Here is a 234,752-nt window from a genome sequence, read left to right on the forward strand (position 1 = left end):
GAAATTGTGGTGTGGAATAGAAGCAATAGAGAAGTTCAGCTTTGTGTTGAAAGATATAAAACTGGCAGCCATGTCCACACTCATACGGTTTCTCTCAAGACATATGCCTTCTCCTGCCAGGAGGATTGCCCCACTGAATGCACAGTAAATTCTCTCAGGATATAAGGCTGCTTTGTGCTAGAGCCACATGGTCATCTGTCACTCCTCGTAAGCACACACTTGTAAGCATCGGTCTACCACAGATAACCATCACTGTCAACTGAGACAAAAACTGTGATAATACTGAAGATAGTTTTCTGCGAGGCAGCACTTTTGGAGGCTTTTTTTTTTTTTTTTTTCATTTTGCTTTTGAAAACCTAGCACGTTGCATATTAACACCTCTTGTTTTTTAGGTTGCAGGGTCAAGGTTCCAAAATGAAGAAATATCAGGAATCATCATTCAGTTCTGTTGTGTGCACAAGGAAGCCACCTTCACAATTTCAGTCATATATTTTCCACCTTCACAATGCCTTATGTAACATACATGCTACAAAATACTCTGGGAAGGGAGTAATGCTGTGAAGTAAAAGTGATTATTGGCAGTAGCACCATTACTCACCATAGAGACTGGGAGGTGTATAGCAGTTAAACTGTGGGACTGAAGGAGGTAAAGGTGTGTTCAGGGTTGAGGTTAAAAGTTAAGTAGTACCCTGTGAAACTGAATCCTGTCTCTGCCACATATTTTCTATCTGGACCTGGAGAACTTGAAGCAAATATACATATATAAACACAATTGAAGGCTGCATGTTGACTTCTGAGTGTCTGAACTGAAGCTTCAGCTCCAGTTACAAAAATCTTACTACAGTCTTACTTAAAAAAATCTTACTTACTAAAATCTTACTTACTTGTGAACTACAGCTGCAAATGAAGAGAGAGCGAGCTCTAATTTTTGTCAGGACTGCGTATGGTGGCAACAAATAGAACTGTACTGTCACAAATCAAGCACATGAAGTTAATTGTTTCTTTACATAATAAATCCCATGTGTCCCTCCTGGAGGTAATATAATTTACTTGTCTCAGGGGGTGGTGGTTGGGTGTGGGTTATAAAGACAAATTATAATTCTTGAATGTTTCAAAAGCACTAGTGAAGAATCAAAGAGAAGCAGAAGGGCTTCTTGGTCATCAGACACAGCCCCTAAGTGCCAAACACAGAATAATGAGGCATAAACAAAATACTGAAGAGATTCTTATTAAATGAGCACTGTCTATGTCAAGCACTGAGTCTGGGGTCCTGGGAAGGTGAGGAGCAGAAGCAGTGCGCGATCATGAATTGAAGTAAGCACTGTAATCAGAGGTATAAAGAAGCCAAAATTAGGCAGCACAGACAAACCTGGTTTTGTTATTTGCTACCTTTTGAATGCTTGACTTCATGGACTGATGTACTGTTCTCTTCAAACTGTATGTCTATACAGCTATATATCCTTTCCCAAATCATTTCAAATGACTTGATCTTATGACACTTAGCAAGGCTTCTAGGGTTATCCATTGCCAGGTTAAGGACAGTGGCTTTGAGAGGGAAGCCAGCATATCATCAGCTTGTCAAGAGAGCACTGAGGGTTAAGAGTTAAGAATATTTGCAGACGACCTCGGGTAAGAAGAGAAAACAACCAGCAGTCTCCCTACAACTTCCTGAGTATTTACCGAGTTCACGTTTAAGCAAGACAGCCTATCCTAGCCAAACTGGCTGCGTCCTCTACAACCTCAGTGCTGGCAACATTGTTCTGAATGGACACCACTGCCATTCTTTGGAGCATCTTAAATGCTTCATCGACAAAAAGCCTATTTCCCCTCTCTTTACTATCATACAGTCTCCTTTTAAAGGGATGATACTAACAAGTTCTGAGTGCATTCAACTGTCTTCATGTAAGCTTGCAAAACTTTACTGTGATTTTCTCCCCTAAAGACCAATTTCTCTCTGAGGCACCATTGTTGGACAGAGCAGCAGATAATCTTTCAAATTAGAATGCAACTTTTATATTTCAGGTACAACTTTCTTTTAGACAATATCTGGGCTCTTTAAACTATAAATTCAGTAAAAATATTCCTCCTGCATTGCTGCAGTGTTGCTCAATAAAAGAAAGAGAAAAAAAAAAACACAAACACGACAGTTCTCTAAAACTCCCGAAGCTCACTGTGAGAGATTTCTCACTCCCATCCCACAGAGGAAGTTTTCCAGTTCGAGCCTCCCATCTCAGCTGGGGAATGCCCTGATACAATGAGTGGGAAGCTTAACCTCAGGGAGTCACAAGGAGACTGAAACAGCAGATCACAAGGTGAGAGAGAAAGAGAGATCAACTAAGGAAGGCTCTGCAGACCGCTAATAACACAACTGCATCAGAGTGCAGATATAGCCAATAGACATTACACCGCACATTTGATTGTAGCCAGCATTCTCTTAACTTGAGAATGGGAAATTACACCAAGATGAGAAAATCTTAGCTTCTGCAATTGTTTAAGTGTTTCACCCTTAATTAGCACCCACTACATGAAGACAGAGCAATCATGTTACATATTGGTAACAGCCCACTCAAAATAGTTACTAGTGAAGATTCCTATGATTCAGACATGCACATGCATTCGACTAAAATCCTGAAAGGAATTTAAAAATTGGAACTTTTAATTGAATCAAGGAATTGTGATAGTGGGGTAGAGAACCATCCAGTGTAATATCCTGTCCGCAAATTAGTAACAGGTTATACATAATGGAGGAGAGAGGAAAACCCAGCAACACAGTCTTTCAAATACTGGGAAACAAGCTATTTATCTATTCTACTTAAGAAACCCAAGGAAACTAATCTAATGCCATTGCTAATGTACTTGTCAAGTGAGTGTGATTTTCTTTTTCTTAATTAAAGGCCTTCATATTCCAAACTGCCAATGAAGCACTATTCACCAGAAACTTAATTAACATAGTAGCCTCTTAAAGTGATGTTCACTTTTCTGCTTAGTTTATATTTTGGCCACATTTTGTTTTTCATTTCCTGATCACTATCAGGAAATCACTATCACAAACACCACCAGTTTTGCTTCTAAAGGAAAAGAAAGTTTATTTTAGTTGCTTTCACGTTTGATAGATAACAATTCACGTGATTTTGCTGTTATCTTTTGACTCGCATGAGACATTATCTTATGATGATATTTGGCTTTTGTATCAGATCTACTGTACAATTTGCATTTCAACTTTAAAACTACCAGGTAAAATACAAAATACACCAATATCATTTTCTCTGCCCACAGCAATATCTAATCGTTGTTCACTATATGGGTATTTATAATGGACAACAATTACTATTTAATTAGCAGTCCATCATCATGAATCGACTAACTACAAAATACATTTAAGGATTAATTTGTCTATCACTGCAATACAGCAACTGATTGAGAGCATATTATTTTGGCAATTGTTTATTCCAGATGAGTATATGTGAGAATTCAAGGTGGAAGAATGCTGCTGCTTGGATTGTGACCAGAACTCTGGGTTGCGTTCTTAAATGCAAAGGAACGTTCACAGGACTAGTTACAGCAAGGTAGTCATTAGCACCCTGTGCACAGTTTGTTTAGTCCTAACTAAAGCCAAATGCACAGCCAGATGGGCAAAAAGAGATGGAAGTGAGTTCTCTGAGTCAGGGGCAGGATGCAGAGAATGAAGTGAGGTCCCCTGTTTGCTATCTCCCCCACAAAAGCTTTCTGTCCATTAGTTAATAGCTTCTTATTCACAGGTAGTGATTATTACATTTCCATGGCATAAGCCTCCTCTTCCCAGTCACACCCTGAGCTCTTTCTCCCACCCAGGAAATAAGCCACAAACAGGTTGCTTTCTTGCATTTCTGGTTCCAAGCGTACCTTATTCTGTAACACGTTACTGTAATTATTGCTTTTTTTCTGGCTATTCCCATAATAATTTTCTAGCTTAAGGGGAAAAAAAAATATTCCAAAACAGGTTTATGATGCATTGAGGGGAAAAGACAGAGAAAGGATTTAGGAAACAAATGATGATGTCCTTAAGTGGTCAAGATTCCAAATGGTCTCTTTCTGCTGCAGAATATTTTTAAAAATTTTGCTTTACGGAAATACAAAACCAGCCCCCAAACAGTTACATGCATAGATGTTTTGGTACCTGTGGTCCTTATGCTATGCTTTTCCAGGCTGTAGCTGTGTCCTCATTTAGACTTGTACATTGCATTCTGGCTAGCATTGGTAGGGTTAAAGCATAGAGCATCTATTTAGTACCCTTGTCAGAACAAAACCCAGGGTGGTATAACTCTTGCTTTGCTCTTTCTGTTGCTCTGTGCCCAAATCCATCCAAAAGGAATAAATTAATTCCTAGAAAAATAGAATATTTTATGATGATTTGAATACAAACTCCTCTGGAGATAATAGGCATAATACTTTTTTTTTTTTTTTAATAATAAAATTAGTACATTCTGGAAACAAATAGCAGGCATACCTTTCATATACATTTGGAATACAGAGGAGACGAGATCTGAGAAAAAAATGTTAGGTCCAGAGAATTCTTGATTTCAAAAGATGCCGGGTGCCAATTAAGTACTGTTAATTAGGCCCTTCATGTCAGTATTTTTAAGCCTGACATACATGCAGTGCAGTGCCAGGTACATATCATGTGCAGTGCCAGGTACATATCATATAACTGTGTGCTGTTGCAATTACTGTTCTAGTTTGCACAGGTGTTTGTTTCATCTCATTTTGCCTAAAAGCAAACAGAAAGCTATGTTAATAAAGATGTGAAATTGTCCTGAAATAGAGTAAGAGCTTTAAAGACTGAAAGTCTCTATGTCAATCTCTCCTGAATCATTTCATTATAAAATTTATGAGAGTGCTTTATGATTAATCCAAAGCCCTGAATGCTCGCGTTGGCTGCAGTAGGCGAGAGTCGCCTTTGCAAGCAGGGAAGTAAAACTAAAGGCAACCTAGCGAGCTGAGACTTGTTTCTTCTTACAGGTTGGTTTTGGTGACCCTGTAAGAGTAGAATTAATAACTGAGAAGTTATTAATTTGGCTGCCTCTGCCTGCTGTGACGCTGAGCATGCCTCCCACTTGGTAGTACTCCACTCACGTCACAGGAATGTTAGCAGGACTGGCAGCAGAGCAGGCTGCACGTAAAGAGCACTGGTCTGATAGCCACTGAGCTTGTGTAACTCAGTTTTCCAGAAACAGAGGAGACGTTTTTAAGCAATTTAAGTGAAGGAATTCAGTGTTTCTAAGTCAGAAAGCCCCAAGCCTGTGAAATCTGGGAAATCCCTGCTGTTCAGTTTCCATCCAGTAACTCTCACTAACTTCAAGACTGTCAAGAGTCTTGACAGTCAAGACTGTCAAGAGCCATTTCACAAGTACTTAGGCTGAGATTTACCGAAAGTAGAATAAGCACTATCTATATTTCTCTCAAGCACACCATACCTGTATGGTATGGTATACCTAAAGCACACAATGACTCTATTAAGTGGACAGATTATTATTATTATTTGGCAAAATAGATGTCAGTGAAATGACAGAACCACAACAATATTTACAAATTAATGTTTATGTTCTCCTTACAGTCATTTTAATAAAAGCTTTAATTTTGGTAAATCTAACTCTACTTTGCTCTGATTTTCATATTTTCAAGTGGCAAGAGTGTATCATTGTTCATTTACACTCCAATCACATGGACAGCATGCGGGCAGGATTTTTTTCAGCTTACCCTGTGGGGTTTTTTTCCCTTCTGGTTTATATCAAATGACTACTTCAGACTCAACGTTTCATAAACAAGAAATTCTGTCTCTTCTGTTAAGTAGCATACACATGAATATGCTCTCTCTCACACAGAAATACTTTTCTATTTTAATCTTTTCCAACAAAATTATACACAAATAGAAGGAGATACAATCCTGATCTCTTCTGGTCACTTCAGGTAAAAACCTCCAAGTTTTGAGAAATTCAGTGAAGATACCTTGGACCGTATAAGTCTAAACAAATAACAATTTTTAAATAGACAACATGTTAGCACCTCATGTTTTTTAAGGACAACTTTTACCTTGACATATTCGCTATAATTTAACTACATATGATTCATCAATTGTGATAAAAAGTAAATTTAATTTTTTTTCGTAACATGTAGTTTGTATGTAACAAAAAAGTCTTTGGACTTTGTTTATGAAGTTATTCCGTATTGATTTCAGGGTTATTTTTGCAAACTCAAACAACTGGGAAAGTCTGCTGAGAAAGTTGAATTATCTCTTCCTTAGTGTGCGTTCTTCAATTTACCTTAAAAACAAACAAACAAACAAACAAAACTGTTTGCTAAATTGCTGCCTTGCTTAGACAGTATGTGTATGAATAGCACTGGCATGACGTACAGGCCATGTATTCATTCAGGGTATTCTCTGCCTGTAGACAGACGGACCCCGCCAACAGTCATTCAGCCTCACACTCTCCAAGCTTACTCAGAAGATTATCAAGCACATTTGGGAAAGAAAAGACAGTTAGTTAACTGACTCAGTGAAAAAGATCAGATTTCCAAAAACGATCCCTCTGATGTAATCAAGATGTCTTTAAAAGAACAAATGAGTCATGTTGCTATAGCAGGACAACATTTCCATGCATCGTAGCTATGCAGTATAACCATGGAAAACTGTGAGAAGGGGATAAATCATGCTCATGTAACTCATGCTTTTGGCTCTGTTATTATCTCAGCCCAGCTCCATGCAATTCAGACTCCCCTTGGTTTCACCTGCTGTGAACCATCACACATAGTACATGACAAATTCCTTCACTGGCACGTATCATATCTCTGGCCATGATTATTTCACGTAGAAAGGCAGACAGTGGAGCCACAGTGTTCTGCAGTTCCCTTGGCTCTTCCAAATGTTAACTTCTCTAATGTCACATTTGAAAAGGGAACAGTTGCAGAAAGTGGCGTTAATCATTTAGAAGGCAGCACTTTCACCTTCTCCCACCAAGTGTTATGCCTGAAAGGAAGAAAATAATATATTTACACTGTTTGTTTTCGGGAGATACCACTCTCTTCTGCAAAATGTGCTGCAGGCAGGATAGTTACATTTACTTCAACTGATAAACAGGTGGTCCTTCCTTTCTCTGAGCCTTGAAAAGGTAGAGTACCAATTGCCCATGAGGCAAGAAAAACAGCAAATGGGTGCCTACAAAGAACCAGATCCAAAAAAATAGCTTCAGACATACCTCAAGTGCAAACCAGGAAGGATTCAGGGGATCTCAGCCAAAGGCTGCTATCTTCAACAATCTTATCTCAACATTTTGATACCTATAGGGCTGTAGTTTGTGCAATAAAATGACTGATTTCTGCTACTGGACATGCTCAGAAAGCTTAAATGCAAAATGCACTGAGATCACAAGAGCTAAAAAGTATGATCAGATTTCTTATCAGTGATGGGAAATATTGATTATTGTTCACCTAACACTGAATAGTAAATAGATTTTTATTTATGGGAAGTAATAATTTATAAGGTGTAGACTAACTCCTGAGAACCACCACTCCAGGACAGCCCTCCAGATTGACTGTCTTTGCTTTTGAATGTTGTGTTCTTGACTACACAGTGGCTCACTTTTATGGGTATAGGTAAAGATAATCAGGTGCCTGTTTATCTTCTAGGCTATCTGTGGCTTTTTTTTTTTTCCCCCTGGAAGTGTGAACCCTAGGCAGAGGAAAGCACTGAACCTGTGTCTTCTAATTCCTGAGCAAGACTAAATGTTAGACTTCCTTTCACAGGAAGTCTATCAGCCTGATAAAAACCCCACCGCCTCTGAGCCAACATCCTCACTAAGAAGACAAATTGGGCTCTGAAGTCTAGAAGGAGGTTTCTCACTGGAAATTCCAGTTTTTAATATACTTCAGGTCATGACTAAAGAAGAATTCCAAGCCCGGGAAAAAGGTCCAATTTTAGAATTACTGTTCTACCAGCCTCTATCAGTCTGCCTTGAATGACCAGGCTGGCTTTTAACCCAATTCTCCAGGCATTGCAAGATGCTTAACATACATCCAAACCAAAAAAGTACCCTTTTTTTTTCAGCTGAGACTTCTATAATTAATTTCCAGGCGTTTCTGTAACTTTGACAGTCTAAAAGACTCAGAATCCCATGGAATTGATTAGGAGCATAAATACTGGCACTGGGACAGTTCTATGCAAAAGATTTATGGGAGACAGTCCTGTAAAAACATTCACCAAAGTCTCTCAGTCTTTCTCTTCTTTCTGAAAGAAACAATGAATTGGATTGCCCTGTCTGGAATCCCATAGTCTTTCAAAACCTGTAAGACAGAGTGTTAAAAGTCAATAGATGCATCATTTGCCTCTTAATATTCAGATGGAGGCTGCCAAGAGAAAATTACTTCTGAATTCAAAGTTAACTGGGCAAGACCATTACAACCATAATAACAATGTGATGAAAACCTTTGTTCTTCAGTCATGGACAGCTCACATTTCCTTCACAATATTTAATTGGAATGAGAAACCTCCTTGTATGCCTCTCTAGAGGTAGAGTCTGGGAAGCCTCACATCCTGTTCCCCTCACAAGGACCAGCTCCTTCCTCTTTAGGTGTTTTGGAAGGAAAAATACATTGTGAGAATTTTTGAGGTTTGCCAGCTCATATGCAATAATCTATTTCCCTCTGGGGTTCATTTCGCCATTTACCAGCAGCTTCAGGTGAGAAAATCAGATAATAGCACTAAATCATGATCTCTTGATTATTACTTGATGGCTCTACTATGACAGCAGAACACATGATATACTTGCACAGAGACATATGCAAATCTTCTGTTACTGTCCATGGCAAACTTGTAGCTCCGCTGAGGCAGCATATCTCATCCTGGAAAATTAAGTGTTGTTTGTTTAAGTGCAGCTAGTCCAACATGACATTTTGCCTCTGGAAGCAGTGGCTCATCTCTTTTTCTGTGCCTGTGTTGATACTGAGCAATAGGCAGCATTTCAAGCAGTTACTTTCAGCAAAAGAGATGTGACACATGTACAAAGGGGAACTATTATTGTTCTACTGTCTTTGCTTCTAGCAAAACTAATTGGTTTCACTCGGCTTCCCCCTTACCTAACTTTCCTGCTGAGCCAGAGTGAGACCTTTGCTTTCAAAAAAATAAATCTTCCATTAAGGCTTCAGAAACATGTGTCTGGATGAATAAAACAAATACCAAAAAAAGAGAAGGTCCTTAAAATTACCTTAGGAAAGAGACATCACACTAGCTGACCTGTAGAGTTGACTGTTGTGTATGTACAGCACAGCTGATGGCCTACACCACCGTCCGTGAGCACCACAGTCTGCTGGAGTGTTAAAAAAATCAGATCACAATCCAAATAATTTCTGAACAAAAACTACACACTGGTGTTCAAATGAGTTTTCTCTCTTAAAACTAGTGGTATCTCTCTGTCATTTCTTATAAAGTATAGATTTACCTAGACAAAGTATGGAATGAGGTGTCACATCTGAGTGGGTTTACTCTGAGAAAGCTGTACTTTAAAGATACTATGGCATGGACTGAAGTGTAATTTAGCAAGTTGATTGAAAAATCAGTTGTTGCACACTGAGTTTGATTCTCAGAGCCAGCTGCTTTTAGGGAAATATGATGTTATTCACCTTTGGAAGAAAATTATTAGAGAAACTCCCTAAAGTGGAAATAAAGCCACACACCTCCCCAGAACTAATCAGGGGAGTTAGCTATGCAAACAAATTACATTAGTTATCAGACTGTTTTGGATAATTAAGTCTCATGGGCCAGGGTGTAATCACCGGAAAATTCCCACCCTCTCCCCACCTCTGTGTATGACTTTGAATACATTCCTCATGTGTCTTATTTCTGTTTTACTGTAGCTCATCAATCATACAACACTATTGAAAACAGGATGCAGAGGTGAATTGTTATCTCCCAGATTGAACTGTTAGATCCTAAATAAGAGACTGGAGTTCCTGTGCCATTGAATTGAAGCTCTCTGTGCCTGGATATTTCTGTACTCTGAAAAGACCCTGCAAAGATTACTTAATTCAGCTTTCTGCTCAGAGGCTGGGAGCCGCAGAAGAACCTAGGCAGAATACTGCTCTAGCGTTGTGCAGGTGAAGGTCACCCACAGGTTTTGCATCGGGCTTTTAACTGGGACCATGGACTAGCTGCAACAGAGCACAAGGCTGCTAACCATCTCCTGCGGATCAGAATTAGGAAAAGTGTGCTTTGAGCCAGAAAGGAACAACAGCTTTGCAGTTCTGGACATGGGCCCAGTTATCAGGAACAAAAGACAAGTGTCAGACAAGAAGGCAGTGGAGACAGCTTAGAGCAATAACCACAGACTTGCATGATTGACTTGATAGGGAAGCACCTGAAAATGCTGTAGGGTTGCTGTGGCTAGCTTCAAGGCAGCTGTATCCACAGCAAGCTGAAAAAACTTGTTCCTCTTGCACCTGCTAATGAACTCAAGCGAAAGAGAATGTAGGCCCAAACTTTGGGGCTTTGCCATTATCACATTTATATTTTAACGACCACAATTAAATAGAAACCTTGAAACATTTGGCTTTGTAAAAATATACCTTAACAATAGAAAAGTAATGAAAGAAGAAATCTTGCTATGACTTGTAGTATTGGATAATAATGCATGAAAGAAAAAAATAAAAGGGAAAGAAAGACATCCTACTCTAGACTAAATCCACCCTGACAAGTGAATATGGCAATAAAATCAATAAGGACTGTAAAGTAGCTGCACTACTAAAATATTTTTCCAAAGCACATTTTAATATTAGATCACTACCAACACATTTCTGAAAAAACAGCTGCAACAAAAGCCATCAACCACGGCATCAGTCCTTATAAAGGGAGAAAAGAACAGTATGAGCAATTCTCACCCATTGCTTAGCCAAGACATGGAAAAATATATATATATATCTTTCAACATTAATAACTTTGGAAGTGTGTTTTGGTTGAAATTGAGGGGAAAAAAAGGAAAAAACACCATGCTAGAAACTGTACAGCTTAATAGCCCTATTTTATCTAATTTCACAACTAATAATTTCTTTTGCTTTCTAAGAAAACTTACATGATAAAAATAAGCATCCTTGACATGGATGCCTTTTTTCTTTATTTAAAGTGGTTTTTTTTTTCTGTTTTTTTTTTTCTTTTTCTTTTTTTTTTTCTATTTTTAAAATCAGTATTACATTAAATTTCTGGTAAACCATACACTTCTTATGCCTCTCTATACCAGCATCTCTAGCATGGCCCAGGATTAACAGATTACATGATCTGGGGGAAAGTCAGTTCAGACACTGATGGTTCTTAATGAAGGAACTCAGACTTTCAAGCAGTACAGAGGAGTCCAATACAGAAATGTCTTGCCTGGGGAAACACAGTACTTTTTCTAATGGCAGCTGCCACTGAGTCATCAAGCACAAGTGGTTAGGGAGAAACTGTTTCTCAATGCCTTGTACTTCAGTGATTCAAAGGCACCAAGCAGATAACACACTGCTTCCTTTTAAAAATTAACCACAAAGCCCAACAAATATTATTAAACGAAATAATGTAGCTAGAAACCGTATCTAGGGGTGACAAAGCAGACAGACTTGTGATGGATCAGCTGCTTCATAAAAAACGCAAAATAGCTGAAAATATTTCCCTTTTTATAATACTGCTTTTGTGTGTCATGACGAGATAAAAGTCCTTACGGGTTTTTTACTTAGAACATTCTAGAAAACATGGCTTTGGCAAAACTGCTGTGATCCTGATAACTAATAAGAATGGTACTTATTGTGATTGTTTGACAGCCATTTTACTACAGATTGATGAATAAGTAATAAGAAGAAAAATTTAAACTGAAAGCTCCCAGCTGAAGTCAGTGGAGATGTGTGGGCTGAAACTAGTGGAGAACCAGCACTTTGCTAGAGTGCAGGAAAGGAGTTATACACAGCAGTTCATAGAAGGCCTCTAAAAAAATAAAAATTAAAAAATAAATAAGTCAATCTTGCTTCTTATATAATGAGATCACAGCAATGGCTGAATACAACACCTGGCTGTTATAGTAATGGATGTTTTCAAAATGCATAGTTTCTGTGTCGCGGTCTACACCCCTTGCTTTACCTGCTTTTACAAGAGATGTCCAAATCTGTGTTTTCATGTTAATAATAATACGAAAGCAAATATCTGTTTTCTTTTGTTTTGCTTTGCTTTTTAAAGTGCAGCAGCCTCCAAAACGCATCTTAGCATCTGCTCAGCAGCATGGAGTAAAATGGCACAATAATGGAGTAAAATGGCACAATAAGGTTCAAACAAACCAAACCAAAGTTGTACAGGAATCTTTTTGGAAAGGCTGGAGGCAATTAGTCTACCTGGAACACTTCCCGCAGCGCAGGTCACTACACAGCCCTTTCCCAGTTCTCTGCTTATTCCACCATTCTGCTGTGACAGTCTTGGCTACCTTTCCAGCAGTCTTAAAAGCCAGCCACTGTAGAATATTATACAGCCTTAGAAACTATTCATGCTACTATTTGCAGAGTACAGAGAGAGGGAATTTTGCCTCTCTCCTTTCCGGTTGCACAAAGTAGTTAAAATCTTGGTCAGATGTTTGACTTGGAGAAGATTTAAAATTAATACTCAGGTATGAAAGACCCAATAACTCATGGAAACAACTGGAGAAAAATACCATTATTAAAATGGCAGAAGTGCTAAGAATAACCAAACTTCTTGATATCATGAGTGAAAGTTCACTTGTTTCCATTCAAATCCTCTCATGTTTCATACAAAATATAGATTTGAATAGGCAGCATTTAGGTAATGATGAAGCTGAGACCTAAAATAAGAGTGGGAAAAGAGATTTAAAAATAAGAACAGAAGAAAATAAGAATGGAAAATTGAGAGGCAAACAAAACAGAATGATGTGAGAACCAGTGGAAGAGTGAGTGCCAGGAGACAATATTGGAGAAAACAAAAAGAGGAATGAACTACAATGAGATGAAGAGGGGAAAAAAAAGAAAAAAAAAAGAAAAAAAAAGAGAGAGATCAGGAGAATAAGTCAAGACCTTGGGGAAAGGAAAGTAAGAGATAAGGTATTATTAAAAATAAGGGTTTGACAAAGAAAATAGCACGTCTCTAACCCTGATCTTCCTACTGTGTCACCTGGAAGCTTTGTGAACACTAATAGACTTACATGTTCTACTGAAATTGTAGAAACTTCTACTAAAAATTTTACATATTTTTCTCAGCTTAATTAGCTAGCTGTCTAGCTACCAAGTGGTTCTGCCATTGTAAAACTGCTGACACTATAAAATACATTAATCTCTACAACAGTGAAATCATGCAGTGTATCAACTTACTGTAAATCTTTATATACTGTATACTATTGACTGGAGGGTAAATATTATGTAAAATGTATGAACATACACAGTTAGATAGTGCATCCTCTCTCAAGTTATCCTCACTGTAGCACAGGTTGTCTATCTTTTAAAACAAATCTGCATGTATTTAGCAACGGCTTTGTGACATAAAAAAGCTTTGCAAAGTTAAATTTCCAGAGGCTACCCTAGCCATGCCAAAACATATAAACACAGTGAAGCAACATTTCATTTTCTCTAAAGTTGCTCTTTTGACTGAACTACTACAGCTTTCCAGGCCATTCTATTATCCACCAGGCTACTGAGGATGATGGTTACTGATTTTTGAGAGCACTGTTTTACTCACTATGTAGCTTCTGAAACAGCTCATAGCTGCAACATTGAAGTCTAATATTCAGCAGTTATGGACACAACTTGAGGAAGGTCTTGTCGCATCATAACCCATCTCACACTCTTGTCCTTGTTCTTGAAGAAGTAATAGTTGTCCAAGAAATGGATGATCTTTAACTACAACCTGTTAAAATGAATTTAGATTTAGTTTTTTTTTTTTTTTTTTTTTTTTTTACAGGTGTACACTTGGCAATTCAGTGTATTTCTTCTTACTTAGGCCATTTCTGCTTACCCTAATATTTGTCAAATGATCTGTCTGAATCTGTCTAAAACTTAGCAAGGCAGAAAGTAACAGCACCCTGAGTTTGCTACACCCACAGCTTTTAGATCACAGGCAAAATGCTGAGATACAATGAAACTGGTTCTATTGCAATAAATATACAGTACAATAAATATACAATAAATATAAATATAAAAATCCAATTAGGGTTCAAATGAAAACTCATTTTTAAGGTGAAAAGATGGGCAAGTGGATCCGGTTGTGTTTATGAAGTCTCAGAATGTTCTCACTTTAAATCCCAAACTGGACTTTGAAACAAAGAAAGCAGAAAGAGTCTGCAAAGAATCTATCCAGCTCATATACAAAGCATGGCTCATTCTAGGGCAAAACACTTTGGGTAAATTTAATCACTTTGGTACAGACCATGAGGCCAGAGAAACATAGGAACTAAAGCTTCTAGATTATTCCTTAATGATGGTGCGCCAGTTTGAACTCACATTAAAAAATTCCACAGCTACCCAAATGAACTGGAGTAAGAGTGGAGTCTCTTGCAGTGACTTAGGTATTTAGGAATTTATATTCCACTGACTCACGATAAGACTTAAGCTCTTGCAGGATACATTTTTAAGCAATGTGGTCCCATTACTCAGTAACGGGATTCAAATTTATTACAGCACTTTCACCTTTGAGTGTTTTACTTTCAAGTGGTACCAGGACACAGCAAACAGGCCCTGATTTCCGGCTAACTACTGGCCCACTAACTTTGCACACAGATCTTTAAGCTACCTTGAGCCAAACGAAAGACCCAGCTCAATGGCTTTTTATCTGAAGTTCATCTTTGCGATGAGTCAGCCGTACCCAATGCAAGATAAACACATGAAGGAGTGATTCTGGGGAGAGATACAATGCTGGTACGATAGATTATGTCACTGTAAAAAGTTGATCCTTCACAAAGATTATTTAGCTTGTGCATCTCTGCTATATCTGTATGGATACGCAGTGAAGAGACAGTCTGTTTCTTTATCCAAAAATGTAAAGTGTTAGAAAGACATTTACAAAGAACAACAACAACATGAATTTCTGAGAAACAAAGAAAGACAATAGCTTGCTTTTGGGCCTAGAGGACACGTTTTCACCTTAGTAAAGCATCAGCACGGGAGGTTGCAGTTGGAAGCCATGGTGCCTTGAGGTCTTCAAAACCCAATGAGAGGAAAAAAAAAAAAAACCACAACAAACTGATTCAGAGCAGTCCCACAAAACTGCACGTGGTGGGCCATGTGCTGCTAATAAGGATCCATCAACACTGCCAAGCAAGACAGGGGATGAGTCTGTGCAGGGAGTCCAGTCAGGAGCAGGAGAAGGCAGAGCCAGAAGCAAGGCCACAGCACACACCTGAGGGGTCCGGCCAAGAGACAAGTGGCCTACAAGGAAAATCCGAGAAGCAGGGGCTGAGACAGTGACAGCTACATCATAACCCAGGCCAGTAGTGAAACCTCCTCACCTCTGAGATTAAACAGCCCACGGGCAGAGGGCACGTGTGTGTAGGTTTACGTGTCCCGGCTGAGGCAGGCTGGGGCCCTTCAGGCCCATAGCACCCTCAGAGAGGCCTGGCGCTCACGTTCTTCTTCAGGGGTGCCAGCTTGGTCTTTGTCCAAATACAGCCCTCCATGACGCAGAACAGTATACAGTAACACAGTGCATGGCACAAATGTAGGGGAGATGTCCAAGTACAAGAAGATGAACAGGTTTGTAACAGTGGGACATGGTATAAACACAGGACACACAACGTGGCTGCAGAGCTCTTAGACAGGGAGAATACTGCACATACTTTTCCGTGGCTGTTTTGTTATAAATAGAATCAGTAACGGTAGAGAGGATAAAACAGTTTCTCGGCAAGTAGAGCAAACATATGTTAGAGACTCAGTTGACACTAAATGGAGTTTGGAAGAAATCCAATAGTTAAGTGCTTTTTTTTTTTTTTTTCCTTAAATTAAAACAATACATTTTGCACCTGTGCATTTATGACTTTGGTATTATATTAACATTACCCACCTGCTCTTTTCCAGCTCAGTTAACAGTAAAATTTGAGGCAGCCTAAACCCAAGTCATATAACTTAAAAGATACATGTAATATTATGATTTATGATTCACTTTGTCTTTTTTCTGTTCACAAATGTTCCGTTGCAATCTTTGAGACACTCAGAACCTGAGACTTAAAAAGCTAAAGCCTCTGTAGTAGCTTTATTTTGGGTACTTTCTTTTCTACTGTCTCGAAAAAATGAAGGTCTGATTGTAACACAAGTTTTGTTTTCAAGAATGACTTCAAGTGATCTCAGACAGAGTTTACTATGTCACTTGTGTGTCACAGGAGAATCAGGAACTGGTCAGTCAAAGCTAGCAATTCCAAATGTTAAGGGATTCAATAGTAATATTTAATTTTGCAAATATGGTTGCAAGGTGTTTTGTGAAAGAGTCACTGAATTTTCTGAAGTCACTGAACTTCATTACGCCAAAGGTTTCACTGAACTGAATTACAACAAAGGTAATTTTAAACTTCTTAATGAATGCTTTAATTCAAATCCCTCCTAATAAGATCAAATAGTTGTTAATTTGTTAACAAATCACATTTGCTGCTGGTTTAGAAATGGTAAGAGATTTTGTAGCCTCTCAGAGACTCAGGATGCAAAATACATAGATATTTTAAAGCTGAAACCAATCTTTTTTGTTGGAAGTGAACTGCAGTGGGGCTTATGAAGCACAGTTGTAATTCACTTTTCTTAAATGGCTCTCTGAAGTATAAGAAGCTTCATGAGGAATATGTCCTTTAATATGCATAATTCCAGAGTTATTTCTCCATGCAAGGACTTTGCTCCAAGTAACTTGCCCAACAGGATTATTTTTCTGCATCTTCTCTCACTACTGACTTCTTGATCAACCCGAGGCTGTTCTTAGGGAGCTTACACTCTGAAATCTCATTTAAGCGCCCTGAAAAGGGCAGCTTTCCTTAGGAGCTCTTTTCTGGACAAGATTAATAAAAATAAGGATAATGTCTTCTGATAGCATCCACTAAGGCCTTCGGCAATATTGCATTTATGATTTACCATTTACCATGACTGCTTTGGAGATATTGTATTATTGCCAAACATAAGATCCAGCCAACAAAATGCTCACAGATGCAGAGAAAAAAGAAGAAAAAAAAAAAGCCTGAAAGTAAAAGGATAAGGGAAAAATGAAACTACTCTGATAGCATGACAGATAGGAAAAGAAGGCCAAACAGTCTGGAAAATAAAAATGAAATATTGGGCTCACAAGGTTCATCAGAACTAGAAAAGTCAGCAACAGGTGTAACAGACGGGTGGATTCTATGGAGCAATCCACAAACGGAGCTCTTCTGTCTACTTCCATACAAACCTAAAATGAATCACCAAGAAACCATCCTGGGGTTAATTTCAGCAGAAATATGTCCCTTTTTCTGGCTTTCTACCCCAAAATTCAATGACCTGTTGAGTAGGAGATTGAGTTGATAGCTCTTGCCTCTTTTTAGTTGCATCAGATAGCCAGCATGCTGTGGTTGATTGCCTCACATTTACCCAGCAGGCACAGCAAAGCGAGCTTCTGCTTTTTCTGTAGTCTATGAAAACCACAGAGAAGGGCCTGGTGTTTTCTTGTTGCCTTATAGTACTGGACCTTGAACACTTGAGTGATGTGCCTAACCGTTGGAAAAGGCTCTCATTTTCCAACCGTCTTTTCCTGCATCACTCCAGCAGTTATAAAGTAACACAGTAAGTTAATATGCGGATATTTTAGTCAGTCTTTGCTATTGGCAATTCTCTTCCTCCTACATCATTCTGCCTTCTGTCTCCAGTGCAGGCAAATTTAAACAGTTTTCCACACCCTTTGATGCATTGCTTGGTGAAGTAGGTGCTATAGAATATTTTAGCATCAGCATGTGAGGGTAGGCCTGTTTAAAATCCTGGCAGATTCACAATAAACAATACACTGTGGAAATAGAGCCTGGAAAGTTACAACTGCTTCCAAAGCTCCAAAAAGAATACCTCACTGGAGTTTAATCACGTTACCTTGGGGATGACGTACAATAACATGTATTTAGCTAATAAGGATAAAATCCCTCCTTCTCAAGTACCCACCCTACTAATAATAATCCTCGAAGATTGTCTTCTGTGTAAAATCCAGTGTTTTTTTTGTTTGTTTTTTTGTTTTTTTCCCCTCCAACTAAAGAGACACAGAAATTTTATAAAATAATCTGCCATACAGAGGATTGATGTCTGGATAATGGATTTGACTCTGAAATGTTAAAATTGAATAGTCACTGGAGAAAATAAAGGCACAGACTCACTGAAGTCTAATCACCTTGAGAACAGTGTGTAAGTGCATAGCAAACTGCACCGTAGCAAACTTCTGATGAAGACCACTGGGGTAGGTATCTTTTCTGTTCAAGTCAGTTTAGATGGGTTGATATCAACATGTGATGCTGTGAGCAGAAACTCATTTAGGCTCCATAACTGTTAAAATGACAATGGAACAATGAAACTAAACCACTTCTTTTTGCCTACATGTTGCTCAAAAGGAGTGTAAGAGATGCTTACCTGGGAGAAGCTTTGCTGCTTAGTCCATGCACAATGGTATATCAGAGAAAGAAGTGTATCTGCCTTTGCACGTTGTCCTCTACTTGTAGGGTGATGTCCCATACTGCAGACAGTTCAGTGGAGTAGAGGGAAAAAGCTATAGTCTTTTAGACAACGAGAATGGGAATAAGCTTCTTGTATCCTTGTTCACCATATCACGTGTACATAGACTTAATAGACCTTTATTGTTCATACATTTCTAAAGCCTTTCACCAAACTGTATAAGCAAAGGCAAATGTTTGTACCTCTTAAATATATCCAAGGCATAAAGATATGACCTTTTCTTTCTGGGATTTTAATTACAATTCTTTGGAACCATGCTCCTGTTCATTTCCCCACAGAAACAGGCCCACGACATCTGCAATGAATACCATGTGTTCACAGCTGTGATCAGAGAATGAAGCATCTCAGAGAGTTCTCCACTGATTCCTGGAGAAGGTTGCCTGTTCCCCAATACAATACTTATGCCTAATGCATTACACACAAGGCACCAGAAGAGCTGAAGTGCATCAGCAGCCAAAAAAGAAAAGCTGCAAAATAACATATTATTCAGTTTAGATTGGGCGTCTGCACTTAACAGCTTGTCATTTTCCTCTACTTGGGCCACATCGAAGCAACCTCTCATAATGCTCTATAGTGTGACAACAGAAGGCTCACACAATAACACCAATGTATTGGCCAGAAAAGGGGTGCAGAATCAGAGCTATTTCTTCCGGAACTTAAACAGTTTAATTTTTATTAAGTACACCATAGTCAAGGAGTCACTGTTTTCCATCAACACAAACTGCAAAAGCGCCTGGCTGGCATCCCAGGCACAGATTGTCCTTGTTGGATACTTTGAACTAGGGCAAACAAGCCACTGCACAACTGCTTCTCTGTCCTGTTGATCACAGATGTGTTCAATACAGTCCACGTAAGAAATCTCAAAGACCTGTTGAGTTTTATACTCACAATGCTTGGAGAGAAGGCCTCTGTAAGGAATGTTATTTTTACCATGGATAACATCCCTGGATGCAGAAGAGGCATGGGAGGTAAGTACCGCGCTCTGGAGCTCACTGGACAGTTCTGAGACAAGGAGACAGTCCTGAAGCAGGCTGGCCGCGAGTCACCAGGCCAGTCCCTTCTCCTTCCATCGACCAGATTTGCTCCGTTTCCTACTGTGCCACCTGGTTGACCTGCACCTCCGCTTCCAATATCCATCTTTAGTCTCTGGTATACATTCCTCTTCTGGGAAACTCCATGCCCCTCTTCAGCATGGCCTCTTTCTATAACCTTTTATCTCACCTGCTAGCGTGTATTCACCCAATTATTTTCCTTGGAACATACTAGAAAATGCATGCTCATCTGTTCTAAAAATCAGGCCTAATTACAGACTTAGTTATATGACTGTTTGTATGAATTACAATCATGTTAATTAATTATTAATTCTTATACCAAATAATCAGTTGCAATAGTACTGGGAAAAGTCTAGTGTATGGCCTTTTACAGCAGTTAAATCTCCTTGGTGTTTGAGATCAAAGGCATGGGTTTGATGATGTCATGCTCTTGGTTTAAGATGACAAACCTAGTGTGCTGTAATCAGCATCAACATGTACCAGCATCTCTTGTTTTTTCCCCCTACTTTTTTTTTCTGTCCTAGTGTCAGCCAAGTATTCATTAAAGAAATGTTCTTTCTGAACATTCTTGTTTCATTTTGTACTTGCAGAGGACTTAGGAGATGCCTACCAAGTTATTGTTAGGTTGCTTTGGAAATTCAAGTATGCTCAGAAAAGTACATATCCTTATAATAGAAGAAGGATTTTCTTCTTCTTCTTTTTTTCTTTTTTTTTTAATCTAGGTTGATTTTTTTTATTATTTAAAAGATGCAAATACATGTATATAGAAAAAGCAACTATATTTCATATTATTTACTATGTAATGAAGTTATCCTGAGGAGCACTACTTAATTTTTACATCTGCTGTAAACACAGAACAAGGGAGACCAGTTGTCTTTGTAGTTGGATGCATTTGATATGAAATCAGAACACAATTTATCATTTGCAAACATCTTACCCAGTTTTAGGAGCAATTATTATTATTTTTTTTCAAGTTCTGGATTTTAAAAAGATTCTGTATTTTCTTTCACATGCCTCAATAAATCACTTGGTAAGCACCTGATAAGCAGGCAATCCTTGGAAGTATGGAGTAAGAGTCTATTTGTAGTTTGGAGTTTCCAGGAAACCTACACTTAAAACTCCAGTCATCAGCAAACATTTAGCTTTGTGCCAGGAATTACTAGACAGGACTTTCCTCCTCTTTGATTCATAATCTAAATTTCCAAATTATAGATAACAGGAGTTGATGCTGAAGACTGAGTCAGATTTAATCAAAAGTGAAGATTAAAGCGTTTCTTTCCTGCTGTATCTGTTTCATTGAACTTCATTTCACTGCTATAAGTGATTTGAAGTCTATCAGAAAGCTAATCAAATTAAGCTATTCTTCAGCAAATCCTTTGCTTCTCATTTTGAAAGTGGCTTGCAAGCTGATTCCTGACCTGTGCATGAAGCAGCTCTCTGCCAGTAACACGGCAGTTCTAAGGGCTGTGCGTACCACACGTACCTTTATCTCTGGGACATACACATCTGGTGATGTTAGAAACAAGTCTCCAAGTCTAAGGAAGAAATTATTCTTTTTATATCATACATTGTAGTGACAGTGCAAAAGGTACCTTCAAAAAACAAAACCAAACATTCAGTTAAAGTAATCATTCATGCTCATTCTCTAGGGAAATAAGAAACAGTAAGCCAAAACCTAATAGTTTCTCTCCATGCTTACGTGGTAATGAGAGTCAGTCATTTACATGCAAGCCTCAGACTTATTTTAGACACTTTGGCTATGCCACCTGGCCTCTAGCTGCTATTCCAAAAGGGCAGCTATTGTCCCCTATTGCTTTAGCTTCCTTCCTTTTTATTTTTTTTGAAACCACTTGTAAAAGGCCACCACAGTCCCAACACATAATGTGGGGGAAAAATATAATTAAAGCCATAAAAGCAAATTATAAATCATATTAGCTTCAGCAATGGTGCATTTTACATATCCCTCAGCAAACAGCTTCTAACAGAGTGATTTGGCAACAGGTACCCTGTTCTAAATGCTAAAAAAAGAGTGTAATTTAAATTAATGAGGCCTACTTTAGTGAATCCTGAAGAATTAAAATAGTTTAGAGACGGAAAAGGAATTCTTTTGAAAGGGTGGCAAATCCTGCTGGATTACGAGTAGTGAACGATTTACAAATGAGCAAATAAAGTAATCTTAATTATAATACTTCCTCTTGCTTCACAGACTTTCACTAGTTATCTCAAAAGAAACCATTTCAGGAGTTTTCTGAGGAAGGCAAGTGATCACAATATTCACAAATATATATATTTATATCCACAATATATATTGTCTCATATATATGTATATATATACACACACATATGTGTGTGTGTGCATAGATATATATACACGTATATGATATTCATAGATTTCTTACTCGAAGCCTCTATTTTTCACCTCTTGCAAAAGCTGTGAAGACATCTACGAAACAGTTCCTGACATGGGGCTGGTAAAACCAGAAGACAGGTCATGGAGAAGCATTACTAGCAGGGATTATTTGAAGCCAATTGCAAGATGAAGGGGAAAAAGAGCTAACAAATGAGAAAGGATGGAAATAAGCTCACAGGAGAGGAGGCAACAGAGCTGTGTTTTTTTTTGTTTTGTTGTTTTTTTTTCATTTTGTTTTTTCTTTTCCTTAAGCATATGATTCACAATGTGTCTGAGATTTCAAGACTTCTTTCTAACAAACACGAACAAGGACCCTCTAGAACATCTCTACAACAGTCAGATAAAGTTCTGCTTCTGGAATATCCTGTCTTTATATTTACTGTAGTGGAGAAACAATGAGCTTAAAATGTTGAAATCATCACAAGGAAAATGAAAATCTAACTTTCTTGTAAGATTTCTCACTTGTAATCTCTGGAGTCTTTATAATATCTTCAGGTAGCTAAACTGGGTGCTTCAGCTTTCTGTTGTATTGTAAGTTGTTTTCTTTGTCTTCTCATAGTACAATTGTTTGAAAGAGATGAGGCCAAGTGCCAGAAGACCTGAGACACATGAACATGAAGCACCATGTGCTTCCCTCATTGACATTTCAGTATCACTGGAAGCAAACTGCAGCTTTTCAAGATATTGTTGGAGACACTACCCTAATGCTTTCAGTCTTTTAGCACCTTTATGGACAGTCCCAGTAGCATTTGCATTTTATGACTCTGGATTCTATTCACATATAAGCAGGAAAACAGTTACTGATGAAAGAATATTCAGAAAGTCTTTAAAAATTTAACACCAATACAGTTTAAGTCCTCACAGACTTTGACAAAAGTTGAAGTTTCCCATCTGAATATGCTTTGCATTTTATGCAAATGAACATTTTTGAAATATTCATAGCAATTCTAGCAAAAACATTTTTAACTACAGATATACCTCCATAGTTTTGTGAAAATGACTGTCTACTTAAAAATGGTTTTGGTAGATGAAGCCACTAATTCTTCCAATACATTGAAACTAATCTTAACGGGGCGGGGGGAGGAGGAGAGGGTGGGCAACACCAAAACCAACAACAACAAAAACCACAACGGAGTAAAAGGAGATTAGATATTCTTCTCACCTTTTTGAAGGCCTAGAAAAACGCTCTTCTTGCCATTTCTTATCATAGGTGAGATAGGGATTTATCCTAGAAAACATATTTAGCGGTCGCGTACCTTAAGAAAACACTATTTAGAATTGCAATCTATAATTGCTTAATCTGATGTTTGCATATAAAAGTCAGTCAAGCATTCAAGCTAACCACAAGAATAATAGCTAAACACATGCAAATATTTTTTCAACATCACAAAAATTTCAGAAGAACCCCCTAAAAATTCCAGAGTCAGAAGAACATATTCTAGAGTTTGCAATTAGAACTCATGGTTGGTATGATAATTCCCTCTCATTAAGGCTTTTTCTGCTTCTCACTTACAAGGCAGAGCTAAAATTTCCTGTGCTTAATTAACCTGGAAAAAAAAAAAAGAAAAAAAAGAAAGACAACAACAAAATATTAAGAAAAATAGCATCTAGTCATGCAAGAATCCAGAGTTCTTTTGAAAGTTCCAAGCAAAGTTACTATTTTCCTGCGCTAATCTCTTGCTTTATGTCATTAGGTAGACAAATTTGTATCATTAGATTAAGCATTACCCACTGCTATGGCTAGTCAGTAATTTTTTTAAAAAGCTGGTATTTCCTGAGGTATTGATACCTGTCCGCTCAATTCTGAAATTACAAGTAAACTGGCAATCGGGTGTAGAGCATACCTACAAACAGACAACCACTACATTAAACAGCCTAAAAATTAATAGGACTCAGGTTTAGAGTAGTCCAGAGAAAATAATGGCCAAGGCTACACCCAAATCAGCCCTAATCCCTTGAGATCTCTAGACTACCCTTTCTGGATTCATAGATTGATCAATTAACTTAATCAAATCCACTATAAGAGTTGCAGCTTTCGCTTGGTTAGTTGATTGCCTTTTTGTATATATTTTAAACAAAATTAAATGTTTAAAAAATCTCCAAGAGCGCTAGACACCTTACACTCAAACAAGAATGTAAGGCTTCCCTGTCTCCTCCCTGCCAAGTCAGTCATATATATGTCAGTCCGAAATACCGTGATGAGCTATGCATAAGGGAAAGCCGCCTTCTCACAGATTGCCTCATAGATTCTTCAGGGTATATCTCTCAGCCAAGAGTATCTGCTCCTAGCTATCAACTGTCTCATCGCTTCTGTTTGAGCAACAGATGCAATGTTGCAATTATTTTCTTCAAATGTAATCAGGGCAGGTTTCTCTCAGACCTGCCCCAATGTTGTACCCATACACATACATTCTCTCACACACACACTGAAGTAGAAATGTTGAAGGCTCAGCAGGGAAGTTCAGAAGCCTGTCCCTGCTCATCCTGCAGCCCAAGCCCAAAAGGTTTGCAAACATATTTGTTAAGCAGTAGCGTGACTGGCCCTCTCTGCCAGTCTGTCTCAGCACACACAGATGCACATTTGCACATGCACACACTCATGATGCATAAACATGCTTTAAAAGGGTGGCCAAGAAATAAAAGTCACTTTCATAAGTGTGTTATGGACTTCAAACTTATGAAGCTATATTTCTCTAGGAATTTACTAAAGATAAACACATGGGCAGAGATCACCTGCTTATGCCTTATGGCTTCAAAAATCCAAGCATTCCTTGATAATCAATAAAATAGAGATCCTATGCTACACAAAGAAAGATGACCAAATACAGGTGACAAAGACAACTACCTTTTGACTTTCTTTCATCTCCTCTACCCTACACAACAGGGACGATCTTCCAACATAAAGGATGCCTTCCTGCCAGTGTGCATTCTTCGGCAAAATACCCCTCTCTCTCTAGGGTCAAAATCTCACCCGATATTTAAGCCACATGAATATAATTGAAGACACTCCTGATAGGTCAACCTAGTTTTGTGAATTCATAGCAGCATCAATGCTATTGTTAAAGCTGAAATCAATAACCTCGGGGTAAACAGTGAGTATTGACCTTCATATGCATCATTCTTCCCTTTAATACACCCAAGTGTGTCACAAAGTAATGATTAACGCAGTTGTCACAGCAACAGGCAGCTGGGAGAAGCTGACTTGTTTTAAAACAAAAGTATTAACACAGATCTGTTGTGGTAAAACTACAAGCCTGTCCTTCAGCTCACAGTCAATGAAACCAGGTGCATCGTGGCTAAAGACACTGGTATTGAACAACATGTCCGTAAGAGGAGATGATCATATTTCTTCTTCTTTATAAACTTTTCTTATTTCAGTAAGAGCACCTAGACCCTTTGCTTGGGGTCTTCCTCTGCTGATTTCAGAGTGGTTGAAGCCTGATAGCATACAAATATATAGGAAAAGCAGATGAGGATGTAGGTGCCTTAGAGCACTGTTTAGGATAATTTAGCACATTCCAAAATTTCTCTTCCATTCCAGGCTGGGAGTTGCTCAGCATCATTAGCACTTGTTATGAGTTTAAGCAAGACATCACCTGCTTTGAAGACTATGAAAACTAGATTAGGCTCAAAATAGAAATGGACAGAGGAAGGACTCCTAATCTGCCCAAAAAAGATGCAATTTCTGTATTCATCAACAGGAAAATGCAAATTGTTACCACATCTGATAATGTCCTGTAAGCACGACCAATTTATTTGAGAATTGATTCCAAAATAAGCCTGTAGATAACTTGTCTCTATTTTTTTTAAAGGAACAGCTTGAAAGTTATTTTCATTCGAATCTGTGTAGTGCTTATACTATGAAGTGAATAGTTAAGGTGTTCTAGAGTCTTTGTCACAATGAGAAAATGCATAAGCAATGTATTACACTCATCACATGTAGCTAACATTTAAACTTTGAGCCAGAAGTCTTACATTTTGGAAGGATAAGAAGAGTTTCAGAAGAAGATGCAAGTTCCTCCATCAGCCAGAAACCCCATTCCAGCTCCTATTTTCCATACAAAGAAGAGGAAACAGAGTGATGCTGTCTGCTGAGACAGAGAGAATATCAGAGCACACTGCTAATGACAATTGGGATGTGACAGAAACTACAAGTATCCACAAGGCTAACAGCCTTCATGGGTATTTAAGTTTGTAATTTATTTGGCAGGGAAGAAATTTGAAGTGCACCAAAGCTGCAGAATAAAACACAACTACACAAATCTTCATAAGAAAGGCAGCTGAATTGGGAATTAGTTGATGAACTAGGTTAACAGAGAGTATCCTGTACAGTTCAATTGCTTGAATCCCTTCAAAGTGAAGTGAACAGCACCCTATAATGTTACATAGACAATGCAAAAATCATGAAACTTTAGAAGAGAGAATATCTACTGCACTAACAATTGAATATATTTTTCATACAAGTGTGAACAAAAATAAAAAGGCTCACAGCTGTCCTTTCTTCGTGTCTAGCTCTAGGCCACAGGAAAGGAACTTTTTAAAGTATAAAAAAGAATCTTCTCTTGATCCCTAATCTTTAAGGAGATAAACAATGGTATTTATTGACATAGCATGAATCATCTTCCTAGTACAGGTAATGAACAAACAGAAAAGTCTGTCATTTTCCAGCTAGTCATTTCTGGTAATGACACAAATGTTTAGCTTGCCAGGACAATCATTAAGGAGAGAGTGAAGAACAATATGGTTATTGTATCTGAATAACTATCTACCTTGATACCGTCAAGTCAAAGCAAAACAGACGTCAAAGGGAATACAAAGTGAGCACTTTACAAAATCTCCTTAACTAAAATTGACATCCAATCCTCCAGTTAATGTTTTGTGTCCCGGTTTAATTAACACATTGGCCTTCGGAATCTCCTTGATTCCTGCAAAATTTACTAGCTAGCATGTTTTTACAAATCACCAGCAAGTTATTGTGGACATCCGACTGCTTTACTCAAGCATGATTACAAAGGAAGAAATCATGGGAGCATGTAACTTTACAGCTTATGCTTAACTAAGGACATATTGAAAGATATTTTCAACTAAAGTGATCATCAGTTTTTCCTCTGTTTAATCTACTACGGATGTAATTGCCATGCTGATGTAAAGGAATCTGCTCACTGTGCCTTCAACATTTTAGGGACAATTGGAATATAACATCCAGTTCTGCAGGAAATGCCATACAGCTACCACGGTTTCTGCCTAATCTTAATTCCAACAGACCAGGGCACGTTAGTATTTACTATTCCTTCTTTATTTGCGTCAGGTGCTTTCCAAAACACTTCAAAAACAAACACTGAATCATCAAGCTAAAGTTTAAATTGAAGCATAATACCTACGTACTAAAATAGTTTAGTGATTATTTGCAGAGACCTTAACAGAGCCAGACTCTCAGAAAAACAGACTGCTCTGTCTGCCCTCTGCTGGCCTTTGTGTATTTCAATTTTCCATTTAAAATGAGTCCTTGACTGAAATAGCAGAAAATACCAACACCATCAAGGCGTATACCAAGTAGATCCACCAGCAAGGAGTACATCAGTACCGTGATTCCTGTTTTTGAAGAACAATTCAGTGAACAGCTACACTTACAAAGATGAACATGCTGATTAATACACCTTCCTGGAAAGGAATTTTGCATAAATATGCACATTTCTGACAATTTACAAAATAAAGCAGTTTGTATAATATATTAAATATATTATTTATAATATATATAATATATAATATATTAAAATATAAAAAATATATAGATTAAAAAGTGCACTTCACATGCTTGGCTGTCAAACTACAAAATTCATTTTTCATGCTACATTAACATAGGCAGAAAGGGAACTAGTAGGAAACACTGAAGATTTTTCTCTATTGTGCTAATATCCTTTAAAGCTACTGCATCAGTGCTCATTTTCATTGCATCCTGAAACCACTGTTATGCTTATCTTAGATATAATCCTTCTGCAAGAACAATATCTACTCGTCTGAATTGAAGAAAAAAGAAATCATGTAATAAGTTTCTAACAACCCAGTATGCAAAGACTAACAATAAAAGAACAACTTTTGAGATACTCAGAAAGGGTTACCGAAACACTGACTGGACCATCATTTTAACTAATATTTGGAAACTTCAAGGATAGTGAAAAAATATTGTCGTAATAACCATACAAAAGAACACACACTGAACAACCATAATTTTTCTCTCTTTTCTGCAAATACATTGTGTTTTGTGACTATTCACATGGTATTCAATCCTTATTTAAATAAAAGAAAAAAAGGGAAATACAAACAGCAGGCTACAAACAGGTATTGGAGTATAAAAAATTGTGGGTGCTAGGTTACGTCCTGAATTATACTGCTTGACTGCTTATTAGCAACCTTCAGGGTAAAGGAAATTAATAGCTACTTATTTCTGCTCCATGGTGTACTATAGCACTAAATGAATATTTCTCCTGATCTAGAAAACTTAGAAAATTGAGAGCATATGGACAGCTAGTTAGATTTTACTAGTTGGGCTGCAGTACTTCATAAATAGTAGTGAAGGATATTATATTTCAAAGCCTTGGGAAACAACAACAAACAAAAAACAAAACCAAAAACCCAAACATTCTCTAAATAGCATGAACCAGACTTGCCAGTTAAGTCAGACATGATCAGGAGACTTAAAAACAGCCCTTCCACAACATGGAAGTGGTATAGATGGTATAGAATGTAAATTGAAATATTACCTATGGGGAAGACAACAAATTTCTCAGATTACTAGAGTAACTGGTACAACGATGCAGTAAGTGACCTTGTAGCAATAAAAATAATCACCAATAAAAGCTCAATTTGAACAGGTAACTGAAAAGAAGTTTTATGTGACCTAATACAATGAAGGATGGTCCCTTGCTGCACTATACTATTGAGAATCACTCTCATACAGTTAAGCAGTTTCATTCAAATTCCGCATGTGGTCTGACTCCTAAAAGTTTCCTTCTAAAAACAGTACCTGACTTGCACCAACGTTGAACGTCAATTTACAATCCCGAATTGAAGTTGTATAGGATCACCCAACTGTGTGTGTCAGAGGAACATCGTGTGCATTAATCTGCAAATAAGACCACCACCACTACTACCTGCTTCAAAGAATGCTTGCTCTTTATCTAGCACTACCACAATGTACAGCTTTGTGGCTTACAGGAAGGAGCAGCTTGGTTGAATACCAGAAGAGAGCCTGTCTGTCACAACTATCCATCTCCTGCATTCTTTTCTAGCTTACACAGCTGTATGGACTATATGGGGTCTGGAAACAGATCAAAGAGGGTTTTGAACACATAGATACCGCATTCCTTGATAAGCAAGTCAATGATGTGCATCGCTGTGAATTCTTAAGACAATACTTCTACATTTTAGGAAAGGGGAAAAAATTCATCACCAACAATGCAGACCCAAGAAACCTGGATAAAAACTGTAAGGTTAAAAAAACCACAAGTCATAAAATGACCTGCTAGGTTCAGTAACATATACATCTTGTAGTGTTATATAGCCTGCTTGCTTACAGAAAATTGCCTCATTGGCAAGAGGTTTCCTTGTAATATGGCTTCCTTCTGCCACAAGACAACATTTGGATACTTTTCAGCCCCCAAAGCTTTTAAAACTGTGTTTATGGTCATGTTTGCCGCATCAACTGCTCAGCTGCTCCATTTCCTATCCAATGTTTTTAGTTCCATGATACAGATTTTCACATCCTTGAAGTGGAGCGGTTGTAAAAGATACTGGGTTGTCCATTAGTGAGACCAAAATTCTTCTCCATAAAAACAACAAAAACATCTGTAGCAGAAGTGACGGAAATTAAGATTCCCAGTTGGCTGCTCAGGATCTTGCCCATTTTTGGTAAAGCATATAAATAAATTGTTTTCCTTACTGTGATTAACCCATAACTGAAACTGCTAGGATAACCTGAGTAGTACTGAAAGGGGCTTGCAATGTGTGCATCAGATGGAAAAATCACCAACCCACGAATCCAGTTGACACTGGTCATTGTGCAACCATTACTCACTACACTTTATTTCCCTTGTTCTCAAGGAAATTACAATAATGTACAAATTTTTCAATGGACTTTAGAGAGGAAAAAAGTATTTATGGCCTGAAATAATACATAAAAAGACTCAGTAAAAACATAGAAGTCATGAAAAAAACCAACTAAATAAAAAAAGAAAATCCACTTCAAACCTACACTTTATCACCATAAAACTAATCAGATGACTAATCCTAAAGGCAACTTTATTTTCTTTCACTTTATGGCACAGCCTTTCACTTTATGGCACAGTTGCATATGAAAAACATGTCAAACATGACACTTAGTTCCAGTGATTCTGCATTAGTTTCCCCCAACTACAGTTTCAATCTGAAATGACATGTACTTTAATGCAATCAAAATGCAACTTGCTGTACAATGCAGCGTATAAAAGCATGTATTCTGGCTTTGTCACATTTATAGCTTGCTGATCAACTTTCAAATTCTGTTGTATCCAATAGGACTAATCTCTAGTTGAAATAAGAGTCTATTTTGTATGAATGGAGATGAACATGTGGACAAAAGGATTAGGTGGAAATAGGACTGTGCATTCACTTTGTAGGACTGAGGTTCTTTCAGGGATAATGTTTGGAAGACTAATTCCAGAAAATTTATTTTAGAAGGAATATATTGCAGGAAAAAAATATCCCCAAAAGTCAACAATTCTAAGAGCATAATTAGGGATTGAAACCTTACACATATAGTTCATGACTTGCCAAATATCACAAGTCCATAATAACTACCCCATAGTTTTTTCTAACTATACCCCTTTCAAGGAAAATTATATGAAGAAGGCAATTTTCACCAAGCATATCTTAAAGGCAGATAGTTCTAGCAGACAACAGCATAGTCATCAAATTTTAATTGTGTTTTAACTCTTCAAAAAGTTAGATGTGTTCATGGTATTTCTTGCTTAGGCATGTAAAAGATGTTAACAGATGTCATTTTAAAGAACAGAACAAAAAAATTATTTTTCATACAGGAAATTTTTACTTGAACTAACTTCAAATGTAAGCATAACCATTTCATATGCTTCACTTTGAGGTCCATTTTAGTCATTGCCCCCATTCCCAAATCCCTGAACTCTCCACAAGGATATTCATTGTTTTATTTTAATCCACATGAGCAACTCGTTAGCTCCCTTCTGCTAAAACTGTAGATGTTACCGAATGGTACAATTACTTAAGGAGAAGCATTTTGGGGGGCTCTGACTGCTATCACAACATGACTGAATTCCAGAGAGGTCCTTCACAGGCTGATGACTGACAAATCACATACATCCATTTTTCTGCCAAATGACAATGTTGGCAAGCAGGCAGACGTAAAGAAAACAGATTTAAAGTTTTTATTTGCTTTACTGAGAGACTGGCCCAGTTCAAAAGTTGCAAGGGTTTAATTAACCTGTAGAAAAAGTTGCATTGTCTTCATGTGTTTGTGTTAAATAGGGCAAGTATTAGCACCCACATGAATGAGACAGCATGATAAATGCAGTACATATATGCAACACTGCCTTCCAGTGGCTCCAAAAAAACTTTAAGTAAAATACGCTGACTTGCCCTACATGAACTCAAGCACGCACACAAAACTGTAGATGTGTATACAAATCAGTCATGCAGCCCTTCGCTATAGTCAGCCAGAGAGCAGAATACAAGTGCTGGGGAGCACACACCAACACTACAGTGTACCTAGTACAAAAATGAAGATCACCGTATCAGGTTTTAAATTAGCCCGCAAACTCTCTTGTGCAGATTTACCTACACAAACAAATGAAAACACATTAAGTACAATATATTATGGTTCCCTCCTCCCCCCTCGAAAGTACTATGGGATTAATAGACAACTTTGGAACAATTCATGGTCAACCATTTAAAACTGCAAATAAATCTTAAGCATGCAATTGTGAATAAAATTTCTCAGTGAAAAACTCCTGGAAATACCAGTAGGTTACCATTATTATACAGTAAACTGAACTTAGTAATCAAAAGTTTATTCTCTCTTTACTGTTAGATTAACAGTTCATGAAATTTATTGTATTAGAACAAGCTAAAGTAACAAACTCATGTAATGAAAACTCTCAGCTCAGTATTATCTAAAAGTTTTTCTCTTGCAATTAGCTTTTTAAATTATGGCAGCAGCTCAACAAACAAGTCCTCTGAATCTTAAAAAAAAAAGTACTTATAAAAAACCAGAATTAGATGAACTCCCAGAATACAACTGAATTTATATTTTCACCAGGTCCTGTAAACACAATTGTTTCATTACAAATTCATACTTTGGATGGTTCCCACATTCACATGCATTCATTCAAACTCATGGTTCCATATTCATACACAGGAAAAAGAACAATCCATTTCTGTTCATTTAAACTTCAGGCCACTGCATTTATGACTCCAAGTTACAATTCAATATACAACTAATGATGAAACACTTTGTATTTACATCTTTAATCTATCCATTCAAAGAACAACATTAAAGAGCAAATTTTCAGTGTGCAAAATTTTCATACTGCAGCCTCCGTGAAATTAAAAGATCAAAGCCAGTTTTTCATCATAATATTGCTGGCACAAATAACTTGTTTTTTAAGCTAACCATAGTGTATCATAGAATACCTGAAAACAGTATTTTTCATATTTTGTGGTACTGAAGAAGAAATTTGAGTTGGGGCAACTTTGAAGGCAACTTTTTTTTTTTTTTTAAATTAAGCCAAAGAAAACCTGTTACTAATTAATTGTTGCTCTATTTTCCCCAGATATTGGTAACATCAAAAACTGAAATCAGCGAAGCTGAGATTTCATCATTTCCAGAGAATACATTTATTCTGATATTCTGATTCTCATCTTTGCACTCATCTCAATGCATGAGATTAAGCAGCAGTCTTAAAATACTGAAAAAAATAGATGCCGCTACAATTTAAATGTGCTATAATGAGATCTAATTATATGAATGAAGCTGTGGATTCTATCAGATTATTTCGTATTTTGAGAAATTAATTTTTTCTATGATCTAATTTAGTCTCTCACATTTTCCAGTCATTTTTTTCCCCATTCCTCTCTCCAGTCAACTTGTTTTTTCTCAGTGCAGTTTGTAGTAAAGAAGAATGAAACCAAACAAAAACTTTTTTTTGGTTTATAACTTCTTTGCTCTTATGTAGGAATCCAATGAAATTTCTGTCAAAAGCTTATGAACCTTACTTCAATCTTCTTTGGATGGTACAACATGCCAGACAAGCACTTTGCAAACTGAAAAACTACGGCAGCAATACAAATTAGCTACTCCACAACCTCAGTATTGATCAGGAGTCATAGCAGCACATTGCTCAGTTATAATTCTTGCTTACCTCACTATAAAAGCTAGATGTTTAGCCCTTAGATGAAGCACCTCACTCCCTTTTAAATTTTATTTTCTTAAGCTTTCTTTTACAGAGGAGATTGACTTTTCTATGCAAACATTATGTCCTATTAGTACTAAATGTTTAAAGAAATGTGGTATGTTAACTTTGAAGTGTTTTTTTAGCTTTACAATATAAAACCTGATCATTGGAAATGACTAAAAGCATGAAAATTAACAGTTTTTCATATTAATTCAATAAATTAAATATTTTAACTGTCTATCTCACACTATTTACTCCCCTCTAATGTACTTGGGGGTGTTTTTCTGTAACAGAGTTCTCTGTGTTGTCAAAACAGGAAGCAATCTTCACTGAGTTTAACACAAGGCAAGTCGTATCGGATTCTCAAGGTTTGCTTTCAAGGTCTCCAGAAACTTTGAAGCCAGTTCATCATCTACCACACGACCATCACTCGAAAGAGTCACTGTCATGAGTTGATGCTGCTTAAGCTTCTCATTCCCTTCTTCATCTTCCACAACCTTGAGCTCTGGTCTTGCTCGACCCACTGCTAGGATGCAGGCCTGTGGAGGGTTTATGACTGCAGTGAAATCGTTGATGCCAAACATGCCCAGATTGGAGATACTAAATGAAAAAGAAAAGAGTTATCAGTAATGTCAGAAATGACATCTCCTAGAAGAAGGTCTATATCTAAAGACTATTGTAGCTAATTTCTTTCTGAACGCCAAACTCATTAACTCACTAAAAAGATCTGAACTGGATTTCAGTTGGGCATATTCAGACTCTTGGAGATCTGGGATTTTTTAATTACAACTAATGCACCTTTTTCTAGAGTCCTATTTCTTTACAGGAATACATCATTACATTACACCACAGTGATCACAAAGGCAGTTACAACACTTTTGCTGCATGGGAATATACAGTAATATTCACAGTTCCTTTGGACAGATAAATGCATCATCTCCAAGGAAGCACTGGATGTATTGCAACCTGCCAGAAAGCTACCAAAACAAAACAACTTGTGTAATTTCTGTCACTGGAGATCTAACCACAGATTTAAAAAAAAATAACACAAGAACTACCTGGCTTTCAAACACAGTCCCCACATGATAACGTTTTAAAATGATTTTATACTTTATTCATGGGCCCATAATGGCCTTTTTCAAAAACAATGTCTTCAGAGTACAGAAAAGAGGAAGAATAAAAGGAAATATGCTGAAATTCAGAAAGTAGACAAGCTTACTTTCATAAATATGGCTGACAGGAAAAGCAATATCTTCAAATAAATCTTTGCCTGTCCCTATTCTAAGCCAAATGCCTTTCAAATGAAACCTCACAACTTCAAGTTACAATAGCCAAACAGTATGTTTTGAGCATTTAGATTATCACTCAGGCACAGAAAAGCCTTATCATGCCTTTCTCTCTTGAAAACTTTGTCTGTGTCACCAGCTGGGAAGTGGTACATGAGGAGGGGCTGGACTCTTGTGATAGACTGTTCACCAGAGAAAGTTGGCCTACCATCTCCTCCTTCTGTTAAAGTTACTGCAAAAAGTGGAAAAAGATAATCTGTTATTCTCTCATGGGCCATTTGTGTTTAAGACGACATCCATGCCTCCACTGCTGCATTTACATAAGCTTTTTATGCTGAACAGCTTACAAATTTTTATGACCACTCCTCCAGCATGACACAGCCACTTATTCCAGACAGGTGCAGCCCAGGCACACTCTACTATATATTACAGCAGTATTTCTGCAGAAGAATGTCATTTCTAGCAGTATTCTCATCACAATTTTTCCATTATAGAAGAATATTAATGATGAACATTCAGACTTAGCTTTTAAAAACTGACAAAAAGAGAGGTAAGCTAAAATTTGTGTAACAAAAGTGTTCCTTGATGACGCTGTTTGGCACGAAACACTTCACTTAACAGAAAAAAGTTCACTTAATAGAAAAAAATATCAAGTATATGCTACTGTTTAAAATCTATCTGCTTTGGTTTTGATGTTTCAGTTAAAAGCAAACTGCAAGAGTTAGCACCACAACTTTGCTATAGCACTTGTTGCCCCTCTAGAGACATTCTTCTAAATGAATTACAGACAAACAGGGCATTACTGTATGCTGTGCTACCTCTGACAATGAACTAATTTTTAAGTATTTATTTCAAAAACGATTATCAATGCATTCTCCTAATTAAAGGATGCAATTAAAGAAAAACAAGCAAAAAACCTTTCTTCTGCAATTGCAAAAAACTAAGTGTGAAAATAAAAGTCAGAACAGTCTTGGTATGAAAAACCTGAATTCATCAAAAAATGAAAAGCCAGAATCACAGCAGGCTCTGATGAAATAGACTTTTGAAAGCCAGTACCGAGATAATACTTTCTCCCAATACATGACATTCAGCCCAGGCTTGGCCCTCATAATTATCCCATGGAGTTTCATCCTAAACGAATCAAGATTTTAAAAGGTAATGCATGAATGGTAATGCATTAATTTAATTCATTAAAATGGCTGAGAATATAGCAGTTCTGAACCCACATTGCTTATACTGAACACTGCTAGAGAATGTTACCTAAAAGATCCTCCCTGGTACTCTTCAGGTAACAGCTTTCCATCTCTTGCTTTCTTTGCTAGAGCCTAAGGAAAATGAAATAAGAAAAAGATGAGGAACAAGGAAAAGAAATTAAAGTGTCGTAAGAGTTTCATTCTTTTTACTTCAGGAAGACATTTAAGTACCATACAGCCACAAAAAAAATCATCTGCTTTTGGATTGTGGTGAGCATTTTAGCAACATTGTTGTTGTAGCTGCAATGATTTGACAAAAAAGACTAGGACACAAAGCTTCATTTTCCCAACTATATCAGCTATTCAATAAAAGCTGTTCTCTCACCTTACCAACTTTGCTTCAGTTTTCACAATGGAACCAGTTAGTCTTTCCTCCACAGTGTTTTTATATAACAGGAATATCTAGCAATATACTGATGAGACAAATTCACTGTATTCCTCAACATATTTGTCTAAAAAAAAAAAGCCAGGTACTGGCATACTGTTTAAAAAAAAAAAATGCCAGAACTTTCTAGTAGATGGAGAATATAATTCTTTCAGCTAAGTATTCAGCTACCTTCAACATAAGTAAGACTTCCCTTCCTGCAGCCTCCATTTCATTCATGAGACTTTTCTGCATCTAAACACAACAGAATAAACTCTCCAGAAGAGTTTTCTTTGAAACACAGCCCAAGAAGTTCATACCATGTTCTAAGGTGATAAGATCACAGAGAAAAAGACCATTATGCATCCCCTAGCGTGTTTCTAGCTTAGTGGACTCCTTAGACAGAACCAGTGGGAATGATGATGAGTAATTCTTGCAGTACGTGTCACATCAGGAGGAAAGGACCCTGTGGAGCCCAAAAGAAATGGCACCCCAAAGTGGGTCAAGAGCCAGTTATTCAAGCCAGCAAGCTGTTCCTACACCTTTATATAGAATCCAATGGAAATGTGGTGACTGGAAATGTGCAGGGTGACTTCTCCATTAGCAGCAATCTTTTCCAAAGTAGGAGCTCTTCAAATGACAGCATAGACTGGCATGGGAATATACAGAAGAGGCGATCTATCCTATTCACATGCAATACATTTAGTGCTTTTGGCATATAATATATTTATTCTGCAGGTGGAAAAGTGCATGGAGAATGTCAAGTTGTGACCGTTCCAGCATTATGACATCGTATGACAAAAATAGCCATTTCCAAAAGCACAGTCAGGGAAGTAGGCTCAGATCTCAGTTACTGGGGAAGACTGATAAAAGCAACAGTCTGTTTGCATTTTCCTCCTTCTGCTCAAAATAATAAAAAAATAATTATAGTTTCTAAGCATTTAATTATGCTAGGGAAATACAAGTGGAAGTGAATGGAAAAAAAAGTCTGATTATCACCTCACGAAAAAAAGTAACATATCACATCTATGAAACTTTCTTGGAGAAAAAGATTCCAGGAATCCCGTTTTCCAGGAATTTTCTTCTTCCTTTTTAGGAGTTCTACTGCTGCTTTCTATGATTTTTTCCACGTTCTTTCTAGGAATCACCCTTCTTTCCAGGAATTTACCTTTCTGCCCCACATACCCTCTTTTTTTTTTTTTTTTTTAAAGCCTGATTTCTGGGAATCGCTCCCTTTGCATTCCATAAGTTTTCTACATGCTTTCCATGAATATCCTATCAAGTGCTCTCCAGGAATATCTGTGTTTTCTAGAGATTTTAAAGTGCTTTCTAGGAACCCTCTCTCCCACAGATGTGCTTTCCAAGAATCACATATGCTTTCTATGAATATCACCATCCCAAGAGGTCATTTCTATGAACCCTCACTGCCCTTCTTTCAAGGAATTCTTCCCCACCATGAAGAAATCCCTCTCTGCTTTCCAGTTTTCCAAGTGCTTTCCAGGCATTTTCCACAGGATTTCTAGAAGTCCACCTCCCTTCCCTGATGGGCTTTCTAGGAATTTTCCATGCCATTTCCAAGACCCCTCTTCCCTCAACATGATGTCTTCCAGGAAAAAAAAAAAAAAAAAAATCACTCCCCTTCTACTGTCTAGGGATTTTCCATGTTTTCTCAAAAATCCTAGATGTTTCCCAGGGATGTATATACAAATGCTTTCCTAGTCTCCAAAACAAGCTCTGAAGAAAATATTGTCCATCTATCCAGGTAAAAACTATACTGAACTAAAGCATTCCTACAAAAACCCTGGGAAACAGCATTATCTAATTCATTCTGTTATCACTAGAACTACTAGCCTGATCAAACAGGAGTTTTCTATCCCAGTGCTACAAAACTGTAATAATTCCAGGTGCCTACAAATATTGTGTGTTTTTTGGTGTGGTGGTTACCTGAATATTCTCAGAATATAAACCAAAAATAAATCAGTTCACCCATGCCAAGTTGCCTTTAGCTAAATAAATTGAATCAGCGACTTCATAAAGGCATGGTATATATATATATATGTATATATTCACTTCTTTTCAGCGGGCAATCCCTCTTGAATTACTAAACATTGCGGTTTCCCCTTAAAAGTTAGTCTGAAGCACTAGTGCTAGGCAATGGAAACTTAAGTGATAAAGTAGTTCATAAAACAGAATTTAAATACAATCTACCTTAAAATCTCAGCAATTCCAATGGGACATCATCTTTAAAATAAAGACTAAAAAAAGGTATTGCTGTTGTACAATGACTAGCAAGAAAAGCTTTTTATATACAGAAAAGTGTTGTTTAGGTGTCAACTTATAAGTAATATATTAACAAATAAAAATGAAATAACCATGAAGACATGTTGTTACCAATTACTTCAATGTTTTTAAAACTAGATACAAAAAAAATTAAAAGTTATAATTGCTTTTATGTATTGAACGGTGATTTTTTTTTTTAAATAAGATCATAAGCAGGGTATGTACAACTATTTTTTTTTTTTATAACCGTTGTTAGTCATGAAAGGCATTGATCCTCAATTAACAGCAAATACGGAAGAAACTCTGACTGTGAACTTAACTGTGGATCCAATTATTCTGTTTATTTAAAATCTTTGTGTTTCTACAGCATTTCCTTACAGAGGGCTTCATAAGCATTAATATAATAATCCTTAAAATTCCTTCTAAGGTGTTCATACCTTTGTTTTTACCAATTTACATCTGTACAATGTCTGGAAATTATAAAATAACTATTATACTTGCCACTGGATCTGACATAGATCAGCAATATAATACAGCTCCTAGTGGAATACTACTACTTATGTATGAAAAGTTATATCACAGCACAAAAAGGGATTAATCCATGCCACAACTATAACTACTAACCAATTCATTATCTGTGAGGAAGTTTATCCGATCTGGACTCTACCTCCATTCACATGCAAACAAAAAGAAGTCAATTCCATCATAATTTCCACTTATGACAGTTGCTTTTATCAGTTTCTAGCAAGTGAAACAAACAGACTGCTTAATTGTGTTGATGGGTATTTTCCACCAGAAATAAAATCTTGGCACGTCTTCTTGGACTATTTTGTGAGACAAACCCAACCAGTACATGGATAGTAACATCCATGACACTGTTGGTCAAGGTAAACAACTGTCTTCCCTATGTACATTTCTAAACAGCTTCCAGGCAAGGATCATAAAAGGCCACAGTAGTCCAACAATTGCAATGCCTTCAGCTTAAAACTAAACAGCAAGAAGTTTAAGGAAATCTCCTTCTAATGAATCGACCACTAAGTAATTCAAATTTACACCAAGTTTTCAAAACTATGACATATTTTCTATGAATTTAAAAGTTAAAAGGATACATTTAATTTTATTTCAGGCTTTTCTTCATCTCTGAATAATTATTGAACTAGGAGTTAATAGCCATGTGAATAGTGTTCACAGAATAGAGTCAGTATGAGCATAATACATGCGTGCAATTGCATTACTTGAGTGATGAAAATATGGAACTAGGATGCATATGACCTGGAAAAAAGTTAGATTTAACATGCAGCAGGAGACATGTAGGTAACTTTCACAAAGAAAACAGCTGCCAAAATACAAGGAAACTGGTGAAGAAACAGATGCAGTTTCACAGTTTGTGCCTTCAGAGCATGTACACATGTGAAGGGTACATATTTGTTTCAATAATTCAGTGAAGAAGTTGAGCAAAATTTTGTTGGCGTGGATACCTGCAATCTGTCTGATTCAATGGCTTTCATACAGAGTAGTTGTGACCTATGTTACACACATTCTATTTGAAATGAAAGGGAAATTGAAATGCTTACTTTATCATTGCCTATTAAACATAACACACGTGTACACTCTCATCATGGGAGCTGTGAAACACAATTTCTGTTAAGAAAGGTTTGCAATACTGTGTCACAGTATTAAGGTAACGGGGATGAAAATTGAAGCATATCCTACATTTCACTTCTAATAATGCTTTCCTTCTTGCCATTCTATCACTAATCACAATAATTGAACAATCTCAGCTGACCTTCTTCCTTGGCTGGCTAGAATATTAGTGAAAGGATTTACTTTCACAACATGTGGAACATGAAACAAGTCATACTGACCAGAAAATCATGGAAGACATCTTATTTCAGAACATTGTGTGTGATGACAAATCTTTTTTGTTACAACTCTGGTAGTTGTTTCCTTCTGCTTACACAGAATATCACGATTTCTGTAGTTTTCAGTAAAATACAAAAATTTATGAAGAATAGCTTCTGTCTTGTTTTAGGACACTTTCATTCCCTAGCAGCTACTTTCATTGCATTCTCCAGATACTGCAGGCCTTACATTAGCACACACTAAATGACAAAGAAAAGCTCAGGTTAGAGCATTTTATCATTCGTTGTGCTTTTTCCTGCCACAAAACACTTCCGCTATGACTGACAAGAATTTCCATGGCTTCAAGCCACCAATTGGCACCTGGCCTGTGAACCCTATACTGCTTATTTGTAAGAGGAGTTTAATGTTTCCTTTGGGGTGACATTCTCAGTATGAAAAGCTGAAGACAGTAATAAGTGCCATAATGTAACTGCATAGAATGTAACATGAGCAGCTACAAACAAATTTCTGGGAAATGTAGGAAAACAAAACACACAAAACCTCAAACCTAAAGATTGGAAATACCAGAAATTAATATTACCTAGTTTTCTCAGAGGGATTAGGGAAATACTTTGATGGCATCGAAATGCAGAGGTCTGTACAGTTTTATTTTTCCAAACGGGCTAGCCGGCCATCATATTGTTTAGTTGCACGGTAAGTCATTGTTCATTAAAAATGATAAGCTGTAAAATTAATAGTAATTAATAATTAATTCTAAGGAATACTGAAACAGCTTTAGACCCATTTTGAAAATGCTTTTCGTTTTATTGATGTGCATCTAGGTCATGCTACATTTTTCACTACAAGAAACTACATAGCTATTATATTCCTCAGCCTACTGTACATTGAAGTCCTACCTTTGCAGAGGCAGCAATTTCCTGTATTCCCTTGGCAGCAACATCTTTTATGATCGGTGTAATGAGACCTCGGTCTGTTGCCACAGCAATAGAAATGTCAATGGACTGCAGCTGCCTGCAGCCTTCTCCATCCCAGGTTACGTTCACATCTGGCATTTGCTAGGAGAAAAAAAAAAAAAAGCTGGTAGAAGAACAATGGTGCAATCAATTATCAAGAAAAAGGAAAATCCTTTAAGACACATAGCATGATACAGGCATTCACCAAATTAATTAGTGCATCACAGACTGCTGCATGTAAATGAAGGCAAAAGATCAGGTCACATCTGTCATCAGGACTGCTACAAGCAGGACAAAAAAATAATGAAATCACTGTAAAGCTCTAAGAATAGATTTACATGATTAACTTGATTTAAACTTACTTTGACAAAAAGCATGACTATATACTCCAGGAACCAAAATAAACAATGGCAGGGGACCCAGATGGTTTCTTTTTGTGCTACTGGAGAACTAACAAATTAACAAAAGCCTCTAAATTCCTTCAGGAGTCACTGACACCACCTTACAGACACCCAGAACACAAAAACCAAAAAGCATTGTAATTTCTCCCCCCAAATAAATCACAGGATATTGACTTTAAAAGCGTAAACAGAGATCTTACTATACCCGTGTGTTGTTTTCCAGTTTTGTCTCAAGCCTTGCCCTAAACAAATGAAGCTACAAGCAGAATATGCTGCGGGTACGCTCATTGTTATTGGGATGAAGTTCTCCTAAAATGCATCATAAATCTTTCTGCATAGACCTCCAATTAAAATTCAGATAATATCTACTGATACTTTTAATGATTTTTTTTTTGACTTTATCATATAAAGCCAAAGCAGCTCAGAGGAAAAGAAAAACAACAAACCAACATATAGGTGTAATCTCAGGTAACTGATCAGAGATACTGTGAAGGTGCTATTTCCAGTAAGTCCAAGATTAGTATTGAGTGACCTTAATGAAACTCAGAATTAGGAAATTGAAAACTGACACCATAGTGCAGAAGATATTCCAGAAAAAAAGTTATGGGAGGTACACACAGCTAAGCTTCATTCATGGAGATGCTAATTAACACTATCACATAATTTCTTTAATGTAAAAAAAGGAAGAAAAAAATCAAGTACAAAACTCAAAAAATAATCTACATCCAGTCTGTGCATAGGAACTCATATTTTTTGTTCCAGTTTTTCTTCTCTAACATAAGAGAAGGGGTAACTTGTCACTTCAGCATTATGGGTATAACTCCTGTACCATTAAGTACAATACTAAATGACTGAATGAACGATATTGGCCACATAACATTAAGCAATATATTTCAGACTAAGCTTCACATGCCATTAGGAGAAGATGAAAACTATGTTTCTGTCACAACTTGTCTAAGCCATTGTTGGAATGTTCTGTAAGTGGAAAAAAAAATAATAGAAGAATATGACCTGAAATGAAGTGTCTTAAAAAAGCCCCAAATTGGATAATCAACCTTAAAAATGGTTGACAATGGTTGTGATCTAAAAACTATAATTAAGAATTTTAAAAAAACTATAATTAAGAATTTTAAAAATCAAGACTTTTTTTTCCAGAAACTTATTTCATTATTTCAACTACAGCGAATAAATCTCTAACAGTATTACAGAGGAGTTTAGATTGTCTAACCCACGCATCTATAAATAACGTGGTTTCAACATTTTACCCAAACCAGGGCAGAGGTCTTTCCATATGTATATCTTTAATAACACATGTAGGCTGCTATGCTCTTCACATACAGGAAAATTAAGTCTGTTTTCAAGTTGAGCTTAAATGTGAATTTCTTTGAATCACAATTACTCAAAGCTAGATTACTATTTTAGATTTATTACTTTAGATACATTTAAAAAGTAAGCTTTTTAGGAAAAAGGGAGGGGAAAGGGGAGAAAATAATCACAAGAAACTTCAATGTGGAAAACTAAGCATTTGAAATCTTATCCCCAAATGAAAGCAACAAAGGTCATAATATTACAACAGAAAAAAATTACTTAAATCAGAATAGATAAAATGAGAACTCCATAACAAGTTTACAGGGAAAGAAAAAGCTTTTGTTCAATTGTAAAACCCACTGTTTCCTTTGTCATCAGTGACTAAGAGTATATATTCACATCAAGTACTAGCATTTAACACTGTACAACAATGTAATGTGAATAGCAATAGAGAAAACTGTTTATTTTTCAATATTTTCTTAAGAATTCTTATAGTCATTTAATAACTGATTGTCAATTATTAAATTCAATTATTAAATTATTGAAGTCAATTATTCACTTACCTTCAGAGTAACTGCTGTCGCCTTGATAATAAAATCATTTACAGATACTTTAATATCATCTGCAAAACGAAAAAAAATCACTGCCCTTAAGATGTGTTTATTAGACCTGTGTGATGACAAGGTTCCAGCAACTCAGCAGATTTGCTTCTTAGGATTATTGTCAGAAAGTAACTCATCTTTAAATTACTATCATAAAGGCAAGAACACTTTTTCTCCCCTTGGAACAAAAGAAATATCAAAAAAGAGAAGTCTCCTCAGCAGAGACATTCTTTCTAGCTTTTGATATAAAGTCAGAGTAGCTGCAAACTTGAGTATTATCATTTGTTCTAATGAGAAGTATTCCAGATGTGTTTTATGTTTTACATATTTACTTTCCATTTAGAAAACTACTATAGGATCTAAATACACAAAGATAATACTGAAGACTGCTATTCTTTATGAACTGTAATGCATAAACTGGAATAATTGCAAAGATCAGCTTTTATTCAGCTATGAATCACAAGTATGTCATTCTCCAGTGACCCTTGTGGCCCTGCAATGTAAGAATTAGCAAGGTGAAGGTATCTGCAAATCCTTAAATTGAGTTAATGCTATATTTTAAAGCAAGCTGCAAAATAATACGCAAGTAAGCAAGTTAATAAAAAGCAAAATTACACACAAAGAAGTCAGTATTAGCTAGAAACATATAAAATAACCTTAAGAGGACTGGATTACTTTTTTTTTTTGACTTAAGCATAACAAATACTGCATATCACTTAGTACATTTGCTTGCTTTCCCCCAAAACTTGGAAGAAGGAAGGGAAACAATGGCTACATATGCTCTGCATGTGTTTTTCAAAGCTTTGGGAGACCAAAGTACTAATAATGATCATGATTGCCAACAGAAGCAAAGCCTACAGACACAATGCAGAATATTCCATAGTTGCTATAGAATTATCCTGAAGATATATGATATTTACACAATATTAAATTCATCATGCTTATAATAAAAAGGGTAAATTACTCTGCTGCCATCGTGACTACTGTCAGCTGAACAGATCAAGAAGCAAAACTACTTAATTTTTGAGACTGACTTACGGCATGTAATAAATATACATATCTTTAGGAATACTTCTCTGATGGGAAAATCATTTATAGATAACTATGTAAATTTCTCAAGTGATCATTAATTTAGAGGAATTAACCAAGTGACCATTTGCCACATAATTGACTTGCAATGTTAGCCATGAATAGCAATCTATGTTTAAGAAGAAACCCAGAACTCTAATATAACACCAGGGAATCTGCAAGTACCGAACTGGATTGACAGAACTGCAGCATGAGAGACAAACCTGCCTTTTTAAATACATGTTAATTGTACTTTACTGATGTGAAAACTGGGTAGAAAGATTCTAATCTGCATTGTTAATTTTGAAAATATTAAGAAATTCTATTGCACAGTACACTCAGCTGATTTTAGGAAAAACAAAAACTATTTTAGTAATATCAAAGCAATCTTTGACTATTACCTTAAACTTCCACAATATTTTCTAAATACATCATTTCACTGAATACAGGTTGTGACAAAAAGTGAAAACTTCATTTCTTAGTCTTATACAAATATATTTTTTTATAAATAAAACAGTGACACATGAAAATTGGAATTTCCACATGACATATACTAAGATTTATAGCACTTGATTCAATTGTCAATGTGTATTTCAAAATTATCCAGTTCTCTGCGTGAAAGATTTCTGTTTACCTACCATCTTAACATAGCCTTAAGCATGTATCTAAGTTTTTCATTGGAAGAGGTAACTGCCTTACTCCCATTAACACCATTACTATCTGTCTCAAAGGGGAATTTACCATGCACTGGCTAGCAGGGGTTAAGAACTTTCTCTTCTTGTCATGGATAAAGCTATTCTCAACCAGAATTTGAGAGACTGTATTAGCTTTCCTTTTTCCAATAAATTCAGTGAAGAAGCCAGCAAAACTAAAAACTTTAACTTTGTACCTGGAAGGATAGTACACGAGGGTATTTTAATTTAAAGCTTCCCCTGTTATTTTTCACATGAAGAATTTGAGGTTTTTAAGCCATAAAAAAAATCTAAATATTGCTGTATCTGGATGGAATGAAACAAAAACCAACTGGACAATGCATAGTCCTCTGCAGTTGTCTACAAACCATTGTGTTAGCTGGCAAAGTAACAGCTCTGTCTTCCTGTATCTTGACAAGCTATCCAGTTCCACTAATCACACAGGACTACAGCTTGAGTCTGACATACAAAACACCAAAAAATACCATCATGTTCTGTCCACACAAAATCTACACCTCCTGGACACAAGGTGATGTGAACAAGGCAAAGTACACATTAGTGCCACATGCAATAGTAAGTCAGTTTAACCACTAACCTTTGGCCAGTTCAGTTCTTAATTTCAAAATAGCATCAATGTCACAGTCAGCAGCAGCATATGCATGAGGTATAGTAGTTTTAGACTCTGTTAATCTCTTAGCAATAACTCTTCGGATGTTGCTAGCTGGGATTTCTGTGAATGTGCCCTGAAAGAAATCACATACTACACATTAAATATCAAGAGAGCAAACATACATTCCCTTTGCTGAAACAAAACTCCCAATACTGATGCATTATCATTGGTGGTTCCCGTTCACTTCAAACTTCACCTACGAGGATCAGAAAGCAGCACATTCCAACTACAGAAAGTAACATGATTAAGATCAGTGAGTGTTCTAGTCTATTCCACTGAATTTGGATTAATTCAACAGGTTTTACAGAACAAAGACAGTTTCACTTTACAGTATAGAATTAATCCTAGAATTAATTCTAGCAGACGTCTTCAAAAAAATATGTCCATATATTCAGGCTTCAGTTCTCAGCCAGGGTATGTAAGCGTTCTCCATCTACCAGACCTGACATATTGCTCAGACTATGCTTTGTTCCCTATAAATTATAATAAATATTTCCTCAGTAAATTACTGCATTTCCGGTTCTCAGAGTAGTTGCTTCAGACAGGTTTCACTGCATATCACAGAATCACAGAATTGAAGGGGTTGGAAGGGACCTCGAAAGATCATTGGGTCCAAACCCCTGGCCAAAGCAGGTTCCTTAGAGCAGGCTGCCCAGGTAGGCGTCCAGACGGGCCTTGAATATCTCCAGAGAAGGAGACTCCACAACCTCCCTGGGCAGCCTGTTCCAGTGCTCCGTCACCCACACTGTGAAGAAGTTCTTTCGCATGTTGCTGCGGAACTTCCTGTGCTCTGTCTTCTGGCCATTACCCCTTGTCCTGTCCCCACAAACCACTGAGAAGAGGTTGGCCAAATCCCTCTGTCTCCCACACCTCAGGTATTTATAGACATTGATGAGATCCCCTCTGTCTTCTTTTCTCAATGCTGAACAGACCCAGGTCTCTCAGCCTTTCCTCACAGGGAAGATGCTTCAGGCCCCGTATCATCTTTGTGGCCCTCCACTGGACTCTTTCTAGGAGATCCCTGTCTTTTTTGTACCGGGGAGCCCAGAACTGGACACAGTACTCCAGGTGAGGCCTGACCAGGGCAGAGTAGAGGGGGAGGATCACCTCCCTTGACCTGCTGGCCACGCTCCTTTTAATGCACGCCAGGATCCCATTGGCCCTATTGGCCACGAGGGCACACTGCTGGCTCACGGTCAACCTGTCGTCTACCAGGACCCCCAGGTCCTTCTCCTCAGAGCTCCTCTCCAGCAGGTCGTCCCCCAGCCTGTACTGATACATGCGGTTGTTCCTTCCCAGGTGCAGGACTCTACACTTGCTCTTATTAAACCTCATTTGGTTTCTTCCTGCCCATCTCTCCAGCCTGTCCAGGTCTCGCTGAATGGCAGCACAGCCTTCTGGCGTGTCGGCCACTCCTCCCAGCTTTGTGTCATTGGCGAACTTGCTGAGGGCAGACACTATTCCCTCATCAAGGTCGTCGACGAAGATGTTGAACAAGACCGGACTCAGCACCGGCCCCTGGGGAACACCGCTAGTCACAGGTCTCCAGCCAGACTCTGTGCTGCCGATCACCACCATCTGAGCTCGGCCAGTCAGCCAGTTCTCAACCCACCTTACTGTCCACTCCTCTATCCCACACTTTCTCAGCTTTGCTATCAGGATGTCATGGGAGGCGGTATCAAAAGCCTTGCTAAAGTCAAGGTAGATGACATCCACTGCTCTCCCCCCATCTACCCAGCTGGTGATGCCATCATAGAAGGCAACGAGGTTGGTCGAGCACGACATATCTTTTTCCTTATTCTTCCTCTCTCCCTCCAGATACATTCAGTAATGTTTCAGTGCAAAAAGTTTCCCCAACTTCTTCATAGAAGCAAATCATCTTTTAAGAAAGCAGTGGCTTTCAGCACTAAGCAGCAGTGGCAATATTTACCTCTAATAAAGTTAAGGACTTAAAAGAAACATTACCGGTGCAGCTGTTTGTCCTGGTGTGGAAAGCGGTGGAACTGCTGGCCTTGGATAAGCAGAAGTCACAGCTGTTGCTTGCGAAGCAGAAGGCACTGCACTAGGCTGGGGAGGAGCTGGAGAAACCACAGGTTTCAATTCACTGGGTTTGCCCTTCTGCTTCTCTTGCAGAAGTTTGAGAGCATCCCTGGTGATTAAACACAGTGAAATACTGACAAAGAAGAAACAGTTTCAAAAATTCCCAAAGTATTACTACTCCATCGCTGATTTGTTGGCAAACTTTGTGCATTTAAATTTCTGTTGGTAAACCAAACGTTAAGAAGATGATTTTTAAACTGATACAATTACTGTCTTTGTTGATATCTTGAGTTATAGTAAATTATCTCATTAATTTCTATTAATAAAAGTTTTTTTGAATATGCAGTAACAGAAAACATTTGTCTCAGAAGCATTATATTTGTCATCACTAATTGTCAGTGTACAAGACAATTTGTAAATTGCACTAACCATTCTTGTAAATAAGGTATCAGAGTACATATACTTAGGTAATAAAGATCTGAAAATCTCAAATACAAGCTATTTCATTTGTTATATTTGGGACCACTTCAGCTAAAAAAATTAATTATGTCATGATAGTTATGATAGGTTTCTAGTGCTACTTTATAAATAATGCTCACAGGAAATTAAGCATTACACTTATCAATCATTTCTCTGTACCTTCCTGACATAAATATGCACAAACAGGTATAGGTAGTATACAAGTTCACACTTCATATACAGTTCGAAAGATAGCACCATACCGAAGACATACATACAAGGAAAACTCATATCTTTAAGCTACAATCCTATACCTACAGTAGGTGCATTGCATTTACATAGCTACATGCTAAACACTGTTTGCACGTATGAGGTAAAACAGATAAAATTATATTTACACCACCACTGCCAATTGCAAGTAAAATAAGCTATGCTAATAAAATCTGTCTCTACTAGGGACTTGGCAAAAGAGCTGTATCAGTCATGGATCACCTACCTTTATGCTCCGGATCTGATAACAAAAGCTTGTATCATGTACCCTACATAATCCTCTATCACTTCATGAAGCCATCATCACAGCATGTACACAAAAGTTTATTACATAAATTGGTAGAAGAAGTCAAAAGCAAGTGTAAAAATCAGATTACTGACAACCATAGCATGGCTTCTAAATATAAGGCATACCAAACAAAAAGGCTTTATACTTTCACTAATTACTGCTAAAGGGAGAGTTTATTCTTCAGTGAGTGTCAATAGTTTATATGCTATTAATTTTTTATGAAGGGGCAAAATCTCAGAACCACAGAACAATGTGAATGGACTTGTATGTTTTCTTAACAGTAGCAATCCAGAGCCAAGAATTAAAACCTGAAAAGCTCTGTGTTTTCTATATATCTATTACTCATTGCTGACTTGCTTCAATTTGTTCTTTTAGCTTCAATATATACTTCAACAAATTATATTCAAGAAAATAAACAAATCTGAGGTCAGTAAATTCATCACTAAAGCTGTTACTTGTTTTTTCCAGAATTACATGGTAGCATTTCTTTTAAAAGTATTTAACATTTAACCTAATTACCACATGGGGGGGGGGAGCGGAGGAAGATGATTAGATTTCACTGAATGAAAACCATCCTCTAGCATTACAATTTCAGATTAAAAAAATAGTAACTACATGATGTAGTGCAACTTTCCTACTTAACATACTAGAAGCTACCAAAAATTACTTAAGGGTTTTAACTTGGCAGCCATAAGACAGACCATCTGCTCATTATATTATTCCCAGATTACATAGGATAAAGCTTTAATAACTTTTTATATATTTAAAGTTAAGAAAATGTTTTAAAATTACTTCCATGCATTATGCAAATGGCATACGAAACAGATGGCCCTACCTACCATAGCCAAGTCAAAGTGCTTTCATGATTTTGATGGCTTTTAGTGTGTTAACTGAAAAATTTATTGCTAGAGTTGAGCTTATTTTTAGACTAGAATATTCACTAAGGAGTTTTTGAATTTCGCGCGAGTATGAGATAGACATTTTTTATTTTTTAAACAACCTACTCCACATGACTTAACAGATTAAGAAAAATAGGCACATCAATATTATGACTGTCATGGGTGCAAGATTCGGAACCTGAACATAAGATGGAGGAGGCACCAAAACATATCAAATTACACATTTCTGTACAACGCCAAGAAGAGACATTTCATCAGAACTGGAAAAGAAAAGATGTGACCATCCCTTCCAAGCTACTTTATAAACCCCCTATCAATACAGGATAGTAATGGAGAAACATGAGAAGAATAGAGAAACATGAAAGAGAGCAATCTGCCCATGGAAGATACCAGAGCTTGGTGAACATTTGTTAAACAACGGAACGCTATACCAAACTGTTATTATTAGAAGTATGCATATTATGGCAACTCTTCAGTTTAACCACTACTACAGAAATGTGCAGACTAACACTTTCTACTCCATCATGTTAGCCAAAACACAAAAAACGGACAAAGTAAACTGTGTATTTTGTGCTCAAAATATATTTTATATCCTTTAACTTGCCCATTTCACACACATGCCTAATAATCACTGAAGATCCAGTGTTGGCACCATGAGATGCACATTCTGACAGTAGCATACCCTGGTGGCAGCTATTGCTACTAAATTTCCTCAGTCTCCTTTCACCTGAACATCTGATTACTCTATTCATAGATTTCTTGGGAGAGGGAAAAGGTGAGCAGAGAACGTTAAACAACTTCTACTGCACCATCAATGTTATACAAGGAACTCATTCCTCCATAGTGACAGCTGATAAGCTGTATGAAGCACAGATACCACTGCAGGTCTGCACTTAATAAATACATTCACATAAAATGACTCGTTGGAAACCCATCACTACATAAGTGTCCTATATCTTGCTTGCAAGGGGAAAACATAAATGCCTGAGAAACTCTGAAATCCTCAATCACATCTAACTTAGTGACAGCAGGTAGGAAGGTACAGATGGAATGAACATGGCCTCAGAAGACCAGTTACTGCTGGTAACTAACACGCCCACCTTTCACTGTTTGCATTTACAAATTCCGACATCAGCAAATATGATGAGAAAGTGCCGAAGCAGTCTGAGACAATCAACAATTTTAACATAGCTCTCCCAAAACCAGTGTCTGAGCTGATGACTAGAAATGTGGTGTAACAGAGGTTGACTTACTTTCTGTTAATACATTAATTTTCTAGTATACTTCTGAAGAAAGCACAAGACACTGCTTAAAAAAAACAAACCACTCCAGAACAAAACCAAGCAGAACAAGGAATATAGTACTTCAGACTTGAAAGAAATGAACTATCAGCCCACTAAAGGAGCAAATTTGACAGAGAAAACTATCAAGTGAAATCACCTATTTCTGTTAAAAGTAAATTTTACAGTGCATTAAATCTAAAGATACAAAGTTGAGGGAAAAGAATCTTGCTTTCTTACATAACTCACTATCCTTCTTTGTTTCTTGTAATCTGAAACTTGGATTTTAACAATATTAAAAAGTCTTGGATTTAACCAAGGAAACTCGGTGTTTAACAGTGAAAATTGAACCTGCTACACTCCCTCAAAGAATCAATCACTAGACTAGTTAGAAACAAGACTATGAGTCATTCATCTATAAAGTATGGCATGCATTTAACAGGAATCTCAAGTTAGCAAAAGTAGTATTTCCCTGAATGTCTGTAGCAGCTTTCTACAAAAAAAATCTGCAAACATTTCATTTCCAAGTGTAATAGCAGAGCCTGGAGGCACCTGAAAGGCTAATACCATTTCAAAGCAATGGTTAAAAAATCTGCCTGCATTTTAAAATGTGTTTTCAAACTCAAAGTCTTTTGTATGAAAGAGATGTTTTGAAAAAATAAGATCGGTAGTCAGAACATTTTCATAGTTAGAGAAATCTCTTTGCTACATCTCTATGACAACTACGGAATGTTATAGGTGTTTCAAAGTCCTAGAGGGTTTCCACCTGCCATAGGCTAGTAACGCACCACAAAATACCATTACAATTGCATAATGAAGAAAATGATCTCTCTGATAATTTGTTGCTGTACATAGCACATTCTATCCATTCAAATCCCTATTTTAACTCAATCCAACCAAAGACTATATGAAAAAGTTTTAAAAAGGAACAAACTTCCATGGTCTGCTTTTCCAGTACATTTCAGTTACACTAACCTAGCTTTGTATGGAAACAAAAATTCAAAAAAAGGTTGTATGGAAACAAAATTACAGCGGCTAACAAGGGCTGTGTAGGTGAATGATGGCATCAGTCAAAAATAACAAGTTCACTTAGAACGAAACCAAGAACTTCTACAAAAAGTTATCTTTAATAGCTTTACACACAACTAATGCAAAGATAACACACCATTTCAAGGCTAAGCATTCTGAATCTACCACAATACCTTTTTACACACAAGCTGCTAACTCCAACTGCGGAGCGTTAATCAGTAGAACAGAATACTCAAAATAATATTAAACTAGTAGAAGACTGATCACAACAAACCAGAGCTGTAAACACTCCTTAAACTAAAAATAGGAAAAACAATAACAACAACAAAAACCACACAAATTGGAGAAAAAACAGAACTCTGGGATTTCATTCATACCATGCATACATTTCATTGCTCTCCCCAGTTTAACAAAAAGGAGAGCAAATTAAATCCTGACAGATTTCATAGCTGAACTTCAACGAAAGAAGAAAAAGATCTGAATTCATGAAAGAATAGGAGCTGAAGAAAAAAGTCCGCTGTTACTTTGTTTTGGCTCTGTATCTCTGAGTAGGGAATAATTTAGATTCACAACAGTAGCTAACACTGCTGTCAAGGCACTGATAGCCACTGTTAATGTGACAGCAGTACCATACAATCCACGTTGAATATAAAAACAAAAATCTATTTTATTTAAAGTTAAAGGCTTCTTAAAGTATCTCCTAACCTATTCTCCCCATCTGCTTGACAGGTTCTTCAAATTACACTAGGCAACTAATCCAAAGAAAAATCTGGAAGAAAAAGATGGCTTTTATGAAAATAGACTTTTCAATTTCATGGAGATTGCTCTTGGTTCAAAGGAAGAAATAAAGGAATATGAGGTTGTATATTTACTGAAATATCTACATACTCTTTAGTGAAGATTCCTCGAGGCCCAGAAGGTGTAACATTGCTTGGATCTAGTCCATGTGTCTCCAGAATGTTGCGAGCTGCAGGACTTAAGCGAACCCTAAGGAAACGAGAAGAAAAATTAACTATTTAAAACACTAAGGTTTACTTCTTTTATTTACTGCAAGAGAAATTATACAATTTATGCTGTATTGTGCAAGCAACAGCTTGGGAAGAAAACAGTTCTATGCAAAAGCTGTGATCCTAATACTAAAGACAGACTCTTCCCCCCCCTCACCAAGCTTCAATACCAAGTTGAATTTAAAAGCACAACAGTGACTTACAGGGACCAAAATAAAGAGTAGAAAACCCAACTTCAAATTTTCCTTCCTCAGCAGTATAGTGGGAAAGTGTTATCAGTGCAGAACCAAATACATTCTTTAAGACTAGCTTGTAGTAACATAAAAAATGAGTTTCAGGAACTTGGGCAAAAGGATTGCTCATCTCTACTATTTGTTTGGCTAGTTGGCTATGACTAATGCAGTTTAATTCTTATTATAACGTTATTTTTTCCCTAGCTTCCATTTTATTTTATAGTATTGATTTAATGAAGCAGATGTTCTTTGGGAAAGCAAGTCATACAGATGTAGCTGCATAATTCAGTATCTGCTTTGGAAGACTAAATATGAATTCATCCCACACTCAAACATATCTATTTGTTATTTCCTGAAGGAGAATATGTTTGCACTACATTGAATTTAAGGACTGTCCATACGTCCTTGTCAAAAGAACACATCATAAATGATCATTTGATGCCAAAGATGCTAATGCATCTCTGAAATTAACAGCTGCAGAGAAACAGTTGCACTTTTGACAAAAATACAAAACTTAATCCTTTCAAGTGCATGGATAATCGTCCTCCTACAGGTAACATTTGGGCATTGACCAAATGACCACTCAGTTGGTTCCACATGTCTTTCACTTCCATTAGAATAGCCCAAATGATAGTATCAAAAGTGAACATAGCAAACCAGATTAGCAAAGTAAGGAGGTATAAAAACAAGCAAAAAAATCCACACAAAAAAAAGCACAAAACCTCAAACAAATGAAAACAACTCAAACCAGAACAGTTTGAGTAGCACATGCTGCCAAAATGAGAGTTCCCCATTCTTTTCTATAATAGGCTGACTTCACAGCTTTTATGTTATTATAATTCACTCCAAGTGGGGAGTAACACCCTTGGTTGACTTGATATTTTGTTTGCTTGTGTAACGACATATCCTAGTCAAAAATCTCCACCACAGTCATTTATAAGCTCTAATGTGAAACTGTTGTTTGAATAAAACTCTTCAGTTTGGATTATCTGCAGCAATGTCTAAAGTGCAGCCTGCAATACAACCCTATGATACATAGATTACTGTTACCTGCCTAACACTTTGGGGTTAATATATTTGCCTTCTAAGGTGTTTGCAAATGCTTATCATACCCAAACATATAAAAACAATCAACAACAACAACAACAACAAAAAAACACAACCTAACAAAGAGCACACAAACTCACGATCATTCTGTTAGGAAAATAAAAATAATTTGTTTCCTAATATCAAAAAGTGGAAGAACTTAGCATGTTTGGAGTGAGCCATTTGTTGTTGCTTGTCTCTTTTTTTTTTTCTTTTTTAGGAAAAAGATAAAGCAAGTTAAAGATAAACTGATCATCTGATGATAAGTATCTAATGATAAGCATTAGCATCCATCATATGTAAAAACAACTTTTTCCTCATCTAATCTTAGAATACTTCATAAAGCAATTATGTATCAGAATAAAAGCACATTAACAGAAGTTGCTCTAATAAAAGTATGTTGTTTGAATTGACTTTTTGGGAGTACAAGCAGAAAAATATTCTGAGAGGGCAAGCTTTACTACATCACACATACTGAAACACTCTCTTAAATAATAGCTTAATACTAGGTAAGAAGGGAAAAAATATTCTTCTTGGTTCAGCTCTGCTGATCTAACTGAATAAGAGTTCCATTTCATAATGAGCACAGAAACTCACTGCAATTTTCCAGGTGGATGTTCCAGTTTAGGAGGAGGGGCTGAAACTGAAGGACTTGCAGGAGTTGAAGTAGGTGCAGCTGCTGGTGGAGCCAGAGAAGATGGATCACTAACATCAGCTGGTATTTCGACCTGCTTCCAGTCCTGTCCTTCTTCTACCAGCAGACCAATTAGCGATCCCAAGCGTACATTTTTGCTTCCTTCTTCCACCTAAATTTAAAGCAATGAGAACATTAAGTTATTGCATTGTCTAGACTAACATGACTAAAAAGGGTAGATGTAAAAATTTCAGGCATGTTAATGACACTTCATCAGGAAAATATATCCCATTTTATTTCTACTATTAATAATGAAGACTCATGACAGAAATTAAGTACAGCTGCTATTTTAAGGTGAAAAGGAAATATTAACTTACATTAATGCCTCAAAATCCCATACATCTAAAGTTAGCTAGCATTCAGAAGTTAAAGTGAGGAAACTCAGAGTACCTCTGGGGAAAAAAAAAAAGCCCTGTTAGCTACTGAAAATGAGTGTGGATGCCTAATCTTTGGGAACAAAGCCTGAAAATTTTGCTAGTTATGTACAGCAAGATACTTTGAGATATCCACACTGTATCTAGCAATGGTACTTTTTAAAAACATAACTTTGTAAATTCAGAAGCTAAAAAACAGAAGACCCAACCCCATAGCAACAACTTAACTTCTTTTTGAGAAAGATAACACTTGCTTCATGCTATCATCCACTGCTAAAATTTGTCTATTTTAACATAACTGGTGCCAAATAACAAGTGCGTCCCAAAGAAAATGCCAGCACTTATTTGATATACAATTCACTATTTCAGATAACATCTGAACAGAAATCTTACAGAAAGAATATAATGTAATTAAACCAGATAAGGCCAATCTGTTCCAGATGTTCTTTTCAAAATTAAGACGTATCTGTATGACAATCAAAATTAGCTTTTTTTAATGATTTCGCAGATAAAAGCATGGACTTTAAAAAAAAACAACAACATTGACTTAATAACCTAATGAAGGTCTCCACAATAGGGTACTCCTATGGTCTTTGGAACGGTTGCAGAAGCAGAACTCTTTAGATCCTCAAAAGCAGTAACGTTTCCAGGGCATCATGCCAGAAGTTAAAATAGCTCTTGGGACCACAGGTAGCCACATATAACTTAGACTGTACCAAGCCCAAATAGAGTTAATTTCCAAACAAAGGAAACACACTAAAGCTCCACATAAAGCCATATTGCACAAACATTTGCCTCAGATGAAGTTAGTACACATCTACCTGCACTGCTGACATTTTGACCAAGAAAATGCAAATCACTATCAAATGTTTGAAAAGTCCAAACTAAAAACAAGACACAAAATAAATAGATACACATAGCATTTGAGTATAATATTGTTCTTAGTAGTTTAATCAAGTTTTGTAGACACTTAAATACTAATAAAGTAGAATGCTGTATAACTGTAAGAAGTGTACTAGGCAGATGCAGATACTAGAACATTATTATTCAGGGAACATGGTTGTCTGCACACTTACGTCCTCTGACAGAATGCATCAGATTTCACTGGATTACCTGTCCCCCACCCTAGAAGGGCCAGCACTAGACGTAAGAATGAACAGCAAAGTCAGTCTGTTCTGAGTATATTCTCATAAAACATTTCACATTTACAGCTTTGTCAGTGCACTTCGTCTTCCCCCAGGAACACTACATAAATTTTGGTGTAATACTTCTTTTTAAACGAGTATTCATTACATGAGGAAAAAAAAAAAATCTGAGACAAATATTTCTTGTTCTGATCTCTCCATTAATACTCTGAAAAGCTGTATTTGAGAAAAAAGTCTGAAGTGCTCAAGATTTGACTTTTTTTTTTTTTGAGATGAGTTTGAAGTACCTGGGAATAACAGAGTGCCAAGCAAAACTCCTGAACTGCTTAGTGTAAGGCTGCAGGACCCTATCACAGAAAGGTCCATTGATAAGCACATTTATATAACTGCATAAGCTTGCAGTATTGCTACCACTCATAACCAAATAAAACAGCAGCCTGAAGCGGATGCAAACACAACCTACCTAACATAGCCACTGAAAACACAAAAAAATGGGTAAAACAAAAGAAAATTATGCTATAAACAAAAAAAATCACTGAAATTATTCACTAATAATTTTACAGCATTATCTTACTTAGCACTGAACAAGGCATTTAAAAACCTCCATTTGTCAGAATAGGAATCAGATGTTTGATGCTGAATACAAGATTCATGCCAATGACAACACAAAAGAAATGTCCCACAAGTTCAAAATACCTCCCGTGTTAATATGAAGCAGCTTTTTTTTTTTTTTGCAAACTAAGAATTAACCATTTTTTTTTCATGCTTTCATTTCTATGCAAAGGCATGTGTGTACAATAAAGAACAGCTCCATTTTGATAAGCAGTCTACAAATTGTACCTGAACAGACCAGTAAGCACTAGGATATGCTTGTGGTGTTAATTCTGCATTGCAATTTTGGTCTAAGAGTGCTTTAACGGTGCTATGATTGCACATGCAGAAATCCAACAGGGATGGTTGACCATTCAGTAATATAACAATTCTACTAGTCAGAATTTGTTTATAGACTAGCATTGCATGAGCATTCAAACCCACCAACAGTCTTCATAGTGAGCCTATTGTGCTTTTGTGCTTTTTCTCATATTCATTACTCCTCAAGATAAACAGCTGTGAAAACTCCAGCATTCCTTAATTTCCAGTACAAGTTTCCAACCCAAATGAATGCACGGTTTATATTTTTAAAAACACGTATGTTTAAAAATATTTTCAAAGAATAAAAATACATGCAAACAGCTTTTGCAGCTCAGAACTGGAAGAGAGAGAGACAAAAAATATTATATCGATTAACTTTTCACCTCCTGGATTTTTTAATCACATCTTCTACATTTCCAAAATTCAAAATACCAGAAGACCCCTTTGCATTAAGTCTCAATGAACCCTGGAATCTCGGATGTAGAAAGAGCTAAAATAAGTAGTTTCACAATATTTCTATTACTCTGTGTTTAAGCATAACCCAGGAGATTCTAAAAACTCCTAGCTTAGCAAACAAATCAGCAAAGCACAGCCGAGCCATTCCAGGGAGAAAAAGATGGAGAAGATTACTCCTCTATGCAATTAAAGTTTCCTCTGAGCTTGTGCCACTGCAGCACAGTGGCAAGTAAGGTGGACACAACTCATGCTGGCTGACTACAGTGGAAGTTTTACACAAAGTAATTTCTGTTCATAGCAATTCTCATTTAGGTCATGAATGAGAAAACGGTAATGGATTTTAAATACAGCTCTTTAAAACAATCATTCATCCTTTGTTTTCAGTCCAAATTGAACTAAGTATTTTAGGCAAAAAAAAAAGTCACAGTTAATTTAAGAACTAACACTACTGAAAGAATAATCACCTTTCTGAAATTACCCTTCTAAAATTTTCATTCACTCATTTAAGTTTTTAGTGCATTTTATACCAAATCAGATGTGATCATTAAAAGACAGATTCAGAGAGAAAAGGAATGTATGCATATGGACCTATTTTATTCTTAGCCTGCACTTTCTTACATCATACATACTTGCAGCATATAGTCTTTAAAAAAAAACAAAAAAAAAAACAGAACAAAAGGGTTAGAGAAGCCTGAATTCCTTTAATCTAATGAACCTTACCTCTTTAAAGGTAAAAAACCACAGTGTTAGTTTGTATTTGACTCAGTTTTCTGCTCAGTTAACATAGTGCAGAACTGTAGCTGGAATCAAACAACGTAAAACCGTTGCCTTGTTTCTTTTAGGAAATGAGTAAACTTCAACTGATTTGACCACTTAAATGCACTACACTTATTCTTAATTCCCCATCAACCACATCACATTTGAAACTTTTGAGATGATCTTTGAAAGGATAGCCTTTTCAATATGTAATCACCTTCCCATCCACAAACCTGAGCTTAATGTCATAAATTTTGCACAGAAGTCTACTGAACAGCCAGTATAGAGCAGGATACTGCAAAAAGACTATTAAGAATTGTATTCGAGCTAAAAAAAATAAATTAAAAAAACAGCAAAATCACATCCTATTGCTCCCCTATTATTTCAGTTCCCAAAAACATCAGGAACTTTGTTCCAGTCTCCTAAAAAGTATAATATCTATTCTGTATTACAATATTTAAGCCCACCATTTCCAGATTCCAAAATGGAGTATTAACCCATTAAAAATTTGTTTGGCATAATAATCTGTTCATGCTACTCCAATAAAGCTGTCCCTCTTCCCTTAATCTGAAAGACTTTACAGCTATTATCCCCCTTGAGACATCTCCTTCTCAGACTGAGCTTCCAGTGTATGATTGTTACTGGATGGTGTGGATGTCTTGGCTAAGGTTGAATGCCACTGCTAGAGAATCTAACTGCTGCCACTGTTGAATGTTGCCAGAGAGTCTGGTTTGATCGATAATTAAAAAAAAGGTACCACAACAGCAAAATATACATAAGGAAATTTTGGAATCTGGGATGTTTTTGGAATACAATGCAGGGAACAGGAAAAACACAGTTTCTGAAATACTAATGCTACCTGTAGTCATCATGAACCACTATTAAAGATGCTTGCAAGTCAGCATTGGAGTCTACTATCCTTTCCTTTATGTCTCTTGGGGAAGCATACTTTAAGAATTTTGACACAGAGAATCCCCATGTCTCCTCTTCATATAATCTCACAAAGCAGTATCTGTAAATGCAGAATAGGTACATCCTATTCAAGAAGAAAATGAAGAGGTTGCACAATAATTTTCAGAAGCATTCAAATCTGAAGATGAAAGAATTAAAAATAGTGAAACCATTACTCATCTACCAGTTATGAAAATAACAATATGAAGACAAAAAAAAAAATCCCCATGCTTTTGGAAGTGTCTGCTGTGAGATTTTGTTCTGGAATACCAGAATGGGTTCTCTGAAATTTACTAGATGTGCTGATATGCAGTTGAATGCAACAACTCGAGAGTTTTATCAAGGTGCTACAAAAAAAAAAAAAAGGGGCCTAGGGAAAATTACTATTTAGCAATGCGAATTACAAGTAGGAAAAGGTTTACAAACTTCTTATTTATATAAACTACTGTTTGAAATGCAAGTTTTCTTGTAGAAATTGCACGCTAATAATAATTTCTTATAAACCCTGACAAGCTTAACTTGCAGCTGCATTCCATCCTAGATCACTTCTCCTCCCAAAACTCCTCCCACCTATTTTGATGCATTCATTTTTGCAAAGAATATTCCCTGTGCTCATACAAAAAAAGAAGATGCTAAACAGACCATCACTTCTTAAATACTCCCACAGACAACGGCAAGTACTCGCCCCTTTTTGCAGAGGGTAGCTATGCAAATACATTCTGCTACAACTGCATTTTCGTACAACAGCGATAGGCAATGTAATATACCAACCCAATTAGCTTTTGTAATAGCAGCACAAACAAGTCTCACTGTGGGCAGGGTAGAATTTCGTCTTGCATGCTGTTGGCTCTAGGAACTAGTTGTAGCTACACCCTTTCTGTAATTTTCTAAGTAGCTAGATTACAACTAGTAGCAGTATGTCTATATACCTCCACAACCCCATCTCTTGATTAGATATTCCCTAAATGAGACCTCCCTGACCAAATTACATTTTATCTACTACAAAAATTTGTCATCAACGGCATTCTCTTTCAGAGTGCAATCCCAGTTCTCAGTAATTGTAGGGCAGTTACCAGAGTAACACTGTTTAGCTGACACCAAGCATATGGGAAAGTTATCTCCTGCCACTTTAATTAAGCTATTGTTTCAGAGCAGGAGCCATCTTTCACAGACCTACCCTTAGTAAATGGCATTAGAGAGAACTACTGCAATCATTTTTCATCTTCAGGACAGTACCTAAGAAAACTGGTTTTACACTTTGTAAGATTTTAAGAAATTGATAGAAAAGGAAGGATGATACTGTGATTAAGTCAATGAACTGAAACTTAAGACAAAATTCAAGTCCCTGTCTATATGTGAGTCTTTGCTTTTACCTCACTGAAGCAGCACAAGATCTCTGCTCTTTAGATGCCTACTTGCAAAACAAAAACATTTAAAAAATGGGAAAAATATCCATATGCCATTGGCTTGAAAATCCAAGGTCAGTCCTAAATCTGTTTCAAAGAAGGAGTATTTATTCCTGTACTAACACTGTTCTTCAATTCAAGCAGTTTATCCCCTTGGTGTGGGTGCAATCAAATACTTTGATTTTTTGATTTTGCAGTCAAAGCAAATCTACGTTGCTAAGCTCAAGCAACCAAGATCCTTCCCAATCACAGCCAACTCTTAAGTAATTTTGCTCAGCACCCTTCCTCTGCGAATTTACCTTTAGTAGCAACAGGTAACCAAAACTGTTTATAGGAACCCAAATAACGTCAAAATGCCACTCATCCTCTTGCATTTTACTTCTCCATCTCTACATTTTGTCCACTCTCTTCTTTCCCAACACACCACTTTGAACTAAATGTTTCTATAAAGGGTTTCATTATCTATTGCACATATAGGACAAAACAATTTCTCAAAAGTTCTTATTCAAAACTCTTCCAAGTCACTGTTACTGTTTAGCTATTGTGCATGGAGGGGAAAAATATCTACTATACTCCACCAGCACGAAAATTAGATAGTTTTGAAATTTTCAAGTAGTAAGCAGTTTGGGAAAGAAATGCATAAGAAACGGGAAAGGGAGAAAAATTTTGGTCCTCCCAAGCAAACCACATGGTTGGATTCTTTTGAGTGTAAAGAATGAAGCCTCTAATTTATCCATGGTATCCATTTAGAATGAGGCAGAGACTAGACTATAAGCACCAGGCAAATGATGCTTATAAAAAACTGTGGTTTGCAAGAAAGATTATGTTACAGCTTTATTAAACATTTCACACACAGGAACAACAGAAGATCACTACTGTATTCTTGGTTAAAGCACCACCCAAAACTACATATTCCAACTGACTGTCACTTTTTTCTCTAAGAAAGAGGAGTCAAACTGCAATGTTTCACAGGTGTAACTCATAAGGAACAAAAGATACAAATTAATACAACTCAATTGGACTAACTGAAAATCTCTCTCTAGATATGTCTAGAAATTGCAAATACAAGTGGTCTGGTATACGTACTGATATAAATAGAGCAATTATTTCTCACTAGGAATGCAAATAAGTGCATTATACTAAGAGCTGAGCAGACTGAAAGCTGTCTAAACTAGTTTTTGAGGCACTATGCTAAACAACAGTCTCAAGAGAAATTGTAACATCCTACTCAGACAGAATTCCTACCAGTATTTTTGCCAATACGCCATCATCACTTGATTCCATGGTAACCACCGCTTTGTCTGTTTCAATTTCACACAATGCATCTCCAGCATTCACCATTTCACCTGCAAAATATAACAGAACTTAAGAATACTTAGACTAAACTTTATTTCAGAACTATTTAACCATGGAAGACAGACACTTAAGCATATAATACAGGCACTTTACATTCTTAAATATATTCTATAGCTAGCAGATTCCCCATCACGATTTATTGTGATATATTGTATCTTGCAATTCCAAATATGAACACTAAAATTTAGAGACAGAAACTGCAGCAGCAGAACATTAACATATCCATTAAATTCCAAATAGCATTGTTTATAGCAGGCTTTCCAAAAGGAAGTACACACACACACAAAATGAAATTTATTTGCACAAGACCATCAATTAGTAGCACTGGCACAAATACAATCCTCAGCCTTCCATTTTCATTGCTAGCCATAAGCCTAAGCATGATGTTTAAACCTGTAATTATTAAGATAATGGTCTTAGTCAGCAGCGTCTGTAACTAAGTATTACGGTTCCATAGTTTGTACCAATATTATCAAAGATTTAAGAAAAAATCTCAGGTACTTGAATCTTTTTGGCAAGCTTATCTGCAGGCTTGCTTCCTCAATCTCATACAATCAAAAAAGGTCTTATAGAAATGCATTTACTTTGTGAAATAAAAATATGCACAAATGTTAGAATCTGCTTTTGCAACATTACAGAAATCCAAGTAGAATAATTTTGAAGTCTACCCTTCCCCTGCTTTTCAAGTATACCTATAACTGCGGGCACAAAATTACAATGGGTCTGGAATCCTTCAACACACCAATACTGACCAGATGGCCTACATTAAAACTGAAATTACACTGAAGAACTTTGAGGTAGTTGAACGCTTTGGCCTCCAACAAAATATGATACTTTTCCTTATAGAGCAATGAAAAATGGGGTCAATATGTACAAGTCTAATGTGTACAGATGTTAATATTTCCCCAGTACCAGAACTGCTGCAACATTATTATCTAAGCACTTAATTCTTTCTGCTACTGATGCTTAAGCATCAGAAAGAAAAAAACAAAAACAACAACAACAACAAAAAACTTGTGCAGGTTACAACCTGTATTTAGGTAGATGATACATTTTTTAAATTTTATTATTAAATTGTTGCCTGTTTCAAAACTACCTCAATTAGAAAGTAAAAATAAAGCATTATGATTCTTGTGATCTCTGAAGTAACAAACAATAAAAGCATTCAAAGCTCAACCAATTACATAGTTTCAGAAGTTGTAAAAATTCCTATTGTGGAACTTGGCAGGGGAGGTCACAAAGTAGCACCTGATTATTTAATTTAATAGTCTAATTGCCGCGCCGCAGTTTGTGATAACTAGAGCATAAACAGTCTACACAGGAAACTAAATTTCCAGGCTTTATATCTGTGGCTTAATCCCATTGGATCATTAATTCAAGTGGCCTATATATCCTCAGATCATTAGGTAAGTACTTCATAGATGTTAAGAAACCAAATTGTTGGGCAAATTGTGCAATCTGCAAAGCTAACATAGGCAAGCAGAAAGGAACTTAATTCCGTATCTTATTCTCTTCTCCCAGCCTGTAATCAATCTGCAAATGTTCTGCACCTTTAAAAAGAAATCTTGCTATTGGAGGCTGCTTAGCACTAACTCTAACTGTGCCAGCTAGGCAAAACAAATTTCATGTGATTGTCCCTTACAACTTATCTCTTACTAACTTAGTAGTAACTTAGTATCTAACTTAGATACTTGGGGCTTTTCACAGAAAGGTGAGGATTCCCTTACACAGGGAAGACAAGAGGAGGGATCTTCAGGGAAATGGGCAAACCACTTTTCCATTACTTTTTGTTTTGTTTTCCCTTCCCTAGTCCCAGTAAATACTGCAGCCAAGCAGTGGTCAAAAATTTGGAAGGAAACTGTTCATATGCAATTTCAAGAACAATTTATAGCAGCCTTCAACATTTCACGTGTTTCAGTATCTTAGTGCTATAGAAGGAATCATAGTTATTTTCAGTAGACTGCAAAATTTGTGATCACTCCTAAATAGCGCCCACTTTGATGTCAATTACAAATCAGCTTTCCAGCAGAGATGATTGGAATGAACAGCTTTGCAAAATATATCTGTTTTTATGCTTTCTAATGAGAAAGCAGTGTTTCCAACAGAAGTTGCCTGAATGGTACTCTCTGAGATTATATATAATGCACTTGAAAAAACCTTTTATACCCCTGTCCCCCCCCCCCTTTTTTTTTTTTAAATTTAAGTGATTAATTTCTTACAGCTAGACTGAATGATTAGTATTCCTACTGAAGCTGAGTTTCCTTCTTGGAAATCATATCCAATTGGCATTCAATAGCCTGCATCCTCCATTCAGTTACTTGCAGAGAAGTATCCAAAACACAAGATACAAACTGCATTCCTTGGTACTCTTTGCAAATCAAATCAAAGTCGACTGAGCTTAGACACTGAACTCCCTGGAGGTGACGTCTCATAAGAAGGCCAAGTTACACTGCATTGGGAAACTGCTAGCACTGCTGCCTGGTCTGTTTCCTGCCCATGATAACAAGAGGGTTTTAGTCTCCAGGGCTGTTAATCTATCATCTTTCATCAACATTAAATTCATACATAATAAATACAAGTTTTTAGAAACATAGTTTTGTTTTTAAGTGAAGGACTTTATTACCCACAGGAATCAACATAAAACTGCATTAACAATGAGAGAGAAAGACTAAAGCTGTCAATTAAATTCAGCATTTTTCCGTCTGCTGTACTGAAATCATCTGCCCATCCTGTGAAACTGTAAAATGAAAACATTTGATACTCAAACAAAGAGCAGAAAAATGATCGAGTAGTATTCTACTGACCCCTGCTGGTTATAGTGGAAAATAACACTTGATATGCAATCACCAGCCTTCTTCTGTCAATTGCTTGACAATATTTATTTTCTCAGATATGAGATTATCAAACATTTATATTCATTTTTTATATTCACTTTTTAATGTTATTTTGTTTATTTTCCAGACTTCCAGAGGGGAAAAAAAAAGTTCGTTGGCACTTCTGTGACCATAGTTAGTTACTAACAAGACAATATCCTATACTTAGATTTGGTCTTGCTTTGAAATGGCACATATAACAATGAAAATCCTGAAACAGCTTCTCAAACTCCAACCATCAATTAAGTATTAATTCTAATTTAGTTAAAATACTTTTATTTTCCTTTTGCATTGTGTTTGGAATGCAGCAGGAAGAAAAATCACTGTATATCAGTTACATCCTAGGACCAGTTTATGAGGAAAACCGATTCATCCACGTTTTATGGACAAACTATCATATTCTTCCTCGTAAATTCTTCAGAAATTCTTAGCAGAAGCAAAACATCATGTCCATTACTAGAGAATCTCTGAGCTATAATGCTGCCATCTGTCTACCTCCCAAAACGTATTCAAAACAGATACAAGCAAAGTACTCCAGTAAGACAGCGATGGAGGATGTACGAACACTTAAAAGGCTAGCCAAAAGAAAGAAAGGACTTAGAACAGTCAAAGCGGATGTTTTGGTCAAATGGTGCCCGTTGAAGCTAATGGACTACGACAAGTGCTTTACTCCAAATGTGCCCGCTTCTTCCGTAAAACCAAAAATGTCTGAGGACAAGATCTCTACAGTCATCTAAAACTTCACAGTGCACCCTATACAAATGGACAACTGCCACCTGGAATCCAAAACTACGAAGTTCAATTTTAATATTACACTGGAGAAGGAGGAAGGGTAGGAAGAGATAAAGAAGTTTTTACTGACAGAACAGGGACTGCTGATCTTTTTGCCACTTAAATACGACCTATGTGAAGAAAAAACGTACACTCAGACTAGTTATCTAGCTACTCCCACATATTTTAACAGAAGCCTATTACTTTTCAGTTGTTAGACCACTAAGATCCCTAGATGACAAGTTTTATTTTGGGGGGGAGGGTTGGGGATTGTTGATTTTTTTTTGTGCATGTGATATATTTCTCCATTTGGAGAGCAGGCTATGAAACAAATTTAGCTTTTCCTGTCAGTTTTAATTGTTAAACAAAAAGTTAGATGTTAAAAAACTCCTAAAAAGCAGCTATTAAAAAACATGCACCTTTTAAGTTATTTCATCACCCACCAGAATAATCAAACAGAAACCCTCCCTAAAGTCAAGGGTTCTCAGGCTTCTAAAGTAACTGTCGAAACAACATCTGGAGTTAAAAGAGAAAACAGCAACAACAACAACAAAAAAAAGGCACACAACTTACACCCTGGAATAACCTAATGGAAAATTTTCAATATATGGTCAAAGCAACCTTTTAGAAGACAACTAAAGGAAAAATGTTTAAAGACAACAATTCTAAAGTGGGGTATTGTTCAAGAAGAAAGCAACCACATACCAAACATTTTGCTTCAAAATACTAAGGTACAACCTGAAAGAACGATCTTATTCTTATAGAATATATAGCTGAAGAATTACAACTGTGGACCTAAGGGGGAAAAAAAAGTCTCACCTTCCTTTTTTAACCATTTCACAATGTTTCCTTCTTCCATCGTAGGAGAAAGGGCAGGCATGAGAACCTTAATTGCAGGCGTACCTGTAAAACAAGAATATTATTATTTAGACTAGATACTTTTCCAGCACAATTATTTTCTCAGTAAATTGCTTAACTCAAATGAAACTACAAATGAATGGATCTGAAGAACAATTGAACAAAATATTCACTACGATGCTCTTTTTCTAGAATGTACATACAAGCACGCACTGTAAACGTACTCCCAAGAGCACCAAGGGAAGCAAAGCACAAAGCACTAAATCTGTCTGTTACACAGAGAAGAGCCAACTTGAATATGAAGCCATAAAAATATAAAGCTTTAAATAAATTGAACCCTGTCTTAAGTAAAAATATGATATAGACACTTTAGGTCTGATGAAGGCGACTTCAGACGCTCATGCTGCTTCAGCTTTGAAGCAATTAGTTTTTAAGGAAAAAAAAGTTTCTTAGTTTTAAGAAACTTCTCCTAGGACTAAGACTTCGTGCATTATTAAAAATAGACACTAGTATTTCAAGTAGCCTTCAGTTCAGCTTGACCTACTGAACAATGCTTTGGTGGATGGAAGTGAAGCACAGTTATAAGACTTTTGTCCAACAGAAATGTAAACAGAAAAAAATTTACGGCTCACTTAGAGCTCCAACTATGTGGGTGTTACCATGCATCGAATGAAAATGCAACAACAAAATATAAACATACACTAGAAGAATAATCAGCTATCACGAAGCTGTGAATTTTCTTCCTCACATAAATGTCACAAAATTCTAAAGCTGAGCCACTAATACCCTCTGCTTCGTGCATACCAGAGGCATAGCTACTAAGCCAAACTGGGTTTCTTTTTTTTTTTTTTTGGTGTTTCTACATGTGGCCCTGCATATGCTTAGTTCTGCCCCATCAGAGCTTCTCTGAGCAAAACCTTGGCTAAAATGCCATGCCATAGCGTCTCATTCACTCCAGGACACACAGGCAAACAAAATGAGTCTCAAAGACAAGTGAGCAGGGAAGGGAGTCCAAATGTAAGACTTGTCAGATATAAGCAAACCCAAAGGAAAGAAAAACACCAGGCACGCGAGTGTGCATGCACACCAGTCTCAATCCTGAAGAGAGGCCAAAACTCCTGCAGTCACAAGAAATTGGATGAGAGGCATTGGTAAGTTACCCGTTGGTGTACCCTGATGGGCTATGAAGGATTGGATACTTCATCCACCAATGCCTCAGTGGTATTCACCAGCATTTGTCTCTCTAGTTATGCAGTCTGATTACAAACATACGAGCACTGTACCTACAAAGCACCTCCTGTTCTATCTCAGACTGCCTCTCTATCCTCAGATTTCTAGCCGTGGGCATGTGTGTGAGGACAGAGTGCGGTGGGAATGTACAGAACACATCTAGCCAACTGTCAGAATCACTTCTGACTCTTAACCAAAGGCGAGAGACTTCTGACTTAATTATGACCCCTGCCTTAATGTTCAACTGCAATATTAAGGGCGTGCCAAGGCAAAGCATGTAATCCCATTCCCTGAAATTTAGAGTCCTGGATTCCAAGACCAGACGTTTCATCAATTTTCTCAAAATCTACCACAAACACTGTGTGTTCCTTCTCCTCTCCACTTCAGGCTTTGGAATTTTTTCCAGATGACAGATTAAAGCATATTTTTTAAACTAATAAAGCCCCCCTGATCCTAGTACTCTAGACAATGATGATCTGCCTCCTGCACTGATAAACGGTTCCAGCGTTTATTTATCCCTTTTGCTAGGAAACCAGATCTACTTTGCAGTCTGAAATTGCCCAACTCCAAATTTCAGTGATCAGATCTTACGTCCGTTAAAAAACTTGAAAGATTTCTCATTCCAGAGATCTTTCACAGGTAAGTGTCTCTATACAGGGACCAGGTAAATTCTCAGCCTTTTCCTTCCTGTGACGAGCCAAACACAAAGATCTGCAGAATGCCACGTATTTAAGCAATAAAGACCCCAGCCTCCCTGGCCGTGACACATCCACGTACTCGGCACGGCCGGCCAGCAGATCACTGCCACGAGCCAGCCAGCTGAACCTTACCAGGGCACCCGAACACAGCTGGAGAAGCGGCCCTGCACAGCGCCGAGCTGCGTGACACCCGCGTGGGACTGCGAGCGCGGGGCTCGTGCCACAGCCAACGTGGGGCCTGCCCAGCACGCCGCCTCCTGCCCTCTGATCCTGCGCGCCACGGGGGCATGCAGACGTCCAGCCTGTGACACCGGAGATACCCTGCTGACCTTCTGCGGAGAGTTACGAGGCCAAACAAATACACCTCTTTAGGTGCTATTTTGGAAGAGTAGTTTTCTAGTGCCTGGTCAATTTTTAAAGCCCTTTTTGAATTATTCTTATCAGAATTTGTATTAAGTTAAAGCATAGAAATAGACAAATAGGAAGAACACTGCATATAATGGCAAACACAATTCTGCTTCATATTCCCCTTTTCTCTGTACCCTGTCAGCAGCATTAAGGTTTATCAACAATAGGAAGCAGCAGCACATTTCTCCCAGTTCCTGTATTGCTTAAAACAGGAACAGCTTTAAAAACTTAGGAATGACCCCATTTTTTTCCCATTATCCAGAATAAAATGGGCAATGAAATAAAATCAGGGGTTTCAGCTAAAAGGCCAGAATGAAAACACTTCCATCCTTACTTCCAAGTCCTAAGAGTTACCATGGTTAAGATCTCAGAGAAGACAAAGATAAAAGGAAAACTTAAATTAATACACAATGTTTTAAGGGATTTAAAAGCATCCACCTCTGTCCTGTAATTAATTAATGTTAATATATCCAATAAATCTGCCCTTGCCTGTCTCACTGCTACAGGATTATGAAAGAATTAATTATCAAACTTGTAAAAGGTATTAAAACATAAATATTTCAGAGGTTAGGTAAAGTTAAAGACATTACATAGTTTTTCCATTATTGCTGGACACAATGCATTTTTAAAATGCTAAATTGAAATATTGTATTGAAATATCTAATAACCTCAGCAGCCATTAATGACCTTGCCATTTTAAGAGGCACAGACAGCAGAAAGTGAGCTATCTATTCCCCAAAGTCCCCAGGACATCAAAACAATCAGGGTCGCGCTCCCCAAAACTCTTGAACTGTGGAAATGAGCCCAGTGTATACATGGTTCATGTTTCCAGAAGACTGCATGAAGAAATACACATATTTCTTTCAGCTGTCTATTCCCAGGGTAATTTTCCTTTTCCAACTCAGCCCTAGAAATTGTTCCATTCTTTCTGTGATACTGAAACACTTGTCAGGGTTGCATTATTCATTACTGTAGTCCTTAGAAATGCGCCCAGACAATGTTCTGGGTAACACTGCTAGTCTTCATCTGAGCTTCCTCCAAGAAGTTTTTTTTTTTTTTTTTAATGTTTCTTTTACAAGCTCTCATCTTGGACTAATACACACTAAAATGATCTACATTAACAATGTATATTATTCTGTGAATTCTTATCTGTGCTCATTTACCACATCATGTTTTATCTATGATTTTTTTTGTAACACTCTAAGTTAAAGCATGAGTTTACTTTTCTTTATGCTATGTACATTCACTGAAATACATTTATAGGTAACAGCAAGTAGAAAATACATTACTTGAAAATTTACATGATGTAAATAAATGCTTTCCATTTCATTTGTCTAACTTGATAAGTCAACTTTGATGATCAAATACAACAAACAAACAAAAAAAATTACTTTGAAGTCATATCCCACAAAAACCTAGGACTACCTAGAACTTGGACATCCTTCACTGAAAAAAATGAAAGCATTCCACATTTCTAATGAGAAAAATATATGTTTTTAAAGACAGCATGTCATACTTTTCATTTTAGTAAAGAGTTACTTGACCCATTCCCCACTATATGCTCCATACCATGGCATAAACCCAAAACTGAGCAACAAATCTGGGGTACTGTAACATTTTCCCTTTCTTGTTATGAGCAGCTACAACAATCCATACAATCCCTTCTGGTCCTTTGAAGGAATCAAAAGACAAGATCCAGCAGCAAGCATATACGAAGTACTGGAAAACTAAACCAGAGACAAAGCAGAAGGAAGAATCCAAAAACTGAGGCATGCATTAAAATGCATCCTCTGAAAATGAGAAACTGTTGTGCCTCATTGCAATAATGGATAATGCAAATGAGGAGCAGCATTCAAACTGACTGTGCGAGGTGTACGACTCTGCCTTTAATAGTCACAAACAAATAAAAATTCTACCGTTATGGCTCTGCAAAAATATTTAGGAACCGTAATAACAAAACCTAAGTTTGTGAAAACTAATCCTATGCTCCACTTTCTTTGAAGATGTACTGCAACTTGCAGGGCCTATACTACTACTTGGAATGTAGCTGACCTTTTACTTCATAACAGAATTCTATATTTAGTATTCTGGGTATGAAATAGACACAGAGTGATGTGGGGATTCCAGGCTGGAAAAAAAACATCTGGCTGTAAAATTCTGTGCATTGTCAGTCAAGACTTAAAATGTATTGCAAAACAACTGTTGATGTTTTCTTTTGTACTGTTGAGATGTTTTCTTCTAGACCGTTCACCTGAAAGTTCAGCATACTGTTTAGATTACAAAACAATTTGCATATGGAAATATTTTGATCACCAAATGCATTCAAACCGGAAGAGTTATATAGACACATCACAGGTCAAAACTTAAAAGGAAAATACGAGTTTACTTGTAGTTGCTAGGTGTTAGCTCTTGAAATTTTTCCGTATCTTCCTACATGGACGTTGCATACATTTTTAAATCCATCTTATTGTCTGGGGTAATTTGGGGCCTTGGCCAGCCTGACCTAGTGGGTGACATCCCTGCCTATGGCAGGGGGGTTGGAGTTGGATGATTTTTAAGGTCCCTTCCAACTCGAGCCTTTCTATGACTCTGTGAAAAGGAATCACCGTATTCACATAGGGAATTGCACTGTACCATAAAAGCAGTCCTTATAAGTGCTCTAAAGTAAATATTGTTGCTCTTTCATTGCATGTAAACAGAAAGTTCTGGCAATTCACACAGTCCCATAAAGATGGGGCTCACTCAGTTAACAGAACATAGAGCTCCAAGCACATGAAAATTCTCAATTCCCAGTCTCCATCCACTAATTTTACTGCTATCAATTTGAAGTGTTATCATTTACCATTTATCTCACTTTAAAAAATGAAGGAGGATCTAAAAAACTACAACAGAAAACCTTCACATAAATTGTAGCTACTGTTTTAAAGATAACCCTCTATGTAGCCAAGAGCATTTTTCTTGGTGATATATTTTAAGAATTATGTCAAATGTGGGCATGAGATTTCTGCCTCCTCCTCCTCCTCTCCTTGAAGAGATTTAATGCATCTTTACACTGTATATTTAATGAACTAAAGAGCAGACCAGTAGACCTCTGTAATAGGCTATTAGCCACAGCCTGAGAATCTTGGTGACAGTGAATTTTGTACTTAAACATATCCAACATAACTTTGGTTCATTGCCTTGTTTGACCTCCTTTGATATGGAAACAGTTACAGCTTTGTCAAAACAAACAAAATGATTTAACGCGCCCCAGTGGTGAGCTGTTTCACAACTTCCTAAGTAATACTCCCTAGTGACAACAGGTTTCAAAGATTTACTCCAACCTGACATAAATGATAAGATTAAGGAATACTAAAAAACTAATGCAAGAAAAGATTGACAGACCTCTAATATAAATGTTCATTCTATTTTTCTTTCTATGAAGAAAGTACATCAGTGCTCTGGCCTTACACCAAGTCTACTGTGCAGCTCCACAAAGTTACTAGAGGGTCAACTATCTGTCCAAACCTAAGTAATTTATACCAATTTGCCACTATTTTGAAGCAGATCTAAACATTGGTAGTTCAGCTAATGTAATTAAAGACATCTGAAACCCTACGCATAGACACTGCTGGAATTTCACATTTTTCAGCTTATGGAGATGCACAGTGTGACCTAAGAGATAACAGAGGGTTAAACCAACAGCAGAAGTTATCCAATTTTTGCTCCCATCACCCTTTCCCCCCCCTCCCCCCTTGACCTCCCCTATAGGAGGGAGGTCATCCTGTGGCACATCCTTCATATTCCACAGGCAGGAGGCAGATCACGCCCTTTAATACAAATAGATTAAAGCAACATTGTTCTACTCGCTGCAACATAATGCACTGGCAAGGCCTGCCAGCAGGACAAAAGAGAGATGTCACAAGGTATCACAGAGCCCTTGCCCCTAGCTGGACTACAGTGTTGCAATTACCAATTAAGAGGGAAAGAGCTATCCTATTGCTTTTAATAAAAATAAAGCTTTTATAAACAGATACTGCTTACAGGCAAATCCAAACCATCACCTAGTCTTTAGGCATATATTTAGACAAAAGGTATACGAAGACCAGGAATTAAATGTCAGAAAAACAACTAAAGAGAAACTGTTCTCCTTGATACCCCTCACTGTTTTCCAGAAAGGTGCCACACTACTGCACTGCCCAAGCCAAACTGCAGTGAGAAAGACCCCTGGTGTGACGCAGGAGCATGAGTGACATGCCATATACATAAGCATCTTGGTTCACTCCCACTGTCTCACTTACCCGCTAATAGCCAAAACATTATGGAGAACATCCCCAATGTTCACCTGCTTAAATGACACCTAACCTACCTGAACAGCCTGTCTCCTTCACCTAGTCCAGCCTTTGCCAACAGCTTTGTGCATTGACTTAGCTTTTCAGTGAAGGCTTAACCAAAAGAGCAGCGGCAATACCTGGTTTGCTCTTGGTACATTTCACTGTGTAACTGACTAACTCTTATTTCTCATACTAATTTACATACAGACGATTTCTTTGATACTTCTGCAAGATGAGAACTGCATCACCTTTACGCCTTGACCTTCCCAAATTTGTTCCTACACGCTCACTCTGGGTAATTTCACCAGATTTCTGCTGCACGCTTTCTTGCTTTCTTTCCAAGGCGTAGATGAGTTACCTCTTTGAAATTGACCTGTACTTACATTTTCTTTCTTTCCTTTATCTGTCTGCCTGTTTCTATGTTATGTGTAGTTCCATATCGTTTACAGCGAAGAATGAAAAGTATAAGTTTTCCTAAAAGTTTATTAGATAATGTTTTTTAAAGGTGTAGATGCCAAAGACTTGAATATTACTATCCTAAATGTCCTACAAAGGAAAACATATGTGGACTCCTAGGAGAATTAGGACACAAGTTATTTATAAAAATGCATAAACTTGAGGTCTGTCGAGACAGTTACCAAACGTAACATTGACAATGTATACTGGAGAACTAGCAGCAAATTACAAAGGCGCATTCATCAGGATGGGATACCAAACCACCACAGGAACTGAGCATGGCAGCCCTCACCCGGCGCTGAGGCCAAGAATCCACCTTTGGAATTAAGAACAGCATTTCAGTATAAACCCTACATTTGACTCCTAAACTCGCATTGAAAAACACAGAGCATCTGGTCACAGACAGGAGCAGCTCTTATCAGAAAGCTGCCGAAACGCGCTCGCTAACAGCTCAGCTCGGCCCGGCCCGGCCCCACCGGCCCGGCCCCGAGGCCGGCGGGCCGCCCGCAGCCAGCACTCACCGCGGCGCTGCCGGGAGCCGTGCAGCAGCCTCCAGCCCCCGCGGGCGGCGGCGGCGCCCAGGGCCGGCCGCCCGGCCAGCAGCAGCCTCAGCGCCCCGCCGCGGCTCCGCCACAAGGAGGCCGCCATCTTGCCTCGCCTCCCGCCCCGCCCCGCCCCGCCGCCGGGGCTGCCCGCTGCGCTGCCTGCGCCGAGCGCCGGCCCGGGGGCGTGCTCCGTGTCCCGGGGCCCCGTGCGAGGCCCCGTGCGAGGCCCCCCGGCTGGGCGCTATGGCCGCCGCCAACGGCTGCGGGCCCGGGGGCGACGGCGCGCAGGTAACGGGCGGCCGCGCGCAGCCCCGGCCGTTGGGGCGGGGCCGGGCTCGCCTCGCCTCAGCCGTTGGGGGCAGCGCTAACGGGCGGCGGGGCTGGGGCGTTGGGAGCGCGGGGCTGGCCGGGGGGGGCAGCTGCCAAGCACCCGGCCTCTTAAAACTCTTTACAGCTTCTAATTGCTGTAATAAAATGTAAAAGTGGCGTGCAATAAATAAATGACCAATTCCAGCCGGAATTCACTGTAAGCGTTGGCAGCTAGAGGCTTCTAGGCAGTGCAGGGATCCTCACCACACTGCCTTCTAACCTCCCTTGCAAGTATTTCTTCTTCTCACTTAAAAGAAAAAAATCTCTTCTGATTTATAAAGTCCCCGTATGGTTTTGAAGGTGTCGTAGGAAAACTTTTGTAAAGGATCATTACGTTATTTTTGCTACTTAGGTTACTTAACAAGTTGCTATAGACAGATTTTAATCAGAAATCTACAAACTTATGCTACTTTTCTTACTTGATACATAGTGTAGCACAGATCCATGTTAAACTTAGCTGTTCCAAGAAATAATGATTTGCTACATGTCAGTGTGAAATACCAGCTATATGACTCCCTCTATGCTTCTTTCTCAGGACTATATATTTTTTCTAAGCAATTGGTGAGGGAGATATACATACATATGTGTGCGTCTGTGTATATATATATATGTATATAAATATATAAGGTACTGCTTATTTACTGTAATATCCTGAAATAACCACGCTTTAGTTGAGTTTTACAATGCGTTTTTTCCACAGGTAGCCTGGGGCCACCTTGATTTCCATTATGTTAGATTTACATGATATCACTTTTTTAGTTTTAATAGTACCAAGAATAATAATTTCGATAAAATAGGAAAAAGCCAATTTTCCTTGAGCAACCACAGTCTTTTTGCAGAGTACAATAATCGTTTTCTGAAAAAAATTTACTGATGGAAATAGTCTATATTTTAAGTGAATACTTCCAGTCAGTTTCTGTTTTGAAACTTACCAGCAAACTTGTTTTCAAAAAAAAAATAAAAAATAAAAAAATAATGAATTGAAAAATCAGTCTCTTCTTTTAACTCATGAAAATTTGTGAAGTTTTCCTTCATACCTAATATCTTGTGGAAAGCTCAGGTCAAGATGATAACAGCACAGCAGCAAAGAAGCTGAATTGCCCACAGTGACTGCGTCAGAAAACTAGTGGTCTAGATCCTGAGTTGGAGACCTAAGGAAGAGAAAACCAAGTGCCATCCATCCTTCAACTTAAAAGTCAGTTTAAAAAGTATTGTTCATTGAAATTTAACAAAGAGTGATCCTGTGGTTGCCTTCTGCTGTCACAAGTTCACTCCCAAGCTTGTTACAGTAAATAACCTTTTTTAGCTTTGAAAAGGAGTGTCATCTTTATTATCAGTAATTTTAAACATGAAATACAACAATATTTCTGTTCAGGTAGTTTGTGGTTATAATCAGTATCCACTTATCCTGGAAAAATATTAAACTCTGAGGATTGATTTCTGATTCTGGAGTTCTTCAGAAAAATAGTCAAAATTTCTGGATAATACTTATTTTTATGTTTTTGATGAAAGTAGCTCCTGAATTTGAACTTAAAAATATTTCTAATGATTTAAAGTGGCAAAAAGCACGTATATTCTGCTATGAATGTGACTTTTGTGCTAAATGTCTGGATTCACCAAACAGGGAAAATCTGAAACAATTGGAAGAATGTTATAATAGATTTTTTCACAGCTGTGTACATTCAATAAATAAGGGCAATATAAACCTGTTTAATAGGAGTTTCTTCCATCAAAAGTAGAAGGGATAGATGTAATTTTTCTTTGAAATGAAAAATTCCAGTGTATTCATGGGTTAGAACTAGTCAGTGATGTCATGTTGAATGAAAGTCAAAACAAGACGTCATGGGACTTAGTTTGTGGCAGTCTGTAACAAGTTAAAACAACAGAACGGGAACCCATTATTTTTATTTTTTAAATATATTGAAGGAGACTCTAAAGAACAGAAACAGAGCAGGCAGGATTAGCATTTGAAGTGAATGCCAATTCTTTAAAGATAACATCTTCATAAAGAAGTGTCATTGAAGAATATGGTGCTACACTGCTAAATTGAAGTATTGATCAGACTTTGCATACATATTTTAATATATACAATGAATTATGCAAGAGTTTGCTGCAGTATCCAGGGTCAGTATTTGATGACCTATGGGTCTTTTTTTCCCAAAATAGCCTTCCTAAAATTGATCCTTTTTCTGATGAAAACAGTGGCAGTGCAGGAAGTACATGTGTTAATTGCTGATTTCTGTCACACATTCATATAAGAAACAAAACCAGCTCTATTACTGGGGTGTTGTACTTACAAGTCTTACCCCATTCCAGGAAGATACATTTATGCGAAAGTACTTCTCTGTTTCTCTGCTGTTTTATCCATTACTTGAAGGGTTCAATTATATCAGGATCTTTGTGAAAATACATATAATTTTATTTTTTACACTGGTAAATCAGGGAGGCTTTGATGGTTTTTATTCTCTAAGATAAGATAAAAGAAATACTCAAGTCAACATGCAAATGTGTAAATTCAAGCACACTGAATTAAAGTCTGTATCTCACGATTTTCTCTTTATATCCTGGTTATTTTTCTCATACAAATATTTCCAACATTCAAGATCTTAAATTTTCCAATACTTAATTACCAAAGACCGTTACGTACCTGCTATGTACAGCTTTCTGAGTTTTATATGTTCAGTGCAAAGAAATGTTTAGAATTTCCAATAAATAGTTTTCTCTTGTACTGTAAAGCCATTCTGGTTTAGGTCGATGACAAATGTATCTTTGCTATGACAGGTACCTTTGGCTAATAGACAGATAGATAGATGTATATATCTGTATATAAATGTGTATTTATATGTGTAATATAAGTAGTGTAATAATAAACAATGGAATGTGGAAAAAATAAATAACCTTCTTCCTTCTGAAAGAAATATTAAAATAACACAATCTGCCTTCTGGCTAAACTGCTTGTGAGGTAACCTCACATTGTAAAAATGCAGGAATGTGAAGTTCATCAAATAATTTGCCTATCTTTTCTATGGTATTTTTGACTGCTGTGTAAAATAATATTAACAGCTTAAAATTATATTCTACTGAAATTTGTAATAAGTATGCATAAAATCATATTATAATTCATAATTAAACTATGACATTTCAAAGCTAGCAAAATAAGCATACAGAAAATTGATACAATGGAAAAACAGTAGAGCTTTTCAAAGTGGATGAAGTTATATACATTTATTTTCCATATAGTCTATGATGTGATCTTGTTGGTAATACTCGTGGGCCACTGCACTTGGATAAATTTGAGATGAGACTATTCCTGTGAAGGATAAGCAGCCATATTTTATTTCAGAGTTTTGTTTGTTTCAAGGTGTGAATGGCCCCAACAAAGCGAAAAGAACATTGTACAAAAACACATTCATTTTGTCATTGAAGTTCGTAAGTGTAAATTAGACTGTCATACTGCAGTATGAAAGCACTACCCCTTTAAACTATGTTTCAGAATTGAAATTCTTGGTTTTGCGATGTTTATGAGAGCTTTTAATTTATTTTTTTAATTTATTTGCAGGAAAAGTTGCATCCAAGAAACCTTATCCCAGAACTTTGCAGACTGTTTTATGATTTAGGCTGGGTAACAGGAACTGGTGGAGGAATCAGCTTGAAACATGGGTAAGTAAAGACAGAAGAAAAAGAAACTGGATGATCTTTGAATGTCCCTTCCAGCCCAAATCATTCTATGATGGGTATAGAGAGAGTGTAGCTGTATTTAGTGTTTGGTGAGGGCAGTTCAGTTCCATGACAAATGTTTGACTGTCAAGCACGTGTAAGAAGGTAGAAAGGGAAATGAACAATACCACAAATTTAACCATACAGAAAGGAGGTGTCTAGCCTGAATTAATTACTGAGGTTCCTTCAGTGGAGAAGGACAGGCAACTTCAGAGAGTTTCTTTATTCTGTCCTTTTTCTATCTTTAAGGTAGATGAATTGCCTTCAAAGAATAATCTATTCTCCCTTTTTCGTTCCATTGACTGTGGAATCTAGATCAGGTTACACCAGGCTATCAAATGCCTCTGGTTAGATGAGATTAATCCCACCTTAGACATGTCGCAGACAAGACATTTCCTTCACTAAGGAAATCGCTGTTCAACTGAGATAATTTCTAAGGAGATATTCTTGGCATATAATTAAAGCAGAACAGGCAAGAGCAAAACAATTTTTGGTGTGTATCCGAGGAGCAACACTTTGCTTTTTACTTGCTCATCAGCCCCTGTTCATACTTTCCAAGCTTCTAATGGAGACAGAGCTCCTCTCAGTGGCCACTGAAAAAAAGAGAAATGATCGCTGCAAAATAGCTTTCACAGTGTCTGTCTGCCACCATCGCGTCACGGGGCGTTGTGACACTGTAACTTGAAAGTGACCAATCCCTCATTTTTCTGATATACCCTTCCATGCAGTGTATGTCAGAAAGAAAACAACTATTAGCATTTAAATATATTATATATGTATATTTCAAATAAACACAGCCCTAAACACCAATATTTGTGGTATTAGTGATTATTAGTGATATTAGTGATTATTGTGATATCAGATTTGAGCAGGTCATTTCACTTCCCTGCCAGATTTTGCAAACGAACCAATGGCAATAAATAATCAGAGGAATGATGAGAGGGTTAATTCTTGTTTTCAAAGTTCTTCACTTACAGAAAGATCCTTCTAATGCTACTTTCTCATCAGTAGCTAAATGTAGGCTATTTTCTTTGCTGTTTCTGTGTAATTCATGTTCATTGTGACAAGACAAACGTTGTCAACAGTGAATAAAGGAACGTAGCATTGTGTTCCTCGACAGTTCTATCACTTTATTGCTCAGACCACACTGAAATACGTATTTGAGTTACTACCAGTATATCATCTTACTGTGGTAGGAGTGGTAATCTTTATAACTGTATTCATGCCTACAGCAGCAGTAGGTATGTTTCAAAACGAATGGCCATGAGGCAAAGAGTAGACTAGCCTAGAATTGCTCCACAGGAGATAGCTAAAGAGCAACTGAAATTCAACTGAAATTCTAGCAACTAGTCTTACCAACTAATCCTGACCAGCATTACTCACCACACAATTTACAGGATCTACTCAGAAAAAAGATGCCAGTTTGGATATGGTATAGCATTATTAAAAGTGGATCTAGAATTCCATCAGGTATCCTGTATTTCACAGTCTGTATTTCATCAGCAGATTTTCCTTGCATGACAAATTTCTAAACAAGTGGAAAATAAATAAATAAACATCTCATGCTTCTTAGCTATGTCTGTAACTTGAGTAATTATTCACTAGATGTCTCTGCGCTCCTGAATTTAATACATTGCTGTTGAAACCAAATAGTGATTACATGTATAAGAGATAGTAATCTGATTTTCTTTGCTGTTATTGAAAATATTTCAGATGCCATCTTAAAATCATTTAAATCAATTTTTGTAGATTTTATTTGTGTAAAACTTGCAAGAAGTGATGAATTTCTACTTAAATTTGTCACTTGATTGCATTGAATTTGATTTTTAACAAATGCAAATATATAAATGCATTTTAAAACTATATAAACTAGACAGTTACAACAAAAATGAAAATATTTATATTGTATAATAAAGTAGACAATTTATACTGTTTATAGGTAGTCTATTGATTTTTAAGTAGTAGTTTTGCTACAGGTCGGTATCTGATTGCAGTTTCTTTTGTACAATTTTTTGTTCTGAATTCTGAGGTGTAGAGTTCTGACTTAATGTAGATGAAAGTTGTGTGTTTTCCTTTACAGGGAAAACAAAGTTGCATTTCCTGCATGTGTTTCAGATTTCTTAACAAGTTGAAAACACTGTCTGGTACTCATGTATGCTAGAGAATTGATATGCCCTTGTATGATCCACTTGCCTTTAAAAAAAAACATCTACCTCTGACTATATTCAAGGAGCAAGAAAGTTGTTAAATTTTCACAGACTAGATTTGCTATTTCCTTTTCAATGTATCTGCAGTTATGATGCCCATGCAGTTAAATAGATGTGTGTTTTATAGTTTTTCCTGTCTGTAACTTTCCTTAGGAATGAAATCTACATCGCTCCTTCAGGAGTCCAGAAGGAAAGAATACAGGTATGTTGAACATTATTTTTACCTCAGACCTCATTTTGAGATGGGTGGAAGTACCTTTGTTTAGTGTTTCATTTTTCCTTATGTAAAGTTAGACACTTACTATACTATTCATTGCGTTCTTGTAATAACTGTGGAGTTCTCTCCTTATTTAAGTACTCGGATAACCTAGCAACCCAATGTTCGTTTCAGTGGCCAGTGTGGGTTAAAACGGAGAGATCATCAAGACTAAATTAACTCAGAAGACTGAAAGTTACTCTAGACCAGCTGTTTTCTTTTTCAAGATTAAATGGCTGTATAGATATCTGTCTACAGTTTCAATAACACCTATCTAACTAAGCATTAACACCTCCTGTCTATTTCTTGTCATTTGAGTGATTGCTAATCTTTCTCTTGGTCTTCTCAGAAAAAAGATGGGGTTGCACCTCAAAAAGGTGATCTTGGCTATTTTATTCCTTCCCTGAAACAGCAAAATACCAAAATATAAGTGGAGGGGGAAATGGTAAATGATAACTATTTTATGACAGCAGGAACTCCCCCAGGTATTTATTTTACAGGTCTGAGAGAAAATACAATGATAAGTGAAAGGAATCTCTTCACTGGTAGAAACTTGCATAGTGCCCGATAGGAACATTAGCAAGATAAGCAAAAAATATGACAAGATGGTCATGTTTTGTTCCTCGCTGGCAGCAGCAGTGGACTGAGCATAATGAGCAAGGTGATCTCTTGTGACTATATTTCCTGCTGATTTTTTTTTAAATTAGAAAACAGTTTTATTTCTACCGTGAACAATTCTCTGCTATGATGAGTAGCTGATTGATGCAAAGGTAACATTCCTGTAAAGCTACTAAAAGCAAGGTTAAAAATACATAGTTTTACAAGTTAAATATATTTAGTTTTAATTTATTTCCTTTGTTGGTTCTTAATAGTTTAAAGGAAAAGTACATCTACATTTCTTTTTTTGAATAAGTTCCTACTTTTCCTTGTATATTGATTGTTATTTAGATAGATGTTAGACGATTGTTATTTTGATAGATTTAGATAGATGTCTCCTTTCCTAGAAATTTTTAGTTTTACAAATATCTGCTCTACAGCAGTCTGAATAAAAGAGTGCCTAATATTCACTCACTTTACAGTGGTGATAATTAGTGTTAGCAGCTAGAATAACTTTTAAATTCCTAATCTTTTAATCTTTTAACTTTTTCCAAGGTTAAAATTGCATGCTATAATAAATACGTGGCATTCATATATGTATATATTTCCCTAGAAGGAAGACAAAACTGGTCAAGCATCACAAGTAACAATATTTTCTGTCTTACAGCCGGAAGATATGTTTGTTTGTGACATGAATGAGCAGGACATCAGTGGTCCCCCACCACACAAGAAACTAAAGAAAAGCCAGTGCACACCTCTTTTTATGAATGCCTACACTATGAGAGGTACGTAGCAAATCTTTTTGGTTCAATGATGACTGAAACACTATATATATACACACACAAAATCAAAATTCAGTACCAGATTCTTTATACATGAAAGTCACAGTGAGGAAAAAAAAAAAAAAACAAACACAAAAGCCATGAAACTACAAAATAAATTAATTTGTACAGGAACACATACAGCGGAAGGTAATCTGTGGTAACATCCCATGAGTCTCATTTACACTTTCTTATGTAGGTATACCTGTGATCATCATCTTTTCAGCACTGATTTTTAGTGCAGTCTGTTAATTTAGTGTAGTTGCAGGAGGGAATGGGGTGTGTACACATTTTGCAAGGTGTAAGATATCCTTTTACAAGTTTTGGCTATGGTTAAAGGCTCTAAATTATTGATAGGTGAAAGAAGTATGAAACTTTTCTTTAATCACATAGTGACTGTAATCACACTGCCAGTTTCCAGTTCTGTTTCCTTTTCTGGTGTCAGAGATGTTAAAAAAAGCTCAGTTGTTACAATTGCTTAGTACATTTAGGTAGCAGTATGGCTTGCAATCATACATTTGGGAAAAGCTATTGGGGGATTTGGGCTGCAAATAATGTTCTGTGCATTTCTCTGGCATGACTGTACTGGAACATCTGCAGATGGACAGTAATAGACAGCTTTTGCTATTGTGTAAGATTACATCTGATACTATACAAAGGGTTTAGGGTATCTCAGCTCATCTTCCTACACAAGAAACTTGCATTTGTACCTGAGGAAAACTTGTATTTTTTTGGCAACATTGCAGCCGTATTAGTAAAGTAAATTATAATTATTGTCTATCTTTCTGTCATGGTACAATAAGATAACAATAAATAATTTTTCAGAGAATCAGTGGATTATTGAGGAAGACTACTTGCATAAAGTCTTTAATCTTTCACAAATAAGTTTGGAAATTCTCTAGAATCACAGATTTCTGATGAACTTAGAGTGTTTTAGTCTTTGCAGTACCTAAAGAAATATGCGAGGAATGTTTCTCTTTGCTTTTGTGCAAGTAGTTTTTCTCGTAGAATTTGTCACCAACTAAAATTTGACAAGGGTACCACAAGACAATCTGTAATTATCCTTTATAGATGAGTAATTATTTCCTACCTTTATTTAGGCTGCTGTATATTTTTTCTTCTACTACAGTAGATCACCATTTGCTACGATGCCTAGCCAAAGGAAATGTATGAAGCATGTGAATAAAATGTTCTTAATAGATGTATTTTAAAATTATAAAATATGTATTTTTCTTCTTTTTCTCTTCTTAGGAGCAGGCGCAGTGATCCATACTCACTCCAAGGCTGCTGTTATGGCTACCCTTCTTTACCGAGGGAGTGAGTTCACTATTACCCATCAGGAGATGATAAAAGGAATACAGAAGTGTACTTCAGGAGGCTATTACCGGTATATCTTTAAGAACAGAGGCATGCTATTTGATTGCTTGTTTTCAGCAAAATAAATAGATGACAAGTAATTTGAGTTATGTGTGTTCAAGTGTATAATATAAAGTATTAGGAATAAGTAGTAACAAGACCTCTGGAATAAATCAGTCATTGGCTTCCCCTACGAAGGTCTTAAGCCTATGGAAGAGATCTTAGATAAAATCTTGTAATGTCAAAGTTCCTGTGGTCTGTTGAGCTACAGAAACAAACCAAATAAAGAGCCATGTCCCAACAAATACCTCAAGAACAGAGATGTTAACACATCTATACAATGTTAAACTGAAATTGTAGCCAGCCAACATTAGGTTAGATTGATAAAGCACAAACTGCATTTGGGTGGACTTCACATATCATTGCCTGTGCTAGTTTAGGGCAAGTTAAGAGAGTAGAGGATTTCAGATTTTACTTGACAGACTTTGAAAGAAAATTCAGAATAAACAGCTCATTAAAGATAATGTTATTACTTTTCAAGGATGAGCTCTGAGGTAAGTGCTGAGTTATTCCAAATTATGTGTGATGGCTTGTTTTGAGGACTCCACCCACAGAGCGTTGAATTGAGACCAGCAAACAACATTTATATAATATGTGACAATTAGATGAAAAATTGAAATGCTAAATTCTTTCCACTTTTTGATGTTAATTTTTGTAACTAACAATTGCCCTTTGGCAAGGGAGCAAGCAATATGTTTGACTTGTGATTTTATGCCTAGGCATATTTTATTCAGTTTTGGTTGACTTGCCAGCTTTCCCCTTCTTGACAGCATTAACATTTGTATTTTTCATGTGGCAAAACTTCCTAGTAAAAGACATCCTTTATACTGAATTGTCTAACAACACTGGTTTAAAAACAACAACAACAAAAAACAGAAACAGTTTCTTTTTTTTTTTTTTTTTGGTTTTGCATTGTGAGTTTTAAAAAATTCCTATATGTTAGTCAGGAAACACTGTATTTATTATGCTCCATATCTACAAGTTGTCTTATGCCATCCTACGAATTTACCAGAAAAAATAAAGAAAGCAAAGCTCCAGATTACGTTTGCTAAGTTCATGTTTGCTAAGTACATGTTCATCCACCCTAGATCAGTTCTGTTGTCTTACTTCACACCAGAATGCACATTGAATTCAAAAGAAATTCTATAGTGCAGGATAGGATCTTAAAAAAATACTAACAACAACAACAGGGGATATTGAGAATATATTTTTTCTAATTGCATAAACCTTTTCTGGAAGCTATCCAGGAAAATGTTACAGATAGGATAATCAGAAGTATTTCTTGGCCTAAATATGATCCTAGAGATGCCAGAATAACTTTACCTTTGACTTCTCTAGACAGAGAACTAGATCTGTAGTAAATAGCTTTGAAAGTCTCAGATTGTCTCAAAGTATTTTATATAAAGTTTTATCTGAATGCGGGTTCCTTATCTTTCAGTAAAATACTTGATATCTGTTTAGTTTAACTCATTCAGAGTCTTCCATGGGTTTTATAGATAACAATTCCGGCTGAATATGAGAGGGCACTTCTTTACTGTGAGGGTGACAGAGCACTGGAACAGGTTGCCCAGAGAAGTTGTGGAGACTCCTCTGGAGATACTACAACCCGCCTGGATGCCATCCTGTGCAACATGCTCTAGGTGATCCTGCTCAGCAGGGGGTTGGACTAGATGATCTTCAGAGGTCCCTTCCAACCTCAGCCATTCTATCATTCTGTAAATCTTACTAACAAGGTTATGATTGGGAATCAGTGTATGGTGTTTATACCAGCTTCCAAACTCAGGTCCAACTAGAAAGCAGGAAACCAATCCCTTAGCTGATATCATTACTAGTAGCAAACACTCCAAATCTAATTTTAAGTAATCAGAATATATGAGAGTCAAAGTAAACCTATAAATACTTAAGTTTTCTTCACTCAGTATTTTTTAGGCTTCCTTGGGAAAAGCATCAGCATAGAAAACTGCAAGGGATGAGACCTCTTAATTTTGTGAATATGTAATATGAAGTACAGGCTATATTATTTTTACCATTGCTTCCCCTCTGTGTTTTTTAAAAATTGTACTAGCATCCACTCATGAAATATCTATGAGATCTCAGTGATAAATCTGCATGTGAACTGGGGACTTATTAAAAACTATTTAAACAAGTTTCTGCCAGTGTTAATTAAGGTTCAAGCAATGCCAAATATCCCAGTCCTCCTTCACAAGAAACTGTTAGGCAAGTTCCATTGAATAACATGCATCATCTTGTCTTTGGAACTGGGGTTCTCAGGCTCTCTTAAGATCACATATAGCCCACCAATCACTCTATCACAGAGAAGAATTTATTTTTCATGTGTTGACTCTTTCTATTTATATGCCTTAGAAGGACAATCTTATTTCCAGGGGCTTTTTGGACTACCTAAATTAATTTTTTTCTGGTCTCCAGCAAACAGCTTAATTTCCTTCTTCATGATGTGATTCTTTTGAATAATTTAATCTGAGATCAAGCTTGTAGGTGATGCCAATACAGGATGAAGAGAGTCTGAAAAAGTTGTAAAGGGACCCAACAAAGTGATGATATGTGAACAAACAACTACACCTAATACATTAAAGTGTTATTTTCTTTTTCTGCCTCAAGTGCGGTTCAGATATTGCCAGCATGGCATAAGTTTGGGAGTGGGAGATATCTCTGGAGTTCATATGTTACAGTGCGCCTAACAAGAGAAGAGCTTAAAACTCTGTAGTGTTGAGAATTCAACATCTTTATGCAAAGAGAATCTCTTCCTTATGGAAGAGATAAAGCATAAGATAGATCACGCTTCCAAACATAGCATTTTTTAAATATAAACATCTATTTTTCTCTTAGATACGATGATACACTAGTGGTTCCCATTATTGAGAATACACCAGAAGAGAAGGATCTCAAAGAAAGAATGGCAAAAGCAATGGAAAAATACCCAGATTCTTGCGCTGTATTGGTCAGACGTCATGGAGTTTATGTATGGGGAGAAACATGGGAAAAAGCCAAAACAATGTGAGTACAATTTACAAATATAGTACATTGTGCCATTATACCTCAAAATTTTAATGACCCTAATATTACTTGTATTTCTGTTAATTGTTAATCATTCAGAACATTCATTAATTTCTGGCCTCACTGAATGTATTTGGTAATGGTTTCATCCATGATTTCCCTGATTTTTCTTCCTAATCAGTGCTGACTGACAGAGTTCCCCATGTTTGCCTTTTACACAGGCAAGTCCCTTCCCATATGAAACCTGAAGACAATCTCTGCTTTTGCTTGACTTCTACCAATATTGTTCCCAGTCTTCCCTAGTCCTTTTTCTGGGGGGTATTGCATTCTTCATTTGCTGATGGAAGTGCAACAGATCAAGTTCACATAGCAAAAATGCTGGGCACCAGGGTGTCCTTGCTCACTCACCACATAGCAGTGGTAGAAATAAATTATAACAGCTATCCAGACAGACCATCACATTGGTGGTGTACAGTTCAAGAAAGAAAACTAATAACTTTCAGAAAATGTGGTAAGACTTGAGCCTAACTTTACATTTCACATATTCTTCCTTTTAATTTTAGGTGTGAGTGTTACGATTACCTATTTGACATCGCAGTGCAAATGAAACAGCATGGACTAGATCCTTCAAAACATCCAGCAGAAGAAAATGGGATCTTGTAAATGACAATATTCAGGTGTGAATTTATCTGTGCAGATGATATTTTTGGAGGGAAAGACTGTAGTTGACACCATCTGTTCAGTCTGCTTTCCCAGTCAGGCAACAGACTAGAAACTTCAGTACTCTCCCCTTCCCTGCTCCATTACCATTGCAGTTGTATCTATGCCAGAAATAATGCTCCCTTACCATGTAACGCGATGGAAGGATACGTATTAAGCATGCCCAGTGCCTCTTCTTGCGCATATATGTGGCATGGAATGAATTGCTTTTGAAAACTAAAGTATATCAAGCATTACCTGACAGAAAACAGTAAAAGAAAAAGCCCTCATCCTAGTAAGCTAATCTATACAGAGACATCTGAACACCTACTTTTGTTCTTCAGCTTGTGGGATCAGATTTGGTTTCAGTCTGTCTCAGTGGTGTTACTTATTTGGTGTGGTTTTCTGGTCTTCGGCAGAAATGGCTGATTATAATTTGATTGTTGTGTTGATTAGTGGCACCTGTGTGACCTGTGTCACAGTGAATTTCTGTTTGTAACCAGTGTTTCGAAGTAAAAGCACATACATAAAGTGACCAGGCAGTACTATATGTAATTGAAAGAGGAGTTCTGAAACAATTCACATTTAGGCTCTATACAGCTCGGTATGGCAAAACACAGTGGTAGCATGGTGTTGCAGAGTCTGGGATACCTCTTTCTAATATCTAAGCAAATTTAAAGATACTGGTACTGAGATCATAAAGGAGTTCCTAGACCAAAGTAGTGGTCTAATTAAACAGGATGGGCTAATTTCTTGCACAGAGTTGGCCCATCAGATAATTCTCTCCACCCACCATGTTTGCATCAGAAGAGATGAAAAATGGCTGCTTAGGCAGCATAGGAGGTTACCTAGACCAGCCGGGTACTCAGAGCATTAGCCATTATGCCCACGCTAGAGGAGGAAGCAGGAGGACAGGAGGCTTTCTATCAAATGAGTCCTTGTCTGAGGAGATATTTGGAGAGCTGCCACTGCATTCAGGGCTGAAGACATGCTGCCTACCACACCTGCAAAGAGCTACCCTATGGCCCATGAGAAGGGTTCTAAAACTGCTCTTCAGCTCCTGAAATTGAATAGGTTGTACTAACATGGTGGCAATAATCTTCCTTTGCCTATTTCTTATGTCTAAAATACTTAGCTTTAGAATATCTTCATTTTTTATCCTGTTCTCCCTATACAGGTATCTTCTTACATGGGAGTTCCAGATTCCACACCTCACCCTGTTGAAACCAGAAGGGGGTGCTGTTATACTCAGCTGATTGACAGATGTTAGCAGTTTCGACTATCAAACACAAAGAAGAAAAAGGAGAGTTAAAACAGAGATCCTGGACAATTACTGCTATTCATGAGTGCTATCAAAAGCTACAGTAGAAGGAATGAAAATTCAGATGCAAAAAAAGAGTGGAAAAAGCTACAGAGAACTAATGTGACACTTTGTTTGTATGCTTTTTGTATTTCAACAAATATGCGTTTGCTGATCCTGCTCTACTACTACGTCATTTATTTTTTTCTAGATCTTCATTTCTGAAAGATAAAGTAGTCCTTATTCTTGGGAAAAATGTGGGGACCCCCCCTTAATTAAAAAGTTAGGTATGAATTTTAAAGGATTGTTTAAACTGTTGTTTCATTTATGCTATGTTAATAGGATTTCTGTGAAATTAAGCCTGTAGCATATGTATTTTCAAATCATATTTTGTCATTATAATGAGTAGGAAACTCATAATTTTATAGCATGCATTGTGAATTTGAGAGATTGCTCTGGGTCTTGTCTGTGTTTTTTGTTTTTTTTTTTTTACCTCTTACAATTCTTTCACTTTCAACGTGATTTTGTTTAAAACTATTACAACTGTAAAATATTTTTGTTCTGAACAATGATTATCCAGCCTAAGGTAGGCTTAATCAAACAGCTCATTAATAGTCTCACGTATTTATGTATCTTAGTGTCTCATTTCAAAATCTCCTGGAATAGCCCCCAGTGTCATCAGTCTAAGCCATGACTGACCAACTTTCAGACTGAGCATTGAGACTCTTCTAGGGAAGAACACCGATCGACCAGCTTGCACTGCCAGAAGGGAGAGGTCTTGTTTTCCCTCTTGTTTTCTGCTAGGGGCCATGCATTCCCACCACTTCCCTTGCATCATCTCTGGCACTTGTTTGAGCTTCTGTGAGGCGAATTAACTCATTAACCTAAGAGAAAACTACTGCAGGGGGTAAAAAGAAAATAATTATATTTTTCCTAATCAGCCACTTAGAATGTTAGATCAACTTAGAGGTGGGTCCAGAGTACCAGAGCTGTGGCAAAAGAGATAGCTAACATCAGAGATGGAGAAGACATTCCCATATTTGATGGGGATGACTGTTCAAACTTAATCAGCGACTTCTGGAAAGGTATTTTACTAAACAAAGAAGTCAGGAAGAACTTTTTTTTCCCACCTATTAAAAAGCATTGACTTTTTGTAGTTACGTACATCAGACTACCGATTACATCACAACATAAGCTGTTGGTCTCTCATGTTACTGGTGATTGTTTTATGCTGACCTTGCACCAAAAAAAATAAGCCATCCTGTTTTGGCTTGGTGGATATTTGTGTGCCCACTTAAGTCTTTCACCGGGCTCCAACAAAACTCTTTTTCAGTAAGGCATCTTGCTGTAAGTGAAGTACCTACTGACCAGAGCCAACCCAGGTTGGGCAACAGCTGTTTTTCTAAAGCAATAAAATGTGGTTACCTGTGCCATGACAGCCTGGTGCAGCCAACAGAGTTGTTGCTGCTATGTCAGCAACCAAATGCGTTGTATCTCCACATCCTTGTGGCAACTATAGCCTGTCTTTCTGTGCCAGGCACAAGACAGCATGTTCAGCATCTGCTGCTACCAGACAAGACCAGCTATCAAAGAAGGAATCAAGACATCAAGTGATGAAGAGTTACCATTTGACAGGACTGAGGCATGTAGGGAACGATGTACCACAGGAAGCTTGCCAGCAACTTATCTACCAGTATAACATACCCTCACCTTGCTGGGAGGCTTCAGGTTTTCTCAGCAGAAAAATCCCTAAGCTTTGCTCTCAAATTTTCCTGACCCTGTCAGTCACTTAACAGTTGAAGAATTGTTAATGAAAATTGGCACACAGTTTGGATAGCCTCCCCCTGCCTGGTGATTGGGCTGTGAGGCTCATCAGCATCCATTAGAGCAAATTTAAATGAACAAAGTCCTTGCCACTACATTCTTACATTAAAGGATTAACCAGATATAGTTCTTTCCTTTTTTGAGTTTTGTGTCATTCACTTCATCCTCTGAACTCCCTTCCCAAGTGGTGCTCCCTGACTCTTACAACTCACGAAAAAAAGCAGTAGCATCATGCTGACGGACCAGCAGGTTTTGTTATGAAAAGTGTCTTTTGACAGTTGGGCACATTTGCCCTTCCCTAGGGGAGGTGGAGGTGTACCGGCAGTGTGCGACCTTTAAACCTCAGGGGGAGGGTGGCCTTAGTTGTGAAAGGGCTGTTATCTCTAAGTTACTGCAGGTTGCTGATTACAGTTTTATTGATACATTTTTTCATTATTAGACACTTATTTGTCAGTGGTAAATACCTTGTGGTGACTAACTACACATCCTGTGACTGTAGCAAGAACTTAGATGAAAAGTGTGGTGTTTTTCAATTACACATTAACGCAAAAATCTACTTATTGTTGAAATCTAGTTGCCATCTACTGGTTATGATCTTTGATTCCTTCTTTAAAATGCTAGATTTCTGCAAAAAGAGAATTTCTGCAGTATTCCGAAGATATTGTCAGAAGAAGATGTAACTATATCATTCCCTAATAATGATGTTTTATAAGGATAAAGATGATTTTATGCTTCTTGACGTTTTGTTCTGCATATTTAATAATGACAAACTACAAAAAAACACTCAAGGAAAAGTATTTTTGCCAAATATATTCCTCTGGGGTGATATGTTAAATACAAATATTCACTTCCTCACCCAAATACAATTTGTAATTCTTTAGCCTTTCTAAAATTTGCGTAAAATAGGAATTTTCTGTAGTAGTTAAGTTCTTTCATAGGGGATTTAGAGATACTCTGAGTCCCATTTCTGTATCACTGAATGAGCTAAATATATTCTTCTCACATCTGTGTGTGAAATCTCAACAAAAAAATCAGTGATTTGACAACTGTGGTGGCTTCACAGACCCGTGAAATGATTACTCTCGCCCAAAGTGTTCATAAAGCTCTTACAGTTCAGTTCCAATTATGTGAAACAAAAATATTAAAAATTTCCTGCATGATTTATAGCTCCTAAATTCCCATCATTTCGAAGTCTAGATAATATTCTCATGTGAATTGTAGACTAATAAGCCAGCTAGATGTGTATGTTTGCAACGAATACTTGATCTCCATAGAAGCTGATTATCTTGCTTTAATATCACCAGATAGGATTATGTAAAAATGCAATAATTCCCATTTCAAGTGGGTCATCCAAAATACTAATTAAGTTCCAGTATTTCTCAATAAGAGTAATTTCCTAGCTAACATCCTACTTGCTTTCCAAGAAGGAAATAAAACTGCAGAATGCAGCATATACTAATATCAAGTGATAGAGCTATAACTTATATTGGCATCATAACTGCTCGCTGTAAGTTCTCTATGATGCTGTAATGCCTGAACAACTGCCATTCTATTTCCTTTAACTGAAATCATCATTTAAAAATTAACATCTAAAAATCCTACCGACTAGTGGAACAATAGGACTGCATTAGTATTATTCTTGTAAATTCTTTGTTGCTATTTAAATGTGTCTAACAATTTTTTGTGCAATCTTTAGAGGAGATGACAAACTGGGAAATAAACCAGGAGCATTTTCAATGGATTACTTCTGTACCAACAGAAAAAAATATATATAGTTTGATGTTAACCCTTATTAGTTTCAAAATTCTAAAACAAAACAACCCAAACCCCTGCTTCTGGGCTGATATAAGTTAATGTATCCTTACTGAAGGGAGTTATTGGCAATATACTTCACTGATTCATATGTAACCTAAAAAAAATAAAAATAGGAGAATGCTTCCTTTTTCAAGGCCCTTTGAAATTCCCTTTTATTATAAAGGGAGGTGAAGAGGTGAATCCTTGTAGGCTTTGTTTTTGTTTTCTTTCCCAACATGTAAGGTTAATAAAATCTGTGACTTAGAGACCCACGTTGTGCACAAGTACAGCCCTCTGAGTCGTGGTAGACTTTTGTAACCGGGGTACACATGATAAAGCTTTGATACCAGCTAATCAAAGCTTTCATAGAAGTCAGTGAGTCTGCATGCTTGGTTTAATTTTATGTCAACACAGTCCCTTGACGACTGGCAATGCTTAAAGCTTAAAGTCACTCCAGAAGAGTGCTACTTGATATGTTTTTTAAAAGAGCAAGTTTCTAAGTCCTTGTGTCTAAAAAATACAGTCTCGGGCATTTATTCTGGAAGTACACAAGGGTTTATTTCATAAATCAGATGCTAAATAAAATCTGACTATTTTTCAGTTGACTTCATTAGCGTGGAGACCCATTTCTGCTAAATTTGAATACCAGTGATTCAATATACCAAGTTGCAAATATACCTTGCAATTACCATTGCAAAATTATTTTGGATATGAAGCCTCTAGTGAAACCACAACTGTTGGCTATTTCTTAGGATTTTATTCTATTTAAAACAAAATGAATTCCAAATATTTCATTTCTGAATTTTTCACTGTCTTCAAACTTTCCCACATCTGCTAGATTTTGCTAGAGCTCAATCAGGAAAAAAAAAAAGGCAAAAAAACTAGTGACTGGCTAGCGTGCAATACTAAGAATGGACTGAATGTGTTTGACTAGATGAAATTTAATGGAAAAAAATCACAGAAATGAAATCGCCCGAATAGCATTTGCAAACACCCACTCTCTGTACTTACGTTTGTGTATTGTTTTGTTTTGTTTTAGTCTAAGATACTGCGCTATTGTACTAGCAAGATTCTTCCATCTACAACAGATAAAATTACAGAGTTTAATCTCCAGAAACTAGCTCAACAAGAATTTATTTAAATAGTCGAGCATAAATTCTCGCTCCTAAATGAGCCTCAGATTAGCTCCAATTTCTCTAATGGTAATTTCTGATAATTACAAACAGAATACACTGGATATAGAAGAAAGAATGGGTCTTATATTTAAAGCAAAGAGCTGGAAGTCTAGATTCTGTGGCTGATTCAAGTGTTACCTTAAGGTCATGCCTTGAACAGTTCACTTTGATGGGAGTTTCAAAAGAGCTTGAATGAATCAGATACTACCCGAAATCCCACTGGAGATTTAGGTGTGAAATTTCATCAGGCTCCCCTGGAACTCCCAGGATTTCACTGTCTGTATTTAAGATCAGGGGATAAAAAAGAAAAGGGGGTGGGGGGCACCTCAAGTTCTGGTTGCTAACTTATCACTCGTGTATTCCACATAGATGGCAAATAACTAGCAGGTATTATTTAAAAAAAAAAAAAAAAAAGGAAGCCTTCTTGCACTAGAAACAATTACTTTAAGGAAAAGATAAAAGATTACCTCAGATAACTTCACATCACAAAGATTTACAAAATCAAGGTCAGAACCAAGCTTTCCTGCTTACTCAGATGTGTACATTAATGCTATCATAAGTAACATAAATCAATTTTTGTGATTTTAATTCCACCCCTCCCAAAGGATATTAGCCATCTGTCTTTCCAGATTAGACATCAGCTTCTCACCCTTAAATTCCTGTTCTCCAGAGAAAGCAGGTTACCCCCCCCAGTCCCTGCTTCGGTACAGTTTCTGAAAACAACACTGCTGTGCTACGCTTAAGCACATGTATATGCATGAACGATGATGGCAAACTACCTGGGCTCAGCTGGTTGCTGTGCATTTAATGATTGCATTTCTTTTGTCTTTATGCTTTGTCTCATTTCCGTGTCTTATTCAGTTTTAATCCTGCTTTTCTGTTAGATTTTTCCCCCTCACCTGTTTTTCCGTACTCTCTTTGAATGTAAACTCCATACCATTTGCATTCTGGTTGAACTTTCAAACCCAGGAACATTTTTGTGTTAGGCAGCGAACAACTCAGCTCTTCCCTGATTCATCTGCTACATCCCTGACATATCCGAGCATGTCCTGTTATTTGCATGTTTGCAAAATGTTGGTACTGAAGGGGTTAAAGTGCCTTTTGTACCTCAGACACACTAGGATTTTGCAAGCAAATGTCTGTTGGTTGCGAGAGCATATGAGCAAGTATGAGACTAATTTCCTGTTAAGGAGTCGCTACATTAAAAGGATATTTGCATAATCATAGACTAAGATAATGTAGGGAAAACCCCAGAGATCATTCTGATGCCAGGATTAAGCCAAGCCCAACATGTAATTTATTTGAATGCATGAAAGCTGCTTCTTATCGTTCGCTTCTATCTCAAGTCCCCAAGCACTTTAGTTGGCAGCAGCAGGCTCTCACTCCTCCTGGCTAATTCATTATCCTCAACAACTTTTAAAAGGGTTATTTTAAGTTTAACTTAACAGTCCCTGCAACTTAATTCATACAATAAGAAATTATTCTTTTTATGACTGGTGTCACGTTCAAAATCAAGCTACCACATCTCCTTCGGTCATCACTTTATGTAATGCCCTGGCCTTCAGGTTATGATAACTTCTGAAATATCGCATGCACCACAAAAATAAAGGTCTCAGAATACATCTACAAAAAACATAGCCAAAAACAATGAGATTTCATAACGCAGGTATTTTTTTTCAACTTGTATATAAATAAAGGAGTGTCCACGTAGGAGTTTAACAGAAGGCCCTCAAGAGAAATCAGCAATTAAAAAACAAGGCACTTAAATGTTTCTGAACAGATTAATACTTAGTGCTGGTTGTCTCTGACTCACATTTTGAATACAGTTCCACGCTTTAATTTTTTATTTGAAGAATCCCAAGTAAGGAATTTGTCACGCTTGCCAGCTGATACTTCCTTCATGTAATCAGGCTTAGAGGCTTGTGGCTGGGGTGCTGTAGAAAGGCCTGAAAGATTTTATTTATTTTTTAACCGAAGTCAGATGGGGAAGTTATCTGAATCCTAAAGTCCAGATGCCAGAAAAAAAGTTGGGGGGGGGGGGGGGGGGGGTGGAAGAAAAGAAAGGCTACTGTCATGTTTGTCTCCCATGGTTAAAATTAAAGGGGATACAAAGAAATGTGCAGGAGCAGGAAGAGGGCAGCTGCTCTCTCTGAAAAGCATCAGAGGGAGGAGAAATACTTCCACAGAATTTCGGTGGCAGCCTAGTGTATCAAGCCTCGAGCCACAGCATAAGAGGGGAATAATCTTTCAAAGTGAGGGGAAGACAAACATTATGATAACAAATGATTTAGTTAATTGTAATAAAGGCAAGAAGAGAAGATAATTAAGACCTTAAACACCTAACTAAGAAAGCATCTAGTAGCAATGGCAGCAACATTAGCAGACAAGCACCATTAAACAGGAGGATCACCGCTGTCTATTGCAACTGAAGCAGTAATGCAATGCTTTCTTTGTAGTAGGAGGTAGTACCTTGTTTTACTACGCTTTTAACTATGATTAAAATAGCCGGATCCCTGTAGCCTGGATGTAGTCCATTATTATTAACGAAAGAGTCATACCTTGCACGTTAAGATGTATTTGAAGTTTCTTGTGCTAAGTAAGGAGGACTGCTATATATTAAAGAAAACCTGGACATTTCAAGTTGTTAATAAACACATTTTCCTCACAGATTTTGGAAGTGCTAAAACCAAAACTATCACGTACTGAAGATAATAAACTAAGCCTAATTAGACCAGACCAAAACAATAGTCAATCAAGTAATCATAACAGATAACTGTGTGATACCTGAAACTCACATTGCACAAAATGAGTTTCCAAATAAAAAGAAATGACAATGCATTACAACCTGTTCCCATAGGGAGACAACGGATAGAAAAGAGTCATTTCATCTGTATTTAAGTTTTTGATGTTTCTCCGTAACATACGGTTTTTGTTTAACTCTAACTTGACAAAGTTTCCCAGGCTGCGACACACAGATCAAAATTGGGGCATTATGTCATTCAACACAGCATTACGCAAGTCTTGAGTTTTCCTTACTCATGTTTTTGTGTGTGTAGAAATCTATGCAAAAATCTATACGTAGAAATTTATCAGAACACTTAATCTCAGGGGAGGGGGGCAGGGGTGTTAAGAGGGGGGGAAGTCCCCAAACTACCTTGCTTGCTTACTTTATTATTAGCGATAGGCCATTCCCGGTTTCACTTCCAGAAATCCTCCAGAGCTCTGTAAATCTCTGTTCTTATCTGCCTTACCTATCTTTACAATTCTGTTTTTTTCTTCGTGTAATACTCAGAACTGATCCTAACACCACAGGGAATAGTTTTGCAAAGATTTCTCGAAGGAAGAGGTGTCCATGAATGAGAACTGTGTTAGGATGAAAGAAGGAATTCAAAATATTCACGCGCAGTAACGGGATTTCACCAAGAGCATGAGGAATGAGCACAAGATTCCTGAACAGAGCAATACGCAGAAGATGAACAGGAAGGAGAAAACTAAAACAGGGGATTGGTGTTAGTATTCTAGGAATTGAAGGTAATAAGCCAGGGACTGTAACAAAATCATAGTATCATTCAGATTGGAAAAGACCTCTACAATCATCTAGTCCAACTTTAATCTAGCATGCGTTGAAGTAATCTTACACATGAAAAAAAAAAAGGAAAAAACATGTTAGAGAAAATTGGCCATAAAGCACTCAGGAGAAGTTTCATGAAGCTGACAGATCTAAACAGCTAAATAGCCAGACTTAGCCTTGCACCATGGATGTCAGCTAGGTCAAAAGAAGATTTCCCATTACAGGATTAAGTTTATCACACAATGAGCTGTAAGACACAAATGCATATTTTATGTGTTTGGAAGCCAATAGAGAGATCAAGACCTTTATGGTTCATGCCACAAACATTAGCTTTGCTACACTTGTAATTACCCTCTCATTTAAAAAAAAAAATCAAGATGTTTTTCCCTTTGCACATTTTGTTAAAACCCTTAAGTTACTATTTTGAATTACAGTTGACTGAAATAGATTTATTTTTCTTCCTTATAAATGTCACATGGAGATTTTTTTTATTTTTTTTTTAAAGAGAATTTTTCATCCTCCCAGAAGTATCAGTCTAGTGGAAATGACAGAGCTCAGATTCTGAAAACATGAGAAGAAACTTATTTTCACAGAAATAACAAAAGAAAGGCAGCTGAAGTATAGCAGGGGTTTTTGAAATGTTGTTAGCCCGGAGAGGTTAGAGTCAGGATAACTTCACGAGTCGTATTTTCACACTTTGTCAGCTGTGCACTGAAATTTTGAATTCCAAATTTAAAGTACTTTTCAAAACTACTAATCTCTATGGAGGAAACTCACACTGTCTTCTATACTTTTAATATAGAGTACGATGACTAAAATGCCATAAGGCTAAGATTATGCCAGAAATAGTTTCCCAGGGACAGTGTATAATGAAAGTAGCTGATTTTTTTTTTTTTTTATAAAACTTTTGCATTTACTTTACAAAATATGAAAACTTTAACATTGCTGTTAGGGGCTGAGCAAGAGAAAGTCATTTTGGAGCGTCCCTCAGAATCTGGAGATGTCCTTGTGACTTAGTTTCCATAACTTCAACAGTCTCTTGGGGGTATCTAAAATATCCGCTTTGGTCATTTCAATTTCAGGAGAGTACAACAGCCGTATAAAAAAAAAAAAAATCACACTATCTTCCCGAAACCGCGATTTCCATGCTTAAATTCTTAGAGGATAACGATGCAATTTCCCTCTGTTGGGTAAAGTCATTTCCTGCCCAGAGAAGTAGTATCAGGTCTTTGACTCATCTCTGATAAACTTAAGCTCTGTGTAGGCTTTACTTCCTTATACATCTTTCAAGCACATATACCCCCTCCAATATAATAATAATAATAGGTAGTTTTTTGATGCTTGTAATGGACTTCCTTGTAAAGACTTCTGCATTCAAAGGTATAATAAGATTAAAGTTTTTTTTTTTTAAATACAAGCTGTGTGTGTGAAGTAGAATAAACAGGTAATAGCAAACAAGAATAAGAGCAGGTCTTTAATCTTGATCCATGTCTGAGTGTTAGGTGACTGAACACAGCAGAGAATAGCCTCCTAGTTGAGAAATCTCAGCCTAGAATCCATTTCTGAAGATAGAATGCTAAGCCTTGCCTTTGAAAACTAACCATCTCTGGCTACGTTTTATTTCTGAGCATAAGGAAGGAGTTCCAGCTCTTTCATATGGTACCCAGACAGTAAACAGTCTCACTGAGGACGATGAAACCCAGCAGCTTTTTGGAATGAAGAGGTCCAGCTAAGTTTCTCCCATCTCCATGAAGAGAGCTAGAATTTGAGTTATTCTAAATTTGTAAGGAGTACTCTCATTTCTTCCTATTGAAGGTGCTCTGAACTACTAACTGGCTCAGCAAGAGACATCAACAGGCACTGATGAATTCTCAGGCAGCTGAGAGATTACTTATGTGAAGAAGGGGAATCTTCGATTCTAATCTGCACTCCTCAGCAGAAGAAAGAATAGAAGTGAGGTATAAGATATTTTGAATTCATGTTATTTATGTAAAAGTGAGATATAAAATGTTACTTTTCTATGTCACTACCTTGTGAGAAATTTTATTCAGAGCCTGATCCAGGTGTGCTCATACCCTACAAAGATACATCAAGACTCTGATTTCTGTAAGGGATCAGATTGGATGTAGGTGCTTGGTTGCCCACAGCTTTATATTAAACATTATTCTAGGAGAACTTTATTAGATAACAATGGGAAAAAAAATATTACCTTGGGATTAAATGGTTCTAATAGAAATACTTAAGATGCTTGAAAATAGCCCCTAGAGGTTTGGATAAGCACTTTAGAACAAATCTAAGGAAATGAGTAATTATAGCTTCCAGGCTTCCCTTTTACCAAAAAAAAAAAGCCTTTTTTGCTTTCCGTGATTCTTACAGTCTTCTTTTGGTCCTGAAATAGATGACAGATGCTTTTACCAATCATTCGCCTTGGCAAATTTTTCATTTTTCAAATTAGTAACCTTTAATAAACACACCCCTGTAATTTGCATTGATAATCCTTTTCCCTAGAAGAGTGGGTGTTGCTGCAGGAACATGTCCAAAGGTTGCTCTCCAACCACTTACTATTGAAAAAAGCACCACGCCAGTAGCTATTATGACTCAATAATAGATTGAAATCTCTTGTTATGCTTTAATATGGGATAACAACTCCCTTAGAATTTCCATTAATAACGAAGCACCTCAACGAAATACAGACAGAACAACAGCTACTGCGAACTTCTAGTAGGTAATATTTCGGCAAGATCTCTATTACGTTAGCACTCAAGACGCTGCATCCCAGACTTCCAGACACAGTATCCTGGTATTCACCCAGGAAAAATGATAACAGGCGCAATTCAAATGCTGACATGCGTAGAAATGACTAAGTGTGATCTTGAGACAATAGAGCAACACAGATATGTTGTGACTGTGAATAGGGTAGTGTTACTGCCTTAAACTCTACATTATTCTGAGTAGAAAGGGGTTAAGCTGAACCAGGGAAAAAAAAAAAGGCAAAAAGCTCATATGAGAGTATCATGTCGGAGCAAGGGAGTCAGTTGTATCCATGCAATAGTGCCACAGTAACAGGTGGAGCCTCTGGTCCAAAGAAGTGACTTAGCATTGATGAGTTTTTATCTTGGAATAGGATTATCCACTTCAGGATGAGAATAACAATCTCTTATCCATGCCCTACTTTATTTTGATGTTGATCCTGATATAGATGAGGTGTCACATCCACCTTCTAGATGACAGAGACTTAAGCCAGGACCTAGTTCTTTCTGTCCACATTTGAACATGGATGCTAAAATCTGCTGGGAGAAGAATTTGATTTTATTGATTCAAAACTAGTTGGAAAAAAAAAAAGAAAGGGACCAAAACCAGTTCTTGCTTTAGTTTTAAGAAGGCTAGAGTTTATTTTTCACTTTTCTCAACTCATTCCTATGTTAAAACCTTAGAGTCTAATTTTTAGATGCATTATTAATTTCCACTACTATTAACACAAGCTGATTCTACCCTGCTCAAAGAAATATAAGTTTAAGTTTGGAGATTTAGAGGTTGTAATAAGTCAAAGTGACAGGACAGTGGTCCTTTTGCTTTGTGAATGAGACAGATCTAAGCTTATGTTTCACCATGTAATTCAAATAACCTTCCCTCATCCAAATAATTTACCACAGAGAAGGAGAACAAAAACAAAGATTATTTGATCTTCATTTATACATGTCAATCAAGTACCTCTTTTCTTCCTTCTCCTCCCCCAGTTGTGCATCTTTCCCCATTGCCCTGCAGCAGAACGTGGGTGGAATTCAATGAAGGCACTTATTCTATTCCCCACCACCACTTATTTTTGAAGAAACTATGATAACCGTTGTCAGTAATGTTTATGGAGGTAGTAGGAGTAACCTTTTCTTGCCATGTTAGCTTGGGATTTTATGTGCAAGCATTTTTCCAAAGTGTCGTTTTGTTTGCACACCAGTCAATTACATGATTACTGGAAAATAGCAAGCACTGAAAGTGTTATCTCAAGTTAAACAAGCAAGTTACTGCCACTGCTGATAGAGTCCATGGAGTAGTTACCAGCAAATAATTTTCTTTTATTTTTCTACAGTAACTATGCAATTAACTTGTATGCCCAGTGTTATTTCAAGATGGGTGTACTGTTCAACTTACCTGAGTTATGCAATACAGGTATTCTGAAGTTGATGAAACATCCTGTAACCCGAGATCATTGCCACCTATTTGGGTGGAAAGATATCCATTCTGCAAAGTGGCCAATGGGTAGGGGTAGCAACCCTAGGGAATAAACTGTTCTCTCTGGAACAGTACAAAAGAAAAGAGAAAGAGAGCACACAGAGAGATAATGTGTGAAAGAAAAAAAAAAGGAAAAAAGATGACCAACAGCCTTACATCAGTGGGACTCGTGAGAAATGGTCTTAAGCCTGGAAGCATCTAGCTTGCTTATGTGAATTAGGTCAAGACACCGACTGGTCAGAGCCCTGTTTTCCTTATCTGTGGAAGGAGGATAAAATTCCTTTCTGCCGTGCTCTGTAGATTGTGACTAACATAGTAGGACCTCATGTTCAATCGAGGCAGCTTAAGTACAGTTAATAAATAAATATAATACTAGAGAAAAGGAGGAAAACTATACAGGAGAGAATGAAAGGAAAAGAATGAAAAAGGAAGAGGCAAACTTATTGAAGACAACAAACATGACAAAGACTCAAAGATATCAAGAGGACACAAAGGTATCCATAGAAAATAAAACATTAAAAAGAAATATGGGACAAAAAACTTCGAACAAAAGTATCAAAAGGGCAGAAAAACAGCTGAGATTAGAAAAACATTTACTTTCTAAATATGGCTGATAACAGAAAAAACAGTGGCTGTGTCATAAAACAATGAGTGCCCTGTGGCAGGCCAGCACCGTACTATCCATTTCTCCATGCTGGAAGAACAAGTTTCTTCCCTCTCTAACTGCTTGCACTGCTCTTGTGGTACTGTCAAATGTCCTGGGCCCTCTGGAGTTGATGAGAGCTCTACAGGGCAGAGCCCCAAAGAACAGAGTAGGTGTCTGTGAGCCCAAAATACTTGCACAGAAGTGCTACTAATAAAGAAAGTTGCCTTGAGGGCTAGTAAGTTCAGCACTAATTAAAGTGGCTGATTAGCAGCTTTGAAAAATGTGGTTCCCCTTTTCTACAGGACAGGAACACAGAAGACTTTGACGGTTAGTTTCTGTATATGTTGTGCAGCTAGCAGGTCATTCCTCATCCCCTGGGGTGAAGGTAACTCCTTTTCTTCCTTCTCCCTCTCTATGAAAACTACCAAACTTTCCAGTGTAATGGAGTTTAGGTTTTTGTTGGTCTTCTCTCTTTCACCTGTATTGGCCCAGATTCTGTGAGTAGACATCAGCCAGCAGCAATTGAAGTGAGTGGCTTGAATTGGGAGCTTCATGCTATTCTAAAAAAAAAAAAAAAAAGGCAAAAAAAACCCAGAATAAGCACAGGGAGATAGTACCAGACGGTTAGTCAACAGTTCTTGAGGTAGGGAATGGCAGGGATTTCTAGCTCAAAATCTGAGCGCTAGAGAAGAGAAGGAAGAGAAGAGCGAGCTCAGGGAGAGAGGGCAGCAGCTGGGAGGAGTAGCCTGCTGGAAAGAAGTGCTGGAAGAAATCTGGCTGGGAATTAGCTACAATTTTGACACTGAGCTCTCTCAGTCTCAACTGGATAATGCAGTGTTTAATAGGAATTTGGTGGCGATACTAGCAAGTCAGGTCCAGAAATTTTTGATTTTTTTCCCTCCAATAAAGAGAACAATTTTGCAGAAGAATAAACAAAGCCCTTGAGAATTAGCTATCGCTCCAACTTTCTCAGAATACTGCATTGTTTTGTAAAAAATAAAATAAATCAAAGCTTTCCAAAGTGACTTCTAGTTTTATTTGCCCGCGTCTCATTCTACAAGTCCAGTGCCTCTTAATTCACACAAATTCCTTGGTGCAGCAACTATATGCATGAAGCACGTACAAAAGCAACATGTACAGGGTGGCTAAAAAACAGTGATCCAGTGAAATACTGACTGTAACAGCTTTCTTGAAGGCACAAAGCCAGCTTCAGTAAGCCAAGTAAAAAAAGGTTGAGAACAGATAATTTTGTTTCAGGAGGATGGCTCAGCATCCTGGAAGCAAAGAGTGGCCCCTGACTTTATTTTAAAAGGTCCTACAAGAAGATAGAGCAGTCAGACCAACTACTTCAGAAGTACTCATCTATGGAGTGGGGAAGTATGAGGATCTAGAGGGGGGTCTGGAAGGTTTTCTTAAGTCACTGCAGCTCTGTGCCAACACATTTATATCTTCCTCCTTCATATCAGACTTACAGTGAAGTTCCCTCCCCCTTCAGGGAAGAAAAGTGACTGTCAAACATTAATGAACTGTCCTCAATTTGTGCAAACAACCACTAGAAAGTCATATGAAGTGGGACATACATGTACAGCATGCACAGGTTTTTCGTACAGAGCAAATACATAAACAAATTATTCCTTACTTGACCTAGGGAAACACCACGCCTACTCCGCACACAATTATATCTTTTATGTTCTGCATGAAAGAATATACTGCAAATGAATCTTAGTACAAAGTTTAAATAAAGAATTACCAAGTAATAATTAAACCAGCCTGTCATTTATTATGATTAGACACTAAGGTAAGGTCTGTTTCTTTTAATGCTTCCCGAAGAATGTACTCATTTTAGAACAGGTATGACCAGTCACACAGAGGTCTCAAAAGACACAGTGTTCTCCTCCTAGCTTAGTGATGCACAGTGTATTCATTTTTATTGCTGGTTTTGACCCAGTTATTGATATCACAGCCAAGATGACATGCTAAGAGCATTGTCACATTGAGATTATGACCCAGAACTTTCTCCTGTGACCTCTCCTATCAGGTTTAACTAATGATCTCTTCACTTCTGTTATGACACTCTGTCACTGCAGGACAAAATAGGTTACTGTGGTTCAAACATGAACTCCAGGTTACATATTCCTAAGCTACATTAATGTGGGAAGATTTTTGGCACGGATGGCCATCCACAGGTTAATAACAAACAAGAAATCAGACCTAAATCTGGGAAAGTGAATCTGCTGATATACCAAGAAGCACCTTACAATGGAAATATTTTTTGTTCTTTCTAGTCTGGATGGTGTTTTGGGAGCAAGTGGTGTAGGCTTACACATGCACAGTTCCGCAAATCTATTGGCACTGCTCTGTATTAGATTGGGATTCATCTAGTGATGAAGTTGTGCTGCAGCAGCCCAGTGGCTTGTCCACTGCTTAGTTTTTCTAGTGTGCTGAAAATCACCTACTCCTGAAGTCTTAATTTCAGATTTTTGGGTTACAGATGATGCCAATCCTACAAAGTTATTATTTACTATTTATACTACAGTCGCACCTAGAAACCCCAAATGAAAGGATCTAATTTAATTTGGTGTTTTGCAAACAATAATACGAGTTCCTGCATCTGAGATCTAACAGTGGTCTTATCGGTGAGGATAAAAGCTGTGGATGGAACAGATAAACCAGAGGTAGGAGTGGATTGGAAAGACTGAATAACTGTAAAACAAACAGACTTCACTACAGCTCACTACTTGCCTAACGATGGGAGTGGTTCACAGCATCACAGAAGAAAAAGGTTTGAGGAGGGATTTAGAGAGGGATAAGGCATCAGCTTTATGGCTTTTGGCAAGGACTGGTTTCCGCTGCTAGGTACTGTGGCAGAGAAAAGATTTAAGACTTCTGTGTCTCACTGAAAGAAGCACAGCTGCTTAAGAAGTTTCACTAGGTGACCACCCCTCACTTTAATACATTAATTGCTATAACAAATGGTGAAAGATAGTTTTGCTAATTGACTTGAGCCCATTTAACATCTGTGAACTGGAAAACAGTTTCAAATTTTCATCTCCTGTGAGTACATATAATTATATCCTCTCTTTGTTGTTTATCCTGAAGTTGATCATGCTCCAGTATGGTTACGCTCTCTGGACTTCAGCTGTATGTTGAAATGAAAATTGCACAATAGCCATCATCACAGAGACTTAAAGGGAAAATTGTGAGATTTGTTATAATCTCATATGGCTTTACAGGATATTTTAAACCAGCAAATACAAAAATAAAAGTGAAATAAAGTATGACTGCATTTCACACACACAAAAAAAAAATCTAATCTGTTCCATCGTGGGTTCCACAAGATTGTTACTTTCCCTCTTAATTTTATACTTTTGGGAGAGACAAATGACATCTGTATTAACAACAGTTATTTGGAAGCAGATAATACTGCATTAATTGTATTGAGTTTTATTCATGTTGGGCTGAAATAAACACCTAGGTTTAAATCTCCTAAGAATAAAATTAAGCCCTCCTGAAGCTGACAGGTATGCCATTGTCAGCTGCAAGTTCTCCCCCCACACCACCCTACTCCCAGGGACCACTGGCTGTCTAGGGTCTCTGAATGCTATTTCGGGCTTGAGTGCTCATCCCTTAGCCCTGCAGCCCTGGCAGGAGCCTCCCTTTCCCATCAGTCAGGCACTTTCACTCACCTAGTCGCCTTTAACTGTGTGTTTGAATCAAGACCAGATTTGTTGCTCAGGTTGCCTTTCCTGATGTAGCATACTAAGTGATAAAGCGTGCTGCAAGTCGAGCTTTCCGGTAGCTGAACCAAAAAGTTCATAGGCACTCCCCCACCCCTTTATTTGTATCTAACCTCTTTCTTTTACACTTTGCCATGCACTTCCTACTGCTTAGCTTCTGCTGCCAATGTGCAACATATTTTTCAATTGATTAATGACTAATCTATACAGTATGCACCCATGCTAGCTCCAGTCATTGTCCGCACCGTGTTCATGTCATAAGTATTTGAAGGTTATATTTGGCCATTTCCTTGCTTCATGTCCTTATTAAAAGGCACAAATGCAGACCTTTGATGGACTATAAATAGCCTGCCAATTCACCTCCTCCCTAGCAGCTCAGTCGCCCTCTCAAGCACCCCATTATTTTGGTTGCACAGTTCCAATAATTAAGTCTCATATTTTTTCTAGGCCTCAATTACATTGCTTTCACTGACACCTATAAAAGCTTATTTCAGGAAACAGGAAAATTAACCACAATCTTTATTTATTTACATCCACATAAAATAAAACCTAGCTAGAGTTGTTAAAGCACCTGGCACAGGTTTAGAAACATAATTACAATATTACAGAATCAGTCAAAACACCAGCTGCTCTTTCTTTCCTGTATCTCTTCCATCAGCTACATATCATTCACTAGTTACTGAAAAGATTCAGTAAAGATTAAAACTCATCGCAAACCCTATCTATTACGCAATCGTATCTTTACCTTGCTGTTATAGCTAAGCATCTCTTGTACAATCTTTGGAAAGAAGCTATGGGGAATAAGTAAACAAATAACTTCTAAAAAGAATTATTAATGTAGTCTTCTATCATGAAGCCCAGATTACTGCACCCATGGCACAGTTCGGCCATTTCTATTGCTCAGAAACTACTTTCATGTAATTTTAAGAAGTGCATTGAACAAAAGCCTACCCCTCCCACTGAGCTGAAAAACAAAGCAATTAATCATCCAAATAAGATCTAAAATAATTCCTACCATATAAAATTTTCTGATAGGTAGCAAAGAATATTTTTAAAGGTCAATAGAGATGGGGAATGTAGAATTAAATACTGATTAATCAGGATAAGATTGGTAGTTGATACAAGAACAGGTTAACCACCTAGTGCTGTAAATAATTACTGGTCTTACATTTAAGATCCTTGAGTATAGCAAGAGAAGCATATCTTCAAATTATTAGGCATATATATGTGTGTGTGTGTGTGTACATGGCTGAAAAAGGATATAACCATGTCCTTGCAGGCAGCCTGTCAGGCACTGGCTGCTGCCCACGTGGTAGTTGTGGGAATATTTCAGTGGGTAGTCTTGCAGTTTCACCAAGGACACCTTCAGGCCAGCCAGGATATTCCTGTTGATCCAATCTGGATTTGCATCAGATTGCATTCTGGCTGTTATAAATTCAGAAATTTGGAAGGGCCACAACAAGATTCTTGTTGTCAGTTAAATAGACCAGGAGTTTTCCATGAGCATGTAATCTGTATGTTCACTTTGGATGCTCTTCAGAAGGTGTGAGCCTGGAGGACAGCTTCCATATTAACTTTACCAGTAGAGCAGGACTGAAAATAGGAATTGTGTTTTTCAGATATAAGTTTTGTCATGACACACAAACGCAACCCAGAAACTTTAATAAGCAGGTGCTACTGTAAACTTAAATTAGATGTTAAATATAATGATTGCGATATTTAAAAGACAGGCTTTATGAAATGTTGGGTTCATCCAATTATACATACCCTTATTTCTTTTATTAGTAATATATTCTGCACTGAGATTAGTTAGTACTTATCTGCAATGTACTTTGCAAACTGGCTAATCATTCCCTGCATCAGATAAGAGGCTGCAACATTTTGACCCCATTTGATAGTGGAAAAACACATGCAAACATTTCTTGGTCATGCTGGTAAACCTACGATGCCTTGATACAATAATGGATTGGAGCGTAAGAAAGGTTCTCCAGGCCCACACCTGGTCTGTATGCTCCCAGTCCTGTCAAAGGACTGAAAGCTTTGATTAATCACTTGACTGACTGCTTGACTTCCCCTCTAAACACAAAGTTCAGCTACATCTCCACAAAAAGACCCTCCTCCACATTTTTTTTTTAAACCAGCTTAAAACCGATAAACATCTGACAACAAGCAGTTCATCACATAGCATGAGAAGCTTTGGTATATCAAAGGGCAAGAGATCATAGAAGAAACATTTGTCTAAAATGTAGCCAGATTTTCCAAAGAGCTCAAGGATAATTTTTTTCAAATGCTCGGCATCCACCTCTATAGGCAAATTTTCAGAAGCGCTCAAAGCCATGCATGCTAAAAGTCTCTAAGAATGTTGCTTGTTGTTTTGGTTCTTAAACAGAAGCCAAGCTTTTTGAAAAGCCTGTCCCCTTTGAAATATTTCTGCTAAAGGATATTACAGTATACCTCAGTTATTATTTTGGGTTCCACATGTATCTGTACATCTCTACAAAATAACCATAGTGTAAAACCAACTTTTTGTTAAATGAAAAGCAAATTCAGTCACTTTGGAACATAAGTCTTTCATTTGGTTATTTGTTGAAATGGCTTCATAGGCAGCCTTTCTATGAAATACTTCATCCTTGTTATTTGGAAGCATTATATCATAAGGACTTGTCAAGTCATTTTTCCATTACATCTATCTATAAAGTAGGCACTATCTTTTCTTACTTTTTCATACAAATATTTTTCACTAACCTAATGCCTATTCTCCTCCTCATAAATACTGTGACTTTCGCAAAACAGAATTACACCTGACATTATGTTCTAATGTATTGTTCTGTAGGGTTTTTGTTTGCAGTACTACAACTACATTTTACTAAATCCTTACTTCTGAATAAAACACTGGAGAACGGCCCCAGAAAATGGTGCTAGTGTAGTTATCAATAAGAAAATTCAAGAAACCATCTGGAAGAAAAACAGAGTGCAATTTAATAACAGGGTCAAGTGGAAGATCTTACACTTGTACAGACATGATCAACTGTATAAAAGTAGAATGAGGAATGACTGCCCAGAAAACAGTTTTGGATACACTGAGGGATATATCTGAGCATAAGCTGCACTTGAGTAAACAACATCATGCGGCCACAACAAAGAGAAAGAGGCTGGCATCACCCTTGGATGTGTAAAGCAGAGCACAGCCTGACAAATGCATGAAGTATTTGTTTTCAGCATCAGCAAGGTTTTACCTGGAATGCTAAGCATAGGACCAGGAACCCCACTTTACAAGTATGATATCCAGAAGCAACAGAGATCAAGAAAAAAGGGCAGGGGTCTTTAAAAGACTGAAGGAGCTAGAACTTTTTAGCCTAACAAAAAGGAGCCTGTTTGCTACACTTGCTGTTGCAAGAAGGCAAGGTATTATCTCTATCGGTGACACCTGCAGCTGGGATGACTGCAATCCCAAGGTAACAACCAAACCTGCCAGAACTGTGAGATGTATTGATCTGTCACAGGGAGGGGCACCAGTACGTGCCTGAAATATCCAGTGTCAACTGAGATGAGCAAGAAAGTCTGTGCTAGTGAACTGGAGAAACCTTGGTGCCCATTCAGCAATAGGAGAATAGAAAAAACAGAGGAGCACCAAGGAGGAATGAGGTATGGGGGCACAACAACCAAGTTACCTGCATCTGAAAGTCAGTCTCCTACAGAGGTGTCACTGATATTATCCAATTCATGTATCATGACCAGAAAGAAGAGACACCATGTCCTGTAGAAGATCCTGCTTTTCATATGGATAACACAGACTGCACAATGTGACTCCTAATGGTCACAATGTTAGATATTTCATCAAATAAACTTTTCAATATTTGGTGAGATGCCTTTCATAATATGATTGAATTCTAAAGTGTTTTAACATGAGCATATTTTAAACATCTTCTTAAAATGTCACTCAAAAATGTTCTTTCAGGTTCATCATTTAATACTACAGAAACAAAATAACTCTGGACAGGAAAGCAAAACCCAGAGAGGGGAGAGAACTTGACGATGTTCTTCTGACCGACGCTGGAAAAACCTGTGCTGCCTTTCGAAGCTCACGAGACATCCTGCTGAGACTTCATGCTGCCCCCTTTTGCTACTGCTGTGTCTGCTTAAAAACATACCTCAGGTGTAAAATGCATCCCAGCAGACTACCAAGTCTAAGATCAGGACCTGACTGGATATAAAGGGGGAAAAAAAACCATGGAAATGTAGTAGTGGACTAGGTCACCAAGAAAAGCTGTGGAACATGTGTCCTTGAGGGTGCTGAAGGGACAGGACCAAGACCTGAGCAATGTGGTCTGCATTCAGGGTTTATGCGGCTCTGCAATGGAGGTCAGGTCAGAGAGCTCCTCAGGTCCCTTCCCACCTCTGTGACTGTGCCGATCCTGGGAATTCACCCTTCAAGGCAGCTAGCCTCGCAGGTGACTTCTCCTCTAACCAGAAGAGGAATGCATTACCCAGAGAACACTTCATGAGCCAGTGGGTACCAGGAGGTCACATCACCAGGGGCATGCGTTTCGTGGGCACGCACATGTCTGCAGGTCAGTGTGTCCATGCAGGGACATACGCCTGCGCGCAGGGCACCAGCTGGATGCTATGTTCAAGCTTGGAGGCTCTCCAAGGCCCAAATGCCCATCGTTTAGATGGACTTCGATGGAAGATTAAAAGAAATACTTGTGTGTTGCTTGGCTCAGAACACCCAGGAAGGAGAGGAACTATTCAGAATCGCCCGCGGGAGTTTACAACTGGGAGCAATGGGGTAAAGTCAGGTAAAGAAAAACAGTTTGAACATCAGTAAAATTTCCTAACTGTGAATGTTATTAGACTGGAATAATCTCCCCTTAGGGAAGCAATAAAGACGACATCATTTGCATCTTTGCAAACTAGACCAGACAAAGCACTGGGAAATATACTGTGGGGAATAATCCTGTAAAAAGATTGCACTAATTTTTCCCATCTATTCTTTCTTCATAGGATTGCTTCATACACACAGCGTGCCATACTCCTTTTCCTGTTACTTTATTCCCTTTCCTGTGGGCTGAATAATAATAATAAAAACTGGGGCAAATAACACCTTTCTAACTGAAACATAACATTAAGACAATTTGCCTTTTCACTTAAAAAAAGATGTATTTTTCCCTTAAAACCTAACCAGTGGTAGATACAAGATCATATTCTCTAGGATAATGACACACTTCAGTACAATACGCAATTAGGTTTGCCTTAAATTAATTATTGTTTGACATGCTGCTCATACAAATACTCTGTGTAACAGGAGGAAGTGAGCCTGACCTTAATTATTGCCTGTAAATAATCCCCGAGTTGTAACTAAGTAGTGCCTTTTAAAATGTAATTATTATAATACCAGAGTTACAGAGCTCATTGATTTATAATTGCTTAATTGTTTATACCCATTAAACCACAGCTGTGATAGGTTCATCATGCATACTTGCACTTCTCTGAAAACTGATGAAGTATGGCCAGGAACTTGGACCAACGTTATCTCCCACAGCTCAACAGCTAAATAATCATTCCAGTCCAGTCAAGGTCAGAAGCGTTCATCAGATGGCTGATAAGCTGTGGGAAATGAGCTGGTCATTTCAGTACAGATCCTTCAGAACAGCGAGGTGGGAGGGAGTGGGGACACAGATTTAGGTACCTCTAGGACCCTAAGCTCCCACCAGCTTTCTAATTCAGAGCAGAACTTCCGCCTCCCTGTAAGTCTCATTTTACACCTTTAGGCTCATAACATATACTAGTACACTGTTGGAAATACTAGTAGCTGTGCTAGTGATAAACATGATAGCCATGCAATTATGAAGTTTTCCTCTCCTTAAAATAAAGGGGTATGCAGTTGTTTGTGAACTTACATGCAAGGGAGAGACTCTGATTTTTGCCTGTCATGCCTTGCAGCTTCCCACATGTGAAGAGCCTTTCACGAAGAAAATTCAAGCCGCACACGGTCCTCATCTTCAAACTGTTCAATTCTTTCTCTGCCACTGTCTGGTAATCACCATCTAGACTACTGCATTATATTACTTTTACTACTCCATTGTGAGTGGGGAAAAAAAAAGAAAGCTAGCATTTAGGAGTAGTCAGCATGACACTTTCATCGAAACTGTAGTACATCCCACCTGTCCGAATGGAGAAGCCAATGTCTTCCTCTGAGAAACTGGAATCTTGCACTTTGTTGTAAAGATCCTAATTTATATTTCTCATAAAAAAGTGGTATTTAGAAATAATGTGTGGATTTTATACCATTAAAAATTTGGCTAAATATAAATATTTATATTTCTGCTATAATTTTCTTCAGTATGTCCAAAATAAAGTGGGAATGAAGATATTTGTGCAAGCTGCACACATAGTTTAAGGTTAAAGCAATTAACCCTTTAAGGATATAAAGACCCCATTCCAATCTCAGGTTTTCCTAGTGTGTTCAGCATGAAGAAAACAACATCACCGTTTGTCTCAATTTCTGCACTCCTAAAAAGGGAGTATTAGTCATGTAGGTTCACCAGTCAGGTTATATCTAAATTCCCCATGGTAAATGAGACTAAAGAAATGCAAACTATTCTAGTGTTGTACAATCCAGATAGAGCGATAATGCCCTGCTTGTTATTACCAGCATTCCACAGCAATTAGGGAATCGCAGCAGAATCCTAAATCTATGGGAAGAAAATCAGATTGCCTCGAAGTGTGGTCCTGTCCCGTCATGTGACTGAAAGTGTAGGATTAAAGGCATCTCTATCTCAGCACTTCTTGTGCACTATCTTTTTGGTTTATAATTGAAAGTGTTGGTTTTTGTTGTGCCCCCCACCCCAAACAGTCAGTTATGCAAATACAGTGCAGGTCCTGCCCTTCTGTGTACCCTCACCAGTCATCAAGGCTTTGCAGCCAAATTCTGCTCCCACTCCTACCTGCACAGACCTATTCCTACCAAATAGACAATGTGTGAAGGACGACTGCTTTAGACGTAGGAGCCATCCGTTCCTGATTCCCTTGGAAAGGCAGCGGTGGTGGTGGATTAGCTCCTCTTAGCTACTGTTAGTTTGTTGTTTTTTTTTTTCCCCTCAGATATAGCATGAAAAAAATCATTCAATCACACAAACGTCATTTATCTCCCTTAGCTGCAACGCCTATTGAAGAAAATAACGTTTACGTTGCTGACAGTTTGTTATTTTCCTCATCTGTGAACAGCTGACATTTCTTATCTCATGCTTACAATATATAAACTCTGCAGCACAGGCACCATCAGATCATTCCGTATTTCTCCGTCATTACAGTCAGTGCAAGAACAGTAGGAAAGACGACAGCTTTTTTTTTTTTAAAAAAAATTCAGAAGTGTTTTGTACTGTTTCAGAGACTAGTTGGTACATGAGATATATCCTGAAAATGTAAAGCATTATATAAATACCATGGACAGATGGATTCTTCCTAGCTCTCAAAATTTTGAGTATTATTTTATTACTGTGCCTTGGCTGAGTGCAGCAGCCAGCTAAAACAATCAAAGGAACTTTAACCAATAAGAGTAATTGCAGATCCAAATACAGTGTTAGAGGTTAACACTTTAAAACAAGGCAACACAAAGCTGCCTTGTGTAGGAAGCAGAAGAAAAGAGTAAGCAAGTCAAAATACTCATAATATAGAGAAGATAGGAAAAGATGCAGTTGTGAACTATCTGTAATTAAATACTAGCTATAACAAAGAAATTTACTTCCCTGACTTTCAAAGAGCAAAAGGAAGGAACAAGTAAAATAAAAGCCTCTTATTAGAAGAAGTTGGCCTGATTCTGTGCTGGTAACTCATGGACAGAACTTCTGACAAGCCTGACAGCAAGAACAGCAGGGTTTAAAGGTTTATTTGGCAGGATCGGGGGAGTTTACAGTATTTTTGCTGGGCATTTTAGAACAACTCCTAACCGAGGTCTGTGGAGAGACAGTAAATTGGCTCTCAGTTGATCACTGAACTGCAGTGAACAGCATTTTTGGTTAAAATTTAACTGAGGCAGCATAGGGTAACCTTTAAGTAAATTGAAGAGCTGAGTTTGCTCTACCAAATGACATTCAGGAATAAAAAAATAAAAGGAAAACCAGGGATCTTTGAAGCCCTGTGACTGGAGTACACAAACTGAAACACTTTGAAGACATTTTCATAGATTACTACTTCACACTAAAAATAGGAAACCAGAGCAAACAAGCAAAACAATAAATACTAATCAATACCAAGTAAACTGGAAAAAAAAAACAAACCACCAACCAACAGATGAAGCGCCCAGAAAGAAAATTTTCCAGCTCCATTGTAAAGTTTTGTACTGGGATAAGTTACATAAATAACACCTCCCCAACAATTCCAAATTTAAATTATTAATTCATTAAAGAATACCCCCTGACCTTCCTGGAAGCAAAAGGGACATGAGAGTGAGGCATTCCCCAATTCTGTTATCAAGCCCTGAGCCCACCCCACCTCAAGCACACACTCGGGTGTAGTGCACCTGTGCAACCTGTAATAAGTCTTTGTGGAAAAACCACAAACACACCAAAACAGCCCTCTGCAGATGGGGATGCACAACCTTATGGAGCACTGCTCCCGAGGGGGGAGTCGGGCAGAGCGATTGCTGAGGGAAGGTCCAGGAGCACAGACAGAAGGGCACTAAGACAATTTGACACTCTTCTAAGCATCTCCTGAAGAGACCTACTCACCCTAATTCAGAGGCTTGCTTTCCCCTCCTCCAGTACTACATAAACTCAGTCCATTTATCAGAAACTGTATATAAAAATATCAGAAACTGTATATAAAAACCCGTGCACAAAAGTGTACTGAATGCATAAGACTAACTGATAATCAACAGTCTTACTGGTGACACTGAGCACCAAACAGACAGGGACATCTGCCTGTATTTCACTCCTCACTTCATCCTCCTGGAGGGGAGGTGCTGCATGCAGGATTCCTTGTTCGTAGGGACTTTGTAGTGCAGGATCTGGCACATTTTGAACCCTCTTCTAATTGAGATCTGTAAGAAGTAAGGTACAGATTTGTGTTGCTCCTAATTAAGTACATCTGTTTCCACCCAGAGCATTTTTCTGTCAGCTCGAAGGAACACCCAGGACTGGCAAAAACAGACACCTCGAATTAGCACAGAGGTCATATGTGCTGACATGCATAATATAAGCAGATTGTCCCACTTTCCCACCCACTGAATTCTTGTTGCTAATCTAATTGATACCTTCTGATTATTTCAGATGGTCACTTGCAAGTTACAGCAAAGATAAAATGCTGGGGTATCTTGTGACACTTACCCAGTTTGTCTGCCCTACTTCCAACACAGTTTTCTCTGCTCTGTTTGTCTCTCCCTCCTTACCATTTACCCCAAGCAAACATGCTGCCTCCTCTTCCCATGTTTTGGGAGGAAGGTGCAGTATTGAAAAGCCCAGTTGAACCTGGAAGCTTTCTTTTCCCTACATCATTTCCTTTATTGCCTCTCTTCTCCTCACTGTCCCTTCCCACTTCTCCCATCCCCATGATTACCTGCTTCTCCCCTCTCCCGTGGGTTCTTTCACGCAGCCTCAGTCTCACCCACCGGCACAGCGCGGAGCTGAGGGCTGCAGCGAGGGCCAAGGTCCTGCTGCACTGGCTGCAGCCACAGAGCAGGAGGACAGCCCTTACCTAGTGACTCCGTGCACTAATTAAGCATTTGAGGACACCAGGAGTGAACCAAACAAGGAGGATAAGAATTCAGTATAAGGTAAAACGTGTATACCTGCTATTATCTTTATCCATTTTCATGCATTCTACAGAGAAGGAAGAGGCACTGAAGATGTAGGTGGAGGCTCCTTTGCATCGCACAGAGGGGGATGTTCTCCCCCCCCATTCTTCTACTCCTTTGCCTCTGGCTGAGGTCAAAAACCATGATGAAAATACCAGGGAAAGTAATAGAATTTTTGGACTTGAGGTAATCTGGAAATTATTATTTATCATTGTTTTTGACATGTTTTCAATAAGAATGGAACAAAAAAAAAAATTAAGAAATGGTCCTAGTCCCAAAGAGCTCCGTTCCCAAAAGAAGGGATACCGAACAAGACCCAAATGTAATCCAAGAACAACAGTTAATGGGCATGTGCACGTAGTAGGTCTCACAGCAGAGGCTTTCAGAAAGACTTAATCACAAAGTATCCCCAAATTACAAAGACTTCTCAAAAAGTTGAGCATTACCTACTAAGACAGTGCAAGGAATAAATCTAGTTACTATATTTTTTAACCTGAGTTATGGATACTCCCATAACAAGGGGACAGGCACGATATGACTAAGCATGTTTGCATGAAAATATAGAACTTATATTTAAATAAGGAAAGATTTTTATTTTTTTTAATAAGAGGACTAGTATATGTATTTTCTTTTGTACAAACCATTCTCTAGCAGAACAGAATTCTTTAACAAAAAAAAGTCTAAGGTAAAACCAAAACTTTACCAAGCCCAATGTTTCAATAAGCTCTTGTTATGCAGGAACAATTTAATATGCTGCTGGCAATAAATACAGTAACTGTATTCAGTCAGAAAAAAAAAAAAAAAGGAAAGACCAAGGACTTGAATTCTTCATCACGGTAGGTCTTGCACAGATGAAAAGCATTCCCTCAGTAGCTGCACTGTCCTATTTCCTCTTTGTGAAGTCACTAGAGGGCATCATCACCTGCTCAATCCTGCCTGCAGACCAGGTCAGAGCACTCGTACCCTTCTCTCCAGAGGCTCACCAGGAACAGGATGGCTGCACCTACGCTGCCCGCAGGATTGCCCTCTGCACAGCTCTGAAAACCCAACTTTCCAGTTGTTCACAGAGCCATGGCACAGGGGCACCCACAGGGCACCACAAAAATGGCCTGCCTGAGATCTCAGCAGAGAGAAAACCTCATGAGCACTTGGCTCTCAGCACCCCTCAGCATGCAGCCAGGGGAGCCTGGAGGACTTGCTCCCCAGTTGGGGCTACCCAAGCCTTCTACCACATACACAGTAAAGCAACATTCACCATTTCACATCGCTGTACCTTCGCATCATGTGCCAGCACTCAAATCCTCACAGAGATGATCTGTCCCACCTGTAGTCCTGCAGCACGACCAGGACACCCACTCTGCATCCTTACCAGGCTGCTCAGGTTGCCACAAGAGCGCAGAGACATCTCCCAGGAATGTGTCTCCATCCCAGCACAGGGGGGACCCAAGGGGCCAGGTTCCTCAGCTTGGTTGTACATGCAGCCACAGTTGGCACCAAAGCTTGTGCCGGCAAAAGCTGCAAGCACAGAGCTCTTGGTGGCCCAAGCAGCCAACATGCCTTCCCCCACCACACTAGCTCAGCCCCAGAGCTGGGGCGCTCAGCTGGCCTAAATCAGCTCAGCAATCAGCCCTGGTGGCTCCCTGGCCAGTCAGGGCACTCGCTGCCAGCAGGCCCCTCCACCCCCTGCCTCCTGCACTGTCATGTCCACCTGCGGGGGCAGCAATGATGCCTCTCTCCAGCCCACCCCAACGGGCACTTCCAGATGAAGAAATTTTAGCAGGGTCCAAGGCTTCTCACAGTTCCTCTGCAGAAACCAAAAGCATTACACATGGAAAAGAAAGTCTAGCAGAAGTGGTTTTATTTACATAAAGGCATTCCCCAAGTAACGCTGCCTCCACAGCCTCCTGTAGTCCAGGCCTTCCCGTGTCCTCCTTCCCTCCCTGGACCCATGCTGCAATGGCGATGTGCTGGAGAAAACGGCACACCACCCCCATGTCATTTTTATTTTTGAGCCAGGAACTGGTGAGGCCAGGCTGCAAGCATCGTCAGAACCAGCGTTAGGACAGGGTAGGTTGCCACCAAGTGGGAATGGTCACACAGGAGACAGGAGGGCATGGCAATCCTCTCCTCACCACTCCCAGCCACATTTTATCCACTTTTCAGCTTTTCCTATTCCCTCCGCCTTACAGTAATCATTTTCAAGGAAAATCTAAGAGAAGGCTGCTGCTGGCTTTGTACAGCACAGACTTGGGCTGGAAAATGCCTTCTGGCCATGTGGCTGAGGGAGAGGCAGACTTGAGAGCAGCTACAAGCCACAGAGATTGTCTCTTCATCTGCTCCACAACCACCCCTGCACAGCAGCTCTATCTCGACTATCTCTTACAAATGGCACTGCTAAAACAAAGATGTCCATCATCTCCCTAATACTCTCACTTCTCCGTGAGGTTATCTGTAAAAGTGCTCACATAGCGACTTTTCCAAATTGCTCTGGCAACCTAAGGAAAGATGAAATGCTGAATAGACCATGAGAAGGTGATTAGCTTTGTTAGACCAAGGCCAGGAATCATCTCCCACAGGTTCATCAGAAATGTGTCTACTGTGCAACATTCGTGTAACGAGCCAGGTCCCATTTTTCACTAGTGTTCTTACAGTGAGCATGCCAGTGGAAAGATCTGAGTGTTGCAGGAACTAAAAACACGGGGGAGAAGGTCCAGCCACTGTTTTCACACAGCTATTTTACACCTGTTCTTTCTTTGCCCTTCTCCCTTGCTTCTTGTGTTTCCTAAAACATGCCAGGTAGGTCATCTCCATGACGTGGTATTCACCACCTGTCCACTGGACTCCTAAACAGCACTGATATTTGGACAGCTTCGCTGGAGGTAAAATATGTACATTCAAGCTGAGGATCAGGGAGCTTTTGAACCCTTGAGTCTGATTACAGACACTGCTACACACATACAAATTCACACCAGGGTGAAGCCCAGGTTCGTGCTGCCCCCCACATATCACCACCATGTCCCAGCCCACCAAAAAGAAACCTGGGAGTGGTATGGGCATGGTGGGGCAACAGGACCCATGTGCCCTCATCTGTGCCCAGGCACGGTACAGGGAGCACTTGCTCTTTGCCTAAATGTAGCATAGGAGAGTCTCCACTAATGCCTCACCATCTACGTCTTCCAAATTAATTTCTTCACTGTGTGGGGAGCTCTTGAGAAAGGTCTTTGTGCATCAGAGGACTTGGAAGGAAGCACTCATTTTGTCAGGGAGTGACAGAGTTCAGAGAGATTGGGGACGAGTGACAGAATGGTTCATTGCATGCAAAATACACCTGTATATCACAAGGGTCTTTCCAGAGGCGCTTTGGATCATCTCCAAAGCCTGGAGCGCCATGAAAAACACTTGAAGTTCCAGTGTTGGAAACACCTGTAATACAAGGAACAGGTCTACAGGTCATAAAGAGTTTGGGGCATTTTGATTCTTACCTGGGATTTTCCCTTCAAAGGGTGGGTACCTGGAGCTGCTCTGCCCAGTTTGATTCTTGAGTGCCTGTGAAGGGAGTGCACATTTTAGTTTGGAGGGAATAAATAAGCAGTAGGTGTATATCACCCCTGCCCTGCACTATTAGCATTGGTGTACCCATTATAGTGTGCCAGATAGCAGCTTCATCAGCTTGTTAGGAAAAGAGTGTATGTTGGAAGAACCCCAGGAACTGGAAGAGGGGAACTGGAGGGCACTTTGATATTGATTGCTAAAAAGGTGGAAGGGCAATGGTATAAAAGGTAGGTAAGTAGGTAGGGAGGGAAGAGGATGAAGGGGAAAACGTTGGAACTGGATCCCAATTAAAGAGGTAATATGTTCAGATCTAGGGCACAAATGACCTTGTTAGCTGCATCGTCTGCAGCCTGGAAAAGACGAAACATTTGCGTTCGAAAAATCAAAGAAGCAGACTCAAGTGGGGTCATAAGTTTTGACTATTTTAGGTCCTGGAAACTCTAAGCATGGTTAGAAAATGAGGGAAACCTCTGAAAATTTGAAACTCCAAGCATGGTTAGAAAATGAGGGAAACCTCTGAAAATTTCACAGAACTTTCTATGATGAAAAATGTTGATGTTTTCACCTGACACCGAGAAAAATTCACGTTAGAGCAAAAGCTTGACTTATCTTGTCTGTACTGAGTGATGACGGTCTCTCTGCACTGGAAAGAGTAGCTCTTATCTTTCTGTGTACATACAGCGGGAGGATACTTGGTGATTATTATTCACTAAAGCTCCCATACTAGGCAAAGCTGCAGTCTGAGTCACTTTAACAGAAACCCACCCATTCCCAGGCCTACAGCAATTACTCACAAGCCAGCATTTAGATATGCAAATAACAACATATTGTAATCAGCAGCTTGTCCAATAATATGCCCTTTGTTTCATCAAAAAGGCGTATCAGTTCTGTACAGTTGGCAGTGAACATGCAAAGAGGAATTTGAAAAAGCAAGAACATCCAGAACAGCAGCCCCTGCCAGTCCGATTGCAGGCACCACTGATGTCAGACGATGCATCAGAAGCTTAGGGTGCTAATGACTTGTTGATGCATTTGACATTATGCAGCTATTCCTTAGCAGATATTTTCACGGTGGGTATTGTTTTTATAGATGTTGCCATTTTACTCACGAGCTGGAAGTTTCAAGGGAAATTTTTGAAAAGAGGATGAAAGCTTGAGGGGACAGGGACAATGGGAGAGAGAAAGCTTGTCCGAACCTTCACATACACCTTGTTCAAAACACAGAAACATGAAATATCTTGTCCTTAGTAATAAGCCTGTTACACTATCGGGAATATAGGGCATCTGACTTCATCTGCTCAGCCGCAGTCATTTGCTTATATTCATGTATACATATATACATATAATCAGCTGTAGTCCTTGAACAGAAGTTAAAACATGCAAAAAAAAATGGAGAGAACTTGAGGTAATAGATCTAACTAAATTATCATCTTGAAATAATCCAGCTAGTTTATCTTCTTTGTTTTTTTGTCTGTCTTTCTTTTGGAGATTTGCAAGACAATTTTTAGAGCCTAATTAACTTTTTGCATGAAGATGCACTCCTTTCATTTTGGAGAATTAATCACGTTTAATCTGCAGACACCTAGCCATTATAGCAAATTTGTCTGTCCACTATGACAGATAGATTATGAGAGAATAAATGGAAAGTGACATTCACATTAGCCAGAGTGTGTTTTTGGCAGCCATCAACTGGCTTTTCGAGTTACTATGACTTTAACACATCATCGCTTTTTCATTACAACAACCTGATTGAGTAGGTTAGGTCACCAAGTGGCTTCTCCAAGCATTTATTATGACAGTAATGTTGTTTATGTTATCAAAACCCTTCTGAGTGAATTATTTTCTTAAACATAGGGTATCCTGCTGTTAACTAGAGACTAGCTGTGCAGAGGAGTTTGGGATTCAAAGCTCTTCGGGCATGCAGGATTGCAGATCCAATTGCAAACAGGGGAGAAGAAGCTTCCTGATAATGAATTTTGGGCTGCATATCCACAGCAGCTTGTGCCAGTAGTGAAGGTGCTGGAAAAGATGGCTTTCTTACACGGGGCTTTGTATAAACCAAAAATGTGTGTACCTATATGAGAAGGCAAAAATACCAATGCAGTGAACTATGTCTAAGAAAAAGCAGGAAAAAAAGAATGAGTTCATTCATTCTAGATAAAATGATTAGAGTATGGAAAATATTTTCTTAACTATGCCAAAGAAAGAGAGATACAGTAGTTGTACTTTGCACTTCACCAGAAGTGTGATCAGTACTTTGTAAAATACGTGCAAAAAGCAGGGCTGCTTAGGAGAGCATGAATTCTAGGGTGATTTATATCAGCTAAATAAAGGTAATTAAAGATATAAAGGACTGAAGCAGTAAAAACAGGACCGAGCTATTTAACCGAGTGTGACAGCTTTGCATGACTGATTATTCATGAACTACTCCTAGGTAGTTAAGAAACATAAAATGTGATTCATAACCTCTAGAAAGAAAACAAGCTACTTATTAAGAAACCTAATTTTATGATGCTCCTAAATCTAGTGTAAATATTTGAATTCCTTTCTAAAAACTTTCCGAAAAACATGATTAAATACATCCATTCACATAATGCACAGGTATCTACATACATCTATTTCACAACTGGTAATTAAAAAAATAGGCACTTCTGTATGCAGTATAAATGCATTATATGCATACTCCAAAAGCATTAAACAATTAGTTAACTTTTCTACCAGATTGTTACCATGCATTTTTATGGAGATCAGCACTATCATCTAAGGAATGCTAAATTAACAGGCCTTTAAAAAAGAGAAATGATCCACAAAATTTTCCTCTGATCAGACTGAAAGCTCCTCTTCGCAGGTAAGTAATTGAGTAGTACACTAAATGGTGACTGCAGAGTATATTAACAACTCTTCATTAACTCTTCACATGCAGTAAATTGCACCTCATTTACTCCATCGGTTAGCTACTGACTGCAGTGCAAGTGTATGCATGCAGGGGGTTAATGTGAGAGCCACTACAGCACAGGGAATTACTAGGTCATTGCCTAGCACCTAGGAAATCCCTAATTGCAACTCACCATTCAGTAATGAACCAAATACATATAATTCTGCAAAACAATCTGCTAATGAAAAAAAAAGCACAAAGTAATTCTTGTTTATTCATGTAGGTATCACAGCGGGAAGAGAGATAAGTGCTCATTTCCATAAGAGTTTTTTTTTTTTTCTTTTCTTTGTAAAATCTTTCCCTTTATTAAATTTCCCCTGCCTGGACTGTTACTAAGTGTGAGTATTTCTCATTTTTTTGCATTGATGAGGTAAAATGCATTAATATATATAATTATAAAAAGTCATGTAATTATGAGCATGCTCTGTTATGAGCCAACTTTAAAGTAAACATAAAACAAACACCAAGGAATTACTAGCAAAGGTAATTACCATAAAATAATGTTGCTGGACTATCGAACGCTGTAATTGGATATTGCTACAATTGCCAGTGCATTTGTAGTTGAGCTACTCATGTATTATGTGTAAGTAATTTTCCTGGAATGTCTGTCTGAATCAGACACTGAATGTCACAGACCAGCATAAACGCAGGTATTCTAGTTTTTCTTTCAGGATTAATTCATAGCACAACATCTGCAGGATCTGTTTTGGAATTCCTGCATCATAGTAAGTTTTTCTCTCATTCTATGTTACTTACGTTTTATTGAAGAAGAAAAAGATATTTTAATGTGTGTAAGCACAAAACAAAAACAACAAGCTTTAACCCCCTTCAGACTGACTTCTAAAATTATCCTTTTTTTTTTTTTCAGTATTTCACAATTAAGTTATATTTCTGACATTGCTAGATTTGTTTAGTTTTGCTTGCAAATACAAAGCTGCCTGGAACAAATCAAAGCTTATATTTAAAAATCCTTTATGTAATATGAATATAGAAGCTACTTCTTAAAATGCAGTATATCTTTGTATGGTCACTGCTGTGTTTGTCCGAGCTGTCATTTTGCTTTTCTTTGCCACTGATTAACAGCTGCAGTTAAAAGAAAAGGACAGATTTAGCAAGTAACCTGCAACAGGATGTTCAGCTTCCTCTCCTTTCACTGTTTTTTTTCTCTTACTACAGTCTATGGACAAATAGGTACTGAAGTCATAATAAAGGCATATGTTTACATTTTCCTCCTGGAAATTTCATAGAATTTAACAGTTACCCTTTCTATAAAAACTTCAGAAATTTAGGAATCTCTCTATAGCAATGCCATTCTTCTGAATTCAGTAGGATGGGTTACATCACACTACAAAAAAAAAAAAAAAAAAAAAAGCCAAACCTAGATCCAGAAAAACATACGTAGTTATGCAAAAGGTATAATAATGATATGCTCATAGCATTTAGATATGGAAGATAGCCATGGAGGTTTTCTAAGCTACCTTTCTATTATTGAAGGTCTGAAATGGCTAGAGACTAATATAAGCAAATGCAAGAGCTGGTAACCCTGTGTGGTATCTGTTACTCGGACAACTGAACTTCCCATTTACTGAGCACCTGTTCTGAATTATTTTCTAAACCCGCTTTGTTTCAAGAAGCCTTTGTAATAGCAGAACAATTAGCCTCAGTGTTTTCATACTGCAACACTGTCAGCCCAAGAGAGGAAGATACACAATGCAAATGATGACCTGAGGACTCGAGAATTTAATAAGCAAAAACACCGCATGCAAACTCTGGTGGGTAGAGATTCCTCTAATATGCATGAGTGTTGGTTTTAGACTGAGATGGAGTGATCTCGCTAAAATAAATCGTTGCGTAATGGCGGAGCATCCCTCCCTTACCCGTCGGACTCGGATGGCCCAGCTCTGGGCTGGCCTGTGCCGTGTCCGCCTGCCGCTCTGACCCTGCAGCTATGCTACGGACATGCAGAAACACCCTGGAAGAAAGCCAGCGCTCCGGGTTTTAGCCAGAGTCAAGGCACGCGGGCTGTATGACACAAGCATTTGTGCTGCACGATAAAAGGTGTCTGTGGCATCTAATAAACTCATTGTCTGGTTCATGCAGGTATTCATTGTTGTTGTTATGGCTAGTGGTAGTACCAACTGCCACTCTCAGTAGAGCCCAGGCTCTCTGAAAAATAAGTATGTAACAATTAAAAGGCAAACTCTGTCTGAAAGAGTTTACACAGGAAATATTATTTCGAATGTGATTTAGCTGCAGCTGAGGGGTCATGAACTGCTGCCACGTTCGAAGGCACGATAATACGAACCAAAAGCAAAGCAGCCATTCATGCGGGTTTATCAGCCTGTATGTACCTTGGGGAGTGTCAGGAGCTGATCCTCTGCCTTTCTGCTGCCCCCATCGCAGGGCAACAACCCCCAGCAGACAGGTGTGGCTGCCGGCTGTGCAGCTAATCTCTTGGATCAGCCCGGTGCGAATGGGTAGAGCCCATGAATCAGAGTCCAAAGGGTGGGTGTGCGAGCACGATCTCCCTGCTACCCAGAGAAGCGGAGGCGTCGCTCCTGCAAGCAGGACTATTTCACCCGCCTGGGCAGAGCACAGGGGCCTCCTTGGCCAGGAAATGTGAGGAGCAGCTTAAATTTGGCGCCGCCAGGGCGGGAAGGAGATTTGCACATTGCAGCAGCTTCAGCCCCAGCCGCACGCAGGCTGCTGTGGGGAGCGGCCGGTCCCAAAACGCGTCCAGGAACCACCGGGGAGCACAGTAAAAAGCGTGCTGAGAAGTCTGTGGGAGCGTCATGGCACAACCAACCGAGTGAGGAGAGTTTCTTCACTCTGCTTCATTAAACTTTTCAGATATAGCCATTGAGGCCATCAAACATGCATTTAGTTGGCATCAGAGGTTCCCAGAGTGACTTGAGACCAAGAGTCTGCTCTGTGCAGAGCTGGCCACGTCCACCTGTGGCCATGACTCCCTTCACTGCAACCACAAATTACAGGAGGTTGGTCTGGTGAGAGGAACCTTTGTGCTGCTTTGGGATGCCCCAAATTCTTGAGACCTTGCTGAAAATATCCACTGAGAGAGAGACAGTCGTTTATAATATTTTTTGTCATTCTCTCCTCTAGCCCCAGTTAGATGTGTTGTCTGAAGGGCTTCTATCCGATTTTTGTTTGTTTGTTTGTTTGTTTTGTCGGTAGTGTCTTGCTTCAGCTTGAAATTCAAACTGGAAAAAAAATGCTTCTAGAAACAGATGAATGTGTAATTCTTAACTGAGTAAAGAAAGAGGGTCTTTTCCCCCATAAATAACTTGCCAAAATCCATTTTGCAGCAAAATTATCCTTCCTTCAATCCTGCCTTCCCTTCTTTCATCAAACTCACGCTGAAATAACACTCTTAATCCCCAAGAAGCATCAATATTTTTGCTGCAGAACATTGCACAACTTGTGGTATGGACTAATGCCATGCATTAGCCGTGAAGCAAGGTTTGACGTAGCTAGAGAACATCAAGTACAATACCACATTTTATCAAAACCAAACAGCAGAACAATGCACACAAGGCTCTCGCAAATACACCAGACCCATCAGATTTCCACTTGATAAAGTCAGTACAGAGAAGAAATATAGGGTACACTCTGTCTTCATTAACGCAGGAGTAGGCCCGGCAGCTCTACTCTTCCTCTACACTGTGCCCTTAAGCCAGCAGACCTCGGGACGAACCTTTTGGGCTGAAATAAACCACAACGAGTTGTGCTTTTTTCACATGTCCCAGAAGGGATCTGGCCAGCTTCTCCCCAGAGTGTTTCCCAGATGTGCGTTAACCTCAGCAGGCCTCCTCTGAGACCTGCAGCGGAGGCCAGGCCCCGTCCTCGGCCCTGCCCCTGGCTCTCAGGAGGCACCACAGGGACAATTCCCTCAGGGACACAAGATATGACCAGAGGGGCCAGCGTGTCTGCCAGCGAGCCAGGCAGCACCGTGCAGACGTACGCACGCGAGCCCAACCACCCAGCACAGCACCGCTCAGAGCAGTGAGCCACCTAACGATGTCAGAGGCAAGCCCTGCTAATTAGGGGGCCGCAGCAACCCTAGCTGGCTGGTGTGACGCCACCTGGGATGAGTTTGGCAGCCATGCATCAGAGGGACAGGGCTGGTTTTGGGGCCAGGCTGTCTCTGAGGGGTTTGGGCTGTGCTGCCCGGGCCCTGTCAGCGCAGCTGGTGCTCTGGGGCAGGCCTGCAGGGAGGAGGGATGTAGAGAAACGGCCAAATATCGCAGGTTACATGATCGGCACCTTCAACAGAAAACAACCCAAGCTCAGCTGCTGTGCTAGGCAGGTCCTGGTTGGAAAAGCTAAGAAGAGAGCAAAGCTCCAAAGTGGAGATGAATGAGGAAGCACACACTGCTGCAACTCATGCTATGACTTGTTTACAGTAGAGCCAAGGTTTTGCTTAGTTCAGTAAGTATCCTAGTTTAGACACCAGTCCAAACCTCCTTTAATGAGACACTTGGAAATCTTGCAAAAAGAGCCTTCCCGTGCTCCTGACGTTGGGAAGTTTGCAAGTTACACTGCAGGAGAGATTTTCCCTACCTTGTTTTCTCTTTCAGTCGCAACCGAAGCCAGATAACACAAAAGGTGAATGAAAATATTTTTAAAAGGAAGAGTTTCTAAACCTTTCTTGCATTTGTTGTGGGCAAAGACCCAGTCTCTCTGAACTGGTTTGTTCAAGGCATTAAAAAAAAATGATTTATATTCTCCAGGCTGTTTTAAAAGGCAGGTAATGGACATTCTGTTATTTCATAGAAGAATAAATGCACTAAGACCAGAGGTTGGTCTGATTTATGGTTGAGCTGTCAGGTATATGTTATGGCTTGAATTTACATTAAACCATTGTGACTTACAGTAAATTAAATAGAGACCATAAATGGAAAATGTTTAAAAGGCCATTACATAACTGAATAAATGGGCTGAACATGTTGTCTGCATGCCTCTCCCACACCCTGATTAGCGGAGGATGATGGCTTCGTCTGAGATTGAATCTGAGCTGTTGCCGCTATACATATTGCCAGGCTACAGCAAATATTACAAATCACATGTAATTATTTTTAAAGAACAGTGAGGGAAAACAAATACAATCAGATATACTGGCTCCTTTTGCAACTTCACCATCTCCTCATTGAGTTTGCTCTAGCATCACACATGTAACGTAAAGAGACAGGAAAATGAGAAATATAAAGAAAATGATATATTTACATACAGAAAGTAGAGGGCTAAGGGGATGGACGAAGTTTTACCACCCAGGTGACTGGGTCAGCACCCACGCTTCAAGATAAGCACAGACTAAGGCACCAACAGAGCAGCTGACGTTGTGCAGCTCGTTCAGAGGGAAACACACTTCATTGCACAGCAAGCTCACAGGATTGCAATATGAGGGGTCAGGAAGGCACGGCTGCCGGTTATGCCTCCTGCACAGAGCAGTGACCCTCCACTCTTAACAGCATGTGCAGTTGCAGCCTGTAAACGAAAGGAAAAAAAGTCACCTCAGAAAAAAACTCCAGCTATTTTTGGCTGCCCCATTCAAATGTAACCATAGCTCTGCATTGCCAAACAAGCTCCAGGAAACAGGGACGTGCTTCTCTCACCTACAGTAATTCTGCAGCAAATGCCACGGTACTGAAAAGTCCCCAGCCTCCACTTGCTGGTCACTCGGGTTTTTGTTCAGAGGTGTCCGAAAGGCCGGGGAGATACGTTTACTACTCCTGAGCAGCTCCCCAGTGTGCTGCACTCTCTCTGCCAAATCCTTCCTCCTGACACTTAAAAATAGCGATTTGGTGACATCTTCTTATTATTTCTTATTTCTCTCAAATGCTTGATGACCTGCATTTATTATAAAAATCTTCCACTGCTAGTTTTAAACAGCTCCTAAAATTCACTCATCTGCCAGGTTTTCTGTTTAGACTGTGTTCATCCATACAATGAACAGAAACAAAACAGATCAACAGAAATGAGCCATGGGAGTGCCCTATCCCTACCAAGCACTTTGACACTCCCCAAATGACCCAGGACAGCCTCTGTTCTCCCATGCAATCATGTTACTGGTAACGGGCAGCCCAAAAGCTCAGAAAACAGAAAAAAAAAAATTGTTTCGGTCATTGGGCAGAGAAGGGGAAATCCATAGAAGTTCCCCTCCTAGGTTCAGCCAGGAGATCTGAGCTGCAAGGGAGGAAAAATACCACATGAGGAGGAGGTTGTCCAGCTCAGAGGAACTGCTGAGCATCGTGGCCATCCCGGAGCATGTCCCTGCTTTGCCACAGACTCTGCACGGCCTGGCGCAAACCAAGGTCTGGGCTGGCCAGCTCTGCTCTCTGTAATATACAAGCAATTGATGTTCTCCACTGCTCAAGACTTGATGGGTGGTCAATGCTAGGAGGGTTGTGAGATGCTCACATCCCAAAATTAGGGCTCCTTTTGTGGGGTTTTGCTTTAAGTTCAACTATCAAAGCGTGCCGCCTGACATTTCTGTGCACCACTTCTTGTCAGCTACTGGGAAGGGTTTAACATTTCTGCATCACTTGTGATGACTGATTCGTCATGTGTTGCTACAATTTAGTTTTACGACAGCAAGGTAAATTGTTTATCAGTCCATAAGTCAATAAATATTAATTTAAAGCACTTCATATGAATGCAAATAACTGTTTGTGAAGATTTCTCCTATAATCAACTTGAAATGCTTCCTAATTATTTTTACTGACATCTTTATTTCAGCAACAATTCAACTGAAATCCATGTTGAAAAGTTACGTTACCCAACATCTTAGATATCAGGTGACTTTTCTGTGAGTGAAAGTGAAAACCCTAGTATGGAAAGGTTTCCAGTTTCTGTGCCACAGTAAATTTGCAAAACTCTCAAAACCCGGCTGAACAATTTGGTATGACAAGAACCAATCCTATTAGTTCATGGTTAACAAATTGCCCAAGCCCTCTTTCCAGAGATTCAAGATCAAAATGTGTTTTTCTTACAAATTGAAAAACTTGGGTGTGTTGGATAGCTGAGCTGTGAGTAATTGGGATACAGAGCCTTTCATCTGGAGCAGTCAACTCCGATTCACATCCCTTGTTGGGAGTGACTGCAGCTTCTTGCTGGATGGTGCCACTGCAACACCATCAACCCTGGTGCACAAAGGCGGTGCCTAACAGGACCGCCTTCCCCCAACCTCCTCCTCTGTCCTGCAGTGGACAAGAGGTGAGCCAGGAGCTGACTCCAAGATGATGATGAAATATTTAAACATCTGCAGAAAAATCATATGCAAAATTTTTAGTAGTTTCTAGAAATAGAATATTTCTTGCTGAAATATGTCTGCTTCTGGGCTGGAGCGGTGCAAGATGTGGGCTATTCACAGGCTATACCTTTTTTCCTCGAATGTCAGCTAACAAGCAACAGATTCTTAAAGCTGTGAGGATCACAAGTACAAGCAGATAATTCAACCACCCTTCCTACTTTGCTGAAATCAATAGTCTATTTGTGAAGCGAAACAGCAGCACTATGAGAAATTATATTTCACTAGTGCTTTTCTTTCTTACATCTTTTTAATACTCTTCATTTATCTTGCAGTATGTCTGTATGACTTTTGGCAAGAACAGTCATATGCGAATGTGTTTTTTTTTTTCCCTGCTCTGTTTCATTCATTAGTAATATCTAACTCTGAGGCTTGTACATTTAAATCCACATCCATAGCATAGCTTGTGGTCAAGATGCCAACTGTTCTTCCACATACATTTAATTTCCCTGGATGAAATGCTGATTCAAGTGGACTTAATAAAGAAGTAAATCATTTAAGCATGGAAATGAAGGTGTTGCATGTGAGAGATCTTTTCTAGTCATCTCATTACTGCATACTAATGGTTGAGTTTAATCTCTACATCTTTTGTTTGGTCTGATTAGGCATATCCCAGTTCCTATTAGGCATCAGGAAGACAGCAAGTTATCCTTAGAAGATAGCAGCATGAGGCTCAGTCCTTGCTTCCTGACACACCCAACTCCCACATCATTTCATGTGCCTGAGGACGACAGTACCAGGTGCCAAGTCATTCTAGATGGCCAGGAACCTTTTTTTTCTGTGATTTGGCAAGATCAATAAGGCATTTCCATCTGATTAACTCAGTTAACGCTCTTTTGCACTGAAATCCTCCAGACACCAAGATAGAGAGAAGTTTGTCCTGAGTAGTAGGACAAACTCATTAGTATGAAGTTAATTAGTTGCTAGCATTTTCTATAGGTACTACAAACTAATCTGGTCTGATAGCAGAGCCAGCATATGCCTTGCATAGGTTTTTGACTCCTCCTGGAGCGCTGTGCAGAGTACCCATTGTGAGTTTGCCTGCTGACTCGCCCAACGCAGGAATCACATATCCTGTACGTCCCAAACACAAAGCTTTCATTGACTACAGATGATCCTCAGATGACTAGTCTTGGTAGGCTGCAGCCAGCCTTTTGTTACTACCTTCATAAATACCAAGCATTAGTCATCTTAGAAGACTGATGCTATTGTATTTTTTGTGTATCAGCTGTATTCTGGATGGACGTATCACTGTTTATTTTGTTGGTTTATTTAACAAAAAAACATTCTCCATCCTGGTCCTTCCCTCAGCTCTTTAACTACTCATCGAGAACTTAACTGCAAAATAACTTCAGAATTAAAGTGTCACAAAACAGATGGTCTACACATTGAATGTGAAAGGGAAAAGTGGCACAAACGTTAGCGTTCTTTATTTTAACACTGTTTCTTCCCCATACCCACAATCTGATGGGACTCCTTCGTCTTCCACTGGTCAACAAGAATGGGATTGGCTAAAAATTTTAATTTTCCTTGAAAAAAAAGGCAACTGGGCAGGCTGGTTAACTGGATTGATGGGTTTTCCTGTCAAACCAGAAATGTCTATGTTACATCGCATTTTTCAGGCTTTGTTGTATCTTTTTTTTTTTTTTCCACCATTCAGTTACCACAGTCCAAATTTTGCACAGTTTTGCAGGTTTCCATTAAAAAATATTTACAATAAAACTAAATAAATGAAACCTTATTTTTGTTAGCACTTTAAGAAGAAACAAAAGCACTTCACACAGAGTGACAGTACCTCCTCTAGACAATTTTGTGCTTCATGACAGGCTCTAGACGATTTTGTGCTTCATGACAGGCAAAGGAAAAAACAATCCCAGCACAGGACAGCCAACAGCATATGGCAAATGCATTCACATTCAGGATCTCTCTGTTTCTACTACTTTGAGGAAGTTGCTTCAGCTCAAGTCTACATGCAGGTAGATAAGCATTTCAAAAACACCGAAGAGATCTGGACTTTATTTTCTGTGTTTAAACAGTGTATAAAAAGAGGATAACCGTACTTCCGTTTCTGACACCAGTACTGTGAGGACAGGATAGCAAGGTGCTTTAGGATACTACACCAGTATGAGCTGTATGTGTTATAGGCACACAGGAAAATTTTCGCCTTATCTCTTTGTAGATAGAAAGGCAGTTATTTGCAGCACATGATCCTGTCAGAGTAGAAGGATAGACCAATCTAGGTTAACACTCCCTACAATCTAATGACATTAACAACCTCTCTCATTTCCTTTTAAAACTTGAACTTGCTGTATCACTTACCTGCAGGGAAACAGTAAACAATTACCTACCAGGCTAGATAGGTGAGGCTCAGACAAAACTCAGGGTAGGTCAGTATGATCTGCTCCCCTCTCTGTCGTCTGCACCCAGTTTGAATTTTGCATATATTCTAATTTAAACTGAATGTCTATATGATACTCTTCTGTTCTCTGAACGTCTAAACATTTCTTACAGAATGTAGACTCAAGTGACCGAGTATAACAGTGAAATCCTAGCACAAGGTGGCTTTAGGAGTTGTCAGCGCATGCAGCTAGCGGTGGCCAAAAGGTTTTGAAAAATAAATATTTTTTCCATTGAGACATCAATCATTTCATCAAAGCCTGTATGACTCATGAAGACATACTGCAGAGTCATAGAAAGTTAAGCTGGCAGTGGTCTAAGATCATGTCAGTCCATCCCTCACCCAAAGAAAAGGTCGGCTGTGCTTACATAATTCCAGAGATCTTGATCTAACCTGTTCTTGTGTCTGCTGACGGGACTCCTATTTGTACCTTTATGAATCTCTTGCTTGCATCCAACCCGAGTTTCCTTTGCAATTGTTAGGTATATTTCTTGTTTTGTCGCACTGGAAATGGGGGAAGGTTTACCTCCTTCCTGGCAGCTTTTTACATATTTTAAGACTGGAACCATCTTTCTTCTTATTCTTGTCCTCTCCCTGTATGTTAACCCTGATTTTCTAATCTTTCCTCGTAAAGCATGTCTCCTGGATCTCTAGCGCTTCTTGCTACTCTACCAGGATCCTGATGTAGTATTGTCTGAAGCTGGACACAATATTCTAGCTAAAACTAGATTCACTGCAGGTGAGCAGGCTGGAAGGGCACTGTTATTTCACAGATGTCAAGCCTACTTATGTGTTCTTGTACATATTTTTCGCAGCAGCATGGCACTGCCAACTAATGTTTAACTTGGGATCCACTGCAACATTATGTTCCTTTTTTTCTGTGGAGCAGACATCCAGTAAGCCATTTATCATCTCATATTTGAGCAACTCTGTATTGCTATTGTGCCACTGATCTTGTTTGTGTCTGTCAAAAACACCTTTTACTTATTTCAGATCACTTCTCTAATGCGTCATCATCATTTTGAATTTTCATGCTGTCTTTCAAAGGGCTTGCTGCATCTTCCAGCTGGCATGACCTACAAACTCAGTAAATTGACTCTTTTTTTTTTTTTCCATGAGCAAAGTCATTAATAAAAATATTGACTAGAACCTGGCCCATGACAGATCACAGTGGAGCCACATTAAATGCAACTCAGTTTGACAGTGAATCACTAATAACCACTCTTGCAGTACAATTTGGCAACCCGTTTGAACACAGTTTGGAGTAATTTCATCAAGACCATGTTTCCATACCTTAATGATGAAAATATCTTATGAAGCAGTAATAAGTCAGAAGCCTAGCACACTAAACCCAGCACATTCTCTCTCCTATTAAGGAAATGTTAACCTGTTGTGCTATCACAGAATAACATTGGTTGGGGCTGAGCTTGGAAATCCATTATGACTTTTGTAGGCATTTTTCAAATACATTATTAGTACCACTAGAAGCTGAAGCTATACTCCCTGACCTGTATTTGTCTTAGTCATCTTCTGCTCTCCTTTTAAAGTATTGTTTTTGCATTTAAAATTTCCAGTTTGCTAGATCGCTGCTTGGAACTTCTTTGCTAACAATTCAGAGTGCCTCAGCCACTTTACTAATGAGTTTTGAATGGATTTCAAAAACTCCAGTTGATCTGAACCATCTTTCTTTTACCTTTCCAGTCTAAAGTCTCGCTTCTTTTTGCTAGTGTTAATTTCTGTGGCCATGCTGATCAGAAGTACAACCACATTTCCAGTGGGAGGGCTATAAAAGTTCAAAATGCTCTTTCTAGATGGATGGAACAGTGAAAAAAGGATAAAGAAAACAAATCTTTTCCAAACTGAAAAACAACATTATTTATAACCCAATGCATTCTGCAAAAACTTAAAAAAAATTTTAAACAGTAAAAACCTTTAAAGTTATAAATCATGGTTGTTTTTATTTACTTATACTGTCTTCTGAAAAATAATAGAAAATATTGTGATTCGTTTAAGAAGATTAGTATTTCTTCTCTGTTTCCCCTGGGACATACCTCAGGGGAAAACTTACTAGCAGCAATTTTCTTCTTTCACTACGTGTATTGAGATTTTAAACCTGTGTTATATGTCTGTATATATGTCTTTCACCTACTGAATATCTTGGCTATGATTTCTATGCGGTGAAGTAAAACTGACAGGCCCAAAATGGAATTAAAGGTTTACGAGCAAACAACTCCAGAGACCTCTGCCTGCAACCTGAGCTATCTCATCTCTGGATTATACAGGTCCTCTTTAGCAAGCTATTGCTTTCTCCAAGTTAGAGCAGAACAGTAAATAAAATAAAGCTATAAAATAAAACAAAAACATTGATCTACTATATTTTCAGAGCATTGCAGAAATAATCTTTTTAAACACACCACACTCCAGAAATAGTAATTTAGTGAGACTAGGTGTTGCAGCTAAATCCTTCGCATATCTCACATCTCACACATATTTACGTGTCACAAGTCAGCTTTCTGCATGCAATGCTCCAGCTGCAATCACTTGAGGCATTGAGAAAGATTTATGTCTGGAATACAGCACTGGTAAACAGGAGAGTGTCTGTCTGAAATAGCTGAGACCATTCACTGCAGGATCTCTCCAAGTGATCAAAATCAGTTCAGCACATTTTATGCCCCCATGCACATAAAAAGTCTCATAATAAATAACCACATAGCACTCCACATAGGTATGAACATACTACCCTCTTTATCAGAAGCCTGACCTATTTAGGAAAAACACATCTACAAATACACTGAAGGAAAAAACTATGAAGCCTCCAGCTCCAGCATCTTAAGACAGCAGCTGAAGAAAAAAACACATTACTGACGGTACTGATGAGAAAAGGAGAGGACACATGATGGAGTGATTAACAAGTTTGGACTCCCATCGTTAAGATAATTGTCTTTTTCTGGGAAACCACTTGGGTATGATCACATGGGTACATTTTCATATACAGGTAATGATCCAGGTTGTATTATGATTTATGCTTAACTGCACTTGGTAGAGACAAAACAACCTATTCAACAACACTTTAAAAAGTACAACTTACATTTGCTCAGTGCTGTCCCTTTCCATCGCAAGGCACCTGCACTGCACCTGCCTGTTTCTCACCATAGCACGGCAGGCACAGAAGGACGAATGTTGTTTACTGCATTACCTCAGCCTCCTAAAGGAGCACTTTTTTTCTGTTAACTGTCAGCCACAGATCTTTTACAACCCTGAGCTCTTTATGCGAGGCTAGATTGAAAGGATACTTGCAGCCATTTTCCTTAAAAAATCCCTCAGAATTGCCCATTAAGGGTCATATTTTCTTTCCTGATTTTCCCTGGAAGTTAAGTAATGACTTTTACTCCTCTCAGAGGGGTTCCCATTTCCCCTTTCCATTGCTGGAGAAGCACTGCTGTAGCTCCTCTCGGCAAGGAATGTGTAGAAGAGAGACCTGACCTGGGCATCATACCTCAACCCAAACACCTTGGAGCTCTCAGCATCAGGTGGGAGATGCTCTCTTCTGCCTCACTCTTTTGGGCAGGCATGTAAACCCAGGGGATAATCTAGCCCAAAGAAATTAATTATCGGTAACCAAGTCATTGCAGTGTTGTGGTGATCCGCTCTGCTTGTGGTTTCTTTGTGTGTTGTGTTTTGTTTTGTTTTCTCTTCCCCAACCAATCCCTTTGAATAGGCTGGGGAATGAAGGTGTGGGAACTGACTGAGGAACAGAGCTGTGTGGGTTGATCACACAGTATTATTATTTTTTAAAGTAGCATATCAGGTGAACAGCCAAATCATAAAATTTTAAGATGGAAAAAAAACATAATAGGTCCCACCTATTCTATCCCTCTGCCAGTACCAGATTGTTATCTGCAGTTTATTTTCCAGCTTGACTTTTCATGGGATAGGTGATTGCTCACTGCCTCTGAAAATCAGGCCCTACTGGTGTTCAGAGATGGGGCCTCAACCACTTCCCTTAGGAGACATGAGGTAATTGTTCTCAGATATTAGTATGCAAATGCTGCATCCAGAGTTCAAAAGGCCTAGACGCATCACGCTGCAGTTTCAGTCATTACAGTTATAATGGTTGCTAATTCTGATCGCACACTGCGAGTGAGTACGGTGCAGCCCTGCAGCCTGAGCACCTCCAGCCCCACAGCCAGCGCTCAGCAGGGACTCGCTGCACGGCCAGGCAGTTACTTCCAAAATCCACCTTTCCAGTTCCTCCTTTTCTTAAGGACATTCCCCCACTTACCACCCATCTCTTCATCCTGTGGTATACAACCCCGCTCCATACTGTGTCTCAGAAGCTCCGGTCCCCTTTGGTCCCCGCTCCCCGCATGGCGCAGGCCGTGCCTGCCCTTCCCCACAGCGAGGAGGGCCCTGTGACTCATGCGGCCTCCTGAGGTAACGCTGGCTGGTGGGAGGTTTCTTTCCCAAACTAACACCCTGCGTTCGCAACTCCTCAACAAACTAGTCCTCGCAGCTTAGCCGAGGAGGTTTGCAATCATCCTGGATCCCCCTGGTTTGTGTCAGGCAGTGGGGCAGTTCCCCAGGTTTGCACCCCGATCTTGTCACACCTGCACTTTGCCAGGCACCGAAAAGCACTCTTAGAGCCGTAGAAACGCTATGGTGGAAGCACAGTACATCACTTCATTACCATGAAGAATTTAGGGGAAGGTGTCAGTATGTTTATCAAAGCATAATACACCTGCTAGGTGCCCCTGCATGGCTCAGACACGTGTCCTCTGTCCTCGCCACGAAGCAGGCAATCGCTTCAGGTCTCACAACTGGCTCACGCCAATCTAACCTGAAGCAGCTCTTGAAGGGACAGGAGGTCACCTCCCTCTCCTGCTCCTCTAATCACAGATTCCAACTTTCTCTCTTAAGTTGGAGCCAACAAACCTGCAGCCTCAGGGTGCAGGGATCCAAAAAAAAAATATCCTTCTCTATTTCAGACTAATTTTTGGATCCATCAGCAAGTGGGGCCAGCCCAGTGCAGCAGCAGCAGGCACAGAACAGCAAAGCAAGGGAGTCAAAGCCACCCTTTCAGCAGCAGTCACAGGTCAGTTTATACAGACTATGAGTAAATTAACCTGCAATCAAGCTCAAGGTATTTCACATGGAAGCTAGCCTGGGACATATGCTTCTGATAAGGCCCCACTTCCAGCTTTGTCTTTCTCCAAGCTGAGGGAAGGCCTGCTCTCCCCTTTCTAGGGCAGGGGGATCTGCTTAAAGCTTCACCTTTGCCTTCAGATCCCTGTAACTTATAACCTTGATGTCCGACTGAAATATCAGCTTGTAATATTTCTCCCACAGTGTTGTTGGTTGTTACAGTGTGGCTTTTTCTTGACACGTAAAGAGGCTTTAAAAATGCTGATGGCCCTTGGGCGTAGCTGCATGGAGTTATTATCTTGTGAAACCATTTATTAAAGGTGACAGCAAAGCTTAATAGCTGGCTTTGTTCTTAACTTGACTATAAACAAATGGGTTATCCGTATATAGTGAATTAAATTCTTTCTGCACACCAGAAGAAAGGGGTTTAAGCTTCAGCACAAAACTTTTCGTTGTATGTGTATTGATAAATTACATCTGATGGAAACATAGATAAAAGCAGATCTCATTACCACTGCTCAAGGAGACCAAGCTTCATGGCAACAGAACATGATTGGGATGAGATGGTGCCTGCTTGGATCCCAGGACACCCACAGTGGGTCTTTGTATTCTGCCCCCCTAAATTTGATAGCACCAGGTTGTTCCTCGCCTGTGTGAGTGCACAGTCCAGCGTGAGTTACTTTCCTTCAGTGAAGCCATGAGCTCAAGTTTCAGGGAGCCAAAGGGTGTTTCTTAGCCTCAAAATTTGTTGCAGTCTTCCAGTCCTTCGAATTTTCAGCACTGTCAACCCCGATCTCAGTTTTTATAGCAAAATTAAAGGACAGCTCCATCTGCCATGCTGCCAGTCTTCCACAGCTGCTGATGGTGGCAGACGTGACAGGGTCTGACGTGACAGGGTGGCTTGCTCCCTTGGCTTGGCCAGCCTGAGCAGAGCTCTTTGCAGGGCCTTTTGCAGGGCCATCGGGAAGCCCCAAGATGGGAAAGGGGCTGGGAATATGCAAATATGCCTTTTATTATCCCCTTCTCCTCAAATCTACAGGAAAAGCAAAGAGTATCCATTAACTGTGCATGGTTGCGTGACAGCTGCTGAGCATGCCATGTATCCCCATGCAGAGTGGCCTTCTCCACCAGATGCCTCCTGGCATGCCAGTGATTTCAGCCTGAACATACCAAAACGTTTCACTGGTGCTCTGTAAAATACTGAAAAATATTGGTTTGGCATGAATAACTGGTGAATCATCAGCATTTGTAATTGTTTAGGGCTATGGAAGTAGTCTTAGCTTATTTGTATTCTGGTTTCACATGAGAACATTGATATGAAACAGCAGTAATTGAATCTGATAAGCACCAGTGAGCCTTTCCCGAGGAGAGGAGCTACGATTTAGAGAGAGATACAAGAGTACAGATAGAACTCTAGAAGAATGCATGGAGACTTGCATGTTGCCTCACATCGCTACTCATAGATTTTATAAGCTCCCAAAATGAGTGATCATCAGCTAAGGCAAAGCTAATTACCTCAAACATTATGATTGTATCTGCCGTAAGAAGGATAAAATTCAAGGCGTTTCCCCTCCCCCCCTTTTTAATTAATTGTCTGTCTATTTAAGCTTTCTTTGAAAATATAGGGCTCTTAGAGAGCATAAGAGTGCAGTCTGCAAGTCTCCAGCGACAAATGCTGCTTCGCCTCCTGTCAGTGTTCAGATACTGGGTTGGTGGGGTGTCTGTATCGAGGAGAAGTACCACAGTCCACAGGAGATAGGACAGCAACAGACCTCTTGTGTTGTCCTCCCAGCTGTGCTGACTCAGAGTAAGAGAGCCCCTGGAAGGAGATTTGGTTTTCACATTTGAATTTCCACGACTTGGCAAATTCAGAGCTTATAACTGTGTGAGCTGGAGCCAAAGGGCTAGTTTATTCTTACCCTATGAAAGCCATCTCAGAAGATTGGCGGCCTGACAGCTTCCAGGGAAAGAGCAGTTCTCGTGAGTACGGCTGGTGATTTTGTAACCGCCCCACCTGGGAAAAAAGGCTGGGAGAAGGGAGCAGAGGTAGGAGCTGACAAACAGTGAGAGAAACTGGCAAGGCTTGAAGGAGAGGGTTCAGTCTACTCCCCCAGAGCTCTTCATGCTCTCCACGAAGGGCTGTGTCTCAGCATCCTCAAGGCACCATCACCTCCGGATGTTCTGCAGTACAATTCATCTCCTGACCTTTCTGCAGTACTCACCGTCATGGCATTCAGGGTGCTTACATCTGCCCAGCACATTGGAGAAATGCCGGATCCGCAGCCCAGGAGGTGAGGGTGCAGAGCAGCACCATGCCCCTCTGCCCAGTGAATCCTACGGTCTCCAGAGGCTGCGACCTGGATAAATGCGGCACTTCTCACCTGTATGGAGCTTTCTTCCAGCCTGCCTTAGAGAGCTGTGAAGCACAATAGTCTCCTTGCCACACAATGCTGAAGGTCACGTTATTGTCCAAGGTTTTCAAGATGCAGAAGGGAACTTTGAAAAGCGGCATGTGATGTGTTGTGGTCGGGCCCGAGCGCCCTCAGTTCCACAAATGAGGCTTGTAGAGGCTCTTTGGGCTTTAACGGTCTCTTCACCACTCCAAAGATAGGCAGAAAGAGGGAGACTCCTCTGCAAAATGCACAAGATGTGTCACTGATACTGAAATCACTGCTTGAAAAGGCATTCACTCCTCTCTGAATTGCCCACAGCCTGAAATGAGGAAAGCCTAGCGCGGATCATTCACTTATGCAGAAACCTGGGATCAGTCAAGAAGCATCTGTCAATGGAAATAGTGACTTTCATAATGAATGATAGTTGCAATAAATAGTCCACCTGTTAATCTCATTTTGCTATCAATTAATTTAAACAATAAATCACTTAAACTAATTCACTGGAAGAAGAAACTATCTCAACATCTAGAGAGGCATAAAACTGCAGACTCAGATACAAACAAAAAAACAAGTACAAGACATACATAAAATCTGTAATACCAGATGACAAATATTTATGAAGCCTTCCTAATTCCCTGGAGCCAAGTAGTGTTGCCTATGCAGAAACCTTGTTTGTAAAGGCAAAGGGCAAAAGCATATTTTGCGTTGCTCTTCAGCAGGCCTGGCAGGCCAAATTTAGGAAGAGAAACTGCATTTCTGGCCCATCCTGTCTCCCCAACCCTAGGCAAGATGTGAGAGGAAAAAAGAATTGCAATGCTGAAATTTTGGAGGTTTGCATTCAGATTTTCTCACTTTTAATTTAGAATTCAAGGGAACACTTGGAACATCAAATACTCTGCATCAAATAGGTATTAAGCAGCATACGTTGGGGATGACAGTGAAAAGAGATGGCCTGTGGTAAAAAGGATGGTAATCAAGGTAGCAGCAATGATCCATCAGGATGTAAAATTTGTGGGACAGATCCTTAATTAGTTTAATTAGAATGAAAATATATACTTGTTTATGTCAGATCTGCTGTGAAATTATGAACTATAATACTTTAAACAAAATACAGTCGTGACTGCCAGCATACTGACTTTTACCCGGAAAGTTTCATTAATCAGGTTCTCCTAGAAAAACCTCAGACCAGAACAAACTTTCCGGTGAGGGACAGCTGAATGCAGAGCTACTGGTGCAGATGCAGCATGCAATTTTCATGCAGTCTTGAGTTCTATGATTAAAGCTTCTCACAACTCTGATGTATTTTTATCTTTGGATCTTCCAAAAACGGGTGAATCACTGGAGAAGTGCAAATGTTTCACTAGCTTTCACCGAAACTGTAACAATTTCTTCATCTACTTCATAGCATATAGAAAATACGAAATAATTTTTAAAGGATGACTCCATTCATTAAATCAGATTCAATTCTGAGGTAATGACTATTATGTAAAAGACAGAAACAAAATGTTAAAAGGAAAGGTATTACTTAACCTTTTCTTAAAAATGAAAAATAGAATTACCAAAAAAAAAAATCTCTCCTGATTTGTGTTGTTTGTTTTCCTGGCATGTTGGAAATCTGTTTTTCAGTAACAAACTTTGCCAATCATAGCTTTTGAACATTAAAAATGCTCTTGCATGATATATCTTGTTGTTAGGTTATTCCTGTGGAAAAAAATACAGGGCTACATCAAAATGAAAACACCTGAGAATGTTCAAAATTTCTCACAGAAATAATCAGCTCTTTTCAAATAAATTTATCTTTTAAGATAACAGTCTCAAGAAAAAAAATATTGCCCAGTATAGTAACTGGTAGGGGCAGATTCATCAGAGCTTCCCTGGAAAAAATAAAGGTTTTTAAACTTAAGAATAATCTTATTTTTCCTTTTAAATTTATTGACATTTCATATTTACACTAAAATTTATCCCGAATCTCACACAAAGTACCCTTTTCCCAGGAACAGTAAGTATGCTGAATAACGAGCCAAATAGCTGAGGAAGAAGAAGCTATAATTTGCCTATTTGTTTTGCAATATGTGGTGCAGTACTACTTATCACCCCTCTCCCTCCTCATTCCCTGTGTTAAGACTGAATCTTATCATTGGAAATTCAAAAGGAGGTGAGAGCAAAAGAGAATATTATGCCATTTTGAAGACAGAGGAGGAAAATTCTTCAGCAGAAACCATGTTTTCAGTTATTTCGCTTTGATAATTAAACATTTTTTTAGCTTTACAAGGTTATGTAGGCATATTGTTCTAATTTCTTGTTCTCCTTACAGTTACAGACTTGTAAACACCAATTTGTATTTAATTTTTGGAACCGAACTCTGATTGGAAGACTACAGACTGACTTCAGTCAGTCATCATCATTTTTTCTGCCTTTGTATTTCCACGCAGAAGTGTTTGGTGCAGTAAGACATGGCTATCCACTCAGCCTCTTTCTCCTACTTTTTTTTTTTTTTTGTCTTTCTGGCATTTTCTCGAACATCTTCACATGTTGAAACAGTGTCAGGTGACTGAAGGAGCTAAATATCTGGGGAAAGGCAGCAAGAGTTCTTGTTGGAGGAAATTCCTGGCTGGCACAAAGCTGAGCAGAGCTATGCTCTTCCACAGCTGCTCAGGACTTGGACCGCCTTGCGCAAAGCTCTGTCAGCAGGGGAGCAAACACTGCAAACCCAGATAGATAATCCATCTCTAAAATTATTATAATTATCACACTGACACTGCTTGGAAGCCATTAGTATTGGTAACTTTTAATTGCACATCTGTCTGCCGTATCAGATTTCACTTACCTGAACCAATTCTCACTCACCCTTAATGCAGACATGCACGCAAATTTATATCGGGTTTAGATGTAGCTTGGAAGAAAGTCTGTTTCCAGTGCTCCTTTTACTTACTCTCAATTTACATAGGACTTGCAAATTGAATTTTGCCTTGAATGTTTAGTTCATATGGCCTTAGAGTGTGGCTGAAAGCTGCAGTTTTGCTTGATTTTAAGTCACAAGCAAAGAAGAGGGTCTTTTTGTTGTTTGTTTTTAAATAGGCATTTATTTGCATGTTTCCAGACAATATTTTCATTTGTCTTTGGCTCAAATATTGGCCTCAGCTTGCTTGAAACAAAAGGCCCAACCATTTACTGGAAAACCAGCTGTGTGCTTATTTAAAATTCAGTCTGAACTTGCTTGATATCTGGTTCCAATTCCTTTTGAAAGCTGGCTCGGGACTCTTGTGTTCTCAAACTACGACAACCCTTTCGGGGAACTGGCCTGGTTCTGCATGCTAAACACAGGGGTTATGCCTGCGTTTAAAAATGAGACATTTTCGCTGATACAGCCACAGTCTGCCACAGGGTGCAAATGCTATATGGGCCCACCGACTTTCTCTCAAGTATAAGGTTGTCCACTTCTTTCTCAAACTGCAGACCAAATCAGAAGAGAGATGTTCTTTTTGTTCGCTGAGTGTTTTTGTAGCCACCCCTTTGGTGAAAAATAGCACAAAGGAAAAGATTTTGTCATTTTAGCTGCTTTGATTCAGTGAAGGAAATGCTCAGTGTGAGTAATGCCAACCTTAATCAGCCTAGCCCTTGTGCACGCTTCAAAATACCTTGAAGTTAAATCAGTGCTGAAGTAAGAGCTTTGTGAAGTTCAGCGACCGAACAAGAAAGGCAGTCTAGCTCTGCCGACATCACCAAGTGTTCCAGCGAGCCCCGTGAGATGCGAAACAGGTTTGGAAATCCAGTGGCTCCACAACAGAAGGGCTATGTAGCAGATAAAGTAAACTTAAGCTATTGGATTTTGTGGTAGTTACATCATTTCTTTCTCAAATACTAAAATATTCTCCAATATCAAAACAATTCAATGTAGTCACAATTCCAATCTCAAGATGTAAAAAAGCAAAGATAAACATTCACCAGAAAAATTGTTGAGTTGTTTATTTGAATTTATATCATATCCACAAAAATAGAAACAGTCTTTAGAACCATTCTGTGATACATAGTCTCCAAGCTGAGATTTACAATGCCAATAGTGAAACATCTAATGCATTGTTTTTTTTTTCCACACATGTACATTGAGGATGCTGTGAGAAGCAAGCAGGAATTATGCAATTTGCTGCAGAAAGAAAGACGAAAATGTAACTAAACATTTTGTTGTCTGTGTAGTTCACCAGCCTACATACAGTTTCTCAGGATGTTTTTAGAGTAAGTTGCTCTAACTTTGTGCAGAAAATATAGTTTGAGGGTGCTCATGCCAACACCTCTGACACTGTGATTTGCATGTAACTATATAAATATAATATACTTTCCTATCTAGAGCTTTATACATATGAAAAATTATGGTACAATAAAAATCTATACACATGGTGCTACCAGTTCAGCAGCTGCTAACTTAAAGGATACATCTAAAAATATGATTGCTCAGCTTCTGAAATACAAAATAAAAGAGCAATCAGAAATGCTTTTTGTTTAAATAGTAATTTACATAAACATTCATCTCTTCATTTTCTCCATTTGCTTAGACCTGGTAAAAAGATTCCCTTTGGTTGTTTTCATCTGTCCTTGGCAAGAACTGTAGGTTTAAACAGTCCTTTGTGTTTGTCTTAGGTGATGGTTAATATATTTGTGAAACAGAGTAAATGTTGGCCGGTTTCTATTCCAACTTTTTGTGCTATTGTAATGCTGAATGACAAGTGCCTAGTCTGAAAAGTTCTGCAGAATGGGAATATAAACTTGCACGATTTCCATGTGCTGAAAGATACGACAGTGAAAGACTGGCACTTATAGTGCACCCCAGCGTAAATCGCTCTCTGGATTTATACAGTGGTCTTTTAAACGAAGCATTATATTTTCAAAGCCTTTACAAGCAGGTTTAGCTGCTGCTCAGTAACAAAGGGGTGACATGTCTATGTCACAAGTTCATTTTATTTCCCAGGAATTTTGTTGAAAGTTCTGGTAGAAAGCAGTTTTATAAAGGTATTATAATCAGCTGCTGTAAGATGTGCATTAACCTAAGTACAACAGTATTGCTACCGCCAACAACTACTTCTGTTTGCTTCCAGAGCAAGAAAGGGTAACATCTGGGTGCCACTGGATTTGTGATGGTGCCACTGATTTCAGGTTTTTCACCCAAGGTGTGGATTGGAGTGTGTGGGGGTGAAGTGCATGGAGCAAAGGGCTGCAAATAACTGCCGGGTGGGGGGAAGGAATGGTCTTTGGAGCAAAGTGAAGGTGCTCTCTTCATCTGGTGGCCTGGTTCTTGTTATATGAACTACAAAAAGATGGTAAATAGAGTGGAATGTAGCCAATCAGGCTGAAAAAAAGGAAATTAGTGAGTTGCGCTAAAGCAAGCAAAGCTAGCACAGTCGGTCAAAAAAAAAAAAAAAAGAGAGAGAGAGAGATACACTGAGAGAAAAAAAAATTTTGCTTTGAAGTACAGAGGCTTATTACTTGATTTGTAAATAAGACAAACCTCTCTCCACCCAGGTTATGAAAAGTAAAAATTGTCATGTACGGGTAATTGATGGTGACAGCTTTGGCATACACAGTGTAGGAGGTGGTGTTATTGTTTGACATGCCCTACATGTGTAGATAACAAGTTAGGCTCTCGTGTTTGCCTACAAATTGTTGCTAAGCACATTTGATGCCCTTTATATTGATACTTCTCTTGTCTCTTGGTTTCATCTCTATTTGCTTTTAAGACAAACAAAAAATGGAATAGCCTACAACCTCCAGCTGCACCTTGCTACATTTCAAGCTAATTTGGATTCAAATCCAGGGGATGCCCGAGGAAATGGATATTGGATGGATTTAATATTCTTCCTTTTTTTTTTTTTTTCCTGGACTTCTCAGGCCCCGTAAATGACATTGCTTTCCAAATTCCTCATCCCTGAAAGAGAATTGGAATCAATCTTGGTTTGACCTCTGTTAACATCACCAAGAAAATCCTGTTTCTCAACTCCCACATCTCACGTACTCAGTGACCTGGTGAAGTGCTGCCTCCTCTAGTTTTTATTTCCCTGTGTTCTGCCTGTGCTTGGTGCCAGCAGGAAGCATTTGTGTCTCGGAGAAAGAAAAAGCTGCCAATGAATGTTGAGTCTCCGCATAGCACTGCTAGAGACGAGCCCAAAATACTGACCCAGATCTGAAAGTCTCGGTGTCTTTACGTTGGTAGGTTTTTCTGCAACTAAGAATTCCAAGCAAATCACACAAATACAAATGCAAAGAGTTAGACGTGAGAAAAGCAAAGAAAACTCATATTTTACATGCAATGGAGCTTTGCATTTTTCAAATGTTTTTTGAAAATAAGTATCCAAGTGAGACTTGACCTGCCAGGAGGACCATATGACTTGAAGGAACTGGGGAGACTTCTCCCTCTTGTTCTGCTTGTTATGTTAGCATATGTTCTGCTTGACCACCTCCTCGCCACTTTATGTGGCATGGATTTGATTGATTTAATTAGGAATATAAGGGGCTGGGGGGAGGGGGGGGGGAGGAGGGGGAGAGTATTATTATTTCAGCTGAGAAACTGGTGCCTTTTGGTAACTTTGCCCAATCAGAAAACAATCATCTTCGTTTAATGGCTTTTGGTCCCTGAGATTGACTCTCTTCCTGCAGTCCACCTCAAAGATGTCAGTTAAAAACAAATAGCCCTTGTCCTGGAAGGAGCTGAATGCCCTTAGGAGGTTAGGGAGGATACTCAGTACCAGGCAAGGTCAGGTCCTAAACTTCTGCCTACAAAAGAAGGTCCCAGTGGTGGAGGTAGTATGGGTTCTTCAAATGCTTGACAGCCACCTTGCAGAGCCACTGCCCTCTGTGGCTGGGATAAGCTAGCTGAAAGGGAACCCACCGTCTGACTTAACAAAAGCAACTGGAAGCCAGCAAAGTATTAAAACACTCAGAAATCAGAGGAGGGAAGGAACAAGTGATAATGGCCAATGAAAGCTATAAACCAGCTGATTATGGAACAAGACTACTTGGCTCAGAGATGCTTTACTGTTTCCTCCACTTACAGTTGCCTTCCAAAGTGGATTTTCATACTCCCTAAATGCCCTAGTATTTTGCTCCTTCCCTTTCTTTGCATGACTCACAGCATTGTCATAAATCACATTATGCCTGTATGATTTAACAAAAAAAAAAAAAAAAGAAAAACTTCACAAGAAGGGAAAAATAATCATAATTCTATAATGTTATCTTATATCACAGAAAACTGTGTACATTTTTTCCCCATACAGGACATACTTCAAATAAAATAATTTTAACACCAATAATGATAATGTTCCTTCTTCCCGACAGAAGTAGAATTGTTTTTTCACCCCCGTTTGGTACATAAATATAAGAAAATAGTCTTTGAATATTTACATCCAGGTGTTTTAAATGTTATTTCCTGACGTATTTAATTCTCATTTTCTCTCCAGCCGCGGGCATTCTTTCCAAATTTATATACTAATCTGCGACCATCCACACGCTCCAGGATTTCTCTTTTATAATAATATCTGTTAAAAGAAAAACATAAAAAAGATTTAAGTCTAAATTCCTTTACAGTCCCAGAAGACCACTGTCAAATTGGGAATTCCAAAGCTATCTGAAGTCTTTATTTTCTTTTGATATAAATTACACCTAAGATTATTCTATCTGAAAGTCAGGGAAGAAAAAATCATTGTGCCTTCTTTTTATTATTTTTACTTTACATTAATTATCTTATTAATTTAAATTTCACCTTTTTTCAAGTTATAAAGTATTGCCTTATTTATTACATACTCTCATGAGATTTTTTTTTTAAATCTAAATAAACCAGCATCTGAAAGAATCTTAACTTCCATTTTAAAATACATTTTGAATATGAGAAATTCTGAAAACGTTAAAGCAAAAGACAAAGAAAATCCTAACAGAGGATTTATAAACTGATTTTAAGATGATGGGTGGAAAAAAAGCTCTGCAATTTAAGTGTTCCCAGTTCAGTCACACATGAACTTCAGCTTGCTATAGCCATGTTTCCTTCCTACGGTCAACTACTTTTATTAGTTGTTTATGTGGACAGAAACAGAATACACATGTATGTATAAAATATACTGTAAATATTATATATCTATTCTAGTATACAGAAACAGGAGGAAAAAGAAAAGACAAAGAAGAATGTAATGTTACAAACTCAAAATTAGTGGGAGAGACCTGGTTGTTGCAAAAACAAATTACAATTCATTTTAAAAAGCCAAACAGCTTCTCCCTTCAGGTAGTTTCTTTACGTGCCCCAACCTTCTATGGCATCTTCTCAGCTCACCTCATAGCCCGGCTGAGTTTCTCATAAGTCATGCTGCTGTTGTTTTTCTTCTTCCCCCAGAGCTGAGCCACAGCTTCGGATTTTAAAAACCTGAAGACGCCTTCTGACCGGTCTTCCCACTTGATTAATCCTGGGTTTTTCTCAGGATTGAGAAGTATATCTCGAATAAATTCCCAGAGATGAGTTCCTCGAGGGTCTGAAAGAGGAAGGGGACAGGAGGAAGGACTTTAAGGAGCTCTCCAGGCTATGGTCTTCCTTATGCCATTTTATCACAGCATGTCATCTACAGACAATGACCACGCGGTGGGGATGGGCCATAGCTCCTGGAGCACAGGATCACCACCTCGGAGATATATAGGTAGTAACGCTGACAGCCTTTATACCGAGGCTGGAGGTGAGCGTCAGCTTTTGGCGGTCTGAGCCCCATGGCAGGCAGGCGGATGGGAGCCCCAGCAACCAGGGGAAGCAGAGTCCAAACCACCCGCTGCTTCCTCCTGCCTTTGGCACTGCTTCTGCCCTGAAGAGAACATGTTTAAGTCATCCCCTCATCTTGCTTGCCCATTTTCCTGATATTCTTCTACAGCATGGCATGCAACCTGCTATTGTCGTGCAGTACATGAAACAACCAGGATAACTGTAAAGTGGGCACCGAAGCTCCAGGCATTTAAAACAGACAGGGAGAAGGCAAAGGAAATGAAATGCTGTTCCACATCAACAAGTATTTGGTGTCAAGTATCTTAGATAGGCTTCAAGTAGTGAGAAAGTTTACAGTGGTTAGAGGGATAGTGACAAAACCAGCTAGCCAAAATTGTATGGGAAAACGGCATAATAAAGTTTGACTACGATAGCAGAGAAGACAAAAAGAGATCTCCAAATTCAATACGTAGGCCTCCCAGGTTAAGCACAAATCCACCCCACAGTATTGTAGAGATGGCACTAGAAAGCCCACATCAAAAGGAAGAATTAAATAAATCCAACAAGTGAGACATCGTAGTTTACGAATGAAGAATAACAAACACAGTGACAACATGGGCCAGAAAAATAGCAGTCCTTTGGTCTGCCTTCAAACCCATGCAAAGGTTTAGACCAAATTTAGAAGGAGACAACCTCGTCAAAGATGTGACAGTAAACAGAAACTGGTTTACAGGCTAACATGGGTAGAGTTCAGTCAACTAATCCAGTGTTTTTCTTTGGAACGATAATTGTTTTGTAGAACCAACAAAATGTGGTGGATCTAGTCTATCTGGACATCAGCAATATGCCTGATAGATTGTGATACGAAGCACCACTGAAGAAACTGGAAATGTAGGGGATTAGCCCAGCATGGCAAGGTGACCTTCTCTGCATGCCAAGGCTGTCAAGGGGTTCTTCTCGGGGTTGTCTTTGGACCAGTCCTATCTAATCCTTTCATTAGCAACCTTGATAAACAAACACACACACAAAACAAAGAGTCTGCGTGCAGATAAAAAGTTCAGGTGTTCTGAATGGGCAAAGTCACAGAGCAGGGTAAGAAGAGGAGTCATGAAGAGACATAATCTGGAGACTGTATTGAAACAGAATGAAACTGAATACTGCAAAGCACAGCAGAGGACCAACATTAACATGTTCTATTATAAATATGGAATAACAAAAGGATGCAAGAGACATACACAAGATATTTTCAGCATAAAAATACCAATAAAGTGCATTAACAGAACTGTGTCCAGAAATCACAACTATGTTAATCTGTCTTCAGATTGAGGTTGAATCAAAACTAGCAGTAAAAGAGGATGAGGCGAATGGGAAGACTGCCATACCAGAAGAGCAGGTGGCAGGACTTGTGGGAGGGGGCAGGTGTTTGCTCATGATGCCGTGCATGAGAAACTCTGGGAGGAGATGCTGAACAGGGTCTCTGGCACTGCTGCGCCTGGCAGGCATGGGCTTGGGCACAGCCATGCCTGTGCACAGATCTTCCCAATTTAATTCTGCATCTCCTTCATAATTTTTTTTACTCCATTTCACCAGCCTAGCTCAACACAGTGTAGAGGAAAATGAACTCTGGTTGTTTCCCCGTAAGCCCTCACTGATAAAAATGTTTTGAAGACTGCAACACTACTGTGTTAAAAATAATGTAAGCAAACAGCACCAGCAACAGTCAGATCCTTGGAGGATTCAATCACAGTAACCATCTAAGCAGTTCTGCTTTCAAAATGAACTCAGAATGCTTCCTTTTCCCTCCCAAAGGGGATTTACTCTTAATATGTTTCTTTTCCCTTCAATCAAACAACATTTATGACTGTGGACATTATAACCATTATAACCATGTACTTACTGTGCTTCTTGGTGTGGGACTTTGGGGTATGATCTTGTGTTTTTTTCACATCTGAAGAATCTGCAGAGAAGGAAAATGAAGCCTATTTGTAAATTTGATTAAAGGTTTTCCATTGACTAGCAGGTTGAAAGAAATAAAACCACAAAAAAGAATGAATATCTCTTTTAAAGATAATCACTTTTCAGAAGGCAATCTAAGGGAGGAGGAAGGGGGGAGTGTTGTTTTCTGTACTGTATGGTAATCAGCACACTTCACAAAGAGACCATTGATGAATAAAGAATGAATGCAGAGGTAAACATTTGGCTTTTGAAACCTAAATTAGATTAACAAATACCTCACCCCATGCTATGTGTGAGAGAGAGAAAAATAAGAGGATCACGTCTATAAAAGGAATCCTGAATTGTCCCATTATGTCTTAGTCTTTGCAGAAGCATGTATCTTTGGGGGCTTATTTGTTTCTGACGAGATGATCTAATGCGAAATGTATGCGCCGGTACCGATGCGCAGAACACCCACCTGACTAAAGCATAATGACCTGGCAAAGCGCGGGTGTTTGGGGGGGTAAGGGGGGGAGCGGGTCTGCGCTGGTAGGAGGTTTTGGCAGCTGGACGTGCATATATTGTTCCGTGGCTCCGAGCCACAGAAACAAGCCATTTCTCATCGATGGTACTTTATCACCTGCAGCCAGCCAGAGGAGGAATCAGATTTCTGGCACAAGCGTTTCTTCAGAAACAAAGAAAAAAAAAAGTTCCGCCTGTTCCTCGCTGTCACCCGCCTGGCACCCCGCACGTTCAACCCTCCCGCCCTCGATCCGGCACAGCCTGACTGCCGTTGCTGCTCGTGAAGAGCTTTCACCTGATCCTGTGGGATCATCCCGAGAGGGAGCCCCTCCTGTGTTTGCTTTTTGGTGTGCTTCATGCCCGAATTCCATAAAGCAAAGCTTAAGGTCCCACGCATGTTTTCCCAGCTTCTATGAATGCACGATTATCATACTTTTCATGGAAACTGGGCATTTGCATGTGCAAATGACTCACAGGAAATATTCATTTGCATAGAAACTTGTCGGATTTGCACAAGCAACTGCAATAACTGCATGTGAAAAGGTAGATGCAAAGCTATTCACACACTCGCTTTATTCATACATAACTGGATACATGAACTGAGCAGGTCAGAGAGGATAAGTCTAACCTCCGCTGTTCTGAGCCTGACATAATCACAGTCCTTGACCCCCTCGCAGCAAATGCGCTCTGAGTCATTTTGCCTTCCCACTCTCAAAGAGCAGGAACCAGCCTGAGCCTCACTCAGCTTGGGGGGAAAAGTAAAATGAGGCTTATTTCACTGCCTTTCCTCAGATTACGATTCCCCCGATGTTATTAAAAGCCTGTGGGAACTCCCGGTGAGGACAGCAGGACCAGGCTCTTTATTTGCCCTCTTATTTAAATACTTCTCATTTTAAGATCCCACAATTCGCTCGTGAATGTTTGTTATGCTCTGTTTAGCTGGAGATTTATTCTTGGAAATTCAGCTGCCTTCTGCCTTGCTGGTGATTTATTCTGGATTTCAGCTGTGTAAATAGCCTCCCGCTCTGCCTCCGCTCTTACATGGAGACCGGTTTCAAACATGCCATGTTAGGAGGCCGGGGCCTGACAGATGAAAAGAGTTACGATGCAGTTTCAACAAAGCTGTCTTGCAAAACTTGTGACAAAAGGTTGCAGGGTATTTGCATATGATTCAGGAATGAGCCATTTCTTTACGGGATATACAAATTTAGTTTTTACAGGAGGCTGTGCCCTTGGCGTGCCACCCTAGCTCTAGGCTCAAGCAGTCAGCGGGTAAACACACTGCGCCAGGAGCTTGACAGGTCCCCAGTCCCGCCAGAGAGCTCCGAAGTCCTGGCAGCCATCTTATGAGTGGGTGGAGGCGATGGAGAAAACAAACAGAGTGGGGTTTTGGGGGGTTTTGATTTTTTTTTCTTTTTTCTTTTTAAGGCTTAGTGGTTCTCTTTTTCAGGTTAGGTTTTCTCTCTTCGTTTTTAATTATTGCCAAGTGCATTAGTTTAAACCGTATGTCCCCATGGCAGGCGTGGCTGTGCTGGGAGGCCAGGACACAGTGAACACACGGGCACAGGGGGTGCCCCTGCTGCCCGCATGTAGCCCATGGTGCCTTGCAGAGGCAGCGCCTGCGAGGCTGCATCGTCAGCTGCACGCTCTCCCTCCGCACCGTCCCGTGACTTCCACTACTTTATCCCCCAGGTCTATTCACTCAAATGCCTCCTAAGAGGGACCTGCCTTTCCTTGCCCCATTCTCACTCCCCCACGATCTCCACTTCCCTCTTTTCCTACCGCCTCGCTCACTCGCCTCCAACCCCACAGCCTGCCCCAGGACATCGGCTGCAGAGTGCCCCGACGCATGTGCCCTGCCTGCGCTTTCACCGGGCACTACATCAAATGGGTTTGCTCTTTCCCCTGCCCTTTAGCAGGCAGATTGTATCTCCGCTGTGGCCTCGTGGGAGCACTGTGGAGGGATGAAAACAGCACACGGTGCCTGCCTGGGGACAGCCATGAAGCCGCTCTCAGCAGAAACAGGTTGAGCTGGGAGCTATTGGGAAGCCCTTCTGCTGGTGCGGGTGGGTAGACGGCTCTGTGCCTGCTCTGCTGTGCCCACGGGCTGCCCCTCAACCTGGCCCCGAACCTGGTCACCTACTCGACACGCATCCCCAGCTCCCGGGGTGGAATATGACTCTTATTTGCCCATATTCAGCTTCCCCACAGAAAAGCATGACTGAGCTGGAACATCTTGTCTCTCTGATACTAACATCTTCCCCTCTGACTCAGTCACTTTAAAAGATATATGGAGGTTGCAGATTGTTTGATCTTCTTTGTCTTGACAGAGGGAAGAGAGAAGCACTTCTTTAAAGCAACTATTGTAATAACGATAGCTAAAAGAGTTGTCAGAATCAGTACTGCTTGGTATAAAATGACTGGAGGCTCAGATTCAGTCCTGCAACAGAAGACCACGGAGACTATTATACGTCGGTAGCTCTGGGACAAGCGACAAACAACGATATAATTACAAGTTCCTTACCAGGAGGCTGGTGGCTAGGTGTCGTCATGGAGATCTGAGCACGACAGAACGTTTTGCTGTCCAATAGCTCTGGGAATTAAAAAGAAGACATTTAAAGTAATATCCTCTGACAACAATAAGTTGCCTCAGAAATGCATGAAGTACTGTGGTGTTAGTTACCTACTGTGCTACCATAGCCACTGTCATACAGGTAATTCTCTTCTTTCCAGGACACCATTAACGATGGATCTGAAGGTAAAGGACAACAAGGAAAATCACATCTCTAAAAGAACATCTTTTAGCGTGGGGGTAAATTTGAGCACTGACAGACAGAAGGGTGAGAAATGTGGAAAAAAAAAAAAAGAATAGCGAAGGGAACTGAGAAGTGAAGGGGCTAAGCGGGAAATTGTTTCCTTTCACTCAAATTGTGGATAGGGTTTTGCATACTCAGGCAAATATACTTACACAAAGTGCTGACTTTTAAAAATAATGCAGCACGCTTTTCCTTTTCCTGGCTAAGATATCATTTATGCCTGCACTTGAAGGAATTTTCCTATGCCAGATCAACTATAATTCTACCCAATCCAGTCCTGAAGTCTCAGCCCCTGGTGATTATGACAGTGCTTTGGTGCCATGGAAATGAAAGTGCTCTCAAATATCTTGTAGAACAGGAGAATGCTTGTAATGACTATTTATTTCTATAATTGTAGAACTCGAAAGTCCCCTCTGAGACAGAGCTTCGTGTGTAAGCACATAGTCAGAAACATCAAAGCATAACCCTAGATGTAGGGCCATTTTATTTCAGGCATGTCAAGTCCCTATCCTTAACCTAAAAGCCACCTTTATGATTAAAGAGGAATACTTTTTATTGACCTTCTGGTCCAGATGGATCAATATAAACAGAATAGAAGTATTGTCTTTATAACCTGTACAGTGAGCAGGAAATTACTATTTTTACAGTGCATTTTTGAGGTTATAAGCTTTAAAAAATTCTTTTTCTTTTAAATCCAGGTTCAGAAAGGATGAGATGTAAGGTTCAAATCTGGGGTTTACTTCTTCTTTTCATGTTCATATACATGAAATTAAAAAAAAAAAAAAAAGAGTTATAGCTAAATCATCATGGTTGGCTGAGTTACCACTTATGACATAGGAATTTAGCAGGCATGCTAAGTAATAGCTGCATGTTTGGGCACCCAGAGCTTGTGTTCCTACAATAGCACACACCCTTTGCTTGTTTGGACACCTGATCTGCCCAATGTTGCCTCTGAAAACAGGCCTTAGCCAGCCGGAACATGGGCAAACAGCTTGTCTTCAAGTTTCAGCCTTTTTTAGTACCCAAGTGGCAGGCTTCCCCTCTAAACTGCCAGCCCTGTCCACACCAGTCCACACTGCCCCACCACCAGGCACAGCAAAGGGCACAACGAGTCAGTCCTGGGCTTTGACCTTTCCAGGATGTGCAGCAGAGGTACTTTGCTCAGCCCTGTGTATCTCTAGTGGGAAGAGAGACTAACATTATACCAGGATCTCATAAATCAGGACTTAAAGGATTACTGTATTTTTCTTACATAGCAAGCATCAAGACTGCTGCATGCACACCACCCGTACCACATGGGCATAGGCAGGGAGTGGGCTGCAGATTGCAGTGCTTACTCGCTACAAGGAGAAGGTGATGTGTCCCTGGCTGGAGAGGCTGGGCTCCTGTGGATTAGCTAAATGTATTGGCTGGCAGCATTTGCTGGAGTCCTCACGCGCTACAAATCTGTATTTGTTCCCCCAGGAGGTATTAAAACTTGTCTCATGAACACATCCACACACAATGAGGCTGGGACCAGTGGGATAGGGAGTGTTCAGATATGGACAGCGGTATTCTGGGAAAGGAACTGGCAAAATAATTGTGCCCAAAGAGCACCGAGCCAAGCTGAAGTTCTTTTCTTGGTGAAGCAAAGTCCTGGCAGGAAACAGATCTAGCTATGAACACACCGGAGAAGAGACTGCGGCATGAAAAATGCAGACTTGGTCAAACTAAAATACTACCTGAATTTCCGTGTCATTGAAACTTGAAGAAATTGAAATGTAACATTTTTTTACTCAGAACTGTTTGGTTTGGAAATTTTCTCATGTTTCAAAGCATTAACATCACTTCATAACAAATATTTTTTCTCTTTAAAAAAACAAACAAACACAACAATACTGTGATAAGAATTGTTTTGAAATCTGCTGAATGAAGCAAATAATGAAGTTATCTATACAGCTGTGTTTGCTAACTACTGCAAACTGTACTAACTCTGAACATTAGACTGCTGATATTGTAGAAGTCTCCTAGAAAAGTGGCCACATGCAAAGATATGCTGATACTATTGAAGCTTCAAAAAGTGGACATTGACTGATATTTGTGTTACTTCTTTTATTCTGCATGAAACACTTTCCACTGCAATTAAACCCGTTTTGATTTCAGTGGAATGGACAAGTTCCCCTTTTTGCCACCATCAGTAGACAAGTTACCCAACAGCTACTCACCTGTTTGTTCTGTCTTGACAATGACATTATGCGATTGGTACATGTCACTTCCACACTGACCTGCAAGAAGGCATATAGCAGATATGGGAGCAGTATGAGAATGAGCACGGAAGAATCAAAGATACAGCTCCAAGCACAAACTGCTTCAGTTGAGCCAGAGGGCTAATTTTGGTGTGGGGTACATACCCTTTCCCCTGGTCCTTCTGCCTTATGTCACGTATAAGTGATATAGCAATATAGTCAATTAGGTATAAGCAGTATAGCAAACACAGCAAATGAGTTTTGCCAGGTAGGTTTCAGGGTAACATAAGAGGCTTCTGAAGATCCCAGAATTCAGACAACTGTACGTGCATCTCTGTCCCCGTGTAGCCTAATGTCTATTTACCATTCCATTTTAGGTGCTGAAGGTTGCTGTAGAGCAGCTGCCCTGCTGTCCCAGCTGCCTGAGTGAATTCCTGCAGACTCATGCTGCACAGATGTTCCCCGTTGATATCAAACTCTTGGAAGGGTATGCAGTTGGCATCCAGTTGGTTGGTATCAAGGAGATGCTGCAACCACTCCCAGACCTGAAACTTGGTCCAGTACTGCGGGTGTATTTCGTGCCACTGGGTTCCATAGAAACTGCTGGACACTGGAAAAGGAAATGGGCATTAAACATCTGTGTTAGCATCATGGGATTATGCTGAAGACAGGAAAGGTCTATAGCTAAATTTCATGCCCTGGAAGTCCATAGATCTAGATTCTTTTTTCAGTCCTTAACGCTAGCTCAGTAGCTATTGCTGGAGGTTGTTTTTTTTTTGTCTTAGTTTTCCAATTAAAAATGGGAGTTATTACTTCATATCTCTCTTGAGAAGTTGAGTGAGTAGGAATGAATTTAGCAATGTTGGCTAAATACACCAGTATTTATTTCTTCAGTGGATGATACCTTGCAGAAGTACTGTCACAAATGTGTGTTGATCTGGGTGTAGGAAAAGTGTTTTAGTGCATCAAAAATGATGGAAAAAACTTCTAAAATCCACATAATGTACAGTGGAAATTTTGTTTCTATAAGGACTGAATACGAACTGTGTGTTTCAGCCAAAGAACAGTAAAATAACAAGGCACTCTTATATTGTTCCAAAGTACAAATCTATCAGTATGGCATGCAGCTTCATGGCAGAGCCGGACTTCTAACAAATGCATGTTATCTTTGTAGTCGGGTAAGATGATTTCTGAATATAATTGTAAAACTCATTTTTAATTAAGGGAACAGCCTAATTTTCTTTTTAGGATGTCTGAGTCTTTTCTTGGCCTATCTTTCAAACTGCTCAGTTGTATGTCGCTGCATGACAATAATTTATGTGTTCAAATGAAAGAGAAAGTATGTAGGGACAGGATAATTATATAAGATAAGATAAGATGTAAGATATACAAAGGCAGGACTGCCTTGATCCGGCCTCACAGAAGGGCTGGCAAAAGGAGTTCAGTGCAATTTATTCCTTGGGAAAGGAGGACAGTAGAGTATGCCAGGCAGAGACAGCAGCATGATAAAATGCTCACAAGAGCAAGAAGGTGCATTTAAGGATGAGGGAATGACAGATTGCAGAGGTGGTTGAATTACGGGAAAAAGAAAGACTTCCGTGGCCTAGCTCTGCGGTAGCCCCACTCCAGGACATCTTCTCTCTGCGGCACTGATCTGTTTCATCACAGTCTCCTCCAAGAAGACGATTACCCACACAGCTCTGAGACATACGGACAACAGATGGTATTGCTAGAAGACCACAAGCAACAGAACTGGCACATTTTAGGAAATCACCTCAGGGAGACCTCGGGTCTCTTCGGTTGAGATACAGCGCATAGTGCTAGCTCATGTGTGAACATAAAAACCCTCAGAGTTGCTTAGGTTCTGATATTGGCCAACAAGGTCTGTGTCAGTAGCTTAGAGAGAGTTTGCAAGACTGTTGCTCATTCTGATATTGAAGGATGTGGGAAATGAGTGCAGAAATGATTAAGACTCTGGTATGTCGGAAAATAAAGGTTTGATGGAGCCAACAAATATTTCCTGAAAAGGAGGTTGATACTTATTTCCATCACTTTCAGAGGCCTCTAGACTCCTAATGTAAGTGGAGGGTCTTTAATGAGAGGAAGAAGTAGCTTGGTAAAAGGACATGAGGGGATGAATAACTGTACAGGCCGGCGTGTTCAGTTTCCCGTGACTCTAAAACACATGTCAATTCTGAGAATTCACTGGGGTCTGGGATTCACTGCACACTGAGATCCCTGAATATGAAACCCACCATCACCTTCACGAAATCCTGTGCAAACTAAAACTCAGGACTTTTTCTGTGAATCTGTTACAGGCAGGCTGGTATATTTAATAAGCGTACACTTACGTATTCCTGGGTATTTAGAAATTACACGTTTAAAAAAAACAAAAACACGAGTGTTTCACTGAATAGGAACTTTCATTGTAAGTTTTGTAGTAGCTTCCTGTGGTTCAGAAGGACAGCTGCAGTATGTGTTTGCTTGGATTTTAGGGTTTACCTATCAATTGAAAAACACTATTTTGAATGATGAAAAGAATTTAAAAATTATGTCCAACACTGTATATTGATCTATATGTCTATGTCTATATTTTTATACTGAGAGAGAATATATATCTGTGTAGCTATATTAAAAAAATAGTAAAATAAATTTCACCCTGAGTCACACCTTGTAAGTTAATTTAGGTGCAAAAGTCATCACTAGCTGTTAGGCGTTAGAAGGCATATATGGGATTAAAGAGATGGTTCTGTGCATAACAAAGAAGTTCTCAGATCACAAGCTATCTAGTGCCCTAATGCCAGTCTAATCAGATAGCTATCTAGTAATTTGAGCTGAAAAAGTAAATACTGTAAGTGAGCAAAAAGACTACTCCCCTGCAAAGCCGGAGGGATGATTAGTACTGAAGAGTAATGTTGGTTCAGAGAGGGCATGAGGGGTAAATATAAGAGAGAAAGAAATCTGGATTGAGGAGAGAGAACTTTTGGCACTTTCATCACCTCTACATTCATCTTTAAAAAAAGGAGCAGTAATGAAATGAACCATTAACTGATCATGTTCAGAAACTTAAGCGTTGCAGGTTCAGCTTTTACAAATAAAGTAACAAATATAAATTTTCCTACCAGAAGTGAAACTCCAGTAAATTAGTATCACTGAAAAATAATACTTGTGCATATTTAAAGGTATAGCAGTCCCTTCCACCCCAACCATCCCCCTGCCCACCCCACCCCCCCCCCCCCAAAAAAAAAAAAAGCATAGCTCAGAGTTGTTGAATTCCTCCTACCATTGCATGTGGAATATCCGTCTGTCCAGGAAGGCTGCTGGTGGAGTAGGTTGCTGCTGGAATTGATACTCATTCTGCCAGCTCCTTCCAAAATCATGATCTGTAAGTGAATCGAACAGCTTGCTTAGTGAGCGGTGTCTAGTCCAAAAGGTAAATGGCAAAAAAAAAATAAAAATCCACTGAAGGTGAAGTGAGCAGGCCAATTCTATTTGTAGAAGATACAATTGAAATCAAGAACATGTTGCCACAACCCCTTTTCAGCTGCCACAAAATCTCCTTATGATAAACATTACCATGTTTGATTTGCATATGCAAGAAGCAAGTTTCTACAGCTGCCCATCCATAAATGAATAATCCGTAATCAGAAATGAAGCCGAATGAAAAGGCAAGGCTCCTGACAGAGCAATACAGGAAAATTGCCAAGCTTTGAGAAGTGAAATACAAAGTTGTTTGACTTTTTTTTTTTTCATTTAAAGAGAAATTTGGTTTAAATATGGTTTTCTTTTTTTCTTTTTCTTTTTTTTTAGGAGAAAGGAAAGAAACTCCTTCACACAGAGGGACCAGTATGTCAATCCTACAAGGAGGTAACATTACAGGGAATATCTTCTTGTCCGACCCAGTTTCTTATCTGATCCATGTCAGCAGTGCCCCTAACCCATTTTCAATGACAGATGTCACAGATCACGCATTTCAAACCACCAAAAAATTGGACCGTCAAAGATCTTGTAAAGGAGAAAAACTTGACACAAACTTTCCTCTCTACTTATGTTGGCTTTAGTAACATGAGTAAAACTGTCCTTAATTTTGGTTGGACATTTTTGTGCAAAACTACTTATATGGCATTTTAGAAAAATGTCACATTTATCACACATTGAATTGTTTCAGTGAATGTATACAAAATTCCCAAATTGCAGGTATTCTTGATATTTCTTATTACCTTTCAGTGGTTTAAAGTTGCCAAGTTTAAAAATATACATTATAACCATACAGTACAGACATTTTTCAAGAGTTTAGGAAACTAATTTGTTAAATATTATAAAGGTTTCGGATCATTACTCTTATATAAGCACACAGAAAACAAACCATTGTTCAAAAATCTTCTAAATCGAAAGCGACAGTCTGTAAAAATGAAACTTTAGACCTCAAGAGAGCATTTGAATGCAGCTGGACTTAACTTTGGAATTAAAAAGAGTTTAAAATAAAAAATGGACTTGTGAAAGTTAAAGACAGTGGTCTTGGCCTTTTACCCATCAAGGCTAATTTGATCAAGGCTAATTAGAAAACTATTGAGAGCACAGTCAGAACCCCACAAGTTCATACCAACAACATTTTTGGTAGAAGAAAACAAGTCATTAGGAACAGTTACAGCCTTGGTTTTAAAGAACTGCCTGAAAAAGGTATGGGTTGGCATATTCCTCCATCATCCTCAATACATTATGCAGTTCTTAAAAGTTACAAATGCACATTTTAAGGAGAGTCTCTCTCTTTCTCCTCCCCCCACCCCTCCACATATATATAAATTTAGAAAGGGGGAGAGAGAGGTTGTTGAGAATTACTTAAAAATCCAAAGCCTTAGGAATTACACCACAGGGAATGGTCCTTTATGGTATAACCTAGTTCAGTGCCTTTTTTGTAGCTATACAGAATGGCAAAATCAAGCCGTGATGTTTTAACATTTACTTTTCACTCCAGCAAATCTGGAATTCAGTATCCACCTGTTGGAGAATTTCATTTCTCATAGCAGATACGTGGGGGTACAAAATGTCAGCAATGAAATGATACCTATAGTCACTCTATGGCCAAATAAAAGACGATGGCAATATCAGTCAATAAGTTTATGCAAGTTAGAAGAGAAGATATTTTTTTAGCCCCATGTTAAAGCTAAGTAACTTGATATTTTGAGGGGAAAAGTGCTAGGAAGCATTTCAGTTTCTTACACTGATTATATGTTGAGCATAAAACAAGAATGTAGTTTATCTCATACACTTGATATAGAAAAGCTTTTAAACTATAATGTGCGTTTGACAGTCAATATACACCTCTGAGCAGGTATAGACAGAGTGATATTTCAAATTATTTCTTTCATTAACTTGTTTTTTTTTTTTAATTATTTAAGATGTAATGATGTTCATTAGATTCTGAGTGACTGAAATATTAACGTTAAAAAAAACTCTATTACAGTATCAGATAGAGGTGAGGTAGAACAGCAGGTATTCCGGGAAAACTATAAAACTTGAGGGTCAGCAAAACTCTCTTAGGAACGTAATTTGGTAAATTCTCTTGTTTGAAAAGAAAACTACAGTTGGTACTTATCATTGAATTTCAACCTACTGATCTAAAGTCACATTTTCAGAAGAGAACACAGATTTACAGGTACTGTGTTATGTCATTTTGTCCTGTTTCCGCAATTTATGGAATTCTACATAATTTTCATGCCTGATACTTGTGCAAATAAAAACGTGTCTTGGAAAATGTATGCTTATGAACAGAAATAATTTCCATGATCAAGCTCCTATGTATCTTTGTTTTGAAAATTCAGTTCAGGTAAACTCTTGTATTATTTTCTTCCTAATCAGCTGAATTTCCAAATCACAAGATCGTATGACACTTCAGCTCAGCGACTAAATCTATGGACAGTTTAATATACCAAAAATTGAGTCTTGCACAGTTTCTCCCCTTCATCAATAACCAGAACCAATGCGCTTTAGAGAGCTGAGTAGAAGTGCTCTGAAAGCTTTTTCCCTGGATTCTGATTTCAGTTATGTTCCCTTAAAATCTTATTCCCCGCATTACAGTGCAGCAGGCAATTTCTCTTCACAGTATTCCTAAACAACACTAATAGTATTTTCAGACAATATGTGTAGAATTTGCTTTACAAATTCATCAATCAATACAACCCCTTTTTGAAAGCTATACAAGTTATTTCAACCAGAATAATTTAATTATCTTCCCACATTACCTGTGGGAAAAATTATTCATGAGAGAAAGAATTCATGATATGACAGTAATCACTGGGACAGGATTCGATTCAGCTTTAACCCAAACTTTCCCAAAGTTATTGGTATTATTCAAGGTATCGGTTTATTTTTTGTGATTTGAAAATTGTCGGGTCACCTCCTGTACCTTAATGCAAGAGTGTTGCTTGTTTGGACATCACTTCTAGCACTTTGTTCAGGATGAGTATAATGCCCCACTCATGTAACTTCCATGGTTTTGCTTGGAAGTGTGCGCATCAAGCTCAAAAATGTTTTCCCTATGAAAATCAAATAGTGATTTTCTTCATTTCATCCTGTACGTGCCTTTCTTTGATACAAGTTCATGACAGATTTATGCTTATAGCAGTGTCTCATTCCATACTTGGAAAGATTTTGAGTCAGGATATTGGAAGGGGTGTGCTCTTCATTACTTTAGGGCCAAATCCTCAAATCTCCCTTGTGTACAGACAAACCTGGTTAAAGGGTGTGAAGCCTCAAGGGGAAGGACACATAATATGTTCAGTTTTCTTTTAATCATATGCCATGTATCAAAGTGAACGGTGGAACTAATGAAGCCTGGTTTCCTATGAATGTGTATCTTGTGGTTGGATTCTCTAGTGTCTAGTAAGATGTGAGCACTGATTGAAGTTTTTCCCACGGTTGGGGCATTCATAATATCCCGTTCTCTCAAAGGAGTGAGCTCAAGCTTCACTCCTTCTTTCAGACGGAGTATTAATAGATTTTCCTCCTCTACTTGGCAGTCTGTTTTCATTAATCCTGTAAGAACTTCATATCTTTGAGACTTCTACCCCATATCAAATTTAATTAAAATTGGCGATGGGACTCAAAGATTGTTACAGGCCAAATGCAAAAGCCAACACGCAGACAGAATAACCACAAAAGCCTCATTTCCTCAGGAAACCATGCTAAAAAGGGATTCTAGCTGAGATGAGATATTGGAAAACAACATATAGATCTGAGGATCTCTCTCTCTACTGACTAAGACGGTACGTTAAAAATGAAAGCACATATGAAATACTGTGTGCATATACACAAATACATATTTATATACACATATTTACACACACACATCCTTGTGTGTATCTGCACACACATTTCCATTCTTTCTTACTGAAGAGGTGCCACCTTTGGCAGCTCTTATGTCTTAAAACACTACCAGGAACACTGCACAGTTATGAGAGGAAGCAAATAACACTTTACTCAATCAGCGAGGTTAAATATAGCTGTGTGCTGGTGTTCAGCAACATTCTTTCCAGAGAGAGTCCTACTAGAGGGCATGAGTACATCCAGAAAAAAAAAAAAAAAAAAAAAATCTTTCGCCTACATTCAATATATCAGATGGTATTCAAAGACCAAACCCTGAAGGCCTCTCTTAGTTAAAGCTCTCGCTGAAGTCAGGAGGAGCTTTGACCGAGCCACAACCCAGTGACTTGGCAGTAACAGGAGCTCACTTGCTCTGTTCTTCTCGTCTGTCTTGACCGCCTGACCACTCTGAGTAAACGGCGGTAACGGAAAGAGCAAGCAGCCATGGCCTGGCAATGGAGCAAATCCAGAAAAGCATATTTACAAGTCCTTGAACCTTGAACACTGCATAGTGCACTCTATGCAAATTATTTTATTGCACTACAGGTGTGCTCTGAAGGTAAATTACTCTGATCCCCTTTTCCACATTCACCCCCAATGAATCTTAACATCCAGATAATGAATTTCTCCTTTCTTTGAACCCAAATCTTTCAGGAACAGCGTGTATTCAATGACAGCAAAATGCTGAACACAGCCTGAAAGGAGAATGAGCAGTGCAGAGAAAATGAGTGAATCCTAAAGTACTACAACCAGAGTGATTGCTATGGCATTGATTTGTACAGTTGCTTACATTACAAGGCTGAACTGAACTAAGGGTCTCATTAATTACAAATATGAGGGGGTGTGGAGCCCATGGGGGAAGGAGGCATACAGCTTTTTGGTTTGTAAAGCTACGTACTCTATGCAAAAGACAAGGGGAAAAAAAAATGTCTAAGGCAAAACTGACTGAAACTATTAAGCTATGACTCCACCCGTAAGCTATGCAAAGTCTAAGAGTGACTTCTAGCTGAGACAAGCTCAGTGCAGCTCCTCCTGGCGTGTCCAAAAGGGTGGATCTCTCTTGGCGCATTTACCTATGGAATCCTTCCCCATTTTTTCCCCTTTTACCATCATGGCTGAACTTCAAATGTAGATTTCACCTGGGCCTATTTGCTTTGAAGTGTGTTATGTACACAGTGAAGACACAATCCCTGCTTTTCAGGGCTTGGAGTTTATGGAACAAGTATCTACAGAGTATGTTAAATATTTTAGATCATTACTGCACCTTGGATTACAGTCAAGCACTTAAACAGCAATCTAAAATAAATGATACCGGGTAATAACTGCAGCTGCAGAGGAACAGAATCTGGATTTTAATCGTTTTCTTGAAAACTCAAAAGGCGACAGTGGGCTGAGTTTTCAAGACATCGGAAACAAAGGAGACGCGCAATAAAGCAGGTGGACCTGCTTTACACATTCAGTTACTTCAGAAACACAACTGCATTGTACTTGTAATGTATAAGATCAATTAGCTGCTTTGCATGCCAACCACCTATTTTACATCTCCAGTAGCAGCAAGGGCAGGCACAAACTGAATACATGAATGTTGACAGCCTGTTTGCATGTTACCGTGAGCTTTGGGTCTCCTGTTTTTTTCTCTCCTTTACTGTGCACTACTGCCAGGGTACCTGTGTTTAGTTCTGAGATGCTGTGCATATAAATACGGTTAGGGCTGACCCTAAGATTGCCCTGTGGCCTCTGTCTGTTTGCAAAGGTCTCACGTATCATCCTCGGTGTCTATGCCAGGCTCCCAGATAAGATACATCTCTGCCAGAGCTCACTTGCAGATGACCTTTTCTGCAGCTTTTTAGGATCTCTCCAGACCACACAAATCCACACACAACCATCACATGCTTCCTTGTTTCCATCCCTTTGTTTTAGCGCACAAAAAGCAGACAGAATCCTCAAAAGAAACAACTCATCTGCAGGCTGATTCCCAGCAGGGATCCACTTCACAACAAAAAGCTCAGCTGAAGACCACTTTGCTATGACCTGCAAGGTGCCCTTCAGATGACAGCCTATACAGCTTGGCCAAACTGAGGATAATCTCAAGACTCACCACTTATGTCAATGCAAACATACCCCATGAAAAATTGTTTCCAAACTACTTGAAAGCTTTGATGAAAACTCCAGTGAAGAAATATTATGATCACGCTCAGTTATTTGTTGTATAACATACTCGGTGTTTGATGCATTTCATTTTCAGTCCATCATAGGCACCCTTAGGCCACAGTAACAAAATGTGTTTACTGAATCACATTGTGAGTGTAAAGTTCAAGGAATCATTTTTATAAGAAAATTTTCTAAATAATCTCCAGAACTCTTTGTATTCCAGATTCTGGTTTGGGGCTTTGGGGCCAAGTTTTTTTCCTTCCTACACCCCTCTGAACTATGCATTCCTACGCTTCTGTATTTCTGGTGTGTACAGCTGTGGTTTATATGCATAAAACCACCTTTGCATGTGCAAAATTGGCTCTTGGTGAGCTTTCAGAGAATATATTGAGACCTTGATCATTTGCTGTTGTGGGCTTTTGGAAAGGAAGAGTTGGGTTTATTCTTTTGTTTTCTTTGAACCTGGTATATTAAATGTATACATAAAGGTAAACTGAAAGACCAGAAAAAGGAAGATGAATAGAAAAGAAGCTTTTAGCATTTACCTATGTTACAGATAGAATCACGATAAACCAAATCAAATAAAGCTTGGTTGGAATCTTTTATTACTAAAGATCTGATTTTCATGATGCACTACAAGGCAACTTTTGTATGAGATATGTGGTGGTTGTTTTAACATGTTCATATGGATGCTTCAAAATCTTGCATATATATTTTAACTAAAGAGAAGCTTGAGTAGAAAAGCTAGGATCTAGATCTCTATCTGAGCTACCCCTCCGCTCCAGGGTTTGGGTTTGGTTCTTATCTCTCTTTTACGATGTAATTTAAAGACAAAACCATAGTTCAGTTTCCTTTTTGAGCGAGAACAAAGTTCACTTTATGAATGCAAAAACAAAAATTTACTTGATTATATGCAAAGTCTCACAGGTTATTTTTTCTCTGTCCCCTTTTTTTTTTCATAATCCACAATCTTAATATGAACTGGCTTCAATTTTCAAGGTACTAGTTAGTATAATGAAAATAAAAGAGAGGATTTCAACACAGGTTTTGTTTGTTTGTTTGTTTTTCTAAATCAGAAGCAAACAGAAGGCCAACTGCAAGCAGAGTCCTCAAGGCACAGATGTGCCGTACACTGCTAACTGCCAAAGGTTGGCACTTTTGCAAATTTTACCCACAGTTATGTTACCTTAGCAGAGGAAAACAGTGAACCGGAACCTGCCTCTTAACAAGGATCCTGTGTTTGGGATCCATGCTTCCTTTTCACATCACAGGCTAGATGTGCCTCTTTGTGCCATACCACTAGTTTTTGAATAAGAAAGAAAATAGCATCATTTATTTTGCTGTCAAAAAGCTCATTCTCTTCTTGCAGAAGATCTGTGCACAGATCTGTACATTATTAGTGGAATTGCGAGTCACACAGCTAAATCAAAAGCAAGACAAGAAAAGGTTTTATTTCTTGTAATAAATGCTTATGTCATTTTTGCACAGACATATTCTTAGAACACTTGAAACAGGTAGATATGTTTGCAAACAACTGCCAAAAAAAAGCAGTCTTTTTTCTCTTTTTTTTTTTTCTTTGGAGTTGGTGCTGCAAAACATGGTTTTGACGGGCATATGGCACTCCCTTTATTACTGTCTGCATCACTGCAGCAAGTCCATGATAATTTGGGTCAGCCATTTTCTCCTGAGTATTTAGAAGTCATTTGCAATAGATTCATCAGTCTTGCCTCAGGGATACAGAGTCTTGGAAAACACAATAATGGGAAAAACTGCCTTTACTCTTTATTCTTCTTTCAGCACTTAATACCACACCTCATGGAACAACTCCACACCTCCTTTCATGTCCTTCCTATCTCTCTGGTACATCCTTCCTCGAACCAGGAGCCAGCTCATCTCCCTAATCTCCTTTTACTAAACACCTTTCTTTTGCTTACAATACACTAAATACACAAATGGCCAAAAAGCACTCTAGATGCCCCTGTAGCTTGACAAACTACCTGTCTATAATTAGGCAAGAACCTCATCAGCTAACAAAATACTACCATCGTGTTCTAACACCTTCTCCTTTTCCCTTGGCTCTGGCTCCCCAACCACTTCCCTCTACCTTCCACGACAGCTTCTCTTTGCTTTGCCTTAAAGACAAAGTCTGTACTGGGAGACCTGCTTTCTATACTACTAACGTAGCCCATGTGACTCTTTGGTTATTAGTGAATAATGACAATAATTGTGTTTGTATTCATGTTTGGCTCTCATTAGATGCTGAAATGTTTACAATGTAACAGCTACTCAGACACACAGAGTCTGACATACGCTGCTGCAGCAGCCAGGATTTCATGGAGAAGTATATTTTAACCTCTATCACAACCAGCACTTCTCCTTTGTTAAGGGAGTAGTCTGGTTTTCTGCAGTAACAACTACTAATTTGTCTATTTCTGAAATAAAAAGATCCTTTTTTACTCTCCCTCTCTTTTTTTTTTTTTTTTAACTTGGTTTCATACGTTGCATTTTTATAAAGAGCAACTGCTCAGAAACTGCAAGTTTCTTCTTTGGGGATGGTTTCTACGTGAGAACTGCACAGAACAAGGAACATGGGTTGGACACCACAAAAGGGAAGGTGCCCTGGGGGTCACTGTGAGCAGCCTCTGGTGTCTAGGAAGGAGGGGTAAGGCAGAGATTTGCCTGGTGGGGAGAGCAGCCCCACAGACACGGGCGCAGGTGAGCTCTCAGCATGAGGACTGAGCCTTCGCGTCCCTTTCCTGCCAGCACTCTGGTCGGGACGCTCAGCCAACCCAGCCAAGAGACTGCTGCACATCGGTGTGGTGCCTGTCTTGTTTCTAGGACATTACAGCCATGAACGTCTCCTCAGTTAGTCCAGAAGCTGACTCAGGGTAAAGACAGACATTTGCTTTTTTGTCTCCTGTACCGCAAACTACTAGCAGGAGAGATATCCAGCTGGAGTATTTGGAAAACTTCCTGTTCTTGAGAAGAATAGAGATGAAATCTTGAATATAAATTTCATTCCTTTAAGATCTTCATACTTAAAATCTGCTTCTTTCTCATGATTAACATGCAAATTTTCCCAGTGGGGCTATTATTCTTTTACATGAATTGATTAATTCAATTAATGAACTAATAGTATTTCTTCATTAATTACATGAGGAGACAGCACAAATTAGCTAGGATGCGGGATATGGAAGTTGAGAGTTAAGTGATTTATCCTAAACTAGGTCCAAGCACAGCTTTCTGGGGGTCTAAGCCAGTCAACAGTAGTGTTTATACCTTATTGTGACCCACCTAACTGCGAACTGATCGCACTCTTTTGCTGGCATGAGAGCTGAAGTTTGTTTCAAGGAGGAGACATAGCAGGGGCAGTACAGGGCTTGTGATGGGAAGGATTATTAGTTGCAGAAGTTAGGGAGGGTTTATGTGGCTGACTATTACTTCCTTTGGCTGGGTCAGGCGTGTTCCCTAGTGCCAAGCTGGGGAATACCGATCCCAGCAGCGTGACGGTATCTCCAGCCAGGATGCCAGCTCCTCTTGCACTCCCCTCCAGACTATGAAGTATCCCAGAGTGGGCAGGTGTTTGTGAAGGAATGTGTTGCCAAACAGGCAGCTATCGCTGAAATAGTTCAATGGAGCTCACTGACCCTGTTCCTGAAACCTGCTGTCAGGCAGACCATTACTTTGACTGCCATTCAGTCTTGCGTGTTTGTATGTGTTTAGTAAGTGCATTAATTTGCAGCCCAGCTGTGCCCATGTGGTTTCTTCATACTGTGTTTGTTGCGTAAAGAATAAGAGAGTGCAAGACCACTGCCCTGGCATCCCACTCCACAGGCTGCACAGAGCTGCCTGCTTCGCCCCTGGGTGTAGCCATGGGCTCACTCGCCCCACACAGCCAGGACTTCGAGGAAGCCCTGTGCCTCCTGTGCCTCCCGGAGCCACGTGGCACTGGGACGGTGGCTGACACACTCATTTATGCTCCATGCCTTCATTAAAAGCAGCCAGAAAATGGGGGGAGTGAAGTTTCCGTGCTCTGCAGCCACTTTCTACAGGTAAAGCAAGGAGAAACAGTGGGAAACAACATCTCCCTGCTTTTGTAAAAGCCAAGAGCAGCTTTCCCCCCTCTCCTGCCTGTGGTTAGAGGAGCAACACTTTCATGGCGCCTCTCCTCCTCAGCTGGCACGGTGAGCTGCCCATCCCGTTTCCATTGATTTCTCCAGTGGTTGCATTAAACAATACAATGGAGTATTTATGTGTCAGTGTTGGGAGCAGGTTGTTAAGTAAAACCCACCGTAAATAGAGCCGTTAATTCAGTTGCTGGCATGGCTCTCTGTTATCTTCTCAATACCTCCCAGAGGGTATTAGCCTTACCCTTTCGTTTGAGTTGGCAGCAGAGTTATTTTTTTGCACCTGCTGCTCTACTCCGATAACAACACAGGTCAGCTTTGATTTGTTGGAATATAAACAAAAGAGCAAAGCCAGGCATCTGCCTCAACAGCCTGGGCCGGTTTGACGATAGAGCTTTTCCCATTGGGTTTTGTACAAATGTACTCTTTCAATTCTTACGTGAACTCTCTCCTGCTTCATAAATAGTACTTTGCTACAGAACAGCCCGGTGTCAGGAGGACAGCTCAACACCGTACTTTTCCATCAACTGAAATCTCAACAGGGCAAAGTAACACGCTCTTCTAAAGGTGAAGTCAGAAGAGGTGTCGCACATAAAGAAAAATAAGCTGAGACACAGAGGTTTGAAAATCAGCAGGAAAAAGCAGAAAATTAAGTGTAGATTTTACAAGCAAATTAAGCAGTAGATGACCCTTCTTGAGAGAGGAAGAAAACCTGAAGCATTGTGAGGGTTTGCTTTCCCATGTTCACCTACACACACTCCACCCCTTAACCTGCTCTTTACCAATAAATAAATAAATAAATTCTACAAGAAGTAGGTCCTCGGCTGGAAAATGGGCCAGTTTTAAGGTCTTCTGAAAATCAAGCCTACAGGGCTCATGTACTGTAAAAGCATTTATGTTGATAGGAGAAATACTGATAACCATTGAGCAGAAAAGAAAAAGAGTCCCCAGACAGTGAAAGCGATAAATAGCACAAAGCACAGAAATGAAGGAAGGAACTAACATTACCTCTTCATGACAAACAGGAAAATTGAGACACAGAGCTGAAATGATTTGTTTAAGACACACAGTAAGTCAGTGGACAAGTCAGTCCAACTCATATCTCCAGCTCAAGCTCCATTGTTATCCATTGCATCATGTCTCCAGCAAATATTTCAACATGCAGATGACTTAGGATGATCATGGGGTATTTTGAGGGCAAAGAGAAGGTACTAAATAAGCGAAACAATTTTCTCTAAAACAGAGACCTGTTCAGACCGAAGCAAGGCTCTTCTATGCATCATGGCTATTATGTGCCTAGTAGAGATTTGAATGTTAACTTAGCCAAACAATTAAATCTACACTTGAAGCATTAAATCAAAAAGCTGCCCTTGACCTATGTATGATCCCGAAAAAGAGCTAGAAATTCCTAAGCAGAGCTGGCTGAAATTCAAAATTTCTGTTCTATGGAACTGTGGCTACTTCAATGCTTTTTTTTTTTATTTTTTTTTTTTTTCTTTTTATCACAGTGAAAGAAAGGAACTTTAAAAAGCAAGTTCCCTGGCAACAGAGAGGGAGGATCCCCATCCCTATGAGCTGACATGTAAAAACCTATATTCGAGTTGTCCACGTAACAAAAGTGCAACTCAGCCTGTTATGCAAAACTGTTTGTAGAAGGTAGAAAATGGCAAACACTAAACTGCAATAGTACTGCAGGCAGGCAGTATTGTCACCACGGAGCAGCTGTGCTGGAAGCAGTTGCCTTGCCTAACATGGCTGCTGCCCACGTGGGCAACAGGGAACCCTCCATGGGACTTTGTCATGGAAGTCCTGAAACACAGCCTCTGTGGACCGGATCTGATGGTCTCAAACACTTGCTGGGATGTCAAGTTTGTGATCCTATTCCTCCCCTTTCACCAATTGCTGGTATTCCTTCTCTTCCTCCTTATTTCTTTTATTTATTTTATTTTCGTTTAATTTACTTTCTTTTATTCTCTCTCTTTTGTTTTTGCCTTCTGTTTAATCAGACCAGCTGACTGGCCAAGGAAGCTTCTTTTGAATACCATCACGAGCCTGTAACCAGTAAGACAAACAAAAACACCATCTCCAATTATCTATCTGTGGCACAAGAGTGCCAGGTCTTACTGCAACTATGGGGTTTGTATGCAGGTCTCTAGGACAGAGGCCGGAGGAGTAGGAAACAGGGGAAAAAGCTCTATTCCCTCTGTTCTTTTTGCTCCCCTCTGCAGGTATGTATCTCATTTAGTCCCCAAGGTAACTGGAACGGGTTCTGCCAACAAAACCAATAAAAATATTTCCGGACTATTTCAAACAGCTATTTTCTTCAAAAGGAGATTTATTACCATCTGATTTATTCCAACTGCAATGTTTTTCCAGAAAGGGGGAGTTAGTAGAGATCTTTCAAAAAAAAATGTTTTTAGGGGATTTTTTTCTTCCTTTCTTCATATCTTCAATGATTAAATCTTCATAAGATTTTTAATATCGAAGATGTGTTATATCATAAGGCAGGCTGATACCTTGGTTCTAAATTCCCCCAAACCTCCTTAACTTTTCATGTGTATAGTACCATTGACTATGTTGACACCCTTGAATCTCTGCATCCCTCCAATACATTGATGCTGAATGTAGCAGAACCTGCCTGCTGCTAGAGCTGCAGACCTGCTGCTCTGGGGCTTGGGGAAGGGCAGCCCTGGGCACAGCAGCTCTCAGGCCATGCACATGCTCCTGCAAGAAAGCCGACTATGGCACAGGGCAAAAACAGCAGGCGTGGAAGTCGCAGACAACCCGCGCTTGGGCTCTAGGCATGAGGAGCCCCTCGCTTGCTGCAGGACAACACAGGTTGACCATTTATACCTGCTGACAAAATACACCATAACACAACTAGCTGTGTATTTTCAAGGATTAAATGAAGTTCTTCAGGTTATCACACAAAGTTGGTGGAATATGGGGTAAACATTTGAATTCCCATTTTAAAAAGTAAAGCAAGAAAGCCCACACAGGAGATAAGGGATGTGCATGTGCACGTACTTTGTTCAGCGTGGTTGTGTGACTGCATGCGTATCGGGAGTGGCTACAGACAGACTGAGAAAGATTTACTGGATTGACTATAATTTGACTATCTTCCAAAAACATTTAATCATTTGAGATTTTAAAGGAGGAAGAGAAGTTTCTACCTGTTCTCACAAAGTATAACAGATCCATCAAAAAAAGTCTTAGGGAGGGTAAAGATAACTACAAGTCACTAAATGAAGGAAAACCCTGTATCTATTTCACTTTGTACATCCTGCTTTTGATAAGTCTCTAAGGATATCTCACTTGTCTAATCACCTATTAATTCAGTCTTCTAAAACCTTTTTCATCTTTCTCTATCAGGGCAGCTGCCTGGGAACATTACAAATGATGTCTGAGTTGTGTGGCAGATCCCACTGCAAAAGAGATGAGAACAGCACCCTTCAATGTGTCAGAATTTGACTCCCTGATAAAGCCCCTTCATAGCCATGCCAATCTATGAGACAATTGCTTAACCAAGCATACTTTGAAAGTGCATCATCAAGATGCAAGCTTCTACGCTGTTGTGTAATAATAATTATATGCTTCAGTAAAAATCATTAAGAAAGTTTGGGGGTAATCATTACATTGTGCATTTAGTCTCATTCCTGACCATTGCATCTTGGGCAGTTTTACACAGGATCGTTAATTATATAGCAATATGAATTAGTTACCTGCTCACTGCCAGATGAAAGAAAACCCAGAGCAGTTTTAAAAAGCAGAAACATTTTTTTGATGATGGCATCAGTAATTTGGACGATAGAGTGTATTTTAACACATAGGAACTCAATCCTTATGGATCTGTAGGGGCTCAGGAAACTTTTCTGTCTACATCTGATAGTGAGCAGAGTAAATATTCAAGACATTATGTCTGTATCCTTCCTCCCTAATAGGAGAAATATTTTATTCTTTGTATTCACAGATTGTGTAAGTAGAATGGCTTTCTTTTCACTACTGCAGAGCAATCCTCTTTTAATGTCCTATCTTCTTGGTCTATAACCAGCAAATACCCAGCCCCAGCTAGCTGTTTTTTCTACTAGTTCTCATACTCTTTCCTGTGGAGCACATTTCACAAAATCAGCAAAAGTATAGGTAATGATAACCATGTGCAATGTCAGCTTTTCGAAAGGGAGCCTTTGAGGGATCTTCCTCATAGAGAGACATGCAAAATGCCAAATGCAAGTTGGTTGCTCCACTGGCTACATGACTCCATGTTTACTCATTCTCACCCATCTATAGGCCAATGACCAACAAATGTCCCAAGCATTTTAGGCATTCAGCAACAGATTTGGTTCAGGCTGCATCTCTAGTAAAGCTCAAACGAGCTTTTATACTAAGAAAGACTGGTAACTTCCATAGATAACAAGTTAATCCTTATTTTTCCATATGCCAGCTGTGTGAACAAACCTTTCTTAATTTACCCTTTCTATTATCAGTGTTACTTATAAATTTCACCCTTACCAAGTTTGTAATGTACTTTTTCACAAAGATTTAGCGAAAAAAGTCCCTGGTTCATCGGGGGCAAAATACGTGCAAGCTGCAGAGTGAGCTGAAGGCAGGGAAAGGAAGAAAGAGCAACAGACATTTGTAGTTAGAGATCTTGCAGCATCCTCAAGGCTGGCTGAGCGGCTGAAGCCAGTGGGCTTTGCTGAAGATTGTGTTGGACTTCCTTGGTGCCCACAAGGCACTTCATACCATTAGGAAGAAAACTCCCTGACTTTATGCTTGAAAGTTTAGCAATAGCTAAGCTGTGAGACTGGAAAGAGACTGGACTTCTCTAAACATCGCCAACTATGCAAGCTACAGAAATTGTTAGCATTTCTGTTCATTTCCTCATGTACAGCAAAGCCTTTATATTCGATTCTACCACATCCTAACATCATGTGTCATTAGCAATGACAACAGACAATTACGTTTGTGACCCTTTTCTTTTTATGTGCTGCTTGCCGCAGGAACGCCTGCCTAGTCCTTGACAAGAAGGACCTACTTCGCAACCGTAGGAAGGCTGATGAGAAAGAGAGCACTGCAAGACCATAGAAAATCCTTTAAAGGGTGGTCACGCTACCATCAGAACAAGAAGGGGTCATTCATCTATCTGTTTCTTAGTCTTGGCACGCTGACCAATTTTTAAGCCAGACAGGTCTGTCCCACTGCCTGGGTACCACAGGCTGTTGCTCCAGTTCTCAGAAATAGCATTCATTGTACTGGAGACAGGTCGGGCACTGGTGTGGGAACTGAAGCACGCCAACGGCAATAGAAAGCATGTAACCGTGGACTCCGCAAGACAAATCTGGGTAATGCTGCAGTCAGTGGAAAGTTTGCATGGGAGAAGACTGAATGATTTGGTCGTGAGACTAAGCTAGACACATTTATAAAGAGCGTGGAAGGGGTGAACAAAGAAGGGTAGATAAGGGACGATTCTGGAAAGGTGTCATGTCTTGTGGACAGTTCTCTCAGCTCACAGAGGCAATAAAATCTTTAATCCTCTTCTGTAAGAATTGACCATAAATACTCACTTCTTCAGCAGGTGTACAAATTAATCCACCCAGGATTTTTTTGTGCAATTTACTGTGGGAGAGGCAGCAGGCTAACACAACAGTCCTGTCTGGACACAGACACACTTATGGAAATCCTTCATTTTCCTCCCTAATCTCTCTTCATCTGTGTCTCCAGATGATTTTTCCTTTTTAGTTTGATCTCTCTCCATCACAATTTGTTACCTTGCACCTCCCAGACAGAACAAGTACTGATGTTAACAATAAAATTCACTAGGAATGAAAAAAAAAAAAAAAAAGGAAGTTCAGTGGGAGCCAAATGATTTAATTTTGTCTTTGTCCAGCTCTCCAATAGCCTGTTTTCACCACTGCCAAAAACTCACAATACCCTGAGAATATCTGAAGTAATACGAAATTACTGTGGCAATACCACACCATATTCTCTCGGGTGACAAGAGAATAATAATTTTCCACGTTAAACAGACCACGTTCTATTACCTGATCTCACCATGACTGGGATAATAAGAATTGCTGTCACCCTATAAACTGCTGTGAAGGGTTACCTAATTTCTGCTGGGGCAAACAAGCACAAGTCTGCTCTGATACAGTATTCTTTATGACTATGACTTGGGAAGAATATACTGTTTTATTGGTCTCAAGGGCTTTACAAATACCAATAGGACTAGCAAAAAAATGAAAAAAATAAAATGAAAAAAAAGCAAGTGAACAACATTAGCACTATTAATGATAACATTGCCTCTGCATGTAGGACCAATGCATGGAGGTGAGAAGGGGGTCTAGAGGATGATGACTCTTTGAAAGCCTCAAACATGCTTTATAAACTCCTGACCCAGAAACCCAGTATGAGGTAGGCATCACCTCTGGGAAGAGGTATCACTTTTGGGGGCAGAAACACATATTGACTCACATTCCCTTTCTGGTTGGCTTTGCTGTTCCTACAGCCTGCGTCCTCTCCTGACACCCGGACTTCACACTGGATGTTGAAAAATTAGTGGGAACCATTGAAGGGATTAAAGGATGGAAAAGCTTGCTTACAGTGAAACTGGCGCAGGTTTTTCCATGAGATGGAAAAGCCTATGGGGCTCTGACTACCATATTTATCAAAAAACAAGGCTAAGGGAGAAGCTGTTCACAGCTACACACAGCTACCAACACAAGGAACAGAAATTTGCCACTCAGGGAAACTTCACACTAGCCATCAAAAGATAACAAAGTCAGGTGGCTGAATGCTAAACCTAGACCACGTCAGACTGAAAATGAGACGAAATATTTTTAGAGGAATGATATCTAAGCAGTTAATTAAAACATTCTGGTGAATTTCCCATCATTGGACTTCTGGACTTTTTTTTCAAGACTGGAAGTTTTCTAGAAGATAAGCTCTACTTCAAGCCACCTAATTAAACTTGAAAATTCTGGGAAGTCCTATGTTGTTATCACCACAATCACTTCTGGTTTTAAAACCTGTAAGGGCCAGGAATTAAACTGTCATTAATTGTGATATTTGTTGGTGAAACAGCTTAATCCTGCTGTTTTTCTAGTTTTAATTGCAACTGTTTTCTTTGGTTTCCACATCTGCATTAAATATAAACCCTCTCTGTTTTCCAGCTCTGGTACTTTCTGCAGTGCAAAATAAATGACAGCAAAGTGCTTAAATTGCTACCCACAAATTTGCTATCAAAACAGAACTTAAAGGAGTGCATTTTTTTATTACCCCACTCAAGTTTTCACAAATTACAGGAAATACTGGTATAAGAGGGTATGTTTAACACAGTTCCATGTGATACAGGTACAAATAAAATCATTAAGTGAAACTTTTACATCAGTGTTCATTTCTGTCATTATTAAGTGATTTCATTTCAAAAAGAATACGAAAAACGATAGTTGGATATACCTTAGAAGCAAAGGTGACATATTACACGTTTAGATGAAGTAATCTAAAATCTCGTTACCGATAAAATTCAATAACTCTAACTATATACATACAAGAGTATCTGCCTAAAATCTCTCATGCAGTGAAATACAAATGTTTATCACTAAGCCCATCACATATGTTTTACACAATCAGTGTAGATTTTGAGCAACTTTTTGTTTATATGCACATCTACCATTAAACAGAATTTAAAAAGTCTCTTTCTTGCTGTGTCTATACCTCAAGGGGCCAATTCTGGTTCTATTCAAATAAAATTACCATTGGAAGAGAAACAAATTAAACAAGCAAAGACACTGCAGGCCTCTGCTCACACTGTATTTACCTACTCAACGCTTGAGCCGGCTTCTCCGGGGTGCTTACACTTAGAAAGGACTAAGAGCAACAGAACCCCACTTGCCACTGGAACTGCCACAAAATTGACTTGAGGCCAAAAATCGGCCAAATTATAAATTTCCTTTCAGATTTTTCTCTATCAGTACAATCACCATCACCATCCTCATCACTAAAAGCAACAGAAACAACATCCTTGTAAAGTGTCTCCCTGTTCCGTGCCACCAGCACTCTCAGGGGTACTGAGAAGGTCCACTCCACTCTCTCACCCCTCACCTTACTGATTAGATGACCTCTCTGGGGTCAAAGACAGCAGATTTAGGACCCAGAATATTGTCAGCTACGTCAGAGACTTTGAGTAATTCTGGTGAAGCCACTGGCTCAATTTGAGGTCATTGACATTCTGGGTGAGTAAAGGCAGCAGGTCTGGCCCCAATCAAACATAAACACAACAGGCTTATTTAAACATAAGTAAAATGCAAGTTCAAAATAGGAAAACCGAAGTCTTTATTGTAACATTAAAAAGCCTTTTGATCAAATTAGTTTAGCTGCTGTTCCAAAGTGGGAAGGGAGGGGCTCAGTAGGGTGGGCATGAGTCCAGTAGACACTTCTCTCTTTTCTTTTTTTTTTTTTTTTTTTATGGGTGTTAATTTAAAGGAAGTATATTAAAAAAAATAATAACCCAAACACCTTACCTCATTTAGCTGCAGATTCTGGAGTGGAAATCCTTAACTGAGGCAATGGGAAGACTTTCTAAAGAACAGTAGGTTGGGTAAACACAGGTACTAGGTTATCTCTCCTAAAGACTCCCAGGAGTGAAGATAAATGGATGTGATATTAATTTTAAAACATTTTGCTGAACACTCAGGCAGCCAATAGGGGAATTCCTTAGGTCACTTCCTGTTCATTTGATTGGGTCTGCAACGACAACAACGAAGACGAGGTTGGGAACATTTGCATAAGGCCAGCTCAGTCCTCAGTATTCAAAGAGAACAGGTCTAACCGGGTTACACGTGTGGCTCCAGAACAAAAGAGAAACCTGGTAATGGATGAGGGATTGATTTCTTTGTAGTTGTTTTTTTAAGACCATCCTTTTTTTTTTTTTTTTAATGGAGGTTATTTCAGGTAGATAGGGAGATTATAATTAGAATGAGGAGAAGTGAAGAGCAGGAATGTCCTAAATTAAAATTAGTCTGAAAATAACATGAGAAGATGCATGGTAGGTAATAGCCCTGTGCTTCCAGAGAGGTGGACTGGATGAGCCAATATCATGGGCTTGATTCTTTCTTTTTATACCTCGAGAGTCCTGTGAAATGAATGAGTTTGCACAAGCGGGAGTCTCTAGGTCTTCCAGCTTCTCTGGGTACCTGAGAGAATGTAAAAGAAAATGAGGAAAAAATCTTCAGTGTAGGTGTACATAGGGATGAGTACAAAAAACAGCTACAGGAAGATTAACAAGGTAGAAAATCAGCAGATAAGTGTTTCTCTGCTTTTAAACTTCCTAATTCTGATGGTTCAGACCAGCGGGGGAGAGCTAAAACCTTTCTTAAGGCATCTACTCCACAGCACATGGAAGTCAGGCAAAATATTTGCTTGCTCTTCCCAGCCACAGGCTGGGTGTTGGATTAGAGGCCTTTCACTATCCAGTCATCAGTTCAACTCTTGTGTTGGGTGAAGAGCACGGAAACGCTGTTTCCTCATGTAATATCTGTGCTTTATGGACAGTTCCGAGAATTGTGAGCCCAAATCTGTCCTTGACTATGCGCAAGTTACTTCGCCAGATTGCAACCAGGAACCTGAGCAGGAAATGAGGTGACTAAATAAAAATATGAACTGTCATCTATCGTCAGGTAGTAACGTAGGAAACTTCCAGGGTTTCATTAATTTGTATGTATAAAGCACAAGAATTGCTGAGCGTTTTTATTCTGTGATTTTTCAGAGGTCTATGTGAAATTAATTTTCCAGTCTCTGTTCACTTTTGGTTCCAGGGCTCACCATAAATCTCCTTCCCAACAGATGTACTCTCAGTGCTCCGTTTACCAAGCACAGGGAATGAATCGTCCTTCAACATCTAGAGATACTATTAATCATTAATCAGGATCCATTGTCAGTTTAGAGGAAACATTACACATGTTATTTATGCTGAACCTGATTTCAAGATAAATTGTGGATCTCAGGCCCAAGGAATGTCACCTTTGTTCTATCATCCGCACTAACACCAACGATACTAAAACACAAGTTGTTTTTGTTCACACAGATCAGGTGTGCATGAGTACGCGTGGTTTGAGAAAATCCCATTGTTTTTTCAGCCAGGATATAGTCAAGTTCCATAGCTGCTCACCTTGACTCTTACTTATCAAAGTTGTCCTTGTGGAAGAAAGAGGCTGTAAATTTCCATCTTGGAGAGCAGTATCACACCGAGGGCTAAGGATGTCATTGAAAAGAGCTACACAACTGTTCAGAGTTTTCACAAGTAGGTCAACTATCTGCAAGATTTCTCTACACATTCATGTCACTGAGTCTGAGTATTTGCATACCAGTTCATCACTTGGGTGAGTATTTAGACTAAAGCTTTCATCATCAAAATAATGTCTTATCATCATATCAGCATGAATGATCAATCCAGAGCAGGAGAACAGGAAAAAGCTAAGAAGTGAGCAAAGAATGAGAAAGCAATAAAGAGCTCTTCCCTTCCCTGGAAGGACATCTTTAACAAGGAATCCACCTCTAACATCACTTCACTGAGCTAAATGTGGGAGATGAAAGAGTCACACAAATACATCTCATCCGTATGCTGCAGAAGCACCACAGAAAGCTATGACCCCAGGACCTCAGCATTGCTAGGGACATCAGACTTTTCCTACTGCTAAGAAGGACACCAGCAAAAGTGGCAGAAATTTGGTTCAAATATGGTACTTAGACTGGTGTGTCACTTTCTGTTTGTGTGGCTGCAAGCCTTTTCTGTCTCAGCTCCCAAGGGCAGAGACAGCTCTGGTTGCTAAGGCCCAGAATACTTCCAGACAGACAAAAAAGCACATTGTACCAACAGGTCTGGGCAAGGTGAGGCTAACTTGGCCGGCATACCAGCATGCATTATTTAGTAGTGTGCTATTTTCAAAGGCAGGGTGCCACACAGGGTGGTGGCTCCTTAAATTTACTGCCCTGCCTGGCCAGCTATGCTGCCCCCATGCTCCCGATTATGCTTATTGACACTTACATGTGGTTCAGCACAGAGAGGATTACGGGTGGCTTTTGGAGACAGGCAGACCTTTCCCTCTGTGTATCCTTCTGCAGCACTACAGCCACAAAATTAGCATGATTTTGGTCCCCACACAATTCTAGGTGGCAGAGGAAACATGAAAATCTCTGTAATTAGGAGCTAGGAGGCCACGTTCACAGTATGGTAGAAGTGTCAGTGCAGATTCCCAGAATTAATTTAATTATAACCACCAAAGATTGAGGAAATTATCTAAATCTGTTCAGATTCTTAAATTGGCGTCTGTTCCTGCAGTGTCTGACACCTGATGAAAGCAGAGAACAAATGTATGATAATTTCTACTTTTCCATTAATATTAATCTCTGCTTCATTTGTTAAATTCCAGTAGAGTATCAAAAGGAGAATGTAAGAAGCTGATATTGTAGGTTAGACATGCCAAGCAATCAGAGAATTCAGTGCATGATGTTCCTGTTTTCATTCTGTTGTAGCAAAATCAGAAGTGATTCATAAAGTTATCTGTAAAATAATATACTTCCTGTAAAAACATCATTAGAGGAGCTACAAGAAGCAGGACAGATGTTATTTTCCAACAGTGTTAGATGTTATAGGCAAGCACCACCTGTTGCTAAGGTTGCCCATTACTTAGGCTTGCAAGACCTTGTAATTTTTTTCTTCACAGTTTTCCAAATCCTAGCTTAACTGTTTGGATAAATTGAAAATTTCAGTCATGAGTCATTTGCTTTGCAATGAAATTTTGGATAATTCTCATTCTTAATAATGTATATTTTTCCAAGAAATTTAAAAAAAAAAAAAAAAAAGAGAGAGAGAGAGAGAGAGAGAAAACGATACTTTGTATTCATAGTAAAAACTTTCTGCTTTTTCTTTGGAACATTTATGTTTGAACCAATGACTGATCAACTGGCCATTGAGTTAAGGATGTTCTATTTACCACTACCAATAAAATACATCTAAATTCAGACAGTTTAAATCTCGTTGGCAAATAGCAGTCCACATAATAGACTCCACAATGTGGAGCTGCATTTCCTGCAGCTTTCTTGTGCATTGAGCATTCTCCATTTCCAAGGTTCACAGGGCTTTGCCAGCAGCTAACAAGGGCTATTCCAGTCTACGTTCACCCTTCTGAAAAGACACATTTTCTGTGAGTCCCACATTAGGCCCAGCAGCTACTCTCAGTTCTGGGGAGCTAAAGGTTTCGGTCCTGGGCTTAGCCACAGGACACCCAATGCTGAGACACCTGCCTGCACTTCATGTTTAAAAAAAAACAAATAATAGAAACCATACACAAGAAACAGAATTAGAAGAACATTATTAACATTGTGACAAGTTAAGCAGCACTGTACTTAAGACACAGACAAAATGGTATTCCTTCGAAGTGAAGCTAACCAATATTATGTATTCAGGGAGTGGCCCTGAGCTGTATTTGTTGCACATGAATCAAACTTGCTCTGAAAACTTGTATTCATTTCCTCATGAGTTTTCTTACAGTGTTCATCCTCATGGTATTTGAGGTATTATAGTAATACATTTATTTATAATGTAAATAAACATTTAATACATGTACATTAGTGTATTGCATTATATTAATGCATTAGCACTAATATTACAGTATTAGCACCAAAACATTTATCTTTATGCTGCCCTAGCAAAGTGAGAAGGTAATAACTTACTATCCCTATTTTAATAGGGAATCCTAAAAAGATCAAGGTAAAGGTGTTTAATAATTCACAGTATCCATTCTGAGATGCCTAAGAACCATGTATTTATATCACTTAGTATTCTACAGCTATGTAAAGTACTGAAAGCACACTCCCATTCACTTCCATTTCAGATCTTAGCACTCAGCATTTGCAAATCACATTCCCTTTCTCCAAGAAGACAGACTTTTTTTTTTTTTTCCATGAACAAACAGTGACTTCAGTCTAGAAAACAGCTCAAGCATTTTGTCTGGATTTTTCCAAACATATTCAACCTAAAGCAAAACTCATTACAGCTCTGGTGGTTACCATTTGAATAAATTATAAGTTAAGGCAGTAACAATGAGGAGCTAGGCAATGGCCACAACAGAGTATCAGCTTTCCGTACGATTCTGTGAAGGTTCAGTTTCTAAACCTATACAGCTATGTATGCTAATATTTCTTCAGCTTCCTCACAATCCCCGAGCCATCAGACAGACCCCAACATGCTGTAAACCCAAACTGATGAACTGGAAGTAACTGAGTAACAAAGCTGTTTGGCTTTGGATGTCCTCCTGATGAGAAGTCCTGCAAATCCAAGCATGCCTCAAAAGGGGTACTGGACATCCTGATGAAAACAGGGGTAAAAATGAGGCCCCTCAAGTTCCTCCCCCAGCAAAGCCAGCTGCCAGCCAAAAGGACCACATAAGCACCACTTTCCCTGCTCTTGAGGCAGAGCCCCTGTCTTGACACTTCAGGGCAGCTTGAGGCGTGGACATTTTCTCAGAAACTCCACAGTGGTTCCTGTTATTTTGCCAGTCCAAAGCTAAAGAAGAGGCAAAACTGAGTGCGTATCTGTTATTTGAAGGACTTGCAGGAAAAATATGCAAGAATCTTTGCAAGGATCACTGCAATTCTGTCCATGGTCTGAGAGAAAGATTCTGGGATAAAAAACATAGAACCTGAACTAAGCATCAGAATGGGGATGGTATAGAAACTAAAAAAAAAAAAATAAATAGATAAATAACATGTTAAGCTTTCCTTGGAAAAGATAAGGGTAACAAAAGGCTAAAATGAACCAGCAGGGCAAATAGAATGGCTTACACAAACACTGAAGGAAAAATGCAAATCCTAGAGAGAATATAGTCTCATTATTAATTGTGTGTTTGTTTCAGCCTCCTCAGTGTGCAGGTCAAACCAACTCAATGTAACAGCGCAGTGGCATCCAGCCACTCCTTTGTGCAAGAGCTTCTATTGTTGCTCACACTGGTGGGAGTAAACTGGTATGAGAAATGGGGAGAGAGACATTAAAATTAATAAATGTCTGTGGCAAATAAAGATGTAAAGAACTGAGGAGACCATTAAATCCAGTGCAGCATCTGTTTTGTTTTGCAACTCATTTGAAAGAACAAAGGGAACATTTTGTAAGGAGTCACCTGGACCAATTGATAAGAAACCATTTATAAGACTTAAAAGCCATGTTTTCTGCCCATGTGAACCAATGCAATTCCATGGACCTCTGTAAGATTTTGACAATATGTATCCAACAGCATTTGTGAATATAGTCCTGTGCATTGCCTGTTCAGGAGTCAATAATCATGTCTTCTCTGTTTATTCATATAAACAGTTTCATTTTTTCAGTGGTGTTTCCTCTTATAGGAAATTATGGACATAGGTAATCATTTATTTATAACAGATGGTTACATGCATCAAAGGGGATGAAGAACTATTGAATAAGTGTTTTATCATTAAAATTTCTGAGCCCAAATAGGAATTATTGTGAGGCTATACCAACTGTGGAATGCTTTGTCAGAGAAAAAGCTTCATAACTTTATGCAATAGCAGGTGTTAAGAAACAACAGGCAGGGCAAAATGGCCTAATGGGTCTTTTCTATCTGTTGTGGTTTCAATCCCTTAGCAAACACCTGGATGCTGCTGGGAACAAAACAAATCAAAACCTTTGATTTTAAGAACATAAAACTATCTTTCGCTGAATGCAAGCACACAGTAATGCACAAAGGAGCACAAATACGGCAAGATAAACGTTTAGTAGGGCTAAAATACTTTTCCTGTTACATTCACAACCCAGACATAGCAAAACCACAGGGGCCAGGAGTGGCACAGCCATTCCTACGTGTTGTGCCTCACTTTCCCAAAGTGTGGTGAATATAGAAGGATGTTTGTGCTAGGACAATTTGTAAATAGAAGTCACAGCGTAGTCTTGCTAGAGCCACTGATTTAAGAGACATTGGAACCGGAGCACAATCAGAGAGCTCAGAAGAGCTCTTAAACCGTGTGGACACCTTGTCTCAGCTACAGAGAAGAAAAAGTGGCTATAAGCACTGTAGAATGGCTGGACAAATGTTCAAGTTCATTCCTGCACATAGATGACTATTTGACGTAGTCAAACGTAGTATTTGACGTAGGCATTTTATATACAACATATAATGTCACACCTCTTAGGAAACCTACACATACTAAGTCCCAGCTGCAGAATTCTATTTCAAATCCTATTTCTTTTCAGTTGAAACTTTTTCTAATTTAAGAGTGTTAGTTTTCATAAGAAGCTCACTGGGGGCTTTGCAAACCTATGAGGAATCTACATGGTTTGAGTATGAGGAGAGAATTTAATTTGAGCTGATCTCCAGCAGAGAGATACATGGAGCATGTATGGTTTCTTTGTGCTCTGGGAAAGCAGAAGATTAAAAAGTAAGGACAACAGGCTGCCAAAAAAAAAAAGTTATATGTCATAAGGACAGATTGAGGAGCCTATAAAATAACGAAAAGTGATAGCAGCAGTTATGTGAAAATTTAAATTGTTCACACTGTAATCAGCTACTTTTCAAGGCAGTCACCCTTGTAAGCCACATGGGGTGACAAAATGAAACAGTGATGAGGAGTCAAGGACATCCCTAGACACAAACACCCATGTGCAGATTTAAAGCCCAAGCAGTTCAAGGACAGGGCAGCACAACAAAGATCCTAACCTGTGGGGTGGGGGGGAAGTTTGGGGTGCAGGGTGTCTGACTGTGAGATTATGGATTTGATTAGTTACAAGGAATTTATAGCACCAGTGCTGCTCCCTTGGATTGCTCAACTAGGAATACGCCCAGCAGAGACCCAGTGCAGCATGAATATGTGGGTGACCAAGTTCTTCAACGCAAGCTTCTCCCTCTTTTTGACATTGAAGAGTAATAATATTCTGGATGAGTGCATTTTCATGCATGTCTGCATGCATGTGGTTGAGCATTACATGACTGAATGACTGAGGAGGGGACAAAGTAAGAATCTTATTATGCATATGTCTGTCTTGGTGCTTAAATGTGAGCTGAGTGCATTCAGATGGGTACATTCATGTATTTGGGAAGGGCTAGTAAAAAGGCCTCCAAGATTTCAGCCTTTAGAGACAGGGAGTGTACGCATCTGCCGCAAGGCAAAGTTGGAATAGCTGAACAGAAGCGAATGAAGGGATCTAAGACCTGCATAGGTACAAAGGACATCAAAAACCCAAATCTTCATGGTTCAAGTTAGCCTTAGGAATCTTACTTGAACAGATCTTTTGGGGACATTTCAAAGCAGGCAGCTTACCTGTAAGATAGCACGATGTGTGAATAGTTCATAAACTATCCTCTAATCTTTGTGATGATGACAGGATTTCCTTCGCCAGCATCAGTCAGGGAATGAGGGTTAAGCCTTGGACACAGCTATAGCAGCCAAACCTTTCCAAACCAGTTTATCCTAACTCCTGTATCTACACAATGCTCAGTGCCCGTGAGATGCAAATATCAGGTTTATGATTAACTGTGTTAAAATTCCATGGAACTGCAAGTACTTTTATTTGTTTGTATAATGAAATTGAAACAGTGCACACTTTTCTTACTAAACTTCAGCTTTGCTAACAGATAAAAAGAAAGGTGAAACTTTCAGTAGATTTATGCGCCATATCCTTATATGCCCCCAAGAGGTTCCTTCACCTCCCGTAGCTAGACGCACCAGTATGCTACCTGAAAGGGAATATGCATGTTCAATATATGCACGACCAGGGGAAATACTATTCTATTTGACATGGAGGACAGTCTGAGCAGATATTTTACACCAACTTCAGATAAAATCAGCTAGTTCGCACTACAAAATTTGCCCATGTTAAACCACAGACCAGATACATTATTTTTTTTTTTAAAGCAGGACATGCATAAGACTTGAGAGGCCTGAATTATTATTCTGGGTTCTGCCACAGCCTTTGAGCAATGTCTCTCTGGGTCTATCTAGTCTATGCTGCTAATGAGGTAACTCTTCAAGTGACGGAGGTCTATGAAGAAAAACACATTCCTGTCTGTGGGACATTCCAAGGTAGAGTGATACTCACTTCATCGCCTAGCAATGAAGACTGCAGAGGTGAGTGGAATCCCATACATGAAGGTCTTGCAAATACCAGAATAAAGTACTAATAGTAATTACACCGATTAAGCTTGAGATGCCCAAAAATTTAGCCTTTGTCCTCAGAGTTATGCTGTATTAGTCTTTGAGATGGGCTGCCCATGTGTGAAAGCTGTATTATTCAGACACATTTTACTCTGCAAAGATCTCACTTTTCTAATCCTAGTATTTGGCAGGTTATGACATATGGCATGAACCCAGCTGAAAGTACAAATACATTCTTTTTGCCAGGGGAAGGGGCCAATTTTATTCAGGTATGTAGCTGCTTGATCCACAAGCACTGAAGAGCTGCATTTGCCTTTTACCAACCAGGCTGTTAAATCCTGGAAAGTGACCATGTGAACTGTATCCCAGGTACTGCAGTGAGGCGCATTGGCATGAAGCTGGTACTTCATCATCCCTGTGCAGGGTTACTATGTTACTTTGCATTACTCAGAATTAATTACTTGAATTATTTAAAAGAAAAACCTTCTCCCAGGTTTCTCCCATGCCCTTTCTGAAATGGCTTTTAGCAGCTGGCATGGTGCATCTGTGGGAGGAAAGAATGAGAAAAATTGGAGTGACTTTAGTAGGACTCATTCTCATTCTGTGGCTTGCAAACTAGACTCAGTGACCCACAGCAACACAGCCCTGAATTTCAAAGGAGTGAGTCTCTCCCCAAGCTGCTCCCTGTTCTTCTAGTAAGCCAGCGAAAGCCTTGGAGCTGGAATTGTGATCTTTAGGAAACTCCATCACTGGTCTCATGCCCTGTGGCCAATCCTTCTACTTACATGTAGTTTCAACAGGAGAACTCTACAAGCTTATTTTGTGTGAAAACAACTCTATTTAAGTGTGAGGACATATTGGCAGGTAGTGATGCCTGCTGGAATCACCCTAGTAGTGGGAGTTTGAAGGGATGCAAGACACAGACTCCTGACGGCTCTTGAACAGGAGACGTTTATTGCCCTTTTTCACTACTACATATACTTTCCCCGTAGCCCCACGTGCTGTCCACGCACCCGAATCTGTCGTACAGTTGGTTAGAGACCCTCAGACACATGCCTCGAGCCAGCCAGCAATTGGCCACTGCCCAAAGCTCATCTTTAACACTATAGCCAATTTATTTTATCTCGACCTTGCTCAAGTTTTTGGTTCTACCGCTGTTTTCCTCATTATCTCTAATTCAGGGACATGTGAAACAGTGCAAAGCCACCTGCAAATTCCTTTCCCACAGGAGATGATCCCCCAAAAGAGTGAAGTGAGCCTACTGGTGATTTAGCAGGCAGGTGGCCTCACCATGCACCCACCCACATACACACATTGCAGAAATGCCTCTCAGAAGGATACCTGAAAGAAGTACCTATGGAGCAGCCACATCCAGAAGAACAGACCAAGTCTTTATGGGGATTTCTGTATTAGGAGATTGCACTTTTGCAACTAAAATGAACTGTCTGTTCTGTCATTACAGCCAATGACATATTTAGCTATTGGCCTTGATGATCTATTCAAAATGGCGACTGACAACATGCTCACCTCTGAGCACTCTTGGGTATGGTCAGAAAGCACACAACAAGCATGTTCTTGGATCGCAATGCAGCTAGCAAAGGAAATTTTGTTAATATGCCTAGGACTTGCAAAAGAAGAAGAGAGACAAGAGAGGAGAGAGAAGAAAGAGGGAGAAAGAAGGAAAAAGAATGTATTTTCAACTTATGGACTGTATAGGAAGTGGAACAGTCACTTTCTATATTTCTTTTCTATCACAATACATTTGGGTGTATTTATTTCATAGCATAATTCTGGTTGGAAAGGACCTCAGGAGGTCTCTAGTCCAAGCTCCTGCTGAATACATTGTCAGCTAAGAGATCAGACCAGGCTGATACAGGCTTTAGGACTATGTTTAGCCATCTAAATGAGTTCCTTAATCAATCAGGTGTATTTCATGTATTGAAACCACTACTAAAAGTACCATTGTAAGTAGTCTAGTATCTAGATGAGTTATAAGTGCCCTTTATGGTGGCATTTGTACCGTTTCCTTTGCAAGACTACCAAGTGGTTTATCAAAATCTGTCAAGAAGCTTATCCTAGCCATTTCAGTTTTGACCTGCTCATGTTCACCATATGCTCCAGTTATAACCCACTGTCACATTCCTCTTGCCATGCCACTTGGAGCTACTTTCATCTCCTAAACTATACGTCACATCCCTATTCTCATCTCCAATAATGTTAGGTGCAAAGGCACTGAGGCTCCTTGAAACAAACTGTACATAGGGGTGCAAGTTAGAAGAAATCATCTACCTGTTCATGGGCAGTTGTGTATAGATAGGTAAAAAATAACAGAAGCAAATTCCCCCTGACAACAACAGTTAATGATGTGAGTCAATCATTGCTAAATATCACCTTCAGCATTTTTCTCCATATAATATAGTTCCGTAGAACCAGCTCCATTCCCAGCACCAGCACTCATCCCTGGAAGTAAAATGGCAGTCAAGGCAAGTAAGCCATAACATTTTTGTACATGGAAATGTACAAAATGTTTCATCGCTCCCTGAAAGACACAGGGAAAAAGAAACACTACTAGAACTTTCAGGCATGTCAGCAGTCTTACCATTCCAAGCATTCATCATCTTAACACCATAACATGATTATAATATGAGTTTCTAACAACTGTGAGTTTCTAGGACTATTTCAGAACATAACTGATCAATAAGTGTTTTGTTTACAAAAATAAGAAACACGGGACATATGTCTTAGTGTCCTAGCATAAAATACTTGGTCTGCAACTTCTAAGTCGGGAACTTAATTTTCTTATTTGCTGACACTGAATTAATTGTTATTAAGAAAATCATGAGAAAGACGGAGAGAAAGGAAGGGAAAGGCCTGCAGTCATCTATTAGGCCCCATTTAATATCTATTAAGCTTTCTTTGAGATACAAGGTGAAAACCACAATCTGTGTAAAACAAAGGACACTTTAACAACACCATTCAGATCAGATTTCATTCATTTAGAAATACAAATGAATATAAACATATGAATATCACATATATATTATTTTGACTGGAGTCTGAACAGAAGTGGCCATTTGCAACATTTGGAAGTGAATCAAAACTACACAAGTTCTTTTGTAGAGATCCTAGAGCTGATAGGAAGACTTCAGTTGATATGAAGTTCTGTAAGAGGAAATTATTTGCTGTGCACTTGTGACATTGTACACTCTAACACCTAGGCTAACAGATCTGAGAATTCAACTTCATTGCTATTTCAAATGCCCTCTTAACCCAGAACCATATTCACAGTCACGGGTTTCATGTCTTGATGTACTGGAAGCCGAGGAAGAAGTCAGAAGAGTACAGTAGTACTCTCATGAAACTCAGTTCAGCCTTGTGGTGCATTTTCCTGTTTAAAATCAGCTCCTCCTAACTAATATCCAATGGTGTCACTGCAAATAGCTACATCACCTAGCATTTTCAAATTGTTTCAACTGAAAATTTTATAGACAGATGTGTCCCTTGGACAGAGCTGTGCAAATAACAAATCTCGTAAAAGAAAGGACAATAAATCATGACTCTGGTGACTCACTGCCTGTATAGAGGATGGAAAATGAAAGGGTAAGTCCTTGAATAAGAACTGCCTGAGATCTGAGTGAGACCAGTTACTGAGATAATTAGCCGATGGATGTGAGATGAAAGCCAAAGTCTTTTCATTTATACATTAATGAACCAGAAGATCAAAGACCTTGGCTAGGCCTATAACCACGACTGCAACATTGGCTTGCTATGCAATAATGAACTCATTATTAGCTGCTTTCATAAATTACCTGTGGTAGACTATTTTATTTTTAATACTGTACATAAAGCACAAAAACAACTACAATGTTATTTTAGAATATTTTAATTGCTAAGCATGCACTTTTGTGTAATGAGAGCATTCATCCCTTCAGCTGATTCCTGCTGCCAGCTCTGTTCTTCCCTTGGAAATTTCCTGACAGGTGACAGACCTATTTTGTGGAAGAAAGGGGAATGTAGTGACCAAAATACCAATGTGAACTTAAAGTAAGAAGCATCAGTTAAGAGAAATCTGAAAATCTACCTCAGAGGGAGGAAAAACAGATCAATGTGCTAGGATTTCACAAGACCAAGAAAAGTAAATATTCTAATACTTAACTTCATGCTATCATTTTGTGCCAGTATATTTCTGCCATTTATCGCATCAGGGAAAGATATGCCTGGACCCACGATTGCAGAGTTGATGTTTAGCTTGAATGATTGTGTATTTAAGGCTATGGGGTTTATCTTGGGAAATCTGGAGCTCTTTCCGCCATAGATTTTCTGCAAGACTATGGGCAGGTTATACGATACCTGTGTTTCAGGTCCAGACCTGTGAAATAGTATCATTTTATACAGATGCTGGGAGAATAAGTCTATGAATGTTTGCAATCTGTATTTGAGAAAAGCTTATAAATACACATCTGATTGAAACTTTCAGATAAAATCCCAGTAGTTCATGAAGGAAGTTGTGAATCAACAGTAAGACATGATATGGAGAACAGCTTTGTCACAAATGGGCAAGTTATTATGTGGGCATGTTAGTATATGCCCTCTTTTAAAGGGCATAGAAAAGAAAGGTATTTTATCTGTCGGCAAAATTTCTGATGCAAAGAAGATACCATCAAATTTATTTATGACCTGCTCAGAAGATCTGACACTCTGGTGAGAAGTGTAAGCCCAGAAGATTGAGCCATCTGTTGCTACAGCAACACAAAGCAATTATTCACTGCTCTGGGACATAGGGTAAACCTGACATTGATTTTTTTTCCTCCCCTCTAAATTTTTTACTTAATGATTTACCTTCAAGAAGGTGACCCAATGATTCACCACTCAGGTGAGAATAAGGGTGGATGAAGCCCCCGCATCGAACAGTTTGTTCAATTTTTTTTTTACTTGGACATTATCCACAAGCTAACATTTTTCCCAGTGCTTCATTATTTTGAACTGGTCTGCAAACTTTGTCAACCCCCACATTTCTCACCAACTATTCACCAAAGCTTTTGTTTCCAGCATGGCTATTCATAATGTCTTATTCATTCTGTGACCTCAGTAACATGTTATGGTTGTTTTTCTCCCTAACTGGATGACTTGAGAACCCACAAAGATCTCTCAAGATGGCTGCAGGAACACTTCCACTGAAAGTACTTGTGCGTGTCAGAGCATGTCATTGCAGAGGTGCAGCTGGATGGATGTTTATGGCTGTCCTTATTTCACAAACACTATAGTAAACAAAATGTCAGGCCAAACGCAAAGACCAGCAAGTACAGTCCAGGGGTGTTATTAAAACATACATTCTCAGAGCTCTTTGAATCACTCTTCCAGGTTCCCTTGAGAAAGGCACGGAGAGAAACTCATCATTGCTTCACTAATATTCAGGACCGGTATGATACAGTTTTGTTGGCTCTTATGCCCTAGAGAGAAAAAGGGATGTGGCTGAAAGACCTTCAACTGGATACATTACCCCAGGAAATGCCCACAGCCTCTGAAAAGGGTGCATCAGCCACAGCAGTCTCAGGGTGCCAAGGGGCAGTGTCATTGCCAGTGCTGGCGTGGCAAAGTGCCTGAGACTCCTAACTCCACCCTTGAAAATCTTTCCTCAGGACTTTAGTGGTGGACGAAACCTTGGCCTAGGCATTGAGTCCTTTTTGGTAATTAAATAGTGTTTACCATAGTGTCTATGGTTTTAAAAGAAGCACCCTCTAATACCCAGTACCCAAACCTAAATGCAGAGGACAAAGTCAGAAGGTGTGTGCTGTCATCCTCAAGAACAGCAGGTAGTGCTAGCCCGGTGATCAATACTGGTCTGATCAGCACCTCACCAGCAGCAGTGCCCATCTAAGCCACGTAGCTGGAGGCTATCTGGAAGCTCCATTCTTGTTTTGTTGCTTTGGCTCTGATAAACTCTGAGTCACAGCAGTCCCTTGGTAACCTTTGGGAGGCAGAGTCCGCTCCTTGCTTTGAGGGTCCTGCTTCACCTCCCCTGAGCGATAGCTTTTGGAGTTGAGATAGAACTAAGACATTAGAACAACCTACCACTCCCTTCGTCAGGGCAAGACTATCTTTGTTATATTAAATGAGTTTATGAATCAGCAAAAGCAGTTTCTCTCAGTAACTTTTGGCCCGTTAATCACTTGTGCTATTGCTAAAACTCAGAAGTCCAAATGGGCTGCACCAGACCAAACAACAGAGCTACCCTTCCTTCCCCTCTGCCCCTGGTATAGAGAGGAAGCAGGATCTCCAGACCCCTCCTAAAACTCAATGTTACCTTTGCTTTTTACTGCCCATGCCTGAGATCAGAAACAAGAAATACATTCCTTTCGTCTAAAAAGAAAGTACCACAGTACCTTGCTATCATTTGGTGTGCCAGCATATCTGTGTCCACTTGTAATTAAGATGTCTAAGGAAAGGCAGCACAGTTTCAAACTGTTGGCCTCTTGACAAGATAAAAAGCACTCTTTGCTGGATTAATTCTCCTGCACTCATACTTTATTAGCTATTTGCATTTCTGCATCATGAGCAAGCATTTCCCACAGCCCTGCTGTCCCATCCCCATCAGAGTTCTGTTTCCAAATCAGTTTTCACACTCTAGGGTAGTGGAGTTGGGTCACCTCCCAAACATCGTTCCCAGCCAAGCAGCTCTGAATGGGAAAAAGGAATCCATTCAGCTGCAAGTACTCAGAAGTCTTTCCTCTTGGCTAGGGGATCAGATGAGAGCTTAAATTCTTGCAATAATTTTCTTTCATCTCTAAATGCATCCTACCTTCAAGGTAGCTGGAGAGTGAAGGTAAGTCCACCTTTACAGTTTGGTTCCAAAACAAAGGCAAATTTTATGTAGGAAAAGACCAAACGGAAAGTGTCTTTTCAGTCTATACTAACAAGCAGATTTTGAGCCACTGGTATGGTCATCATTTAACCTTGAAGTATTTGACACAAACATGCAATGGCTCTACCACTGTAGTTACAACTATGGGAGGATTTTTTTCTCTCTCTCTTTTTGCTTAACAGTGAATCCGTACAAGAAGATTATAGTATCTAGGCATTTGAATAATAGTATCTCAAAACAGATAAACTGACACATCTCTAAAGCATTAGGGGATATTAAGAAGGACAGCTCTCAAGATGCATGCAGCCAGTCACCATTCATGCACATGGACAATCTGTGGAAGAGCTATTTATGGCACAATGGCTTGTCAGTGAGGAAAATAAACAGCAAAACCCATTGCAACTGAAATTTCTACAATGACATAAAAATAATAAACAGGCTGCAAAAACTATATCATCTTAAAAACTGAAGATTGAAATCAACATTATTTGATTTTTTTCTTCACTAACAGGTTGAAAGAAAAGGAAGTAGAATGGAATTTTAGTTCATCCTTCCGGCAAAAGTCCTAACTGTTTTTCAGATGGTGCTTGATCTATAGATGAAAGGAACTATGTGAATTAGCAGCACTTGACAGGAGAAGAAAGGACTCAGTTACGTGTATTTGGATTGATACAGTTGTTTGGTCTCACCATGCTTTTCTTTAAGCATTTTTTTCCCTTCTGAAGTTTAGCATTGTTACAGAACCCCAAAATAGCACTCTAAGGTCACAAGCTAAAGCCCAGGCATACCTGTTCAACATTGCCACTGACTCACAGTGTGCCTTGGGCAAGTGTCTGTCTAATTTCATGAGGAGGTGAACGGGAGAGTAATAATTCTCAATCTTATAAAATACTTTAAGAACTTCCTACAAAAAATAATAATATTAATAATAAAAAAGCTCTGCAGTTATAATTTCTGACCTTCCTCCCTCCCAGCCTAGTAACATCAGCAGAGCAAGGCATATAAATGCTATAGAAAAGTAATTCCCCCTGCCCACCATCTATTTAAATGAAATGTTTGAACGTACACCCACCCCTTCCTGACACTGGGTTAATCATTGAGCCACTTAGCAGGTGCATCTCCTTAACGTCTCCAATAACACATTATTAGAGGGGGCTGGAAACTGATATCAGTTAAACATATGGAGAGGGAGAAAGAAAAAAAGGAAAAACCTTACAGCAAACTACATGCTTTACTATTTCATGAGTTTTCTTAAAATGCGCTCCACAGAAAAGGAAGAAGTGAGGGCTATGGAGAGCTGCGGGCAGGCTGAGGGTGCTTGCAGTGGAAGATCAGGGCTGCAGCTGGCTCTGCAGCCCCCATCAAGCAGCCAGGGACTCTGGCACACTTGAGGGTTGTCAGGTTCAAGTGATCAGTCAGGTTCCTCGTGGATCAGTTGCTTTACTGTTTTGTGCAGTGTCACTTCATACATCTAAAGTGAGAGACCATGTCATGGGACACTGTTAACTTTGTATAGTTTTTATAGCCTTTTATAGAGATAGTGAAGCCTTTACAACTTCCTTTGCTGGCCGCCTTCCTGGCATTAGGTAAAATGGAAGCCACGAGAGCTCTCTGGCGAGCTGCTCAGGGTGAGCCACGGTGCCTTGGCTCTGGCCAACGTAAGGTCGGAGTTTGCCCTCAGCAGGTGGTGGGGCGGGCAATGGGGGCAGCCCGGTGTCAAGGTGAGGGCAGCGAGTGCTCTGGAAATCGCGGGATGCAGACGCTGTAATATCAGCTTTGTTTCCTGTTTGACTCAGCCTTTGTTTTTAATTTGGCATGTCATCCACTTGTTTACAGTGATACAGACCTGGTCTGGAGAAACCAATAAGCGATTTCCAAAGAGCTAACGCATTCCATCACGGGTCACAATCCCATGCCTGATTAAATACATCGTGCCCTCTAACAGTCGTGCTGGTGTGTGGAAACACACCTGGTTTCTTGGTTCGTTTGTCTCAGGCAGTGCCGTAAAGGTGAATACATATGGCAGTAACAAAGGATTGGGATGGACTGACGCAATGTGATTGGACTTGGTTGCAATATCACAGTTTTGCAATTAAGCATAAGGTTTTGAAGAAATTCCAGACTCCAAACATCCTGTAAGGCAGTCATACACAACTGCAGCATGCACAACTGGCCAAAGGCAGTCACCCGGTGTAATGCATACAGGGTGACAACAGTGTGGGCAGAAACGGAACAAGAGATGCAGAGGGGCTAATATGGCTAGGTATTGAATGACGGATTGAACAAAAACCACCTCAGGACAAGGGAAAGAGCACCATCTTGTGGAGAACAAGCCAAAATTGAAAGGAATGGTTCTGGTCTTCATTGTCACCTTCCTGCAAACAATGAAGGAGCTACTGTAACCTCTAACTTACTTTGCAAATCTCTGGGAACTCCTAACTTACTCTTCACAGAAGATCGGATCTGTCTTGCTTGGTGTATGTAATCTGTGCAACTCATCACATAAGAATCATACAGATAAAAATGAGTCTGTGAGTCTGGGAAACTCGGAGTTTAAGGACGGCTTTGATTTAAGTTCCCAAGCAGAATCAGATTCAGCTATGACAAAAACATTGGCTTTAAACAACATTAGGGTTTCACTTTAAGTCCAAAAATGCAAACTGTTTGGACTCAACCTGTTGCGATTCTGTACCAGCCCATACACATTCATTGTTTGCTCTCAGAAATACATCTCTGAGTCTCTGTCTTCATATGGGTTTTAGCATTCCTCCTTTCCCCGGTCAGAGAAGGTGCCTGTCTTCATTTGTTAAGGCAACCAATTTCTTGAAAAGGGGGAAGTCAGAAAGAGAGTCTTTATAAGCAGTAAGACCAAGAAATCCTGGTTGCCTATGGATCTGGGTTTCTGTCATACTTCTCAAAACCAGTGTGGGCTGTGCCTCTGAGATTCCCACAGCAGGGAATATAGATCTGTCTCAAGTGTATTCTCTCCTACCTAGTAGGTGTTGCAGCCCTTCCTGTGGGTCGTCTTTTACTGAGGGCACTGAAGGGTCTCCCACCTTTCCTCACCTGACTACTTCTATACAACCTGCGATGTTCCTGGCATGACTACTCTTCAGTCAAATTTAGTTAAAACTGGCTAATAGCTTAAACAGGCATGAGGAGACATGGAAAGATGTACATGCATTTGCACATACACTGGCTTTCTTAGGAAACAAGGCTGAAAAGAAATGCCTAATGTGCATTAGCTCATCTCATTGTTTTGCAATGAGTGGATCTCAGTCCTGTGTTTGCAGAGTACTTCTGCAACAGCAACATAACAACAGAAAAATACCAAGCCTCTAAACCTATTTGCTACACAACTAATTCAATAGAATTAAGAATAATTAAGTGCAACATTCAGCAGAATGAATGTGATGAGCTACAGTTCAGGTCAAGAGTCAATTCCAGTAACTCTGTGATTTGGAATTAAAAAATAAAAAATAAAAAAAATTTAGCAGTATTTTAGACTTTGATATTGGGTCAGCAAACATCATTTAATGTTTTTGTAGTAGAGAAGATCCAGGGGACACCTGAAAAGAAACTCAAAAATCAGCAGCTTTGGGAATTACATTAGAGGTAGACTGTGCTGAGTCTTTAAGTTGTTTCATAAAATAGGGTCATGGGTTCCTTTCGCTCATCTGATTTGAACAGCATTTAGCTGTCTTGCACTAATGGAGCATATAAGAAGTCGAGTAGAGAATTGTGTAATTTAGTGGGAGATGACTGTTTGTGTAAAGTGGTTTCTTCCAAGCTACTTTATTTTTGCTCACCTTGTTAAAGAAATAAGATACATGCTATCCAGGAGAGACCCGATAACAGCAACAGATCCTACACCCTCACACAGCAGTTGAAGGGAGAGGATTAATTCTCTTTCAGGAATAATTGAATGTCACATAGAAAATATATAAGCAACTACAGAGTTTATGATGCTTGTCTTTGATAAAGTGACTGCTGCTGCTACCCGCTATTGAATGTGCTGATAAATGTTATATATCCTACATTGGATATACGATATCACATCTGTGTGTAAATACAGTCACCAAAATTGCAAAAACAGCCATGACAAATAAATATATGTTTGGCCAAGCTGTCTATCTCACTGTCTTGCCATGTTTATCATGCTGGAAACCACTTGGTAGTGTTCACAGTTCAGACAACAGACATCTGCATTCTTTTAAAATCTGCCCTCTGATCCATTGTAGGGATGTTTCTTTTACACTTATGTATTCTTTCATTACCAAGTCAAAACCTCTGTGTTTTTTTTTAACTGACTGAATATGAAAATCACTTCAGTGGATGGAATATTCTCCTAACTTGAGAGTCACCCAGAACATTGTTTGCTATAAGAAACTGTGTATCCATCCTGGTATTGTCACATAGTTTTGAATGAAGTAGAGCTTCTCACTGTCTGATTTGATCAAAAATGTTATTTCCAGTAATATTCTAAGGCATTGTATTTTCAAAAAATATTTCGATTTTACAGAAGGGAAATTTCTGGTGGAAAAAATGTTGCCCTGTCAGATTCCTCACCAGCATTGCATGCAAGTGCTTATCAGAAAATGCGATGACTAGTATCTAAAAAAAAGATCTCCTAACCTCTGCCTAGGAACTTGGATCTTGCTTCTCAACAAGGAGCCATAAAGAGGGGGTTTAGCCCATGAGCTACATTCCTCACTGACAGCTCCTACCTGCTTGCGAAGGCAGCGTACACCTGCCCACGTAGCCTCCACTTTGTCCCCCAACCAGCAACTGCATATTCCAAAGAGAAATTTCCCAAAGGAGTAGTGAACTCAGACCTGGACCCTGCTAAGGGAAGCACGGACTCACAGTGACTGCATCTGTTGTATCAGTCCACCCTGCTCCTTGCAGCCTGGGACCCAAGTCTGCCCAAGCACCTGCCTGATAGTACAGGCTATAAAATCCATGCCTGATAGATATTCTGGACACAAACCACCCCATACCACTGATGAGTACTGACAAAAAGACTGGGGTGAGCTCAGCTGATGAACGATTCTCTGGCATGTATTCCACAAGAAAGGAAGGAACAGTTACTCAAAGTTAAAATGACGGAGAGATACATTTAATGTACCTGTCTTGCTCCTTCACGCACCACTGTGGATTCCAGACATGCATGTATCCTTCAAGAGTCTTTCTCTTATTCTTCTCCTGTATTTTGGTTGTTTTTAATGGAAGTAGACTTTAAATAAACAAACAACATTTTTCCACCCTGCAGTCACACAAAAAGACTTCGTAAGTTAAAGATCAACTGTGTCTTGGTTTAAAACTACAAAGACTCAGATTTGTATGTAACCGTCTTATGGTCTACGGACTATTTCCTAATTGCATGCTTTATTGAAAATTTTCTGCTTGAAGTGAGTTTGAGGCTTCCCAGTGACCAAAGTCATATAATTCTTTCCTTGATCATGGTTTTATTCTTCTGTTTGTTCTTTGTCTTTTTGTTTTCCTAATGAGCTCTTAAGAGAGATGATTGCAAAATGACTGTATATGTCTTATGTAAGGCTACTGCAGGCAGTCAATTGATGCTTTTTGTAACCAAGTGATACAGATGTGTAACCAGTTTCAGACCAGGGTTCCATTTTGTGAAGTATTTACAAACTGATGTTTATATATATAAATAACAGACAGAAATTTAATGGAAGCATACTCAAACTTTGAAAAATATACAACTGTGCCTGGAATCTAGAATACCTCACAGGGACCTGAATGAGCAGAAAAGAGTCTTTGCCATTAATAAGTCTCCTCCATCTTTATTCTTGTTTAGTAGGTAATTCTAAACAGGATTTTTTAACCCATGGGGGCAAACTGTACTATCCAAACATGGTTTATGCTGAGCTCTTTCAACATTCTCCTCTAAAAAACATTCTATATGGGTGACTATTGTACTCACTTCAGGAATAATATTGCAATGACAGCTGAACCAGATAGATGCTACCTATCTTCCTTTAATTAACTATATGTATATCTTAAAGGTTTTAATTTATCTTAATGCAAATCACACTCTAAAATTTACCTCATCAGGTGACTTGGTGAATGAGGACTGCAGTCAGCTTAACAATAAAGACTTCTTCCAGGCAAAATAGATGAACTAAAGGACTGTTCCTGTTTGAAAATTGAAATGCCTATTAAAAATCCTTATGATGCTGGAGATTCCTCCAAAGAAATATTGTTCACAGGTTTACATGAAAAAGAAATAGCACAAATAATACTGTGAACTACTGATTAAGCAAGAAGGATGAATGGTCCTTGTGGCTGTATATCTTACGTTACTGGTCATTGCAAAAGTACTACCTGATATCAACTGTATCCTCATTCTGTAAGCTGTGTCTAACCTATAGGACCACTAATGCTGTTCTAACACAGACTCTGAGATGTCCCAAAGGGGAAATTGAGGTTTTGAAAACAGCACTGCAAACCCCCTCCAGCAAAGGTGAACAAAGGCACTTTTCTCATTTTCTGTGCACACACATAGGAGAGCAATTCCCCATTGTTACCTGTGTCTGCCCTTCTTGGGCACCTCATCTGCAGCTCCTCCCTTACAGAAATGTACGGAGACATATTACAAGCAAATGTTCTCAAAGCATGACAACTGATTACTATCTGACTTGGCCTTGGTACAGCCTGAGCGTGTCAAGACCCGACAGTATTTCAATATTGTAAATGGAGTTGGACATGAAGTGAGGACGTGCCTTCTAAGCTTCTTCACTAGAAGTTGGCTTGGGAGAGATCTGTAAGCCGACATAATGGAAAACTAATAGGAGTGGTAATAGGAGTTGCATACCGTTCCTAGCTGAGGTCCATGTAAAAAGAAAAACAGCAGTGGTTGCAGAAACTAACATGAGTTTTGTTAGCTCCCAGTTCAGCTCCCCGACTTCCTGGCTGACCTCTGGCTGTCATTTGTCTATCAAAAAATGTAGAGGTGAATCAGTTAAGTGCGTGAAGTCAATGTGTATATGCTAAAGCATGTTAAAGTTTCAATTCGGTGCCCTCATGTAGCCCTAAATCAGTGTAACTTAATCCTGAAGATTCAGTAAGATAATGATGTTTAACTTTCCTTTTGGCAAGAACAATCTATCCTACCCTAGATTTCAGTTCATTATCCATCATATTTTTGCAGAGCTGTAGTCACATAGTCTTGAATGCTGATCCCTTCAGATCTGTTAAACAAGTCCAGGTCAAATCTAATGACTAATTGGACATGAGATAGCCAAAAGTGTGATTGCTGTTGGCAGCCAGTGGAACAGCCCTGCCCTAGTGCCAGGGCATAACAGGGGATGCTGCACTGATCTCATTTTTCATGTGAATTAAAAACCTTTATCATTTGTAGTAGTTGAAGTTTGAACAACACTTTTTACAGAACTGGAGGTGTTTGGGGCATTTTGGCCACTTTCCAGCTGTCTGAAATAGTATGGCAATGGACTATTTGGGGAAGCTGAGGGACATTCTTTGTTGGTGTTTTTTAAGAGAGGTTGAACAAAGAATTGTCAGAAGTTATCTAGATGTTGATTCTGCCTCAAAACAGAAGAATGGACTGGACTGGAGATTCCCAGGGTTTCTAGGCGGGTCTTGCTATGTCTTCTGTCACTTTTTCCTCTGCTTCCTCATTTCTGCACTCATATGGTTCTATTCCTGTTGTTCTCCACAGACTTGCTCCCTTGCTTGTTCTCTTTCTCTCCTCTTTGATCAGAAACATAGTTCCCAGGCTCCATTTCTAGTGCTGATGTGCCTCATTAGTGAGGAATGCTTCAGTGGCCGGGATAATTTGATTTTCTGAGTTCTTCCTCAGTCCTAAAATGCTTGATTATAAACCTTCGTTTCTTGTCCTAATCTTGCGTGGAGTTCTGTGTGCTAGTAAGTATATGCTATATTTCACAGAGCATCTAGGTCTCAGCAAAGCAATTCCTTAAATACATCACTTTAAAACTGCAAAGTATTTTAACAGAAGAAACTATAATAAGAGAAAAATACATTGATCAATTTTTAAGCAACTTCTTTGAAACAGTTTTACATGGAAAAAATGGTAATGTATGTTCCTGTTTTAATGCTGTAGGATAAAGAGCAAAAGGACGAGCACTGCTGAGCTTCCAGTGACTGTGGGATACTTTATAAAAATATAAGCTAATGGTTTTCTTGAAGAACAACAGAAATATGCTACTGAAATAGAAACATCATTTTTTAAATCATGGATTTGCTTGTCATCAAAATTCATTGCCCGACACCTAAGCTAAGGCAAGGACTGGCTCCCCTGATGCTTTTGCAAAATCCTGAGCAGCACCACAGTGATAATCTTTCCAGGATGTTTCCCTGCTAGCAGAAGTGGCTGAAAAGCCACTGACCTACCTGCTCATTGTAAATTGGAGAACCTAAACTCAGCATATTAACACTTCCTCTGATCCATTTCCTGTCATGCACAGGAAACTTTGCAGCATGCCCCTGCTGAAGTTCTTCCTCCATCACTCACTAACCTAACATTTACAGATTTTCCACTAAGTTCCCCTAAGTTCAGATATGAATATAGACCTCTAATGATGAAAGGAAGCCCAAATACCCCCTCCCCAGTGCCTCTTCACTGTCCATCCAGATAATGCACGTATACCTCTGGGACGTGTGAAGGGTTAAAGATTATTCTTCATCTACAACAACGTGCCATTTATCCTCTAATCCTTCATGCTTAATTCCTGAAATGTCAAAAGCATTGTTTGAGCCAACAACACTGGCAGCATTAAGCTTCCTTTTCTGCGCAGAGTGCCTGAGAAACAACAGACAAAAGTTTTCATTTCTTTCTGGAAGCCGCCTAGTTAAGGGTTAGTTTCATCTGGCTGTGGCACTGATAGCTTACAAGGTCATTTGAAGGAGAAACTCAACATAGTGAAGCACTGAAATAGGCTCAAGTGATCTCTGCAAATATCGAGGGAAACACACCACTTCTGTACACTAGGACATACTGCTACTCCTATTTTCAGGATTAAACTGAAGCGGAAGTTCAAATGTTTGTATTTATCCAAAGAAATACATGGCAAGACAAGAAGCCAAGCAGAGGTGTTCTTGTTGCTGGATGCTTTCTTTGGTCCCTGGGCTGTACTTCAAGCACAAAGGACCTCAGTAGCCTGCTGAGCTTCCAGGCCATAGTCTGAAAGGACTCTTGAAGCAATGCTTTCTTCCAAGGAACTAGCATGCAATATGAGTGGTATAGCAGTTTAGCAAGAATAAACTCCCCCGATTATAAGAGGCCTACCTATCTGACCCACCATCTAGAAAAGATAATTTGGCCAGGAGTAACATGGCTCTGTTGCTGTTCATAGAAGAGCCTTTGTACTTGTAAGAGTGAATTTGTCCTTCCCATACACAGAAAAGGGTTCATTTAGTTGGAACTGTGAACAGCTCTTTGGCTGAGAGATGCCCATCTTTCTGGTTGCTAAAATACGTGTGCTGCCTTTGCAGGCAGTGGCAAAGGCATGCACAGGTGTGTAGCAATTAAGAGGTTACTTTACTGTGCTTTTCAGTTTCAAGGATTAAGAAACAGGCTCAAACACTTTTTGAAGTTTCATCTTTCATTGAATCCCTTAATCCCTCCAAGCTTGGCACCATTTCTCACTCATTTGTTTATATTTTAATCTAAAGTTTCTCACTTGAGAACTACATTGACCTTTTGTTTAAACCCGAGGCTGTGAGTGATGGTGCAGCTGGGAGTTTTGTTACAGCTTTTCCAGCTGCTTCTCACGACTTGGGGGAAGAGCGGGGAGCCTGCACACGAGCACTGCGTGAGGCTGGTCACATCCATGGCTACTGATTTTAGCTTTGCAAGTTGTGTCACTGGACCTGAATGCTCATGAGCCAAAAGACAAAGCAGTCATAGAAAGCGAAGGATGTGACACTGAGGGATCAATACCTGAGAAAATGTCATCATTTTTTCTGGGTTAGATAACCCTTATGTTTTAAAGAGATACTAATTAGAACTATTAAAATATGTAAACATTTATACCAGGCTAGCAAAGGGCCAGATCTCATGTTTCACCCATTCCCATTCAACAAAAGCTTGTCTTTTTGGTTCACTACAGGCATGTGAGAGAGAAAACTGATTTGCACAAACAGCAAGCGTGGGGAGGAGACACAGCTCAAAACACCTCTGTGATCCACAGGCAAATGGCGCTCTCAGACCAGCCTAACCCATGAGTTACTGATATCTTGCCTCATCAGCTTCTAAGGGAGCAGCAAAGATGTCTCTGGCCCTCTGTCACCACCACCACCCACCACCCCACCCCGAGCAGCACAGTGAAGTTGGTGGCTGGCTGTGTGTCCCACTGTGTATTTGCTGGGAATGACAGAAAGACCCTTGCATGTCCCACCAGAGGCTCTGATGTCCTGGAGTCTGCAGCATGAACCCAGAGGCTACGCGTGGAGCACAATGTGCCCTGGCAGCCTGCTGTTGGGATGGAAGCCCACTGCCACGCTGCGTCCTCAGCAGGGCTGTGTCAGTGTCCATTCAGCCCTGGCTTAAAGCGTTTCATTTGGTACAAAATGGTACATAAAGAAACAAAACATTTCATTGGTACATGAAACATTCATTAGTACTTTATGTATATTTCATTTGGTACAAAATTCTTAGAAGCTCTGTTCCTCTCTTGACTTAGGTGAGGAGTAATGCAAAACTAGACTGAAAACACACAGGGGAGGAAAGGGCTCAGCTTCCTTGCTGCTACTTTAATAGGATATTGCATTCTTCGAGATGTGTCTTAAGAATGAGGATGACCACCAGTGATCCCTAAAAAGGAACATGTTCCACAGCAGGGCTGGCTGTGGAATTTGCCGCTGCAGGAGGTTATCGTGGGGCAAATGGGGCAGCTGGGCTTCAACAACTGCAGCAGCGTGAGTAACCACGGCAGTTATGCAAAGAAGGGCAGCAATAAATGTTTTTGAACCTCATAGCTCATAGCATCAGCTGATGACTTGTGAGAGTCAAGAGGGGAATTTTTTTCCCAACTCTCAGAATTGGCTGGGTGCTTTCTGCAGGGCTTCCCCTTCCCAAGATATATTTACTGCCCTTCCCTCTGCTTTGTTCTGGCTCAGTAGATTCAGGATAAGAGATGTGATCTCTTCCAGGCTCTGCTTTGTGCCAGGGTAGTTAGCATACAACATTTCCCTGTACTTTCCTGTAAAGACTAATAATAATTTGATCATATAGCACCTTTCACTCAGAAGTTTCACAAAGTGACTACCACAAAATCCCACAGTTGTCATGTTGGCCAGAATAGAACACAGACTCACAGATTTTACTCAAAAGATATCCAAAATCCTCATTTCTAACAGCTGTATTTTTCAGCCACAAAAACACCAGGTTCCACACTCAATCCTTACCCTCACTAGGACCCACAGGGTCACCCTTCCTCACCCACCATGCTGGAGGCACCCAAACCCACCAACGTCTCCAGAACTTGCCTATCAGCCAAGCTGACCTCAGGGCAAACTGCCTTTCAGTCCTGTGGTGCTGGGACTAGGACACAAGATGCAGGATCTGACACTGAAATTCTGCCTCTGCCTAAGGACCCTATGTCTGTTATTGCTTATGAGACAGCCATGCTGTAGCTCACTGTTCTTTTAATCAGTCTAATTGAGAGGATTTCAAACTGCATGGACTAATTCATTAAGCTGCAATAATTCCCTGGGTCAAAGCATGAGGAGGATTGCTTTACAGTCCTACAATTAAGGCACCGACCTTAAATAAAGAAAGGGGACAACTCAAGCTTATAAAGCTTAAGATTCTACAAGATGTGAACACATGTGCAACTTTTTACACTTACCTAAAGCACCACGTTAATGAATGAGGCCCTTCTAGGCTCTGTCAATAGGAAAGGAAATTTGTGCCTATCTTAAAAATTATTAAATATGTTGTCTCAGAACACAGATTTTTTAAAACAAGGAATCTACTGTGTATGTGCATGCCTTCACAACAACCTTCCTTAGTGTCCCACAGTTTTCAGTCAGAGAGGTGAAAATTTGTTTCAGAGGACACAAAATGAGGAATGTATATACGTGACTGTTCATAGATCAGAATAAATTTGAGATCCTGAGGTAGGATGGCTTTCAGATAAGTCTAGACATCTCATGTATAGACCTCTACATGAACGCTGGCCACCTAGACCTCCGAGAGAAATAGGCACTTTTATTTCACCTTGTAGAGGTTTTATGGACCTTGCTAACAAACAAAAGGTATTTAAGAAGGATGATCATTTTTATAGCACTGAATTGAGCTCTACTACTGTTTTCCAACCCCTCAGCTGTCTCAGACTGATCTACACCATTGTTCCCTAACCCCTCCAAGTCCGTAGGGGAATTCCCATCATATTTTAAAGGTCAAAGACACACCCTTGATTTTTCTTCCCTTTAAAAAACAGCAGAAGGTTGTGTAAGTGTGTGACTCTCAATTCTGTGGACATGAGAGAAATGGCTCTCACTCTACCTGACATTCCTTAGCAGGGATTCTGTTGTTAGATGGAGCAGCTACCCACTTATAGCATCTAAAACTGGGAGGTGGCTAACGTATTTAGAATGGGGGCTAAAAGGAGAAATGTTTCATCATCCTGGTGAGCTGAGATCAGTCCATGGTCCTGCTTCCTTTCTGTCAAGCAAGAGAGGCCAAAGCAGAAGAGAAAGGAACAACTTCTCCCATGGTGTGGAAAATCCCATTTCTTGAGTCACGAAGTGCACAAAGACATTTCTTCACTAAAGTGAATCCAGCACAGCAGTCATTGCTACAGAGAAGTCAAAATCATGCTGCTGAACTGTCTGGAAAACCAATGTTTCTGTTCTGGCCTGTCTTCAGCTATGGACCTGTCACCAGTTCCAAACTTAAAAGGCCCAGGTGCTGCCTAGTCTTCACCACCAAGTCTATAGTCAGCCTTTGTTTTTCTCAATATTTATTTATGCCACCAGTTTTTATTCTAATGCTGAAAACATTCAACTTGGCTTCTCACAAAATATCTTTTAGAGCAGAAAATGTGCAGAATGTGTATTTTTAACATACAGCAATCATCCCAGCTAATGCCAAGGAGATTGTTAGAGCTTCCATCATTCTCCAACCCTACCCTGTTTGGTGGAGAAGATCTCTAGGATACAAGGGAATGGTATGTCAGAGGAAATGCTGGGAACTTGGGGTGTTCTGCAGCTTTGTTTAAAGATGTTACTAATTGTATCATCACTAATAGACTCATCTGTCTCTAGTCAGTAGTACTGGCTCAGGGATTACATAGACAAGAACATGGAAAATTGGTACCTTTTTAGGAGACTGTGAAAACTTGCTGGAGATCAGCATATGCTATAAAACCAACCAAAACCTGGATAACTAACTGTTCATGCCTCTGGTCAATGCTGAGAACCACGGTGTTATCAGAAATGAGATAGTCTGGGCATATCTACCTATGGTCCGATCACATTTTGGTTGCAGTGCTGCAGAAGGTAAACACACTGAATCACTGTCAGGAATCAGCAGATCATGGCAGGAATACATTGAGGCTTGGAGTAGGTTTAGAAACACAGGAATGTGAAAAAATCTAAAATTCTGTTGTTTTTTTGTTGTTTGTTTGTTTGTTTTCCCCTATCGATCTGATCATCAGGCTCTAGCTCCTTAGGGAGCTGTATACTGAACCAGTGCAAGTTAGTCTCCTTTGCACGTGACTGTGCACATAATCAGTGGCTGGCTCTTTCTCTGAATTGCTCTCCCCATGGGTGGGCATGGAACAGATTCACAGAGAGTCATGTCAACTGTCTGAACACCACATCTGTGGCAGCCTAGGTGCCTAAGAAATTCAACACACAATCACATCACAGCAATATCCCAGTAATATTAAAATCTACGTAAATACCTAGATTCTTTGAACATTGTTACTTACCCTCACTGCAAATGTCAGGGCGGGATCCCTGACGGCAGCTCACGGTGGGGTTGCACACTTGAGGAGGCGGTGATGCAATATTTATTTAATGTATTTCATGCATGTTGCTAAACCTCCAGATGTTTGTTTCTCTTACAGTTCTTCAGAAGTATGTCAGGATCTGTGAGGGCATCTCTGTGAGAGACAAAAAGCTTTAATTAATATAGTCAGTCCATCACTGAGTTAAGTAGGATGTCTTTTTCCAATAAAAGTATTTCCAGATAGGTGTCTCAGAAACTTCTGCATATTCTGGGAAAATTGGCATGATTCTTGTTTGGAGGATCTACATATGCAGGGATAAAGATGTGATACTGTGTGTTCATAACATCCCCTGCTATGACCGGGCAGCTGACACTGACTTGTTTGGTGTTGGTCAGTTCTGAATGGAGAAAACAAAGTCAATCATAGGGGTTTTTTTTGCTGGTGTAGCTGGAAGAAAAAAAATATTTTCATGTACTGTATTATCCCTTTAAAAGAGCCCTCCAAGCTGTTCCAAGAAATCTCATCCATTGTGTTAACTGTAAATGGGCGTTTAATGCCTATCTTTCATTTTAGAGACTGGTTGTGTGATTTTTTCTAATGTACTCTGTTATATTGTCACTTAACCTTAACGTTGCCTCTCTTTTAGAAATGCTGATAGAAGCCTTTTCTCTTACCTTGCTCATTTTGATGTCTGCTGTAGAAAAAGACACTCAGATTAGTTTTGTATCAGGATGAGAGAAACCATGAAGTCATTATGGTCTCAGGTATGCTGAGTAGAGCTGATAAGGGACTTTTCACTGATATTTGGTATCTCATTGGTACTTGGATGTTTCCGTTGACATTTTGACTGGTAGTCTGAAGGAAAAACTGATGAAGGGAAGGCTTTCTTTGCTACAGGCAATGCAGACCTCACTGGGATGGGCTGTGGTGCCTGGGAGATGGATGACCCAAGGTGCACAAAATTAGACCATGCTAACAGAGAGGTGTGTTCATTGCACCCTCCGTTATGGCAGGGCAGCTGGTCCTATGTTGTTTGGTGTTCATTATTTCAGAGTGGAAGAAACAGAGTTATTCAAGGTTATGCTGCCATAGCTGAAAGAAAAAACTAGGTTAGTATTTACGATTAGCATTATCATTCTTGTTTCACCCGCACACTTTCCAGACCATCTAATATAAGTCAAAGTCTCCGTGGAGTCACTCAGATGATTGCAAGAGATAAAAAATAATAATGGGCCATAAACTGAGGGAATATCAGGCGAACCCAGCTTAATAGACTGTGAACAAAGTTCATTGTAGCCAGTGGAAATCTGAGCTGCATTTGGATCAGAAACATCTCACTGTGGAAATCTTTAGTGTCCATTTGCACTTGTCAGCAATACTTCTCTGATCAGTCTGCAAAGCTCTATGAGTGGCACTTTTATTAAAAATTGTGAAAGATGGTGTCATGGACTAATCCAATAATAACTTCTTCCTGCTACTCTCAGGAGCCCAGTCAATCCTATTTAAACCTGCAAAGTCTTTGTTCATGTGCTGAGCGCCCAGGCTCAGGCAGTTCAGTGCAAGACAAAGTACACAGCATGGACCAGTGCCGCCTTGAGAATTCAGCAGTGCAGAGACAAGTATGCCTTCACAACAGCATTAAGAGAGAAGTCTTTTTCTACACCCTTGCAAACTGAGTTGATTTTAATTATTTTATTTTTGTTGAAGGGAAAGAGAAGTAAAATAATCTTTTCTTTTTTTTGTGGCTCTTTTCTTTGGGATATACTGATCATACTGTGTTTACACAGCCTTTCAGATCTCTCTGTTATTTGGCACAGTAAATATCACTCCTTCTTTATAGAGCTGTTGATGTTTATAAGGTTAGCAAGAATTTCCTGTCAGGATGAACTCAAAGTCTGTATTCTGCTGTATCAATGCAAAAGCCACACTGCAGGAACCCAGACCATTGCTCTGGACAAACTGATTAGCTATGGCACAACCTCATTTATTTGGCCTTACACATGTGGTGGGCTGGGTTTCTGAAAAGATCTGCTTGTGATGGAGCTGTCACAGTACATAAGCATCTTACCCGTTGGAAGAAGCAAACTTGAGCATTTGGCCATTTTTAAAGAAATGTGGAGGAAGATGGAAGAAAGGTGAGAAGGAAATAAATTAAAAAAAAATGGCGAGAGATAAATAATCTAGTCAGTTTAAAAAAAAAAAAAAAAAGCAGGAGAAGAAAATAAGCAAGAAAAAAGAGCAGGGCCCCATGAGAGCCCTCAGACCAAGCCCCAGTGATGTTCCTGAAGGCGAGCATGCCAGTACATCGTGCTGCCCTGACCTGGCTGGCCGGGACACTGCCTTTGGGTGGCCGCCACCAGCCCCACCAGCGGTGTGTCCTGGTATGCCGTACCTCTCTGCACTGGGGAGATGCAGCGTGACGCTCCCTCTGAGTCACTTCTGCCTGCCTTCACACACGCAACAGCGCTGCCTTGCACCAGGGCCACCTCTCCGTAGGGCCACAGCGTGCAGCTCCCTTCCTCGCAGCGAGACATGCGCAGGAGCAGCAGCATGAAGCTGGGGAGGCTCCCTGACACCACGGTAATGGGGCAAATAAGTGCCTCTGCTTTGAGCAGGAGCATAAAAGACAAGCAGAAGACTAAACCAAAGGGATCCTGGGAGCTAATGCCACAGTATTTGTCTCATTTAATGTCTCCCCCTCTCCTCCCTGAATGACAATTCTAGCTGAGGAGTTTCTGAAGACAGGAAAACCTTAGTCAAATGCCCACCTAAAACATAAAAGAAAAGGTATTTTCAGTATTAGAAATAGCACCTGTCAGAAGAACTGAGGTGTCATACTTGCCTAAATCTTTAACTCAAGCTGTTTACACAGGCATCCTCAAGAGACTACTAATTAACGTGGAGCTCAGGGGCACAAAAATATTTTGATCTAGGCTGACCAAAGCTCTTCCTCATTTATATTTAAAAGAAGTGTCCTTTTATATTAGATGTGCTCATTTTATTTTCCAATTCATTCTCTCCACTGTCAGTGTCTCTGATCTGTTGCTTCTAATAATGCCAAGCATCCTCCTCATGAAAATTCAAATCGCTTTGCAGTCATTTAAGACCTAAAGGCAGCTGCATCTCGGCTAGAGCCCAGTAGGTTTTCGTGGATCTCAGAGGCACTGTGAGATGTACCAAGCAGAGATGTTGCTTGGCATCAGGTGAACAATGTCCTTCCTCTAACACTGTCAATGGTTTGCTCCATGATTTTAAGACAGCCACTTTGCTGCATCCTGGTCCTTGTCAGAAGTAAATGGTGAGGATGCCACTTCCCCAGGCTTTGAGATCTCTGAGCATAATGCAATAGTCCTTCCTACGTGCTAAGGATGTAAAAGAAAGAGTGAAAGAGTCTCCTCAGTTCAAGTAGTTACACACACCAGGTTTGCTTAAGGTGGTCCAAGAGTCAGGCTTACGTAAATCAACACTAGAGAAGCAGAAAAAAACGATACAGAATAAAGGTAAACTTTCTGCACTTCAAAATGTTTCTTTCTCCCCCATTCTCTGGGCTGTGTTATACTATATACTATCACTGTCATCAAAAGGGGTGTGTATAAGAACTTGAAAAACCAAACAAACCTGTCTGTAAGGTGTTCCGTATATCACAGTCCTGCAGGTGGCTTTATTTCCAAAGTGCTGGGCTGTGCTGCTGTTAAAGCCTCCTGCTCCCCCTTGCTCCCAAGACCTTCTGGATTTAGCTGCTGCATCAGGAGTAAGCGCCTGCCTACAAGTAAGCTCCGTTTCTTTATTGAAGTCTCTATTTTCAAAAGGGCTGTCAGCTGCCAAGGTGTTTTTGCTGTGATGATTTATCAGGCACCCAACTGATGTACTGCCTGCCATTCCTATTTGTGCATCACCTGTTTTCTCAATGATAAACAATTGACTTTGGTTTAATGAATTAATAGAGGAGACATGCATGAACCCCAACAAATGCTTTTTAATAAATTAACGATCCAGACCTGTCTCATTAAATCAAAAGAGAGTGTTTGTAATGTGACAGCTAATTAATTGCTTCTTCCAACCAGGCACCAGCTGGAGCAAAACCAATATTGTAAAGCCCTCCTGTTGTTTAAACAGACTGCCTCTTCCCCTTTCTGTGTCCCAAAAGTGTATTTAAGCAGATACGTATGTGTGTACATAAGCAGCACCAGCTAATAGTGAAATACTATTTGATGTGACCCACACCAATATCCTGTTTGCATAAATATTTAAAACGAGATTACCTTTGCTAATGATATTAAGAATTAACATTATTTTCTGGAACATGCATAGCTCTATATAGGAGTAACAGTACAAACTGCATATGGGTAAAACAGGATTTTTCCTTCCTAAATGGCTTTTGCTGCCTGTCACAGCATGTGGTCTAGCCTGTAGGTGGGACATGGTGCTGACAGCTTTGCCCCACACCTGTGAGTCCAGGTCCAGTCCTCAGCAGGGACTGAGGCTGCCCATCCACTTCACAAAATTAGTTTTCCAGTTTGGACAAACAGGTTTTCCTCACAGTAAAGTATGAAACCAAGCATGTGCTGAGTTCTGAACTTTCCCAGATCCAGTGGCTTTGGCTCTGTTTCAGATTCCCCTTCACTTGCAATAGTTCATCCATCTTCCCAAGTATCATTTAACTTGTGCAAATCGACTTTCCACCTCGGAAAAAATCACCATGAAAATTCACAAGCAAGGCACTAAATCTACTAAACTGTCGTTACCATTTGGACAGTAATAATGCAAATACTAATAACTTCATCCTTTTCTAGCTAAATCTTACCCAGATGGAGAAATGATTATAGCCTTGCAATGTAACATATTATTTTATCTAAGCCTTCACTATTTCCAACTATTTTTTTTTCCACTAAAAGCAATAGCCTAAAAAAGTCAAAGTCAAATGAGAAATGATTTGTACCGCAAAGAGAATGTGTTGAATTCACCTTCCTCTCACATTTTTTCACTTCGGTTTCAAGCAAAAGTAACTCTTAAACTTGGGAAACTGTCAGAAAGAAATTATTTTTTGCTGACAAGCAGTAGAAATAAACAGTGAAATTCTGTCCTTGATGAATTTGAGGGGAAAACTGTCTTGAGTAGGACTGGGATTTCACTCCAGACATTTCTCTGTGTGAAATCTTATTTGCGGGCAGGCAGGTATGGAGAGTTGTGGAGATGCTTTGAACTGGGTATCTTGGCAATCATTTTTAAAACACGTCTCACCAATTATCTGCAGGGATATTCTATTCACTTCTCCAAAACTGCAGTTGGCTTTCGGGAGTTTATTTCTGCCTACTCAGTTGGTACTGGGGTATATTCACAGCCGGCTGCTCATTGTGCTGCCTGGGGGGTGACGGTTGCAGGGAAATAGGGTATGCTGGCTGCCGAGGGCATGGTTGGGAAGATCATTGTCACTACACGTGTCCTGGAGGTCTCTACCTTTTGCCACAGTGCCGGACCGGGATCATTGACTGCACAAATGTAGGTACATCTCTGGCAAGGTCCAGAATTACAGAAGTGGGCTATCAGTGACTTGTAGTTCTCCCTCCCTTCTTCGCCACTCTGTTTCTATCCAGCTCTTCTGCGTGTGTCTGTCCTGCCACCCCTTGGTGAGGAATGAGAGGTGAAATTCTTCCGTTGAAGTTGAAAAAAATTTGCATTGATTTCAAGAGAATCAGAATTGATTTTCTGCTGTGTCAAACACTAATTTCCTTTTATACAGGTAGTAAGCATGAATAGCTGTCAAATCCCTTGTTTTACAGAGACATGTGTCAATACACTGGCACAACAATACAGAATGGTTGGCTTCTTTCTACCAGACACTGTGAATTTCAGAATTCTGGGTATTGTTAGCCAGCATCATCTCATGCCAGTAATGGAATTAAGCATAAACGCAATTGAAGAAAAAAAGTTAAATAAGCACTTTGTGCTTCTTTTCTTTTGGATTATATTCTGCAGCAATTCAGAATGCCGCTGTTTTGACTTTCTAAATTATTTGTGAACAGATACGACATTGGGAACCTTTCTCTGTGTGGGCCAGTAACTCAAATGAATAAAAAAATCATATCATAAACTCTAATATTAAATTCTGGCAATCCTGCTATACCTGAGACAGGACATGGTAGACTCATATGGATAGCTTTGCATGAATTCGGCAAAATTCCATATTGCTCACTGAATATACGGGGTTCATCCAAAAGCACAATTATAAATATATACATACATATATATATGTATGTATATATATAAATGCAGGAGCTATTCTACACTAAATCCTTTGGCAGAGATGCACAGTGGAGAGACTCTTTGGATACATTCACTAAAATGATTAATGGTTTAAATCCTCATATGTTCTATTCATAATGATATGATTAAGTGGAAATGCAATGTTTTTGAAATACCACTTTGCCCTACATCTAAATTCCTGTATATCAAAAGATTTCAGAAGCCTCCTAAATGTTTCCACATTCCATATCTCATCAGTACATCACATACATTACGATAGGACTTATCTTTCAATTCTGTAATTTATCTGTGAATACTTTTGAATCCTTCACATTTTCTCACTATGTGCAGCTATTTGGACATCTTTGGATTTGGGGTTGATCTCTAAGACTATATTATCCTATTAACTAGCTCAGGTGTCTTACTGCTAGAAATTACCCAAGCTGGAATTAGTTATGAAAGGCAGAAGCAGCTTAGGTCTGAAGAAAAGAGCCAAACTGGCTTGAGCAGTTTTGTCTGAACTCTGAAAGGCAAGAGCCAAAATCAGGTCCATTTATGCATTCACAGCAGCTAGTCCATGGAACAATTCCTCTCTCTCCCAGAAAAGAAACTAGGACATAAAGTGCTGTGGATTTAAATTCCACTTAATTCTTTCCTTCACATCTCTCAAACGATCACCATTTCTACTAAGCTGCATATGAAGTAGTCCAGGGTCATAGGTATCATGAGTCTTAGCCATGAAGAACAGCAAAATGCATATGTGTGTACTTGCACGTATGTATGTGATACATGCATAAAGGAGGGGAGTGGACCACAAATTCTCTTCTTCTGTACCAACTTTAGTTCATGTCATAGATAATGCTTTTTTTCATCTCTTTCACTGAAATATAACCAGTTCTCTGTTACTTTACTCTGCAGTTGTCTCACTTTTTTATTTATTTATATAAATATATAAAATTGTCTCACTTTTGGTGCAAGAATCATCTTTCCTGAAGCGTGCAACCTCTGAAATAGTTTCCCAATTTTCCACATAAATTTTCAGTTTCTAATCTTCTTTGAAAGTACATTTCTTTCTCAGACCTTGTTAATCTCCTCACACTCTACACTGGCTGACATTTGTGGCAGTGTCTTATGGACACAGGGAGCATCCTTACGGCTGGAATGATGTTTTTCATCATGCGGACTGTATAGGGACTTGCTCAAATATTTTTTACCACTGATCTCATTAAATCATAATGTTAATCATAATGTTATTTTATGGTTTATCCTTCACTCCCTAGGAATGTGTGATTCCAATCATCTTTACTGTAAAACTACCTACGGTGTGTTTGTCAGCTGCATTGCTCTTAAATTTCTTAGCTCCTTTAACTGCAGGTTTCAGGAGGTAATCATTAGCTTTGGTTGAAGTTTAGGTGATGGTGGCCAATGGTACATCACAGATCTATATATCCACAACAATGAAATAATGCCTGTCAACTCATAAAGTAGGTTCTTAATACTATCTTTTCATCTTCAACTAATGTATTAATATCTCAAGGTGATGCTGGATTCAGTAACCCACAGCACGTTTCTGTCAAACACAATGGTTTGTGATCCCCTGATGTCTTGGACAGAGTTATTTGGGACAACTGAAGATGGCTATCCCACCTGTGATCATCAGACAGGTATGTAGACAGACTCCAGTTGAAAAGAATGTGCAATATCAAAAATTTATGGCTGGTTTGAATTTAATTTAGTTCAATTCTAATCATGTAGCAAACAGGCTGAGCCCGCTATTATACCCTTTCTTTTTTCTAGTCTGACTAACCTAAAGCTTATAACTAGCCATGCAACATAAAGGAAGAATATTAACCAGTAGCAGTTTTAGTTCTACAGTGCTTTGTGTTTCAGTGATGTTTTCCCCTCTTGTGGCAAGGTGATACACACAATGCAACCAGGAACTCCCAAAGGACAGTTTGGTGCATTAACTGGGGCAGGGAAGTATGGGCTATGCATGGAGAGCTATGCAATTCTCTACCTGTGCGTTTGGAAAGCCCGTTCTGCTCCAGGCCACACATCTCACATGGGCATCCCAGCTGTCCGAAGGAACTCATTCCAAATCTTCTCCCTTTGAAACAGTTGCTTTAAACTCCTAAACAGTGCTGATACTCTTCTCTGCACTCAGGCTAAATCATTCAACAGGCTCTGGAAAGAAAGGTAGCACAACTCAGTCACGTTACTGAGCCAAACTTGTGGCTAACGAAGATTTATGGTTTTATGCAGTATTTTTCTCTTACAAAGCTATTTTTGTCCTTTTAAATGAGAACACTGTTGGTCTTAAGGAAAAGTCCTTTCCTGCCAAGGCACAGTTGGAGTAATAAAGAAAAAACTTTCCACATGGCTTCTCCTGGTGCTAATCCATGACCATTGAGGTCTTAGTGTTTTGCTTCAATATTGCTGAATTTGTCCATTCAATGTTTGTGTGACGTATGAGGTAGAACATAAATCTTGCTTCAACTAAATGTCTGTATTCAAAGCCCTGCATAAATTGAATTTTTATTCAAATATATAGAGATAGAGAGCTTTAATATTAGTTTTCAATCCAATTTAGAATGAAATTCTAAAGTACATTTGAAATGACAAAAGTCACAGAAAGTATTCTGGTTTAAAATTTAAATTGCATTTCAAAGTACCTCATGCAATTCAATTTACTTTTGGATCAGTCACAATAATTCTTCTTATTTTGCCTTGATTTTTACCTTAGATTTGCCTGCTATTGCATCCTATTTCTCTTTTTCTTTCTTTTTTTCCAACAACAAAACAAAAAAGAAAAAAAGAACTGAAATTGAAATAATCCCAAGGGGAGTTCTGATACCGGCAGATCAGCATTTGCCAAGGGCAAAGCAGCCCTTCAGAGTCATTTTGACAATTTCTAGCGTTCCTGCTGTGTGATCCCTGGTTATCAGTGCAAGCTCTGTGACTCAGCGGCTGTTCAGCCCTGCATTCACGCCGGTGAACAGCAGAGCGGTGTGCGCACCCCGCAGCTGTGCTAAACCAAGCTCCACCTGGAGCTAAGCGCAAAGCTTCCTCAGCTCTAAGATGCAGGGTCCTGTGCAGCAATCAGGTCAGGCTCCCTCGTGCTAAGCAAAGCTGAGCTGGGGAGATAATTAGCCTTTGCTGACCATGGTAAGAGCTACATTTCCTTCTCCGCATGTTTGTTATTGCTCAATTTTTGACGCTTTTAGGCTTTCCATACACTCTTGATGTTTACAATAATTTCTTCCCTGTATCAAATTTAAGCCGACCTTGTAGAACCTGTGAGTCCTCTTATGTTTTCCTTCGTTTCTTCCACATCAGCCAGGGAGCACACTGAACATGTCTAATACACAGAAACAAAACCACTCCCGCAGTGCCACCAGCTTTGCCCAGGCAGTCGTAGGGCAGCCAGGGAAGGACGTAGGTCAGCACAACGCTCAGCCCGCACTGCCTTCTCATCACAGTAACAGGCTGAAGGACTGGGACCCATGCGTCTCTTGAAAACCTGCTTTGTACTCACTAGAAGCAAAGTATAAGGTCAAGTTTAAACATATTCCACATGGAAGTATGTTATTAATGTACAGAACTATGTATAAACCATGTATAAACCATATATATATTTGGATAAAAGGGATGGCAAGTCTGCCTAGAGAGTCAGATGATCACTGATTTACAGCCTATAGCTGGGCTCAGCTCCTGTGCTAAGCAGGACACTAGTATTTTTATGTACAAGCCTAAATTAATATATGTACAAGTCCAAGTAAAATATTTCCTCTGAAAATGTGAAAATGTTCCTGCAAACCCGAGCAGAAAGAGGACCCTGGCTTAGTGGGACCTTCGGTCTGGGACAGGCAGCCATCCTCGTGTTCCCAGGAGGAGAACTGCAGGGTCAGTCACCCTTTACACATCCCACATTGGTCATTTTAGTGTTTTCATTTTCTGGCGAGCAGAACATATCAGGATTTGTATTTTAGGGGGCATCTTTTTTGTTTTATACAAAGTGGAGGAAGCTAAAATCTGTGACACTAAAATATTGTGTCATTTTCATTTCTTTTCTTCATTTTCCAGCACTTAAGTGCTGGAAATTAATATAGAAATATCAATATAGGGAAAATAATATCTAAAATGTACAGAAATTCTGTCTCCAAAAATTAAAACAAGTCTAAATGAAATATATCTTTTCCAGCTGACAACAAGGTGGGCCAAAATGTATAGGAGTGATCTGTCTGCCTTATATTACAAGTGGGTTATATATAAACTGGCTGTGATGCATCCACCCAGTTTTGTTATGGCTAAAAGCAGTATCTCCCCCCTGTAAGCACACACATGACATCGGCTTGTATATGCCATGCAGAGATCAGTGCATCCCAGGACAACCTGGGCAGGTGTCTTTTACTTGGCCTGTGCTCCTGAACCTGCCTGAGACTTCGTGCCTTCCCCAGCCTTGCTTGTCACCACCGATAAATAGCAGGAGGCTCATTTTCGCAGTGCAGCCCCAGTGGGGGACATGAACGAAGCCCACAGACTGACGTTACAGGGAGATAACGTCTGCAAACGCCATTCCCCAGAAGCTGGTACTGGCCAGCACAACGGGGTTCCAATATTCAGGTTTAAGGAGAACCATGGTAAAATAGCCAATATAATGGAATGGGCAGCGGAAATCACCTCAAAATGGTGTAAAGGGCAAGGTGTGAATCCCAGGCTCTCTTCTTCACCATCCTCCTTCCAGGTACCCTCCTTTAGGCAAGCTCCTGGCAGGCCCCTGCCACCGAGGGACCTACCTGTCCCCTCCTCTCCTGCTGGAGGGCTTTCCCCTTGCGCTTTTGCACGGTGGTATGAAATTCTACCTGCCCCTTTCTTTTTCACTAAAAGAAAACCTGAAAATCTCTCGGAGAGGTTTTGCCTTTGGCCGACCTTTTCTTCCAGCAGGGTGTTCGAGGTGGCACGGTACCTTGGTCACGTCCATCGCCAAGCAGGGGAAGCTCCCCTGAATGCTTAGCTCAGATGTAAGAACCAAAAGGCAAGAGCACATGCAAATAGGACGGCTTGGTGTCAGCACGTTTTGAATGCTCATCATATACATTAGTGCTTCACAGAGCCCTGGAATATTCCAAAAAATATCTGAGCCTTCCCAAAGCCAAAGCAAACAAGGAAATGAGACCAGATGAGTGCTGCTCCATGAAAGAAACATGCTGTGGCATTTATATTGCCAGCAAAGCTGATGTTTATCACAGTCAAGTCAAAGTTTCAAGACCAATGGCCAAAATATTTCAAGATTATTCAGTCTACCTGTGGAATGGCACAATAAACAGTCGTACTTTTCTTTCATGATATGATTCTACGAAAAGAAGAGCCATCAAACACTTGCAGGCAGACAGACAGTGCCGTCACCTTGTCATTCGGCTGCTTATTGCAGACAAACGCAGCAAAAGGGTCTGGGATCGCTCGCTGCCGCAGCTCACGGCGCAGCCTGGGAAACCCAGGGCTGGATTCACACCCGGTCCCACAGCGAGGCCCCTCCGCAGTCTGCTCTGCCTAGCTGGGGACCTGGTGGTGCTCCAGGTTCCCTAAGGGGGCTGGAGGATGTTGGCACAGGATTTAAAAAAAAAAAAAAAAAAAAAAGTCTACCTGGTCCAGAAAGGGATCGATTCAGCCTTCTGCTTCTCTTGAGCAGCCTCTACAGTTGGGATTTTTGTAGAGCTCAAGCTTGATTTTGAAGTGATTTTTTTTTTTTTTTTTTTTGCTGGCAGAAGCCCTGTGAGCCTGGTGTTTCCAGCACTCCCATTCTCCCCCAAGGAAGCCTCCAGCCTCTGACACAGCCAGGTGTGTGCACTCCGCAGGGCTCGGAGGAGCTGATCCAATGTCAAGCTCACCAGATTTCCCTTTTAAATAAGGAGCTGAATAAAATCTCAGATTCAAATATCCTCGAGCGATGGGGCCCAAAAGCCAGACCCAGATCTTCTGCCCACTTCTTTGCTTTACCAGGATGTCACAGTAGCATCTCAGGGTTTAAAACACAGCACTCAGGATTACATTAATTCTGTATGTGCATACAGATGAAGATATTTATAGCATGGGAATGATTCATGAAAGCAACCACAAATTCCCCTGTAAACTTTTAGGACTTATAATTAGAAGTATTAATTATTTTACAGAAGCCCACGTAGGATGCAAGATCCATATTTCAGTTATTCTGTCACAATTTCAAACCCTTTGAATTAATTTCACTGTGGAAACTCACCCAGCCTATTTGCATCACTTTGCACTCTGAACTGGCTGTCTAGACAAATGACAGGTACAATCCACCTTGCTTGCAGTGCTATCATAACCTAATTTGAATTACGATGTCATACAAGCAGTGCCTAAAATCAAAAGTTCAGGATTCATTTGAAAATGAATTAATGAAAAAAGGATGGCTAGACTAAGAAATCATGAAATATAAGTCCAGAATAAGATGCTATGAGAGGTAAAAATAAACTAAACTATTTCTGCTTCCATTGTGCTACTTTCATTCACATGATATTTGATTGCTCTCCTGCTGTTATTTACTGTTCTGTAACAAGGCTACTTCAAGAGCATATGAAATAATACAGATAATATATTCAAAATCAATTTAGAGCCCCTAAATTGATAGGCTCTGAAATCAATAATCTCTCAAGGCTGGTGTTCCTGCAACTGATTAAGAATCTCACCTGAGAGAAATTGCTAGCCATCCTTAAAAACTTTAAAATAAGAGAAGCAAACAGAATAATGAATGAATGAAAATAAAGACTCCAAGATGCGGACCTGAAATCTATTCTCCCAAACTTTATCTCAGTGGATACAGAACGGACACAGTCTTGCCCTTGCCTATATTTCTAGTCACCTGAAAAAGCTAGCTGTACATGCAGAGGCGTCTGACGGGAGAAAATTGTAAGCTCAGACCTTTGCATGTGATAGTCTAGCTCCCAGAGAGAAAAAAAAAGTTTTTTACAGACTGCCCATCACTACGTGCCCAGCTACTTCAGTAATACAAGCCTGTGTTTTTATTTCTAGACAAAAAAGTGTGAGTCACAGATTATGCTTGTTAGCTGCAGCATAGGGTTTTATCACACCAGACCTAGATTTTATATCAGGAATACTTAAAATAAGTTTTTCTAGGGGAAAAAAAAAAAAAAAAAAGGTGTATCGTAAATACATACATATTTCTACACATTCGCCTGGTACCTGCATTGCTGAGGAGAGATACCTGCTAATTTAATTGGCAAAGTAGCTGCAGGTTTCAATTCCCTGGCAATTTTACTGAGAAGCTCTTTCACACTTCCTCTTACCTGTCAGAAATGTTTCTCCGGTGGAAGGCGTGTTAAGAGTAATGCATTTTTCAGTTTCTAACCTAACAAAAAACATTCCCTACTGCGACATTAACAACATCATTTTAGATTAACGGAGTGAAGGAACTTGCTGGAATTATGAGAAAAGCAAGCAACAAATGAATGGCATTTACCCATCTGCCATAGAGCACAGTCGGTTGTCATCGAAGGAGAGTACCTCAACGCCTGAGACAAAAGGTTAGCTCAGTCTAGGAATGCATCACTCATTTTTACCACACGCTGCCAAGTTCTCACAAACTCTGTACTCTGACCTTTTCATATTTTTAATTGCTTTTTTAAAAGGTGTGTTATCTTTCTTTGTACGTGTAAACAGTTTCTCTCAATATGCCTGACAATTAATAAGAATATTTGTGTGACAACAGGAGACAGTAAAATGCACAAGGCAGGTCCTGATGTTTTCTGAAGGAATAGGGAAGGAAGTCTGCAGTCAGAAGACAAGAAGGAAGAGGGATCGGTTTTGCCTGAAGCATGCTTACTAAAATGAAGTGCACAATGAGCTTTGCATTGCAATGTTCCCCTTTCTTGCCAAATATGTTGCAGATTCTGATTCTTTCTGGACATCCATCCACCCGGAGTACTGGAGTAAGCACAACGTCTGTGAGTGGTTGCAGTTTTGCTGTGACCAGTACAAACTAGATGCCAACTGCATTTCCTTTTCCCATTTTAATATCAACGGCTTACAGCTGTGCAACATGACCCAGGAAGAGTTCCTGGATGCTGCAGGCATTTGTGGCGAATACTTGTATTTCATCTTACAGAATATCAGGACGCACGGTTAGTGTTCCAGAAACCAAATGCAAAAGAAAAAGCATTGTATTTTTCTGTGAGTTTCATGCTAGCAGAAAATGTGGGATTCATAGCCTCCAGAACTGAAGGATGGCAAAACAAAGGGCTGCTTAGGCGCCGTGCTGAGCTCAACCTGCACTGTCCTGGGAGGGGTTACATCCACACTGCATATAGAAAGACACGGTGCATATTTATTCCCGCAACCCAAAATACTGAAGGTTGCTCTGCTTCTCAGAAAGTAAGCAGGTTTTGGCTTCTTGGGGTTATTTTGCCCAGAGAAGTTGTGGATCCCTGCAAATGTTCAAGGCCAGGCTGGATGGGGCTTCGAGCAGCCTGCTTTAGTGGGAGGTGTCCCTGCCTGTGGCAGGGGGGTGGAACTGGGTGATCCTTGGGGTCCCTTCCAGCCCAAACCCTTCTAAGATTTTATGCACTGCAAACCCACCTAGTTACTGCTAGGCTCCACGATGCTCTTGAATACAAACAATTTTGCTGTTTTCAACCTTATCTTGGAAGATTTATCACTGCTTAAATGAATTTAAGTTCAAAAACTGTCTAAGTTATTGATGGTTTTGTCTAAGTGAAATAGAATTAAAACCTCTGCTGCAGGTACCCTTTCTCTACATAATTACTTTCCACAGGTTAATTAGTGGACGTGCCATGCCAGGGTACTTCTACCAGGGTTCAAGGAAGGAAATTCAAGACGGAAATCTGCCCTGGCAGATGAGGCATTGAGGGGCATTTGGGCAGCTTGGAGCCCTCAGGGGCTCAAGCCTGAGGCTGGGCAGAAGAAGATTATTAAATGCAGGAGATAAGGATGTCGTTAAAGGAATTAAAGAATACAGAGCTGGGAAGAAAAGCTCATTAAGAAAATTAACATTTTGTATTCAGTGCTGAGATTGAACAGCACTTTAAATTTCAGTTCAGTCATTGATCTTCTGCAGAAAAGAACTGAGCACTGGATTATGTTTTTCCCTCACAGGCATATCCTTTTTCACTGATGTAGAAGAAACAAAGCCAACCAACAAGGACTGTAAGTAAACTTGCTTGTACACACTAAGCTCCATTCAACCGGAAACGCAGTGTATTCAAAGATTAGCAATATTCAGCAGTTCAAGAGATTTATAAAACTGAGAAAATCCAGGCCATTTATTCCTACTCAATGCCTTTCCTGAAACACCTGCAGCATGCAGAGAAGTAAATGGTAACAGATCCCAACATTTCTGAACTGGTATTTTCAAGGGAAGTAGGATCCCAGGAGCCTTTTTAATTTCACTGAGGCTGCAAGCCATGCACCAAGCAGAGCAAAGCTGTTCTTTCATGCACAGATTCCCGAAGGGCAGAAGCAAGGCTCCATTCGCATGAGAATACTGTGAATTTCTGAGGGAGGTGGCACAGTTGGCACAGTAACACACAGTCACAATTAGGGATCCCGCTGGATCCTAACCACAGCCAAGCTGGCTGTCCATCTGCTGAGAAGGCAAACAGGTATGCTAGTAAGAAAATCAGGTGTCTGACTACCTCTAAGCACAGTCAGAATATTTTGTAATCACTCAGTTCTGACCATGACCTGCTTTAATAATTCCCAGTCAGCGCTGGGGAATTAGTGTTTCTGGCTGGATTTACTAGTGTTTCCCACTAGGATTTAGGCAACGTTGGATGCTCCATCAGCGAAACCCTTGAGCCAGTAAAAGAATACTGAGCACGCTCACTGACATGAAAGACTCCAGTGAAAAGCAGCAGTCAGAAAAAATACATTCCAGGAAAACTTCTTACAAATTCTAGCTGATGCTCTTTTGGGTCACCAGCAGATTCTGAATAAGTTATGAAACCTTCATAGCTAAAAGCGTAACTCTTTCAGTTTCAGATAGTCTCGCACGTACTTAGATGGTTTGCTTCCACCTTTCAATGCATATTATTGTTGGACATGCAGCAAAATGGACTCCAGGTAGACAGCTCTTAGAAACATAACAAGATAGTAACAACATAAAACTGTGTTTCTTCTTCACAAAAGTTCCCCTATTTTGGTACTTTTAGCCCACTACTATTTATCCAGTGAAATAAATTTGTGAACTTTCATAGGGTTTCACTGATCACCCTTCTCACTAGATGTGTACTCAACAGACAGATACTTTTACAGCCATAGTCTGCATATTACTGTTCTTAGCAGACTCTGATAATCCTTCCAGTTCGGGTCAATCAATATCCTCTTCTAGTTGTTCTCTCATCACTACAGTGTTGAGACAGACACTTCTGAAGTGTTGATTCAAGTGCTGATCACCTGTGCAAGTATATTGGCAAATATCATAATCCTCTACTAAGTGGTTTTGACCTCTCAGAACCATCACACGGCACGAAGCCATGAAACCTTCAGACTGCACATCACAGGGAGCAGCCTTCATCCGTGCACACCAGGCACCCAATTCCATAAGCCTACAGAATCCAAGCATTTTGAATATAGCTCTGACAAAAATTTCATGTGTGTTGTTGTGCTGCAAGCCATCCAGTTGCATTAATTATTCACCTGGATTTACCTTTGTGCTAGAGCTTTATTAAAGAGATTAAAGTTAGTAGCTCCCATACCCACTTTGACTTAATGTTGCATGACATTTGAATAGGTGACCTTTTGACCAAGTTGCCACCAGACTCAGGAGTTCCTTCTTCACTTCTCACGTTATTCTGCAGTTCAGTCCCAGCGCGTGATAAGGCATGCGTGAGGGCAGGTGGCATCAACGGCCAGGAATGTCACAGTCATGGTAGAACAAGTAAGTACATATCAGAAAGTCAAAACAGGAATTAAGATTGCACAGGCCACATTGCTCTAAATCTCCAGCTCCATGTGGTTATCAAAAGAAACTTTAATGGTACCACAAATAAATAGAATTTCACTGAGGTTTGGCTTTCAAGTACTGCCAGCTCTCATGATTTTATCATGAGACTTGAGGTACTTGGCATTTTTCTTAAAGCCACATCTCTTTTTCTGTTTATATTTCTAGCCATCTCAGTTGCACAATGACTGGAGAACGTAAACTGAAAATAACCTAAAGGTTCTAAACACAGAAAACCAAATAAGAGACCTCAGATATTATTATAACTTCCATTATTCTTCTACTGCTCCCAGGACTTTGGGGGGCAGACTCATGGTTTTTAAATGCTCGGGGTCTGTGTTGGGATTCAGCATTCATTTAACTCCCGGTACCTTGATTAGCTACTACCCAACCAATCTGAAGTTAAGGCAATAGCTACATATAACAGCTATGCCTACTGGTTTAGTAGAGTCCCTCTATTCATGGCACATCTGATGCCCAAAGAAGCCTCTGAATCGAGTTGAAGCAACAGAGAGAAGAATCCATCAATGCTGGGAAATGCTGCAGCTCCTCATACTATCATCTCATTTTTAGTCAACCCAATGTTTTTTACTATCTTTCATTTCAAACACTTTACATGAACTTGAAAAATGCTTTAAAAGCATCAAGTTAAATACTGTGTTGAAGCTGTCAATGATGAGTGGAACGGAACCAATGAATGACAACTTAAACTGTGCAAGACAATAAAATTCCTGGAGTAGAAGACAGATTCTAGCACAACAGGCATTTGAAAAGCCCTGATTTATTTTTACCTGGAGCAAGTAATGTGAATCCACTGACAGAGAGGCAATGCACTAAAATTTCCAAAGTTATATTCTGGTAAATGCAACCAGACAATGAGATTGACTACCTGGTGACAGAGTGTACTGTAAATATAATTCTGTCTTAGTACTTTGGCATGAGTAAGAAAAAATCTACTAAATAGCTGTCTTCTTCCTGTTCCAGACCTGCAGAGTTCTCATTTGTGGGAATTTGTAAGAGACCTTCTCCTTTCTCCTGAAGAAAATGGAGGCATTCTGGAATGGGAGGACAGGGGACAAGGCATTTTTCGGGTTGTTAAATCAGAAGCTCTGGCAAAGATGTGGGGACAAAGGAAGAAAAATGATAGAATGACATATGAAAAATTGAGCCGAGCTCTCCGGTGAGTTAACAGGTGGAAGGGCCCCTCACTTCAGTTGACTTCTACCTCGGCATCCATTTCTCATAACTATCCTGAAAACTCAGGTTGGGCGGATGGGGGTTGGTTACTTTCTTCCTGGTTATTCTATACGTCAGAGATAGCACCCAGTTTCCTTTATTTCTAAATAGGATCACAGGGCTAAATTTAAACTAGTACAGAGTTGTAACTCTGTCGATAGCAATGAAGCTATCACACTTTAACTCAGCTGAGAATTTAGATTACATTTGCAAAATGACATTACAAAATGACCCATCTTGCTCTACCAGTAACATCAGCAGTTTCTTCTGAACTGTGGTAATCTTAGGTAAAAATACAGCCAGCCAACCAAAGAAAACACTTCTTTGTATTTGTTGTGGTTTAACCCGGCTGGCAGCTAAACACCACACAGCCGTTCGCTCACCCTCCCCCCTCCCTCTCTGGGATGGGGGGAGAGAAACGGGAAAGTGAAGCCTGTGAGTTGAGATAAAGACAGTTTATTAAGACAGGAAAATAATAATAACAATAATAATAATAATAGTGATAATGGTAATAGTATTAACAATAATAATGTGTAAGAAAACAAGTGATGCACAATGCAATTGCTCACCACCCGCTGACCGATGCCCAGCCTATTCCCGAGCAGCCGGCCCCCCCACCCCGGCCAGCCACCCCTATATATTGTTTAGCATGACGTCAGATGGTATGGAATACCCCTTTGGCCAGTTTGGGTCAGCTGTCCTGGGTCTGTCCCCTCCCAGCTCCTGCTGCACCCCCAGCCTGCTCGCTGGCAGGACAGAGCAAGAAGCCGAAAAGTCCTTGGCCTGGTGTAAACACTGCTCTGCAACAATTAAAACATCAGCATGTTATCAGCGCTCTTCTCATCCTAATCCAAAACATAGCACCCTACCAGCTACTATGAGCTACTTAACTCTGTCCTAACTGGAACCAGGACAGTATTCCTTCTATTTTTCAAAGAGTGGAAGGTATAATCCAAAGCACCTGGGAAAGCTATTGCCCTCTAAAGTCACAAAATAGCCATTTAACAGAAATAAAGACTGGAAAGAACACATTGACTCCTGTGCTGTTCTCTGACCATGAAGCCCACATAAAGAACTCCTGTAATCTGAGTTCTACTACTTTCTCCATTGCTTTTGTTTGCTTGTTTTTCCCCTGCAGATACTATTATAAAACAGGCATTTTGGAACGAGTGGACAGAAGGCTGGTATACAAGTTCGGGAAGAATGCCCATGGATGGCAGGAGAACAAGATATGAACTGCCCCGTGCTTCCACCTCAGCACAAAAGACATCACAGCCTGAATAGTCCAGCTGCAATGGACACCTGAGAGAGAAGTTGTCCTCTCCCTCTCTCCCCTCTGCCTGTCTGGACGAATTCATTGCAGTCTGCTTCAAGAGACAGGCTACAGCAACAAAAAGAGCACTTGAATTTTGGAGTCGACCTCCCCTCCGTGCTTTCTGCCAAGCACTGTCTCCTAGTAAGCCTTTAGGAATATCTTTACTGCTGCTCAAGTGACCTGCCTGTCTCCCTGTCTCAACCAGTATGATCACTGACCAGTATGAAATTCCTTGCCATTCTGCTGACATTTAAAGGAGACTCTTTATGGATATCTCCCAGTTAGTTTACTACATTTCTGAAGAATATAAAAAAGTTTCTCTTTCATTTGATAAAAATACTCTTCTAATCCATTCCACTCTGAACCACTGCATTTCTCAGATATGCTAGAAAACAATATGTTGTCCAAAATGAACAATTCAATCCCCTCTATATGCCTGGATTTAATATGCCCAGTCAACCTAGTTAACAAAGAAATACAACTCAAATCTGAAATACTTATCAAACAGTTACCTGCTTTAGCTACTAACTCCATCTGTGCAAAGATATATAATCAATGTATACTTGGTGTATTTCTTTTTAATCTAAAAAGAGTTCACTGCAGTTATTTATCGTTGTTCTATATTGGTGAGTTGCAATTGATCACAGTATCGGTTCTGCTATTCAGCAGAACAAATATGATTTTTATAATAAAGAATGCTGAAGGCAAATATTCACTTCTGTATAATACAAGTTCACTATCTACAAACTCTCACGCAGGGAAGCTTGAATTTTCCTGCTATTAACCTTCATGAAGGTGAATTCAAGTCACTGCTGTATTTGGAAGACGCAGTTCTGGAAAGGGTACGAGCAGGTTAGTTTTGAAATGCAAATGAATATCTGTGGAGAGATTTCTATGGAGCTTTTGCCCACACCTGTACAGAAATGGGATGAATTCTTCAAAGCATCCCATGACATACAGTTGTACATACACCAACAAAATTAATGTGCGGTGCATGCCCTCAGCTGCTCCATAGATCAACCCTACAATAAGTAAATTGGTTAGAAAGGAAGGCGGTAGGTATATGAGAATTCAATTGTGGTTTTTGAACATATCACAACTATTCAGTAGTTCTACAGGGATCGTTTCTTCCACATAATGAATTTAAGCAACAACTGTAAATCTATCAACCATTCTAGGCTTACCACAAGTGCCATTCAAGGAATTTCAATGGGGCTTTGGCCTTGCTTTCCAATGGACAGCTCTGTAGCACATTACTCTGCATAATCACTGTTCACTGTTGAGCTCCTTTGTTCATTAACCGTAAGAGTCTTTTTCTTGCAACTCGGAAAACTGTTATTGTTTGCAATATTAATGAGGTTTTGTGGCAAGTGTTTAAGGACTCAGATTAACAAATTAAGTACTGCTGCTGCAACCCCATTTTAGGTTGGTACCACACTACACAGGATAAGTGGGCAACAGCTGGGATAGAGGATGGTGATTACTGACTTTAGAACCTAGATTGTGTCCCGGCTACATCTCTACCCATCAAAGGCTGCAAAATTCAGATTAGAGATGGCTATCACTAAAGTTTCTTTCAGAAGTTATCTGTTTGAAAAGACTCCTCTTCAGTTTTCCAGCCATTTGTTTATTTTTATCTCTGTAACAGCAACAGACATTCATGTTGGGAAATAACCCCCATAGGAATACAAACATGGTTTCAAGGGCATACTGTGAAAAATGCTCCAAGTTTATTGCAGCTTCCTATTTCGTAATATGGGAGATTGACTTTGCTGAAAGAAAAGTCATCAGTCACAAAGAAAACAAAGGCACAAAACCCCACATAGAAATATTTCTCAGTCTATGACAAGGCAGAACCGGGAGATGCACACTTTTAAATATATTTTACTGCCTAAATTACACCATTGTTAGAGAACAAATATTCAGTTTAGGCTGCTAATAAAAGTCAAATATGCAGATTTTTTGAAAACCAGCAGGAATTACCTTCTGTTTCCTAGTTCTGTGATGTTCTGCCACCATCACTGACAAAAACCAGCCAGGTGGCCCTCACTTTTACCACACCTGTGCCACATCAAAAGGAACATCAGCAAACCACAAGGCCCCAACACAGTTACGCAGATTTACTGAAAATGTGTTCTTAAAATGTGAACGACTGTAAAATATCTACTTCTGGATTTGTATAGCTTTCTGCCAACTGCAATTTGTTAACAATGTGAATGAAATATTTAATATGCAAGACCCATGGCTTTCTTCCATTCGTGTTTCCCTAACTCATATCAGGGATACACAAAACACCTTTGGATGTTTATAAAGAAGTATTTATGAACCAATAACAGAAACACTTCTACAGCCCTTCTTTCGGTGCGTTTGTGTTTCAAGTAACTGCTTGATTTAAAGAGAAAAGCCACACTCACGGATGATGCCATTCACGACCCATGCAGGCTCTAAAGCATATGCACAAAACAGCCTCTTCACACCATATGCTGGAGGCTAACACACACCTCCGGGTTAACAGTACTATAAGCCTACAAGAAGGATGCCAGAGGGAACCAAAGTCAACCTTTAAGCCAGGACACAGCAAGGCTCAGGGCTGAGGGCTCCAGCGGCTCCACATGGCAGCAGGGCCTGCAGCCTAGGCCTGTCCCACCTCTCCCACCTGTCTGGGCCCGGGCAGCCCCAGCCCTGGGCACCAGGCATCTCCCTGGGGCCAGTCCGGGGTCAGACACAGCCCCAAATGGCTAGGCAGCGCTATCCGGGCAGTGCGATGGGGACAGGGACAGCCAAGACTGGGTCATCACTGGGGCCCCGGACACTGCCAGTGTGAAGGGAGGCGGGGCAGGGTCAGTCAGCCTGGAGTACCCTCAGGGCCCTCATGCTACAACACTGTTCAAAAACTTATTATGACTGACTCTTCTTTCACAGTAAGAATGAAAGTACGGAGGACATGATAACACTAATCAGAACAGTTTTCACAAAATTTAAGCCCTCATCTCAATCTCTTCCCCAAGTGCCCAATCTGGGCGGTGCAGGCCAGAATGCTTTCCCCCGGCCATGAGGGAAAGATGGCCGCAGAGCTTCCCTCCTGCTTGCCCTCAGGCACCACACAGACATGGCCAACACCGCAGAAGGCTATTTCAGATACTGTTAGCCATAAGGCTGAGCACACAGCCTAGAACTCTTTTTTATTATTTATTTATTTTGTAAAAGGAAAAAAAAAAAAGAGGCCACTCCCTGAGGCCTGTTTAAGCATGGTTCAGAAAGAATGTGTTAAAAAGTCTGAAAGTCTTAAAAAGACTACGGCAAATTGTCAGTGTTGTGACTGATGGTGTTGACATAATTTATTCCAACCAAGTGTATTGTATTTTCTGTGTATTTTCAGCCAGGAACAAAAGTTGTTCAGCTGTTCCCCGACGCTCATGAATGCAGTGTATAACCAAACACCAAAGCAACTTAATACAATCCTCCTGAAACAGATAAGGCATTTATTTCTAAGACCAAAGTAGGGTAAAAAAGATACAGCTTTATTTCTCATATGCTGCCTTCTTGTGCCACTGAAACATCTATGCATGACACAATAAAGATCCTTAATGTCTTTAAGAGTAGAAACTGTTCAGCTATTGATGTTAAAGTGCCAATTCAAGTGTCATTTTTTTAAATCTCAAAACAGATTTCAAAACCTATTTTATTCAGAAAGCAAAGGCTGTTGATGTAGCCTACCTAGACTTCAGCAGGGCCTTTGACACGGTCTCCTATAGTATTCTCCTGGAGAAGCTGGCAGCCCACGGCTTGGACAGTCACACTCTTTGCTGAGTTAAAAATTGGCTGGAGGGCCAGGCCCAGAGAGTGGTGGCGAAGGGAGTGAAATCCAGCTGGTGACCCATCACCGGTGATGTTCCCTAGGGTCAGTGTTGGGGCCCATCTTCTTTAATATCTTTATTGATGATTTGGATGAGGGAATTGAGTGCACCCTCAGTAAGTTTGCAGACAATACCAAGTTGGCGGGAAGCGTCGATCTGCCAGACAGCAGAAGGGCCCTGCAGAGGGACCTCAGTTTTGGGACCCTCAGTAAAAGAAGGACATCAAGGCCATGGAGCATGCCCAGAGAAGGACTACCAAGCTGCTGAAGGGCCTGGAACACAAGTCCTGTGAGGAGTGGCTGAGGGAACTGGGGTTGTTTAGTCTGGAGAAGAGGAGGCTTAAGGGAGACCTTGTTGCTCTCTACAGCTACCTGAAAGGAAGTTGTGGGGAGCAGGGCATCAGCCTCTTCTCGCAGATAACTCGTGATAGGACTAGAGGGAATGGCCTCAAGTTGCTCCAGTGGAGGTTCAAGTTGGAAATTGGGAGACATTTCTTCTCAGAAAGAGTAGTCAGGCATTGGAACAGGTTTCCCAAGGAAGTCGTGGAGTCACGATCCCTGGGAGTGTTCAAGGAATAGTTGGACCTGGTGCTTAGGGACATGGTTTAGTGGGTGACATTGGTAGTAGGGTGATGGTTGGACCAGATGATCTTGGAGGTCTTTTCCAACCTTAATGATTCTATGATCATTATTAAGGCTCTGAGCCAAAAAAAATACACCAACTTTTACATCGTGATTCCCACCTAGTACTATCCTAAGCTGTCAAAAAGCACAGATCTGTAAGGGAGGCACAAGTACTGCACAGGCTTATGGTGTCTTCAGAAGCATGTAATTTTGCAGCACAGTGTCTTTGCCATTTGGAATTCTCTCTTGCAAAGCACCATCTAAGCTGAATCACAGCTTTTCAAGAAAAATCCTGCCCCCAGAATACCACTCTTAGTGACATCTGTGTTCAACCTGCATTTTGCCAGGTTGAAGCAAAAATTGAACCCATATGTCAGCCCTTCCACATGCCAGAAAAATGCCTTAGCCTATTTCAGCAATAAATGATAAACATTTTACTAATTGAAGCAAGGATTTCAAGCTGATTATGCCTCTAGACAACACATAAATAAGAGTGCAATTCTATCATTCAGGCATGATGATCCCCATCACTACTTGCCTCTAACACAGTGGAAATATGGAGGCCAAGGACTTTGTTATGAACTGCAGCACCAACCAGCACTAATTGGAAGAACCTCAGCTCTCAGAGCCTGTTCTGTAAAATCCTGCCAAGTCTTAACAAATAGAGACCTGGTTCTTACTCAGCAACTTTCTGTCACAAATGGAAATACATGCATTGCATATTACTGCTTCAAGCTCGAAAAAGAATTATACTACTGCTCCATGCAGTAATGTCTTTGAAGATTCACTCTATAAGCTCAGCATACAGCAAGTTTGAGCAGCCTGATCTTGAACAATGTTCTTTGAAAGGTTTAACCTTTCTCCTGGAGGCGCAAGGTGCAAAACGTGCGCATGCGCTAATTGCATCACAAGTTCCAGTGAAATCCTCTCCAAAATGAGCTACAGAAGAATTAGAAAGGATTTTATAGAACATTTCTTAATACATTTTCCACTCTACACAAGTTCTCATTAAATACAAAGTAAAAATTTAACTACTATATTATTCCCTTTCTTTCTTTTGTTCTATTTTTAGTAAGCAGGCATATAACCTAATTACAGTATTCTGCATATGTGTTGTCACTTCCCAGAATACAAAACTGGGAAAAGTCCTTTTTTTTTTTTTAACCAATATTTAATTTGGACTGAATATCGAAGTTGGAGTGACATTCTCACACTTTTAATTTGCCAAATACTACATTCTTCTTATTTAAAGAAAACATTAAAATCACTAAAAGAAAAAGTCTCAGAACAAAGTAGGTTGTTTATCCAGTGAAAATCCTGTAAGGGAGAATTTTCCTTCACCCTTAGGTGACCTTTTCAGCGCTATTTATACCAAAGAGCTTGCATACAGGTGCTGTCGCCAGGCAAATATTAGAAGAATTTTTATCTGAAATGGTAATACAAATTAGTAGGGGAACAGACAGGAATTTATCAGCTCCAGACACACACTCGGTTGTTCTCACATCCCAAACCCTCCAAGCTATACAGTAGATCCAATAAGAGAGAAGTGTGATGAGCTTCATGCTGGTCCAGCTAACCAGATTATCAGACCAAAAGTAGTTTCGAGCCTTGACTTTCTTTGCATCTTTGAAGCAAGACAAGTTGACATTTGCACAAATATTTGCATGGCAAGGAGAAGGAGAAAATGAAGATCTGCCTATGTTTTTTCTCAGCAGTGCTCTCCCACTGAGCTTCATATTGCTGACATATGTCTCCAGGACTAAATTCATTCATCCCTCCCCATTACCCTCTCTGTACAGATAACCCACGTCTGCTTTTGAAATGGCACTAGTAATCATAGCTTCCATGCTCTTCACCCCAGTGGGCTTTCTTAAGATGTCTTTCATACAGGGTCCTGAAGCCCAGCCAATTATTCTCTCTCATCCATGGGAAGGCAGGAACACAAAACAAGAGCAGCAAGTCTTAGTAGTACAGAAGAGCATCCACATCTTGTCTTCAAACATGCAGCATCTACAGATTCCTTTGGAGGTCTCCAGGCCACTCAAGGCATTTCCAGATCTATGAAGAAGCTATTTCCATCTATACACCTTAAAAAAAAAAAAAAGTCACCAAGTGTTTACCTCTATTACATTCTACAGCACAAAGTGCAGCTCCTGGGTTACATGCATGAGCAAGACACAGTGCAACAGCCATCATGACATCAGAAATGAAGAACTCTTTACATAAAACCAATCTGTGACTCTCTAAAACTGAAACTGGGCAATACAACCATATTCTGAGTTGTTTTGCATCACATCGAACATTCCTTACATTAAAAGGATGCATAAATCCATTTTATTTTCAGTTTATTCTTGTATTCCAGTAGGACCACTTGCTCATAAACGTGCAATTCCTCTTTTCAAGTTTCTACTAGGTATTAAAAAAATAGCCTATTTGCAATACCAGGATATTCCAGCAGAGGCCAGAATTGAGCTAAAACAGCCATGTGCTAGGCAAAACTTTGGTCTCAACAAAAACTCCAGTATCTTGAACACTCGTAAATTTTTCACACGTTCCCCTACTATTTAGCTTGGA

The 234,752-nt window shown here is 39.4% G+C and overlaps 4 protein-coding genes and 5 long non-coding RNA genes across 12 annotated transcripts; 4 read left to right on the top strand and 5 right to left on the bottom strand.

The window, feature by feature from the left end:
* Positions 1-22,067: 22,067 nt before the first annotated feature.
* LOC308196043 lies at positions 22,068-26,639 on the bottom strand. The gene is made up of 3 exons (XR_013952039.1): positions 25,007-26,639; positions 23,324-23,389; positions 22,068-22,760 (listed from the first exon to the last, which is right to left on the bottom strand). It is a non-coding gene; the product is annotated as an uncharacterized lncRNA (long non-coding RNA).
* Positions 26,640-32,224: 5,585 nt separating this feature from the next.
* On the bottom strand, positions 32,225-75,284 carry PDHX (pyruvate dehydrogenase complex component X). The gene is made up of 11 exons (XM_080594504.1): positions 75,134-75,284; positions 67,469-67,552; positions 62,895-62,995; positions 55,553-55,761; positions 53,518-53,616; positions 48,329-48,512; positions 46,289-46,436; positions 43,895-43,953; positions 41,566-41,724; positions 36,170-36,234; positions 32,225-34,223 (listed from the first exon to the last, which is right to left on the bottom strand). The coding sequence occupies exons 1-11, from the start codon at positions 75,258-75,260 to the stop codon at positions 33,959-33,961; spliced, it is 1,500 nt and encodes a 499-aa protein (XP_080450630.1). The 5' UTR covers positions 75,261-75,284; the 3' UTR covers positions 32,225-33,958.
* A 15-nt stretch (positions 75,285-75,299) lies between these two features.
* On the top strand, positions 75,300-92,239 carry APIP (APAF1 interacting protein). 2 transcript variants are annotated; one of them, XR_013952041.1, is made up of 9 exons: positions 75,300-75,445; positions 79,086-79,186; positions 81,604-81,652; positions 82,971-83,088; positions 84,376-84,511; positions 87,388-87,555; positions 88,119-88,232; positions 89,432-90,793; positions 90,854-92,239. XR_013952041.1 is itself a non-coding variant. In XM_080594509.1 (8 exons), the coding sequence occupies exons 1-7, from the start codon at positions 75,401-75,403 to the stop codon at positions 88,216-88,218; spliced, it is 717 nt and encodes a 238-aa protein (XP_080450635.1). In that variant the 5' UTR covers positions 75,300-75,400; the 3' UTR covers positions 88,219-88,232; positions 89,432-92,239. The 2 variants fall into 2 exon arrangements, 1 of the variants encoding a protein (XP_080450635.1); XM_080594509.1 differs by having other exon boundaries at positions 89,432-92,239.
* An 8,520-nt stretch (positions 92,240-100,759) lies between these two features.
* On the top strand, positions 100,760-114,806 carry LOC308196057. The gene is made up of 2 exons (XR_013952046.1): positions 100,760-111,327; positions 112,472-114,806. It is a non-coding gene; the product is annotated as an uncharacterized lncRNA (long non-coding RNA).
* Positions 114,807-114,953: 147 nt separating this feature from the next.
* Positions 114,954-136,916, bottom strand: LOC308196053. Its single transcript, XR_013952042.1, has 5 exons — positions 136,813-136,916; positions 119,833-119,867; positions 117,595-119,744; positions 116,316-116,512; positions 114,954-115,568 (listed from the first exon to the last, which is right to left on the bottom strand). It is a non-coding gene; the product is annotated as an uncharacterized lncRNA (long non-coding RNA).
* LOC308196058 lies at positions 126,190-147,263 on the top strand. Its single transcript, XR_013952047.1, has 2 exons — positions 126,190-127,431; positions 137,516-147,263. It is a non-coding gene; the product is annotated as an uncharacterized lncRNA (long non-coding RNA).
* On the bottom strand, positions 144,017-178,598 carry EHF (ETS homologous factor). The gene is made up of 9 exons (XM_080594505.1): positions 178,445-178,598; positions 159,569-159,668; positions 156,650-156,895; positions 156,265-156,324; positions 153,928-153,996; positions 153,769-153,837; positions 150,685-150,744; positions 148,374-148,569; positions 144,017-147,588 (listed from the first exon to the last, which is right to left on the bottom strand). Exons 2-9 carry the CDS (start codon positions 159,663-159,665, stop codon positions 147,489-147,491), a joined length of 897 nt encoding a protein of 298 aa, XP_080450631.1. The 5' UTR covers positions 159,666-159,668; positions 178,445-178,598; the 3' UTR covers positions 144,017-147,488.
* A 20,281-nt stretch (positions 178,599-198,879) lies between these two features.
* On the bottom strand, positions 198,880-211,663 carry LOC308196054. The gene is made up of 5 exons (XR_013952043.1): positions 211,527-211,663; positions 207,888-208,061; positions 200,783-200,902; positions 200,015-200,103; positions 198,880-199,210 (listed from the first exon to the last, which is right to left on the bottom strand). It is a non-coding gene; the product is annotated as an uncharacterized lncRNA (long non-coding RNA).
* ELF5 (E74 like ETS transcription factor 5) lies at positions 211,553-234,261 on the top strand. 3 transcript variants are annotated; one of them, XM_080594507.1, is made up of 8 exons: positions 211,553-211,677; positions 215,689-215,815; positions 219,917-219,989; positions 222,077-222,310; positions 223,302-223,352; positions 224,938-225,084; positions 226,132-226,327; positions 227,522-234,261. In XM_080594507.1, the coding sequence occupies exons 2-8, from the start codon at positions 215,786-215,788 to the stop codon at positions 227,616-227,618; spliced, it is 828 nt and encodes a 275-aa protein (XP_080450633.1). In that variant the 5' UTR covers positions 211,553-211,677; positions 215,689-215,785; the 3' UTR covers positions 227,619-234,261. The 3 variants fall into 3 exon arrangements, with proteins under 3 accessions (XP_080450633.1, XP_080450632.1, XP_080450634.1); XM_080594506.1 differs by lacking the exon at positions 219,917-219,989 and having other exon boundaries at positions 211,559-211,677; XM_080594508.1 differs by lacking the exons at positions 219,917-219,989; positions 224,938-225,084 and having other exon boundaries at positions 211,559-211,677.
* The last annotated feature ends 491 nt before the right edge of the window (positions 234,262-234,752 follow it).

The sequence above is a fragment of the Anser brachyrhynchus genome, assembly GCF_964034855.1.
Source record: "Anser brachyrhynchus genome assembly, chromosome: 5".
In the NCBI taxonomy this organism is placed as follows: Eukaryota; Metazoa; Chordata; class Aves; order Anseriformes; family Anatidae; genus Anser; species Anser brachyrhynchus.

Bases quoted from the DNA above. Each gene is read 5' to 3' on its own strand.
- PDHX (XM_080594504.1), bottom strand. From the start codon at position 75,260: ATGGCGGCCTCCTTGTGGCGGAGCCGCGGCGGGGCGCTGAGGCTGCTG. The intron at 62,996-67,468 runs GTGAGACTTTTT...TATATTTTGCAG, and splicing joins GAAATGGTTAAAAAAGGAAG to GTGAAATGGTGAATGCTGGA. The intron at 43,954-46,288 runs GTTAGTGGTTAA...TTCGTTTTGCAG, and splicing joins AAGAACTGAACTGGCCAAAG to ATGATATTAAAGTATCTGTA.
- APIP (XM_080594509.1), top strand. From the start codon at position 75,401: ATGGCCGCCGCCAACGGCTGCGGGCCCGGGGGCGACGGCGCGCAG. The intron at 83,089-84,375 runs GTACGTAGCAAA...TTCTCTTCTTAG, and splicing joins GAATGCCTACACTATGAGAG to GAGCAGGCGCAGTGATCCAT. The intron at 87,556-88,118 runs GTGAGTACAATT...TTTTAATTTTAG, and splicing joins TGGGAAAAAGCCAAAACAAT to GTGTGAGTGTTACGATTACC.
- EHF (XM_080594505.1), bottom strand. From the start codon at position 159,665: ATGATTTTGGAAGGAGCTGGCAGAATGAGTATCAATTCCAGCAGCAAC. The intron at 156,896-159,568 runs GTAGGAGGAATT...TTCCTTTTCCAG, and splicing joins CGGATATTCCACATGCAATG to TGTCCAGCAGTTTCTATGGA. The intron at 153,997-156,264 runs GTGAGTAGCTGT...CTTTACCTTCAG, and splicing joins TGTCAAGACAGAACAAACAG to ATCCATCGTTAATGGTGTCC.
- ELF5 (XM_080594506.1), top strand. From the start codon at position 215,692: ATGCTGGATTCAGTAACCCACAGCACGTTTCTGTCAAACACAATGGTT. The intron at 223,353-224,937 runs GTAAGTAAACTT...ACATTTGAATAG, and splicing joins AAAGCCAACCAACAAGGACT to GTGACCTTTTGACCAAGTTG. The intron at 226,328-227,521 runs GTGAGTTAACAG...TTTCCCCTGCAG, and splicing joins AAATTGAGCCGAGCTCTCCG to ATACTATTATAAAACAGGCA.